The sequence below is a fragment of the Miniopterus schreibersii genome (assembly GCF_964146895.1).
Source record: "Miniopterus schreibersii genome assembly, chromosome: 10".
NCBI classification, from domain to species: Eukaryota; Metazoa; Chordata; class Mammalia; order Chiroptera; family Miniopteridae; genus Miniopterus; species Miniopterus schreibersii.
The window spans coordinates 62,359,143-62,643,787 of NC_138110.1; the positions used below are offsets into that span (position 1 = coordinate 62,359,143).

Genomic DNA, 284,645 nt, shown 5'->3' on the forward strand with positions numbered 1-284,645 from the left:
ATTGTCACATTCTTTTTTTGCACTAAGGCTTTGAAATATCATGTCTATTATTGTTACAGCGCACTTCATTCATACTTGCCACATTTTAAGTGCTCAACAGTCCCATGTGGCTAGTGGCTACCATATTGGACAGCACCAGGCTAGAGAGTTCTGAGGGTACAGTGGCTATAGGATTGCTAGGTAGAGGGGATCATCCTAATCTAGGGAAGGTAGCCATATTTCTGAGGTCTGTAGTATAGAATTAAGAGTAGAGAAATTCAGGTCTCATATTTCTGGGCTAGTATTTTGGTTCTGGAACTTTTTAACTATGAGGCCTTGAACAAATCATTTATCCATATATGAGCATCCACTTATTCATTTATAAAATAGAAATGTAAACATATTATACCCCAGAATCTATTTCCTTATATCTCAGGTCACACTTCCTTTTATTGCCCAAATTATAATGGCACAGACCCCTATTCCAGTTTTTTAATATACTAACCTCTGCTACATATCACCTCCATCAATTTAAAGATCATCTTTCCTTACTCTACTTGTTCTTTACTAAGTGTCACCCTAAGAAAGGCAAAGATTTTTCCCACAATGCCCTACAGTGATACTAATGTGCAACTTTTAAAATTATGTCCCTGGAAGTTTTTGTACAACAGAAAAAAGTTGCTACACAAAGAATAACTTCAACTCCAGGTACATGTGTGTTCCCTGAAGAACCCAAGCACATCTTCGGGGCACTAGGTTTCCTCCCTGCTACAGCTATTTGCCACACTTTTTTTTAAATCCTCACCCACGGATATGTTTTTATTGATTTCACAGAGAAGATGGGATGGGGAAGAGGGGGAGAGAGAGAGAAACATCGATGTGAGAGAGAAACATCTATGGGTTGCCTCCTGTATGTTCCCTGACCTGGGGTTGAACCCACAACGTAGGTATGTGCCCTGATGAATTGAACCTGCAACCTTTTGGTGTAGGGATGATGCTCCAACCAAATGGGCCACCCGGCCAGGGCAGCTATTTGCCAAACTCTTGAAAGTCCAGCCTACTTTCCCACAGTTGGAGTGCTTTCTTCATGGTCTCCCCACAGAAAGAGAAAGTGCCTTTCTCACCTAAGTTTAGGTCTTCTTCTGAATCCTCATTTCCTGTCATAGAACTTACCCATCATCTCTTCTCAGGGTGATTGGTTCTGGGAATACCCTTTTCCTCACTCACTGTAACAAATACGGTAAGTCTCCAATACCTGTTCTCCTCTTTCACTACAGTAACAGAATCCTCCTAATGTCAGCGTGGCCCAAGGCCAGCCAGAGTAAAAGCTACATTTCCCAGATGGAACTGGCCATACTTCAAAGCAGAGTCCAGAACTGGCCACCCTCGAAATTATACATTAATATTATTGGTAAAAACATCAGAGTTTCCATTTTAAAGGAAAAAAAGCCTTTTTCTAAGACTTTTTCTAACCCCACAGTGACTGTAAATTCTCCCTTGGGATTCATGTTGGCACATCCTAGTGCAATCCCCAGGCTCTGCCACTCAGGGTCGTGAGGTTGGGGTTCATGCTGGCACACCCTAGTGCAACCCCCAGGCTCTGCCACTTAGGGTCTGTGAGGTTGGGATTCACCCTGGCACATCCAGTGCTGCCCCCAAACAGCACCATTGAGAAGCTGTGAGACTCTGAATTTTTCAAATTCTCAGAGCCAATATTTGAACCCAGAATAATCAAATTAGACATCCGTGAGCATTCCCCTAACCAGCACTGCTTCTACAGAGCACTCCACAGTGAGTCATCCATAAATAAATAAATACACAAATAAACTAGCTGCTACCCTCCCCAGAACTATGTATGAAGCTGAATCCTCCCTACTTTTGACAGGTAGTAGGTTAATCCCATACATAATGATGCTGCTGCTGACGTGACGGGAGAAAGGAGCGGGCTGGTGAAGAGAAGAGCATTTGAGGGGGGCCCTAACTTATTAGAAGGCGTTCCTTTACTATCCACATTACTTAAAATGGCCTGATTCCAGTTTAGAACTACTTTAAAGTGTTATGAACATGAATTGTCACATAAAAATTGTAAAGTTTGAGCCCTATGAGCACAAATAAATTAAGTTGGCCTGTAAATAACGTAAGATGATGGAGGGAAGGGCACTAATTAAAACTATAGATTAAAAGTTGGGAGCTGCAGATAAGGTCCAGGGAAAATGTTAACTTTAAAAAAGTAAAGGCCATCAATAGCTGAGGCTCAGAAAGTAAATGGAGTATGGGGGGGTCCTGGAGGACAAAGGAGGGACACAGCAGCTGGCACGGCTTGTCCAACCTGTACCCAACTGAGTGGGTAAGAATTTGAGCAAGAAACAGCATCATCTCTGCTCATCTATTCAGAGAGCCAGAGACTGTTTTGGCCTGGCCTGTTCCTGTGGACAACACCCTAAATGAGCCCTGGGCCATGTTATGAATTGTGTCCCTCAAAAAAATTATGTATTGAAGCCCTCCGTGTAGCTATATTTGAAGCTAAGGCCTTCAAAGAACCAATTAAAATTTAATGAGGTAAATAGGTGGGCCCCAGTCCAATACCACTGGTTTCCTTGTAAGAGGAGGAGACACTGGGGTGCACACATATGGAGGAAAGACCACATGAGGACACAGAGAGAAGACAGCTATCTACAAGCCAAGGGCGGAGGCCCCAGGAGAAACCAACCCTGCCGACACCTTGATCTAAACTTCCAGCCTCCAGAACTGTAAGAAAATACATTTCTGATGTTCAAGCCCTAACAGACTGATACAGGCCATGAAAGAGAGGATATCTTTTCCCTCCTCCTCGCTGAGCTCTGGTAAGATGAAAGAACAACAGGTGATTCCTAAAACACCCTGAGCCTCTGCCTTCATTCTGGGTTTGCCAGTCACTGGCCCTGCGCAAAGCTGAGCAACCTTAGTAGGATTTTTACACTCAAGCCAAGGATACTAGTTTTGAAATCAGAAAGTGAAAGCTCTCCCACTTTGTTCTATTTTAAAATTTGTTTTTATTATTTCTTGCCTTGTTATATAAATGACAAGATCGAAAAGTCCTGCTCGGATTTTGATAGGGATTGTTTTGACTCTATGGGCAACAAAGCATAAGGAGAGATGCTCAAATTCACTGGTAATCAGAGAAAAGCAACTCACCCCAACAATAGTATTGGTAAAATTAGAAAGTTGCAAGGGGGTTTGGGGAGCTAGATGAAAAGGTGAAGGGATTTAGTAAAGAAAAAAAGAAAAAACCTCAGACACAGACAACAATATGGTGATTACCAGAGGGAAAGGGGGACAGGGGAGGTAGAAGAAGGTAAAGGAGGGATAAATGGTAATGGAAGGAGACTCGACTTGGGGTGGTGAGCACATAATACAATATACAGATGATGTATCATAGAACTGTACACCTGAAACCTATATAATTTTATTAACCAATGTCACCTCAATAAATTCAATAAAAATTAAATAACAATAATAATAATAAAGAAAGCTTCATAACAGCACATGTTAGGGAAGATGTATGGATATAGGAACCTTTCTAATATGCTGTAGAAGTATAAACAGTTCCTATTTCTTAAGAACAACCTGCTACTACTTAGTCAAATTCACTAGACACTTATCTTGTGACCCAAGGACTCTACTCCTAAATATATCCCAGATATTCTTACCCAATTGGTAAAACCAATACCAATCTAAGGCAATCTGGACAGCCATTCTGGAGGACTGGATCAGTAAAATTATATGGACTCACACTTTAGAATACCACACGTAAGTTAGGAGCAAGGGTCAACATACACATAGCTACGTGAATGGATCTTCACTACTATAGCTCTGAGTGACAAAGAAAAAGCAGATCTACAATACCATTTATATAAACTAAAAATACATGCAGAAAGTATACATTTAAAAGAACATGTAAAAGATACTCATCAAACTCTTTAGAATGAGAGGCAGGGGAGCAGAGTCGGGGCTACAGTTAGAGAAGTGAGTGGGGGAAACGATGGAGGAGAATGATCAGTTCAACAGCCAAGGTCAAAAAATCAGGAGCGAGAGAGCGGCTTGGGTGCAGCCTGGGCCCGCCGCAGGGCTTCTGCGTGCGCTCGGCCCCAGGAAAATCTTGAAGGCACAGGCCAGAGAACACTCTCATATGCCTCAAAAATTCAAAAAGGCACAGCTGGCATCCCAGTGTACAGGAGGAGGGAACTGTTTCCCTCCGGACCCTAGACTCTGGATCTCCAGCTCTGCTGAAATGGAAGCTGCTTGTAACTCCACTGTTTTCCCGGAGTTTCTGCTGTATCCTCAGGCCCACGCGTAGCAGCTGTCAGGGCACCAGCAGCTTTCTCTTCACTAGGCCTTCACTGTGGACCTGCGGGATGCTCTGCGGGCTGATGAGATCATCAAGCTTCCTGTGGATCCAAATTATGGAAAAAATATTAGATGAGACGATGAGAATATACTACAGTGTCTAGCACGTGAAAACAAGCTGCTCAAGAGCTGCATGCCGGGTAATTGACACCGCTGGCTGCTGCTTCCTCTCTTCAGTGGGTCTGGGCAAAGGAAGGAAACGGGACTCACTGTGCTTCCTGACCTCTGTCCTCCATCTCAGCTTTTGAGCACAATCCCAAAAACTAACAAATGATCATAAGGTAAGAACCATTTGAAGCTGATGGGAAAATGACCTAGGTTCTAGAGGTTCTATGCGTCAGGAACAAGGAACCTCTTACCACTGGATTTCACATATCCAAGGCTCATCGCTGACGCATTCTAACTCTCAGAGAGCCTGAGAATCGAAAACGATCCTGGTGAAGATCAGTAAATAGAAACTCAATTCAGAAGCAACGCAATGAATTAATAAGTGATCCATGACAATACCAAAGGGTATTAAAGAAAGAATAGCAACCTGGAGGAAGATCTATAAAAAAGCAATATTAATAATGCCAAAATTTAAGAGTGACAGAGCATTTTTAAGTGCCAGGTACAGTACTGAGGGCTTTGAATGTATTACCTCATTTAGTCTTATAACAATCCTTTACACATTATATAAATAATACAACTGAAGTTTAAGTTGAACAGCTGAAGGTCACAGAGAAGCAGAACCAGGACTTGAATCCATGTCTTTCTAACACCAGAGCCCCTTAGTTTCTATCCTACCTTGACACCCAGTGGCAACAGCTTTGGAGCACGTGCCCAGTGCCAGCTATAAAATAAGACTATGTGGATAACCTTATTTCATACTTTTAGCAATGGCTTGGAAGAAGCTCTAGAAGACTTGATTCTTCATGTAAGGAGGAGAAGGACTACATATGACTATCTTAAAGGACTTAGACAACTCCTGCAACTGCCAAAATTAGGTGACCTGGTTAGGTGACACTTGGATTACTGCCGTTACTTCTGACCACCACATTGTAAAAGGAATTTAGGAGAGATGGAATTAGAGTACAGAATAGAACCATGATAATGAAAATACTAGAAAGTTAAGAAACGCACACTCTTTATAAGTGAAAAATTCAGTGATAATAGTTCTCAATGCTTTCATTTTAAGATGTGGGAAAGAAAAGGTTAACAACAGTCCCTACACTCAATTCTCACTGTTTACCAGGGTTGCTCCTGAAAGGAAAGAAAAGAACAAAGTTGACCGCGTCAGATCCCCTTTCTAAGCATGCTAAGGACAGACCTCCTGGAGAACTCACTAACGCTCTTCGCCAGCACCGTAGCCTCTATCAGCAGAATGCCTCTGCTCCATCCAGAATTGTTTCTGGCAAACAAACCTGGAAACTATGGATTGGTTTCCATGGTTCCTTGGAAAATGTCATGCATTTATCATGCTACGTAATTTTCAGAGAATAAAAAGGAGATATTGCTCATTGAAATAGCCCATTTTTGTAAGTGATGTGCTTGCATGTGTCACTTAGAGATCTAACAAATCCAACCCACAGCTCATTCCAAAGAGACGATGAAGGGCCTAGGAAATGGTAGGGGCACCCAGACTAGTGCATGTTTTACCTGTGATTCATACTTACTTGTATCCTTGAAATTATTACTAAAGCTAAATATGGGAAAGATCTCTGATTCCTGTCGATCTGATTGGAATCCAATCTTCTCTGTTAATCAGGAAAAGAAAGCAAGTCTTTTTCTGTGTGTATATTCATCTCAAAACTTTCAAATAAGATGTTTTCCCTACATGATATCTCAATTGGCCTTTTAATTATGAAGTTGTATGTAGTCATTTTATAACATTCAGATGAAACATAAAATTATGAAAGATAAAATAAAAATCACAGCCCTGGCCGGGTGCCTCAGTTGGTTGGAACGTCGTCCCATACACCAAAAGGTTTCAGGTTTGATTCCAAGTTAGGGCACATACCTAGGTTTCGTCTTCAATCCCCAGTCGGGATGCATACAGGAGGCAACTGAGAGATGTTTCTCTCTCTCTCTCTCTCTCTCTCTCTCAAAAATAAAAATAAGTAAAAACATATCCTCAGGTAAGGATAAAATTACATATAAAAACTTGAAAAAATCAAAATCACAAATAATCTTTCTCAAAGATTAAAAACCCTTAAAATGTTTAGTATCTATCCCACCAAATATTTTATACACATACATACACATGTAACAAAGACTAGATCATACAATGCAAAATTTTCCTTTTACACTTAGTACATCATTGATGGCTTTTTATGTCATAAACCCTCAATCATCATTTAAAGCTAGATGGAATTCTAATATTATGTACCATAAATTAGGAAATTCTCTATTGATGAACATTTAAGATTTTCAAATCCTTATTATAAGTAATGCTAAGAAGAACTATAGTACTTATATCCTTTTGAACTTATACATTTTTTCTGTGTGTGTTAATTCTGGGTCAAAGAGCAAGCATAGCTTTATTTTGTTTAATTTTGTTTTAGACTTTGCATATATTTGTACCAAAATATTAAAATCACAGGAACAGTATAAATTTGTCCCTCTTTTGCCTCACCCTTGCCAACAGTAGCTAGAAAGCTTATTTTCAAAGAGTGGGTGCTGGACTTTCAGGTATTCTATGAGTACTCAGTAAATTTATGCAGTAGTCTATTAGACACTCTGACCAAATCTGTCTGCCCAGTGGCACACATCCTGCTTTATCACTGGCTCGTTGCCCAACTTTTTATCTCTTATGAAGTCTAATAAAGGTTGGAGCTCCAGGCAAGTGACACAGGTAGCTCTGTCCCACCCACCCACTGCACTCTCCCCAGGCATGTCTCTGTCCTTCAGGCATCAAGTTCTTGCCCCTGGCTTTTGCTGCTCTCCTATTTCTGGCTTCAATGACCTTTAGTAACCTGGAATTCTCCGTACTGAGAAGAGAGTAATGGAGGGGACAGGAGACAGAAACAAAAGCATTACATACATCTATTTTAAAAGGAAAGGACAATTTTTAATGGACATCTATAAGAGGGGGAGAATTAAAAACTACCATTTGAAGTCTCTGGAAATTAACCTAAGTATATACACAAATCAAGAAGCATTTATTTAAGAAAATATACTATATCTCAATAAGATTGTGGAAATCTGTGGCATCAGGGCCAGAACTTGCTCTCAATGTTGAAGTGACAAGACAAGGATAGGAACACTGGGAGACATGAGTCAATGAAGACCATCCAACAGTCTGCAATCTTCTAGCCCCAAATAACTCACATCTTATCCACATACAAAATATACTCCCTCCCATGACTCTTCTCATATTATGACGTTGGGCTTAGGTTTGAAGACTAAGATCCTATCACCTAAGTTGGGTCCAAATATAGATGAAACTCCTTTAACTTGATCCTCTTGATCCAGAGACCTGTGAACTAAAAAAGTAAGTTACCTGCCCACCCCCACCCCCCCCCCACATCTCACCCAAAGTACAAGGGAGACATGGGGATGGAATAGCAAAAATTAACACTCCTGTTCAAAAGGGGAAGGTTGGGGGCAGGAGGGGACATACATAACAGTCGCCGGTCGAAAACAATTCTTAAATCCAATCAGGCACACATAGACAGTTCCCTGTGCTCCGGGGAGAGAATGTTCTCTGATTAGTAAGCATTTCTGTGCCCTAGGAATAATTCCTTCATTCACTTTTTCACTTCTGCTCTTGGCTTCACCCTGGGCACTTAATTAACTCCACCATGTGAGATATAAGAAATGGCCTGTGTTTGCAGCTGCTAATCTTGCTTCCTGCCTGTAGAGCACTGGAATACTTGAGGAATATTTTCATTTTGAACTCTCTCAAGTCCCTTTTACTCCTAGTTGGTTTTTTTGCTTGTACGATTATCTTTAAAACTTGGTGGACCTTGATGAGCATTGACGTCATGACCCAAAACGCATGTTTGTAATACTTTTCAAAACAGACCTCTGCTTTATGAATCAAAAATTCTCTAAATCTAGTTTGGAAACTCCTGGGTGTTCCAAAAACACTTTCAAGGGGTCCATGAAATCAAAACCATTTTCATAAGAATACTAAAACATTACTTGCCATTTTTACTCTCACTCTCTCCCAGTGCATTCTCCAGGGGCTGCATGACATGTGATGTCACAACCAGTTATAGTGCAAAAGTGTATATGAGGATCCGGATGTCTTTTATTTAGCTAGGTTTTTTTGGTTGATTTTTTAATCCTCACCTGAGGATATGTTTTTATTGATTTTAGAGAGAGTGGAAGGGAAAGAGAAAGAGAAACATCTATGTGAGAGAGAAGTGTCGATGGATTGCCTCCCACCCCCGACCCAGGGATTGAACCTGAAACCTGGGTATGTGCCCTGACTGGGAATTGAGCCTGAAACCTTTTGGTGTACAGAATGACGCTCTTGCCAACTGAGCCAGGGCTATTAAGCCAGGTTTTTAAAGAGATAAGAGAAAATGTAAAATAATGTCACTATTCTCACTAAATTTTCTGTTTTGGAAAACAGTTGTTTTCATTAAAGTTACATTATTGATCTTACCCATATAAGGGGTCTTTTTTTCTTTTTTTAAAAATTCTGGACAATTTTAACCTTTCTTTAGAAGTTTCTTCTTTAAACGAGAAATTCAATTCCCTGCCTAAATTCAAATTCTAATATTTTGTGCAATAAGCACCTAATTGCTATTTAATGGCTGCATACAGGGTCGAGTTGGTATTACCCTGAATTTGAAAATAAACAGTGACCATGCCTCACGAATATTCTAAGAAATGGCTAGTACACATTGTAATCTCTCAATTATTTTAATTAGTTGCTATTTTTACCCAATTAATAATTTTTTTAATTTCTCAGTTTTAAATTCTAAAAAATACTCTATGGAGATCTCAATATGTAAGTTCTCCCATATATATATATGTCACTTTTTATTACTGTTTTGGAAGAAGCAAGAATAAGCATGATTATAAATTTTTAAAAAAATATATCTTTATTGATTTTAGAGAGAGGAAGGGAGAGGGAGAGACAGAGAAACATCAATGATGAGAGAGAGAGATTGATCGGCTGCCTCCTGCACGCCCCTGACTGGGGATCGAGCCCGCAACCCGGGCCTGTGCCCAGACCGGGAATCAAACCATGACCTCCTGGTTCATGGGTTGATGCTCAACTAATGAGCCATGCTGGCCAGGCAACGCAGGCACTTTTTAAGACATCTGATGTATATTGTCAAATTGCTCTCCAAAAGTAAAACTGTCATCAATTAACACTCCCAGCAACAGTGCAAGAGAACACTAGATTCCCCACATCCTCACCAACACTGGCTGAAAAGCATAGTTTTAAAGATGGGGAAATATGAACTGATGTCTTTGTTCTGCCTCTCTCCCTTTTGACAGCCTAGAATACAGGTGCCCGATAAATCATCCCGGACTGCAGACTAGTAGACATTCTGGCCTAACCTGACTGATCTAGGAGGCAGAGGCCTCTCCCTCTGGTTCACTGCCAAGTACACTGGCATCATGTGGGTCATATAAAGGCAGCAGGTCCAAGCACAGTACACAAAGGTCTCTGACTCCGTTAAAACTCCACCTGCTCTCCAGGCCGCCCCTTCGGCCATGAAGCTCCTGCTCCTGGTCTTTGCAGCCCTCGGATTCCTGGTGACTCCAGGTAAACTGAGTGGAGGAGGGCGAAGGAGAGCTGGGGGCCAGAAACACTAGCAGATGCGGTCGCTCTAGTAACAGACAGCGAGGGTGGGAGAGGCGGGGCTCACCCCAGTGAGTTTCAACTTAAGGTAGGGATCTCCCCACATCTACCACTGGCTTCATACCCCACACCCAGCCGCCACCCTATAAAACCTTGTACAAAAAACAAAAAAAAAACAAAAAACAGTTCCCAAACTATTTTCCTGTTCTAAAATGAGTCAGCCTCAAACTGATCCGAAATCTCTTTCCTCACTTCACCCTCCCTATATGCAAGCTCCTGAGACGCCGAGAGGGCATCTCTCTTCACAGCTTTCATCCTCTGAGATCAGCTCTGGTCAGTGCTCAGAGGTGAGGAAAAGCCGGGAGAAAGGGACTTAGGGCCCCGTCGCCATGGCAACAGAGGGCTGGCAGGCAGGCGATGAGAACTCCTGGTGGGCAAGTGGGACGGCAAACAAGGTACTCAGCTCAGACCAGGGACAGGGGAGAAGGGAAACCAGAGAGAAAGAGACCAGGGAGCCAGGCAACGGGTGCGAAGGCAGCCAGAGGAGGGTGCCCAGAAGGTGCCGGTGCTGTCAGCCGATGGCACACAGCCGAGATAAAGGCCCAGATTTAACCAGAAGGTGGCCTCTGGTACTGGGCAGTGTCTGGACACAAAAACAAAAACAACAACAACAAAAACTGCTGGTAGCAACCATTAGTTGCCCTTTAATGCTTTTGGGGAATGATGTGACTTTTTTTTTGCCGGGATTGACTGATATTTACAGCTTTATATCCCCTGAGAACAAATGAAGCAGAAACGCCATAAAAGGGGAGGCTGTGGGGTAAGAATAGCCCCAATTCCCCCTATTTTATGTTCTAGCACCTCCCTGACAACGATGACCTGGCTCTCCCCACCTCCCCATTTTCACCTGTACATTCTGCAGTACCAACTATAGCAAAATTTTATTTTATTTTTTTTAATACATCTCTACTGATTTCAGAGAGAGGAAGGGAGAGGGAGAGAGAGAGAGAAACATCAAGGATGAGAGAGTCATTCATCGGCTGCTTCCTGCACGCCCCTGACTGAGGATCAAGCCCGCAGCTGGGGCATGTGCCCTGGCTGGGAATCGAACCACAATCTCCTGGATCCTAGGTTGACACTCAACTGCCCACACCCGGCCGGGCTATAGCAAAATTATAGGCCTTCACTAGCTACAAAGCTGCAGATACTGGCAAAGAGAAAGAGCTCCTCAGAGTTCCCAGAGGCCATCAATCAAGGGAGACTGTGTCTGCCCTTCACAGCCCTTCCCAAGTCTCCTTCACCGGATACCTGCAAGCATACATCTCAAAATAAAAAGAGAGATGCCCCCACCTGGCCCTCACTCCTTAGCAGTTCCTACGCTGCTTCTAACTTGACTTCTCTGGTCTTTTTCTCTCCCTGCAGCCAGTGGGGGCGGGACAAGATGTGGGCGTAAGCTCCCCGGACACTGCAGGCTGCACTGTCAGTCCTCTGAAAAACCTATGTTCATGTGTAACGGGTACAAACAATGTTGTGTCAAGCACCTGTGGATACCAGAGCCCATCCTGTCACCACCTTTCCATAAACATAAACCATGCAGAAAAACCACAAAAAGCCAAAAGCAGCAAGGAATGCATATAACACCAAAACCACTAACACCTCTCACGACTTAACAAACTATCACCTACCTGTAAATTGTTGGGTCTTCCTCCTTCTGTGGCTTCAACTTATGATCAACCTCAAAGTTCCTGTCTTCTGCATCAGTCTGCCATTCACTTAAAAAATAATTTGGAGTTTGTATCAGCCCTACAGGAATTACTGCCATGTGGATTCATCCACAGGGTATGTCAGTTTGGGTCCTCCATGGGCCATGCCAAGACAGAATCAGACATGAAAAGACTTACTGAGGAGAGACACTGGTGACAGACAAAGGTGAGAGGGAGGCGTAGGCAAGTAGAGCCTTCAGACTGCAGTGGTGGTCTGACACTTGCACAGAGAGAGGACAGAAGGGAGACTGGCTAGAAGGAGCCTGAGACAGCATATTTAAGGAAGTCTCAGCCATGAGACTGGGCATGGGGAAGCCCAAAGCAAGAATTGCCCCTCAGGGGAGCCCCACCAAGGGGCAGGGATGTCCAGGCTCTAGCATCCCCCTGGATTCAGTCATTGGCTGGGAGCAGCAACGCAAGGGCATGGCCTTGGCATGAATGCCACTGTAGGTCTGGAGGTACGGCAACTAGGGGATGTCCACCAATTACATCCTGGCAGCATGTTCTCTTGAAGGGAGATCTGAGTGGTGTACCCCCTGACTGCCATAGGGCATTAGGAGAGAAAGAAAGCAGCTGAACGTGTATGTATGGCCGGCCAGGCAGACTGACTGATGAGGAATTCATTTCCTCATTCGTGTAATAAAATGGACACAATACAGTGTGGGGCAAAAGTAGGTTTACAGTAGTGAGTACACGAAAATTGATTCTTGTGTTGTTATTATTAATTATTGTATTATTTTCCATACAAACAACTGTAGATCTACTTTTGCCCCACCCTGTACATACAGCCAATATTGGTAAGACCCTCTGAAAGCAAGGCTGCAATGATGCTGGTGACTCATATGTGCCCACCCACAATATAAAATTGTCATAACCCTGTTGGAAAGCAGAGTGAAAATAAGTACAAAGAAACAGAACTTCTATTTGTTTAATCCAGTTAGCAGTACTTCTGGAATCTGTGCATCATAAATTATTCCAAAGAAGCAAAAAGTCATAGGTACAAAGGGGTTCAACACAATGTATTGAAATGGCAAGAAAATGAGAACATTCTGAATGATGAAATATTATATATAAATAACATGTATAATTATGAACAAATGGAAAATAAATGGTTATAGAATAATGATACATACTAATAACATTATTCAAAATAGAATTTTTAGTATGGCTGCTATTATGGAAAAACTATCTTTTCAAATGATACAATGAAACTTATGAAAATATGACTTTCTTATTTAGTTTGAAAGCAAGATCATGTATAAATTTCCTTTTACAGTTTGACATCCATTATTTTTTTTGTATAACATTTATGCGACGTGTACCAAATTCAACCTGAGAAGAACAAACCAGAACACTTGGGCCTAAACAATTTAAAGCAATCCTGGAAACATTCTAACCATATCAAAAAATTTTAAATACTAATTCCCTCCGAGACCAAAATTAATTCCAGGTGGCTTAAAAATGATAAGGTGAAAAATAAAGTATTAAAATATTATATAATTAATTATTTAATTTGGAAGCAAGGAAGTTCTAAATAAGTATGGCAAAAAAGGTAAAACTCATATAAGAATAAACTGATTATATCGCATAAAATATTAAATTTTTGTATGTCAAAAGATATCATTTTGAAATATATTCATATTTTTGCATGTATCAGTAGTTCTTTTTAAAAAATTTATGAATACTATTCCATTGTATAAATATACCACAATTTATTTATCCACTGATTTGGTGACAGACATTTGGGTTGGTCCCTGTTTGGAGCTATTCCAAAGCGTCTATGAACATTCGTGTATAAGTCTTTGTATGGACCTGTGTTTTCATTTCTCTTAGATAAATGCCTAGGAGTGGAATGGGTGGATCACATGGTAGGTGAAGATTTAACTTTTTAAGAAAACGCCCAGCTGTTTTCCAAGCTGGCTGTGTCACTACACATTCCCACCAGCAGCGTAGGAAACTCCAGCTGCTCCGCATCCTCACCAGTACTCGGTACAATCACTTTGTGTGTGTGTTTTTAATCCTCACCAAGGATATTTTTTTCCATTGCTTTTCAGAGAGAGTGGAAGGGAGAGAGAGAGAGAAACATCGATGTGAGAGAGACACACCGATCGGTTGCCTCTGCAAGAGCCCGACCAGGGCTGAGGATGGAGCCTGCAACCGAGGTCTGTGCCCTTGGCTGGACTCAAACCCAGGACCCTTCAGACCACAGGCCGACACTCTAACCACTGAGCCAAACCGGCCAGGGCCAATCAGTCTTTTTAATTTTAATCATCCTAATAGGTGTATAGTAGTATCTTACTGTGATTTTAATCTGCATTCCTTTAATAACTAACTACCCAAAACAGTGTATTCTATAAGATTCCATTCATATAAAATTGTAGAAAATTCAAAGTTCTACAGAAAGCAGATCCGTGGTTGCCTGGGGATATGAGGGGTGGGTCAAAATTGCAAAGGGATATGAGGACTTTGAGGGGTGATGGATATGTTCACTATCTTGATTGTGGTAATGGCTTAGCACAGATATACATAAGTCAAAAACTTACCAAATTTTAAACTTTAAATGTGTGCAGTTTATTGTATGTCAATTATACCTCGATAAAAGCTACTGAAATAAACCTCAAAGTGAAAAAGAAAAATTAAAGTATCATAGTTAAAAAACAAATGACAAATATGATGAAGTGTTGATACCCTAAAAACATAACAAGTTAACATAAAGTAACAAGGAAAACACAAAACCTCTGGTAGAAAATGAATGTGACATGAAGTAACAACTTAACCACTAAAATGGCCAAAAATATGGGGAAAAAGTCTGTCTTACTTGTAATGAAATAAATGCAACTTAAAACTACAATGAGATCTCATTTTCATCTATTAGATTTCCAGGGATTCAAAAGATTTGCAAACCCAAGTTTGACAAGGTATAAACAGAAACAAGTCTTGTCACCAGACACTTCTATTTAGTACTAACTGGGTAAATTCTGGAAGACATTTAGCTATACTTTTCAAAAACCTTAAAAATGTTGATATTCTTTGGCTCAGAGACTCTAATTTTAGGAATAAATATATTCTGAGGAAATAAGCAGAATCCATATAAAAAATAATATATGTACAAACATAACCCTAACAACATAGCTTAAAATAGTGAAAAACTAAAAATTACCTAAATGTCCAGAAATAAGGAAATTGTTAAATAAATACATTCATAATGTGGAATGCTATGCATTCCTTTAAAAATATAAGTTTAGAGCTTTCTCTTCAATCATATAAAATAAATCTAGTCATGTTATTGATTCAAAAAGCAATTTTAAAATCATGCATATGGTAGATTGCATTTTATAACAAAAATACATGCACACACAGAGTCAGGTACCCAATATGCTAGGGTCCTACCTACAGCTGTTCTTTTTTTCTCCATGGCCTTCTCAAAGAAGAAATGCAATGCATCCCAAAATAGAGTCAACTCCACAGTGCAGTCATGAGAAATAAATGTTTTACAGAAGGCTGCATGGGAAGATGTGGAAGAAGGTTTGCAACACCACTATACAGCAAATCTTCATAACAATTCCCTCTCAAAATTCTTGTGTGTGTGTTTTCCAAGTTCTGTTTCAGCCACTGACAGCTTAGCCCCAGGCCCTGTGTCTCGCAGTCACTCTTTTTTTTCCCCCAAGATAAAAATGGCAAGCCTTTCTCACATGGGACAACTAGAGCCACCTGCAGCTTCTGACCACATGAAATGTCATCTCTGTATCTCAGTTTCTCCAGTTACAATCTTGGCCAAAGGACAGCTGAAAGTGAGATTACAGCTTCTAGAGCAGAAAAAAAAAAAGTTTCCCTATTAACAATATGACAATGATTTTTTTCCATAGGAAAAGTAATAGAACCAGGGTAGTGGTCACCAAAATGAATTTCTTTCCCTCCTGAGTATACCGCTGCGCTATATCTCATGGGCTTATTTGCAGTTAAGGGGGCCATGTGACTGAGTTCTTTCTGGCCAACAGAATGTAGGTGGAAATGACGGTGCCTCTTCTTGGCGACCTTTAAAACCCTCCTGCATAAAATCCCATTCTCCTTCACTGATTGTCCTTCAAGGGGATGGTCATACCCAGAGTGACCTTGGAAGCCACGTGTTGACGTGAGGGCCTCCATCAGCTTGGCCTCTAACTCCCCGGAGGAGCAAACCAGCCTCACACTGTGGTCTGGCGTGTATGTGGGAAGTCAACTACTAGGTTGAACTGCTGAATTGGAAAGTTTGTTTGTTATATGAGCTAATGTTACCACAACTAATACCAAAAAATAGACAAGAAATAGAGACAAATATTTACAGTCCTAACCTCTCCTCTGTTGAAGAGAGTCAAAAAACAGGCACTAAAATCTTCTAGACATAACAGAAAAAATTAGCCTGATAACCATCAGTGCCCACATCCATCTTCTTAGGTTACTACCTAGGTAGATTCTGTGAGTCTACACTTAAGAGTAAAAAAGTATTTGCCACAAAATTAAAAAAAAATAATTATGAACTTATATGTAAAAATTACAAAGACTTAAGTCAGAACCCCTTACTCTGCTTTCTTTCCATGGCAGTTATCAGTTTGTTTTTCTTAAAATCACTTTACTGAGATATAATTGACATGCAAAAGCTGTAAGTATTTCGTGTATCCAACTTGATGGGTTTGGAGATAAGTGCACACCCATGAAACCAGCACCACAATCAAGGCCGTAAGTTTCTCCAGCATACTACCTTCTAACATAGCCTGCAACGCACCTACTTGTGATGTTTATGGCTTATCCTCTGCCTCCCGATTTAATAACCAAGCTTCTCAAGGGCAGAAATCTTTGTCTGTTTTGTTTACAGATATAGCTCAAGAGGCTAGAACAGGGCCTTGCAAATAGTAAGGGATAAATCCTCTTTCGGACATACCTGCTGCCTGAGCTAATATAATAATTTAAAATATGAGTAATAAATAAACATTATAGGTCACATTCTAAAGATGATATCAACCAAAATTATCCAGAAAAATAGCTTATATCTACTTACTTACACCAGATAAAAAGTTAGGATCCACATCTATCCTATAGTGCTGATTACAATACACCAATCCAGCCGCACTGTTTCCCTGGATGTTCTTTGAATATACCCGACATGTGCTCCTGCTCAGGGCCTTTGCACAGTAACAATTCCCTGCTACTAGAATGACCTTTTCTTGAACATCCACATGGATCCTTTCCTGGCTTTGTCTAGGTCTTCCATCAAATGTCACCTAGGTGAGGCCTTCTCTGACTACCCTATTTAAAACTGAATTCCTGCCCAGCCGGGCGTGGCTCAGTGGTTGAGCATCGACCTAGGATCCAGACGATCAGGGTTCGATTCCCGGCCAGGGCACATGCCCGGGTTGCGGGCTGCAGCCGATCAATGACTCTCTCATCATTGATGTTTCTATCTCTCTCTCCCTCTCCTTTCCTCTCCCTGAAGTCAATAAAGATATATTTAAAAATAAGTAAACTGAATCCCTTTACCCCAGGAATTTCCTATTCTCTTTTCCACATATATAACACTACCTAACATGTTAGATATGTTACTTTTTTTTTTTTTTTCTGTGGTTCCCCACACTAGAATGTAAACTCCATAAAGGTGAATGGCCTTATGTCTAATCCACTGCTGAAACCCCGGGGCCTAGAATAATTGGCACATAGTGGTACTCAATGAAATATTTGTTGAATGAGTACATAAATGACTAAATACAAGAATATTTAAACAAAATAGCTAAAGCTTACAGACCTATCAGTCAGAATAAACTAGGACAACAAATATTTTTGGTCTCTGGACCCCTTTGTACTCTTAAAATTGGGTACCTAAGAGAGCTTTTGATTATGTAGGTTAAATCTATTAATAATTACTACATTTGAAGTTAAAACTAAAAAATTTAAAATATTTATTTATTGATTTTAAAATAGCAATAATTCATTACATGTTAACATAAATATATTTATTATGAAAAATAAGTATATTTTGAAAAAATTGAATGAGAAGTGATTTTGTTTTAATTTCCGCAAATCTCATAGATTTAATGGCAGACAGGAGTGTTCTCACATCTGTTTCTGCGTTCGTTCTGCTGCCATATGTTGTTATGGTTGACATATGTGTAGTTGGAAGAGCGAGGAGTATTTTAATAGCCTTTTCAGATATTTGTGCACAGTCTTCTTTGCTATTACACAAAAACCCAAACATGTGGTAGTTTCTTAAAAGTTAGTTGCAACATGGAACCTGAAACCATGTCAAAGAAATGTCTTGTTCTCTGTTCCATTCAAATGCACTGGTCGATTTCGTGCTTTAAGTGGATCTGTTACCCATCCATAATTTGGTCACTTCCTGAACTGGTCCCTTAGGAAACATTGGTTCACAGGGTGATACAGATCGTCCACATTTTGACGTTCCATTATACCACATCAACATAATGTCATATTCATTACTATCACAACTTATCAAAAAAGTCTACAAGACCTGAGAAGCTTCAGACTCATAGCAGTGGATACACTTTGGATTTTATCTTTGCCAAAGACACTATCAGTTGTTTTCCTTGAGTGATGGGCTCACTTGGACCACTTTTTTAAAAACTGTCTAGCAGCCCTGGCCGGGTAGTTCAGTTGGTTGGAACGTTGTCCTGTACACCAAAAGGTTGCAGGTTTGACCCCTGGTCAGGGTACATACCTAGGTTGTGGGTTCAATCCCCAGTTGGGCCTGTATGGGAAGCAACCGATCCATGTCTCTCTCACACCGATGTTTCTCTGTCTCCATCTCTCCCTCCCTCCCTTCCACTCTCTCTAAAAATCAATGGGGGGGAAAAACCTCAGGTGAGGATTAAAGACATTTAAAAACAAAAAAACAAAAAACGGTCTAACAAACCCCGAGTCTGGCGAGCCGGCCAGCCCAGGTCTCGGTGGGCGGCGCCGCGCCCTTCCCGCCGGCCAGGCACCACTGGCCACAGCTGCTTTCCACGGGCTCCCGGTTCCACCGCACGGGGACAAGAAAAGGTGTGGACTCGACACGAAATTGGACAAAAAGTATAATTTTCACCGAGGACATTCCTAGGTAAAACTGGTGCTTCGGGTTTGTGCGGGTGTTTCGCTCGCTTGTTTGTTTTTACCCCAAGAGGGAGACAACTTGGTGCCACACCCGGTCCCAGCAGTTTTACTCACTACCGCTTCTGTACCACGAGGACAAATGTCAACGCAGCAAACAAGGCAAATAATGTCTTCGTATCATTACGAAAATAGTTTGACCACCTAAGGGCAAGTTTAAGGGGTCTGGGGCCCCCAAGAGTCCTCTGACCACACTCTGGGACAGCTAGGTGAGGGTATGCTACAGGAACAGCCTCAGAATCTCAATGGTCTTCAAGAAAAAAGGTCTCTTTCCCAATCACAGGGCCTGTCCGTCACATGTCAATCGGATGCCCTGTGTCTTGTTGTCTCCAGGACCCAGGCTGGCCATTAATATTGCCAGCTACCCTTCCAGAAGCAAAAGGAACTCTGCAGGGCCTTACACTGATAATTCAATGCTCCAGGACTCAAGTGACATCAGGCACTTCTCACAATTCATTGGTCAGGACTAGTCACAAGGTTCTACCCAACCACAAAGGGACAAAGAAGTAGAAGCCTACCACATACTCAGAAAATTACTGCCACAAGGTTCATACACCAAAATCTTGGACATTGTTTTAAAAATAAGAATAATAATGATGTTCTAAACCTTAAATTTTTAAAATATGGAATTGTTACATAATCATTTGAAAATAACTGAGGCTGTAAAAGAGATAAAAATATCAACAAAATGAAAAGACAACCTATTAAATGGAAGCAGATATTCACCAATGATATATACGATAAGCAGTTAATATTAAAAATTTATTTAAAAAAAAAGTCAGACAACTCAACACCAAAAAAACAAACAACCCAATTAAAAAGTGGGCAAAGGACCTGAATAGACACTTCTCCAAGAGGACATACAGATGGCTATAGACATATGAAAAGATGCTTAAGGTCACTAATCATCAGAGAAATGCGAATTAAAACCACACTGAGACATCACCTCACACCTGTCAGAATGGCACCATCAATAAATCAACAAACAACAAACGTTGGTGAGGGTTTGGAGACAAGGGAGCCCTCATGCACAGCTGGCGGGAATGCAGACTGGTCCAGCCACTGTGGAAAGCCGCATGGTGATCACCAGAGGGAAGGGGGTGAGGGAGGGAGGAGAGAGTAAAGGGGATAAACAGTGACAGGAGGAGACTTGACTGGGGTGGTGAACACACAATACAATACACAGACGGTGTATTAGACAACTGTACACTTGAAACCTACATATCGTTATTAACCAATGTCACCCCAATGAGTTTAATACAAATTTTAAAAATATATATTTCAAAAAAAAAGATGAGGGACAACTAGGGTCACAGTGTTCTGTTTACTGTCTTGGCACAATGGGAGGGCATAGCCGAGCACCCATGACCTGTCATCACAAAGACTGGCAAGAGTCTCCTAATGCAGTATGTTAGCCATGTGCTCTATTCTGCCCATCACTGGATCATTTTCCTTAAATGGGGACTTCATTTTCACGGCCATGCAAGTATCACTGCTAAAACCCAGCTTTACAATAAATAGAGCCAGTTCACCTAAGTATTGATTGAGCACCAACTGTGTGCCAGGCATGCTCCCTACACTAGGGGCAGCAATAAACAGGAATGACAAATTGCTACACTCATTCAACTTACATTACGGTTGGGGAAATCAGATCACAAACATATTGGCCAAAATGAATGTACAGTATCAGACAGTAACCGCTGCTGTAAAGAAAGTGAAACAGTGATGTGATGGAGAGTGATGGGGAAGGAGAACTACCCCAGAAATGGTGATCAGGCAAGACTTCCCTGAGACAGGAAACGTGAACTAAGGGGGCACCGGGACTCGGCTGCAGGAAGACCGGGGAACAGTATTCAGAGCTGGGGACCAGCCACTGCAGAGGCTGAGCAGGAAAGGAGCTTGTTTGGCAGAGTAAGGAAGGCTCCTGGACTAAGAAACAGGGACGGGGAAAGGTGAGAGGAGGCTGGAGGCCAGCTCAGGTGGACCGGGAGCGAGGAATAGCAATGGCAGCAAAACCAAGGCCTCCCACTGGCACACTAATGGCCCACTGTCTCCAATTGTGAACTCCACAGTAAAACACGCCTTCGCCTTCGGCGATTTACCAGCCGGGATCCATTCCCCAGGGGCCAGCCCTCTAAGTCGTTGCCTGGTTAGTTTATTGGCCTTTTACCGCCATCTTCTGGTTATAGTTGGCATGCCCACGCCAAGGTCGACACAAAGGGCTTAACGCGGGCGTATACCGGACACTGTGCGACTCTGCTGCCCAGGACCATGCCAAAGCCCTCCTAATTCTTACCGGTGTCCTAAACTAGATTTGGATCAAGGAGCTTCACAAGATACACAGAAAATGGGCCTTAGAACAAGAAACTTACATTTACTCGGTTAGCTGGACTGAGTGCCAGAATAGGCTTCTCAAACGTCCCCTACTTAAAATTTTAAAACAATGCCTGGTTATCTAATAGTGCCTGGGTCATGCCTGCCCACAACCTTTATTGTGCTAAATTTTCCATCTTTGGAGCATTCTACACCTTAGCAAAATGCTCTGGAGACACCTGTTCTTGCCATTAAAGGCAATACCAAGATGATTCCCCCCACCCCTCCTTCACATCCCCATGCACCCACTCTCATCCCTGCTGCCCTCCAATGTTCCAATACAGGATGGTGGACAGACCAAGGACAGATAATAGGGTGGGATCCTTTCATTATCTAGTGCCCCCTCCCCAGACCATGACCCCAAATAAGCTGATTTGGAAACCTAATGATCCTAATTTGCCAATGGCAGAAGTTTTGCCAAAATTCCACGGATACAAGGGCGAACTCAGCTAATAATAATGATGAACTTTCACAGGAGGTGGAGGTAATTGTACCCAGCTTAGCATACAACATGGTGTGGATAGTGAGTCGTGGGCAGAATAACTTAAAATTGACACACGATAAATATTCTCAAATATATGGTCTGGGCCCTCCCCCCAAAAGTGCTGTCACCCAGGCCTACACTCCTGCTGGCCCATGAGCAACTGCTTTCCCACACACCTGCGATGGTGGGACTCAGCCTCAATGGCCATGCCCACGAACTGTCATTGTATGGCCTTTTTGTTATGCTTAGCTTTATTGGGGTTCATTTGTCTCCTAGGATGGGTATGGGACATACCCAACTCAAACTGACGAGGCCACTGGGCCATCTTTCATTGTCATTGCCATCAGGTTTTATTGGGCCAGCCACCCTCTGGAACCAAATCTACCAGGTAGATGGGCTCCTCCCACCCACACTAGGATGGTTCTGTGTTTGTCCATGGAGGATGCATGGGAGTGACGCTTCTGAAAAAACAAGCTCCATTTGTCCAGCCTGTCTGAATATTGTTATCTGGGGTGAATTCCTGTGTATGGTATTGGAAACGTGGGTTGCTGCAGAACAAAAGAGGAAGGGTGTCCCAAATGTGACCCAAGGTCTCAGGCACAAGCAGGCCTCAGCTCTAAGCCCCCAAAGGTTGCCTGAGTGCTAGGTGGGCCTTGGGGACAAGAGTCCCTGGTGTGGAGCAGAGGGGGCTTCTTTTCTTCAGAAGGAAGTGTGATGTGGCTGGAGGGAGTGTGGTCCACGTCCTAATCCCTGGAACCTGTGAATATCTCATGTTCCACCGCAAAGAGGAATTGAGGTTGCAGATGAAATTTTCGTTTACAGACTTAGTAGATACGTGGGTGTTAAAAGTGCTTCAGAAGAAAATGAGAAACATACTATTGGAAACTGGAGGCAAGGGGATCTTGTAATCTAGTGGCTCTGGGAAATTGTGTCCTGCTATGTAGAACTTACAAGCAATGAACTTGAATGTTCAGCTGAGCAGATTTCCAAGAAAAGTGTTGCAGGTAAAGCCTGATTTCTTCTTGCTGCTTACAGTAAAATGTGAGAAGAGAGAGATAAATTGAGGGGAAGAACTGTTACCCCAAAAGCAAGCAGGATTTGGTGGTTTGGGAAATACTCAAGCTACCCGAATGGCAAAGAAAGGTAACACTGAGAGTCACTGTTAAGAAAACACGCTCTAGAAAAAATGCTAAGGATGTGGCTGTACAAACTTTCACTAATAAATATCTCGGAAAGACCAAAAGTTCAGAGTACTCGGCCACACAAAAGGCTCTTTGAAATAAACGCGTCAAAGATGCTCGACATTAGTCATAAGGGAAATGCAAACCAAAGCCACAATGAGATACTACTTCATACCTATTAGGATGGTTATTTCTTAAAAAAACAGAAAATAACAGTGTAAATGAGGATATGGAGAAATTGGGGCCCTTGTGGGAAAGTAAAATGGTGATTTTCTACAGCCAAGGCAAACCCTGAAGGGTCTGACAGCTGAGGGCCACCCGCCACAGCATTCCCAGTAATTGGAGCCACAAGTCCCTACCTGAAGGGGGATCTGGATGGCACATCTCTACGTCCACCACAGAAGACCGTGTGGTGGGGAGCTGCGCCTCACCGTGCACCTGAGTATCAGTCTGCTCACGTCCATATGGAGTTGGGGTGAGGCGGTGGACAGACAGCTGGACTAGAAGAGAGATGGCCATCAACCATGAAGGCCCAGCAAGTTCCCAAGTGTATCAAACTCAAGGAGTCTCCCCTCCACCCTGGCACTGGTCTTACCAGGTCTGGGCACAGATTGGGAGGGAACCTGGGCTTCCACTGAACCTGGAGCCACAGAGCCATGGAGATTCAGGCAGGGGGTCAGTCTGGCATTTCTCAAGGTTTGAGCCCCAGATGCAGTCAGCGCAGCTGCTCTCACGTTAAGACAAAGCCCATTCCTACCGCATCTTCTACAAGGCCTGCCTGGGAACCCCCACGCGCTGGCAAAGAGCAAGTGCAAATCCAGCTTTATTGGTAAAAAGAAATGAGGGGCTTGACTGGAAATTCCCACCTGGCCCAAGCGGAAGCCCCAAACCGAAAGGACAGAGGGAGGGAGGAAGGAGGGGCAGACGAGGAGGGTCTGAACGGGGATGTGGTCTTGGAAGGAGATGACTCAGGGCTCCAGGTGTGGAGAAGAGAGCAGGGAGGGAAGGGTGGCCATGGCCCTGCCATCTATAAGGGCAGCAGCTCTTCCACAGGGATGTTGAGGGTGACATCCATGTCTGGTGTGCACCTGATGGGGAAAACAAAGAGGGGTGTGAGAGGCAAGCAGAGGAGCCAGAGTTGTAGGGTGGGGAGCATGTCCTCAGGGGAGCCCTGCTCTTTAGAACACTGGTACTTATCTGGGGAACCCCACCGGCAACCTTGCAGCCCAACTGCATAAGGATGCACCTGCTTATGCGCACGCACGCACACACACACACACTCAAAAATGAAAAAAGAATGGGTTTGACATGACTGATGTTCCCCTACAGAGGCCTAAGGTCAAGAGGGAGCAGGAACTCAGCTCTAAAGTGTGGGGGCCCCTCAGGACAAGCACCCTCTCTGAAGTCAGATGACTCCTTTGGAAACCTGGCTCCGTGAGCATCCCACTTGCCCTCTCGGAGCCTTGCTCCTCCTGTCGGCACCTGTGCAACAAGCACTCACTATGTGACAGACCCCAGGTAGGCCTCAGTTTCCTCGTATGTCAAAGGGGGGTAATAATTCCAACCTCAGTGGTTGGGAGGGAGGTTAAATGACTCGTGCTGGCATGTAATAAATGCTCAGCAAGTGACAGGCACTATTCTTTCCCTGCGGTAGCAAGAGCACGGGTTCCCCTCTGGCTCGAGACAGCTGCCAAATGATCACATACTTGGGTCTCTGAAGCAGCACGTCTGCAAACACCACCTCTCGGGGTTCCTGGGTCTGGGCTTGGAGCTGTTTCACCTCGGCCCTTAATTTGGGTATTTTCTCCTCGAAGTGGCTGACAAACTGAGAGAGGCACAGCAGGGGAAACTGAGAAGCCATATGGACCCAGCCAAGGGGAGAAGAGCACAAAATGGCCAAGGGGTAAAGACATTTAGGGAAATGGTCTGGGCCTTGTCCCTGGGAGGCCCGGGACCCCAGAGAGGGGCCTCTCAGACAGGGCAAGGCTGGCTCAGAAATTAGTGACGATGTTTGAAGGCCCTGAGAAAGGTGAGGGGATCGTGGAGAATGGGGCAGGCTGCAAAGTGGAGGCCAGTGCTTGATATCGAGGATTAGTGAGGGCTGGTGGAGACAGTGAAGGCGCGAGGCAATGAAAATCAACGCAAGAGGGTGGTGATGGTGAAGTTCATGAACACCGGTAACGAGTGATGGTCAATGACAAGAATTAAGGGGGGGAGGCAGGAGGTGGCTAGTGACAGTAAAATGATGGTTGTGTGGGCAGTGCTTGGTGATGTTGCTGACGGGCCATGCCCAGAGATGCTGGTTTATGAGGCAAGGCCTAGGCCACCACAATTCCCTTCTCAGACGAATGACAAGTGACAGTAATGGTACTGGCAAGGAGAAAGGCCAACACCAGAGTCCAAGACCACCTGAGTACCAGATCAGGACAAGCTTGACTCCCACAGGTCCTGGGGCCTGCCCACCCCTCTGCTCCCTCAGAGGGGCCATCACTGTCCTTGCCCACTCACTTCTCTGAACTTCTCCGTGTATTTCACCATGCTCTGGTTTTCCCAAGTCTTCTGCAGAAGAACCCCCTGACTCGGTTGCTGGATTTTCTGTGAATGAAGGAGAGTCTGGCCCCCACGTGCCTCTTCCTGGGCAGCAGTGGGTGGTCGAGGTTGGTGGGGGCACAGTGGGCCTGGAGGCAAAGCATGGGGAAGAAAGCAGGGATGGATGCAGGAGCTGGCTACTCACCGCCACCAGAGAGCCCAGAAGCTTTTTTCTCTTCATCTGAATCCGATCAGACAAAGACTCCAGGGCAATTTTGTGAATCTCATTAAAGTCATCCAACTCATCCTAAGGACCAGCAGGAGAGTGTTGGCCACCAGCCCTGCCTCCCCCTTGGTCCAATAAGGAAAAGACAGGGGCTCACCCACCTGCTGGTTGTCCTTCACCTGCTGCAGCTGGAGCGCAAGGTTGGCAATCTGGACCGACTTGACAGGATACTCATGGTCCATGTAAGTGCTCAGGAAATTCACTTCCTCCTGGGTCTTCTTGATCTTGGCATTCAGCTGCTCTACCTGCTGCTTCAGGTCTGGAGAGGTCAGGAGGAACAGGAGGCAGGATCCTCCCTCAAGGACCCCTCCCAGGAAATCCAGGAGGCAAAGCTCTCCTTGGCCAATGGATGGGTTCTGGGCTGAAGTGAGCTCTCACGCAAGGCTGCGAGGTGGTGAAAAGTTAAGGCCCCAGAGAGTTTTTTACCCCCGCTAAAGACCAACACAGGGCAGAAAAGATCCCAAGACTAGTCCCAGCTCTACCACTGACTTGCTATGTGACCCTCACCAAGACCATCCCTCTCTGGACTTCAGTTTCCTCATACTCACAGGTGCAACACAAGCCCAGAGAGATGGAGCAACACTGGTTCCCAAGACAAAACCACAGCAGAATTAAGACAAAGTCTATCTTGCTGTCCTCCTTGGAAAGGATCCCCAGTATCTGAGGCTGTCTGACACACCGTCCCTCTGCTCAGAGGACTTCTAGTCTGCTCACAGGAAAGAAGCCACAGGCTCAGCAGGACAGACACTGGGAGGCCTGGGACCTGGCCCAGCCACTGACTCCCAGAGCAATCTTGCCAGGAAACAGAGGCAGGCTTGGATTGGATTCTGGTTCCTAACTGTATAACCTTCAGCAGGCTACTTCAGTTCTCTTAGCCCCCATTTCCTCATCTGTAAAATGCGAGAATATTCCTTTCCTCGCAGGCAGTCGTAACTGAGAGTGTGCCCATAAAAATGAAGGCACATGGGGCCTGGAAGTGCTAAATGCTCCATAAGCAAGGATCTTAGCAATTCCTTCTGCCTAAGATGGGAGATGATGGGCCTGATGGTTCCAGAACAGCAGGTACAAGGTGAGTGCCCTGCAGCTGACCTCCCTGGAGGGGCAGGTAAGGATCCAGGAGCTTGGTTCATGGATTCTTACAGCTCATCTTGGACTCCTCCTTCTCCTTCCACTGCTGCAGCTCACATGCCATCTGCTGCAGCTTCTTCTTGTTGGAGCACCCCAGGCTGTTGATGATGGTCTGCAGGAATGGTGGGATCAGCTCGCCCCACCGAGAGCGTGGCCTCTCGGGGGACTCAGTATTGCCTCGGAGGCAAACCCAATCCCACTCCCAGGCCCAGGAATCTTCCCAAAGGCTAGAAAGCAGTCACCTACTACTCTACACCCTCCCTGCATTCCCCTTTCCTACCACCCACCTCAGCCAATGGCCCTACCACACATCCGGGCACACAGGCCCAAACTCAGGGATCAGTCTTTACTCCCCTCTCTCACCCAAAATGCCACCAAGTAGTATGGATTTTATATCCCAAACATTGCTCATAGCCATGTCCTTCTCTCCATCCTTGCTGCCACTCTCTTATTCAAGTTTTCTTCATCTCCTGTCTGAAATAGGACAACAACTGTGCCCTAACTGGTCCTCTCCTTTGACTGATTCTCCACGCAGGAGTCAGAATGATCTTTCTTTAAAATACAGCGACCTTGTTCCTCTCCTATTTAAAACTTTCCAATGGCTCCCCTCTGCCTTGTAAATAAGGTCCAGACTCCTTACGCTGTCTGACAAGGCCCTCCTCCACCTGGCCTGGGCCAATGTCATCTCTCTCTGATCCCTTCCTCATGCCTTATTATCTAGCCACACTAAGCAACATGTGGCTCCTTGAGCTGGCTATGCTCCTTCTCACCCCAGGCCTTTTGTATCCATTCCCTCTGCCTGGAACATTTGCCTGCTCTCTACCAGTTAATACCTATGGCTTCACATTTCAACCCAAGCATCATTTTCTCCAGGAAACCTACCTGATCTTCCCATGTCTGGGTTAGAGAGCCCCAATAAGCCCTAAGTCCCTCATCCCCATCACAGTACATACAAATGGCTTTCTAACTGGCTGTGACCCCACTAGAATGAGAGCTTGATGTGTCCCACTGATCACTATTTCCCAAGGGCCTATAGAAATTACTCAGGATGATAAAAAATGTATTAATGAATCCATGACAGAAATCAGGCAATAACTTTGTCTAGGTATGGAGAATATTCTATTAAGTTTCCTTGGACTGAATTAACTCTGTAAGTCCTTGGTCTCTGTTATAGATTGAATTGTGTCTCTCACCCCACCCCAAATTCATATATTGAAGCCCTAACCCCTAATGTGACTGTATTTGGAGATAAGGCCTTTAGGAAGGTAATTAAAGATAAATGAGCAAAAGAGTAGGGCCCTATTCAACAGGACTAGTGTCATTATAAGAAGAGGAAGAAAGGCTAGAGATCTCTCTCACTGCATGTGAGCACAGAGAAAAGGCCATGTGAGAACACAGCAAGACAACAGCCACCTACACCCCAAGGAGAGAGCCTTCACCAGGCATCAATCCTGCTAGCATCTTGATCTTAGACTTCCAGCCTCTGGAACTATGAGAAAATACATTTTGGTTGTTTAAGCCACCTGGTCTGTGGTATTTTGTTACAGCAGCCTGAGTAGACTAATCCAGTTCCCCAAAATTAATTTTCTTTTCATCTCACAGGCTCCAGGGAGTTCAGTCCCTCTTCTCCCTTGGCAGACTGCAGTCAGAGAAGGGAATCACTTCTCCATTAAATTATTCTCTCTGACTCTTCCTCAGCCCAAATTCCTAGGTTCCCTGAGAACGTTCAGCCTCTTACCACAGCTTCACCTAGCCTCTTCTAGAGGAGGCTGAGGAAATTCCCTGGGCTCTCTGCAAAGTCACTCTTCACCCATGGACCAGAAGTGCCACCACTAGATGAGGGTGGTAATCACAGCTGGTGGAAGGAACACAGATCCTGGCTCAAATCCCAACTCTGACCTTTACTAGCTGGGTAACCTTGAAAATGAGCAAGTCACTTAGCCTGTGTTTCCATTTCTTCACAGGTAAAATAAAGATAATAATAATGCCCACCCCACAAGGTTGTTGTAAGGATTCTTGAGTATATGCAAAGCACTTAGTACTACACTGTATAAGTATTTGCTGGTGGTGGTGATGATAGCAGCTACTTTCTCTTACACACCTACTGTAAGAGAAACCCTTTGGAATGGGTGCTATTAAGCCCTATTTTACAGAGCTCAGAGGTTAACTCAAAGTCTCTCAGCTAATAAGTACTGACGTTAGGATGAGCCCCTGGTCTGATTCTAAACCCCTGGTAGGTGGAGCAAAGTGTGTAAGAGATGCATCTTCCAGATGGAAGCAGCTGTGCAACCAGCCGGGAGAGGGCGCCAGAGCGCTCAGGAGGGCGGTGTGGCGGGTAGGACCGAGGACCTGAGTGCAGAGGCGGGACAGTTAGGCCTAGGTGGGGCCTCACCCCAAAAATGTCCTGCTGCTGCAGCATCCCACGCGTTTTCAGGGCTGAGCTTTCCTCCATGTCCTGGATGGTCTTGATCAGCTCCTGATTGAGCTTAATGAGCAAGTCCTCCTGTTCGCGGAGCTCCTGGAGCGAGGTCCGCCGGTTCCTGAGCATCGTCTGTGGGCGGAGGGAAGGGGATGGGAGGCGGCGCTGCGCCCGGAGGCCGGAGCCTCCCGGGGCCTGGGGACCACTTTCCTCCCGCCAGACATTCGCCTCCTAGTGGCCTCAACTGGTAAATGCGACCCGTGCTGGGAGGCGGTTCCCCATTGTCTGCGGCTCACAGCACCTCCAACTATTTCATACATTCGGAAACGCCCTTTTCCCGTAATTATACATCTCTGAGATAGCGATGCATCTTACAGTTGATACGTCTCACAATCTAATTGACAAATATTTTATTAGTGGGTAAATAAAATAAAGGTGTGCCTTATCAATGGCTTCCTAGAATCAATGAAATACAGTAAAAATAATCATTATAATAGAAAATGCCCCCACGTAGGTAAGAAGGTGGCAGAAATAATGGGCCGTGTCTGGAGAAGCAGAGAGGGGGAGTGGGTGATAATCACTAACATCTCTCATCAGGCAGCTGAGCTGAGTACTCTCTCATTTCACACAATGCCCCTGTTGGAAATAATGAGGGTCTAAGTGCTTAAGTTACCCCCAGCAGGTACACAAAATCTACATTAATAACAACAATAACAACTGTTGAGGACCTACTATGTGTTGGGCACTGTGCCTTATTTGGCACATGGTGCATGGTATCATTCATCCTCTAACAGCCCTATTTTACTAACTCTATTTTACTGATAGGTGTAAGCTCAGACAGGTTAAGCGACTTGCCCAAAGTCACACAGCCAGGAAGTGAGGGCACCGGAACCGGAAAGGCAGACTTCTGACTCCCAGTATGTCTGTCTTTCCACTACACTAAGACAAGGAACTGGGAGGGCTTAAAGCTGCAAGGCAGGGCTGAATCTCAAAGTGATTAGGACTTGGATGTTAGGCCAAGACACACCGTGCTTCAAATCCCAGCTCTGGCACTTTACCACCTAAAGGAAACTGGGCAAGTTGGACTCCCAGAGCCCCACTATACTCATTTCAAACATGGATAACTAATACCCACTCAGAGAGCTGCTGTAAAAAAAAAATCAGTGAGGTCATATTCATGATGGCAACGTCTCGCTAAGTGCACTCAGAGAACAGAAGCTGATACTATTCTCATCGGCTCTCACCCTCCACCTCTGCCAGACCCATGTGTTCTCTTCTTCACGCCTTCTCTTTTCCCTCAGTCCTCTGTCCTTTGCTAGGACCCTCCCCTATTACTAGCCCTCAGCTCCCATATTCCTCATATAATAATAAGAGTAATAGGGCAAACCTATGGAGTGCTTATTGTGTGTCCAAAACTGTGTTAAGCAGGTTACACACACTATCTCACTTGGCACTATTACTAGCCCCACTGTATAGAAGCAGAAACTGAGAGTCACAGAGATTCAGTAAGTTACCCAAGGTCACACATAGTAGAGCTGTTGTCCTTGAAGTCTGGGCTCCTAGCCACTCCACTATCTTTTTGTTGTTGTTAATCCTCACCAGAGGATATTTTTTCCACTGATTTTTAGAGAGTAGAAGGGAGGGAGGGGCAAAGAGACAAAGAGAGAGAGAAACATCAATGTGAGAGAGACACACCAACTGGTTGCCTCTCATACGCACCATGACCAGCCGGGGATGACCCTGCAAACCAGGTACGTGCCCTTGCCCAGGAATCAAACCACTGAGAACACTGGCCAGGACCCACTCCACTATCTTGCCTCCACATCTCCACACCAAAATATCTCCAAATATGGCCCAGAGGGACCAGAGCATCTTGTGAAAAATCCCAGTCTCCAAGTCTCAGGCCCAGTGAGTGAGCATCGTTAGGGCTGACACCAGGAATCTGACTTTTAACACACCTCACTCGCAGTGATTTGGGTAAACTGTAGAATTAATGGCCTCTGCTCTGGAAATGGATCTTCTCTAACCACCAGATCTAGCGTAGAAACCCTTCTTTGCTTCCTTCTTGACCCTTACTCCAATTTGTAATTACTAATTATAGTTTGTAGTTATGTCTCCCCCATTTCCAATGTATTTTTCTCCTAGGATTTATCATCAGTCAACATAACAAATATTTTTCTTATTATCTTGTTTCTGTCTGTGTCCCCCACTAGAATGTCATAGCAAGGAGGGCAGGGGCATTGGTTGCTTTGTCACAACTCCAGCACATAGGACGGTGCCCAGAGCTCCATAAGTATGGGTTGAATATGCTGATGAATACCTATTGTCTGGGTTTTTTAAATTCCTTTATTAAAATTCATTTATTCATTTCTTTTTTTCCCCACTGAAGTGTAAGCTCCATAACAGCACAAATTCTGAGTGCCATGTTCATGGCTGTGTCCTCAACACTCGGCATGGTGCCTAGCACGTAGTAGGCACTCTCTCAAGAGTTGTAGATTGAATAAATAGTTGTCCTGAGGCTAAGAGGCAGAGTCAGGATCCCACTCCAGCTCCAAAAACAAACCAGCGGCATCGTTTGTGCTCCCTTCCTGGTTCCCCCTTGTCTCCGCAAGTCCCTCCTCCGTCCACACAGCAGTGGCGCCCCAAGGACTCCCGTGAAAATCTACATCAGATCATGTCCCGGCTCCACTCAGAAGCCACCAGGGTCTTTCTCTACTCAGCATAAAAATACAAAGTGTACTCATGAACTACAGGGCCATACACATATCTCCCTTATCCTCACATCCCAACACCTTTCCCCCTCGTCAACTGCTCCAGGCACACCAACCTCACACCCACCTCACACCAAACCTCAGGGCCTTTGCGCTGTGGCCCCTCTACCTGGAACAATCCTCCCTCAGATGTTCCCACCTTAGCAGCCTTCCCTGACCACCCCATCTAAAAAGTCACAGCCACTCCCTCCTCTGTGCCTCTCTAGCCCCCTATCTTTATGCCTCTCCATAACTGTTAGCATCACCACACATTATATTTTTGTCTTGTTTATTGTCTGTCTCCCCAGTAGAATGTGAGCTATCGAATGTCAGAGGCCACACCACTAGTGAATCCTTACACTTAGAACAGAGCCTGGCTCATAGGTATTACTCAACAAACAATAAATATTTGTGGACTAAGTAAACGAATGAATGATGACGAGAGACAGTATTAGAAACTGGTAGCACAGGTTTTAGAGCCAAATTGTCCCAAGTTCATGTCTTTTATCAAACAAACACGCATGAACCCTTTTAAAGTGAGGATAAAAATAACATCGGACATGAGTTCCTCCTTGAAGAATTCTGGGCTGGCCCAACTGGCGTGGCTCAGGGGTTGAGCATCGACCTAGGATCCAGGATGATCCAGGTTCGATTCCCGGTCAGGGCACTCGCCTGGGTTGCGGGCTCGATCCCCAGTTGGGGGCTTGCGGGAGGCAGCGGATCAATGACTCTCTCATCATTTATGTTTCTATCTCTCTCTCCCTCTCCCTTTCTCTCTCTGAAATCAATAAAAATATATTTTTTTAAAAAATGCTGGGCTGACTCTAAATCATTTTGCAAAATTGAAGGCTAAAGGGAAAAAATCTGTTTCAAAGCAAATATATTTTCCCCTATTTCTTTATATAGCAGTCATTGCTCATGAGCTACTAAAGATGTTCTTGGAGAAGTTAAGAATTCGTCTATAGTACTTTGTAGTACTTTTAGTATTTAGTATTTTACTTTTTGCTGTAGACACGAAGGCCCCTCCTTCTTTTAGTCATTTCAAATACTCTGAAACACTGTTCAGAAGCCATATAAAACAATGGATGGTGAGAGAATGAATGATCCAAAACTGCGTCAGCTGATGTAAAAAATTTAATAGTAAGCTTCTAAGCCTCGTTTCAAGATGCGCTGTATTCCATGAAAGGAACTTACTGGAAATTTTTAAATGAACAAGCTACAGACTACATTCCTAATGCACTGAAAAGGGATTCTGATTATTTTCCTGAGTCTTAAACACAACAGCACCTTGCTTAACTGGCTTTGGCCCCTGGTACTGCCATTTTCTAGCTGTGTGACCTCATGCAAGTCATTTATCTCCCTGCACCTCAGTTTCCCCATCTATAGAGTAGGGATGATGGTAAGTTTGCCCGCAGGGCTACTGTGAGGAGGAAATGAGTCAAGTCAGACCCACAAGTGGTCAGTGCATGTTTGCTTCTGCCATCCCCATGCCCCTGCCCTGGGCCCCAGTGCCTTGAGAGGATGCTCCAAATACCCTCATTAGCCGGAATTTGGTCTTCCCAGAGTCGAGCTTCCCTCTGCGCAGTTCTCGTGGATTCCTCACCTGGCTTGTCATCAACATGGTGGGCTTGGAATACCCTAGGGCATGAGACAGGGAAGAGAGTGTAGGTACAGGCAGGCCTGGGGTCAGGTCCCAAGGAATGCACCATCCATGAGAGATGCTCTAGGCCCCAGCCCTATCCCCTCACAACTTTATTCTGTGTGACAGTGAGACAAAGGATGAAATTCCCATCCTTCAGTAAGCTCCCAGGCCCCACTCGGGACCTTGATATAAGGGATGGAGAAGCCCAGGGAACTTCCACATATCCAGTGACTGGGTATAGACAGAGGGGAGGAAAGGAACAGGAAACAGCCCTGTGCCCCCAGTCTCTCCCACCAAGCTGGCCAATGGCAAGCTCAAACAGGGTAAGGGTTAAGAGTAAAAACTAATGAGCCAGACAGCCTGGGTCTGAATCTAGGCTCTGCCTTCTATCAGCTGTGTGACCTTGGACAGGTCTCATGATCTCTCTGTCCCTCAGTCTCCCCATCTGTAAAACAGAAATAATTATCATGCTTACCTGATAGGGTTGTCATGAAAATTAAATAAAAAGTTACTATATTTTAAAGTGTTTGAAATTGTACCTAACATGTACTGAGTGCGAATACATATTAGTTGTCACCATTATTACTAATAACCTGAGAACTGGGATCAGCACGGGAGCTATGCAAAACTCCAACTGGCTGTCTCTGACATACTTATAAAAGCTGTGTGGTCCTGCCGGAAAAGGAATATAGGAAAATAATTCTGATCAGAATAAGGCATTTGGAGGATATGTTCTTAGAGTCCCTGAGTCCTCTCAGCGTGTCCTGCGCCGGCATGAGACAAGTCACCTGGATGCTGCGGCTGTATTCTCAGCCCCCACCAGAGTCCCTGCCTCAGGTGCAACCCAGTTCATTTCTGAAAAATATTTCTTTAATGAGTCAATACCCTTAGCCCTGGAAAAGTTTAGTATTAAGGATTGAAGTGATGTAAATTAAAATAATTTGCGTGAATGTTATGAATTATCTGTAGAATGGTCCCCCTTATCCAGTTTTGCTTTCTGCAGTTTCAGTTACTCACAGTCACCACAGTCCAAAAATACATAATGGCAAATTCCAGAAATATACAACTCAGAAGTGTTAAACTATCCACTATTCTGAGAAGCGTGATGAAATCTCACCCCATCCAGCCTGTCCCACCCAGGGCATGAGTCATCCTTTTGTCCAGCATCTCCACACTACATATGCTCCCTGCCTGTTAGTCACTTAGCAGCCACCTGGGTTACCAGATCTACTACTGAGGTATCACATGCCTGTGTTCAAGTCACCCTTACTTTACTTAACAATGGCCCCAGGGCACTGGAGGAGTGATGCTGGTAATTCGGACACGCCAAAGAGAAGCCATGAACTGCTTCCTTTAAGTGAAAAGGTAAAAGTTCTCAACAAGGAAAGAAAAAAAAAAAAATTGCATGCTGCGGCTGCTAAGGTCTATGATAAGAAATTGTGAAATTGCCCAGCCGGGCGTGGCTCAGGGGTTGAGTGTTGGCCTAGGATCCAGGCGATTGGGGTTCGATTCCCGGTCAGGGCACATGCCCAGGTTGCGGGCTCAACCAATGACTCTCTCATCATTGATGTTTCTGTCTCTCTCTCTCCTTTCTTCTCTCTGAAATCAATAAAGATATATTTAAAATAAAAAAAAAAGAAATTGTGAAATTGTGAAGGAAAGGTAAACTTGAGCTAGTTTTGCTGCCTCAAACTGCACAAGTTACAGCCACAGAGCATGGTAATTGCTTAGTCAAGATGGAAAAGGCATTAAATTGTGGGTGGAAGACATGACATCCTCATGGTCAATGATCCTGCTTCTGATATATCATCAGAAGGTCAGTAGCAGCCTAATGCTATGTCACAACGCCTACCTCATTCACCTCGCTACACCTCATCACATAGGTATTGTCATCTCACATCATCCCAAGAAGGATCAGGAATCTTTCCCTGGCCAGTTTGGCTCAGTGGTTAGACCATCGGCCCATGGACTGAAGGGTCCTGGGTTCCATTCCAGCCAAGGGCACATACCTCGGTTGCAGGCTCCACCCCCGGCCCTGGTCAGGATGTGTGCCAGGGGCAACCAATCAATGTGTCTCTCTCACATCGATGTTTCTCTCTCTCTCCCCACCCCCTTCCACTCTCTCTGAAAAGTAATGGAAAAATATCCTCGGGTAAGGATAAAAATAAAAAAAAAAACAAAGACAGGAATCTTTGTGCCCATATCCACAGGGAAGGAAACTGAGGTCGTGACAGGTAACTTAGATGGAATTGCTAGCAAGAAGAGAAACTGGAACACCAACTCAAGTCTATATTTCTCCAGTGCCCACACTCTCTCCACCTATATATGTAGGTAGGTTATATTATCTGTAAAGTTTATTTCAGGATATTAAAGAAATATTACAAAATATTTGTTATTAAAGGAGTGTTGGGTCTGGTGAGGTTAAGCAACAATGCTTTAAAGAGATCTTCTCATTTAATTCTCACAACAATCCTGTCAGGTAAGTATTAGTGTCCTCATTTTACAAATGAGAAAACTAAAACAGAGATAAATGACTTTCCCAAGAGAGTAAATGGCAGAGCCAAGATCTGAAGCCATGTCTGTCTGAGCCAAGGCCTCAGAACTCCCCTGGAAGACATGACAATGATGTGGCAGAGATGATCCTGAATACACCAAGCCCTGTTTTCTTTTCCTCCTGGACACACAGCTGGGCTCCATTTCCCATCTTCCTTTGTGGTTAGGGGTGGTCAGATGACTGAGTTTGGGCCATTGGAATATGAGTGGGAGTGATATTGTATCACTTCAAATCTGGGCCCTGAAAAAAACTGCCCACAAAATCATCCATATTCCTGCTTTCTCTGTTCCCTCTCTGCCACCTGGATGCAAAAGTATCCGGCAGAAGACTTTAAGGCCTTACAAAATGTTATAGCCACAAGGTTAAAGGAGCCTAGGTCCCTAAATAATCATGTAGAAAAGATTATCTCCTCCTGCCAAAATCCACAAATACACTCTGACATATGTGAGATATAAGCTTCTGTATTAATACTTGAAATCTGGGAATTGTGGATTAGAGCAGTTAGCCTACCCTAATATAAATGGTGTCACCAAGGGCCAAGAGCATCCACCCTATCCTATCCCCAACTCTCACACCAGCCCCCAAGTGCATCTGCTCACCTGGCTGGTCTCTAAAAGAAGTCTTCGCTTTGCTCTTCTTACGGCTGCCGGTATGTAGGGCTGGAAGCACAGTGGATGATTTGACTTTCTGCTTGGACCGCTGCCATGGAACATAATCCTACCAGACATAGTAAAATCAGTCACACAGCCTTGTGGATTTCAAATCTCAGCTTCACCCCTTACAGATATCTGTGACCTTGAGGAAGTGACTTTACCTCTCTGAGCCTCAATTTTCTCATCTGTAAACTGGATCTAATTTTAAACCTACCTCCATAGGTTGGTGCAAGAATTCTGAGAGATATTTGTAAAGCATATGGTAAGTGCTCCATAAATGTTAGCTATCACTCTTTTATCAGCCAGCCAGAATTTACTAAACACATCCAGGCTGTGAGGTGCTAAGAACTGTGAGAAACAGAAGGCATGGAAAAGACCCAATAGGGAACCAGAGTAGAACCAGAGATAAATAAGAGAGCAGCATAGTATACCTATACCCTTACATTCTGATAAGGTGGTGAGAAAACAGGTTCAGAGGCCTATCCCGGTTCCACAGCAAATGTGTGACACAGCAGGGCTCTGCCACCCGGGACAGTCGCTTACAGCCGTTCCCGCGGGGGTGGAGAGCAGGACGACTGCAGGCTCAGGGTCAAGGAGCGCTCCATCCCCTCGACCCTCCCGTACTCACCAGCGTCTGGAGCTTGTGGATTGTGGAGTGACTCCCAGGGCGGCTAAGACTGGAAAGAGGGCGGGAAAGAACTTCCGTCATTCCCAATCAATGGGGATGCAAGCAGCAAACGTGAAACAGGTGCGAGGTTTCTAGTCCAAAACTTCAGTTTACTCAGAACACCTCCAAGCCGGATCCCAGGGGGCGCCGCGGGGAGGCGGGGCTACGGGGAGGCGGGGCGAGGGAGAGGCGGGGCTACAGGGAGGCGGGGCGAGGACAGGGCGGGGCCAAGAGACCGCGGCAGGACCAGCGGGCAGGCCGAGGGGACACGCACGCGCACTTCACCCCCTCGCGTTGCTCCTTTACCTACCTTGGAAAGACGTGCGCCATTGGGGAAAACGGCAGGAGAGCCGGGAGTCCGTGGGGCACCGATCTCTTGGGATGCCTACTTATTTAGCTTCTCCAACTTCCTCGTCTCAGCGTGGATCGCGTGGGAACTCAGGCCACTCAAACTCCCCTTAGAGACCGGAGGCTTCCTTTTGGTCTGCGTCTCCAAGGAAACGGACGCAGACTACCGGGCGCCTAGAGGGACAAATCTCGCTGGCAAAATGCAGCTCTCTACAGTTCTCCACTTGCTTTCAATTACCCCTCAGCGGGCCCCGCCCAACATCCTAAAGAATTATGTCATATTTCTCCCCGCATCAAACCTTCATCACTTCCTTCCCCAGCCTTCCTCTTTTTTTCTTCTTCTCTAAGTAGGTGCATTTTTAAATAACTTCCAAGATACATATATTTTTTCCTTTAAAAAACATTTGTCAGAGCAGTTTAGTTCTGTTTTGCTGGTCATCCTTGTGGTCTCGAGGCCCCTGCACTCAAGGTGGAGATTGTCGGTCTGTCTGGTGGGGCCAAGACCCCAGCTGAGTGCCCAGCCTTATTCTTGACTTTGCTTCCTATTTCACTAAGAAAGTCATGGGATCAGTCAACTCAAAAGTTCACATCACCTCTCCTGGCCCGCTATGGCTCAGCAGTTGAGCATCAATCTATGATCCAGGAGATCAGTTTGATTGGCACATGCCCAGGTTGCCGGCTCGATCCCTAGCAGGGGATGTGCAGGAGGCAGTTGATCAGTGACTCATCATTCATGTTTCTATCTCTCTCTCTCTCTCTGAAATCAATAAAATATATATATTTTTTAAAGTTCACATCACCTTGTTTATCCACCTACTTGCCTCCCTCCTGTGACCATGTTTAACTTGCCTACTGAGACCAATTCCTACAATTGTGCATTGAATCCTACTCTCTCTTACTTTCTCTAAGATATTTCTCCAGCAATTCATCCCATTTCCCCCCATTACCCTCTTCTCTGTATTATTCCCATTGGCATACCAACATATTTTAATTTCTTCTATTAAAAAAAACAAAAAACTGGCCACTTCCATGCAGCTCCCCTCCCATTTCTGCATCACTTCACAGCAAAACTACAGAGGTTGGCTATGTGTCTCCCATTCCTTTTTGCCTCGTCAGCCAGGCTTTCAATCTCCACCTCTCCACTGAAACTCCCCTTGTCAATGCCATTAGTGACCTCTACTTTGCTAAACCTCAGGGTCATGTCTTAGCCCTCACCTTATTTGGCCTACGTGCAGCATTTGGCACAATGGGTCACTCCCTCCTTGACACACTTTCTAAACCTGGCATCCAGGAAACCACTCTGAGTTGCTTCCTACCTCCTTTTCTTCTCTTTTGCTGGTCCCTCCTCTTTCCCCTTTATTATCGGATTGCCCCAGGACTCAGATCTGATCCTCTCTTTTTCTCTATCTGCTTTCACTCCATGTGCTCCCTTCCAGTCTTATGACTTCAGGTGCCATCTCTACCCAGATGCTTCCCAGCCTCACATCTTCAGCCTCTCCCCTGAATTCCAGCCACATACATCCAGTTTTCTACTCAGTATCTCCTTTGGACATTTAATAGGCAACTAACGTGCAGTCTTTTCCTAGAAACATTTTCACCCAACTCAAAATGACCATTCTCTTCCTGGAGTCATCCATGACTCATCTTTTGATTCATCTCTCATCCCACACCCAAATTTGTCAGCAATACCTTCAATGTCTATCTGGAATCAGACCCCTTACCACCACCACACACACACATACCCTGCTTTCCTCTCATGCCTGGACTTTAGTATCAGCTCCCAGTCTTGCCCCACTCCAGTTCTCTCTCCAGACCCCAGATTTGCTAGATACAGGATAAATTTAAAAGTGCATCCCAGCCCTGGCCAGGTAGCTCAGTTGGTTAGAGCACCATCTCAATAAGCCAAGGTTGTGGGTTTGATCTCTGCGCAGGGCACATACAAGAATCAACCAATGAATGCATGGATGAGTGGAACAACAAATCAATCTCTCTCTCTCTCTTTCTCTCTCTCTCTCTCACACACACACATCAATACATGAAATCTTCAAAAACTAAATAAAATAAAAGTACATTCCAGTTTAAAAAATAATTTGGAGGGAGCCAATAATTTGAAATCACCTAAACTTGAATAGAGGAATGTTACTAAAGAATACTAGGCCAGAGCTCCCAACCTTTCCCCCTCTTAAAAATCATATAAAAATGTTCTAAAATGCACTGCACACTATACTAAACAGAAGAGACTGCTATGGTAAAAGCAATCAGCTGGGTACTCTGGCCATCCAGGACCCTATTGGCTGCCCCTAGAGCTGAAGGAATCACTATGTCAGGCATCCTCATTTACAGAGCCCACTGTACCACAGCACTGCAGCTGGGAAGCTCTGTACCACGAAACAGTTAAAAAGGAGGAGGCAGTAATATGTGGCAAACCTGGGTGGGTTTCTCCCCATTCATCTCAGATAACAGCCCCTGCTCTTAGTCAGATACACACTCTCTTTAGAGGAGGCAGGCCCCAGACCTAGTCCCAGCTCCCTTTCCAGAAATCATAATTGGTCTGAGCTAGGTTTGGTGGGCCCATTTCTCTTGCCAGTTACAGATTTAGTCATAGGCATGTGATAAAAGTCTGGCCAAAGAATAGGGTGAGGAGTCTGCTCAGAGACTTTTGGGAAAGATTTTCATCACACCTAAAAAAAAAAAAGACTTTGCAGAAAAGCATTCCCTCATCTGCTACCAGATACTGTCATTATCTGCGTGGCATTCCCAGAATTGTGGAACTGTGAGGGGAGGTAACAGAACAGAAGAGGGGAAAGTAGAGGGAACCTGTTCCTTGATAGCATTGCTGAGGCAATAACCAGTCCTGCTACTTATCTAGAAAACCCACCCTGGATCAAGCTCTTCCAATTCCCATATTCTGCCTCTGACAGTAGATATTAATACCCCTTTGTTATGGAGGAACGAGCTGAAACTATGAAAACTGAAGTCATTGGCCCCATGGGACAAGGCTGAGATGTGAAGCACTCAGATTCAGACTAGCATCTCCCTGGCTCCACAATCCACCTTTTCTTTCAGTGAAGTTGGAAAGGTCACTGAAGCACCCTGAAATGCACAGATATGCAGAAAGAAGACAAAGCTGACAAAAGGTAATTTAAACCTAGCCCTTCAACCACCCAAATTTTATCAATACTTTCAAAGCACCAGTTGAGACAGATGAGAGAGGAATAGATTCTGTTCAGCGCTAACTTTAGCCAGGGAATCTGTGTGTTCAGAGGTTTTGTTTCCTGGAGAGTCTGATGCAAATAGTCCTTGATCCACAATGTCAGAAACAAAAGGGTTTAATAAATAAATATAACCTACCTATTTATAACTAGGGGCCCCCTATTAACTCTGCCAAATGATTAACCCCATCTCCAGGCCACTGCGTCTGAAAAATGGTCAGTACATTCCTGTTTTGGAAGATTCCCCGTGATAAGGCTTGTAATGTGCTTAGAACATTACTGGGCACTTCAGCTCTCAGTGTATTATAATTGTTACCGTGAGTATGCTGGAGAGCTCTTTTTAAAATAATGCGACATCACTTACTTAAAAACGTTATCAAAAAATAAGGACTGATGGATAGAGGGGTGGTGTGATAGGGGTATAGCGACATTTTAATGAAAGTTAAAATAGTGAAAAGCTAAAGGTAAAACGTTCGCTGTAAAATTCTTTCAACTTTCGGCATGTTTGAAAATGTTCATAATCCAACGTGGAAAAATATCGCACAGCGGTGCGCCTCGGGAGGAGGGAGAGCTCGGTTTGGTTTTGTCTCAACGGGAAAGGTGTACAAAGGAAAACAAAATGGGCGAGACCGCCTTCAGCTGCGTCCCGCCTTCGGGCTGCGGGCCGTTGGTAATGCCGCTTGAATGAACTCATCGAGGACCGCTTGCGAAATCCCAAATCCTCGAGAGCGAGGCCCGAGGCTGCCAAACCCTCCACGGGACGGGGCCGGGCTCCGGGCTCCGGCTCCGGGCTCCGGGCTCCGGCGCGGCCGTGCCCAGGAGGTGGGGCTGGCGCGCGCCCGGCGGAAACGCGGCCCGGCCGCTGCCAGGGGCTCGGGGCCCGCGCCGGCCGCCAGCGCCGCGAGTAAATATTTTTGGCGGGGCGGGGGAAAGAAGCATCAAATTTCAAAAAAAAAAAAAAAAAAGCATCCAAAACCCCACAGCACCGCGCGCGATGGGCGCCCTTTGGCTGCGGGAGCGAGTGGAGGATGCTGGGAAGGAGGTAAAATGGCCACCGGCGGCGGCCCCGAGGAGGAGAGGAAGCGGGGGCGCCCGCAGCTGCTGCCCCCCGCGCGCCCGGCCGCCCGGGCCGAGGAGCACGAGGGCGGCCGCGAGAAGATGGGCTGGGCCCAGGTGGTGAAGAACCTGGCGGAGAAGAAGGGTGAGTTCCGCGAGTCGCGGCCGCCGCGGCGGGAGGAGGACAGCGGCAGCGGCGTGGGCGGCGCGCTCGGCGCCCCCGCGGGCCTGGCAGCGCCGTGCCTCGGCGACTTCCCGCCGGCCAGCCGCGGGGACCCGAAGGGCCGTCGGAGAGAGCCTGCTGGCGAGGCGGCGGACCCCCGCAAGAAGAAAGGCGCCCCGGAGGCGGGCAGGAAGAAGAAGGCCGAGGGGGCGGCCATGGCGACCCCGGCCCGGCCCGGCGCGGCCGAGGACGCGGCCGAGCGGTCGCCTCAGGACGAGCCGGGGACCGAGGCGGCGGGCCCCGCGGCAGTCCCGGGCAAGGGCCGCTTCCTCGTGCGCATCTGTTTCCAGGGAGACGAGAGCGCCTGCCCGACCCGGGACTTCGTGGTGGGCGCGCTCATCCTGCGCTCCATCGGCATGGACCCGAACGACATCTACGCCGTCATCCAGATCCCCGGCAGCCGCGAGTTCGACGTGAGCTTCCGTTCGGCGGAGAAGCTGGCCCTGTTCCTGCGCGTGTACGAGGAGAAGCGCGAGCAGGAGGACTGCTGGGAGAACTTCGTGGTGCTGGGGCGGAGCAAGTCCAGCCTGAAGACGCTCTTCATCCTCTTCCGGAACGAGACGGTGGACGTGGAGGACATCGTGACCTGGCTCAAGCGCCACTGCGACGTGCTCGCGGTGCCCGTGAAAGTGACCGACAGGTTTGGGATCTGGACCGGGGAGTACAAGTGCGAGATCGAGCTGCGCCAGGGGGAGGGCGGTGTCAGGCACCTTCCAGGGGCCTTCTTCCTGGGGGCCGAGCGGGGCTACAGCTGGTACAAGGGGCAGCCCAAGACGTGCTTTAAATGTGGTTCCCGGACCCACCTGAGCGGCAGCTGCACGCAGGACAGGTGCTTCAGGTGCGGGGAGGAGGGCCACCTGAGCCCTTACTGCCGGAAGGGCATCGTGTGCAACCTCTGTGGCAAGCGAGGGCACGCCTTCGCTCAGTGCCCCAAAGCCGTTCACAATTCCGTGGCAGCCCAGCTGACCGGCGTGGCCGGGCACTGAACACCCGCCTGCCTGCCAGAGTGAATACAGAGCCAGTTTACCCCTCTTAAGTGCCAAAACTTTTTTTGAAAACCATTTTCTATCGTGTTTGAAGGAGACCTTTTAAAACCTACAAGCTACATCTCTCTTTGCCTTCTTAAACTGAGTTTACTCCATTTCAGCCTTTTCTGAATTGGTGACTGTGATCGGTAATGACTATCGAGAACTGTAGTGTGCAGATACGTCGCCAGTCCCTTTTATAAATTTCGTTTTCGTTTTTGTATTTGGGGATTTTTTTTTTTGTACTTGTTACTCCCTACCCCTTGTCTGCTCCCTGAATTTTCACCCTGTGGGCTGCCTTGTTCATCTTTATGCCCTAACACTAGGTACAGGCGGACCCCAGTGTCTAGGTACAGGTAGACACTGCACTCCATCAGTGTTTGTTGACTTGAAAATATTGTTGACTGTGGCTTCTGTCGGGATGTCTATCTTTTGCAGCTCTTTTCCTCCCCCTTTTAATTTGCTGCTTCTAATCTGTGTGTTCTGAGAATTTGTGAAACCAGTGTTGTTAGAAGTGTATGTAATCTGAGTCAATAAGCTCTGAATGGTGGCCAAGGGCCTCTTATGGCATTACTATGCGTGGACTTTGTGACAGCTCTTTCGGTGGCTCAGAAGCCACTTTTCACAGAATTATGGAATCTAGAATGTTCCTGTTGGAAAGGATCTAAAAATTGGTTTACACCAATCCCTTGGTTTTCCAACAGTGAAACAGGCCCAGAGAGGTTAAATGTCTGGGTCAAAATCACACCGCTGTCTGGTGCCAGAGCTAGCCTAGAGTTCCCTGACCCCAAGCCCAGTGCTCATTCCACTACCTCTCACACTTCACAACATTTTCCTCAACACTTGAGGGCCCAGAAAGTCTGATCTCTCCAGAATAATGTGCCCAGAGGAATGCTAAGAAATCATCTGGGGAAGGAAGCAGAAAAAGATGACTTAGCAGGGGCTTCTGAATACTTGGGAGATAGGGAAGGAATAAAAGAACATAATCCAGGATGCGCTCGTTGCTCCCTGGGGTATCAAATCTGGATTAAAATGTGCCTGGTACTTTGGGTCCTTACCCTTCCCCATTCCTTGTCACCAGTGAGAAATGGGGGTGCTCCTGTGTAAGCAGACCTAGCAAAGGTTTACATTTGCACCTTAGCCTCTAGAGTTAGAAACCCCAGAAAAGCAGCTAGTGGAGTTCATCCACAACCTCCTGACCCTCAGGAGAAAGGCTGTTTTAACCCAGAATTATAAGTGAATTGTTAACGCCAAAATGTACTTGCAAAATAGGTCAAGCGAGAGGGCGTTGGGTCAACTGTTACCAAGTTAAAGGAGAATAGACAATACACTACTTTTAGTATTTGTCTTCCCTTTGCATTAAGTTTTGCTATTTCCTTGTGGCTTGGAATGTAAAATCCATTGTTAAAAGTTTTGTTCTGAATAAATATTTATCTTTTGTATTGCAAAATACACTGCTGCGCTATTTCCTTTCAGAAGAATCATGGGTACACAGACCCCTAGTTCAAATCCATACTTCCCACACACCACTTGTTTACTCTGCAAATACAGTTCCAGCCCTTGACGGTTACATTTAGCACCTACTCTGTTGTTCCAGGCCCTTTGGAGTTGCTCCCTAAACGCAGTGTGCTAATCACTTAGCACACTTAAAACTCAAGTTTTAAGTCCCTAACTCAGCTCCAAAGAATCAGAGTCACTGGAACAAGGAAAACATTTTTAGCAAGCATCCCCAAGCAATTCTGATGGGTTTCCAGTTTTGAGACCACAGTTCTGAATGGTACTAAATGAGTGAGAGGGACTCTGCCCTTTGGAAATTACAAATCAGTGGGAAGGACAGAGGGAAGATGTCAATTTCATCATCTTACAGTTATTTTAAGTGCCAGGAATTGGATGCAAAGTATTCATGGGCTTTTTTTTTTTTTTTTAATGCCATCTCTTCCAGCTATAAGGAAGAGAGAAAGAGTCCAGGACTCTTCCAGGAGAGCAGACTCACTCCTCCAAGCTAGTCCTGGAGATTCCCTCCTCTCCACCCCAAACCTAACCCTGGGAAGGACTTTTCAGCCCTGAGATGTTAAAACGATCAGATCCTAAAAAGGCTCCCAGTGTGTTGATTCTGAGTCAGTGATTTCAGGATATTTACAGAGCTGATCCGGTGTAGTTGGGGCTTGGTTGGCTCTTGGGAACCCTTCCTTTCAGAGCCAGCTCAGCCCTTCTCCTCTCCCAAAGCAAACAGAGCCTTCCCTCCTCCTCGAAGCCTCCCTCCTGTCCTCCCCTTCCCCCTCCCCCTCATCTCTTTCTCTTCGCTGCTTTGCGTTTTCCTCCCTCGCACGGCTTGGAGGCCAGTGGCCAGGAGAAAGCCTGCATTCATCATATCCCCTCCCCCTTCTTCCTCGCAGGCGCCTTGCCAAGGAACCTCCTAGGAAGGATCTTCCCTCTCTTGGCCCCTCCTGCAACTCTCCTGGAGGGAGCTGAGGAAGAAACTTTCTCTGCCCATCCCCCCACAGGATCCGCCCCAGGGCCTCCTGCCGATCTGGGGAGTGAGCCACGGGTTGGAACGAACAAACCTCCCCCAGCTTCCTCTCCCAATCTAGCAGCCCCCAAATTACAATTCCTCACTGTTCATGGACTCCAGGAGAGCGTGCAGAGATCCCCAGACTGAGGCTGGCCGACTAGCTGCCAGGCCCTGTGCAAGGCGCTCTGCATACACCCATGAACAAGACGGTGCACTTGCAGGAGGAGATACAGATAAGTAACAAATTTATTAAATAATATTAAGTACTTTTAAATACTCTGAAAAAATACAAAACTTACAGAATTGTGTGAAGTACAAGCGTCCTGGAAGGGATGATGTCTCCTCTGAAACCAGCAGGATGAATAAGAGCCAGGTAAAGAGGAAAGAGATATCCAAGCAGCAGCAGCAGCCTGTGCAGAGACCTGGAACACAGCGTGTTCCTTCTGGCTAGAAAGTCATGGAAGATGTGGTTGGGAAAGGCCAAGAGGAGGTGACAGGGCTTGCCAGTGTTATTTAAGAGGTTTGATTTTGTCCTAACGCCCTCCAGTCTGACCACCTCCATTCTATTAATTCAACACATTATGTTAAGCACTAACTCTTTAGGAAACAGAATAAAACAAAATAGTCAAGTCCCCTGGGGCTCAAATTCTAGAGTCACAAAAATAGGTACACTAATTACAAAGTGATAATGCATTAAAAGAAACATGCAGTGATATCTTGTTCAACAAGGAAAACTGATCTGGTCTTAGGGGTCAGGGATAACATCCCAGAGAATGTGTTTGAACTGAGATTGAAAGGATATATAAGGAGTTAATTGAGAGATGGGAGTAGGAGTTAAGGGGTAACAGGGGTGTTAGCCTAGGCAAGGGGATAACAAGTATAACAACCCTATAGTGGGAGAAACCCTGGCCAAATCTAGAAATCCAATGAAGTCTAGGTTTAGAAACAGAAACCACTCTAGTTAATGAAGAAAGTGATGGACCCTAAACTGGGTATTAGGAATGACTCCTAGAACACCACAGAAACTGACCTACCAGGGGAGCTACTACCCATCTCATAGTCAGAAAGGAGCCAGGTCACCACTGGAAAGGCTGAGTTTGAGAATGCTGAAGCTGCCACCCAAGGACAGGCTGCTAGGATCAGAAAGCCACTGCCAGGACAGTGAAATGTCAAGTCCTTGAAGCTAGAGACCATAAGCTGGTATTTCCACAACCATACTTAAAAGCAAAAATAACCCAAACTGTGACTTCTGCCTTCCACCTTCTAAATCTCATGCAAGTACATCTAATTGCTGGAGTCTGAAAATATTTTAGCTTTCCTGCATGTGTTGCACAGGAAGGCACATAAACAGTGGGAATGGATGTCATCTGCCAACTGACCTTATCCAGCCCAGCCAGTGTGGCTAAAATATAGAGAGGAGGAGGGAGATGATGGTATGAAATAAGGCTGAAGATCTTAGGGGGTCTGGTCAGCCATGTTTAGATTTTTTTTTTTTTTAAGAAGTGAGCCAGCTGAGCTGCTTGGGCTTAGGGAACAAGTTACAGAGGCAAAAGAAAAGAGGGGCCTTTGGAGCTTAGGAAAAAGAGGCAGAGAAGCACCTGCCTGGGGAAGGGCTGGGAAAAGGAGAGAGAAAGAAGGAGGGAGGGAGAGAATTTGAGTCTAAGAATGATGAGAAGCCATTGAAAGATTTTTAAGCAAGGAAGTGACATGATCAGGGTTGTATTTGTTAAATACCATTCAGGAAACATTATAGAGAATGGGCAGAGGGAAGCCCAAGTGGAAAGATGTCCAGTTTACCCAGGTGAGAAATAAGGGTAAATTGGGCCTGGATGATGCAGATTGAGAAAAACAGGCAGGGTAAAGATATATTTAGACACTTAAGTCAATAAGACAGACATGGGCTAGGGAAGGGTAAGTACCATAATTGACTCCCAGATTTCCAGCTTCTGCAATTGGATAGGTGGTCGGGTCATTCCCTGAGATGTAGAACAGAGGAAAAAATCCCAAGTTTGGGATGAAGGCCTTGAGTTTGATTTTGGATGTGTTGAGTTTAAAGTCTCCATAGAGAATGTCTAAGAGAAGGTGTGGAATAGGTGGTTCAAAATGCACGGTCTTAAATTCTAAGAAGAGTTCTGGGCTTGAGAAATAAACATGAATCCTATAGCAATAGCTTTCACACTCTATCAACACCCCATATTGAGATGCACATTTCACATTGCAGCCATCAGAGATATGTATGCACGTGTACTTATATATAAAAAAACAAGTATATATATATATACACAATATTAAACCTGTGGGTAGTGCACCCTGATACATTTTTTTTTTTTAACCAGTACATGCTTAGAGGAGGAGGAGAGAGTGAGAAACATTGATGTGAGAGAGAAACATTGATCGGTTGCCTTCCATACGCTCCCCAACTGGGGGATCAAACTCTCAACCCCAGGTATGTGCCCTGCCCGGGAATCGAACCAGCAACCTATCAGGGCATGGGATGACACTTAACCAACTGAACCACTCTGTCCAGGCACCTTAATATTTTTTAGTCTATTGCTTCATTGTTTTATAAATGCTTATGTGATCCATTAAATCAATTTTACAATCTCCTAATGTGTCATGAGAGAAAACAGAGCAGAGGAAGATTATAGCAACTTGGATCGTACTCTATGTGAGTTTTCCCTGATGGGAAAGGATATTATGACAAGCTAATAAGGGACAGCCAGAAAGGGAAAGGAAAACAAGAGTGTAGAGGCTCATAAACAGGGAGGAGAGTTACAAGTGGCAGGGATTAACAACTGTGCTGAGTGCTGCAAGAGGTCAACTAAAACTGACTGTGAGCCTGTCCGGCGTGGCTCAGTGGCTGAGCATCAACCCATGAACCAGGAGGTCATGGTTTGGTTCTAGGTCAGACCACATGCCTGGGTTTCAGCTCAGTCCTCAGTAGGGGGCATGCAGGAGGCAGCCAATCAATGACTCTCCCATCATTCATGTTTCTCTCTCTCTCTCCTTTCCTCTCTCTGAAATAAATAAAAACACTTTTTTAAAAAACCAACAAAAAAAGCTGACTTTGAGAAATTACAAGTAAAGAATTGACTTTCCTTTCCTAAAAAAAAAAAAAAAAAGAATTGAAGGGTGCCCATTGGATTGAGTAATGTGGAGGTTATTGGTAAGGGCCTTTTAGAGTAGAATGAGGGGGGCAGGAGACAGACTAAGGAACAAATAATCTTCCTAAAATGCCAATCCAACTCCTTTCACAGGAGGCTCCTAGGCTCCTTTAGGACCTCATGCTTAGCCAGAGTGCGCATTACATCTCTTCATGTGAACCCAGGTGTGGCAGCCAGAGGAGTTCAGTATGGTGGAGTATGGAGTGGTACGAGAGGAAGCTAAAGATCACTGGTGGTGAGATCATACCAAGTTGAAAGTGGAGTTCCATAAGAGTGTACCAGACATGTGCAAAGCCAATAGGCCCGTACAGCACCACTCACTGGCTTGTCAATGTAACTAAGAATATTTGGGGAGGACAGGTTTCATGAAAATCCACACAGATATATTATAGAGAATAGAAACTTTGCAGAGTTTTAAAATAAAACATGGACAGACATCTTTAGAAAGCAGTTTGTTTGGCACTATCAAAATTCACGTAACTTTAACACAGCAGTCATTAATAGCTAAACTTGGACATGTGCACAAAGATGAATGTACCAGGGTGTTCACTGAAGCATTACTTTGGGTACCAAAAACTAGAAACAATCTGATTATCTATCAATAGGGAGCTAGAGAGTACTTCCAAATAGTGGAACACTATGCAGCTATTAAAAGGAACAGTTCTATATATATTAATATGGAACAATTTCTAAGACATATTTTAAAGTGAACAAAGTAAGATATGTTATACTACCATTTACATTTTAATTTTACCTTTTCAGCTTCATTGAGGTATAATTGACAAAATCATAAAATGTAAAGTGTTCAATGTTATTTATATACGTATTACAATTTTTAAATGATAGAATACATATTTATGTACAAATGCTTATTTATGTACAAATGCTTACTTATGTACAAATAACTCTGGAAGAATATTAGTGAAATTGGTAACTGTTGTAGCTTATGAGAAGAACTAGATATTAGGGGTTTGGGATGGAAGGAAAACTCATTTTCCACGGTATATCCCTGTGTTGTTTTGTTTTGTTTTTATTTTGTTTCTGTTTTAACTCTTTTATATGTTATCTCTGGCCAAAAAAAAAAAAAAATTAGTAACAAAAATCAATGCAAAACAACATAAAACTTCAAAGAAATTCCTGTAGACTCTACAAAGACAGGAATCCATTTCCTCTATGTTTAAAAATAAGAAACTTTAATGGGAAAGTTTAATACTCTACAGCAAACAACTCTGGTCTCCCTGCTTCCAAGCTTGGTCTCCTTCAATCCAAAAAAATAGTCCTCAAAATGAAATTTGATCACATTATTCCCAAGCTTAAAGACCTTCAAAGACTTTGTGTCCTCCCCAGAGCCCATTAGGCGCTGCCTCCTCTGGGCCTCACCCCTAACCCAGGCTGGGCTCCTGCTAGTCATTCCAGGAATTCACCCTCCCGGACACGTGGTTAACCCTTACCTTCCCTGGTGCTCAGCTCTAATGCCACTTCCTAATTGCAGCCACCCTCTCTTACATTCTCCTCTCCTTCAACAGTTACTGCAGATACAGTGACACATTTATTTATGCCATGGTTTGATTATGCCTCTGTCTCTCAATTTTGAGCTTCCAGAGGGCAAGGACCATGACTTTTTTGCTCTTGGCTGTAGCTCCAGCATTTAGGACTGTGCCTGGCACATAGTAAAAGCCCAATAAATATTTATGGCATGAATGATCTAGAAATTCCTTGGCTGAGGTTACAGATCAGGACATGTGTCTACTTGTCCTTTTTTAAAAAAACATTTTTATTGATTTGAGAGAGAGAGATTTTTGTTGTTCCACTTATTTATGCATTCATTGGTTGATTCTTTAATTCTTGTATGTGCCCTGACTGGGGACTGAACCTGCAACCTTGGTGTTTTGGGAAGATGCTTTAACCATCTGAGCTACTCGGCTAGGCTACTTGCCCTTTGATAATTCCCTCTTCAGACTTTATACTGAAGAAGGACTTATCCATTCATCTTTAAAAAGTTAATTCACACCCGGCCAGGCATGGCTCAGTGGCTGAGCATCATCCTATGATCCAGGAGATCGAGGTTCGATTCCCGGTCAGGGCACATGCCTGGGTTGCAGGCTCCATCCCCAGTGTGGGGCGTGAAGGAGGCAGCTGATCGATGACTCTCCCATCACTGATGTTTCTCTCTCTTCCTTTCCCTTCTTCTCTCTCTGAAATCAATAAAGATATATGTGTGTGTGTGTGTGTGTGTGTGTGTGTGTGTGTGTGTGTGTGTGTATATATATATATATATATATAAGTTAATTCACTCCTTCAGTCTTCTCACCTTTGGTCAGGCTTTCCTTCAGTCTGGGAGGTCAGGCCCATCCTCCCCTCTTTCTCTGAGGGAACATCACTGAAACTTAGTCTGCATGTCCCCTGGCACTAAAAGGCACAGAGGCGAGCACCAGGCTCCTGGATTCCGAATGCCTGAGTTCAACACTCCCTTACCCCTAGCAAGAGTAGCCCCTGCCCTGAGCCCCCACCACCTCTCCTCAAGGGACAGGGAGAGGATTTTGTAGGCACAAAACAACTGCCCACCCAGAGTCTTTGCCCTCCCTTTCTAGAACATTCTCTGAGCCCCCAGAATTCCCTTCCAAAATATCCCTAAGCTTCTTTACAGGCCTTTGTGGGCCCCATTCCTGGGTCCATCTCAGCTGAGGGCAAACTGCACCATCTGATTGATGCACACCTTATAGACCTGAGGCTTAGGTCTCAAAGCAGCTGTTTGTCAGACAGCTAGGATATGGCATCCCTCCCTGATGGGATGGGAGGTCGCTGGACAAAGGCTGGATGCAGGATCCAGAGGGTAGCTCTCCGGGGCCAATACATTCTTGCCCAGAACTCCAAGAGTCCTGGAATTCTAATTTGAACCTGGCCTTCCAGGTTGTTATGAAGGTATATTCTTCAAAGAGGAGAATAGAACGTATTTCATTAACACATTGCTGTAGATTGATGTATAACTTCTATTTAGAGACATATAGGTGTACTGGACTCTAGTTGTACTCTTGTCCTGAGCTCCACAAATGTCCCTGTTTGGTTGTCTCATTGCTGAGCCGCATAACCTCTCCAGGCCTGTTTTCTTACCAGAAAAATGGCAACTGCCTCATCAGGGCTGGTGAAAACTTGAAGTGAAACAATTAATTCATGTAAAGGGTTTGCTAGAGGGTCAGGCCCTCAGTAAACAGTAACTATCATTTTCCTTTTTGTCTTCTGGTTATCATTTCCCACGCTTTTTATAGGATGCCCAAACTGGTCTCTTTTGTAGGATTTCCACACTGCTCCTCCCTGCTTACTGACACGGATGATAACCTCCCTATTCTCTGCACCCAGTCAAACCCTACCCCTTCCTCAATTATGATAATAGCTCCTGCGTTATGATAACAGCGTTTACTGTTTCAGGCGTATTAAGAACTTGACCCGTGTTATCTCAGTTCTGACACCGACTCGGTGAAGCAGGTACTGTGTGTTTCTCCCCAACACAAAGACTCTGGGGTCCGGAGCGCTGCGGCGGTGGAGCTGGGAAGCGGCAGAGCCGGCGGGAATGCGCACCGAGGGAGGCGTCCCGCAGTCAGGTCCCCCAGGACCGAGAGCCACGGTCCTGTTTGCCGCCTCCTCCTCCAGTGCACAGGCGCCCCCTCTCTCCTTCGATCCCCATACCCGAGGCTGTCACTCCGTCAGCTCTAGGCGGGTCTGGCTACGGACTTTCCGCCCAAGAGGGCGGGCACTTGGTCTCACGCCACCTGGCCCGCATCACGGGCCCCCCCCCCCCTCCTTTTCTTCCTTTCTCCCTCCCATTGAGTATTAAGTACCTACTCTGTGCCAGGCGCTGTGTTCATTCACATGAGAAATGTCACCAGTGCAGAGGGAAGGATGCAATTATATGTAATTTTTCTCTTTCTTCTTTACGCCTTTTTTTTTTTTTTTTTGCCAGTGACCACGCAGGTCAGGTTCCTCGAGCCCAGTTCAGATGCTGCGTGGCTAGGTTGTCCAGAAGAAGGCCCTGTCTCCTTAACTCCCAGCCCCCACGCACCCAGCACCAGCCCTCAAATCCAGGCTGCCCTGCCCCCTCCGGAAGGGGGAGTTGGGGCGAACGCAGAAATCTGAGTGGCTCTTTCAAGCCTCGGTTGCCGTAGAAACGGGCTGCGCGGCCTCGGCGGCCCATTACACCCCCTCCAGCCGCGAGGCCCGCGGCCTCCCGCTCCGCCCCGGGTTCCAGCTCCAGCCCGGGCACCCCGTCCTGCAGCTGCGGGCAGCCCACCAATGGGCAGGCCCCTTAGCTTAGAGCCCGCCCTCGGCCCAGGGACACCTCCAATGAGCTTCGAGCCTGCTTTCCCTCTAGCTGCGAAGTAGCAACGGACTCGATTTTTCAAAAAAAGGAATTTTCCAAGTTAGAAGGAACTAACGTCTCTGTCAGTTGAATAAGCTTTGGCTGGTATTTTATTTAAGGAGAAGAAAACTTCCAATTACACAATATATGTCATCCTCTTTTAAAATAATTTAGGCAATGAAAATGTAGGCAATGGTGTTGATATCTGTTGTATGTGGATTTCTTTCATTATAGGTATTTTCATTTAATTTAAAATGATCAAAGAAATAGTCATCTTTCCCTGTTTGTATTTCAAATACATACAAATAAAGACACTGATTTGTGGATGCTGAGTTCATGAGACATTGACCTAAGTAATTGATAGCTGCCTTTTATTGGACAGTTTAACTCCTGGATCCAAAGCATATGAAAACTATAGGATAAATGAATATTTTTCTTAATCCACTGAAGAAATTCCATTTTTAAGGCAGGCTGTTTAATGGCTTTGATACTCTAAAGTCTGGATAAACTAAAGGTATTTTTGAAACCCTGTGCCATTCTTTTAAAAATAAACTTTATTTTTTAGAACATTTTTAGATTTACAGAAACACTGAAAAGATAATGCAAAGTTCCTATATCTTCTCTCCATTCCATTTTCTCCATTATTAACATCCTACATTAATATGGCACATTTGTTACAATCAATAAATATCGATACATTGGTATTAACAAAAGTTCATAGTTTATTCAGATTTCCTTAGTTTTTACTTAATGTCCTTTTTCTATCCCAGAATCCCATCCAGATGCCATATTGCGTTTATCTCGTTTCTCTTTGGGTTCCTTCTGGCTATGGCAGTGTCTCGGATATCAACATGAGTTATCCCTGTTGGTATTGACCTTGATCACATGGCTGAGGAAGGGTTTGTCAGGTTTCTCCACTGTACTTTTACCGCTTTTCATGCTGTCCTCTTTGAAAGGAAGTGATGATGCTTAGCCCACAAAGATTTGTCTCTTTTCCTCTGTTTATTCAGTCATTTATTTATAGCACTATGGACTCATAGATATTTATTTCATACTTTAGGTTGTAATCCAATACTAAATTTTGTTGCTCAGATTGTTCCAGTTTTGGCCTGTGAGCTCTTTTAATTGGCCCCTGTGTCCTTTGATATGCCCCCATCTTTGTATGTCTTTTCTTTCTGTTATTGTTCTTAAGCATTCTCTCACTTTCTCGCACTATATGATGCCCCAGGCTCATCTTGTATATTTCCTGCCCCAGTCCTAGAATCAGCCCTTTCTCAATGGAATTCAGCCCTGATTCCTCCATTGGAAAATGATATTAGAAACCAAGATCTGGGCACTAAGTGTGCTCGTTGCTGGGGTGTTGTTTCTTTGAAGCATTCTCAACTAACAAAACAAAGAAATATGTGTGTGTATATTAACTTATATTTATCACATATCTATAAATATTTCTGTATGTAACCATCTGCATCTATATTAAGCTAAACATGAGTTCATAATTATATTTCCAACTCTCATCCATTACTACATGAATCATTCTAGCCTCCTTCCCTTGCTTACCTGTAAAGTCTTACTCCAACAGTGAAAAACCTGGTTCTCACCACCCACCATCCATTTACTTAATTGTTCAGTTCCAGTATACAGGTATAGCAGTGTCAGCTTCGCTAGTCCATACCCCTGTGGGAAGCTTTATCAGCTAGAGTGCGGTACTCTGGACACTTTCTTATGCTTTTAGTTTTACAGACTCCACTCATTTCTCAAGTTACTTAAGTCAGCACCCTTTCCCTCACCCCTTCGGTGAGGTGGTTTCATACATTTGTAATACCGCTGATTGTTTTGTCACATGGTACACTCTATCTTGGGATTCTGCAGATGTCCTAAGTGATTTTTAAAATTTTTTCATGCATTAAGTTCTGTGGGCTTTGACAAATGCATAATGTCCTGTATCCACCACTACAGTATCATACAGAAGAGTTTCACTGCTCTGTGCTTCACCTACTCAACCCTCTCCCCGCCAAACCCGACAACCACAGATCTTTGTACTGTCTCTGTAGTTTTGCCTTTTTGCTCCTTTTTTTTAAAAAAGAAGACTCACAACAGAGTATTTTTGTTGTTGCTCTTGTTCTAGCTACCACTCATTGAACCTTTACTGTGTCCCATGTCCTGAACTATTGTGCTCTTCCAATTTTGCAGATGAGGAAACTGAGGCAAATGAGATAAAGTAACTCTCTAAAGACTTATAACACTGAACAAAATTTGACTTAATATCCTGGTTGCTTTGATTGTTTAAAGCCCCAGTATTTCCATGCTTGACTTCTGAGAATTATGGGAATCCACTATAATTTAGCCAGTAAGATGAGGATGGCTTACTTCCTGAGACCCAGGAAGTCTCAGTTTATTTCTGTTGTTCCAGCATAATTATTAACAGTGTCTCCTTTTATGATGAATTATATAGTCACCCCCAAAGAGAAAAGTCTAATGAATTTCAGAGTCAGATGGTGGGGGATAAGCATTATACTCCAGGAGATGTAGAGATGGACCAATGGGGTGTGATTTCAGAATCACCGGATGGGACCCACTATCCAGATAAAATCCTCTCTCCTGTCTAGTCACCTTCCCCTTCCTTCTCCCAATCTGATTATTCACCAGTTCCACCAATCATGCTGATGCTGCTAAAATGACTCTGACGCTGTCCTCTTCTGATTGTGAACATGCCCCCAGTTCTGGTCTCTCTTCTCTGCCTTGTGCTTCTCTGAGTCTCAAACTACATTCGTGGATTGGCAACCCAGCATTCCGTCAGGGATTTTAAGACTTTGAGATGTCACAGAGAAGTTAAAAAATAACACACACCCCCCCAAAAGAGAACTTGTTTTAAAGTTTGGGAATGGGCAAAAAGATTGTCAACTTTTTATTCTGCCAGGTAAAGACCAGAAAAACCTCCATCTTCTCTGTTAGCACTGTCTATTAGAAATGTAATGCAAACCATAGGTGTACTTTTTCATTTTTCAGAAGCCATATTTACAAAGGTAAAAGAGAAAGAAAACAAGTGAAATTAATTTTAACATATTTACTTAACCCAATATGTCCAAATAGTATAATCTCAACATATAATCAACAGAAAAAAATAATAATGTGATATTTTACATTTTTATACTGTCTTTGAAAGTGATGAGAATTTTGCACAACACATTTCAACTTGCATTAGCCATATTTAAGTGCTCAAGAGCCACATGTACACAGTGCTATACTATTATGCAGTAAAAGAAAGAGCCCTGTAGTACACACACACACAGAGGATCATAATTTCTGAATTTTTAAAGACATTTAGATGAATTAAAAAATGACTTACTTTGCCCAGCAGGTGTGGCTCAGCTGTTGATCCAGGAGATTGCGGTTCAGTTCCAGGTCAGGGCACATGCCTGGGTTGCAGGTCGATACCTGGTGGGGGGCGTGCTGGAGGCAGCCATTCAATGACTGTCTCATCACTGTCTCATCACTGATGTTTCTCTCTCCCTCTCCCTTCCTCTCTCTAAAATCAATAAAGATATATTTTTAAAAAGTGACTTACCTTGTTCTTATTGTTCTTGCTCTTCATTGTGAATGTCCTTAAGGGCCATGCCAGTTTGCAGACTGTTTTGGAGTTAGATGGTTGGGATGGTTGGAGTTGTTTGATGGTGCCTGGAACAGTCACACCTACCTGAGTGGCTCCTTCCTCCCTTCATTGAGTCAAACTATGAGTCTGTGTTGTGTCAAACTCTGCTGGGTGTTGGGGATACAATGGTGAGAGTGGAAATCAGGTGGGTCCTCTGATTTCATGGAGCTTCTGCTCTGCCATGACGTACCAAATGGGACTGTGTCTGCAGAGAATTTAAAACAATAATAAAACTGAGAGTCAATCTGCATTTTTTGCTGTTAATCCTTACCCGAGGATATTTTTTCCATTGATTTTTAGAGCGAGTAGAAGGGAGGGAGGGAGAGAGAGAGAAACATCAATGTGTCTCTGACACATCAATTGGCTGCCTCCAGCACTTGCCCCAGTGGAGACTGAACCTGCAACCAGAGTGTATATGCCCTTGATCGGGAATCAAACCTGAGACCCTTTGGTGCACCAGGCAACGCCCCAAGCACTGAGCCACACTGGCCAGGGCCAGTATCCATTTTATTATCACTATATGCCCATAATTCCAAACCATGTCACTGATAAAATTTCCTTCCTGGGAGATCAAATTGTTGGTCTACGTTGAGTCTAAATAATATATTTGTAAGTTTCAATCAGCACATTTTAATTACTTATACACAAACATTATATTCTGCAAGGAAGTTAAGTCAGAGGACTCGCGGTTATACAGTCAGCCCTAACACATGCCAAGTCAGACACGGCTACATGCATTAGTTTTTTGTTGTTTAAATATATCTTTATTGATTTCAGAGACAGGAAAGCAGAGGAAGAGAGAGAGATAGAAACATCAATGATGAGAGAGTCATTGATCGCTGCCTCCTACACACCCCCGACTGGGGACCAAGCCGCAGCCTGGGCATGTGCCCTGACCAGGAATTGGACCTCTATCTCCTGGATCCTAGGTCAGTGCTCAACTCCTGAGCCACGCCTGGCTGAGCTATATGCATTAGTTTTGAGAATAGTTCAGAACAGTCGGGAATTATTAAAGCTTGTTTCCTGACCACTTGTGTCTCCAGCCCCTTTGGTACAACATATGTCTCTGTTTAAACAATAGATTCAAAATAAACAATGATAGCACAGTGATTATGAAGCTGAAGAACCAGAACTTGAGTTGCTTCAATTCTCTCATTTCATACAACCACTTAAAGCTTTTGCACTGAAAATTTAAAACAGTAAAACAAAGAGCAAACTGCAAAATGTGGTAACTGCAAATTTTATTATGTAGTAAAATTGCATTTTCTTATTCAGTAAAATTGTTTTACAGATTTAAACAATATATTTAATATTGAAATTGATTCTTAAAAGTATTTTCTTGTTTGTTTTTAAATACTTTTTAAAATTAATTTTTTATTTAGAGAGAGGAAGGGAGAGGGAGAAACAGGGTTCAAACCCAAAACCTGGGACAACCTTTTGGTTCACTCAACCAACTGAGCAACACCAGCCAGGGCTGTTTTCTTGTTTTTGAACTATAATGTAATTAATGTAATGTCATTATTGCAACAAACTGCTATGTAGGTATGTTTTTATTTCTTCAAAGAAATATATTAGTGTAATGGAAAATTATTGATTCAATACTCTTTTCCTCTTTTGTATTATAGTATTTATTTTTACTGATGATTACATACACAAAGTTCAATAAAAGAATATTTTCAGTCTGCATTTCTTTTCTTGCCGTTATCATTATATTTCATTGATTCATTACATTTCATGACTGTTATTGAAAATAATATCATTTAGAGGAGGTGGGTGTTTAAAAATTATCTGTTCTGAGTGACAAATAAGCTAGGTAGGCCGCTGGTGCACTGAAGAAAAGGAACATGGAATCAGGAGAGCTATAAGAAGGCAGACAGAGGTGGAAGGGCTGGAAAGGGTGGGAGAAGGGATTTCACAACACCGTGTGTGAGGGCTCAACAGGCCTCATTGACTGGAAGCCAGCTCAAAACAGAGAAAATAGGAGAGGAGGTCAGATGAGTGAGCAGGGGTCAGACTAAACTTCACTTGGTGCACCAGGTGAGTCTGTTGTTTATCTTGAGAATAATGGGGAAACCATTGAAGGGTGTTAAGAAGGCCAGAGACACAATCAGATCTGTGATTAGAAAATCCCATCACTCTGGCTTCAGGGAGGAGAGTGGAATGAAAGGAGACCGGGTAGGTTCAGGGACCAGAAAAGGAGGCTGGGCAGGTGCCCAGGTGAGAGATGATGGTGGCCTGGACTGGTGGGGTAGTGGTGGTCAGCTTCACTCCAAGAACCTCATCACCTACCTACTGCAGTCTGGGTTGCACAGCCCAGTGGTGAGCCCAGCCTTGAACTCCTGTGGCCAGTAAGGTTTAGATTCTGGGCACCCATTTGAAAGGACTTAGGGTAATCTGTGTGTACTGATAACCACATCTTAGTGGCAGACTGCAGTTTGGGGTTTTGTTTTCCAAAATTTTACTTCCTTCTTTGGGCTTCCAGAGAATAGGAATTTTAGTGCACTCATCGTAGGGCACTGACTTTGATTCATTCCATAAATATGTATTGAGCACCTACTGTGTGCCAGGGAATCTCCTAGGGATAAAGCAGTAAACAATGACAAAAATCTCTGCCTCTTGGAGCTGACATTCTAGTGTAGATGAGACATCAAAAAACAAATGAACAAATAAAGTAATTGCAGATGTGGTTGGTGGTATGAAAAAGATAGGAAGGGTGATGAAAGAGAATCATGCAACCGAAACAAAGACACCTGATAATACCAAACTTGGGACAGGATATGGAAAATCAGGATTTCTTGTATGTTACTGGAAAAGTAAATTGGTACACTTGGAAGTTTGGCATTACCTTGTAAAAGTTAGCAATCATATGTCTTCAGATGTGCAATCACACTTTCCATGAGATACTTGGGAGACCTTCTGCCCTTGAGCACCAGGGACACATCTAGGACTGTTAACAGTAACACTCTTCATAAGAGCAAAAATCTGGCAATATTTCGAACGTCTGTGGACAGGAGAATGGGTAGGAAAATTGTGTATAGTCCCACAGTAGAAAAATGAATGTACCTCACACAGGTGTGATAATGTAGATGAATTTTAGCACTATATTGAGTGAGACAGTAAGTACCAGAATACTGCATAGAGCATGATACTTTGATAAAGCTAAAGAGGATATTTTTAAGAAAAACATTTGAAAAAGTAAGAAGAGAAAGGAGAAACTGGAATCCTCATACACTGCTGGTAGGAATGTAAAATGGTGCAGGAAATCCATGGAGACAGAGAGATTAATGTTTGCCTTAGAGCTGGGGGTTAGAACAAAGGTGAGTACAGTTTCTTTGGGGAATGATGAAAATATTCAAAAGTGATTGCAGTGACGGTTGCACAACTCTGTGAATAAACTATTGATTGGTACACTTTAAATGCATGAATAGTATGGTATGTGAATTATATCTCAATAAAGCTGTTGTTTTTTTTAATGTAAGGGAAGATTCAGAATAGAAGGAAGGCAGGAGATGGAATGGGAAAGTTCATAGGGAAGGTAGGTTATTAATTTTCCAGTTCTTGCATTAGGTTGCTGATTTTTCTGCAGTGGTTTTTCTTACATTATTTATAAATAAATACATACAAACATAAAGTGAGCCAGTCATGGACACTCAATTCTCTGCACCTGAGATGTATAGTGACAGGTAAGCAACAGCAGAGAGTGGTCAGGGCAGGCCTCTCTGGAGAGTCCCATCTGAACTAAGGCTAGAATGAGATGGACCAGCCATGTGGGGATGGGGTTGAAGAGTTTTCCAGGCAGAGGAGACAGCGTGTACAAAGGCCATATAGTGGGCCCAAGCCTTCTGTATTTGAGGAACATCCAGAAGGCCAGTAGGCATAAACTATAGTAATAATAGCAGTAGTCACAGAGCCAGAGTAAGACCTTTGAGAGGCCCTGAGCGTTTAAAAGATGGCAGTGTCGATCATGTCATTTAAAATAAAACGAATATTAAATCGAAAAAATTAAATAGTGTTAGAAAAAAAATTTAAAGCTTTTATTTTTCATGTGCTCACTCTTTGATACCTTTACTAGGCGTCACGGATGTTTTTACACCCATCATCTCACTTAATTTGTAAAACCACCATATGAGAAAATGCTTTTTCCCCATTTTAAGATAAGCAAAGGAGGTACTGGGATATGAATACAGTAATTGCCTCCATCGAGCATTGAACCGGTCAGGCTCAATGCCATTGTGAATGTTCAAACGGGAACAGCCTGATCTCAGCATCCAGTAAGTCGGCGGACGAAGCATTTGGTAGAGAGCACAACCTTCTCCTTCCGAGTGCCCTGTGCCTTTAAGAGTCACCCCCTCCCGCCCGCGATGCTCCAATTTCCCTTCGGGGCACCCGGAGCATCACCCCGCCCCCTGCTTTGCAGAGCCTCGGCTCAACCCCTCCTCCACGCCCCACACCCTCAGGTTGGGCTCTCAGCCCCCACCCGCCGAGTGGAGGGTGAGGTCTGCAGCCAGAGAAAGGTGCCCTCCGCCCGGACGGTGCCCACCCACTTCGCCCCAGCAGAATGCCATTTTAGACCCCTTCCAGCAACTGATTCCGAGGGGCTAGGCCTCTGCGTTCCCTCCCATTGCCCCGGTCCCGGTCGCGGTGAAGGTGACCTCCCCCGAGGTTAGCACACACCCCGCAGTGCCCGTGCGGGATCACACGTGGTGAGCTGGGAGCGCGCAGCCCCTCCCCGCCACGCGCCTGGAGCGTGCGTCGCCGGCACGCCCCTCGGCCTGGCTCCGCCCCGTGCCCGCGCACGCTTCGTTCGACCCCGGAGGGGCGTCTCGGCCTTCTCACCGCAGCCTGGCTGCGGTGTGTGATGGGACCCGGTGATGGGGCACCCACACATCCCCGAACCGCGCCCGAGGACTGTGAAAAGCGGGAGTCCGCCCTGCTCAGGACTTCGCTGGTAGGCGAGGTGCCCCGGGCCCTTGCGCCCTGAGCAGAGAAGAGCGAGCGGGGACCGCGAGCCTACGTTTCCAGCCCTAGTCCACATGTCCCCGGTTTCGTACGCCTCGGTTTCTTCTCAGGATCTACTGGCGCCTCGAACGAGATAATATGAAAGGGTTCACTGGGCCCAAAAGCATTTGTTGAGCACCTATGTGGCTGGACCCTCTCTGTACTAAGCAGGGACTACATCTATGACACGATCAGTCTGTCACCTTACGAAGCTTTCTTGAGCCTGGGTCCCCAACATTCTGTTCTGGGACGGTTCAAAAAGACGCCCCGAAAGAGGAGGGGGCAGAGGTCCTACCTGGCGGCAGGTGTCATCGAATAAGCTAAAATTTCAAAGGCAAGGCGGGGCGAGAACAAGCTTTCGGAGCCAGATGGGAAGCACAATCGGCGCCCCCGCCCTCCAGTCCCCAACCTAAGAAAAGAAACCGATCTCATCCGACACCCCCAATCCCAGGCGCTAGACCGCCCAGCTCCGCCCCGCACTGGCAGCCAGCGATTGGGAGATGCAAATATCGGGTTCTCTGCCCAGCAACGGGTGACGCGCCGCCCGAGCGCGAGGCGTGGCCCGGCCGCAGCCCAAGCGGGCACCTCGGTGTTTACACGGGGCGGCCCCGCGCGCGCCGCAGCGGCCCGCAGACGGCGAGGGGGAGGGGTGGTGCGCGCGCCGGCGGGGCCGCGCGGGGAGAAAGACACTGGAAGGCGGCGGGGCCGGGAGCGGCGCGCGCGCGGGCCGCGGCTGAGCTGGAGGCTGCTAAGAGAGCCTGCGGGGGCTCCGGGGGTACGAATCCTCCGCCCCCGGAAAGCAATGTGTAGCCTGCAGCGAGGCGCAACTTGCGGGAAGCGGCGGGGGCGCGCCGAGCCCGCCTGAGACCGAGTTGCTGACCTCCCCCCGCCGTCCGTTGGGCCCGAGCGCCCAGCTCCTCTATCCCCAGCTCTCGGGGGCCGGGCCGAGCTGTGGGGCGGGGCCGCCCCTCCGTAGCTGCTGCCTCCTCCCCCACCCCCAGCCGCGGAGGATGCGGACGGCCCCCGGCGGCGTCTAGCGGCCCCGGGCCCAGGCGCGATGGTGCAGCAGCGGGGCACGCGGGCCAAGCGGGACGGCGGGCCGCCGCCCCCGGGGCCCGGGCCGGCCGAGGAGGGGGCGCGTGAGCCCGGCTGGTGCAAGACCCCGAGCGGGCACATTAAGAGACCGATGAACGCGTTCATGGTGTGGTCACAACACGAACGGCGGAAGATCATGGACCAGTGGCCCGACATGCACAACGCCGAGATCTCCAAGCGCCTGGGCCGCCGCTGGCAGCTGCTGCAGGACTCGGAGAAGATCCCGTTCGTGCGGGAGGCGGAGCGGCTGCGCCTGAAGCACATGGCGGATTACCCGGACTACAAGTACCGGCCGCGCAAAAAGAGCAAGGGGGCGCCAGCCAAGGCGCGGCCCCGCCCCCCCGGCGGCGGTGGCGGTGGTGGCAGCCGGCTCAAGCCCGGGCCGCAGCTGCCTAGCCGCGGGGGCCGCCGAGCGGCGGGAGGGCCTTTGGGGGGCGGCGCGGCAGCGCCCGAGGACGACGATGAGGACGACGACGAGGAGCTGCTAGAAGTGCGCCTGGTCGAGACCCCCGGGCGGGAGCTGTGGAAGATGGTCCCGGCGGGGCGGGCTGCCCGGGGACCAGCGGAGCGCGCCCAGGGGCCGTCCGGCGAGGGGACGGCTGTCACCACCGCCTCCCCGACTCCGTCGGAGGACGAGGAGCCTGAGGAAGAGGAGGAGGAGGCAGCGGCAGCGGAGGAAGGCGAAGAGGAGAGGGTGGCGTCGGGGGAGGAGTCGCTGGGCTTTCTGTCCAAACTGCCCCCGGGCCCAGCCGGCCTGGACTGCAGCGCCCTGGACCGAGACCCGGACCTGCAGCCTCCCTCGGGCACGTCGCACTTCGAGTTCCCGGACTACTGCACCCCCGAGGTTACCGAGATGATCGCGGGGGACTGGCGCCCGTCTAGCATCGCCGACCTGGTTTTCACCTACTGAGCCCACCGTCAGCGGGGCGCGCAAGCCCCCAAACCAGCTGTTTACATACAGGAATCAGGTATTGGGGCCCCTCGGAGGCCGAGGCTGGCACCCCATCTCCCACGCAGCCTCCCCCCTCCTGGACGTGCCCATCCCCCTCGAATCCAGACATGCCCCTCCCCCGCAGACACACCCCAAGACAACCCAACCCCCATCCTTTCCGTGACATTCAAGCCCCTCCCCGTCCTGCCCCCTCCTGCACAGCCACCAGCAGCCAGCCCCCCTCCGATACACCTCCCGTCCTTTCCTACAGACCTGTGCCCCTCCCCCACTATGCACTTGCCCCTCCTCGAGGCCGGAGGACACGCCCCTGCCCTTGCTCCGGGATCCCTCCGCCTTCGCCTAGCCCGCCTCCTCTTGTTTAAGGGGGCGCTGGGGCCCGGCGGCCCCGCGCGATTCTCCCAGGCCCCTCCCCTCGCCTCCCAAGGGGGGGAGGGGCGCGCTTCTTTTACTCCTGGAGCGCTGGGACCCGCCCCCTTCTCGCGCATGCTTAGTGCTTCTTGGGAGGAGGGGGCTGGTCCCTCTCGCCAGCTCCGGGGACTAGCGGGGTGGGTGTAGAGCTATCCTGAGAAATATTTTGATCCGGGAGCTGCGGCTTCCTTTCAACCCGACGGGGCGTCACTGCCTTAATGGGAGGTGCTCTCAGAAGGGGGAGAAAGGGACTAGCTGGTCCGAAAGGGTTGGTTTGGAGCTTGGAACTGTCCCAAGTGGCTTAACCCCCTTTCAATCACGGGGTCGCACAGACCCACGTGCACCCCCCCCCCAACACACACACACACCGACTGCTTGAATGCCTATACAGCCTATCTTGGTCCCCAGAAACCTCTCTTTAATTCCCTCCACCTGGGAATTTGGGGTAGCGTCTTTGGAAATTCACCCCAGGAAAACTCAGAACCAAGACACGTACCAGTCTTTCTGGGGACAGGGTCCCTGCTGCTCCCCCACTCTCCCAGAAGTGCCGTCACTCCAGGGCACACTCCCAGCCCGGGCTCCTGAAGCTCACGGCCCCTTCCTATCACCCAAGCCCCTCTGCCCACAGTGATAGTATTCAGTGGGAGAAACTGAGGCACGTTGCTACTAGAGGGTTGAGACTGAGGCGTGATAGCAGATGGAGTGGCAAGAAGAGCCTCGTTTTAAAGAAGAGCCTCGTTTTAAAGCAGCTGACTTGAGAGAGACCATCGACTGGACCAGTGAGACTGAAGGGCGGTCAGAGCAGTGGAGGTGTGCCCTGGGCGCCTCAGTTTTTACGTGTGAAAAATAGGGATAGCGCTGCTGTAGGAGGAAGTTGTGCCCAGTTCGGGGTGTCTTCGGGACCCTGCCCCTGATGTTACTACCCCTCTTACTCCAATTCTCCGCCCAAGCCCCGCCCCTCCGGCCTCCCCCCACCCCCTTGCCCTCACTACCTGTATCTCACCGGCGTGTGTTCACCCTTCCAGGTGTGCACACACTCTCATTCACACACACAAATCTCAGGAACAAACGGTCCCAGAGTCCTCCGGGACCCCTGCCCAGGGTCTCTGCTGGTCTCTGCCCCACGCGTTCCCGTCGCTGACAAAGCCACCAGCTGCCTCCTTTACGCTTGGTGCTCCGGCTCTGGGCCTTTCTCGCGCTCTCTCTCTCTCTCTTTTTCTTTCTTTCTCTTTCTCTCTCTTTTTTAAGTAAAACAACAACAAAAAGACAATGAAAAACCCCAGAAAACGTCATGTGAGTGAAGAGATGTCATTGTCTGTGGTCTTGGAGAACTAGTCTAGTAGCTGAGAGGAGGGATCCCTCCCATCTGGGGCACTGGCACCCACATCAGGATTTACGCCAGTCTGATGCCAGGACTGAATAAAGTGTATTTGCCCCTACCTCGCCCTGTGGTTCTACATGTCTGTGCCTTTCCTCAACCCTTCCCAGTTTGCCAGATTCAAGTCTTTTGATTTAGCACCATCCAGGAAGAACTGGGGGTTCCAGGACAAGTCACCTGGCCCCTCCAGGCCTCTGTCTCCCTCTATCTCAGGACTCCTTGGTCTTCATTAAGGATGGCAAACCCATTCCTGCAGGGGCCAGGCAAGTAACATAAATGAATGAGAGTCTGGGTGGACACTGGCTTCATGACCCACATCAAGGGGTAGGGCTGCTCACCTGTCAGTTGTGACCCTGTGGGATTGCAGCCCACAGTGGCAGGTGTCTAGATTTTTCAAGAGAAGGTGGAAAGTGGATGTTTCTGTGGTCATCTCAATTTCAAAATGAAAGCTGATACAAATATTTTTAAGTCCTTGTGGACCAAATGCAATGTGTGAGGCACACCTCGCCCGGGGGGACACCAGTTTGACCCTGATCTTAATGAGGATTAAAACGCAGTGTTGGGCTACATTGTCTGGGCTCAAAGCCTAGCTCAGTTACCTGTGTGACCTTGAGCAAGTTCACTTCACCCTGACTCCTCTTTCCATACCTGTAACATGGGGATGATAGTGGTACCTGCTTGATAGGGTGAAATGAAGTTCAAGGTGAGAAGCATTTAACATGGTGCTCCAGAAATTGTATTACTCCCTTGTCCAGAGGAGGAAACTGAGAGTCAGAGTGGTGAAGAGCAGCCAAGGTCAGAGACAGGGCTCCAAATCTTGGGTCTGTCTCTATTACTTCAGGGTGTTGCCTCTCCCTATTTGAAACTGCAGATGGTATAAGACTGTTGGCTCAGGGCCTGGCACATAATTGGCCCAAAGTATAGATCTATTGAATGAGTAAAGACAAGCAGCAAGAAACAATGTTTCCTGCCCTTGTGATTCTCACCAGTGTGTTTTGGAAACCGAGACCAAGGCTTTTCAATATTCTTTTGTCCCCGACACCCCCTCACCCTAATTCTTCCTCTGCCCGATCCTGTGAATTCCTAAGGTTGGACAAAGCCCGTTTCCCCAGTAAGAACCAAGGCCAAGTGTGCAGACCGTATTTAGAGAGGGTATTTGGGGACCGGGATATCCATAGATAATTTAAAGGGGGACTAGAGCACATTTGGGAGGTCTGGGCATGTACAGAAAGGTGGCCTGGGGCAGTGCAGAAGTTACAGTAACAGCTTCTCAGCCTCTCTGATGGGAAGCAAGATGCCCCTCCAGAAAAAATCCTACAAGAAAGAGTTGAGGAGGTGTGGAAGACAGATGAGTCACCCAGAATCCCCTTCAAGGAAGGACTTTCCTGGCTGTGGGAAGTATGGTCAGCGGAGAGCCTCTACCTGTCAGCTCTTTGAGGGTCTGCTCCAGTTGCAGAGAGCCATTCACCCAGGGTTGCCTGTATCTGGTGTCTGAGTGAGATCAGGTATGACTGCCTGGCCATTTCAGTTCGTTGTAAGACAGGCACTGGCAGACAGCACTTGTACTGCCCCTCCCCCATAGCCACCCAGGGCCCCTCCAGGGTTGGGGAGGCTTTTCCAGGCCAGCAGTGCCATTTGACTTCCTATGCCCAATCTTGCTTCCTCCCTTTTCTTTTCACAGGTGTTTATCCCTAATAAATATTTTGCACCCCAAACTCAGTCTCCGTGTCTGTTTCTAGAGAACCCAGTCAGCAATGGAGGGTGCAAGGGGCTGGACAAAAGGCATTGGGTAGCTGGCTCAGCAACCCTCGCCTGGCATCTCTGATGCCCCCCACCCTCAGGAGTTGGTGTTAGGAGGAGTCTCATCCCCTCACCACCAACACTGCCCCAGCCTCAGAGTTGTACCCTCCAATGGGCATCCCATAGACACTTCAGCTTCAGCCCACAAAGCCCTCTGCTGGTGTCATTCTCATTCGAAGTCCCTACCCTGGTCAAAGCTGAGAAAGGGCGGTAGTCTGTGTTTGCCCTTCAGAAGTTCCAGGGAGGAGGCAGAGCAGGGGGAGGGTAAATGCCTGGCGGTTGACAGTGCTACAGGGCGGGGGGAACTTGGACCAGGCTCTTCCCTTTTGCAGGCCTTAGTTTCCTCATATGTAAAGTGGAGGAGGTGGAATAGGAACAGAGGAGAGACCATTTATTACTTGGTTCCTTCCATTTCAGAAGGAAATGGATTCTGACCTGAGAAAGGTGGGGAGGTCTGCTTATGTGGACTCTGGGGACACCTAGTGGCTGAAAGGAGTAGGAAGCAGTTGGGGCTGGGGCTGGGGCTGGGGGTGTGTCCCACTCCAATGTCTGCATTCCTGCGGTCATTGACTCAACAGTCAGGTCCCTTGCCTGGGTTATTTAAGCCATCTTGGTTCCAAGATTTTAATGACACTTACCTGCTGATGTGTTGGTTATCTATTGCTGCATAACATATTGCGAGAAATTTAGCAGCTTAAAACGTGTTTATTATTTCACAGGGGGCCAGGCCCACCTTCGCTGGCTTCTCTGCTCAGAATCTCGCAAGGCCGCAGTCAAGGTGTTGGCTGAGCTGCACCCCTTTCTGGAGTTGAGCACCCTCTTCCAAATTCACAGAGTGGTGGGCAGATTCAGTTCCTTGTGGTTAAGGACAGGGTTCCTGTTTTCTTCCTGGCAGTCACCTGTGTCATGCTTGATTTCTAAGAGCCAGCCGCTCACAGTTCTTTCTTCACAAGCCCTGTCAAGCACTGCAGCTTATTTTGTCAAGGTCAGCTGGAGAATCTTTCTCAGCTTCAAGTCACTTGACTCAAGGAAGGCTCTCTTTTAAAGGACTAGCTTGATTCACTTGGGCCCACCCAAAAAATCTCCCTTTTGATTAACTAAAAATCAACTAACTTGAAACCTAAGTCACATCTGCAAAATCCCTTCGCCTTTGCCACTGTAACCTGATCAATCACAGCAGTGACACACATCACACTCACTGGTCTCGCCCACACTGGGGAAGGGCTTATGTTGGGCATGCACACCAAGGGGTGGGAATCTTGGGGGCCGTCTTAGAATTCTGTTTATCTTAACTGTGGATTTTCAGGTCTATATCTCCATCCCAACATTGCCAGACTTGTATTTCTAACTGCCTTCTTGTCATCTCCACTGGGATACCTAATTGACACCCCAAACTTGGCATGTCTAAAAATGAATTCTTGTTTCCACAAAGCTTTCAAGCTTGCTCCCCAAGCCCACCCACATCTTCACATATCAGTAAAAGGCCAAAAACCTCTCAGTCTCTTGACTCCTCTTTTTCTCATAGTTTCAGATCCCTTGGCTCTACCTTCAAAATGTATCCTGTGTCCTATCACTTCTCACCTCTTTCATCGCCACCCTCCTGGTCCTGGCTCCCACAATCTCTTGCCTGGATCCTGTACTGGTTTCCTCACTGGACTCTCTGCTTTCTGCTTTGCCTTGTTCACAGTCTTATTGTCCACAGATAAGCTAGAGGGATATGGTTAAACTATAAATCAGTTGAAAACTCTCCAGTGGTCTCCATCTCATTCACACTCAAAACCATCCTCAGGGTGTGCTCTAAAGCCCTATGTGACCTGGCTCACGGCTCACCCTGGTACTCATCTCCAACTGCTTTTTCCTTTTCTCAACATGCTCTAGCTATACTGACTTCCTTGTTGTTCCTCAAAACTGCCAACACACCAACCTCAGGCCCTTTGCACATGCTTCTCACTCTGCTTGAAATGCTCTTCTCCCAGATACTCACATGACTTAGTCCCCCATTTCCTTCAGGTCTCAGCTCCAATGTCACTACCTCAAAAAGGTCTTCCCTGACCATTTTTATAAAGTATCACCATCACCACCCCTTATACTATCTCCTTTGCTTAATTTTTGTTAATAGTATTTATCACATATAGTTTTAATTTTTTACCTATCTTTCCAATTAGTATGTAAGCTTCATGAGGAAAGATTGATTTCTGCATTAGACTCCATGCCTTAGGTCATTCAATCTCTCATTCACTCAGCCATTCAACAGACATTTATTAAGGGTTTGCTTATGCCAGACTCTGGGCATACAAAGGTGAAAAAGACAAATGTGGCATGTTCTCACTGAGCCCACAGATCTGAGGAGGAGAAAGGTACCTAAACACAGGGATAGAAATGCAGTGATGGAGATGGACAGAGGGGCTGGGGGAACACAGAGAAGGCACTTAGTCCAGACAGGGAGCTGGGTGTGGTCAGATTACCTCCTCTAGGATATTTAAGCTCTGAGACCTCAGTAGGTTTTAGAACATGGCTGCAAGTTCTTTGATATTCTTTCAATAACTGTCCTTCCCCTTGAACCTGGGCTGGCCTTTGTGACCCACTTGTAACTAATAGGATAACGTAGAATGATGCTGCATGTTTCCAAGGTTTCGTTACACCCAACCACCATGTAAGAAGCCCAACAACCCTAAGACCGTCATGTGGGAAAGAAGCCCAAGACACATGGAGAGGCCATGTGTAGGTGCCCCAGGCATGCAGGAATCTGCTCAGGGGCCAGACATGTAGGTGAAGAAGCCTCCAGGTGTTTCCAGCCCCCTGTCATTCAAGTCACTCCCAGCTGTTGCAGTCTTCCCAGCTGAGATTTCAGCCATCATGGAGCAGAGACAAGCCACCCCCTCTTTCCCTGTCTGAATTTCTAACCCATAGTGTTCATGAGCATAATGAAATGGTGGTTATCCTACTACTGAGTTTGGGGGCAGCAATTATAACTAGAACAGTTCAGGTGAAGGAAAAAGCTTTCCAGACACCAGCAAAGGCAAGTGGGAAGACTCAGCAAAACAGGCTGACATGGAAAGAAGTTGGCTGAGGCTGCAGGGTTGGTGGGGAGAGAGGAGAAAGACTGGCAAGAGCATGAAGAGCCTTGAAGGCATTTGGACTTTCCTTGGAGTCTCCACACCGAAGCCCAAGGGATCTTTTGAAAACACAAATCTGACCACCAAGGAAAACCTTCTGGTGGCTCCCCACTACCTTCGGGATAAAGTCTAAAGTTCTTGACCTGGAATTCAAGGCCTTTTGCAGTTAACTTCTTTACTGTTTTATAGACTCTCCCTTCACCTACTAGCTCTGTCCTAAAACTGCTTCAACCATGCCAGGCCACTCGCCATGACAAGGGCCTCTCATGCCATTTGTCTTTGCTCTTGTTGAGAAATTGGAGCAACTTTGGGCTAACCACATTGCCTTTTGAGGCCTCAGTGTCCCCATCCGTAGTTAGGTGGTTGGATTAGAGGTCTTTGAGAGCATACGCAGCCTGGCATTGTAGAAGCCTACAAAAAGGTGGGAGAAAGGTGCTATAAAGCCAAACCTGCCTGTCTAGCTTCTTCCAGGTTGCCTAGCAATAGATTCCAACCCTCTCCCAATCCTCAGAGGTTTCTTAGCAACCTAATTTTTCACTCTTGGTTGTTTTCAGGATTTCCTGTTAACTAAATGAATGTCAAGTTCTGCTGCTTCTGTCCAAAAAATTCTTAAACCAAGGATTTTTTTTAGAGACCTGGATACTAACCCAGAATGGAAAGAAGTCTGAGTTTGAGGTCATCGGAGAATTTGCTGTGTGACTTAAAGAAGTTACCTGACCTCACCCTAGATGGTTTTGCTCAGTGGTTAGAGCGTCAGCCCAGGGACTGAAGGGTCTCAGGTTCAACTCCTGTCAAGGGCACGTACCCCAGCCAATCAGGAGGCAACCGATCGATGTGTTTCTCTCACATGGATTTTTTTCTCTCTCTCTGTTCCTTCCACTCTCTCTGAAAAGCAATGGGAAAAATACTCTCGGGTGAAGATTAAAAAGAAAAAAAAAGTTACCTGACCTCTCTTCTTTTAATGCAGGTTATGAATACCTGTCAGGTGTTCCTTAGGGGTTTCCCCTTCTCTCTCTCTTTTATAATTGATTTCAGAGAGAGGGAGGGAGAGGGAGAGAGAGATAAGAACATCAATGATGACAGAGTCACTGATCAGCTGCCTCCTGCACGCCCCCCACTGGGGATCAAGCCTTCAACCCAGGCATATGCCCTGACTGGGAATCGAACCAGGATCTCCTGGGTTGATGCTCAACCACTGAGCCACACCGGCATGACAAATTATATGGCTTTTGTCTAACTTCAAGGGGATTCGGAAATATATGTGAAGCACATGGAAATTTGGCGAGCCATTTATGTCTCCACACAATATTTAAAGAAAACCTCTTTGGTAAGGTCACATATGTGCGGAGATCTGAATAAAGCCAGAAGCTAGCAAAAAGCAAGAAGGGCAGAGAGACAAACACATGCAAAGGCTCTAAAGCCTTGAGGTAGGAGTTTGCCTGACATTCTTGGCTCATTCAAGGAACAGCAAGGAGGCCAGTGTGGCTGGAGGACAGTGAGGGAAGGAATGGGAGAAGATGAGACCAAGGAGGTAAGTAAGGTTGTGGGGAAGGTGCAGTTATAGGCCACAGTAGGGACTGATTTGAGATATCTACTGTTACAAAACCATCTCACAGTCCTTGAATTTCCTTAGCTTGTGGCTGCATCACTCCAATCTCTGCCTTTATCCGTAGGCCTTCTTCCTTCTGTGTCTTATTTCAACTACTTTAATTTTAAGTTTAACCAAATGCAGCTAGTGGCCACAATACCGGACAGTCAAGTGTCAGTGGGACAAACCTCGCTACCAGGGCCCTGCTTTGGACCAGGACTGCCATCTCAGACCCCACCACCCCTCCCCATTCACCCGGTGCTGTCACCCTGCCTTTAGTGGTCTCTTCTCTGCATTGCAGCCACAATGGCCCCTTAAGGTCTGAGTCAGATTCTCTCCTTCCCTCCCCTGCTCAAAACCCTCCAATGACATCTCGTCCTACTCAGGGTAGAAGGAAAAGACTGTGGTGGATTAAAGACGGCCACAGACTCTTGGTCACTCTGCCCTTCAAGAGATGGAGTTTATTTCCCTTCCCCTCGAATCTGAACTGGCCCAGCAACTGCTTTAACCAATGAATGTCGTGGAAGTAATGATGCTGGCCCAGCTCTGGACCTAGCTTTCAAGAGGACTGGCCTTCTCTTCCCGCTCTTGGAAAACTCATTTGTGGAATATACCCTCTTAGACCCCAGTCGCCGTCGTAAAGCCCAAGCTACATGGAGGTGCTCCAGTTGACAGCACAGATATAGAACATTCCTGCCTTCGCAGAAACTTCTATTGGACTGCACTGGCTTAGACAGCCTCATCTACAAGTTTCCACATTAAAATCTTTAACTACAGGGTCCCACACTCTGACCTCAGACTCCCCTCCTTCCCATCCAGCTATTTTTGGACTTCCCTGAGATCTTCAGTCTAAAATCCCTGCATCTTCTCCAAATCCATCTGCTCCCCTCCTGGGCTGCTTGGCATCCACACTGAGCCAGGATCCTCCTGACGTTCAGTGTGGGATCTGTTCTCTCCCATGCTCTCTGCATCCCCCATATTCCGTCCTTCTGTCCCACCTGTCCAGGAGAACCACAACCGGAGCTGGAGTATCAGCAGCCTTCTCCATTCCCATTTCTCCTGACACTGCCAAAGAAAGTCATAGCCATGCAGACCACAGTCGCCACAGATCATGGCCTCAGAGCCATCAGAACAAATTCAGAGCCTGCCACGTTGTGACTGCATGACCTCAGGCAAGTAACTTACCCTCCGAAGACCCAGGTTTTATCATCTGTAAAACAGGAATTATCATAGTTCCTATCTCATAAGGTTGAGAAGATAAATTAGCCTGGCACATAGTAAATGCTCAACAAGTCTTCACCACCTTTTCTAAAAAATTGTGGTAAGATATACATATCATAAAACTTATCATTAGTGACATTTAGTACATTCACAATGTTGGCCAATCATCACCAGTATGTAGTTCTAAATAATTTTTATCACCCTAAAAGAAATTCATTAAGGCAGTCACTACCCATTCCTCCCTTCCCCAGCCCCTAGAAACCACTAATCTGTTTTCTACTTCTATGGATTTTCTGGCTGGATATTTCATATATATAATCATGCAAAATGTGGACTTTTGTGCCTGCCTTGCCACCGTTTTTAAGCATCCTGTTGAGCTAAAGCCTTTCTCTTTCTTATAGACAATGTGTCTTGTTTTTCTTAAGAGCCTTCAATTTATCAGGTGTCATGTCACTCAACTGCCCACCTATAAACTAACATAACAATAATAGTAGTAACGACAATCCTTTATTGAGTTCTTACTTTATTCCAGGTGCTTTGCTAAGTGTCTTATATGCACCTCTCATTTCACTCTTATAAGCCCTCTGAGAAGCAACTACTACTATTATCTCTATTTTACAGTCAGGGAAACTGAGGCTCAGAGCAGTTAAATCGTGTAAGTAGCAAGTGGCAGATTGAAACCTGCATCTGTTTAACTGCAGAATTCAGCTCACACCACCACACTGTGTCTCTTTTCAGTGGCCACTCCCCTCCCTCCCCAGGATCCGGCTGGTTGGTTATGTAGCAGAGAACACTGGATCCTCCCTGGGCTGGCTCACGCCTAGCCCACTCTTCTGTGCCTTTAACCTCACCCCTTCCCATGCCCTCCAGAACCTCACCCCCTGTCCAGTATCATCAGAGCTGAAGCTGATCCCAGTGGCAGTGGACTGGAATTATCTACTTGTTTATCCACGTGTCTGATACTGAGCGAGGGTGACTCCAAGGCCAAGCTCAGCTGGGACTGTGGCGCCTCCATGTGGGCTCTCCATGTGGTACTGGCTTCATTGCATGCCAGCCTCAAGGCAGACAGACTTCTTACACAAAGCCTCAGGTCTCCAAGAGCTAGAGCTCCGGGGAAGTGCACGTCTTTCGTGTCCTAGCCTTGGAAGGCAGGGCATAGTGTCCACCATGCTCTATTGGTTGAAGCCGTCATCAGCTCACTCAAGATACAAAGAGAGAGTACAGAGATCCTACCTTTCTAAAGAGAAATGCTAAAGAATTTGCAGCCATGAAAATGGTCACAGGTTGTCTCCAATCTTTTGCCATCCCCGTAGTTCATTTCAGCTCCTAACATCTCTTGAATCCATCCATTTCTCTGCAAGCTCACTAGGCAAGACATCATCATCTCTGGTCTGGAGTCTCCTCGCTGGTCTCTCTGCTGCCACTCTTGAGCTTTCTATCCTGTTCTAAGGGATCAGCAGCCAGAGGGATCTTTACAGTACAAATCAGATCACAGCCCTCCCCTCTTTATAACCTTTCCATGGTTCTCCACTTCTCTTTGGTTGAAGTCCAAACTCCTTATGAGGCCCCGAAGGATCTCATGTAGCCTGCCTCTCCACTCAAGGCCTATAATTTTGAGCTCTCCCCCCCCCCACACACACGGTTACATGAGTGATACATATAAGTACTTAGACAAGACTGTGCGCATAATGAGCATCATACAGGATGGGGCAAGAGCACGTTTACAGTTGTGACTACACGAAACAGTTTATTCTTGTATTATTATTTATTAATTATTGTATTATTTTCCATACTTACAACTGTAAATCTACTTTTGCCCCATCCTGTATATTTGATATTCTTATTAGTCTGTGTTCAGAAAATATTTACTGAGCTGCCTACTCAGTGCCAAGCCCTATGTGAGGCTTGGGCTCGGGATACAATAGTGAACGGAAAAGATGTGCAGAGTTCGTTCATCCCGGTGCCCCAGCCCCCAGCATGAAGAGACAGAATGGATGCTCAAGACATGAAGACATGTTTGTGCAGTGGTGCCTGGGAGCTCAGAGAGGTGTGGTGACTTTCCCAAAGCCACCCAGCAAAGGTGGGACAAAACCAAGGCTGTAGGCACATGACAAGGAATGAAATAGACAAGCTGCTGGGCAAAGGCTGGCTGTCCAGGGAGGTGGGCCCCAGGCACACTGCCCAGGGCAGAGCCAGGGGTAGGTTGGGAGGGGATGGGGACTCACTGAGGTGAGGACTTCAGTAAGAGATAAGGGGCCCTGATATGAGCTGGAAGGTACTTCGTGGTAGGCACCCAGCGAGAGAGAGGAGAAAGGTGAGGCTCAGTGGTGGGCGGGGGCACAGAGAGGAGGGAGAGAGGTGGGAATCTGCGAAGGCGGGGGCTCAGCCAGGAGGCGTTTGTATACTGGGGGGGGGGGGGGCTCCATGAGGGGCACGAGACCCGGAGAGGGGGCTGAGGATACACTGAAGAAATGAAGGCTCAGTGAGGGCAAGGGCTTTCAGGGAGACGGGGTGATGCGAGGGTCGGTGAGGAGTTGAGGGGACTGCAGGAGGGGTGTCGTTCAGGGATGTGGTGGGGTCTCTGCGAGGGGCCTAGAGTCTCAAAGAAGGGAACCCTGGAAGGGGACAGGGGCTCGCGACCCTGCAGGGGCCCGCCATCTGCAGAGCCAGACCTTGGGGGGCCCTCCTCCTCGGCATCACCCCCACCTCCGACTGCGGCGCAGGCGCGACCGAGCCGCCTCTGCTCGGCGGGCGCTGCGGCTGCGGCTGCGGCTGCGGCTGCGGCTCGGGCTCGGCGGAGACCGGAGACCGCAGGCGGAGGTGAGCTCGGCGCTGCTCCCCGCGGCCCGCCCTCCGGGGGTCCGCGAGCGCCCCGCCCCGCCCCCCGCCCGCCGCGGCCCCCGCGGGCGGGACCGCAGCACCGAGCCGGCCGTGCCCGGGCTTTGGGAGGCGGGGCCTCAGGGGAGCGGTCCCACCGGCCCCAGGGCCCCAGGCGCCCAGGGGAGCCGGGCTGCGGAGGCTTCGCGGGGCGGGGCCGGCTCCCCTCTACTGAAACCCACCCCTCCCGGCCGCGACTCGCTCTACCTCTAGGGGACTGGATGTGGTTAATCCGCACCCGGCCCGGGAGGTCCGGTGGGAAGCCGCGGCGCGAGGGGGCGGGGAGGTGGCCCGATTTCCCGGCCCCGCCCCCGGGCGCCCCCCTCCCGGCCTGGGCCGCGGGACCCTAGAGGGGGCGGGGGCGGGGCTCTGGGAGGGAGAACCGAGGGGGCGCAAAGGGGGAGATGCCGTCCGGCTTCAGGCCCCCGGCCTGTCACCTCCCGTGAGCCCTCCCGGGCCGCCTGCTCGGCCGCAGTCGCCCCCCTCGAACCCGGAGCCCGCTCCTCTCCCTCCTCCCTTCCCGCCTGGGGGCGCCCCCCAGAGGTTTCTATGGCGACCCTGGTCCGGGTACTCGCGCCACGTGCCCAGCATCCCGCCCTCCCTCCCGCAGACCGCAGGGCCGCCTCCCCGCAGCCCAGGAACGGGGGGGGGGGGGGCGTCAAGGTCACCTTCCCGCTGCGATCCCGGCAGGACTGAGCGAGTGAGTATGTTTGGGGGAAGAGGACAGCGAGCTGCCGTGGAGATGACCAGGCCAGCCGTGGGGAACCCGGGCCCCGCCCTCTCCCTCAGGGTCTTTAATGAAGCCTCGCTTCTCCGACTCGGGCAAGCCCGCGGGCCGCATTCCCCCTGCACCCGGCTGCAGTGCCCGGCCCCGCAACGTCCCGCGTGGCCACGCCCGCCCCGCCCCGCAGCCTCCTCCCAGCCTCTGCGTTCAGTCTCTGCCTTTTCCCATTCTGTCAACTTTCTTTCCTTTTTCTCTTTTTTCGCCTGAATTGTGGGTAAGGGCTGTGAAGAGCTGTGGTTTATAGACAGTCGTTAACTACAGCACTCCTGTGACTTGTGTGCATCTGTGGGGGCTCCAAGATCACCCCCAACACACACTGAGTCTGTGTGTCTGTATGTGTGTGTCTGTTTGGGGGAGGGGTTGCTGGTGAGTCTCTCCGCAGCAATTTGAGGGCCACAACTGATTGGAAATGAGAGGGGACTGGAAGTTTGTCTCACCCTTCCATGTAAGCTCATTGCTTTATTTTGTCTGAAGCTGCTCAGAGGGGCTGAAGGCCATCATGAAGGTGGGGAGGGGCCCTGTCCTTCCCCAGCGCTGCCCCCATCCCGGACTTTGATTCTGTGTGTGGATTCGCAAGTATCTTTCATTCCTGAAACCTCAGTGTCTCCATTTGTGAGAAGAAGGATTTTTAGATAGGTTTCTCTAGAATTCTAATAGCCGTTGAGCCTAAGGGCCCCAAATCCCCTGACTTTCACCTCCTGTGGAGTCAAGATTCCTTGGGACTTGGAGGTTGTTGCTTTGTGAGTGACAGCCCTGAGGAGGGATCTTTTACAGCCTTGCAGCTGGGGGAGCTCTGTCTGACTTAGACAACTGCCAGCCAGGACAATCATCTCCAAGAGTACCCTGAAAGGCAGGGAAGGGGTTTTGAGAGGAGAGGGAGATGGGGACCACTCACTCCAGACATGGGGCTCAAAAAGTTCAGGATAAAAATAATAATGAAGAAATTACAGTAATAATAATCACAACAGCTACCATTTCTTTTGGCACCAGAAGACAATAACTGTACAGAGCAGGTAGAATCATTAGCCCTGTTTTACAGATGAGGAAACTGAGGCATAGAGAAGTGAAAGCACTTGTCTAAGGTCACACAGCCAGGAAGCAGTGGATCAGGGATTCTAGTCTAGACAGTGAGGCTCCAGAACCCATGGTCCCAGCCATGAGTGCCTCCAGAGCAAACACACACCTTTATTGACACCTACAATTGCCAGGCACTGAGCTAAGCACTTCGTTGCATTGGCTCATTCACAGTATACTAGAGAAAGCCAGGCCAGCATTCCAGAAGGCCAGGCTGTGCTATGAGTGTGGGGTGTCTTGAGCAGGAGAGGTGGATGGGACACAAAGATTCAGGAGCCTGGGAAGGTCACCACAGGCAGCTCTCACTGATCCTTCCCTCTGTCTGCTGAACCTTGCCTACCCCACAGGGATCCATGATGCCGAGCTATGACCGTTCGTGTGGCTGTGGCCGGGGCCCCAATGTGGAAGACGGCAAGTGGTATGGGGTCCGCTCCTATTTGCACCTCTTCTATGAGGACTGCGCAGGTACTGCCCTCAGCGATGACCCTGAGGGGCCTCCTGTTCTGTGTCCCCGTCGACCTTGGCCCTCACTGTGCTGGAAGGTAAGGCTAGAGGAGGAGCAACTTGTGATTTCCTGTGGTTTCAGGGAAGAGATCCCCTCAGTGGACAGAAAGAAAAGGAATGGTGTAGCCGTTAGGAGTCTTGCATGTTCAAGCAATAGAAAACCCAACTCGGATGGGTTTCAACTATAATGGGAAAATGTTGCTTATTTTATAGAAGAAACCAGAGGTTGTGTGCCTTCAGGCAAAATTTGATCCAGCAGTTCAAACCATCACACTGAGGACTCAAGATTTCTCTTAGTCTTTAGGTCTCCCATGGTGCCCCCTTCCCCCTGCAACCCATTAGCTTCAGGTTCTTCCCACGTGTTCCCCAAGTGGGTGCTACTATGCTGCCCCTCAGTCTTCCACTCCGCACCGCCCAAGGGAAATCAGGATTTTCTCTAGTATTTCCTTCAGAAAAAAAACAATGCTTTTTATTTCTAGAAGTCCTGGCAAGTACTGCATTGGCTCTGATTGGGTCACTTGCCCAGCCCTGAACTAATTACTGTGTCCAGGGGCATGGTTTATGCTGACTGGCAGGGATAGGGGTTCAACCCACTTAAATATTACTGTGCTTCCCAGTGATTTATTGGGGTACTGTTTCCAGGGCAGTGGAAGATGTAAGAGAAATAATCAATGTTCATATCAGCCAGGTAGAGTGGTCAGTTAGGGTGTACTGTGTCAGTAAAGGTATGGAGGTGGCTGTGAGCCAAGTCCCTACAGTGGGCATAGCTCTTTGATAAACACTGTAGGAAGACTGAGGCAGAGAGTCTCTGCTTTCAAAAGGCTTTACTCTGGTGGAGAAGTGAAGTGCCAACCTGTGGAGAGTAAGTGCACAGCTCAGGCCAGGTGTGCAGAGGATGCCAGGAGAAAAAATGCTCTCAGTGCCTGGGGTGGTCAGGGAAGACCTCCAGGAGAAAGTCAGTACATGTTTTACATTTTTTAGCATCTTCTAGTCAGGCAGTGTGCTAGGCTCTTGGGGACAAAGAATTGAAGAAGATATGGTTCCTGTCCTCAAGGAGCTCCTAGGTGTGGTTCATTTAGTTATTCTGCAAACATTCACTCAGCCACTACTCTATACTAGTACTGTGCTAGGCATGGAAGACACCTAGTGAGCCAAAGTGGACATAGTCTCTGCTCTCGTGGCTCTCTCAGCTCTCAGTCCAGTGGGACAGGCAGACATCACTTACATAGTAACCAAAGTACACATCCTAGTGTGCACTGAGGTGAGTGCACTGAAGAATGAATGGGCACAGCATTTGCATAGAGTGTAGAGCAGGTGACTTGACCCAGTTCAGGGGTGTCCTGGAAGGCTTCCCTGAGGAGGTGAGGTTTGAGATGAGATCTGAGGGATGTGTAGGAGTTAACCAGAAAGATAGAGAGTAGATGGCACAGGGGGGATAAGATAGGATCTGAATTATAATGGAGGGAGACTCAGGTTGGCAAGAGAAACCCACTGCTAGGTGGGAGCTGGGAAGGAAATCAAGAGGCCTCAAGATTCCAAATAGAACATGGCAGTGTGTGCTCCTTATCAGTTATATCCTAGCTGGTGTGTTCTGTGATTCCCATCTCTTAAGGTTGGATTAAGGGGTTACCTTTAAATCCAGTTGGGATTCAAGGTGATCCCTTGGTCTAGGGCCCCCGACACCCTGACTGTCTCCCAATCTGTCTGCCTCTCTCCAGATCAGCCTGTCCTCGGGGACCCTGCTTCTGCTGCTGGGTGTGGCAGCCCTGACCACTGGCTATGCTGTGCCCCCCAAGCTGGAGGGCATTGGAGAGGGCGAGTTCCTGGTATTGGATCAGCGGGCAGCTGACTACAACCAGGCTCTGGGCACCTGCCGCCTGGCAGGCACTGTACTCTGTGTGGCAGCTGGGGTCTTGCTGGCCATCTGCCTGCTCTGGGCCATGACCGGCTGGCTGAGCCAGGGCACCAAGGCGGAACCTTTGGATACCGAAGCTGACAGCCATGTGGAGGTCTTCAGGGATGAGTCAGAGCAGCAGCTCTCCCCCATCTTTCGTGATGCCAATGGCCAGTCTTGGTTCTCGCCGCCCGCCAGCCCTTTTGGACAATCCTCCGTGCAGACCATCCAGCCAAAGCGGGACTCTTGAGCGGCCCACGTGGCTAGAGGAGGCATCAGACCCAGAGTCTGGACCCCTCCTCCTCCTCAGCATACCCCACCGCTCCCATTGTCTCCTTAACTTCTTTCTTTTATCAGGGACCCTTCTGTCTAAGCAGCCAGAAGGCTCAACTCCAGATCAGAGAGCCTGGAGCTCACATCCCCATGCCCATTCCCAGGGGATAGGGCCCAACTTATCCAAGATGCCAATCTTCCCCTAGTCCACTCAAAACTTCTCGCCCATTCCTCCTTCCCCAGGCTCTTCAGGGGCAGAAAGTATCTCCCTCAACCCATCCCCACTCTTTTCTCTGTGTGGCCAAGCCCCTTACCCTTTTAGACCACCAGTTCCTGCCTCTGTATTAAAAGGGGTTTGGACCAGATTCTCGAGTTCCATGACTTTCCTCTTCTCCCCCGGTGTATTACCCTCTATAGGCAACAATGGGTGTGGGGTGGGGTAGCAGGGTCATTCTCAGCCATCGACCCCATCCTCTGTCAGCTGCACCAGGATGCCTCAGGATGGGTCAGAAGATGCTTCATTGGACTTCCTGACCCTGCTCCCTACAGTATGTTTTCTTCATGCATTTTGGCATCAGAGCCCCTCTGTCCACCCCATCCCGGCTATTACTAGCCTCAGTGTACAGATGAGGTGGCTGATGGAGGCTGGCAGCCTGTGAGATCCACATTTCCCGACTCCTCCTGGACCAGCTCTAGTTCAGTTATAGCTGGGCCCCGTGCCTTCCTGGCTTTCATGGGACTGGGGACAAGCTTGGCCCAGAGCGACTAGGTGGAGGCCTGATGTCCCAGGTGGCTCAGAAAATACTTTGAACATGCACTTAAATGGTCTCTAAGAGCCAGGGTGCAGGAGAACAGGGATGTCTTTGTCCCTCTAAGTCCCCCCACCTAGAAACCATCATCCACAGGTGATGCATCATCTCAGTTCTCTGCCATTAGGGGGAGCTCCAAGACAGCTGGAAAGAGACATTTGTGGACAGCCCCCCCCCCCCTTGGCTCAGTGTCGCCACCACCAGCTTTGAGACCTCCCTGGGGGGCAGATGTCCTCGATCCTCTCCCACCAGGCAGGCCCTACTGCCCTTGTGCCCCAGGCCGGCTCCCCATTCTGCACCTCTTCCACCCCACCTTGCCACTCAATAAACAGCTGGGGTGGATACAGGTGTTGCTGCTTTTCTCCCTGACCCCTGGCTGGGGGGGGGGGGGGGGGGCGCCATGAGTGCTGGCTGCTTAAATCCAATCATTTCTCATTTCTCCTCATAAGAAAGGGGATTATCATCTTCGTTTTACAGATGATGTAACTAATGGTTAGAGAAGTGAAGCCACTTGCCTAGGCTTGCTGAGGGTGAACTTAAATGCTTGCTTGATGGGAAGGAAAATTTTCAGCCACCTTGACCACCTACTGCCCCATCCCTGAGAGAGGGAGTGCAAGGATGGTTTAGGGAGGGAGCTGGAGCCAAAGGTGGGATCTTTTCCATCGATATGAACAGCTAACCCCTAATGGCAACTTACCAGGGCCTAGACCCCGTTCTCAGTGCTTTAAAGACCTCAGGTGCTGTCCACGCCTTATAGAATGGCAGCGCCAGCCTCCCGTTTGCTCCAGCCAAAACCTTGGAGTCATCCTTGACTCCACTCTTTCCTCACAGCCTAAATCCAATCCATCAGCAAGTCCTGTCAACTCGACCTTGGAAATACATCCTGTATCCAACCGCTTCTCACCAGCCTCACAGCTCGCTCCCTGGCCTGAGCCACCATCACCTCTCATCTGGGTTATTGCACCAGCTTCCTGGTCTCCCCACTTCCCGCTTCTCCATCCCCCAAGTCCAATATTTACAGAGAAGCCAGATAAATCCTGTTATAAGTTAGGTTGTGTCCCTCCTCTGCCCGGTATGCACCCATGGTTCCCACCTCACTCAGAGTAAAAGCCAAAATTCTCCAAACTTCTAGCCTCCAGAACTGTGAGAGAATAGATTTTTGTTGTTTGAAGCCATGCAGTATGGGGTGCTTTGTACAGCATCCCATGCTTGGGAAACAGGCTGTAACCCGGTGCAGCCTCCAAGAGAGGCAGTGTGGCAATATCAAAACGGAAAGCACATGTCTTTTGACCCTTCCCTGTTGTGCGGGTCTGTCTGTAGGTTCAGTTCTAAGTGTTGGACACGGCAGCATTGTTTGTCACAGAAAACATTTGGGAACAACCTAATGTTCATTGATAGGGGACTAGGTAATAAATCATGGCACAGTTGCAACTGGAACACTATGTGAAAGAATGAAAAGCTGCTTGTGTACTGATCTACACAGATCTCCAAGTGATATTGTTAGGTGGGAAGGAGCAAGGTGCAGCACAGTACGAATACTTCTAAGCCATTTGTGTAAAAAGAAGATTTATGGACCTTGCTTGTACATGCATAAAATCTCTATTGCCTTTGGAGAGTGGACCAAGAAATAAATGAATGAGACCCCTACAATTGCCCCGGTTGACTTCCCTGAGTTTCCAGGCGGTGGCATAGATTCCAATTCTTTCTCAATAAATGATGAAACAAGTAGACAGAAAATCAGTAAGGGTAGAGAAGATTTGACCAACACTATCCCCCAATTTGACCTAATTGATATTTATAGGGCACTGCACCCAACAAGAGCAGAATACACAAGACCTTAGGCCTTGGTGGCGCCTGGAGACCCAAGGGGCACATGGCGGGAGACTAAATAGACACAGAGCTCATAGCTGCCTCTGGGCACCCTCTGGTGTTCCTTCAAAATGGTGGCAGCTCAGCAGTTTGACAGCTCCCCCTTACCTGAGGGGGAAGCTATTTCTCCTCCCCTCTGGCTGCATTCCCTCCCCTCTCGGAGGTGGGGAGACCTAGGAGAAGGAGGGAGGCTGACGTGTGTGTGTGTGTGTGTGTGTGTGTGTCTACCTTCTGCTAAACTTCTTTTTATGCCAGAGCCTGAGCATCCAACCCCACACTCCCCAGAGGCTGTCCCTCCGTCCTGCTGTCTTGCATTCCCTCCCTCACCCCTGCTGACCCAGGGGACCAGCCTCAGAGAAGCTCCTCCACCTCACCCCCAACTAGACCAAAGAAGGGGTGATTTGGGAGCATTGCCTGGCCTCTGGGGTGCTGTGCCCGGGCAGGGAGCTGAGATGCCCCAAGGTGAGAGAGAGAAACAGGGATGTTCATACGGGGCAGGTGTTAGTGCGATGTGGAGAGAGAGAGAGAATGAGAGAGCTGTGGGGAGTCCAGGAGGGAAATGTTCTGCAACATTCATGCGCCGAACTCTTCATCCCAAATCTTATGCCAAGAGCAGGCTGAGAGTGAGGGAGGCAGTCTGCCAGGTTCAAGTCACTGTGTGAGTCTGGGCAATTTTTTAACCTCTCTGAGTCTCAGTTTCTTTGTCTCTAAAATAGAGCCAATAAAGAAACCAATCTCTTGAAATTGTTGGAAGACCTAATGATCTTAACACAGTGCCTGGCACATAGAAGTGCCCTATAAATGCTAGCTATTGTTATGATGGAGAAATCTGAGGTTCCGAATTAGCAGGCAGTACACAGGTTATAATGAAGGATGACTCAGACATGGCCCTGACCTCCAGGGACTCCCAGTCTAGTGAAAAGGACAGTCCGGTAGAGACAATGGCGATACGATAGGGTGAGAGCTGTAATAGGAGGTCATGTCATATATCACAGAGGACAGAAGTTTAGCACTTGTCTGTGCAGGGCTCTGTAGTCAGTGCTCTTCATATAAACTAGTTCTGTTAGTCTTCAGACCACCATAAGGTGGTTATCATTATCTCCAATTCACAGAATAAGAATTGAGCACAGAATATTTAAGCATCCTGCCAAAGGTTGCATAGGTGAGATTTGAACCCAAACAATCCAGGTTCAGAATGCCCCATACCCCTGGCATCCATAGGTACAGAGGAGATGCGCATCCCCACAGATTCTACCAACTAACCAACCTGATAAGGGATGGGGTTGCACTCATTCCCCTCACACAGGTTCACGCAGACAGGCAAGCATGTGCATGTCTACCCAGAAAAACACCAATTCCTGCCCAAGACAAGAGCTCAGAAAATCCTCTGGAAAACCACCCTACTAGTGTGATTGTTGGAAAAAAGTAATCAGCCCAAATGGCCTCACAGACACATGCATCCGTATGTAAATTGGTGGGCCCATATACAAGTCCTTGAATAAGCATGTTACATGCATAGGTGTGTGCCAATATACACTCATATGCACACCAACGGGTGTAAATTATGATGATGATGTATGTCTATAGACATATTGATAACTGTGTTTTAGCACTTACTCTGCTATTGATTTTCTTATCGGCTACATCGGAGCATTTATTATGTGCAAGTAAGTAAAGATAAGGCTCAGAGAAGTGAGGTGGCTTGCCCAATGTCACACAGCTGGTAAATAGGTGGGCTTCAAACCCTGGCCCTGCGACATTAGGAAGTGGAGTCGGTCTCATTGCTGTGTAGTTGTGTTCATGAGTGAACAGATGTGCCACTGTTGGATTTCCACATTGACATTCCCTGTGACCTTGGACATATCACATCCTCTTCGGGGCCACATGCTCACATGTCTGTTCACAGGTGTGCTCCGTGGGTTTGTGGTGATGAAACCAGTGACTCTGGCCACGTTCCAACTCAGCTTGGGTTAGTGTCACTGAGGGCTCTGAGCTTCCTGTCCCAGCCCTGCCAAGCCCCAGAGCACATGACTCAGAGCCAAGCCCTTGTGGCACTGGGCCACCAGGAGCCTGGTGATGTTAGAACTCATAGGATTTCATAAGCATCTGGCCCAGGACATGTAGTCAGAGCAGGGAGAAGAAGGGAGGAAACAGGATGTCCACTGGGGTGTGCACCTGGCAGGATCCAGGAACCAGGTTTGGTAGGGGAAGGGCTGCCAAGACCTGGCATCAAATGGGGCACTCAGCAGATGCAAGCTGTGTGAGGAGGGGAGGGGCGAGAGGGAGGGCTGGGCTGACTGCAGCATTGCCCCATGCTGATCCTGGAGGCCCTGAGCGAGTGAGAGAGAGAGGAGGGGGTAATACAGTAACGATGGGTAAAGGAAGGGCATGAATATTTCTTCTCCACAGATCTTGAGTGCTGCTCTCAGCTCGCCCTGGGCTGGGCTCTGTGGAAGCCTGGTGAGCAGGGTGGACACAGCCCTGCCTTTGCAAATCTGAGAGCTCAAGCGGCGCCAGTGAGGCCGGTTGCAAAATGACTCAGCCAGTGTGAGCAGTCATCACCATGTCTGGGGGATCAAGAGTGTGCAAGGGAGGTCTGTGTGTGTGTCTGTGTGTGCACGCGTGTCCGAACAGCCTGGTGTCTGCCAGTGTGTGTCCCCATGAACACAGGCACAACCTCCTCCTTCCCCGTCCCAGTTTTGGCATTTCAACCTGGACTTGAACCCCTGCTTAGCTTCTAATCAGCAGTGTGACACTGGGCCCGTCACCCTCAGCGAGCATCAGTTCTCATCTATAAAGTTGGAATGATAATCACGGAGCTGCCTCCTGCCAGCCTTGCCGAGTCATCTCCTTCCACGTTCACCCCATCCCTCGGTTCTAGTCCTTGAACAAACCAAATCCTTCCTGCCCCAGGGCCTTGGCCCTTCCTGTTCCATCTGCCTGGAACTTTTCCTACATCTTCCCAGACTCCTCCTCCTCTTTCAGGTCTCAGGTCAAATGTCACCTCCAGGCTGCCACAGACACACACCTGAGCGATACCCACAAATATATGCGCATCAGCACACACTTTGCACGCTGACCCACAGTGAGGGGGTGTGGGCCTGACAGGCACTGAGTGTCAGACTAGCAGAGACAGCCTAAGATTCTGACATTTTCCCTGGTGTCTCAAGAGGCCATATAGGAGGGCCAGATGTCACCTTAGCCCAGCCTTCCAGAAGCTCTGGGCCAAGGGAACTTTAAATGGCACGAAGAGGGAAATGGCCTCCTAAAGATGGGGGTGGGACTCTGGAGTGGCCTGTGGGGCTGCGGAGATGGGGGAGATGACAGCCCATGCGCACATCTGGGAGGAGAGGGCAAGCCAAGAACAGAGGAAGCAGAGCTGCTCTCAGAGGCACAGCCCCTGCCAGGCCAGCCACCTGGCCTCCTCTTACCTCTGCTGAGTCACCTCCCAAGATGGGCTGCTCACTGCCCCCAGGCAGCCTGGGTGGTGCTGACCTTGAGAAGTTCCTCTTCCCCATCTGTCTTCGTGCCTGTAAAATGTGAAAAGATTCATCCATCACAAGAGAAACATATAAAAGCTGCATGGAGACACTTTCGTTTTCCAAATCAGATTGAGAAAGATAAAAAACACTGGAGATATACTGTGAGCCAAACTGGCAGGTGCCCGCCCTAAGGGAGCTTACAGTTTAGTGGGGGAGACAGATACGTATATGTATATGTATAATATATGTAATTATATATTATTAATATATAATAATTACATATAATTAAATACATATATAATTGCTAATTATAATGTGTGCTATGAAGGGAAAGGGCAAGGTACTCCTAGAGAGAATCATGGATGAGCGATGGAAAATGGGTGGTAAATGGGTAGATGGAGGTGAGTCGGACTTGAGCTGGGCTGCTTTACCCTAATGGTCTTGCCTGCCACATGCAGCATCCGTTTGCAGATCTGGGGGTGCCTCCTCAAGCCCCGCCTGCAGCTCCAACCTCAGAGAGACTGTCCTCTGTCCTTGCCCTGACTCAGCACTGCCCTGGCCCATCCCCAGTGGCCCTGGCTGACTCCATACCCAGCTCCCACCCTGCTGAGTCACAGTGTGGGGCTGGTCAGAGGACAGCTCATGGGGCCTCCCCATTCAAACCAGCCCCCTAGCCGTCCTCAACCTGGGAGTGGGTAAAACGACAAGGAGGGAAGCCAGCAGGTGCCAAGCTCTTGATGCCTGTGCCCAAGCACAGCTCTCCTGATTTGTGAGCATAGGGCTGGGGTCAAGGTTAATGAATTAGAACAGCGATTTTCAACCTTTTTCATCCCACAGCACACATAAACTAATTACTGAAATTCTGTGGCACACCAAAAAATCTATTTTTTGCCAATCTGACCAAAAAAAAAAGGTATAATTTTGATTCATTCACACCTGGCAGCTGTTGCTGTGCTGGCTGTTGTTATTTTTATTTGACAATCTGAGGGAAAAGAGGACAGTGCCCCTGACTAAATAGTTAGGTGTCACGTGTTTTAAAAATTCTTGCAGCACACCGGGGAAAATCGCTGAATTAGAGCTAAGCGTGTCTGCAGGATTGTAACTCAGCCGGGAACTGGAACTGGACTTTAGGTCAGGGGCCAGCATGGGAAAGGCGTGTGCCCAGGCAGCGACCAAGTCAGCGCTCAGGCTGGGCACAGGGGTCAGGATTTAGCCATGGCTAGGGGCAGTGATCAGGGCTCAGCGGCCAAGCTGTGTCCAAGGTTTCAGGTGAGAGACCAGTTGGAGTCCAAAATCAGAGAATAAGGCTCAGTCTGTGCTGAGTCAAGGATCAAGGCTCAGGCAGTGTCCAGAGCACCGGCCTGGCCTCCTCTTTCCCTGGAGCGGGACTGAGCCAGTGGGTTGAGTCTGGACTCCTTGACGAGCACCTTTCAGCCTAAAGTTCTGTCCCCCAAGCAGATGAGCAGCACCTGCCCCAAACCCTCTCCTCCATCCCCTGGCCGTCCCCAGGCCACTCCCTGAGGACCAGGCCTGGGTCGGTGTTCCCTACAAGGCCTAACAGTCCCCACTCTGGTATCTCAGGGGACCAGGGTGGGGGCGAGGGCTATGGGGCGCCTTGCGCAAGGTGTTCTGATGCAAATGACTGCTGGCTGAACACCTCGGCACCCCCTCCTACTCCCTACCCCACCCTGCAGTCTTTTCTCAGAAAGGGAAGGGCTGGGCAGTGGCCTGGAGTGAACCACAGAATCCCTTTCCTTCCCTAGCCCAAAGGAGTTCAGAACCTCCAGGAGGCGGGCAGGAAGGAAGGGATCAGATGACAGCAATTCAGGGCAAGGCCCCTATTAGGAGGGGGTGGATCTGAGGCTCCCTCCTCCTCCCAGCTGGAAGGTAAAAAGAGAATCAGGACCCCTGGAAGTTTGGAGAGCCCCACCCCTGACACACATAGCAGTAATTGTGTGGGTGAGGCCGGGGAGGGACTGGTGGCTGCCCAAGGTCACCCAACTGTCAGAGGCAAGGTCAGAACTAACTCTCCTCCCACGTGCAGTTTCTAGCTCCTCCCACCACAGGTAGAAGAGGGTCCCTCACTCGATGAACACTGCCCTGGCCCATCCCCAGTGGCCCTGGCTGACTCCATACCCAGCTCCCACCCTGCTGAGTCACAGTGTGGGGCCGGTCAGAGGACAGCTCATGGGGCCTCCCCATTCAAACCAGCCCCCTAGCCGTCCTCAACCTGGGAGTGGGTAAAACGACAAGGAGGGAAGCCAGCAGGTGCCAAGCTCTTGATGCCTGTGCCCAAGCATAGCTCTCCTGATTTGTGAGCATATCTCTGAGCAGGCCTAGGCTAGAGTTGGCCCTGACCTCCAGGGACTCCCATGAGGAGGGCATGGGGTCAAGGGGAGAGGTTTAGCCTGGGCTCTGTGGAAATAAGATTAGCCACGTATCATCAGTTGTTTACCACATACTAGGGACTTTTCTAAACACTTTGCCTGTATTAACTCATTTAACTTCCATGTAATCCAGTAACAGTTACGAATAACAATAAGCAGTTCAATAACCCTATCAGGAGGATACCGTTCTCAATCCCATTTTACAGATGTAGGCTCTGGGTCTCAGGGTAGCTGAGTGACTTGCTCAGCGTCACACAACTAGTTCAGGTCAAGGAGGTGGCATAAAGCAGTAGGCAAAGACCACCCAGGCTTTGAGCCAGACCGACTGGCTTCTACTCTCACTGCCCCCCTTCCTCCTTAGAGCAGTGATGCCACCTCTCTGAGCCCCAGTTTCCTCATCTTCCTCCAGGGGTGAAAACAACAACTCAGTGGGGAGGCTGGAGGATGCAGTGGGATGATGTAAGGGAAGCACCCATACAGGGCCATGCTCCATCCAAAGGCAGAAGAATTATGTTCTTTGCAAAGAAAACCCAGGCTTACTGGGCAGACAGAGCAAGATCACCCAGCAGGGCTGTGGCTGCCACTGAGTCGATGTTGCCCGGGCACTGGCCTACTGTCTTTCCCGGGGCCCAGCCTGAGCCAGGTTCAGGTGATGAAGGATTTCTGCAAAGCCCCTGGGAGACCCAGAGAAGGCGTGGTGCCCAGTCTCCCATTAAGGGCTCCCCAAGAGGAGCACAAGCTAAAGCTGTAGCTCTTGAAACACCCACCATCTTTCCCAAGTCGATTGGCCCAAATCCATTTATTAGTTCTATAATGTTTTTCTTTCAATCAACACATTTTTTAAAAGTTTATTTAAAATGGAAAAGTACTGCCCGGCCGGGCTTGGCTCAGCTGTTGAGCATCGACTTAGAATCCAGGAGATCGTCGTTTGTTCGATTCCTGGTCAGGGCACAGGCCAGGGTTGTGGGCTCGATCCCCAGTCGGGGGAGTGCAGGAGGCAGCGGATCAATGCCTCTCTCATCATTGATGTTTCTCTCCCTCTCCCTTCCTCTCTCTGAAATCAATGAAGATATATTTAAAATAAATAAATAACAAAATAAAATGGAAAAGTACTGACCTCGAATGGAAAGCCACTATCATTTACCATGAAGGTGAAGCAACCTTCAAATTAAATACCAGGAAAACAGCAAGATTTTAAAAGTCTAGTTAAATCCCATTTCTTGCTGACAGCTCTGAGCTGAGTCCTGCTTTCTCTTCCTTAACAAGTGAAGCATTAAGACACAGGAACTGTTAAATGGGATTCCCTGCCCCAGGAACTGGAGGGTTAGGGAGAAACCAAAGGGAAATGTGTGTGTTATGGTACGACTCCCTGTTATGTAGTAACAGCTGGAGACCCCAAAACAGCCTGGCATCCACCATTGCTGTGCTTACCGTATTTCAGAACACACTGAGCGAATCCAGCTCTCTCTTCCTGTTTTACAGATGAGAAAACTAAGGGCCCAAAAATAGAGCCGATTTTCCCAGGATCTCACAGGGCCACTGGTTTCAGCCAGATCTAACACCTAACTAGAACTCTTTCCAAGGCATCATTTTGCTTTAGCGGGGAGAACTCATAAAGATGCAAGTTTAAGGACACCAGTGGTGGGATTTCAGGCATCTAGCAGTCAGTAGCGACACCTGAGTGGAATGGAAGGAGGCAGGCGTGGCTCTATCCTAGCAGTTCAGAGGCCTCCACCCCCACCCCCACCCTCACCCCCACCCCCACCCCCACCCTCCCCTGCGGTGCAGCCCTCCCGCTTCCTGCCCTCACCCTGGAGGGTCAGAGTCTGGGCTCATGAGAACTACAGCAAATAGAAATGAAGCTACTTGGCTCCGACACCTGGGTAGAGGGTGTTCTAAGCCCAGAGAGAATCGAATTTATGAAAGCAGAACTCTCTCTCCAAGAAAGTGCACATTTTTGCATTTAATTTTTGTGTGTGTTGGGGGGTTGTTGGTCACCATTTATTTTCTCACTTTTTAGCAAATGCTTATATAGCATTTATATTCAGGCACTTCAGAAATATCAAGTCATTTAATACACATGACAAACCAATGAAGTAGGCACTATTCCTATCCCCATTTTACAGATAAGGAAACTGAAACACAGAGAGCTTAATTAATTTACCTAAAATAACACCACTTGGAATGGGTAAGATTTGAACCCAGGAAATGTGGTTCAACTGTAACACTCAGCTGCCTCAATGCATTTCATCCTTAGGACTAATGCAAAGGAGGTATAATTAACTGCATTTTATGGATGCAGAAACTGTGGCTCAAGGCTATTTGGCATTTAAGTTGCAGATTCAACAGACTGTTTACTTCTTTGCTATGCACCCTGGATCATGTGTCAGGAATTCTTGGTCTAGGGTTGTACTACTCAATATGGCACACGTGGCTATTGCACACTGAAAATTTGACTAATGTGACCAAGGAACTGAATTTTACATTCTATTGGATTTTACTTTTACAACAGGTAAAATATTTTTTCCAATTAATACAACTAAATTGTTTTGGTAGGACAGCATTTCATTTTAACCACTGACAATTTAGCTTCCATGCTGGTTCGTGTCCAAGCTAAGTGTAAAATACACACCAAAATGTGAAGACATTAGTATGAAAAATTAGATTATCTTATTAATATTTTTATTATCTGTTATATGCTTAGATATATTGAGTTAAGTAGAATATATTATTAAAATTAATTTCACCTGTTTCTTTTTAGTCTTCTTTAATGCATGACTAGAAAATTCGAAACTACATATGTGGTTCATGTTATGTTCTATTGGCAAGTGCCAATCCAGAGAATTGGGACTTGACCCCCCCAACTGTGACATTGGCCTCAAACTTGGGAGCCAAGCCCAGGGTGTTCCAGAGAACATACCCACAAGTGTGGTGGAGGCTGCTGGTTTGCAAAGATTGTGAAATGCCCCTTGCCAGTGTGGGCACTGCAGTTAGCAGCCCCAGCTTCAAATCTAAATCCACCTCATAAAATGAGCTAAGTGGTCTTGGGTAAGTCCCTCACCTTGACTCATCTGTAGAATGGAGGTGATAGCACCCATTTCACAGTTCCTTAAATGCCTCAGGACCTTTGCACTTACTTTTTCCTGTCTCCCCCTCACATCTTTTCACTGTCATCCCTTTTCTTCCTTAAGGTCCTACTTTAAGCACACCATCCTGATGATTCCTACTGAAAATATCTACTCCTCAGCCATATCTAATAGAAAACAAATCTACCCAATTCTATTCAAGAAAATACTTATAATCTATTTTAAATTATCTTAGTTTATTGACTTTATTTTCTTGATAATGGTCTGTCTCCCCACTGATTTATAGAATCTGTGAGGACGGATAGGTCAGTCTTGTCACTGATAAGTCCCCTGCATTCAGAACATGACACAGCATGAAACAAAGTTGGGAATGCATGAATTAACCCAGCAGAGTGCTGGCTTCATAGATGTGCTCAGAAGACAACCGTCCCTGCCTTTCTTTGCCCCTTATAGCTGTGGGGCCTTCCAATCTGAGTCTAGGTGTCCTGGTGTAGGAAGTGAATTTATTTATCCCTCCCAGGCAGGGGAAGTCTCCAGGGTTAAATGAGATCCCTGAATCCCCCACTGTGCCCTGAAGGCTCTGAGACACTGGAGAGCTGATCCCTGAGGTTCTGGAACCAGGGAAACAAAGGTGACTCCCTTCGCCTCCTATTCAACCTCTGCCTGGGGAGTTGTTTTTGACACTGCTATATTCTGACATCAATACCTAAAAAGGACTTCTACTGAAAGGTGCTGGATGCTGGGCACAGGAATGCTTCACCAAACAGCAAGTGCCGCTGGGGCCTGCCGGGCTAGGGACGCAAAACCTATTATAGGTGCCTTCCCCTCTCTGAGCCTCCATTGTGTCCACTCTTCCTATTGAGCATCTTTCTATTGAGCACCTGCGGAGTGCCACACTATTCTAAGCATTTTACATATTAATTTAATTCAAGCAACAGCCCTGTGAAGTAAGTGCTGAACTATTTATAAGCTCATTCTATAGAGGAGGAAACTGAAGGAGGGTTTTTAATTTTACTTTTTACGATTTTTTATTGATTATTAGAGAAAGAGGAAGGGAGAGGAAGAGAAACTTCTATTGGCTGCTTCCTGCACACAGGCTGAGGGCGACGGAGCCGGCAACCAAGGCAGTGCTCTGACTGGGAGTCCAACCAGCAACCTTTCAGTGCACCCGGGCCACGCCCAACCCACTGAGCACCCCTGCCAGGGCTGAAGCGGGTTTTAAATAGCTTTCCTGAGGTAGCACAGTGGGTCTGGGCAGCGGTGGGCGCACTCTCAGGCAGGCTGCTTTGAGGTGCTTGCTCTTAACCACGAGGCTGCGCGGCCTCTAGCAAATGACTGCTGTGAAGCCCACCCAACTTCAGGCCTCTCCAGGGCACTACAGGGGCCCTTTTGAGCCCGGAATCAGCTCCTATAAGCCTGGTTTTGCAAAGTTCCTGGGCTGCTTTCCCCTGGCTGCGCCTCCAGCTGCACCTCAGTAGAATGGGGATCCGGGAGCTTCCTGCCCGCCGCGGGTTCTCTAAAGGCGTAATAACGCAGTGGTGGGAAAGCGCTTTCTGAACGGGAAGCACGCGGGAGACTGTCAGGATTTGCTCTTTTCTCCTCAGCACCATCTTGAGAAGCAAAGACGTTCTGTCCATTTCACAGAGGGGGAAACTGAGGCTCAGAAAAGCAAAAATGCGTTTTCTGAGATAACAGGGAGTCAGTGCTGGTGTCTACACTCAAACTTAAGGCGCGGGGCGGGGGCGAAGGGGCTGGCGACGAGACACCCTGAAAGGTCGCCCAGGCTGGTGGAGCCCCGGCCGGTGCGGGAGTGGGGGGGCGGGGCGTGCTCGCGCTTGACCCCGGGGGGCGGAGCACCCGGGGTGGATGGTGCAATACCCAGCCCGAGCGCATCAGGCGGCGGCCGATTAGCTCAGGTTTACATCACCCGGGCGGAGCGCAGCCGGGCGCCCCGCGTCTCCGAGACACTTGCAGCGGCGGCGGCAGCGGCTCCGCGCGCGTGGGGCTGTGGGGGCCCGAGGCCAGAGCTCCAGCGGACCCGGAGCGCAGCGGAGCGGACCCCAGTCCACCCGGGCTGCCCAGGCGACTCTGAGCTCGGGCGGCGGCCGGGGCCCGCGCGCGAGGGCAAGGTGCCCGGCGGAGGGCCAGGGTAGGTTGGAGGGGCCACCCGGTGGGGGCTGCGGGCCGCCGCGCCTTAGACAGACAGACAGACACACACACACACTCACCTTTTAACAAACCCGCCGTCGGAGGTGGGAGGGTGACCTGGGCCGAGTGTCCCCGTGGGGCTTGGGGTCGCTAGAGTTTGGGCAACTCCGACGGGGGAGAGGGTGCGTCCCCCGCCCCGCGTGCGGCAGCTGTGCCCCGGGGGCGGAGGGAGCCGGGCACGGAGGTGTCCGAGTGTCGCCCGGAGAGAGGTGCTCGGTTGTGTGTGTTTTGGGTGAGTGTGGGGCGGGAGAGTCGTGTGGTCTGGGCGGTCTGTGTGTGAGGGACGGGGGGCGCACGGGGGGCTGGGGTCTGTGTAGGGTCTGTGTCACTGTGGGGTTCGCTTGAGCCTGTGGGGTCTTGAGTGGGGCTGTGTCTCGGGGCTCTGTCTCCGTGGACGGTGCGCGCTGCGATGGCCGAGCACCTGGTGGCAGGAGTTGGCTGTGCGGGGACACGGCCGGGGCTGGGCTGCCTTGGGGGTCGCGGGACCCGTGCAGGGCGCGTGGGAGCGCGGGTGCAGCACTGGTTGAGTGCGGGGCGTCGCCGCAGGCGCGTGCCCAGAGGTGCGGCCCCCGCTCGCCCGCGCCCTGTGCGCGGTGTGTCCTGTTCCTACAGAATGTGCGCGTTGTACCTGCAGACTCGGGGGGAGACCAGGGCTAGGCCGCCCCCTCCCCCAGCCCTGGAGCCCAGTCTCCTACCCTTTGCCTCCTCGGGGCGGGGTCTCCCCGCTTCCGCCGGCCAGCAGCCCCTCGGTTTCCTGGAAACCTGTTGCCCCGGGACACCCGCGGCTGCCGCTTCCGCTCCCGGGGGAGGAGCCCCGTTGCGGGAGGCGGGCCCGGGGGCGGGGCGGGCGGGCCCGGGGGCGGGGCGAGGCGGGCCCGGGGGCGGGGCGGGCGGGCCCGGGGGCGGGGCGAGGTGGGCCCGGGGGCGGGGCGGGGCGGGCGGACTGCGGCCTTTGGGTGTCGGCGGTGCAGTCGTGAGTGTGCCAGGTGGGAGAGCTCTGTGTGTGCGTCCGTGGGGGCAGACGTGTGTGTCACTTAATGATGTGTGTGCCCCTCTCGCTGTGGATGTGTGTCTGGGCTGGCTGGCTTGGACAGTGTGTTTTTGAGGGGCATGTGCACACCTGCCTGTAAGTGTGTGTTTGGTATGACCCGTGCTTATCCCCCACCCCAGGGTGTCAGGGATTAGGGGCTGCCCCCATCCGACAGCGGAGATCCCTCATTGTTGCCTGCAAAATCCCTTGTTCATCTATAGACTCAGATACTGCCTTCCAATGGGATGGGGTGTCCCAGGCCCCACCTGGCTCTGAGGCATGGATAGGGTCAAATAAGCCTGAAGGCAGCCCATTCCGGGTGGGAGCAGGATGATTGGAGAGGTGGACTGCAGTCTGAGAACTGACTCTGAGTGATGTTTCCCCATTAACGGTGCCTCAGGCTGTTGGGAAGGTGTTTAATCGGGCTGAAGTCCCTCCCCCTCTAACCTCATACCTGGGCCTTCTTGTCCCTCATTCAGGAATCTGAATGGGTGGGCAGAGGGGCTCTGGAGAGACCCTTTCTGCCCTGACATGCCATTGCATGTTCCTCCACCCACTACACACAGTGACACAGCTGCAAGAGTGGTGGCTCCCTCCACCTTTGAATGAATGAAATCTTGAGCCTTTGAGAGACCTCCCCTCCCTGCCTCACTTCTCACCTAATGATGAAAATGAGCTGGCAGTGGATGAACAGTGTGTGTGGACCCTGTGATTCTGGTAGCTCTTCGGCTATCAGGCAATCGTAGATAAAGTTCACAATTGGAAAAAAGCAATCCACTCTATCTGTTTTGAAGTACTCAAGCAATAAATGAATATAGAGTCTTTACTTTAAAATATTGAAATAAAAAATTTACTTGCCTCATGACCAAATCCCTTCTTCTCCTAGAGGTCTCCCAGGAGGCCAGGAGCTACTGTGTGGCCAGTTTAGTCTGGGCCCTTCCAGACCTTTCCTGTGCATTTCCACATCTGTATCTATGTAAATATGGAGATACATCATAGTATATGCTGCTGGGGTTTTTTACAGAACTGAGATCATCTTAGGTGTATTGTTTGGCAGCTCGCTTTCTTCACTTGACAATATATCCATTCCATACCTCATTCATATGTACATACCTCATTCATTCACCAACCTTCATCATCCTTCCTTCTTCCCTCCCTTTCATAGGTACTAGCTGCCTACCCTATAATACTCAGTAGATACCCTGCAAAGTCTCTCTTCCTCTCACCAACTACCAAGTCCATCTTTCCACTTTACTTTTGTTTTTCACCTAATAATTCACTCTGGAGATCTTTTTAATTAGCAATAAGGAGTTTTCTCAATCTTTTAAATGGATACAATTGTTCCATGTATGGATGAAATATCATTTATGTAACCAGTTCCCTAATAATGGACATTCAGTTGTTCCTATCACATGGGCTGCAGGAATAACCTTGTACTTGTATCATTACATCAGTCCTTTTTCAGAACTGTGTAGTATTCCACTATATGGCTATACCATGCTGTTTTAACCAGCCCACTACTGCTGGACATTTGGGAGTGTTTTCTGCCTTTTGCTCTTAGACACGAAGTTCTGATGAGAAGAGTTTTACATATTTAATTTTTTGGGGAGCATTTTAATTGGAGCATAAATCCCCAAAGTGGGACACCCAGACCAGGGTGTGTGCAGCTGTCAGTTTAATGCACACTGCCAAATCACCCTCTGTACAGGTTGTGCCCATGTGCCCTCCCACCAGCAGGGGAAGACAGGGGTCCCCAGACAGTCTCACTTTGGTGCCTTTCTCTCCTCCTTTCTAGATGCGATCCACCCCTCTGGCAGCTCCTGTGGGTACTCCCTCCAGGAAGAAGCAGTTGAAGTTGGATGATGACCTAGATACCGAGTGTCCCACCCGGAAACAAGCTCGAAGTGGACCCCAGCCCAGGCTGCCCCCCTGCCCTCTGTCCCTGAGACCAGCCCCTGCTCCAGTCCGTGCCCCTGCTGTGACCACTGCCTCCCAGCTTGGGCCCTATGTCCTCCTGGAGCCTGAGGAGGGTGGCAAGGACTACCGGGCCCTGCACTGCCCCACAGGCACTGAATACACCTGCCAGGTATGTGCCCCAGGGGCCCTCCTCCAGCATCACAGGGGACCTGGAAAGAGCCCTGCCTGCAGAGGATTGCCCCGTTGAGCAGTCCTTATATTAATTTAGTCTTGTGTTTACTAGGGAAGCAGCCAGTGAGCCCCCCAACTCTCTGTCAAGACCCAGGCTGGACTGAGACCACAGAAGTAAACCAGGTGGTCCAGCCCTGGGGAATTCATAGCTTTGACCCCCATAGTGGGTACATGATGCAGGGTTGGAGCTTAGGGACCATGAGAGCAGAGGGGAGAAGCCTCTAATGTATTCAAGGGGGTGTCAGAAAAGACTGAGGGATTAGCCAGGGAGGAGCAGGAAAAGGGAGGTCCAGGCAGGGAAAAGCTGTGCGGAGAGGCCTAGAGGAATGAAAGCATGGCACTTCAGAGAATTAACAGCACTTCACAATGGCCCAGTGGAGAGGGTGTGCAGCCAGGGGCAGGAGATAGGGGCTGACAGCCACTGGTCATGAAAGCACTAGAAAGGACCTCCACTAAGCTGTGGGGAGCCACTGAAGATATTCACACAAAATAAGGATGAGATATGGTAGGAAGCAGAACCCCTGGGATCCTGGAGGTCATTGTGCCCAACCTATGGCCATTTTACAAATACAAAGACTGAGGTCAAGAGAGGAGGAGGGGTTATGCATGAATCCATGACCCCTGGCTTCCTAGGGCAAGGTCCAAGGTTCTTGGCCAAGATCAGGAACTGGGCAGGGCCAAGGCCCCTGAGGGTCAGGCCCACACAGGACATTGGCAGGTCACAGCCCAAAAGGACAGAGATGAGAAAGTATAAAACAGGTATTTAGTGTGCAGATGGCTTAGTGTGCATAATCTCTTCTAATCCTCACATGATCTATGAGATAGTTGCTATTATTGGGCCCATTTTATAGATAAAGGACACTGAGGCTCAAAAAAATGTGGTTGCTTATCACATCACAGAGCCAGAAGGTGTCAGAGCTGAGAACGGGCCCTGGCAGGCTGAGTCCAGAGCTGATGCCCCATGCTGGGACAAGTGGTTCAGATACAGGCAGGGTAGATTTGCTCCTGGTAGGCAGGGGTATGGAAGATAGAAGAGACCCAGGTACATAAGGGAGGGGCAAAAGGGGGCCTGGATTCCTTGGGAATGCTCAAGAAGCGAAAGGACTTAAGCCTGCAACTGGAAACAGCAGCAGCTGGCTCTGGCTTCTGCTGATGGGGGTGCCGTGGACAGGGACACAGATCTGGACATGTGGTCCAGCCATCAGCTTTACCAGGGCTCTGAGCTGCCTGATGCAGGTGCCCAGTGCTCTGCCCCAGATATTCTAAGGAACCCCTGAACTGGGGGTCCCCTTCCTGCAGTATCACAGGTTTTTGACTGTTCCCACTGTGGAGAAAGTCCATGCTGAGGGGAGTGACCAAAGTAAGCTGAGATGAGAAGCTGCATGCTTTCACATGGCCCAATTATTTAGAAACATTTATGGGAGTCTTCTAATGTGCTTGCCCCCACACCAGCATGAACTCTGGGGCCTGACCTGTCATTTCCACTTGTTTTTGGTCAGTGTGTAGAAAGATCACCAACCTGTCTTTGTAGATTATCGCCTAATTCATTAATAAACAAACCAGTGAGCACCTTCGAGCACCAAGCTGTGGTTTAAAAATAGACAAAGTTCTGCTTTTATCAAGCTGACCCTCTAGTGAGGGACACGGACAATAAACAAGCGAATAAATAAAATTTATGTCAGGGGATCGTAAGGGCTATGGTCAAAAGGTTGGGACCTGGGGAAGGGGAAGAGGGAGGGTAGCAGGTGCAGGTGATTTTAGCTAGGGAGGTCCTGGAAGACCTCTTTGAGGAGGTGACATTTGAGCAGTGACTGTATAAGTTGGGGGAGCCAGCCCTGTGGGTATCCTAGGGAAGAGCATCCAGGCAGCGGAAAGGCAAGTGTAAATGCACAGAGGCAGGGATGTGCTTACCCTGACTTTAAAAAGTCTCTGTGGGTTATTTCCTCCATGCCACTCAACTTTATTTTTTAAGACATAGGCTTACATTTTTTTCCTGATGGATTAGATATGTATATGCTTTATTTATTTTTATCTTCTGTGTGGCATAGCTAAAATAACATGCAAAGGGTTTAAAGTCAGATGAACCAAAGGGAGTATACCAGCTTGTCCTCCGACTAGCTATATGACTTCCAACAAGCCACCTTCCTTCTCTGAGCATCTGAGGCTTCCATCTGATGTCCATAAAGCCTCTAGCACATTTCCTGACAAGCTCAGCCACTTTCACCATGATTCTCCCTTTCAGCCATGCTGATCTTTGGGTGTGTTTCTAGAGCTGATCCAGCTCTTTTGTGTCTCAGGGCCTTTTCACTGTCTGTGCCCCCCACCTGGAAAACTTATCACATGGTCATTTCTGAGTCTTTCAGGTTACTTCCCCAGAGTCCCTTTTGGACCACACTTTATAAAATAGGTGCCCCCTTCCAAAATATTCCATATTCCAACATCCTTCTTAGTTCCTTTGCAACACTTATCAGAATTGTGTTGATTGCTTAGTGTGCATAAATATTTAGCTTTTGGCCTTGTTTTTTAGCTACTGTCTCCTGTGTTGGACTGTGGGCACCAGGAGGGCAGGGACCATGGCTGTCAGTCAAGTTAGATACTCAGTGGCTGGCATACATCAGAATGAATGAAAGGGTGGGCCAGTGTGATTCCTTTTTAAAAATATATATATATCTTTATTGATTTAAGAGAGAGGAAGGAAGAGGGAAAGAGATAGAAACATTCATGATGAGAGAGTCATCACTGATCGGCTGCCTCCTGCACACCCCAACTGGGCATGTGCCCTTACCGGGAATTGAACTGCGATGTCCTGACTCCTAGGTCAGTGCTCAACCCCCGAGCCACGCCCTGCCTGGCCAGCGGGTGTGATTCTAGAGAATGGAAGCTATGATGATGATGATGATGGTGGTGGGCATAAAGTTACTTCTGCATCATTTCCTCTTTTGGATTTCCCTGCTTTCAGGGTTATTTTTGTTTGGGTTTTTCAATTATCTTAAGATTAAGCCTATATAAAGGTAGCAGGTTAGGAGCACTAATGGCTGTGTGGCCTCTCAGCTTTGTCGGGGTTGTGTGGCTAGCACCTAGCAGTGCCTAAAGGGTCAGCTGTGACTGTTTGTGGTCCCCACCTGTGCCCACGCCATGCTCTGCCCACAGGTGTACCCAGTCTGCGAGACCCAGGCGGTGCTGGAGCCCTACTTGCGGCTGCCCCCCCACAGACACGTGGCGCGGCCCGCGGAGGTCCTGGCAGGCACACACCACCTTTACGCCTTTTTCCCGCGGCCCCACGGGGACATGCACAGCCTGGTGCGCCGCCGTCGTCGCCTGCCCGAGCCTGAGGCCGCCGGGCTCTTCCGCCAGATGGCAGCCGCTGTGGCGCATTGTCACCAGCATGGTCTAGTCCTGCGAGACCTCAAGCTGCGACGCTTTGTCTTCACCGACCGTGAGAGGTGAGTGTGGCAACAGAGAACCCACCCATAGACACACCCAAGAAGTGGGCCATAATGGGGAAACTGAGGCTTAGGACAGCAAAGTAGCCTGCACAAAAAGTGTAGAAGACTGGACTAGCACCTCTGTCTGGCCCCCAGGAAGGTGGCTCAGTCCTGTTGGAAGCCCCTTGGGGTGGAGCATTGCCTTTGTGACAAGCGCCCGTGATGAAAAGCATAGCTGCTCCGTGTGACTTGGCCTGGATTCTTACAAATATGAGGTGGACACTGTTATTGTCCCCATATGGCAGATGAGGAAACTGAGACCCAGAGAGGTCAGTAATGCCTAAGACCCCACAGCTGAATAAATAGTAGAGCTGGGATTTGAACCCAGATGTGACACCAGAGCCAGGGTCCTAACTCCCTCTGAACCTGAGAGGTGGGAGGCCTGGCTGGGTTACTTGCTGACTCTGGGTGACCCAGTGTCTCTGGACCTGTTTCCCTGTAAGGATGGGAAAGAACTAGATTGTCAAGATATTTCCAGGATTTCAAGGCCACTGGCAACAGCCAAAATATGCCCTGAGTTCCCCACACAGGAACCTTTTCCTGTAAAACTGTAAAGCAGTGGTTTTTGGAGGGAGGGGACAGAAAGGGACCTGGTATCCTGTCCCCGCCCCAAATCCTGGGAGTATGCAGGATGTTTCAGAGAGCTCACCAAGCCTCCAGGTCCATGTGAACATCCATAAAGAACATTGATTTCATGTCAAGATTTTTTTGTGGGGGGAGGGAGGAGGGTGACCCCATTGAACTTTTAAAAAACTTTTTATTTTCAAATACTTTTAGACTTTCAGAAAAGTTGCAAAAGATAGTTCAAAGAGTTTCCATATTTCCTTCACCCAGGTTCCCCTAAGGTTAATGTCTTACATGACCATAGTATAACTACCAAAACCAAGACATTAACCTTGGTTTCGTACTACTAACTAAACCACAGATAGGTTCAGATTTTCTTTTTTAAATTAAATTTATTGGGGTAGCATTGGTTAATATGATCATATAGGTTTCAGGTGTGGGTTTCTGTGTTATAAGATCTGTTTATTGCACTGTGTGCCCACCACCCAAAGTCAAATCTTCTCCTGTTACCATATATTAGGACCCCCTTCACCCTCCAGTCCCTTCCCTCTGGCAACCACCACACTGCTGTTTGTGTTCAAGTTTCAGTTTTATATCCCACATATGAGTGAACTCTTATTGTTAACTTTTTCTGACTTATTTCACTTAGCACAATATTCTCAAGGTCCATCCACGCTGTCGCAAATGGCAGTATCTCACCCTTTCTGTAACTGAGTAGTGTTCCATCGTGTACATGTACCACATCTCCTTTATCCAGTTTCCTTGTCTTTCTTGACCTTGGTGCTTTTGAAGAGTACTAGACAGTTATTTTCCAGAACACCCTCAATTAGGATTCAGCTGATGTTTTTATCGTGGTTACACTGAGTTTATATGTCTTTGGCAAGAATATCACAGAAGCCCTGGCTAGGTGGCTCAGTTGGTTGGAGTGTCGTCCTGTACACCAAAAGGTTGCAGGTTTGATTTCTGGTCAGGGCATATACCTAGTTTTGGGTTCGATCCCTGATCAATGTTTCTCTCTTCCTTCCTTCCTCTCTAAAAATCAATAAATATATCCTCAGGTGAGGATTTCAAAAAAAAGAATATCACAGAGGTGATAGGCCCTTCTCAGTGTGTGGTTTCAGGAAGCACATGACAGTGGTGTGTATTACTGTGATTTTAACTTTGATCGTTGGCTAGCGTGGCATCTGCCAAGTGCTTTCATGTAAGGTTCCCAATTTACTCTTTGTAATTAATAAATGCCTTGAGTAATACCTTGTCATTAATAAGTACCTCCAGGTGCTTTGAGGCTATGTGTGTAAATATACTGTTTCTCCTCAAACTTTTGCCCACTAATTTTAGTAGCTGTCTGTCTTCCTTGTAGCAGTTATACTGTGATGTTTGTCTAAGGGTGACTTTCTATTTCCTCTTGTTTTTTTTTAAACATATCTTTATTGATTTCAGAGAGAGGAAAGGAGGGGGAGAGAGAGTGATAGAAACATCAATGATGAGAGAGTCATTGATCAGCTGCCTAGCCCGCAACGTGGGCATGTGCCCTGATCGGGAATCGAACCCTGATCGCCTGGATCCTAGGTCGATGCTCAACCGCTGTTCCATGTGCGGCCGGGCTCCTTCTCTGTTTTATACTAAAAAAAAATTTCTTTATTAAGAAGTGGAATATAAAATTTATAATGATTTTTAAGCTAATGCACAACTTCAATCATTTGGAGCTTAGGGTAGATACAACACACACCTGTGACCTCCCAGAGGTGAGAAAGCGCTCCTTTCTCTTTTCAAGGCAATAGTTTGAGAAGTACTGTTGGTAGAAGAGGGGCGGTGGAGTCAGACCTGGGTTCAAATCCTGATTCTACTTTTTAACCTGTTCTTTGGCCTTGAGCAATGGCTTCACCTGCCTAAGCCTTGATTTCTGCAGCTGTAAAACGGACCAGTAATGCTGACACTAACCCCCACACCCCCGTGCTGTAAGTCACAGGATTGATCAACGTTGGTGAAATGCCAGCAGGCACCCAGGACGTGGCGCCATAGGATAAGATGAATAGCAGTGGGAACAGAATGGTTATTGTGAAAATAATCTAGAATGCTCCGTGGGAGTTGTTTAAAGCAGAAGTTGTAAATGGAGGGCTTCATAGTTGTTGTTTTTTTGGCTCCCACATACAGGTTAGTTTTCAACTGAAATAGGTTGTTGACATTTCAAAAACGGACTTTTTTGTTGAAATATGATTTCTGGCTTCTCTTGGAGAAAAATGAGAATTTTTCTCAGGCTTGCGGGCATCCTGCTCAGGCAAGGTGGTGGGTGCCTGGAGCCTGGGCGTGGCACTCTTCACCACATGGGGCCCCTTGGGAGCTGTGCGAACAGTTCCTAGCACTGGCAGTGGTGGGTGAGAGCCAGGGTTCACATCCCAGCCCCATGCCCTGTGGATGTGAAATGGTGTCCTTCTCACAGGTTGTATGAGGATGCAATGAGATGCATCAGGTACCGAGCTTAGCTCAGGGCCGGACACCCGGTGGACAGTTCATAAATATTGACTGTACTGTTGTTAATGTTACCTTTTTAGGCAGGGTTTGTGCTGAGATATTTGGCACAAAATGTTTCTCTCATTTTATTACCTGCCTGGACCCTAAGTTTGCATCTGTTTTACGAGAGGCCTATGCCCTCAGTCCCCTCCCCCAGGGACTGTTGGAAAATGTGCCCTACTTAAAACTTAATTGCTCTGTGACCTTGAGCAATTGCTTAACCTCTCTGAGCCTGGGCTTCCTCATCTGTAAAATGGGCTCAATCATCCAGCTACGCAGGACTGGCTCATGTCTGCCAATGGCAGCAGGCACTCAGGAAGCGGGTAACATTCAGGGTGATAGCGTGCGGGTGTGGCTTGGGAGTTCCAGCAGGAGCTGACCCCTCTGTCTCTCTCCTTGCCACAGGACAAAGCTGGTGCTGGAAAACCTGGAGGATGCCTACGTGCTGACTGGGCCAGATGATTCCCTGTGGGACAAGCAGGCGTGCCCGGCCTACGTGGGACCTGAGATCCTCAGCTCGCGGGCATCCTACTCAGGCAAGGCGGCAGATGTCTGGAGCTTGGGTGTGGCGCTCTTCACCATGCTGGCCGGCCACTACCCCTTCCAGGACTCAGAGCCTGCCCTGCTCTTTGGCAAGATCCTCCGGGGGGCCTATGCCCTGCCTCAGGGCCTCTCAGCACCGGCCCGCTGCCTGGTCCGGTGCCTGCTTCGACGGGAGCCAGCTGAGAGGCTCACGGCCTCGGGCATCCTGCTGCACCCCTGGCTGCGAGAGAACCTGATCCCCTCAGTCCCATCTCGAGCCCACCTCTGGGAGGCTGACCAGGTGGTCCCTGAAGGGCCAGGGCTAGAGGAAGTCGAGGAAGAGGAGGGGGCAAGGGAAGTGGGCCTGTATGGCTAGGGCTACCCCACCAGACTCTCAACTGTGAACTTGGATTGAGTTTGGGACGTCCCCAAACTCTCTCCTGCCTCTTTGAACTGAGACAAACCTTAAGTGCCTTCTAGGAGGGAGAAAAGAGGAGGGGTGTGTGGTGTGCTGTGGGCACACCTGTGTGGTTCACACACCTGTGCACATAAGCTCATGCGTGCGACAAGTCTTTCTTGGGGCTCTCTCTGTGTGCCTCGTTGTAGGTGCTGAGAATACAGCTGTGAACACAAGACAAAACTCAGAGCTGACAGTACCTTTCTATACCCATAGGCCAGTGTCTGCACTGGACTGGGTACACTTAGGACAGGTGACCGCATCCACTGGTGCTGGCACCCCGGCACCTCCGTCATGGGACAATCCCTTTCACAATCAACCCAGCTGCCTTTGTATGTTGCATCCTGTGCCAAAGGCTTCAGGCCTCTCCCCTGCAGCTTAGGGCCCCAGAGCCCAGGCCCTGCTGGGAATTCTGCTCCAGCAGCTGTGTCCCCTTGGCCAGAGGACTCTTTGTCCAGGCCTGAGCCAAGGATTTGAGCTGGAAGATCAAGTGTCCAAATCGTGAGGCGGGTCCTCATCTAGCTCGAGGAGAGGTTTGGAATGAGGGTCCAGGCCTGTTCTCCTCAGCAGCCCCTGACTGGAGCAGGAGTTGGAGAACAGGATTAGGTGGGGTCTGCCCCTGGGAACGTCAACCCAGTTCTGAGGACACTTGGGGTCAGGACCCCACATCATCACTATAGGTTTTGGATGTCATGAGTATATATTTTTACCTTGTGCCTAATAAAGGAGTTACGAAATACTTTTATTTCTCCAGGACATTTCTTCTGTCCTCTCATCAGTTTTCCCAAACCCGCCCCACCGTGAGTCCTTGGCACTCCCTCTCTTTCTTCTGGAGGCTATGGTGTCTCATCTGGGGTAATTCTGCAAGTAACTGGAACCCTGAGTCAAAGTAGCCTTAAGAAGGAGGAAATGTATTTCACACAAAGCAAGAAGTCAACAGGTGGGGTGGGTTCCAGGGCTGGTTGATTGGCGCAGGAACCCATCGTGGAGGAGGTGAGAGGCGACAGATTCTGGATCTATTCTGCAGGTGGATCCCACAGGACCTGATGATCTATGAGATGAGGGATGGGAGGAAAATTAAGGGGTAGGCTGCAAGGGGATGCAAAGGGCTTCCAGCCTGCGGAGAGCAAATGCAAACTGCATTAGCGACCAATAAGGGGTGGAGAGTGATGGCGAGAGGAGGCAGCCTGGCTGGCTGAGGGCGGGTTCCCGAGCCTGCCAGGCGCGGATTCAAATCCCACTCTGGCCTCGGCCGGTCTTCAGCTGAGTTTCGTTTCCTCGTCTGCAAACTAAGCTGCGGGCCGCGTCTGCCCACCCGGGTGCCGGCGGCTCCGCGGAGCTGCGGCCGGCCCCGCCCCCAATGCCCCCCCCCGCTCCTCGCCCCCCCTCCCCCAGCACCCGCGGGGCGGGGCGGGGCCGGGGCCGGGAGAGGGTCCGAGTCGGGAGCCCTCCGGGGGTGGCGCGGGGCCGCCCGGGGCAGGCGGGCTGAGCGCCCGGGGCGCCGTGGCCTGAGCGGGGCGACGTCCCCCGGGGACGGCCTGGGGTGGCCCGGATCTGGCGACAACTTCCCGCCCCACTTCCGGGGCCGCCACTTTCACTTTCTCTTCCGCCGAAACTGCTCCCCTTCTCCGACTGAGGGGGCCGGAAGGCAGGGGTTTGGCTGAAACCCGGGGCGCTCGCAGCAGTGGAGTCGGGCCTGGCCGGGGCCTCCCAGCGCCCGCCGCGCGGAGCCGCCCCCCCCCGCGTGTCCCGCTCTCCCCGCCGCCGCCGCGGGCTCCGCTCGGCGCCTCCGGCCTTTCTCCTCACGCGGGGTCGCGGCTCGTCCCGCCCCAGGCCCGGCCCGGCTCGCGGGCTGTGTGATGCCCGCCGACCACTGCGGGGGGCGGCGAGGCACAGAGAGGGCGCGCGCCGCGCCCGAGGCCCCTGGCCGGGGCGCCGCTGCCCCCGGCGCTCGCCCTGCCCCCGGCGGCCCGGGGACGGCGCTTCCCGCGAGCCGCGGCCGCCGCCTCGGGTGATGGGAGCAGCTGCGCCGGATGGACGAGAAGACCAAGAAAGGTGGGCACGGCCCGAGGCGGCTGGGGAGCTTCCGGGGTCGGCGGCCGGGACGGGCCTGGGGCGTTGAACCCCAGCCTCCTCTGCCACTTGCCCTTCAGTTTCCTCCCTCGGGGCCCCGGGGACGCCAGGTGCCCTGTCGTTCCCTGCGGTGCCCCCGAGGCCCCGTGCGCCAGCCCCGAGCCGGGCGGAGCTCCCAGGGGACTCGGGAAACCTAGGCTGCGGGACGGGGGGGGGGGGCGGCCTCCCTGACGCGCACCCGCGGGCCCCTGCCCCCCGCCCGGCCCCCGCCCCGCAGAGCGCCTGTCAGGTCGCGTCAGCGCCCCGCTCAGGACCCTCCGTGCCCCTCAGCGTTCCTGGGACAAAGCCGGGAGCCCTGGGGAGCCCACCTCGCAGTCTTCTCCATTCGCCCTCTTGCGGGTTCTGCGGGAGCCCCGCTGGCTTCTTTCTGATAGAATCCACCCATTTCTTGCTCAAGGCCTTTGCTCTTGCCTTTTTCTCTTCCTGAGACACTCTTCCCCACTGGGTCTTGAAATATCCAGCTTTTCCTCTTTCGGGTCTCAGCTTCAATGTCACCTCCTCCTAGAGGCCTTCCCTGATCTTACTCTGATTATTTCCTTGCCAGCATGGATCACAACCTGATTTTTCCTTCTCTTATTGAACTTGTTGTCTGTCTTCTTACCAGGGTGAAAGGTCCATGAGGAGAGGGACCATATTTACCTAATTCACTTGCTGAATCCCAGTTTCTGGGACAGTGGCTGGCACACAATAGGAGCTCAATAAATGCTTGTCAGATAAATGAATGGAAGTATGGGGTACCTGGGAATAGGAAGGGAAAATAGAACCAAACAAGCAGGAAGGGAGACTGGGGAGTATCAGAGAAGGCTTCCTAGAGAAAGGGACTTTGAAGCTGGGTGCTAAAGGATGTGTAGGAGTTCATGAGGAAGACAGAGGAAACAGCATGTATAAAGGATCGCCTCCTGTCTCACCCACTCACCCCCAGCTCCTGAGAAATAAAACCTGTGTTATCTTGCTTCCACTGTGTTGAATTTTAGCCGAGGAGACGGCCCTGAGACTCAGCCGAGCAGTGGCAGGCGGGGATGAACAGGTCGCTATGGAATGTGCCATCTGGCTGGCAGAGCAACGGATACCCCTAAATGTGCAATTGAAGCCTGAGGTCTCCCCATCACAGGACATCAGGTGAGGAGTGCATGGCTGGCCAGGAACATAGGGCTTACTGAACCCTAGTGGGCCGTAATATATTCTTGCCAATAGAACAGGTTTTTTTCCCCACAGAATTTATTTTATACCTATTTTACCAAACAGCATTTTAAACACATAGAAAACTCCCTTGGAAGATAAAGCAAAGACAAAAGCGTTTATCTTATGAGAAACGAGATACACCACCCATCACTTGTAGTCCTCAAATATTATTGCATTTTAACATTCATAATCTGACAATGCATTCGTGAAACAACCTGCAGACAACTAGTTTTAGCAAATTAAGAACACTTTTTAGCAGACATGACTGTCCTAAATTGTTTATTAGGTGAAAGTTTTTCACATGTTACTTATAATAGCAGTAACTGGAGCTGGAGAGTATTGTGCCTTCTCCAAGCTGCACAGCGAGAACCACCAGTAGTGTGGTGGAACCTGTGGCCCTTTCCAAGGCCGCGGCTCTTGTGGCCTGTAGATGTCAGCCCTCGCATCTCCCTGTGCTTGTAGACTGGTTTGGGGATCCATTGAGTGTCAGGATTCCTTCTGATAGCCTTATGGAATGGATCAACGAGGATAATCTCACAGAGTTTGTATGTGGAATCTTCACCAACCCAGTAAGAATTCAGGACTCTCAGAACCCCACTAGAATAGTTATTATTTTTTTTATAAAGTAGAACTTTCTCTTCTGTCTTTATTGATTTCAGAGAGAGGAAGGGAGGAGAGAGAGAGACTGAAACATCAATGATGAGAGTCATTGATTAGCTGCCTCCTGCACGCCCCCCCACTGGGCATCGAGCCTGAAACCCAGGTATGTGCCCTGACTGGGAACTGAACCATGATCTCCTGGATCCTAGGTCGATGCTCAACCACTGAGCCTCCCAGGCCAGGCTAGAACAGTTATTCTTAATGGCAGGTTCTCGTGTCAGGAGACCTAGCTCAGACCCCAGCTCTGTCACTAATCAACGGTGAGATCTGGGGCAGATCATTTCACCTCTCAGAGTTTGTTTTTTTCATTTTAAAAATAGAGTAATAATAGCAGCTATCTCATGGGGTTGTTAGGGGGTGTATTAGCATGTTAGGCCTCATATAACTAGAAAAAGCATAAGAACAGTGCCATAACCAAGTTGGATGGCAGGCAGTCCAGATGTGGAGGCCCTGCTCCCATAGTCCTGAGTCTCATGCTTCCTGTCTTCTTGTTCTGCCATTCATGGCCTCCGTTCTGAGGTTCCCATCATGTCCCGGAATGGTTACTCCAGCTTCAGTCATCACGTCAGCATTCTTTCTTTTTAACTGAATTTATTGGGGTGACATTGGTTAATCACATCAGCATACTTGTGCACAGGAAGGAGGAAGGGAAGAAAGGGAGCCCCTCCACACTCCTTTGAAGAGCATAGCTCAGAAAGTTATACACACTTCTCCCACTTAGTTCCTGTGGACCAGAACTTATTCTTGCAGCAGTACTCAGCTTGAGGGAAGGTTGTGAAATAGAGCCAGGTAGCCAAAAAGAATTCCAGGCTGCTTTTAGCAAGAGAAGCGAGAGAGTCTGTGCCCCAGGAGACCTAAACTTGGTGTGAAACACAGCACAGTGCCTGGTACACGTTAATCACTCAATATTAACACTGGTGTTTATCTTTTTTCTGCTTTTTCCTAGTGCATCCCATTTGATTTTTTTTACAGTACTATTGAGATGTGATTGGCATACAATTAAACAATTTAAAGTGTATAGTTTAAGGCTTTTAGTATGTTTAGAGTTGTGCAAACCATCGCCACAGTTAGTTACAGGATAGTCTCATCACCCCGTAAGGGAAGCCCGTACTTGCTAGCAGTCACTCCTTGTCTCCCTACCTTTCCTTGACTCCCCAGCCTTAGGCAGCCGGTAATCTACTTTCTCTCCCTCAGGATTTGCCCATTCTGGAAATTTCATATAAATGGAATCATGCAATATATGGCCTTTTGTGTTTGGTTTCTTTCACTTAGCATCATGTTTTCTAGATTTATCATGTTGTAACGTGTATCAGAACTTCATTCCTTCGTTACTGAATAATAGCCAGTTGTGTGGATATATTGTGTTTTCTTTATCTGTCAGTCAGTTGGATATTTAGGGTTCCACTCTTTGGCTAATGTGAATAATGCCTCTTTGAACAATCGTGTTGAAGTTTTTATATAGGCACATAGACCTCTGACTTACAGCCAGCTGGTCAGAAGTACACATAACAGCCTGGACTTGCAACTGGCGTCTGAAATCCAAGGAGGGGCTGGTTGGAACCCCCAATTTACATCATGAACTGAGCCCTTAACCTGTGGGAGCTGACGCTATCTCCAGGTAGATAGTGCCAGGATTGAGTTGAATTGTAGGGTGCCCTGGTGGTATCTGAGAATTGCTTGGTGTTCTGTGGGAAGCTCCCCGCCCCTTCTCCACACGTTGGAAGTTGTCTCTCAGAACCATTTTAGGTATAAGACATGATTTTATATATATATGTTGGCCATAAGAAGTTAACGTCCATTGCCCCACATAGTTAAAGTGATTTTTTCTTGTGATGACAACTTTTAAGATTTACTCTTTTTAAATTTAACTTATTTATATTTTTATTGCTTTTTTAGAGAGAGAGGAAGGGAGAGAGAGAGAAACATGGATGTAAGAGCAGAACATCAATTGGCTGCCGCCTGCATGCCCCCTATTGGGGATTGACTCCACAACCTGGGCATGTGCCCTGACCAGGAATAGAACTGGCAACCTCCTGATGCATGGGATGGTGCTCAGCCAACTGAGCCTCACTGGCTGGGCCAGGGCTTGTGTTTTTATCTGTAAAATAGAGATAACAGAACCTGCCTTGAGGGTTCGTTGAGAAAATTAGTGAGTTAATACAAGTCGAGTGCTTTGCGGACTCGCAAATAAATAATAACTATGGGTGGCTTGGCTAAGGAGCAAGGGAGAGAATGATAGAAGAGGCTGGAGAAGTGGGGAGGGGCCAGATCACAGAGGCCCCGGTGTGCACCGCGAGTGTGGATTTTATTCTAGGAGCAGTGTGGAGCCACTGGAAGGACTTAAGCAGCGGGTTCTGATAAAGAAGGAAGCACAGAGGTGTGGGAATCCACGAGAGGCCTCTCACACAGACTGGGGTTTGTGTGTATATGTGTACACGTGTGCTCGCATGTCCATGATTATAGCTGGTGGCTGAGGTTGGACCTGCAGCCAGAGCCCTTGTTACCACCCCTGTTCTCTGCAGGCTGTGGGTGAGTGTGGAGGATGCTCAGTTGCACACTGTCACCATCTGGCTCACAGTGCGCCCTGACATGACGGTAGCTTCCCTCAAGGACATGGTGAGTGAGGAGACTGAGGGGAGACATCAGGGTGGAGGCTCCCCATTTTGCTCTGACTCTAGCCTGGTCCCCTTTCCCACTCCCCCTCTCTCCATTTCCCCCTCCAGGTGTTCCTGGACTATGGCTTCCCGCCAGCCCTGCAGCAGTGGGTGATTGGGCAGCGGTTGGCCCGGGACCAGGAGACCCTGCACTCCCATGGGGTGCGGCGGAATGGCGACAGTGCCTACCTCTACCTGCTGTCAGCCCGCAACACCTCACTCAACCCGCAGGAGCTGCAGCGGCAACGCCAGCTGCGGATGCTCGAAGGTGAGGCTCTGCTCCCGAGTGACGGGCCTCATCTGAAGTCATGGGGCTCTTGGGAGCAGAGCCCATGGACTCTTGGTCAGGTCACCTGGAGGATCTTTCCCATAGTGGGGAAGAGAAGACAAAGGACACCCCAGGAGGGAGTCATTTCAGGATCCATTTTGGGAACAGCGGCCTAGGGGAGGGGCTGGGTTCAGTCCTGGCTCTGGCATTTATCAGCTGTGTGGGCTTGGGTAAGGCCCTTCCTGTCTTTGCTTGTTAGTTTTCTAAATCTGTAAATCAGCTAAGATGATCATTGCTAGTGTTTAAATCTTAAAATATTTTTAAATATTTCAGACCCACAGAAAAGTTACAGAATTGTACAAAGGATTGTATAGCAAATTCCCATGGACCTTCTGTGTGGATTCCCCAGATATTAACATTTTACCATATTTGCTCTGCTGTATCATTCTGTCTATAAAATCATTTATAAAATTATTTGTATGCGTATAAATGATTTTTTCTGAGCTGTTTTGAGTAAGTTGCAGACATGATGGCCCTTTCCCTAAATACTTACCTGTGTATTTCCTTGAAAAAAAAAAAAAGATTAATTTTTCCACATACAGCTATCAAGTTTAGGAAATTAACATTGATACAGCACTTTTATGTACTAATATCCTTTATAACAAAAGCCCTGGCTTTCGGCCACCCTCTCTGTCTCCTTCAGTCTTTGGTCTGCTCAAGTCTTCCCTTGACTCTCCTGATACTGATGTTTTAAGAGTCCAGGTCTCTTTTTGCTTTTTGTCCAGTGTTTCCTTATGAATGGATCAGAGTCAGTATTTTCACAGGACCAGCTCAGGAGCGTTGTTTGTCCCTCTAGCTGCATCACTGCAGGAGCACAGGAGGTCCGTTGTTAGGCAGGATTTTTAAGGTCCCATAGGAGCCCTCATGGGTAGAGCAGGGACTCTGACCCTGTGTGGGCACCAGGACACTCAGCCAGGTCTTGGTCCACTCGGTCCAGCTGGAGACTCTTCCAGGGAGGAGGAAGAGGGTAGGACGGGGCTCAGTGCGGGGTTCCTGGCTGGCTGAGTGGTGTGGATGAAGTGAGTCACACAGATCCACCAGCCTCTTAATCCTCCTTCCCAGATCTGGGCTTCAAGGACCTCACGCTGCAGCCCAGGGGCCCACTGGAGCTGGCACCTCCGAAGCCTGGGCCCCCCCAGGAGCCAGGGCAGGGGCAACCTGACACACCCGCTCCTGAGCCCCCACCGGTAAGCTGCCCCCACACTTTGCATCCCTGACTCACCCTGCCCTGGCCCTTCAAAGCTCTGAGCTCATAGCCCTTCTGTCCCAGGTGGGCTGGCAGTGCCCTGGCTGTACCTTCATCAACAAGCCCACACGGCCCGGCTGCGAGATGTGCTGCCAGGCGCGGCCTGAGACCTACCAGGTCCCCGCCACATACCAGCCAGATGCAGAGGAGCGAGCACGCCTGGCAAGTGAAGAGGAGGCGCTGCGCCAGTACCAGCAGGTGGGCAGGGGTGTCCCCAGACAGACACCTGCAGACTGTACTGGGAGGCCAGGAAGGGGGGCTCCTCCACACCTCCGCTCCTGCCCAGTTGCTGCCTTGCCTCCTCAGGATCATACCTTGGGCAGTGACCCCTGTACTTGACTGTGACCCTTCCTCTCTTGGAGGTTATCCTGTGGCTGAGACCCTGCTCCTTGGCTGTGACGCCCATCTTGGCTCACATGCTCTGCTTCCTTGTGGGTTGTGGCTCCTCTCCTAGCTTTGACATACACACCAATTGTGCATACAAGTGTGCCTGGTTGGGACCCCAACACCCTCGCTGAGAACCTGACCACGCCCCACCTGCCACCCCCTCATCCACCTGTGACCTCACCTTGGGCCTACTATTCCTTTCCACCCTGCCTCTCTGGCTGTAGCCCACCCTGACTTTCTGTGACCCCAGGACCCAACCCCTCACTGCTCCCTGGGAGGTTGACCCCACCCTCAGGCCTGCCCCTCTCAATCGTGACCCAGGCTTTGATTACACAGATACCTGACCCTGAGGATTCCCCCATTCTGATCTGATGCCCCATCCTCCACCTGAGTTCCCTCGGACCTGGTGCTGCCCTTAACCCACCCCAGCCATCACCTCATGCCTGGTCTCATCTACAACCTTGCCCCGATCCACCGTCTTTCCTGCCTTGTTCTGCTCCCTAACATCACTTCCCCTTCCCATACCTCTGACCTACTCTGTGACCTTGATCCGGCTCCACCTCCACATCCATCCCCTGGCCCTGCCTGCCCAGCTTGGCAGAAATGTGAGCCCTGTTACCTCTGACTCCTCAGACCCTGGACCCCTTCCTTTCCCTATCTCCATCACTCCGTTGCCTGGCTTGACCTCTGATTGCAGCCCCAACTTGCCCCTCACTACCCCATCTGGCTCTGCTGCCGGCTTCACCCTTCCCAGGAGTTTTCACTCATGCCCACTACTCAGCCACCCCCACCCCTACCTGGGAATCCTGATACTCCCAGCCTTGTCCCCTTTCGGGGATCTGCGCAGGACCCCTGGTCCTGCCTCCTTCCTGGTCTGACCCGCCCTGAGACCCTGACCTACCCCGTGCCCTGCTCCGTGTGCCCAGAGGAAGCAGCAGCAGCAGGAGGGGAACTACCTGGAGCATATCCAGCTGGATCAGAGGAGCCTGGTGCTGAACACCGAGCCCGCTGAGTGCCCCGTGTGCTACTCGGTGCTGGCGCCCGGCGAGGCCGTGGTGCTGCGTGAGTGTCTGCATACCTTCTGCAGGTGCGGGCCCCACCCCCAGCAAAGCAGCATTGATCCTGGCCACCAACTGACCAAGGCAGAAAGGGGGTGGGTCCTGTGCCCTCACATCTCATTAGACACAAAAACCTGTCAGGTAGGCGCTGTCTCCCCATTTTTCAGGGGAGGAATGTGAGGTACAGAGAGGCCAGCAACTTGCTTAAGGCCACACAGCTCAGACATTCTGGCTCCAGAGCTTGTGCCCCTCACTACTCCTGACCCAGGCCCATGCAGGGACATTGAGGCCCTAGCCCTGGCCACATGAGCCAACCTCGCCCTTCACCTGCTGGTGGGCAGTCTGCCCCAATCCAAGGCTCCTCTCCTGGCCCATCCATCCTGGGCTTTGGAGAACACATCCTGACATTTGGTGAGCAGTCCCTGGGTGCCAGGCACTGTGCCAGGCCTGGGGATCCAGGAGGGATCAAAAAGTTCAGTTACTGCCTTCTGGAGTTGACATTCCAGTGGGGATGCCTATTATTCATCAAATCATCACTGATATGATTGTGAATTTTGACAAATGCCAAGTACCCATGGATTATGATAAAGAACAGGCCCTGCTCCAGCAGGGGGTCAGGGGAGCCCTGGGGGTAACACTGCGTGGGTGTGTGCCTGGCCTGTCTATAGGCACAAGGGGTCAGTGTGGCTGGAGCAGAGGGGTAGACAGAGAGGTGTTAGGGAGGGTGAGTGATGGGGGCACTTATGAGCACAGGGGTTTGGATTTGTTCTGAGCCTGAGTGGGATGGAATGGGAGCCACTGGGGAGGGATGTGGTGGACAAAAGGAGCCCAGGAGGAGGCTACCACACACAGTCTTCTAGACAAGTGGTGATAGAGACCTGGACTGGAGCAGTGGGTTGGGCAGGAGTTGAGGCCATGGTGACAGGTTGGTGGGAAGGAAGGGAGGTATTGAGGAGAAGCTCACCTGGGGTCAGGCTCACCGTGTGAGGGTGAAGTCCCAGCAAGTGGGGTTCAGATGACCCTCACCTCCACTCCATCTCTCCCCCAGGGAGTGTCTGCAAGGCACCATCCGCAACAGCCAGGAGGCAGAGGTCGCCTGCCCCTTCATTGACAACACCTACTCATGCTCGGGCAAGCTGCTGGAGAGGGAGATCCGGGCGGTAAGGCCTGGGGGTGGGGAGGAGCACACCTAGTCCAGGAAGCTGGGCCCTGAGCTGGCAGGTGGGAGCTGGCTTGGGGTGCCCATCTTAGGCAGCATTTATCAAGAGCCTTCTCTGTGTGGGATGCTGGGGGCCCAAGCAGTAAACAGGACAGGAATTGGGGGAGGTAGCTAGTCAAGAAACTACCCTTAAATGAAGGAAAGACAGCCAAGCAGTTAGGAGCGGGCCTGGGTGACCTCCAGGCAGATACTCAGACCTCTCTGTGCTCAGTCTTCTCATTTCAGTGAAGGTCAAAGTTAGCTTCCATTTCAAGGGTTATGAAGATTATAATAGAGGATATGTGTAAAGAATTTAGAGTAGTGCTTAACTCGTGGTAACCCCTGTCAGTTAACTTTTGCTCGTAACAGGTCATTCAGACTTAGTTGCTTAAAACAACCGTTTATTTAGCTCATGAATCTGTAAGTTGGTCATTTCCATTGGGCTTATCTGGACGATTCGTCTGGTCCATGCTGGGTCTGGCTGATCTCATGTGGGCTTAGCTGGTGTGTCAGCTGTCCTGGACTGGCTGATGATGGTCTTCTCTGGGATGGCTGGGATGACTGGGCCTCTTTCCATTTTGGTCTCCCATCTACCAGCAGGCTGGCCAGGCTGCTCACATGGTAGGGCTCTCAGAGTTCCAAGAGCAGCCAGAGGGGAGCCCCAGTGCAGGAGAGGTTTCCTAGTCTGCTCCCTTCACACTTGCTGCTGTTCCACCGGCTAAAGCAAGTCACATGCTCAAGCCCAGATTCTGTGCAGGAGGGGACCACCCACAAGTGTGGAGTCAGGGAAACAAATTGGCACCATTCCTCCAGTAGTTCTCACAGTGCTACCTGTGTCTGCACCTGTGTGTGTGTTTGCTATTGTTATTAATGGTATTATTACCAAGTTCTCTCCCTGACTGCTGATGATCCTGAGCGGTCCTCTCCCTTCTCCATTTCCCCATCTTACAATGGACTGTTGGGCCTGATTTATGGTTTTTAAGCTGCTGGGGAATGGCCTTCTTAGAACTGGGCACCTTCAGATACCCAGCAGAAATGTGAGGCATGGCCCAAGGTGGCTGAGGTCCAAATGGGAGAACACACAGGCCCATACATAAGACTCCTGCTTCTCCCCATCACTCCTGCCTCTCTCCTATGACCATGCTTCTGAGAACGCCCCTGACTTCACCAAGCGTTTCCTTGAGCCCAAGGAGTTCTGCCTTAAGGGTAAAAGGGCAGAAGAGGGGTAGGACTTGGGAACTCCCACCCTTTACCCCAAGAGCAGCCCCATTTTTTATCTCATCTGTGGGTTATCTGAGAAGGGCAGTTCCAGAAGGTTGCCGAGGCCTCCTCTCTGTGGCCTGGAGAGTCAGTCCACATGACCTGTACCCATAGTCGTTGCCCGGAGGTGTGCCCTGTGCAGTCCACCGATGCCAAGGGGCTACAGGGCCCATGCTTGCCTCGAGCCCCTGAGACTTGATGTAAGCCTCAGAATGACTTAAGAATGGTCAAGTGTGGTAGCAAGTAAAAGGAGCAGGGATCAGCAGAGTAATGCAGTGCAGGTGGTTTTTACAAAAACATGTCTAAACCACACAGAACCAGAACAGAAATGAAAGAGAAAAATTACCCACAACCCCACCACCCCAGATGATCCCTGGTTGCATTTTTCTCCATTAACTTGGGTGTCTTTGAGCAGACATGATATTTTTTCTTTTAAAATCAACTTTATTAAGGTATACTTTGCACACAATAAAATACACCCGTTGTAAGTGTGCAGTTGGGTGAATTTTGACAAATGTATCTTGTAACCACCAGCCCAATCAAAATACAGAACATAGGCATGGTTCTTATTCCACTGTAACCAGTGTAGATACAACAGCCTTTGCTATTTTGCTACAAAACCTTTCTAAAGGTTGTTATCTCAGCGGCATACGTCCTGTTTATACCACTTTTCTTAATAATTCCAGTGTCTCAGTTTGTAAATAATGCTTCAGGGAACATTTTGCATGGTTTCTCTTCTTAATATTATTTTCTTAGGACAAACTTGTAGAAGTGGAGTGAGTCTCAAAGGATCAGGAGAGTTTGGGATGGTGAAACGTTATTGCCACGTTGCTTTCTCAGAGTGAAATGTACCAGGATACTAGTTTAACTGCATAGTGTTGCTAGTTATTATTTTTGTCTACATTTTTCTTTTATTGTGGTAAAATATATGTAAAATTTACCATTTTTAACCATTTTTAAATGTACAGTCTGTGGCGTTAAGTATATTCACATTGTTGTGCAGCCATCACCATCCATCTCCAGAAGTTTTAATCCACTTTTAACTTATTTAAAAATTTTTTTTTAGAGAGAGGAAGGGAGGGGAGAGAGAGAGAAACATCGATCTGTTGCCTCCCGCATGAGGCCTGACCAGGGATCAAACCCACAACCTGGGTATGTGCCCTGACCAAGAATCGAACCAGCCACCTTTGTGCACAGGAGGATGCTTTAACCACTGAGCAACCCAGCCAGGGCTTAATCCACTTTTTGAATGGAGTTTTTAAATACTGATATGAAGAAAAGAGCCTGGGGCTGGGTTGGACTTTATGGATTGGGAACTTCCAGGAGCATATTTGGTGGCAAGGAAGCCACATATCAGGTGTTCTGAACCCCAGAGACCAAGGCTACATGGTCTGTTGGCAGCTGCTGACCCCTGAGGATTACCAGCGGTTTCTGGACCTGGGTGTCTCCATCGCTGAGAACCGCAGTGCCTTTAGCTACCACTGCAAGACCCCGGACTGCAAGGGCTGGTGCTTCTTTGAGGATGATGTCAATGAGTTCACCTGCCCCGTGTGTTTCCACGTCAACTGCCTGCTCTGCAAGGTGGGGATGGGGACCCATGCTGTCCTACCAGGAGCTCACTGCAGCTCAGTGCTTGTTCTGCGAAGGGCCTGGTCATCATGACTTAGAGCTGCATGTTGCTGACGGGGCCTGGCCTGGGCACTGAACTGAGCCTAAGCCTTGGACAAAGCCCCAACCCTGGACTGAACCTTGACCCCACACTGAGCCCCAACCCCTGCCCTACACTGCGTCTTGACCCCCAAACCCGGGCCCTTCCCTGCCGCCATCATCTCAACAGTTGATCATTAAAGAGACTGGTGAAGAGTAGATGGGTCTGAGCCTAGTTGCCCCAAGGCAGGCTTCATCTCAGATTGCTGGGCCTGCAGGGCTGAACCTGGCTAGGCATGAGGGGCCACAGCCTGGGGGAGAGGTGTTCAGGGGTTTCTGTGCCCATCTGGACTTAAATAAATAGGGATATGTTATTATCACACATGCGACCCTGGCTTCACCTCCCTGGCCTCAGTGTCTTCTGTAAAATGTGTGAATGGCTTACAAAGCGAGGCCTGGTCAGTGACAGCACCTAGAGCATTATGTGTTGAGTGGATGCCTGCTCTGCCCCAGATTCCTCACTGGGGAACCTCACCTCTAGCCCCTCACTCGCTGCAGGCCATCCACGAGAAGATGAACTGTAAGGAGTACCAGGATGACCTGGCCCTGCGGGCTCAGAATGATGTGGCCGCCCGGCAGACGACAGAGATGCTGAGGGTGAGGCTGGGGCAGGGCTGAGGGCCTGGGGATTTGAGTTCTGGGAGTCTGTAGGGGGCTGGGAGCTTCTCAGAAAGGCTGTGGTTCATAGGGCCCTGGAGGCTCTGACCTCTCTGCTGGCGTCACTCCCATGTAGAGCTGGGACTTGGGGCAAGTGCTCAGGGTACCAGCAGCAGGAAGTGTCTGGGTGGAGGGAGAAGACCTAAGAAACAAGGAGCTCGATTCCACAACTGGAGGGCAACTCACAACTCCAGCAGGCGCCAGTTTTCCTCTATAGTTGGGAGGGGGCGAGGTGGGGCAGGTGCCCTGCCTGGCCCCAACGTCAGCCCCTGCTCTGCCCCAGTCCATGCTGCAGCAGGGCGAGGCCATGCACTGCCCGCAGTGCCAGATCGTGGTGCAGAAGAAGGACGGCTGTGACTGGATCCGCTGCACTGTTTGCCACACGGAGATCTGCTGGGTCACCAAGGGCCCACGCTGGGGCCCGGGGGTGAGTCTTTAGGGAGCAGAGACTCAGGAGAGGTGTGGGGAGGGGGCCCTCATTGGCCTTGTGCAGGAGTGGGGATTGGAAAACTACAGCCCACGGGCCTAATCCAACCCCCCACCTGTATTTGTACAGCTTATGAAGTAAGAACATTTTTACATTTTTTAAAATGGTTAAAAAATATCAAAAGAATATTTTGTGACATGTAAACATTATATGAAATCCAAATTTTAGTGTCCGTAAGTGAAGTTTTAGGGGAGCACAGCCATGCTCATTCATTTATATACGGTCTGTGGCTGCTTTTGTGCTACGGAGGCAGAGACCGTGTGGCCTGCAAAGCCGAGGGTAACTGTGGCTCTTCACAGAGAAAGGTTGCAACCCTTGCCCTGGAGGACGGCGGTGAAGGGTTCAGTCTGCAGTCAGAGGTGGCGTGGGCCCTTGGCTCCTGCACACGCGCTGTGTGGTGTAGGCTGTTGCTCCCTTCTCCGAGCCTCAGTTTCTTCATCTCAGGCTTATTGTCAGAATCAAATGAAAAAGTGTAAAAAGTGCTTAGCAGGGTGCCTATCATATTGCAAGCACTTCATATGTGGTAGGTGTCATATTAGGGGTGTTCCTGGGACTGGGGGATCACTTTTGTTACATACAGGCTTTGAGACAGATGGAGGCAGAGGAGGCAGCCCTTTCTCATGCTGCCAATGCGCTGACCCCTCCAGGATATGCAAAGACCCATCACCTCCTTCCTTGCCTGGGTCTTGGGATAGGCAGATTGAGGCCATGTAATTTGGGTGCCCAGAAACTCCTCCATCAGGTCACTGAGGCTGAGGGCCAGCTTAGAAGCAGGGGACCGGCCCAAGCAAAGGCCTGGAGTGGAGTGTACACTGATTTTTGGTGTGAGGGAATATTGGGGGGCACTGTTGTCCCTGCCCTGACCTTCTCTTCCCCCATCTTCTAGGGCCCTGGAGATACTAGCGGGGGCTGCCGCTGTCGGGTAAATGGGATTCCCTGCCACCCCAGCTGTCAGAACTGCCACTGAGCTGAAGATGGCCCCGCCCCCATGCTGACCCAGCCCCTCATCCACAAGTTGCTGTGGGACAGGGCAGGTGCTCTGGCTCGGATTTCTGGCCTGGGAGATCCCTTCGCGCTTGGCCAAGGCCTCTGAGCTGCACGGACAGCCTAGTTTGCTGTGGGTGTGGCAAGGGCCCCGCCTGAGCTGGCAGTTGTCCATAGCTCCCTCTGCCCTAGTGCCTTTGCCCTTCCCCTGGGGCTTGCTGGCCAGACCTTTCAGTTCCTTTGCCACTCCCACCTTTGCCTGAGCCAGCCTTAAACACAGCCCTGGGCAGAAGCCTTGCTGGATAGAGCCTCTTGAGTCCTGTGTGAGTCCACCCCGCCACCCCCCATCCACCACCCTTGTCTCCTGAACATGGAGCATTCACAGCCTCCCACTTCCCGTCGGCTTTCTGGGGCAGACTTTTCTGTGGCTTTGCTGATGGAGCCTGAGCCTCTTAGAACTGCTGCTAATCCTGTTCAGAGCCAAGAGGGAGAATTGGCAGTTTCTAAAGCACAGCCCATCTGGTCCAGCTTCCATGTCTCCCTCTTTGCCACTGGCGTAAGCTAATTAAAATGGTTTTCCAGGAAGGGATGAGTGTGATATCTGAGGGGGAGTGAGAGGGACATGGGTTGGGACTCTGCAGAAACTGCAGCAGGAAGTGTATATATGAGGCGCTTGGCACCCCTGTGCCCAGCTTGAGGGGGCAGGATGCTCTTGGGTCATTTGCCTTGGCAGGCGGAGTTTGCAGTGTGTTTAGAGTCCACAAAGCAGGGTCTACAAATCCTACGGGCTTGAGGGGCAGGGAGGGGCCCAGGCAGTGGGTGCAGGCTGGTAGGAAAGACCTGCTGCTCCCTCTGCCGCTCAGTGGGTGTCCAAACATTTCAGGATCAGGTGAACCTGCTGCCATTGAGGGGAGAGACTGTCCATCCTAATTTTAGCATCTCAGGCAAGACGTCACAGTATTGGGCCAGCAATATTTATCAGTCCCCTTTTTGTGCAGGTCAGGGAGGGATTAATAAAACACAGTTCTGGGTGTCCATTCTGTAAGGTTTTACTGCCTTCTCAGAACCCACCCACTTCCCTGGTGAGATCTGGTATTCGGTCTCAACATGACTGAGCCATGCCGCGGATCGTCATTACAGCAGGCAGAGCGTGTCCTTGCTGTTTGAGGCCTGGACTGCAGGCTCCAGAAGTTGGGGCATGTGGTTTTGGAGGAATGGGCTTATTCTAAACCCTGGAACGCTCTGCCACCCTGTCCTTGGATGCCAAGACAAAGAGTTGACCACAGGCGCTGTGAGCAGAGCTGTCAGAGAACACGAGTGCCTTCCTGCTCTGCCAGTGCAGGCTCACAGCAGCTGTCGTAGCTGAAGGGCATGCTCGGGCTGCCTCCCACTCTGGGAGCAACAGTCAGGCAGAGCCACTGACTTGGACACAGAAGCAGTTGAGACCCTGACTGCAGGAGTGAGATGGGGCCCATATCAGGACAGAGCGCTTTCTCTTACCAACTGCTCCTCTCTCTGCCAGGGCCCATCTTGGCATCCCTCAGGGGCCTGGGCACAAGAGAAAAGCTGAGAACCTTCTCTTGGTTCAGAGGATGCAAACTGGTAACGCCGAGGTCTTTTCAATGTCCTTGTGCTATTCTTTTCCTCGTAAATATTAAAAGGTATTAGGGAAGTATTTCTTTACCTATGGCTGTATCAAAATGGGGACAAGACAGGCAGAATGGGCTTCATTGGCTGCATCTTTCACTCGGCCCACTCCATCCACACCACCAGGCACAGGGAGTTTGTCTGCTGCAGGCAAAAGGGAGGGGGCAGGGCAGCCCCAGGGTTATAGCCTCCAGTGCCATACTCAACTTACCAGCGGGTGAGGGATCAAAGATAGGGTCACCAGTGCTCTCTATTGCAGGGACAAGGGGAGGTGCCGCCCTCTCCCAAGGGGTCACCCCAGGCTGGGGGCCCAGATCTTGAGAACCCACACCACTGGCCAGAGCAGACTTGAAACCAAACCGCATGAGCTTTGGACTCAAACCACCTACCTGAGGAAGCAGCAGGAGGTCCCAAATATACTTGTGTGACAAATCTTTGTCTCTCAGAACAGGAAAAGGCGAGGGGAAGCCCAATGCTTAGATAAAGAGCAGCTGCTGCTGGTGTGGGCAGGAAGTGGATGAGCCCCACGGCCAAAGCCAGAGCTAGCACGTGTCTTCCTCTAGTGTCAGGCTGGCACGAAAGCCACTCACTCAAAAGCAGGAAGCTGGAGGCAAGCCCACAACCTTGCTGGCTCACAAAGGCTTCTGGGCAAATTCCAACCATATGTAAGTTTGGAAAAAATACTGCTAGCAAGTAGAGGGCCTTTGTGAAGACAGGAAAAAAGGCAGCAGGAGCCACAGTAGAAAACATGAAGGGGACAGCAGGGCAGGGAAAGCAGATAAAGTCAGGCTGAGCCTCAGGCCCCATCATCTCTTGGCTGGATTTGGCAGAAGCCTGTGGCCTATTCCCTTCTGTCACCACTTAATCCCTGAACGCGCATGGGGCCCCAGTGCGGGCTGGCTAAAGGTATTTATTGATGAATAAATGGTCACCAAAATGGACTCAAAACGCTTGCATGACCATAGTTTGTACAGCATTTCCCCAAACATCATTTCATTAAACTGTCCATGTGAGATGGGACTATCCCTGTCTTAATGTTATTGACAATGAGTCTGAGACATTGAACTTGCAGCAGCTCAAACTGCCAGGAAGTAACACACTTGCCACGATGCCACCAATAATCCTCTTGACCCAGTTCTTGTCATAGCCCATCCTCACCCCCAAATAGCCTAGAGTACCACTGTCCTCCACAGTGCTCAGAGCTGCCCCTGACCTGAACCCTAAGTACCTTCCACTGACATTGCCCTCTCCATCTCCACAGACCCCAAACTCCGGGCCTCCTGGGCTTTGCTGTCTACAAAACACCCACACTTCTAATTCAGCTATTATTTTTACACTACTTTTCCTTCAGCCTTGCATATTGTGTGGTATTTCCTGACACCACTTCTCCAATTCTCCAGCACCAACTGGGTGTCCAACAATTAAATTCTGACACTACCTGGAGTTAACAGATCCCACAAGTTAAAGGGCTCAGTCCCGCAGGACTGCCCCATTTCAGATGCCAGCTGCAGACAGGGTTCCCATGCTACCCACACTTCTACCTAGCCAACTTCAAATTCAGGGTTTTCTACAACTGCCCCTCAGGTTCAATAATTTGCTAGTAGGGCTCACAGGACTCAGGAACACTGATGTGTACCAATTTTTAATAAAGGACACAACTCAGAAACGGCTCAATGGAGGCAATGAATAGAGCAGGGTGTGGGGAGAGGGTGCAGACCTCCCAAGGGCACCGAGTCCACCCTCCCAGCATGTTGATGCTCACCCCAGAAGCGCTCAGAATCGGGATTGAGTTCACAGAGTTCAAGCTCCAGCCCTCCCTCTCCTCCCAAGGTCAGGCGAGGGGCCAAAAGTTCCCACTCTAATCACCTGGCCTTTCTGGGGACCTGCCCCATTTTGAGGCCACCTCATTAGCATAAACTCAGGTGGGATAGAAAGGGAATCATTATGAAGAACAAAAGATACTCCTATCAGGAAATCCCAAGAATTTTAGGTTAACTGGAGAGAAAAAACACAAATATTTCTCATGCCACATACACCTTCAATGTTCCAATTTTCAAAATTCTACTTTTTACACTCATCAATTCCTATAAAACTGCCAGTGAATCTGCCACTCAAAATGAATTGTCCCTTCAACGCAACCCTGGTGTGAGCTCCCAGGGGCAGGGCAGTATCCTGGCCAGCCCTGTGTTCTCCGAGTCAGATGCTGGCCTATGGTGGTGGGACAAGGTCAGGGGGCTGTGATGCCAGCTCAGCCTTGGGCGCTCTCACCTCTCCCCTCTGGGCCAGGGAAACATTAATAAGCATCCCAGACAACATGGGTTCTTGCCTCCATGACTGGCCTACCCTCAGGATGAAGGCAACAGGTACATGGTACTGTTCTGGGCTCGCAATAACCAACAGCAGGGAGTGTTATGATGATGTTGGAAAAGCCTGGCCAGAAAAAGCTCTCAAAGCTCCTTTGGGACAGAAATTATATGTGGAGGCAAAGTTACGTTCACATCAGGCTTTGGTTACGTTCTAAACCCCAATGTCAGCCTTTGGAAACAGGCATCCCCGGAATAGTGTGAAAAATAGTCAAGATCACCCCAAACGAATCTCCCACACCACTTGTGCTGCTTAACTGGCCAGGGCCACCTGGCAGCAGCTGGAGTGTGTGCCGTACTTATTGCAGGTGAAACAGAAATAGGACTGCAGGTATTATCCCAGCTCTCCAGGCCAGTCAAGGCTGAGCAGCAGTCCACAGACCAGGCACAGTCCCAGGCCAGGGTGGAAGGCAGGGAGCACCAAGGCCATTTGTCTAAGACCAGAGTCCACTCCTAACAAGTGGTAGACAGGACAGAATGACAGAAGAGGAGATTAGTAACCACATATGGCTGTGTATTTCATACAGGGCTCTGTACAAAATATTTACACATATTCTTTACAGAATAGTAAACCACCTGAAGATGAAAATAGTTTCTTCTCACTGACAAGGCGAATCCTGATGTCAGCAAAGCTATCAAACAAGTGAACTTGCTCCTTCTTAGGCCACAACAGAAGCAAATGCCACTTGCTTCCTGGGTTCCAAAAAGCTGTGGCCTTGGGACCCTGGTCATGTGCACCTCCTTTCCTCTCCCCATCAATTCCTTCAGTATTTACAGACAGGCTCCAGTGCTCGTGGCGGGAGATGCCGCTGCTGCTGTCCATTTGTAGCAAGGGGACAAACTTGCTGAGGGAGAAGACTGGGAATACCTGTCATGCCAGCACCTCTGATCCTGAAAAAATTTCCTTTGTCTTGATGTATCTTCCACTCCCTGGGTTAGTCTGTCCACATCACACCCCAGGAGGGACTCCTGCTCTAGAGAATGACCCATCACTGAGCTTTTTTTATCTTTAAAGTGCTGAGTGTAACTTAGTGTAGATGCCTCTCCTAACCTCTCTGGGCTGGCCAGCCGTCTGGCATGCTACCTGCCCTCCACTCTGCACACACTGAGCACATGGGAAGGGTGTGGAGGTCTGGGTATAGCAGGTAGATGCTTCAGGCATGTTCACATTAAAACACTTGTTAAGACAGAACAGTGCTAGAGAGAGACCAGGAAAATGAAAGTACATGGCTGCTTCAAACTACACACCCCAATCCTTTAAAGAAGCAAAAGGCACTTTTTTCAAGCCAGAGTTCATCTAAAACATATCTGGCACTCAGAGGAAACGCTGTCCCAGAAGGACTGAAAGATCCAGCTTGTTCCCTAAGGCCGGGAGAGTCCACAGGCAGCCGAGGGCAGGAGCGGCTGTCTCAGGACTACCACTCTGACTGCTCTGAACATTTCCACGGACACTTCCAACCAGGAAGGAGAGACCAGCAGTTAAGGAGATAAATCGAACCCAAAAAACAAAGCCAAGGAAGTGAGTGGGTGCCTATCTGGGATCAGACAGGTGATCTGAGGAAAACAGGAAAGGCAGACCCGAAGAGGGCACCCTGGGAGTGTGGGGTGTTTACAAACTGCAACTCTGGCTAATGTGAAATGCCAAACTGAGGCAAAGGACACTTCAGGGTCTTTGAAGCTCATCCTTCTGATGAGAACTATATTCTTCTATGAAGGAACTACTGTTTTAAAGTGAGGGTGCTTTACATGTTGGGTGTTATATAATTCTAAAAATGGTAATAAAAGTGTCTTTTTAAAGCAACTTTGTGTGGCTTGTGGGCGAGAATAGGTAGGGGGAAAAAAGCAGGCAAGCCTGGCCGGGTGGCTCAGCTGGTTGGAGCATTGCCCGTGCACCAAAGGGGCTGCGGGTTCAATCCCCAGTCAGGGCAAGTGAGGGGCAACCTATCGATGTTCCTCTCTCCCCCTAGAGTCAATGAACATACCCTCAGGTGAGGATTAAAAAAGGGGGGGCAGGTAAAACCAGTCTATGTTTGAGCCCTAAAACTTAACATTCCTTCCTGTTTGACTGGAAATACCTGGGATTTCTAGGTGGAAAATCAGCAGAAGTTACCCAGTAACCTTGTTCCCATCTGTCTCTCTCTGATTTCTGACCAGCTAACAGAGCTGCTCTCAGGAAGGGCTAGTCTTACTCCTGGGCTTGCCTCTCTGCCCCTTTGCCTTCAATCCACCATCGGACTTCTTTGGCCAAAGCAGACAGAACAGGAGGAGCTGTGAGGTGGGCATTCAGTGGTCCAGCTTCCTTACTACTAGGCAACTGAAAAGGTCCCCAGTGACCAGGCCCAGTGGGTTCCAAAGGCAGCTGGGAGCTAAAAAAACCCCACTTCCTCCAACACAAGAGGAGGCAGCGGAGAGCACACTCAGAAGCCCACTGTGAGGGAGGAGAGTTCTATGCCCAGGCCCCCAAGTGCCCAGTGTCAGAAAGGCTCTGCTATTGGCCTCTGAAGCAAAGGCAAACCATGGACAAGCAGGGAGGGTGGTAGGAATAGAAAACCCTTGACAGAAACCCTTTTAATAAAGGACATCCCACCCCTCCCCATCCTTCCACGGAAGGGCGAGACCTTAAAGTAATGTCAGAGCAAGAATCTTCTCTGGCATTTAGGGGAAAAGCTGCAGCTGAAACTTAGGGGCCCACTCCAGGGCACTTTTCACCACAGCCAGGGCGGCCGCTCCAAGTGCCACCGTCAGCCCCATCACTGCCAGTTTCACAAAGCGATTGGTTCTTGGTTTGGTCAGGACGTCTTTTGCTCGATCCTCAGTCCGCAGAAGTCCCCGAAACCGCTGCCGCAGCACCATGTCAGGCCTCTGCTGGGCTGATGCCAGCTCAAAGTCTTTGAAGGTAGAAGCTGCCGTTCTGCAGAAAAGGAAGAGACAGAAAGAAGGAAATAATACGAAGAAACAGCGAAGGAAAGAAAAACTAGATTAAATAGGCTGAGGGCAGAGCCATCCATTGCTCAGAAAACTCTGCTTGATAAAGACCCATCAAGACTAAAGTAGGGATTCTGCTGGCATAAGCTTAGATTTCTGGAAACATCCCCCAGCCCTGTCCTGACCAGACATCATCTTTCATTACTTCTGCTCACTAACAAACACCCCCGCCCCCACCCCCTGCCCCAACTCATCCAGTGGCTTGGCCTCACTCACTTCTCCGCTTGCTGTTGAGCAGCTGCCTCCCGAGCAAGTTCAGATGGGGGAAACTGAACAAAGAGGTCTCCGGCTCTACTAATCAGCGTCTCATAGGGTAGGTCCTGAGGGATCTGGGACAACAGGTGGTGGACTGAGGCCATGTCGCAGTCACAATCCAGGACTTCCTGCTCTCGATACAACACGATCTGTGGAGAGCAAAGCCTTGCATCAGGAACCAGAACATGCAAGGCCTTGGCTACGTGCATATCATTCTTAGAGATGAATTTAAACTGGTAACAGACAGGGCTCACCCCAAAAGTTTGGAAAACCATCTAGGAAGTAATAATGTACATATCTGAGTGCTTTTCCTACTGGGCTGGATGTTCCTGCTAGAGGCAAACTTCTACCTGATGATGTGAAAGACTGACCAATTAAATGAGGGAGAGATTCTTTTAGAAGGAAGAAGAGGAGGGATTACTGGAAGATTCCTGGAGCTCCAGCACAGAAAAAATGGTTCAAAACAGTAGAAAGAATGGCCTTGCTCTCTTTAAAGAGCACTGAAGAGTGCCTGTGAGCCCACACCTTCACCCCCACCCTCAATGATTCAGGCCCTCTAATAACTGGAGCACCCCCAAACCATCTCAATTTTCTATCATAATACCACATCCCTTCCTTTCTTAAGCCCAAAGTTGGCAGTTTATATTCATTCCAAATGTCAACAAGAACACCTAATTCACAATGGCAGCTTGCATTTCAAATGTTCAGACGGATCATGCAATAAACAAATCCGTTTATTTTTGTTTAACCAGCATTTCCCAAACTTATTTTTACAGAGAACACTTTTTGTTTTGTTTTTTGTTTCCAGAATTTTTTCCATGACATTCACCATTACCGTTGCACAGAATGGTGTCCAGGCACACTAGCAGGGAAATGTTGTCTTTTGTATCTTTCCATAATCACCAGGTTTCCCTTCAGGGGAAATGATCACCCTGAAATGGGTGATAAGAACCTAGCTGCTGGCTCACAGCCTGTACCTACCACAGCTGCAAAGTAAATGGGCATCAGGGGGTGGCAGGCCAGGAAGAAGTCGTATAACCGCACCACGTGCCTGAAGTCAGACAGGACGTGCCCAAACCAGGTGATGAGCCAGCTGAGGGCAAAGATGGTCCCCACCTCGGCACTAGGAGCAAGGAAATCCAGATGTTAGGTTCCCTGCTGAGTCATCCCTTCCCTTTTTCTGGGCCTTCTTTGCCCTCAGTGCTCTGAGAAGAAAGCATTTGGGAAATAGACTTTCTGGAAAATTCAGCCACCTAGAAATTCAGCATTTTCTCTTCAAAAGAAACAAAGTTCTTAAAATGTACCTACCATCATGACGTTAAGACTACAATAGGGCCCTGCTTGCCTTATTTCACTAGGTGCTTTCCTAATGGCCAATAAATGTCTATTCCAGGAACAAGAAGTACCTATTTACAGAAAACTTTACCATAATTTCTCTTCTGAGAAAGTCATACTCTTTTGGGGGGGGCACAGGCACATATTCTCAGGCTTGAAAACACAACTCTGTTAATTTTTCAGTTAACATTAGATGACTGAAACATCTTAAGACATAGCTATTACTTGGGGGGAAAAAGGCCCTGGCCACGTTGCTCAGCTGGTGAGAGTGTTGTGCTGATACACCAAGGCTGCAGGTTCGATCCCTGGTCACGGCACAAAAATGAAAGCATAAATAAGTGGAACAACAAATCAATGTTTCTCTCTTTCTCTAAAAATCAATCAATCAATAATTTTTTTTCTTAGAGTCAGGCATTGGCCAAGGACACATTTCCAACTAAACAGAAGAGAAATAAAAAACATATGATATTCACAAAGATATATTTCTTCTCCTAGGTACTTGGTGAATACCACCACACACAGACGGCCCCGCCTTTCTTACCTCTGGATCCTATAGGACTCTGAACTCTTATGGCAGTAACCTCAAAGTCTACCTTGGCATACTTAACTTGTCCACCTCCTCCCACTAGATGTAAACTCCTCAAGGGATTGGCTGTCACATCTCTTAGATCCCCAAAAGAGCAGAGCACTCAAAAAGTGCTCCAAGACTCTATATAGAACTGAATTATCCAGATCGCTGGTTAACTAGAAAGGACAACTCAGAAGAACTTAACACTAATCAATATAAGATGATGATAAGCTAGACGTGCGAGGAAGAAATAAACGCTAGAAAGTTGAAGGGGTGTGTGTGTGTGTGTGTATACACATAAATGTAGACACATAGATACCTACCTCTGCATGAAGTCATGGAGTTCTGGATTCACCCGGTCAATGATAGGCATCAGATAGTTTAATATATGTTTGGTGTTGTCCATTGTTCGATCCATGAAATCCCTGGAAGGAGACAGTTCTGTGAGCACGACTGGACCAAATACTGAGATCAGGGCGGGGGTGGAATGAGGCTCAAACCACTGAAAACACTGATTGGAAAATGGGCTGAGGAGTTACCCTGGGGTATGGGGAATGATACTCAGTCTCTTATGTTCCTCTGAGCTGGTACCTGAGGTGGTGGGTAGATAATTTTTCTACCAGGGATGTTGCCAGGCTCTCTCCTACCACCAGCAGAAATGTGACCACGATGTCATGGTAGCCCTGGTAGTAATGCAGCTGAGGGTTGCGCTCCAAGACGAGGAGGATGATGTCGATCAGTTCTTCTTGGAGTCCTTCCCTCTGTTCTTTTGGCATGCCTGGGGCAGGGAGGAGAGATGCACTTGAACATGGCAAGCAGCCTAGTAACACAGAGGTTAGGAAGATGGACAGCAATAGATTTTCAGAGAAAGTACTTAATAAAAGGAAATTTGCATCTTGGTAACACATAACAAAATCCACACACATACAGGAAATATGTGACATATAGAAAAGAGCCACCAACTAGCAACCTTACAGTGGGAGCTGAGACACCTTAACCAAGTCACAACAGTTTACATTGCTAGTAGTATGACTATCTGACAGCATGTTGCCTGGAGGTTAGGATGAACAGCTGTAGAAGTGAGGAGAGGAAAAAGAAAGGTCATGGAATGGATACTGAAGTGTGCCACATGTTGAACTCAATGAACCCTTGTCTATCTCAAAGCTCAAGGTATAGTTCTCAAACATGGTGGGGACATGACTCCCAGGGTAGGCGTCCTTGGCAAACACCTGAAGGAGTGGTGTCTTGCCGCATTCCCCATGGCCCCCACTGCCAAGATGGTGCAGCAGCAGGTCTGCCCCAACATGGTCCTGGCTACCTGCTGAGCCGCCCAGTGCAGCCCCACCTCCTGGTCTCACTGCAGACACGGGCATCCTGGCATCTCGAGGCCTGCGCCGACACCCCACACAGGGCTACAGTGCCCCCTGCTCCATCTCAGCCCCTTAAAAATTCTTGCAGCACACTGGTGTGCCATGGCAACCAATTTTTTCTTTAGCAAGTCTCCTCTCTTCATGGGACTAAAGGTAGAGTTGCCAAAAGAAGAGAAATAGATCATAAACATGAGCCAAGTTCCTTCACTGTGAAAGTGGAAACAATGGTCATTCTTCTCATTCTTCCTGGAATGGGGAGGCAATTTTAGGAATAGCCTCTTTAAACATGCAGGAAATGGCCTCCCTTCTAGTTCAAAGAATTCAATATAATGTATATGTGCAAGATATCACTATTTATAAATCGGATCAAACAAGATATTAACAGTTCTTAGTGCCCACTTTCAAACCAATCTGCTCTTTAAAGCCAGCCTCATGGCTCTAGCAATCCCTAAGAAGTCTCTTCTGTGGCTCTGAAAGGGGGAGAAAAACCTTTCATTTACCACCTCTAGGGAAGAGAAATTACCTTTGGCTCAGGCTTTCAGTGGGGATCTGAGTGTGATGGAATAAATGAATGACTCAGCAGACTGGGGGTACATTTTAAGTCACACTGTGTGCTGGGATAGAAACTCCCTGGCACTGGCAAGCATCAACACAAGAAAGTAAGTGCAACTGGGACAGAAACTTCCATGTAACAAGACGGAGAGAGCTTCTCACCAGGAGGAAACCGCCGTAAGGACCGCCTGACATCCAGCAGCACTTGTTGGTAGTCCTTGCTCATCTGTCGTAAGTCTTTCCCTATTGGAGGAAAAGGAACATGTCACTGTAGGAATGTCTGGGAAGCCAGGTCAGGAGCGAAACATTGTGGTTTCACACACTCCTTCATTTTCCTGACGAGAACATGACTCAAAATACAACATTTGGAGAGGAATCCAGAGTTTAGTCCCAAACATGTTGTTTCACACAAGTCTGGATGACCTAAGAGGGAAGACAGAATTGTTCAGGAGGCAGCAAAGTCAGGTGGAAAGAGCAGGAGAGCAGTAGTCAGGAGGCCAGGGAACCTCTGTGGAGTCACTGGGGTACTGCTCCGAATTTCAAAGTCCACGTCTGTAAAATGGGAATATTCCCTTCCATAATGGACCTCTCAGGTTACTGTAAGGACCAAACAAGATCATGAATGTGGAAGCCATAGGCCACTGAAAAAACTCTAACATCTGTAACATCTAGGAAGCACTGAGCTATTCAGAAAGGAGTATTAAGATAAACTCATATAAAGAAGAACCTGCCCGGCTGGGTGTGGCTCAGTGGTTGAGCATCGACCTAGGATCCAGGAGATTGCAGTTCAATTCCTAGTCCGGGCCCAGGCCCAGGTTGTGGGCTCCATCCCCAACAGGCAATGTGCAGGAGACAGCCAATCAATGACGACTCTCTCATCATTGATGTTTCTATCTCTCTTTCCCTTCCTCTCTCTGAAATCAATAAAGATATATTTTTTTAAAAAAAGAAAAAAACAGCCCGGCTGGGCGTGGCTCTGTGGTTGAGCGTTGACCTAGGATCCAGGCGATCCGGGTTCGAGTCCCGGTCAGGGCACATGCCCAGGTTGCGGGCTTGATCAATGACTCTTCTCATCATTGATGTTTCTATCTCTCTCTCTCCCTCTCCTTTCCTTTCTCTGAAATCAATAAAGATATGTTTTAAAAAAAGAAAAGAAAAGAAAAGAGAAAAAAACAGAAGAACCTAACTTCTCAACCCAGAAATTCTAAAACTAACACACTGCAAATAGGAGATAGTACTTGTGTTTAGGTGATAAGCCCAATACAGTGTGAAAGTAAGGAGGCAGTCTCTAGCTGATATATATATATATGCACCAGATCAGGAGCAAAACATGCATATATATATTTATACGTATATAAATATATACATTTATATAACAAGTGTACATTGCCTCAACCCAAACCGAGTGTTGTATAACAAGTCTACATTTCCTTCACAAAGCAAAATCAAAAGCTACCAGAGGAGCCTGTGCAAAACTTCCCCACACAGACTTCATCTTATAAAGATAGAGGAAATCTGGAATCTGATAGAAGAACACCATCTCGGGATTCAGAGTGTGAACATGGCAACGCCTTTTCCTTCCAACAAAAGCTGACTGCTCCGAGGCAGCCAGCTTCAAAGATTAAACAAGTGGCAACTTAACACCTACTCAGCTGCACTATGACACTGTGAACTTTCATTGGAGGAGGCTGTTTTAATCATCTCCAGTATCTGGCACGAAACAAGAGCACAACTAATACCTGCCAAATGAGTGAAAGAATGCCCAATAGCCAGACTTTTGCCAGACATAGCAGGAAAGCAATAAATGTTTGCTGAGCGAATGCATGACAAAGTGAGTTCACTGTTCTGTAGGACTTTCTTCTGTATTCTGCACTGTAGTCCAAGGAACTCCTTTCACTACATGGGACTTGCAGATTATTTAAGTTATAGCTTTTCACAGAATTATAGAATTTTAGACTCTAAAATGATCATAGTATTTCCAAATAAAAATGCTTTTGTGTTTTTTAAAAGTATTATTTCTCCCCATAGCCTAATGTTTCTCAAAATGTAGTCTACCTACATCAGAATTAGGTGGAGTGCTTATTAAAATACAGATTCCTACAACCCTCAGTGAATACAGACTGGAATATGCTTTTTAAAAAACATTTTTTTAAATAGGTCTTTATTGATTTCAGAGAGGAAGGGAGAGAGAGAGAGAGAAACATTAATGATGAGAGAGTCGTCATAGATCAGCTGCCTCCTGCACGCCCCCAACTGGGGATCGAGCCCACAACCCAGGCATGTGCCCTGACTGCGATCTTCTGGATCCTAGGTTGATGCTCAACCGCTGAGCCACGCCAGGCTGGGCTGGAATATGCATTTTTAATAAACTCCTCCACCTAGCCAATAGAAGCTCCCTATATACCTACCTAAGCTCATTCCATTTTTGAATAAAATTCTACTTATTAGTTTGGCCTTATTTTCAGAGTTGGCCCAATCATACCCTCGAATGCTTTAGATTTACCCATCTACTCTTGGTTTGACATTAGCATAAAAATCAAAGATTCTGGAATTCTTTTTTCCTTGTCTTCTAAATAAGCTCCCCTCACAGTACTCCTCCCACCCCTTACCTGATATAGGAGGCTGGTCACTGGTGTTGACATTGAGGAGTCTGGGCCACACTTTTCGTCTGATCTCATCAGTCAGGAGCCCTCCTTCACTAATAGCCATGCGTCTAAGGGCAGGCACATCAATGGGATCACTGTTCAGAGCCTGGTATATCTCTGCCACTTTCTTTTTCTTTTTGGCATTAAAGCCTGCAAAAACAAACAATCAAACAAACAAAAAAACACTCAGGAGTTAGGGGGTGCATAAGGCACATATTCAGCATATATACAATTTCTGTTCAGGGCTCAATCTCTTTATTTGGTCTGAGGTACAGGTATTTAAAGCCAACCTACAGATATTTAATTAGCACATAATGTGCAAAACACTAAGGAGATATACCATGTAAGTAATCTGCAAGGAATTACAATTAAATAAATGCTCAGTAAATTCAGGCATATCTAACAGTTACTGTTAATGTTTTCCTAATAGAACACCTGTTCTTTCTTAATTCCAAGCTTCAGAGAATATATATCTCTTAATATAATATTTTTCCTGTTGTTTATACAGGAAAGATGTATATACATGCCACCAAAATTCAATACTACATTTTTAAAAAAAACCACAAAAGTTTCCAGTTACTGGTAAAACATCAGCATCACAGAAATATTTTCAAAATCAGAATATCAAAGGGCATACTTGGGTCTCCAGTGTGGGTGGTAAGGGAGGCATGATACTATACACAAAGCAACGGTTTCTTAAAAACCATATTAATTACTGTGATCAGGAAGTAATGTTTTAAGCATCTTACATCCTTATGTGATAGTTTGTTATTTATACATAGGCATTTTACTGTGTTTAAATTTCTTTTTAGGAAATTGGTTGAGAATTTGTGGCTGATGTTTATCATATTATAATTTTTCTATTTAAAATAATGGAGCAATAGGCTCTGAGAGTTCTCATGCAGAATGGCTAATTTTAGGACTGGCAAACACAAGAAAATTTAAACAAGACACCATAAAAGAGATGTCACAAAGAAATGCACTATAATTGCTAAAAAAAGGAATGTGTGGACACTAAGAGCTCAGAGAGTGTTGTGGCTCAAGCTAATCTGAGAGGACATTATTGAAGAGTATAGCTTAAAAAAAAAGGAGGGCCCTGGCCTGGTGGCTCAGATGGTTGGGGCATAGTCCCATACATTGAAAAGCCTCGGGTTAAACTCCAGGTCAGGGCACATACCCAGGTTTCGGGAACCATCCCCAGTAGGCACGTATGGGTGGCAGCCAATCGATGTTTCACTTTCACATCGATGTTTCTCTCTCTCTCTTCATCTTCCTTTCTCTCTCTCTAAAATCTATAAAAGCATGTCCTCAGGTGAGGATTAAAAATAATAATAAAGTTAACATTTAAAAAAAAATAAGGAAAAGGATTTCAAGAGGCTGGGAAGAGAGCTAGAGAGCAGAAAAAAGGCTTGAAGACAGGAAACATACAGCCCTTTTATTTTACAGTAAACAGACTCATTAAAAATATATATGTAGCATATACTAGGTGTAAGGCACTGGAGTTATGTAAGGTGGAAGATAAACACTGGAAGGCAGGTTAGGCTTCAGAGAAGACTAACACTGGAATGTAGATTAGGTTTAGAAGGGACACTAAACAGCTTTCCTCAACAATTTTCTATTCTGAGGCAACAGTCTACAAATTGTTTCCATGACAAAGCCGCACATTATTAACACAAATGCAAGTTGGTACCTAATGGTCCTGCTTACCTACCTATGAGAGCTATGACATATGAACTACCTGGTTTGGAGTCATATGCAATTGGAGGTGCAGACAGGAAAATAACACAGGTTGCTTTTCACCTAGGTAAACCTGTTATCCTGGCTAGGATGTTCTTTTCCCCAGTAACCTAGTAGAATGACCATCTCTTTCAGTTTGAGGGATCCTGGCTCATGCCTATAATTCTGGCATAGTTGTTCATAGCAAACCCCTCCTGCTCTCTGCACTTTCAAAAATGTCCCAGCTTGGATGCTAAATTAAATGGTTACTCTACCTAGAAATCATAAAAATTAAGTCCCAATTTCCTCTGTCAGCATGGCACCTAACTAGTTAACTGTTTGTTTACAAGGTGCTTCAAGCTCTTGGCTTGACTGTCCATCTGTCTGTCCATCCATCTATCCACTTGCCCATTAGTCTATCCATTCATTTATCAGTCCATCATTTAATGAACATCCACTTGTAGTAAGCACTGTACTGGGGATAAAAAGATTAATTTGATTCCCTCCCAGCACTTGAGAGGCTCACGGTAGGGAGGGAGACAAACAATTATTATATGTGATATAACTGAATCATGAAGAATTATGAAACTCTAGAGGAAAGAATGACTACTTCTCATGCAATCAGGAAAGGCTTCACCAAGAATATACTCTGGTACCTTCCTAAAGAAAACTGCACATGGAAGAGTGGTTGAAGGGAGAGTATTCCAGGGAGAGGAGTATGTGCAAAGACTTTGTCATATGAAAGAAATATCATGTCCAGAAAACACAGAGATAATTCTGTGAGGCTGAAGTGTTAGGTAAAGGAAGAGGGAAGAGGCCTGGAGGACTGCAATAAATGTAGCTTATGGAAGATGCTGGGCTGAATTTATCCTGCTGAGGTGTCTGGGATTTATCCTACACTCAAGGAAAGACAGGGAGGGATTTTACTTTGGGTTGAAGGGCCATCCTTTGGAAGAAAAGGCTGTATGTTTTCAAAGAAGAATCACAGACAAACAGGACACAGAGAAGACTTTTTATTTAACAGACAGAGACAAAATATGAGCAGGAATTGAATTAAGTTCCAACAAAGAATATAAAGTACCAGATAGCCTGTAATTTTCTTTTACTTAGAGTTTCCTTGTACTTTCTACACATCACAACACTTAAATGGTAATATGAATACTGTTTGAGATAAACTGACATTTAGAAATCTTGTTAACCTACTTGCTAAGAATGTGGAAAATTTTCCTCCATTTGTTTAGACATATATCCACCCTGCCCCTCTTTCCAAGTAAGCTATTCAGCAATCTGGGGGAAAGGAAAATCCTTGCTCGTATCTTGAAGAAAATAACACTGCTTTGCAATCTGCTGGATTTCCATTAGGTTCTGGTAAATAATCTGCCAGAAGTTTTACTAATTTTGAACCCAAATCACAGCTCTAGTACTCAGTTCTCTTAACACACTGTTCCAATTCTATTTTTAACCCTGAATTACAAAATTTACTATCTTCTTGTTTTTGGTGCTCTGTGGGAACACAATAAATATGTACAGACTAGAGTAAGAAGTTAGTTTAGCTACTGTTCCTTTGGAAACACTGGCCTATAATAAATCACATTATTTTGTCCATACTGCTATGCTCACTGCACAACTCTAAACAGTCATGAGCTGCTTAACAATAGGAATACATTCCGAGAAATGTGTTGTTAGGTAATTTCTTTGTTGTGCATCACAGAGTGCACTTACACAAATCTAGATGGTACAGTCCACTGTGCACCTAGACTACATGGTATACCATCTTCGCATATGCGGTCCATCATCGACTGAAACGTCACGTGGCACATGACTGTAGAATTGTAGGTTCTTTTTTTTAAAAAAATATATCTTTTTGATTTCAGAAAGAGGAAGGGAGAGGGAGAGAGAGAGAGATAGAAATATCAATGATGAGAGAGAGTCATTGATTGGCTGCCTCCTGCACACCCCCTGCTGGGATCGAGCCTGCATCCGGGCATCTGCCCCTCTGGGAATCAAACTGTGATCTCCTGGATCCTAGGTCGATGCTCAACTGCTGAGCCACACCCGGCTGGGCAGATTTGTAGATTCTTTGGTCTTTTTCTAAAGCTACTGGTACTTCTCAGAGTAGGATGCTACTCAAATGTGGATTTAGCTGCTGTCTGTTCAGGCCCCAATATCACCTTCTTGAATCGCACAGTTGAGTGATTAAGTATTAATGGCAGATGAGGAAGGCACTCCTAAGTGTGCCAGCACCCCACACACAAGTATTTATTATACCTAATATATAAGCTCTCATTGTGACATAAAAAGGGAGGAGACAACAGAAAACTCAAGCGAGCTAGAGATATATAAATTACAAAGTGATAAGGTCAACTGCTAGATTACACAGTGAGGAAAAAAGGGTTAGCAGTGTCACGATTAAAACTAATTTACACATACCCTCTTCATCTCAGAGGAAAACCATAGAGATACTCTTGGGATGCTCAGGAAAATAATTAAAATGAATGCCTACATCTACTTTAAGATAATGCTGATATTGGGCTTGGGATAAAAGCCCATATTTCTTCGGGAAGTAGCATAAACATAATCCCAATCCCCCGAATCCTTTCTTCTCCAATTTCCTTTTGCCTCACTTATAAGAGAGATGTATTACATATTCCAAAGTTGATACCTTCCAAATTCCTTCTTGGCTATCGTAACCATGACATAATGAAATGATTATCCTACAGCTGGCTGCAAAATATAAGACACTGCTATAAATAAATCCTTGATGCCTGAAAAGCAATTCACTCAACACAGGAGAAAAATGATACAGGTGCTACTTGGCCTGCTCTCCATTAAAATGATCATTTTAATAAGGGGCACTGAAGCAGTTCCTAACAGTTCAGATAAGGATGGCTGAGCCCATTATTGTTTCAAATCTTTCCCAACCCTAGCTACAGAACCCAGGTAAAGATTTCTGCCTCCTCAGAGCAACAGGTGTCTCCAAAGGCAGCTGGCTTAGGGAATTGTATATATAGGGAAAGGCAAGGACTAAAGATGAATACTAGCTATGCATCCTCTCAGTTTTTCCATACTAGCAAAATACACATTAACGGCTTACATCAGGTAAAAGATCTACATACTTAATAATGGAATCTTGTGTGAGAGTACAAAATTCCATACTTATTATTTGGTTTAAGCCTGCATATCAAGAAAGCTTTGGAGTCTTTAAATAGCAGTTAAACTCAAACTAAGCAATGTTAGCTTTAATTGAAACAATGAAAGAGCCAGTGAGAGAGACAGACAGAGAGAACCCCTCAGACGGATGCTGCCCTACCCCACCCCTTGAACTCCTGATGTTAACATTGAAAATTAACTTTAAATTTTATGCTTGATCTTCATATATGTACTGGAGAAAGACAGTGGGAGAGGAAAACCTTACCTTTTCTTGAGTAAGGTTCCTACTAAAAACAAAATAAAACAATGCAGCCTCTGTTTTCGGAGGTCCTATTTAGTTTCAACAAACTGTACTAGAATTAGCAGCGATTCCTTACTTGACACATAAAGACAAGTGGGTATTAAGAGACTGCTTTACCTCAACATTGCAGAAAAATATTCCAGAGTAAACCATGAACTCTACAAACTCTGATCATGAACTCTACAAAGGAGAGCTCCTGGTGTTCGTAACTTGCTCCTTCCATTCGCCCAGAGAAGTAAAGTCAAGGACGCTGGGAGGTAAAGCCTCAAAACAACTACAACAGGTCACAGGGCCTGCACCACTTGGGGCATGGACTATTATGCCACGAAGACAGATGTCATACGAACGCCACCAAAGAGTTACAAGGCTAAAGGGCCCAGGGAAGCCATATGCGTGAGCTCCACTTCCATCCAGGACTAGAACAGCAGAAAAGGGGGGTAACAGAAAATGAGCCCAGACAAACAAGGTGCAGATACCAGGTGCTTCACCACAGTAAGTGGGTTGAACATGTCAACTGGCTCTATTATGGACGTGGTGTCCATCAGAAGATGAAAAAGTGGGAAAGCTACTTTAATCTTCCCCAGAGGAAAAAAAGATTATTTTACGTGGTACGGAGTAAACATTAATAGTTTTAACTGCCATACCTTAATGATATGTAAAACATATTTGAAAACAGTGCACAACGAAACCGTGATTTCATAGAAATAATTGTTTAGTATGAAACAGTATAAAAATAGGAAATCGCTTTTTGTACCATTAAATAACATTAAAATAGGCGGGACGGGGCTGAGGCATAAAGTAGCCTAGTGCCTGCCAGGAACCGTGGGGACTGGGGAGCGATGGGCTTTCTCTCCGGAATATTAATACTCGGGAATTAGCGGCGATGATCGCACAACCTGTGAAAGAACTAAGGACCACGGAGCCGTAGGCTTTAAAAGAGCTGGATTTCATGGCAATTAAGGGAAATATGCGGTCCCTCACAGCACGCAAACCAGGCCGGCGCGAGAGGAAGTTCGGGAACCTGCCTCACAACTAGGGAGGCGGCGCGAGTCCGCGGACGTGGCCGACAGCCGGCGGCCGGGGGTGAGCCTGAGCCTGTCTCAGGCCCACTCTCCCTTTCGGACCCGCCGGGCCGGGCGGGGTCCCCGCCCCGTCCTTCCACGGGGGATGCGCCCCTGTCACCGCGGTTGCTCCGGTCTCCTCGGCATCCGTGGACCCGACTCTAGGCTTCCTGTCCCTTCAGCCTTTTCCTCTCCCGCCGTCCCGACCGGGCCCGCGGCGATGGGCGCGCCCCAGGCCGCCCGCCGGGCGCCGCGGACGCCGGGACCCGCTCCTCCGAGCGGTCCCCGTCTCCTAGGGCTGCCCCTGTCCCTCCGGCCGTCCTCGCAGGCCGCCCATCGGCGCCCCGGCCGCCTTCCGTACCTGCAGTCTCCTGGCCGTCGTCCCAGCGGCTGGCCGTGGGGCCGTCGCCCTGCGCAGTTCGGGAGGCCATGTCCCGGGGGCCCGGGCCCGGGCCCGAGCCCCGGCTGGTGGCGGAGCCGAGGGAAGACGCGCCCGCACCGCCCGGCAGGCTCGGCTCGGACGCCCTGCGCGCAGGCGCGTAGGCCCCCAGCACGGGCCCGCCCCCGCGCCGGCACCTGACCAGTCGGCGTGCGGGGACGAGCGGCGGGCCCTGGGCACGCGCGCAGGCGCCCTAGACAGACAGACGGGGGTGGGGGGAGAGCGCGGGGAGCCGCCAGCTCCGCCAGAAGCTGGCGCGGAGCGTGGCGCTCTAAGGCAAGTGTGTTCCGGCCCAAGTTTCGTCACTTATTTTGCTTTCCTTCTTTGTAAAGTGATACTGATCGTAATAAAAGTACTGAACTCAGAGTTGTTGGGAAGCAGAGTGACTACTTCACGATTAAAAGCTATCCTTTTTGTTCCGCAAGGATTTCACCTACCCACGCGCTCCTGCCGTCATACCCGGCGACTTCAGGGTTTCGTCAGAACCAGGTGCTGTGGTTCAGCAGGTGGCTCACTGCACGGCGCCGGAAGGCGCCGTTCCCACAGACGAATGGGTGACCGGTGTCCCCCTTCGAGTCGTACAGAGCGGCCACGCGTCCCAGGTGAGCGTCTCACTGGGTCTTTGACCACCTCGTCGCCAGGGACAGTGCTTTCTCGTCAGTCGGCCGCGCGTTCCCTCGGTCACACCCCTATTGCTGAGGCCGAACGCGCCCGCCCCCTCGGGGTCCCCGGGTTCTGGCTGTTGGATGACCCCCACCCGAAACAGGCCTTCGTGCTCCCGAGTACCCAGCCCGCCGGGTTGACTACTGGCCCCCTTGGTTTCATGCCCATCCTGTCCAATCCAAGTTCCACGGCCTAGCTACCTTTACATTGTAAGTCCCCTTTAAAAACGTCCTCTGAGTAGCTTTCATGAGCAGAAAAGATTACTTTGAGGTTAATTTGATTTTTAAAACTAATATTCAGTTTAGTAAAATTAGAAATCCCCAAATCGAGTTTTCTTAATTTCAACTGACAAAAATTTTACAATTCCATTCATAAATGTAGTCAATTTTAACAATCACATATTTGGTCCCATTAATAAACTTGGTTAATTAAATTCCTTTTCAAGATTTGAAATTGCATTTATAAATTTAATAATTCACATTCCTTTTTTAAGTATCACAATTTTCTAACAAAGCCTTTTGAGTCCTTATGTAATTCTTATAAATTAAATAAATCTGTCGTCATGAGTTCTTTTAAATGTGTCAATATAAATTTAATAAGCCTTTAACTTAAAATCACAAGTCAAATTTATTACTCAAATACACATTTGTAATCAGTACAAGAATCTGTTAGAAAATTCCCCAAATTATCTTAAATATTGTAAGAATTTAAAGCATCACATTTTTGCATAAATTACTTAATGCAAAAATATTAGCCCTGTGACTTCAAAACATTTTTAGACTTGATTCTAAATTGTAGTTGAGTTTAGAAGATGCTTATTAGCCTGGCCAGTGTGGTTCAGTGATTGAGCATGAACCCATGAACCAGGAGGTCATAGTTCGATTCCCGTCAGGGTACATGCCTGGGTGGTGGGTTCTATCCCCAGTAGGGGGCGTGCAGGAGGCAGCCGATCAATGATTCTCTCTCATCATTGATGTGTCTCTCTCTCCCTCTCCCTTCCTATCTCTGAAGTCAATAAAAACATTAAAAAAAAAATGCTTATTGCCCTAAAGAATTGTCATCCCGATTTGGGAGTAATATACTCAAGCAATTTGGGTATTTATTCCCTTGTTACTGTGCTGGCCTGTGGATTCTTGCCCGTGGTAGTGACTGAACAGTGACCCGCTCCCCTCCCCATCATCACAGCTGTAGGGCTAAGCAGTGTGTTGTTTTTGTGAGGCTTGGGCTAGCTCTCATCCTCTGTACAACAAGGAAGTGGCTGGCTCTCAGGGAAGAGAGAGAGAGGGTCAAACTACTGCCAAGTAAGTGCTCAGCAAGATGAACAAGGTGCTCCACAGAGATAACCAGTTCCTGTCCCAGGCTGATACCCCATCTTCTGGGCAGCACATTGTCTGGTTGCAGTTCATCACCATGGAGCTCTATATGTCAGCGTGATCAGGAATGCCAGTCATTTTGCCTCGTCATTCCTAACGTTCACTCTCTTTGAAAGGAGCTCTAGGTGGCAGATGAGAATTTTTAAAAAGCTTTCCTGGGTCAACAGAAACGAGCCTATGATTCACACATTGTGATGGTCATGCCCACTGCCCTGTTGCATGAACTTGGAGCCTGTAGGTGAACCAGAGATTGCTGGGCTGGTCTGCCATGGGGCCCAGGACACCAGAGAGCATAAACATCTCAGAAGACCCCAAATCACATGTAGATTACTGAATCCGTTTGTTTGCTCAATAAGTATTCATGGACCTTAACCAGTCCAGGCCAGTGCTGGGACCCAACATAATGAAGCTTTATTCTCTGGCTTCCTGGACAGCTCAGGTTGGTAGGGAGATGGACTCTGCAACTTACAAGAGGTGACCAGTTCTAGGAAGGGGGAAGAAGCTTAGTGTTGTAGAACCCCAAACCACAAAGAGGGGTAGGAGGATTAAGGAAAATGCCCTCGGTAGTGATTTCTAAGCTTATCTAGAAGGATGGGAGCAGTCAGTCAGTTGGTGTAGGGAAGAGCACTCTAGGCTGAGAAAAGAGCACAGGCACTGTCATGATGCTAAGAGAAAGCAAATCAGTCTAGAACTGTAAGCGCTTTAGTGTTCTTTTAGCACAGTATGAAAGAGAAAGTGGACTCTGACACTAGTGAGGGCAGAGAAGTGTGCAGGGGCAGGTCAGGCAGGACCTCTCAGGAGTTTGGCCTGGATGGAGACAGCAGGGTAGAATACTTCTAGCACTGAATGTGGTCTTTGATATAATATAGATTAATCTTCACTTCCAGTATAAGAATAACCTCCACTTATAACAACTGTTTAAGGAGCACCAAACCGGTGCCAGGCTGTGACAAATGTTGAATCGCTCAGTTTCTAATGGAGATGAGTAAGGCCAAGCAAACAGAGACAGGGGACAACCTGTCAAGTCTGGAAGAAAATGGAAAATCCCAGAAACCAAGAGATTCATAATTGAGTGTAGGGAACAGGGGCATCAGTTAGGTCCCTGTGGTAGGTGGAATTCTGAGATGGTCCCAAAGACTCCCACTCCACGGTGTACATGCCTGCATTATCTCTTCCCCTGGAGTGTGGGCAGCACTTGTGAACATGATGGGATTTCACTCCTGTGATTAGGTGATGTTATAAGGCAAAGATGAAGGGGTCCTGCAGATGTAATCAGGGTCCCATCAGTTGACTCTGAGGTCAAAAGGGAGCTTGACCTGCATAGACAATCTAGTGAGTCCTTTAAAAGAAGTTGTGAGACTTCTCCTTAAAGAAGTGAACTTCCATGCTGGGGAAAAGGCCAGATGACAGGGTATAGCAGGCAGCCTCTAGGAGTGGAGAGCCTCAGTCCTACACCAAAAGAAACTGAATTTGGCCAACAATAGGCTTGGAAGAGGGGATGAAGTCTCAGTCAAGATCACAGCCTTGCCTGACAACTTGACTTTAGCCTGGTGAGACCCTGAGTAAAGGACCTGGCTACCCCACACTTGGATACCTGCACTGCAAAAACAGGTAATTAAATTTGTGGTATTTTGTTACACAGCAAGTGACTGAAAATCTCATCCCCCCAAAGCTCAAAGATTTATTGGCTCACATAACAAGTTTTTGTTCTTCTGCATCTCCTATCTCCATCTCTCAGCTGCCCACTTCTTCATGTTGACTGAATTACAACCCTACATAGGCTTTGGGGGTCATAACATGACTCTTGACAGCTCCCCATCTCACCATATGTTCTACACCTGACTGCGAATACCTCAAATTCTTTGTCTCAGCATTTCCAAGAAATATGTTGACGTCTTAATGGCTGACTCTGTCACCTGCCTAGGCCTGAAGTCACCATGTGCCACTTGGTTAGGGCCGAGTCTTATGCTCCACCATTGAGCCAGGGGTGGAGCGCTGTCCAAAACCCTGGGACTGAGGGGAAAAGAGGTGTAAGATTTTAATGACTGCCCTTGGATTTACAACACACATCTTTAATTAACCAGTTTGCCTTCAAATAACATCCTGCTTCAGGTGGAATAAGTCTAAAGACCTTACAACAGTAGATTCCCACTTCCTTCTATTCATGCTATTGTCATACTTCTATTTTCTTCAAAAATCCCCTCTCCCCCATTGCCCACCCTGCCCCACACTTACAACCACTTTACTATGTTTTGTGGCTATAGTTTGCATTTTCTAGAATTTTAAATGGATGGAATCATACAGTATGTAGTCTTTTTGGTATGGCTTTCAGTCGGCAAAATTATTTTAAGACTAATCCATGTTGTTGCATGTATCAAGTTTATTTCTTTTTATTGCTCAACATTTCATCATATGATTATACAATTCATTTATCCATATGCTATAAACACATAATTCATTGCTAATATTTTTGCTTTAGCAAAGGATTAGCAAAGGATGATCCATTCGCAAGCCAAAACCAGCCCAATACTTTATTTTGCATGGCCTTTTACAATTTTAAATGATTGGCGGGGAAAAAAAAATCAAAATTACTGGCACATAAAATATGAAATTTAAATCTCAGCCCATAAAGTTTTATTGAGACACAACCATGCTCATTTGCCTATTGTCTAATACTGCTTTCATCATGACCCGTAAAACCTAAAATACTTATTTGCTCCTATACAGTTTGTTGACCTCCTACTTTGGACTTGTTAAAGGTGATTAACAATTATTTCGTTTACTCCACTTCCAGTATTAATTCTGTTGTGTAGATCTAAATATCTGGTATCATATTCCTTTGCCTGGAGAACTTCCTTAGTATTTCTTGTAGGTCTTCTGGCAATGTTATTTCCTCAGTTTTTGTCTAAAAAAGGCTTTCTTTCTCCTTTATTTTGTAAGATACTTTCGCTGGGTATAGGATTCTGGGTTGACAGGTTTCTTTGTTCTTTCAGCACTGAAGTCATTCCATTGTCTTCTCATTTGAATGGTTCCTGGTTAATTCTGCTTCCTCTGCAGTTGTCACTTTATTCCCTGAGCTGCCTGTTAAGACTTTGTTTTAGCATTTTGAACGTGCTATGCCTTATGTGTGTAAATTTATTCTGCTTGGTGTTGAGTTTCTTGGATCTATGGCATGGTATCTGTCAATTTTGGAAAATTCCCAACCTTTATTTCTTCAAATATTTCTTTGTGTGTGTGATTTCATTTGGCCCCTTGTGCTCCAGCAATCCACAAGCACATGCCTTGGACCTTGGCCGGGTGGCTCAGTTGGTTGGAGCATTGTCCTGTACACCAAAAGGTTGCAGGTTTGATCCCCACTTGGGGCGCGTAGGGGAGGCAACTGATCAGTTTCTCACAATGATGTTTCTCTCTCTAAAGAGCAACAGAAACATATCCTCGGGTGAGGATTTAAAATAAAAGCATGCCTTGGGCAGCTGCTGCAACTTCAGCATGGGACCCAAAAGGAGCCACCACATGGAACAAACCCAAATCCAATCACCATAGTTGCCCAGCCAATCTTTAATCTGAAGTAGAGCCGTTTGGATGGGCCCAGTTAAGATAAGATGAACCTGGGCCAGTTGACCTACAGATCTGTATGAGGATAAATTTTTTTGTTCAGGACTGAGTCAGGAGACATGGGTTCTAATCTCAGGTGCTGGCCCTGGCAGGCTGAACTGGCTAAGGGTGGGTCTCTTCCTGGCCAGCTCCAGCAGCCCCTCCTCTGGGAACGCTTCTGTGACCATTTTCCCTTTGCCTAAGAGCTCAGGACTCCTTTCTTCCTACTGTTTTTCTGTGACATCTATCTTAACCTCAACCCCCAGAGGCAACTACAGTTAATACTGTTTTCTTACAATCTTTTTTTCTAGAAGCAGCCTTTTCAAGTGCCTGGGGATTATTTCACTTTCTACCATGAAAGGCCCTGAGGTTACGTCCTACCTCCCTAGGGGCATTCTAACACTAGCCCTAAAGCCCATCTGTATCCAAGCCTGGTGTTTGGGGGCCACAGTGACTTCAATACCCACTTACCTTCAGGATGAATTCTGTCTTCCTTTCTGCCACCTAGGAATTTCCATTTCTTTCCTTGAAATTGGCTAAAGTAAATTATCATTTTAGTCAGCATCCTCATGTATTTGGTGCAGTAGTTAGCTGTCTACCATTCTGACTGGGCAACCTGATTTTTTTCCCTGGAGAACTTAATTTTTTTACAGTTGAAATGATTCCAAATGCAGTTTCATTTCCTGCTTTTGTATTTGAAGAGAACACATTTCCCCATGGGCTTGCACCTCATCTCTCTCAATCTCCAGTGATTAGCACAGGGCTAGGCTCATGGACACCAACAAATGTTTGCTGAAGGGCATGTTACATAAACAAATGAACTCTAGTCAGAAAGGTGGGTGCATAAGGAACCCTGGGTTCAGAGGACGAAGCTGAGTGGGTGAAGGGGAACAGAACGAGGTCCACATCAGATGTGGAGAGCTGTGGCCATTTGGACTTCTTCACAGAACTACTCAATACACAGAAGCAAGGTGCCGTCTTTCGAGATAAGTCTACAAATATTTGACTCTGACCCCCAAGGTGGGATCAGGAAACCACTTACCGGCTGCTGTTGCTTTTTCTTTTTAGAGGAGCCAAGAAAACGCTGCCAAAGCAGGTGATGCAAGAATGAAGCAGACTCAGAAATACCCAATCCCTTTAGGAACTTCTCCAATAAACAGACTGGCCATCCCATAAACTCCCATCTGGAGGTACCTGGTGGGAGAGCTGCTTACATTAAGGCCAGTAAGAATCCCTGGTATGACCAGAGAGAGGCAAATCCAGATAGTAATTTGCTACAGTGCAAAAATATTTGGCTTTTAGTAGAGAAATGAAAAACTCAGAGACAGAGTAATAAAATCTTAAGAGATAAATCTTGAAGGGTGGGAACAAGGCAATGCAAATTAGAAACTTGACCTGCATCTGTTGAAAACCTGTCATATTTAATGCATGCACTTCCCTCCTAGAGTAGGATACTTTATGTCCATCTATGTAAAATTGTTAAAATAAATGCCACAAGTGTACAGCATTCCTATAGATGTGGCATCTTTTTCTGCACATTATCGGGTGAGGATCACTGTTTAGCCTTCAGTCACTTATAATTTCACCAAGGACTCATTAAACAAACATTTTCTTATCATGTTAATTCAGTCTGGGGCTTGTGGCTTATAATTACAGTTGTAAGCCTAAGGACAAGTTTCTACCGATCTTGAGATGCTCTTTATGCAACAGTACATCTATTAACTTACTGTGTAGTGGGGAGGGGTAAGGTGGAAGTGGGAATAGATGATGAAATTACCATTTATTGAGCATCTATTATGAGTCTGGTGTGGTGCTAAGCATTGTCCTTGTGCTACTCCATTCAGTCCTCTTCAGTCCTGAGGGATACTGGCCCACTTAAAAAAAAAAAAGGTTTTTATAATGATGCACAGATTAGTAAGATATACAAGGTAATCAGTGAGTTTATATGCAGGTGGGGAGACAATAAATAAATCAACAAAATAATACCATAAAAGTTCAGGTGTTTCCCAGTGGTTAGAACGCAGGTCCATGCACCAACCAAAGGGTCTTGGGCACATACCTAGGTTGCAGGTTAAAACCCAGACCCATGTAGAGCCTTGTGTGGGAGGCAAACAATTAATGTCTCCCTCTCACATCCATGCCCCCACCTCCTTCACTCTCTAAAAAGCAATGGAAAAAAATATCCTCGGGTGAGGTTTAAAAAAAAAAGTTAGGTGTTAAGAAAAAAGGGCAATAGGATAGTGGTAGTGAAGGCAGTGGGGGAAGCAGGGAGACATTTATTATTTTTAAATATATCTTTATTGACTTCAGAGAGAAGGGAGAGTAAGAGAGAGTTGAAACACCAATGATGAGAGTCATTGATCAGCTGCCTCATGCACGCCCCCAGCTGGGGATGTAGCCCACAACCCGGGCATGTGCCCTGACCGGGAATTGAACCGTGATCTCCTGGATCCTAGGTTGATGCTCAACTGCTGAGCCACGGCCAGCTGGGCAAGGAGACACTTTAGATAGGGTGGAGCATCAGCTGACATCAAGGCTTTCAGACTCATTTTGAGGAAGGAAGTGGAGACTTTACTTCAAAGCCTTTTGGCTAATTTTTTCCTCAAGAAGGAAAAGGCTCTAGGAAGACAGCCTCTCTAGCATGCATGTCACCAACAAACAGTCGGAGTCCTTAAAGCTGAGGCACAAGGGAGGAGGAATTACCAGGAGGGAGGCAGGCAAAAACTAATGATTAAACTACTCAAACCCTATTCTAATCTTAGGAGAGAATCTGCTGGTGGGAATCTTTAGGAAGTGATGACAAAACTAGATTTTTCAAGAGATGCTCAGTCAGTTTTAATTATAACCATACTTGACAACAGGTGAAACAAAAAAAATTTAAAGACTAAAAGGAAATTAACATTCCCAAATATGTCAACCTATCTCCAATTTTCTCTACTACTTTAGGGCTATAATAATTAGCCACACCTTGAAAATCTAATTTTACAAAATATATTCCTGTTTCTATCAGGTCCGCTCTAACAATTTAATCTCCCTATGTTTCTCATGTACAAAATGGGAATAAATGTTAAGAGATTAAAGTTCATGTTAGGCATTTCAGATACAAGATATTACAAAGTGGTTCCTTTTACTTTTCAACTCCCAATATTTATAACATGTAAATGCCATAAGATAGTATGCAGTGAAGATTTAAAGGAAACTAAGGCCTGGCTGGGCGTGGCTCAGTGGTTGAGCATCAACCTAGGATCCAGGCGATCAGGGTTTGATTCCTGGTCAGGGCACATGCTCAGGTGGCAGGCTCGATCCCCAGTGGGGGGCGTGCAGGAGGCAGCCGATCAATGACTCTCTGATCATTGGTGTTTCTATCTCTCTCTCCCTCTCCTTTCCTCTCTCTGAAATCAATAAAGATATTTTAAAAATTAAAAATAAAGGAAACTAAGAATTTAGGATAACAGCATTTCCTGAATCTAATTTTTTTTAAGAAAAATATATTTTTAATTGATTTCAGAGAGAGGAAGGGAGAGGCAGAGAACAACAGAAACATCAATGATGAGAGAGAATCATCAGTCAGCTGCCTCCTGCACGCCCTCCACTGGGGATTGAGCCCACAGGCTGGGCATGTGACTTGACTGGGAATCGAACAGTGACCTCCATGTTCATGGGTCCACACTCAACCACTGAGTCACACTGGCTGGGCCTGAATCTAATTTTTAAAAACTGTAATTAAATGAGAAGGAATAAGACAATTCAAGTATATATTTTCGTAGAATTTACTCATTTGGCATTGATAAGCAAGTAAACTCAGTTTCACCTCTTTTACTAGCCCTCTTGATAGTTTCAATATAAGCTGCCAAGTATGTTCCCATAAGCTCACCAGCACCCTCTCATTCCAGGCACTGAGACTTTGCCAAGTTGCCTCCAGGGCTGGGGGTATCTCCAAGGCTGACCTTCCACAGGGCTTACTGCATTCATTGAACACTGGTCTTTTCTGCTATGAACAAGAGGTCTCCATGGACATCCCTCTTCATTTAAGAATCAAACTTTCTAAAATCAATGCCTTAGCTGAAAACTCAGAAGACAACTCATCTAGTCTCCCCGATTGCACACACACAGGTCCAGAGGAGATTGTATCGCGGAATTACTAGCAAAGTCAGGACCAAGGACTAATCCTCCATACCAGGGGGCCAAGGAAATTAAGTTTATCAAGGGCCTAACAGGTACCAAACACTTGACATTTACACTGATTCATTCCCAAAGAAGCAATGGCCCCATTTTATAGATGATGAAACCAATTCAGAAGTTAAGTAACTTGCCAAGTAGCCAAGCATGTGACATGGGCAGGAATGAAACCAGTCCTGTTTAAGCAACATCATGCTCTCTTTCACTGTATCTCAATGTCGAAAACTCCCAGACTTCAGTGCTCCTCGACCAATCTTAAGCCATCCCACTTCACATCTCTATCAACTCAATATTAAATTTAAATAAAGGACGTGAGAACTAAGCCATCTATCACACGGTGTCGGTAGAAGCATACTGCTCAGGCTGCAGGGACATTTCATGTTTAAATGTTTTTATTTAAAAAAAAAAAAAAAAAAATTAAAGACCTTCATGGCACAACTTCTTCCCAGCACAGTTATGTTTTAGTTATACCAATTACAATACAATTACAACCAATAAATCAAGGGGAGAGGGGGCACTTCTGACTTCAAACTTAAAAAAAGGGGGGGGGGGGGGGAGGAAGCCCACTTCAAACAAAGTTAAAAAATACTAAAAAAACCTTTCAGAGTAACTGCCAATATAACTGTCTTATATTGGCATTCCATTTCCTGCTATCTGATCAAGGCAGACACAGGGAGTGCTGAGAAATAAAGTGTCCCAATATAAGGTATACAGATGAGGTAATTTACAATAAAGAAATTATTACTCTGTAAATCATTCCCCCCACCCACCTAATTGGGTCGTCTTTTCATGCTTTTGCAGTGACTCCTTAAATAGCATTTTAAAAACGTCTATTTATTTTAAAAGGCTCTTGGGTGGCATTTCAGAGTCCTCTGCATTCACCTTCAGTTTCTCGCAAGGTCTGATGCATGGTAGGAGGTTCAGCTGTCTGCAGCTCCCCACATCAGCCTCTGCTACACCTAGATTCTCTGAGCTACAAGGGTAGGATGTGAAATCTTGATTTACAACCCTCCTCCCCATCTAAAAAGAAAGAATTTATTAGTCATAAGTGTCCTGTTCAAATCACAATCCAGTGCAAATGTAATCACAAATTGCATCTCTGGCACATCCGGTGCTTTTAGCTTCTGCACAAATTCAAAATGGTAACCCCCACAGCATTCTAGGGCATAAAAGGGTCAAGAACAATAAATACCCACTGTTAAGTGGCCACAAGAAAGAAAACCACTCTGCCACACAGAATGTTTTCTCTATGGTTGAGAAGCATTATAAAAGGAGGCTTTAGCTTTCTCTAAAGCTCACCATTATACTTACTAAAGCCATCACCTTGATAAGGTTTCTAGAGCCAAGATGGGTTACAAAGTTAGATAAGTTCATTAAATTAAACTCCTCAAATTATTACATTTATCTAAGGCGCCCAGATGAGAAAGGCTTATGACTCTATAAAGGTAGGAGAATAAGAAGCTAAGACTTCAGGCCTTAAAATATGTTGGAAGAATTTTTCCTAGTCCCCACAAGCAGCTACTGTAATGAAATAACAGGAGACAATACAGAGCTGATGGTTTTGCTATTGTGCTTAAAAAACTAGGCTTCCTCAGTGAAGCACCTGATAAACTTAGGTGGTTGGATTACAGTGGAAAATCCACTTTACACACAAACACACAAAAACTGGCGATTTTTCCATCCCCAATCCCTGCACTGCTGAGACACAAAATGAGTTTTATGGCAAAGGATCCTTAATCCCCAGAGACGCTTTGGCTTGTGGTGCTTTTTTAAGGCCTCTCTGCCCTGCCCAGTACCATGGATCCAATGAGGGGTGTAAAAAAATGAAGGCCTTAAGAAGCCTCCATGGTACAGGGCTGCAGGCCCCTCAGATGTGAACGTGAGACACCCACCCAGCAAGACCTTTACACAGGGAACTTAAATCTAACCTTGATAAATAAAACCAAACGTTTATTTACACCAAAGAATTCCAACACTGGATCTTTCACATATGAAGGACAAAGTATTATATATATACACACAGCAAGGGGTGGCAGGGCTGTAACAAGAGAGGTTATAGTTTTCCCACAATTACAGGTCTACCATTTCAGTTTCACTGGAGACAGTGGCTCTGCTCCTACCTCTCAGTTACATTTACAAGAGTGAGGGGCAGGTCTTCTCACTGTATGGCATGTGAGGAAACGGGACGGTAGGAGGAAAAGAAGGTAGAAAGCTTAAAATCAAACAGTGTGGCCACATCTTCCGTTAGCTCTTGAAGCGTTGCTAGCATGAAACCTATATTGACAATGTTTTTTTCTTTTGTAAAAAGCAATAAATTATACCCAGTAACTAACTGAATTCAAAATGGCCAAGTCAAAGACAATTGAAAAAGATTTTGCCTTCCCCCTCCTACCAGCTATAGAGTATGTTAGGAGATGAAAGGGGAGAGGACCAAGGTAAGGAGTCTGGAAGGAAAGATTATTGAAGTTTTAAACTAAACTGAAACCAAACTTTTAAAGTGAGTTGGATTTAGGGTCAGGACAATATGACATGATTCAGACTGAACAGAAGTTTTCAGGACCTGTCAGCACTTTGGATAGATTTTTCAGCATCTCAATGTAACTATTAAGACATAGTCCCACTAGATTCACCAAGATAACCCCACTGAAGCACTTCTGGAGTAAAGTGATATAACTGACTAGCAGGACACTGCTTTTATAGGTTGAGTCCTCCCTCCTTCCCTCCCACCTTTCTTGAAAAAGCTACATTTTTGTAATCTCTGGAAAAGAGCATGAGCTACAAACCGCCCCCCACCACAAGTATGGGACGGTGGGTGAGCAATGGCGGGCATGGGAAGAAACTCCACCCAGATGCGGCAGCAGGAATTGAGGCTGGTTTATCTTTGTTCTTTAGTAATGAGGAACTGAATTTGGAAGGGGAGAAAAAAAATCTGTCCGTGAAATATTCCACTTGCAGGTAATTTTTCAGGGAATCCCCTGAGTTATGAAAAGTTCGAGTTAAAAAAAAGAAGAAGAAAAAAAGAAAATCAGCCTATTATAATTTTTTTTCTTTTTATGACTGAACTACTATAAATCCACAAGCAACGGTTCAGACACGGTGCTTCTTAAGTATTTCACCCCTCCCACCAGGCGCAAGCTGCATCAAGGAGAGTGGACTCCCCCACCTCTGCTCAGGCATCAGAAGACAGAAGGGGCCATTACTGCTGAGCCCCAGTGGCAGCCGGAACAGGCATCCCGAGGGGGTTGGCAGCAGCAATCACTGGTGAGCCTGCCAGAGGGCCGAGGGGTGAAGGGGTTGGCACTGAAGAAATCCCTGAAAGAAAAGAGCTGACAGTGAGCCAGAGACACTAACCATGAAAATCTTAGTTACCGTTTTTCCATAGCCCCTTACCTCAAAAGTGACACAACAGTGATTCTTTTTACTGAAGGTATCTCCTTAGCCAGATTTTTACACATTAATTACAAATTAAATCCCCAAATTATAATGGCAAGTTCTAAATAATTTAGGAGGTAAGTAAAGAAATCCATGCTTGGAGAGTTTAAGCAGTTTGACCAAAGATAAACCGCTAGTCAAATTGGCAACTATGCTTAGATTCCAACCCAGGCCTACTACCTAGGATGGCACTGTGCAAGCAAATTCTCTGCTCTGTAATCTGTGCTAACGGGGTGGTCACTAGCCATATGTAGCTACTGAACACTTGAAATGTGGCTAGTGCAACTAAGAAACTGATTTTTAACATTGATTAAATTTTGATTAAATAGCTACAAGTGGCTAGTCACTACTATATTGAACAGCATAAAGCTAGAGTCAAAACTCATGTGCTTACATCACACTGCCAGCTAAAATTTCATAATTACTTAAATTCATTTTTAGTGGGGAAAGGAGCACTTCCCATCTCTCAGCTGAAACAGTATTTGAAAATTTATTTCCATTTGGTTTCTTCCACCAATCTAATGACCAGAATTTTCTGTTAGTTGCCCTCAATCAGCCAGTTATTTCAATTTTCAAAATGTTGTATTTTTTGAATAGGCAATATATTTACAGGACTCAAAATACAAAAGGTTCAAAAGAGTACACAGTGAATAAATCTCCCTATCCCTGTTGCTGGTCAACTTATGGCACCATTTCTGGAGTGTATCCTTCTAGAAATATTTTATACCTATACATGAATACAATTTTATAACAAATATAGGAAATGTGATTATATACTTTTGCCCACTCCTGGTCTTGGACATGGTTCTACAGCTTGCGAATTTCTTTTCACATTATCCTGGAGTTGGAGTTAGAAAAGAACACAAAATACTCATTCTTTTTTCTGGCCCTATAGCATTCCACTGAGTGGATGTCCCATAATTCATTTAACCAGTTCTCTACTGAGAGCTGTTTTCAATGTCTTGCTATTACAAATAAGGCTACAACAAATAACCATGGATATACATTATTTTGCACATAGGCAAGATACCCAGGGGGTAAATTCTAGAAGGCAGATAGTAACAGGGTGTCTTTGAGGGTGTCTGAGTAAATGCCCTCACTACCACAAGTATACCCATGTGGATGCTGCCTACGTGTGTAATTCTTACAATATGGGCCTATAATTTCTTTTGAATCATTGTGTACCCCGTACAAAAATTTGCTCTAAATCACAGTAACTCAATAATAATGAAAAATAATTTCATATAAATATTTACAATTTACTAGGTACATTGTAGTTGCTCTGGGGAAAAAAATCAAAGAACCATCCTTTTATGCATATATGCCCCATGTACAAGCCCCACTTCTACTCTCCCCAATTTCTTAATCTTGTTTCTGAGGACCATGTCAACTACTGTCACTCTGAACTGTGAGATAAAAGGATCACTTTTTATTCTTCATGGCTTGTTGGGACATTCATGTCCCTCTGTGAGAAATTTTGAGGTTTCTGGCCTAGAAGAGCCCGTTGATAGCCTACTCAGGGTAGTGTCACTGAAGTATATCAGATGTCAAAAACATACTGAAGCCTAGTGGAAAGAGCTGCACAGGTTAGTATATCAATAAGGTAATCATTACAGAGAAGAGGCGGCCCACAAGAAATCAGGTCACAAATAGGACCATATCAGGCCACAAACACACAAACAGGGAATAATTAATTTCTTTTTAAAAAAAAGAAATTCACCAATGAACTGACCTGACATCATATTGGCGCTGCTAACAGGCGTACTGCCTCCTGGCATGTTAGATGAGCCCATTCGAGCCTGATCCTTCACAACAGTGTCTAGAAAAAGACAAAAATGTTAGCTTCTGTTATGCTTAACAATTAAACTAATGGTATTAAAGCAGTCACCCTCATTCTTTGAATTTTATTTATATTCCATATTATTCTCAGAACTTAAGGTGGCAACTGCCTTATCTTCACCTTGAAATTAGATGAGTAATAGAAAATAGAATTATTTTTCCTGTCGAACTAGTAAAGGCAACCTCTTCAACTAAATGGTAGAAAGATGAGGTAATTACACACGGTAGAACTAATTTAAAACAAAACTGATCCCGTTAGGGTTTAATGAGGCAATATAATCTAACCTGGACTTGAGAGTGATATATTATCAAAGTGAACTGATCTTATTGCAGTCACAACTCAACTGGTTAAGCAAGGTGCCAAGTAGGCCAAAGCTAGAGGTTGTGAAAATTAGTGCTATCACCAGACTTCAGGTCAGCCTGCTTCAGGTACAGGGGACTGGGCAACAGTATAATTGATGCACTACAAAACCACCCCAACACTCCAAGGGACAATCCAATGTTGAAGCTAACATCACAGTGGGGATGGGGTGGGTCTAAGTGACATTTTCACCCAGGACAGCACAGTTTTTACTATACTCACAAACCTAAGTCAAGGTGTTCATACAGTTAAGATTTTCAAGCTTCCTTGGCTCTCTCCAATAAACGATAACCAGAAACAGGACAGATATAGGGCTACTCACTAGAATCCAACCATTCCAGACTAGCTAGCCACTGAGAACTGCCACCCACACAGTAAGGAAAGCAGTTTACTTAGGAGCAATCATATATTAGGTACTCTGTTAGTTGGAATCCTTCCAACAATTCTGTAAGACAGTTGCCATCACTGTCCCCACTTGAAACTGAGGCTCACTGTGGGTAAAATAACTTCACCACAAGCTAAGCAGAGCTAGGATTCCAACTCTCTTCTGATGGGACTGTGGGTCTAGAGCTTTCTTCTCAGGATATATTCTCCCTCGCCTTGTACAGCCTGCTGAGCAGGCCTGCACAGGCTCTGCGGACTGGACAGTTGGACTCACAGAAATAGGGGTGTTCCATGGCTTCTCTTGCAGTGAGCCGTGACTGGTGGTCATATCGCAGCAGCTTGTCCAGGAAATCCAAGGCCTCAGGGCTGACAAGGTGCTGGTTTTCACTGTGGACAAAGCGTTCCCATCGCTTACGGGAGTGTCTGCAGAGCCAAAGGGGTAATGAGAAATGAACCAAGGAGCAGAGAAGCCCAACATTTCACTTCTAAATTTTCCTTAGTGGCTAGGAGCCCAGCCACTTGCAAAAAGAAATCAAAACTCAAGAGAGCAGTTTTATAGCACTCTGTCACTGGGGAGACAACCAAGTTAATTGGAGAGACTGAAAAAAGCAGTGTTGCACAAAAGAAAAATCTGGGTCCTCGCAATTTTAAAAAACATAATTCAGGCTACTTTACAGCACTCAATACTTCTGCACAGCAAGAAGGGTCAGGAGGCTGGGCTAACCAGGCCTCTTTCTGATCTCCTCACACATTCCTGACAACTCTGCCACTTGGCCAGCAAAGCCTTTGCATCAGGAAAGTCCACCTCCTGGTAAGTGGTGAAAGAATTAGTATTGTATCTAGCCACATCAGCCTTGAAGCACACATTTTCTATTACTATTTCTTTCTCTGAGAGGGTTTTGTCATTTGGAAAAGCAAGCTAAATCAAGAGATTCTGATATTTGACTCAACTGTAATCCTTCTACTAGAATATACATTTCATTCATTTTACAGGAATCCTCTGACTATAATCTCTACACGCAGACTCAGTGAATCTGGGAAAATGGCCCTTCAATCCAGTGCTTTCATCACAGGACTGCCAAAAGCAGCATCCTGTAGCACTGGACCACTGATGTTCAGCAGTGTTGGCAAAGAGAATGTAACTATTTTTTAAAATAGCTTTTAAAAAAATATATTTTTATTGACTTTTAGAGAGAGAGGAAGGGAGAAGGATAGAGAGAGAAAAACACCAATGTAAGAGCAAAACATCAATAAGCTGCCTTCTGCAAGCTCCCCACTGGGAATCAACCTGCAACCTTTCAGTGCACTGGATGATGCCAAACCAACTGAGCCACACCAGCCAGGGCTGCAACTATTTTTTGAGGATCCAAAGTATCAATTTACAAAGTGTGCCTTTGATTAAGGCACAGATGCATAGATTTTGTTTAATGACTCACCTGCCCAAGATATCATTGAAACGTGGATCTAATTCAATGTTGTATTTGTCAATATAGTCATATAAATCTTCTGTCCCCAGAACCTTGGCTATCCTCACCAACTAGGATTGAAGAAAGAAAAAAACCCACATAACAAGCAACGTTACACAACTGAATCAATTAACCATGACTAGATTAACAGAAAGGGATCATCATGGCTACAGGTATGAATACTGACAATTTACTTCCTATTTCTGTGCACGGTAGAAACAGGTTTCCACACAAAATTCTCTAAATCAGTACTTAATGTGATGGTGTCAGAAAATACAAACAATTATAACCTGGTTCCTTCCCCTTAAAATGTCTCCCTGATGAAGTCTTATGTCCCCCTCGCCCCCGTCCACAACCCAGCAAAACGTGTGACTTCTTTTGGGAAGCTCCCCTTGTACACTCACACCACTTACTCCCACAACTGCCTTTTGTACCTTGTCTACGTTTCTACTCTGACATTTATAACTGTAACTTATTTCCTTATATGTCTGATTTCCCCTACTCGATAGACTATGAACTATATATGCCTGATGAAGAGTTGACTTTAACTGATCCTCAAGGGGAAGTGGAGCTAGTATAAAAAAACATCCTCTATATTTCTACTAACATATGTCAACTCAATCCATATAAAGAGACAAAAGGATCATAGAAATACCATATATAAACCACTATGTTGAAGAAAACATTCCCAACTTTAGCGAAAACTCGCATTAGAAGATTCTAAGGTAATGTTCTACTTTACACGTATAATTTACAATAAAACAAGCAACACAAATAAAAAGACTAAGGGAAAAAACTCAGTGATTTCAAAAGGCTAACCTGGTAGCTCCCAAAACACCAATATGAGGATCAATGTTGGGTTAGCTGAATAAGCCATGAACTGAAATTTATTCTAGGGTCTCATGCCAAGAGATTCTGAATTAATAGGTCTCTGGGCATCTATATTTTAGCAAAACCCACTGCAGTTTCTACTAAGTAGCCAGGTCTGAACATCACTAGGTTAGACTAGTAAGTTCCCTAATGGAAACAACATTTATCACCTGATCATAATTGTCATGTCCGTGAAAAAATGGCTCTTTCCGGAAAATCATACTTGCCAGCATACAGCCCAAGCTCCACATATCCAAACTATAATCGTACATCTGCATTAAAATTAAACAAACAAACACACAACTCAGTTATAAATGAAATGACATTATCTTGTATTTTCCAAATAAAAAACTATTAAAAAAAATCGCTCCACTAAAAATGTCCAAACACCAATAACATCTTCATGTGCTTCTTTCCAGTCTCCTCTATGCAATCCCCCATTTAAAACAATCTGTACATGCTATCCTGAGTCACTTTTCTCATAAGAATAAGAACATCTCAAACTGTGAGTCTACAAAAACCTTTTAACGTGTAGCATTATTTTACTGCAGAAATGCTTCAGAATTTAATCTTTAATATCGCCATAACAGGATAGTGTTTTACTTAATAATATGAATAATTATAAATAATATCATAAAGAATATTTTTGGCCCTGGGCGGGTAGCTCCATTGGTTACAGAGTTGTCCTGCTACAGCAAGGTTGCAGGTTCGATCCCCGATCAGGGCACATATAAGAATCAGTGATGTATAAATAAGTAGAACAAGAAAAATCAATGTTTCTCTCCCCCCCCAATCAATAAATTTAAAAAAAGAATATTTTTATGCATAAAATGTTCAAGCTCAGGGTTACATTCTGAAAATCCCAGAAAAAGAATTTCTAGGATAGATTCTGAACTTTTTAAGGTATCTGATGAGACCTGGGAGGACTGGGGACGAAAGATACTCCCAAGGATTTTGTTTCTGTGAGAAGAGGGCTTTTTTAGTAGGGGAAAAATCTTTATATAGAATACAGTTTATGAAAACCACAACAGAGCATTTTTTTATTTAGTCCTTAGTTTGGTTAAATCTCAGCTCTGGAGTTTATAAGAAAAAGTTACCTTTGGTGTACTTTCTCTTTAGTTAGGATCAAATACAGTTCTATTCATATTCTACTGACATTATGACAATAAAAACATAAGTTATGGTAGATAAACTGAGATGATTCATATCTTACATTCGCATAAAAGGGACAGTCATAGATGTGTACAAATGACCTATTCAAAAACACAAAATGACATTTTTCACAAATTATGTATAAAATAAGCATAGGAGAGAAATTTTTGTGTGTCTGTTAATCCCCACTTGAGGATATTTTTTCCATTGATTTTCAGAGTGGATGGGGGAGGGCTTGATTAGTTGCCCTCTGTATGTCCGGGGATTGAACCTGCAACCCAGGTACGTGCCCTTAACGGGAATCAACCCCTCGCCCTTCAGTTTGCAGGCCGACACTGTGACCACTGAACAACACCAGCCAGGGCTAGGACAGAAATTTTGTTTGCCTTTCTCTTCTCACCTGATAGTCTACAAGTAGCTCAGGACCTTTGAAGTATCGAGAAGCAACTCGGACATTATATTCTTGGCCAGGATGGTAAAACTCAGCTAAACCCCAGTCTATTAGCCGTAGCTGAAAGAAAAAAAAAAAGAGAATAAATCATGAGCAATTTTATTTTTCAAGCTACTCCACACACTGCCTTTAGAGTACTTTTAAAAAATACCAGCCATGTGACTTTAAATTAAAACCCCTTCAGCCCACCCAGTGTGGCTCAGTGGTTGAGCATGGACCCATGAACTAGGTGGTCACAGTTTCGATTCCAGTCAGGAGACATGCCCGGGTTGTGGTCTAGATCCCCAGTAGGTAGTGTGCAGGAGGCAGCCAATAAATGATTCTCTCTCATCATTGATGTTTTTGTCTCTCTCCCTTCCTCTCTCTGAAATCAATAAAAACGATTAAAAACAAACAAACCCCCCTTCAGTGACTACCTATTATATAGGGTGGACAGAAGTAGGTTTACAGTTTTTGTATGGAAAAATATATAATACAAGAATAAATACTAATATAAGAATAAATTCTGTATTTCACATACCCACAATTATAAACCTAACTTTGCCCATGCCTGTATTTAAGATGAAAATCAAACTTCTTGGAAAATCCTGTTTAGCTTGACATACAGGGTTCTCCATGACTTAATTCTTGAGCCAGGGAGACTTGCTGAAAGACAATTTCATTTTGTGCTTCTGCAAATTTCTTAAACTGCTCACCTGAGTAGAATGTCTATACTATTCAACCTAGACTCCTAATGGTGAACATCTCATCTTTTGACATATTTAAGTGCACACCCGTCACAGAAATCTCTTCTAATTATCAAGTAAAACCAACCACTGCCTTTAGCCTCTCCTTGAACCTCAGATATACTTCTTTAATAGAACCCAGAACTCTTTTTAAAAAAATTTTATTGATTGATTTTGAGAGAGGAAGGGGGGAAGAGGGAGGGAGAGAGAGGGAAATGGGGGGAGAGATTTGTTGTTCCACTTATTTATGGCATTTATTGATTGCTTCTTGTATGTGCTCTGATTGGATGCTCTAACCAACTGAGCTACCTGTAAAGGGCAAACTCACAATTCTTTATTATGTATTTGTTTCTTATCTTTCTTTTTCAAAATGGGCTGTAAACTCCTTGAAGGTAGGGACTGTTTTATTCAACTCTGTAATTTTTAAAATTCAACACAACGCCCAGTACACATGAGAAAAATAAAAAATATGTACTGAGTGAATGAAGTGAAAAGCCACACAAAATGGCTCTTACCAAAATGTATCCTGAACATGGAAAAAGTACTAGCAAGGACAAGAGGGAACCTTATTTACCCACTGTGCAAAGCATAAGCATTATTTGAAGTGTGGGTAGTAGGGCCTGACTAATGCCTGATTACTCTGTCAATGTCCCCATAAGTTCACTGTTAACTAGGTACAGTGTCTTCACTGTTCTGGTGAACAAAGGGAACTACAATGAAGGGTATGAAAGAAAGTATAATTTTTTTTTATAGCCTTTCTGTTCAGCCCCTTAATAAAAGTGCTCCAGAGCTATCCCTGAGCTTTGTTTTTAAGCAACAAGTATTTCCCAGATGAGTATTTCTGATCTTATGGCTTCACACACAGCATTATCAGCATCTTCTACCAGCCACCTCTCCCTCTCTGATCACCAAACATCTCAGAGATAAACCTCTGATTATTACCTTTCTCCTACAGCCTCCCCCTTCTTCTCAGTTAAAGGTAAATCCATTCATCCTGTCATTTAGGCCAAAAAAATTTCACTCTGGACTCTTGCTTCCTGTATATTACACATCAAACCTGCCAGCAAACCTTGTTGGCTCACATTCTGACCACTACCACCACTTCCACTGCTACTGCACTGGCCCATGCTACCACCGTCTCGTCTGATTTACTACAGCAGCCCCTTCTCCTGACTAGTCAGGCTGCTTTCACTCTTTCCCTCTATTCTCTACACAGCAACCAGAATGATCCTTTTCAAAGGCTTTATATTTAAAAATTAGTATAAATTCACAGGAACTTGCAGATATTCTGTGTACCCGTCACCCAACTTTGCATTTCCTCTAATGGTAACATCTTACATAACTACAGTATAATATCAAAGCCAGGAAATTGACATTGACACAACCCACAGACAGACCTTACTATTCACCAGTTTCACATGCTGGTGTTCGTGTGTGTGTAGTTCTATGTAATTTTATCATGTGTAGATTCAGATAACTCTGACCATAAGATACAAAACTATTCCATCACCACAAATGTCCCTTGTGCTATCTCTTCTCCACTTTCTAACTCCTGTTCTCTAACTCTAACATTTTGACAATATTATTACAAATGGAATAATCAGCTTTTCAGATTTTTTCCACTCAGCACGAGATCCAACCAAGTTGCTGCATTACTAATAGTTCATTCCTTTTCATTGCTGAGTCATACTATTCAGTGATAACACTACATGGTATAGATATACCAGTTTGATTAACCATTCACTCACTGAAGGACATTTCCCCCTAATTTTCAACTATTATGAATAAAGCTGCATTCATATACATACAGGTTTGTGTGTGGACCTAAGTTTTTGTTTCTCTGGGATAAATACCACTGCTGGATTGTTTGGTAAGCATGTTTGTTTAACTTTTGTTGTTGTTGTTTAATGTTCTTTATTGATTTTAGAGTGGAAAGGAGAGAGAGAAACATGGGGGACTGGGTCCACAACCAGGGCATATGCCCTGACCAGGAATCTAACTGGCGACCCTCCAGTGGCTCAACCAACTAAGCCACACTGGTCAGGGCTGTTTGTTTAGCTTTTAAAGAAACCAACAAACAATAAAACAACAGTTTGGCATTTTCTGAAATGGCTGTGCTACTTTGCATTCCCACCAGCAATGCATGAGAGGTTGAGTTTCTCTGCATCCCTGCCAGCATCTGGTATTGTCATTATTTTTTAATTGTTCTAATAGATGTGTAGTAAACTTTTAAAAATGAAAGTGAGAGCATGCCAACCCTTTCCTCAAACCCTGCAAAAGCTCTGCATCTTCAGAGAAAAGTTTTGACAATGATATTTAAGGTTTTAAATGACCTGGTTCTCTTTACCTCTCTGATCCCAGTCCCCACCCCCACCCTCCCCGTTCCAACAAGCCAGACACATTCTTGCCTCAGGGCTTTTGCATCCTCTACTTGGGACATAGTTCTTCCCAAGGTTGCATAGCTGATGCCCTTCAAGTGTTCTCTAAAAATGTCACCTTCCCAATGGAATCTTCCTTTCACCCCCTTGTTTAAAACTGCAAGACCTGCCCAGCCGGGTGTGGCTCAACAGTTGAACATTGACCAGGAGATCGAGGTTCGATTCCCAGTCAGGACACATGCCCGGGCTGTGGGCTTGATCTCCAGTTGGGGGCATGCAAGAGGCAGACAATCAATGACAATGCTCTCATCATTGATGTTTCTATCTCTCTCCCTTCCTCTCTCTGAAATCAATAAAGATATATTTTAAAAAAAAAGGAAAAAAAAAAGATATATTTAAAAAACAAAAAACTGCAACACCCTCCTTTGTTCTCTATTCCTGACTTATTTTTCTTCCACATTACTTTTAACTTTCTAGCCCTAGCCTCCCCCAAAGGCAAGCTCCTTATGGATGAGAATTTTTTATTATCAGTTCCACACAGATAGAACAATACCATGCATTGTGCCTAAAAAAATTTCAGTTGAATGAACAAATCACCTACATCTCCAAAGCCTACAACAAAGCCATCACTACCTACAAAGGTGGACTTGGTTACCTTACAAAACTGAAATGCTATAAAGCACGTGGTCAGCAGAACTCTCTATAGCACTTGTGCTCGCTAATAATAAGCAGCAGCATTTTCTGAATATTTCATACATTTCACAACTGTACACACTTAATTCTCACAATAACCAAGTGGCACAGAGAGCAAATATTATTATACCTGTTGTACAGGTAAGAAAGAGAAGGCAAACGAGAAAAGAAGTTCCCAGATACTAGTTATTCAGTAAGTAAAACCAGAATCCAGGTTCCCTGCCCAAAATGGTTTTGACCACTAATTTATTTCCTTCTTGATAGTGTTCTTTGTTGTTGTTAATCCTCACCTGAGGGTATTTTTTTCCACTGCTTTTTTTTTTTTTTGAGAGAGAGATAGAAACATTGATGTGAGGGAGACACAGTTATTGGTTGCCTCCCACAGGCTCCTGACCAGGGCCGAGGATGGAACTTGTGAGCCTTAGGTGTAGTGGCCAACGCTCTATCCACTGAGATACACTGCCAGGGTGTCCTTGATAGTATTCTTAGGAATATGAATGTATAATGGTTTAAAAATTCTGATTTGTTCATTTATTCATCAAATATTTGTCAAGTGCCTAATAGGTACCAGGGACTGTAACAGATGCTAGGGATAAAGATGGGCTGTTCACCCTATCAGGCTGGTAAAGATTTGTTAGTCTTACCTTTCTGTGCTCATGATCAATCATGACATTATGGGGCTTCACATCTCTGTGCATAATTCCCATGCTATGACAATAATCCAGGGCCTGTAAGAAGAACAGGTTAAAAAGTTAGCTTGCATAAGAGTGATTTTCTAGTTAAAATCCTCTACTTTTTTCCCTCCATAGGTTTTCTTTCTAGCCTCACACCACCTCTGGGAGTCAGGGTTGACAATCACTCCCACAGTTATTCTTCAGAGACTTGCTCAAGATCCCGAAGTCAAACTCATGGCCTCTGAACTTCAAGTTCTGTTCTTACACAGTTGTTACAACATCTTTTCTGTTAAAAAAGACCCAAAGTGTACACCAATTACATCATTTCCAATTTCTCTCTCTTACCCAAAGCGTTTCACAAACATAGGCCCCTCAAAAGAAAACTGGTCTGTACTACAAAACTGTTCTTCAAAGAACAATAATTCTTTAGCAGCTAAGAGTTTACAATAGAGGTTGGTAAACCATGGTCCATATATGGACTGCTGCCTGTTTTTGTAAATGTTTGTTTTATTGGAACACAGCTACATCTATTTGTTTGCATGTTGTCTGTGGCTGCTTTCGTACTACAACAGCAGAGCTGAGAGGTGTGAGAAAGACCCTATAGACCACGAAGCCAAAACTTTTACTGTTTATCCCTGTAAAGAAGCCTGCCAATTCCTGACCTAGGACATCAAATCCAATTCGAAAACCATGTCTAATCTCAAACTAAGGTGAACTGAATGGTACAACCTTTGGGGTTTGCTAATCCCAGTTTTTAAGTCAGCTGATGTCATTGGCCAAATTCTTGTCCTTCCTGAAGGGCAACTTGAGTTCCTGTGGTTCCCAGGACTAGGCAAGCATATCCTTAACTTTATGAAGTCCTGCTTGCCACAAGACTGCATGAGCCAATAGAAAGATCAATTATCTTTACTGGCATAGTCTCTTCAGGGTACTTCTGTCAACCCTCATTTAATAAGCAACTTTTAGCAATTTTCTCATCTACAAAGCTGATCTTGTGACTACTAGGAGCAAGATAATTTGGTGATCCCATTTTAGAAATCAAAGTCTACTCTAAATCAGCAATCTCTAAGCAGAGATTTACATAATTCTTTAATACAATGACCCTTTGATATCTGAGTTGGAAGTTTACTGTTTTACTTGTTCAATTTTAAGTGAAATAAAGTACACCAGAAGCCAACACATCTGGAGATATTTTTACAAGTTTGAACAATTCAACTGTTAACTTTCGTAGGAGCAAGATGGAGATTACAAATATTTAAGGGGCCCCAGCTCTCTTCTAAATACCCTTCCCAAAGCATTCTAAATTATATTTCACTAGACCCTATTTCCATAACCCTTACATTAGCAGAAGAGTTCTGATGCTATTAACTTATTAAAAACTTACATGAAGAGGTCCCTTCTTTCAGAGTTTTACAAAGTTAATTCACAAGGTTTTCTACAGTCATTTGAGCTATTTAACAAAGGGAAGATAAATCTAAAGGTATTTAGTATCCAAGGTTCCCTTACCTTCAGAATCTCATACATGTAAAACCGAATGTCATAGTCTGTTAACGTCTGGTATAATTGCTGTTAAAGACAAATGCAACATTTTAGCCATGAAGTACTGCTGATGGAAGGCAATTTTTCTCATTCTCATTTGTAGTAATTCAAACCAACACTTGGCTCATCTGCCATCATTCCAAGATCTCTACACAGTCTCTACTTCTCCAACATAACATTCACTTTAAAGAGAAACTGAGTCTTTAACTCTATATGCAAGTCAAGAATTACTTAACTCATATTCCTGAAGCTATAGCTCACTGTTGGGAATATACCAATTTATCTAAGCAACATGCATTGATGTACATTTGCAATCAAGTTTGCTTTTCATTTACCTCCAGACCTTCTCATAAAAGGCATTTTGGCAAATACACAGCCTCCTTAGTAGGGAACTACCCCATCTGCAGATCACCAGTGGGTATGCAGATGGCTTGCTGCCAAATCTGTCAAGCCAATTTAACAGAATTATTCCTGTCCCAATTTTAAACAAATTTTGAACAACTGTTATGTTTCCTTTCCAGAGAGTTATGGTCTTTAAGAAGAAAAAAAAAAAGCACACATCATTAAATGGGACATAATCTGGAGTTTTCTTTGAAGTTATTGTTCTGATTCCAGAACATTCTTCCTTGTTTCCTTATCTCAGCAGAAGAACTCATCCATTTATCGATACCTAAAATTCTTGATACTGGACTGGCTCAAAGACAAGTCAAAGACCTTTACAACTTGAAATCCAAGAGCGCGCCCACATTTTTCTATTGTACTAGAATTGAGAACTGTTTGAAGTAGGCCGCTGGATGGGCTGGAAGTCAGAGAGATCTGTTGTATAGGTGTGTGTTGTAGCACAATTTACACCACCCTTACCCAAAGGAATCCTAAGGTATAAACAGACCTTGCTTTTACATACACAATACATTCCTTCTTGAACACTGCCATTTTAAAGTAAAATGCCCTTGGCCAGATCTTGACTGAACACATTATTGCTTTTATTAGGTTTGACATGAGGGGAAACTGTTAAGTGAATGGTAAAGGTGGTGAGAAGTAAACGTATCTGGTCATTAAAGAAAGCACACAATAAAAGTGCCAAATACCAAGATGTGGAAAGTGGTAGTTTGTACAGCAGTATTTCTATCTTATAATTTAACAATGTGAAGATGAAAATCTCTTTTAAGAAAGTTTGAAGGAAGTTCTTCTAACAGTAACATCCCTAAAAGGCTTTCTATGTGGTTTAAAAACCCAACAGCTTGAAATCTTTGGTTATATATTATACCTTGAAGTCTGTGTTGTTTACGTGTTCAAAAACCAAGGCGGGAGTTCGTGACTATGGAGAAGAAAAAGAAAACGCACATTAGCAATAGCCCTGGCAGCTTTAACGAGCACAATGTTTGCAAATGCTAGTTGGTGAATTTGGCAGTCCTAGCCTCAGTAGTAGGAAACCCTCTACTGCTACAAGCCCTCCCCGCTCTGATCATCACCACACTTAGGTCACTTTTGGGATGGATTTCAAACAGAAGACATGGAGCTGAAGTCTCACCAGGCTCTAGGCAGCCCGACAATGCGCCCATCGCCCATCGGAATCGGACCTGAGTTTGCAAAATGGATTAACACATTTCAGTTTCCAGTGCTATCAGTCTCTTATCCTAGAAGAATAAGAAATAGTCTGTGGGTGGAGGTCTCTTTGAAAGAAAGACCCAAACTAGTTAAATGCTATAACTGATTAAGCACTTTTAAAGCAGGACTTAACGGTGGAGGGGGGAACAGAGAGGCCAGCTGTGCTCTGGGTCAAACACCACCTCAGCCATGGTGGGCCTTGCTAGCACATACTATACTCACCACAGGGTCTTTTACAATGTCTGCCAGTGTGATGATGTTGGGACCGCCTCGCAAATTCTCCAAAATCTTTATTTCACGCTTGATTTTCTTCTTCTTTACTGGCTGAAAGGGCAAAAGTACATCAGTGAAATAAAGTATGTCCGGGTATTTCAACAGATAATGTAATAAATGAACGGCTTATTTATGAGCTCCTTGAAGGAAGGAAACGTGTCTGATTCATCTCTGCATCTCCTTCTCCTAGCCCTGTGCCAGGTACTCTGTGGGTTACTTAGCAAATGCTGAATTGAAAGAAAAAAAGATTTCCTTTCCAAAGATCAGACTTCTGCAGAAGTAACATTTAATTCCCCCAACCATCAGTCTTAAAATGTTAACTCTTTACAACTATACAAACTAGGATTATAAATAGTAAGACTAAGGCATATCTTGAAAAATCTTTTACAAATTAGGATGAAACATGGGCTTTTTTCTATTCCTTTCTCTAAGTCTAGAAACACCCAACAGAGGTGAGGGGGACAGGACCAACATCAAGGATGGCCAAACCATCTTTGTGCAGCATAAACTTGTAGGTTAAATGTGGGCCTTGGAGTCAAGACTGCCTAATGCGAATCCTACTTTCATGCCATGCTAGCTGTGTGCCTATGGGGAAGTTATCACATAACCTAAGCCTTTCATTATGGGAAAAATGATCAACAGGAGTACCTATCTCATAAGATTGTGGCAAGAATCAAATAAAATATATGAAAGGATCTCAGAATATGACTGGGACATGGTAACTAGCTAGGCTTATGATCAGTATTCCAATAAATGAATCCCTCTCTCCATTCTAAAAAGACCACTCTGGAGAGTCCCTTGAGCTTATCTTCCATATTCCTTTGTCCTCACTCGTTATTTCTACATGTGTTCTGGGACAGAAATCTTTTTCATTTTTCTGAGGAGGGCTTTGGTCCAACTGCACCTCCTCCACAAAGCCTTCCTCCTAAATAGTCTAAAGCAGTGCTGGTCCAAAAGACATATAATGCAAGCCACATATATATTTTAAATGTTCTAGTAGCCTTGTTAAAAAAGATAAACAGACAAAATTAATTTTAGTAATATATTTTCTTTAACAAAATATATTCAAAATCTTATTTTAACATGTAAAGCAATACAAAAAAATTACTACCGGGCAATTTTATATACATATACAAACCTTTGAAACCTTGTGTATTTTATCCTTACAGCATATTTCAATTTGGACTAGCCACACTTCAAATGCTCAATAGCCACATGTGACCTGTGCCTGCCATAGTGGAACATGCAGCTCTTTCCCAGGGTGTCAGTCACCTCAGACTACAATTTTAAGTATATATCAGAAATTATTTTAAGTATATATATCATCTCTTCATTAACAAGATCAGTGGTTATTAAACTCTGATGATCAATAACCTGGACTTTTTAATACACAGATTCCCAGGATCCACATACATCTGTTGAGTCAGAATTTATACAGTGTTTTTTAACGACTCTGAGCCATCATTTAAAAATCGGGAGAATTCACATACACATACAAATCTCTAATTTCTTTCTGCAAAGGAGTATCAAACAATGCTGGTCTTGCGCTACTGCAGTACTCATCACTCACCTCCTCTTATCATGGGCACTTACATCAGACTGGCTAGCAAGTGATCTGCCTGACCTCTAAAGGCCTGCTGTTTGTGACTCCTCATCCTTACACAGTAGAGGTAACTATTTATTGAAAACAAATGCTTGAAATATAATTAAAAACAGAGGAAATAAGTATTAGGCAATCAAATCAGTATTAGAGAGAGGACTGAACCTTTACTCCCTTCCTCTGCCACAATCTAGCCATATGACTTGAGTCAAATCACTTCTCCTGCTTTAGTTTCCTGATCTGTCAAATGAAGATAACCTCTAATGATTGCAGATGACACAATAAAGGTGTTAAAGCACTCCCAAAACCCTTTTAAATGCTACTTTAGAAAAAGAATCACTATTACTAAAATCTAAATTCCAAATACCTCTGAAATTTCAATCTCTTTCTTTTACTCACCTTGAGAATTTTAACAACAACTTTTTCATTATTTGTGATGTTGATGGCTTCAAATACTTCACTATATTTACCCCGGCCTAATTTTCGAACCAGCTGGTAGTCATCTTGATTTCTGTAAACAAAGAGTCAAAGTCACAATGATTTAAAAAGTTCAACTTTTCAAGCATTAATTGAACTTATAAAACCCTATTACCAGTAAAAGAAATGAAGTATTTAAAATATTTCCCAAATCAGTTTCTTTGTATTATTTTAATTGGGCCAATTAAAAATGGGTATGTTCCAAATCCCAGAATTAGAAAAAAATTAAGCCTTTTTTCTTTCAAATCCCAAACTGTTTACATCTCTATTGGCATACCACACACAGCTTATATTAGGGTTCATTATGCACGCCTGCCTCCAACAACAGAGAGCTTTCCCTTGGAGAATAATTTTTATATATTCCTGTCTCCTAGTGCCTGGCCGATTGTTGGCACTTTGCAGGAAGTAAATACGTGTTATAAGAATATTTCAATTCAGCCACATTTTGGGAGCAGCCGATTTTGAACGGGCTCCTTTGCAGTTAAGTGGCTTTCAAATATACAGGCTTGACCTACCACTTGTCCTCCAAGGCAAGCCCTGAGGACAGTCCATATAATGGAGTTTTTCAAACTACATTACAGATCATGAACCAGTTAGGGAGTCCCTTCCTCTATTTCACCCATATTTATTTCATGACCACTAAGCAACATCAGAGGTTAAAAAAAAAAGTATCAAAAATGCCAAGATTTCCCCTTTGCTCCTGCTTATAACTTAGAGGACTTTACTCTAAAGAATGACAAACATGGTCCTTTTAAATAACGTCTCAGTTCTATTTACTCCTGCTGGATACACTGAGAATGCAACATGTGACAAACCAACCATTCATTTTCCTCAAGCAGCTAAAAAGAAAGTGAATAAAGAGAAAAGACAAAAGCACTAAGGACAATGAACAATGTAATAATCATAGCATGTCTAGGGGAAGGGAGCTCTTATTTCTGGTCGAGTCCTCCTCCTGTGGGAAGGCACAGGGAAATAAAAGCAAGCAACCAAATAGCACCATGCCCAAAACTCAATAGTGCTATTTTAGCAGAATTAAGTGCAGAGAACTCAATTTGAATAGAGTAGTTGAAATTTCTGTAAAACACAGAGGTATTCCTAGAGAAAGCCTGGGATATAAGGGGAATTGCTAGATTATCAATAATGATAACATATACTGGTACTGTACCACAGATTCTTGATGGTATCTTTAAAGAACACTGTGCCTTCTTGTGCAGAGGCAATGTGCTTAACTGTTAAGATTCATAGCCCAATCATGATTAAAATAACACCCACAATTTTGGGAGCCTGTATTTAACCACTTACAGGTTATGGACATCACATGTGGACAGACATAAAACATAGCATAGCATATGGAAGCTGGAGCTTTGAGTTTTCAAATGGTTTTCTTTTGCATTTGAATGCCAAAAAGCTTTTCATCACAAAAAGTATGACATGATCAATTAAATACATACCATGTTGGGACAAGAAATGCAAACATCCAAATGAGATAGCACAGAGAATTAGGAGGGCAAACGCAGCTGTTCAGGCAGAGTGCAACTGTTCAAGATGGAATTTGGGCTGAATTCCATGTTACACATGTCTAGTCTCATGATAAGGGCAAGTGTTTAAGGGTTTAATTTTGCTTCTCATTAGAAAGAGGACACCTTTCTGGAGAACTGTTTCATCCTTCAGAATCACCATGGGACAACATTCTCTGACCTCAAAAACACTTTATGTAAGAGTTTAGTGTTTTCAAAGTCTCTTAAGTTTTCTAACTGAAACCCTTAGCTGAGGCAAGTTGATAGGTAACTCTTCCTTATCAGCTTTGTATACAGAATATAAAAATCAGAGAAAAGATTAAGAAAAAGACTGAAATGATTCTTAAGTGATAAGCCTGTCAAAACTGTTCAGCAATAGCTTACTTCTTCACTGCAGAAGAAACACAAATAAGACTTCAATCTTGAGGTTTATAATGCACAGCCAGAGAGGGTGCCTGACATAAATTACTGAACAAATCCATAAGAGGCAGCCCTTTGGGTGACTATAGTGAAGTAAAAGGAAACAATTACCCCCATTCCACCACATGTGACTCGTAATCCCAGTATTCTCGGGGTCTGTGTGTGTTAACATCTGTGTAAACTCTGGCCCTGCTTGGCACGGGTCCCGACATGTCAGACAGGTTGGCGAACAAAGCTGAACTTGATGTTTGGAGATCTGGCAGTCACCGTGTTCAGAAGCAGCTGGGGGGTGGAGTGAAGACTTTGTTTCAGACCTGTTTTCTTCAGACTGCAGAAACAAAACGCACAAGGACCAAGGAATTATTTTTAGAAAGCATATGGAAAGAAAAATCACCTTACAACAATGGCCTTAAATATATTTCTGGCTCCCTTATCTGTTAAATCAATGAATATATCCTAACTGTGCCACAGTGTTTCCCTTAACATAAAACCAAACCAAACCTGTATCAGCCCTAATCCTATTCTGCAAAGTAGCTTGTTATCTCCTCAGCTAAAGTTTGGATAGCCTGAAAAAAAAACATGGCATTGAGGATACACCCATCAGCATTACTACTATTTATATTCTACAGAAAGTATTGGCAAGAATAGTACTTTCCTTTCAGCAGCTTTCTACAGCTCAAGTAGGGGTGCTAAAAGGCTTGCCCTGGCTGGTTTGCTCAGTGGTCAGAATGTCGGCACGCCAGACTGAAGGGTCTTGGGTTTGATTCTGGGTCAAGGGCGAGTGCGAGAAACAACCAAACAATGTGTTTCTCTCACGTGGATGTCTCTCTCTCCCCTGCTCCTCCCTTCCACTCTCCCCATGCTCTTGACTGGAATCAAACCTGAGACCCTTCAGTCCAATGCTCTAACCACTGAACCAAACTGGCGAGGGCAGGATACAAATGTTCTTTGTATTATTTTTGTTGTTGAAACATGTATTTTAAAAAGCTGTGGTAAAATATACATAAAATTTACCTGTTTAACCATGTTTAAGTGTACACTGAGTGGCACCAGGTACATTCACTTCTTGTCTTGTGCAACCAACCCCACCCCCAAACTGAAACACTGTAGTCATTAAACACCAACTTCCATCTCCCCCCAGCTCCTTATAACCACCACTCTATTGTCTGTTTCTGAGTTGACTACTCTAGGTACCATATATAAGTGGAATTATAGAATATCTGACCTTTTACATTTGGCTTACTTCACTTAGCACGTTTAAGGTTCATCCCCGTTGTAGCATATGCCAGAATTTCCTTCCTTTTTAAGGTTAAATAATACTTCTGTGTATGTATAGGTCACATTTTGTTTACCCATTCCCTTGTCAATAGACACTTCTCCTGCACGCACCCTAACTGGGGCCAGGGATCGAGCCTGCAACTGAGGTATGTGCCCTTGGCCGGAGTCAAACCCAGGACCCTTCAATCTGTGGGCTGACGCTCTAACCACTGAGCCAAACTGGCTAGGGTTCTTTTGGAGTTCTTCCGTTTGATTATTTTGGGTATATACCCAGAAGTGGAACTGCTCCATCATAGGTAATTCTGTTTAATTTTTTGAGGAACCACCATACTTTTTTGCACAGTGGCTACATTACTTTATATTCCCATCAGCAATCCACAAGGGTTCCAATTTTTCCACATTCCTGCCAGCATTTATTCATTTTTATAGCAGCCATCCTAACAGGTATAAAGTGGTTATCTCCTTGTGGTTTTGATTTGCATTTCCCTAATGACTAGCATTTTTTCATGTGCTTATTGGTCATTTACCTCTCTACCTTGGAGAGATAGCTATTCAGGTTCTTTGCCTATTTTTTAATTGGATTTTTCTTTTTTTGGTTGTTGAGTTGTAGTTCTTTATCTATTCTGGTTATTAATCCTTATCAGATATACAATCTACAAATATTTTCTCTGTATTGGTTGTCTTTTCATCTTGTTGATGGTGCTGTTTGATGCACAAAACTTTTAATTTTGATGAAGTCCAATTTATTTTGTCTCTTGTCTATACTTTCAGTGTCACATCTGTACCTTTTTTTTGGCCTCATGTAAATTTGAAGTTACTTCCAAATAAAAGGTTAAAATAAAATTGGTATAAGGAAACTGTGGCTCAGAAAGAGGAAAATTCACCCAAATCACATGGATATTAATAGCAGAGCAAGGATCAGAAACCAAACTTCTGATTCTTGTGACAGTGATTTCTTTTGCCATTAATCATACTAATTAGGTAACAACAGCTAACACCTGCAAGCATTCCCTATGTGCTTTATGTGGATTTCATTTCATCCTCACCACACAAATGGTGAGAAAGTTACCATTACCCCCATTTTACAGATGAGGAAACTGAAGCAAAGAAAAGTTAAGTAACTTGCTAAAGAACACAGAGTTGGAGGAGCTGACATTCAACCAGACTATAAAATAGGGATAACTGGCCAGGCCAGTGTGACTGAATTGGTTGGGCATTGGCCCATGCCCTTGAGATTGCCAGTTTGATTCCCAGTCAGGGCATATGCCCTGTTGTAGGCTCGATCCCCAGTAGGGGACATGCAGGAGGCAGCTGGCTGATGTTTCTCTCATCGATGTTTCTATCTCTCTCCTTCTCCCTTCCTCTCTCTCTGAAATCAATAAAAACAAATTAAAAATAAAAAATAAAAATAGGGATAACTGTATTTACCTCATAGGTTTGTGGTGAGGATTCAATGAGTTAAATGAATGTAAACTGTTTACAACTGCACCTATTTGAGAGCTCTAAGGGAACTGTTTATGACAACTGTATGTTTTTCCAATGTTGTATTTAATCTGGAGTTTAGCTACCATACACAAAGAAGATAAATCAGAAGAGATCTCTTCTTGTGCACATGGTTCCGGTGGCTTAAAGCTTTCAGATGATGAGCAGGAGACTGGGATGGAGATTAATGCTGTACTGGGAAGTGTGACAAACACAATCAGTGATATTCTGGAGCCCCATGAGTATGCAGTTTAACTCTGGGGTCCTATGAGTATAAATCTAAATGGCCAGAAAACAACAACATTGTTCAAATAATTACTGAAAAGTGAATCAAAACAGTTTAAGAAATTATTTCCAAACATTTTTTTCCTTTGGTTTTTATAAAACAACCAGGGTGATAATAACCTAATTTAACTTTGCCTAATATTGGTTAAGTGTAAAAAACACACAAATTGTCCAAACAAGCAAAAAAATCCCAGAAACCAGACACTTTTATTGTAACCTTTGTTCTTCCCAAGAAACAAGGTCCTTTGTGCTGTAGGACTGCTGGCTTTTTTTGTAGCTACTTGACTGCATTGACAACAGTGAAACACTAGGAAGATGGGTAAAGGTGTGTAGGTGTGCGTGTCTGCAAACAGCCAAAACAGTGTAAACAGCTGAAACCAGTAAAAATACTATTCCTACGTATTTATGACTTTTAATAAAATGATACTGAACTTTTAAGTTCTTAGCTTCTTCTCTGACAAAAAACAGTATCTTTCTCTTCAGTCTCCACATTCCTTTATAGGCATCTGTGGATCTCAAAGCCCTTCTGCCATCAACTTAAGAAGTTTTTAAAATCAATACAAATTTAGTAACTGGGATTAGATGCAATAGGGTGATGAAACAAGCAGCAGAGTCCTGGTTTCAAATCCCAAATTGGCTACTGGGCTTCTTCCAGCTTTGCTGCATCACTTACAAAACCTGCTTAACTGCACTTGCAGACTGAAGAGAAGATCCAATCAGACAGCTTCCAGAAAGGGCTCAGGAGCACCAAACACAAGTAAATTATTACTACACCATAGCTCCTCAGTGAAAACTAAGAAGAATCCAATCTTTAAAAGGCTAGTTTTCACCCTGGCCGGGTGGCTCAGTTAGTTAGAGCATCGCCCCTACACCAAAAGGTTGCAGGTTTGATCCCTGGTCGCGTGTACGGGATGCAACCAATCGATGTTTCCTCTCTTTCTCCAAAAAAATATCAATAAACATATCCTCAAGTGAGGATTAAAATAATAATTTTTTAAAAAGGCTACGGTCTTCATTCTTAGTTTCCCTTTTCTTTACTTTTCTGTAAAATACAAATACTATAGAAGCTGTGGTTAACTCCCAGCTTCTCAGGGCCAATTCGTAGGCGAGTATGACATTACAAAGCGAGACCTCATTTCTCCCTGGAAACCACGTGACTCACATGAAAGATATTCCCCAAGTCCCATTTACTAGCCCACGTATCACAACCATCCAGCCTTCCTCTGCTCTCTTAAGGCTTTGGTATTCTCTGTGAAGAGCAGGGCAAGACTATTCACTAACGAAACTCCTGAGATTCTCAAGTACTTGTTTGAATGACTCTTGCAGCTTTGTGCCTCATCAGTTGGAACCTAATTTATGAACCAGTGGATTTGATTCTCCACTGGGAGGACAACTAGCTGTCTTGCAGTACTCCCAAAAAAGCTTCACTTTACTGGCATGTATACCAAATAATCTGCTTATAATAAAGAGTCATTCAGCCCAGCCGGGAATGGCTCAGCAGTTGAGAACTGACCTAGGATCCAGGAGTTCGCAGTTCAATTCCCAGTCAGGGCACAGGCCCGGGGTGCGGGTTCCATCCCCAGTCGGGGTGTGCAGGAGGGAACCGATCAATGACTCTCTCATCATTGATGTTTCAACTCTCTCCCTCTCCCTTCCTCTCTCTCTGAAATCAATAAAGATATGTTTTGGGGGGGAAAAAGAGTCATTCACACGAATGTCAATGGTTGGCTTTCATGAACTATGTGGGGAGAAGATAACAGGCTCTTGAACTCAGCAACTTCAGATTAAAAAAAATGGTACCAAGAAGGAAGGGGAGGGTGATGAAATGGGGATAAAGTGGGGATGTGAAAAGATAGGAAAGAGAAGTCATCAAAGATAAACACTATTTTATTCAGAAATAGTATTTTCCTCATACCTCTCTGTTAACGTGTATGTATATTCACATGCAGCCTAACATAAAGGAAATGTAAGGACAGCCTAAATTTCTCAATTATCGGTTTGGTTCTTTCATACATTCCTTCCTTTGTTCATCCCTTAAATATATGAGCATTTACTATGAAAAAGTACTATGCTAGGCCTTGGGAATATAATAACGAGCAAGGCAGAACAGGGTGAGACAAATATGTCTTTATCTGCAGACTAAGGATAATGGAAATTCATCAAAGAGTTTTTTTTTTAATCCTCACCAGGGGATATTTTTTCCACTGCTTTTCAGAGAGGGTGGAAGGGAGAGAAAGAGAAACACTGATTTCAAAGAGACACATCGATTGGCTGCCTCCCGTTGGGGCCAGGGCCTGCAACTAAGGTACATGCCCTTAGCCAGAATCTAACCCAGGACCCTTTGGTCTGCAGGCTGACACTCTAACCATTGAGCCAAACCAGCTAGGGCTCATCAAAGAGTTTTAAGTAGAAAAGTGATTCGTGTACATTTTGAAAAGGTTGCTCTGGCTTGGTATGGGTCAGACAGAGAGCAGATTTAGGGACAGACAAAAGCTTCTCAGCTTTAAATATCTATCCCTCCCCCGCAATTCCATGAGGCGGCATTTCTTTCCCTAATCTACAGACAAGTAAGCTCAGTAGCTTGACCAAAAATATCCAGTAGAAATGGAGTTGGGATGGTATGCAAATCCAAGTTGGCTTACCTCCAAGGTTCAGGTCTTTTCATTCCTATAGAACTTATCACTTTCTAAACCTCTATACAGTAGTCTTCAAACCTTAATTTCCCTAATTGACTTGTAGCTCCCCAAAGTCAAGATCTATGTCTAATATATCTTTTTATGTTACAGTATCCAGTTGAAGGTTTTGCACTTTGTAGGATGCACAGTAAATATTTGTTGATCAAATCGGTATTATTTTTAAAAAATAAAATGAAAATGCAGTTGCCTCCAAAAGGCAGGGTGCCCCCCAACACTTCTGATCACCTGGTACACAGCTAAGGGGAACTAAAAGACCAACACAAGGGTCCTTGAGGAACTGTTCACTTTGGTCTCTCTCCCTCCTGATATTACGGCTTCTTCTACTAAAGAACAGTCACAATTAAGATTTGATCCCCCAATTAAAATTAAGAGAATACTGGAGAAACTTTATTTTAGCAATTTTTGTAATAGTTATTTGGAAGTTTGGAGAAGTGCCTGAGTCCTGGATATCCTGAAGGTCAATTCTCTTATTTACTCTTCATAACACATGTATACCTCAAGAAAATCTGACTTACCACTACTTCTATCTAAAAAGCCCTTGGAGCCTGGCCGGGCGTGGCTCAGTGGTTGAGCGTCCACCTAGGATCCAGGAGATCGAGGGTCGATTCCCGGTCAGGGAACATGCCTGGGTTGAGGGCTCAATCTCCAATGACTCTCTCATCATTGGTGTTTCTCTCTCTCTCTCCTTCTCCTCTCCTCTCTCTGAAATCAATAAAGATATATAAAAAATAAAAATAAAGAAAAAGCCCTTGGATTGACCCTGAAGACACAGCTAAGTTCTGTTTGTTCAAAGTTTAATCTAACAAAAGCCAATTATAATCAACTATGAAAAATTATGTCAACAAAATTTTCCCTACTAAAGTCAGACCACACCTACAACCAAAGTCAATTACATGGCTCTGCTTGACCTATTCTATATAAAATTCAAGGAAATAAAAACTCTATTAAACAATAAGGCTAAAATATACAGTCAAAAATCCAAAGTTTATTGACATAAATGGAATATAAGAGAACTAATATCAATAAGAACTTCTCTTGCCCTTTTCAGCCAGTCTCTCCCTTTAATCTTTTCTATTCCGTATGATTTGTTTTCCAATCTAGCAACTAAAAAGAAAAACTAGAGACCTAGTAAATGGTCTATATAATATCAGGAAGCTGGACAAATCTGATTGGTCATTTGTTCCAATGACTTTTTACAAATTAATTTTCTAGTATTAGTCCATTTTCAAACTGTAATACACTTTTATTAGTTCTTGTAACCCTACTGTTTATATAGGGTCTGTATCTTAAAAAAAACAACACAAAAAAACCTCTTGCCATTCCTAGATCAACCATAGTGAAGGAACAAGATATCATAACCATCCAGACGAGGCAAAGATTTCTATTGCAAAGAATGAAGAATGTGCTTATACTGCACCATCAGTATGATTTAGGACTGCCTGTTGAGAAGAAAGCAGTCGTATGAGGAAAACACCACCTTTTAAGCACTGCTGCAGAGAATGAATTCTTCCTAGCAATCAGGCAGCACATACTGGTAAGAGAGAAACAGGATTCAGGGAACAAACTCAGGGATAGCTTTGTTGTAGAAGCAGACAAATACTGAGCCACACAAACTTACTTTTTGCCCTTTCAAAAGTGGCACTGCTTAGAAGGCCATATGAACACAAAAAAGCATTAAGTAGTTAATACTATCTGAAGCACTTGTTTCAAATGTCCATAGTTGCCCTTAATTTCCAATACTCCTTTTAAGAAGTAAATGCTTACTGAACATTTACTATGTACCAGGAAATGTGAGCCTGTTGCCAGAAAGGGATTCTTTCTCTAAGTCATTTGCCAAAGAAAACAGACCATTACAGTATCAAGTGATCGGTGCTTGAAAGAATTAAGTCAGGGTACTCTGAAGGCATTGAAGGGAATTTAAGTCCCCCATCAACCCATTATCATTTATTCAATAAATATTTATGGAGTACCTCAATATTTGGGGAAAAGCTGCCAGGAAAATAATAACATCTAACTTTGAAGAGTGCACAGTAATTATTCAGGTGAAGAACACTAAAACAAGATATTGTAAAGCACAATACTTCAAGCAAGTTAATAATTGTAAAGACCTGTAATTTTGACCCTAAAACTGCCAAAGGTTGGAACACCTTATTATCCCCTATTAGAAGCACATCGGATCAGCAATCCTTTTATATCTGATTTAAAGAATACTGGTGCAGCCCGGCCGGGCGTGGCTCAGCGGTTGAGAGTCGACCTGGGATCCAGATGATCGGGGTTCGATTCCCGGTCAGGGCACATGCCCGGGTTGCGGGTTCGATCAATGACTCTCTCATCATTCAGGTTTCTATCTCTCTCTCCCTCTCCATTCCTCTCTCTGAAATCAATAAAGATATATTAAAAAAAAAAAAAAAATACTGGTGCACCCTACTCAATTGTTACTATGTGTTCCTAAAAGAAAAAAAAAAAAAACCAGAATCATTAATTCACAATTATTGCAATTCAAATCTCATTCTCTTCCTTTCTCCACTCCTCATGCAAATCAGTTTTACTGCAGAGGTCACAGAGCAAAATGCCTAGAAAGGACAAATAACTAGGGAGTGTAGATGATCCCTGAAAGTATGATTAGAGCTTCTCAGTTTTCAAAGTAAGAAAGCAAGATTTTTGCAGATAATATTTCTGTTTTCTGTAATGGTGGGCTACGTTATTTGGGTCAACGCTCCCACCGTGAACACCTGAAGAGAATGGATTAACCCCCCCCCCACGTCCTCCCCGCCTCCCTCTTTCTTTTTATGTTTCATTCTTAAATAAACCAATAGCCAAAAGTGAAAATAACCTAGAGAAGCAAGCAAGCCCAAAGGGTCTGTTGATCCCTAAAAACTGGAATTTTGTTGTGACAGAATCCAAAGCCCAGGGCCCTCACAAGTGAAGAGTCTAACAGGAGAACCTCTCCGTAATAGGCTGAGATTTCAGGGTTACAACCTTGGGGTTACAGTTAAGGGGATGGAGGGAACAGAAGATCCAGGGAAGAATTACAGCCCGATGGAGGGACTATGAGATCTGAAGCTTGTTTTAAAGCGGTCCCTGGACCAGTAATGTCCACAGATATCACACATGAATAAGCTCTCTATGGAGAAAAGTACCTTGCTAAGTATGGGACTCAAATGATTCTTAAAAGTAATTTTTTCAAATATAACATCCAGCTGTAATAAATGATAACTAGGCACTGAAGTAAAAGACTCCAAAGTAAAAATTGGCAAAAAAAGAAAAGAGAACAGAAAAGGCCCACAGAGACTTCTGGTCTTATCAGACTCAAACTATGAAACAACTGTGCTTATAAGAATAAGAGATGTTTCAGAATATCCGCAGTGAACAGGATACTTTTAAAAATAAGCTAGTGCCCGGCCGGGCATGGCTCAGCGGTTGAGCATCGACCTGGGATCCAGGCGATCGGGGTTCGATTCCCGGTCAGGGCACATGCCCGGGTTGCAGGCTGCAGCCAATCAATGACTCTCATCATTGTTGTTTCTATCTCTCTCCCTCTCCTTTCCCCTCTCTGAAATCAATAAAGATATATTAAAATAAAAAATAAATAAATAAATAAAAATAAAAATAGGCTAGAAACTACCCACAATGTAGCAGATAAGTCAAAACTATGAAAAAATAAGAGAGGAATAGTATCGTGAAAGGTTTGATATACTTTTAATTGGTACTAGAAGGAAAGGCGAAAACGGGACAGGACAAAGGCTATATTCAAATAGGTAACAGCTGAGAATTTTCCAGAAGCAACCAGATATAATCACATTCCAGAAACCAACAAATTACAAACAAGATCAATAGAATGAAATCCACAACTAAACATGTAACAACAAAACAGCAGAAAAAACAGAGACAAGGAGAAATCTAAAAAGCAAGCAAAAAAGGCAGATTACGTTCAAAGGAGCAATATGAGAATAGTTGATTTTCCCCAAAACAACAATGAAGCCAAGACAGTTTAATACCTGCAATGTGTAGGGAGAAAAATACCTTGCCAAATTAAAATCTATATCCAGTAAATATCTCTAAAGAAAATAAAGAACATAATCTCATTTGGAAAGCTTGAGTTGAAAGAGAAAATAAGGAGCATAAAAGAGGAAAATTTATAGAAAAGTTCAAATAAACACTGACTATTAATAAGACTCTGATGTGTATGGCTCCAAGTTATAATATCACATTTACTTAGAGAACAAAAATACTACATATTTCCAAACTAGAAAGCAGGGAGAGAAGAGGATGAAATGATAAAAAGAATGGTAGAAAAAGATAAGAAACAACCACAGGACATAAGACACACACACACACAGAGAAGTTAACAGAAATACGGCTAATTATATTAAATATAAATGAAATAAATCATCTAGGTAAAAGACCAAGACTGTCACAGACTGGATTAAAGACAAAATCCAAATGAACTAGAATAACCAAAACAGTATTAAAAAAGAAAAATGAAGCTGGAGAAATAACACTATCTAATTTTAAAACTATCACAAAGCTACAGTTATTAAAGTAGTGTGGTATTGGCAAAGGGGTAACAGATCAAAGGAAGAGATTGGAAAGTATAAAACAGACCCACACAAATATAGCCAATTTATTTTTGACACAGGTACAAAGGCAGTTCAATGAAGAAAGGACAATCTTTTTTATAAATGGTTTTGGAAAACATGGATATCCACTTGCAAAATCATGAACTTCAAATTAAACCTCATACCTTATATAAAAAAGGACTTGTACCTATAATACATAAAGACTTCAACAAGAAAACCCAATTAAATAGTGGGTAAAACATCTGAAGATACTTCATAAAAGGTATATAAATAAGCATGAAAAGATGCACAATATTTCTAGTCATTAGGGGAGTCCAATTAAAATAAGACACGCTACAAATATATTAAAGGGCTAAAATTAAAAAGAAAAAAATGACAATAAGCTGAGGAGGATTCAGAGTAAAATAAACAATGTAATTCATTTCTGGTGGGAATGCAACATGGTAGAGTCACCTTAGAAAACAGATTGGCATTTTCTTATAAAGTTAAAATTGCATTTTTCATATGACCCAGCAATCCCACTTAGAGCTATTTACCCTAGGAAAAAAAACCTTATGTTCATAAAAGCCTATACACGTACATTTATAGAAGCTCTATTCATAGTAAAAGAATGTTATCTAAATGGATAAACTGTGGTCCATCCATACAATGGAATATTATTTAGCAATACAAAGGAACCAACCATTGATACAGTTTCAGTGAAATCTCAAAAGCAATATGCTCAGTAAAAGAAGCCAGTTTCAAAATATTACATATTGTTTGATTCCATTTGTGTAACATTCTTGAAAAGATAAAATTATATTGAGAATAGAATAATGGTTGACAGAGAACAGAGGTGGCAGACTTGGTGTGACTACCAAGGGTTCTATGTCCTGGTTGTGATGATGGACACTTGAATCTATGCATATGTTAAATTTCACAGAACTGAAAACACAAAGAGGAATTAATTTTACTGCATATTAATTGTAAAAAATAAATTTTAAGGGGAAAAATCCTATCATACTCTGCGTCCTAAAACATGGACAATTAAACACTTCCTCTGGAACCAAAGCACTTTCACATACTCATTACATTATCACATGTATTTTGTTTATACACTTCTCTCTCAGAAGATGAACTCAACAACCTGTACCCTGATTTATTTCTCTTGGTATACATACCCTGCATTTATCACAGTGCCTAGCATGGTGCTTTATAAATGTTTGAAGAACTGAGTTATCAAGACAGTGGTAAGCAATATTTTGGCAAAAATTAACCTTGCTTGCACATGGACCTTCTCCTATTCAAAATTAAGAAAAGCAGTTTGGCCCTAGCCAGTTTAGCTCAGCGGTCTTGGGTTTGATTCCTAGTCAAGGGCACGTAACCTTGGTTGCAGGTTTGATCGCTGGCTCAAGTCAGGGCTCATGCAGGAGGCAACCAACCCATGTGTCTCTTTCACATTGACCTCCCTCCGTCCCTCCGTCCCTCCCTCCCTCTAAAAATCAATGGAAAAAATATCCTCAGGTAAGGATTAAAAAAAAAAAAGAAAAGTAGTTTGGCTGTATGATGGATATTTGATCTGCAGCTGATTTTAAAGATACTCTTCAGTCTTACATATGTTATCACATCCGTAACTCCAGAGGTAAAAGTCTTACTATCACTTCCCAAACAGATGCAAAACCAGTCAATATGTGTAACAGATGCTTCTTTGGAGCTATAAGCTTTTATAAGGCTGTGTGATTTACCCATATGATGAGCAAAGCGCCCAACAATCCTTGATAAAGCTACAGAAACAATTCAGGACTATTACTGAAAGACATGAACCTTGGAACCACTAAGAACAAATATGACCTTGGACCTGTCATTTCACCTATCTGATTACAGTGAAGAAACTGTAGACTATAAGGAAGAATACTCTCTCCCACTCCCTCCTTTACTGTCCTGGAGGTAGATTACAAAGGAGACAACCATACTTCCTGCAGGTGATAGATAAGCAATAACTAATAGGGGAGGTTGTCCTAGACTTGCGAACAAAAAATAGGCTGGAAAGAGGGCAGCAAACACTGGCTGGCTTCTAAATACAAAGGTATGTGAATGCTTATGGTGAGTCAGTCACTGCTTCTTGGGATTTATATTGATCATTTTTAAACCTAACAAGTCCAAGACCTAGGTAATATTCTTCCCATTTTACGAAAGGCAAACCCGAGTAATCCCTACGATGTCACAGAGAGGTGATTTAAAAGTGTCCTGTCTAGATTCACATCCTGTTCACTCTGCTCTACAGCAAACATTTATGTCCTATTTGGCTCACACTGTTTCATCCCAATTTTAAAAATTACAGTAAAATTCATGTAACATAAATTCACCATTTTAAAATGTACAATTCAGTGGTTTTTAGTATATCCACAATGTGCAATACACCACCATGATTCCAGAACATTCCCACCACCCCCAAATGTAACCCAATACCCCGTAGCAGTCATTCCTTATACTCCAAGCCCCTAACCTCCAACAACCACTAATTCTATGCATTTGCCTATCCTGAACATTTCATATAAATGAAGTCATATAATATGTGGCTTTGTGTGTCTGGCTTTTTTCATTTAGCATGTTTTCAAGGTTCATCCATGTTGCAGTTTTATGGCTAAGTCCACTGTATGGATATCCACATTTTGTTCACTCATTTATCAGCTGATGGACATTTGGGTTGTTTCCACTTTTGGGCTGTTATGAATAATGGCTGTGAACATTCCTATACAAGTTTTTCACAGTGTTTTAAGAACGTGAATCAGCTATTAAGTTGAATTTTCTGTTAAAATGTTTTGTAATAAATTATTTTTAAGTGTGATTTTAGTTGCCAGCACTAAAAACAATTTTAACCTTCAGTTTCTCAAAAGAAGGAAGAAGAGAAGGTAGACAGACTTGTCTAGTTACAATAATTCTGCATTCCTACACTGACAAAAATCACTCTGATCCACCAAGCTGTGAGTATCCAACAATGGGCTCTAAAACTCATCCACTGGAGATAACACAGGTAAACCCAGACACCACTATTAATTTAGCTTACTGGGCCAACTCCTGCTGTTATTTGAGTTAGCAATCCCTGCTCTATACTAAATATAGCATTATCACATGCAAGGGCAAACACATTTAAGTTCTCAATTTAAGACTATTTGCTCCTTGATTTAGTTTCCATTACTAGTCCAATTAGAACTTCAAAAAAACACCTTGGAGCAGTTCACAATATGCCTTTTGTCAATTAAGAAATACAGAACAGACCATGGATTGGCAGAAAAATTCTAATGGTCAAGACCCCGTCTCTGCACTCCAACAGCACTCTTTGCTTATCTCTTTCATTTAGCATTGCCACTGTACTGTTTACACATCCATCTAGCTAAACAAAGCTCTACGGGCAGAAAACGGTATCCTCAGCAGTCTACCAGACATATAGAGGATGGTCCAGAAATACTTGTTGAAAGAATAATACTGTGACAAATGATAAATCAGGCAAATGTTACAGTATTAAAAATATTAAAAGGGGAAACTATTATTTGGACAATAATAACACTGAAAATGGAATTCATTAATGAGATCAGAGGTCCACGAACTCCTTAAAAGTATATACCAAAAAGCATGTGCAGGTATCTTTTTTTTTTTTTTAAGAAAAGATCTGTAGCTTTTGTTACAGGCTCAGAGGAATCTGTAAACCCCAGCAGATTTAAGAATCGCTGAGTTAGACAAAAGGAAATGTACATTTTTTACATTGTAAAATATCCATTTTAAAAGATTAACTTCATAATTTACACAAATATTAAACAATTAAAAATTTCAAACTAAATATACCCCATTCATTCCTAAAGGAAGAGAAGACGACAATGTATCCTAGGCTTCAATTCATGTTCCAGCATAAGCCCCAAGCTTGATGAATGATTAACAAAATGTAAGCTTCAAAAAGATACAGTGGCATTCAGAGTCAGTCAGGTGAGGACATCGGTTTACACAAGGGAACTTTATTTTTGCTTTACATTACTGCTTAAAAAATAAGAACCTGAAGTTCTTCACAAGTGTCCAAACTTAAATCCTTTAGTGTCTTACATTTTTAAAAATTGATTCGAGAGAAACACTAATTTGTTGATTTACTTATTTATGCATTCATTGGTTGTTTCTTGTATTTGCCCTGATCAGAGATCGAACCCCAAACCTTGGGGTATCAGAAAAATGCTCTAACCAACTGAGCTACCCAGACAGGCTTATATCCTTGAATTATATGTGGAAAGAGAATTTCTTGAGAGTCAGAGATACTTTAAAATGGTCTTTTCTGAACTTAAAGCCAAGATTATTTTAAGATTGGTGGCCTCTTGAATCTTAAAACTGTTAAGATAACCTGGCCAGCGTGGCTCAGCAGTTGAGCATCGACCTATGATACAGGAGATGGAGGTTCAATTCCCAGTCAGGGCACATACGCGGGTTGCAGGCTCCATCCCCGGGAAGGGGTGGGGGGGCACGTGCAAGAGGCAGCCGATCAATGACTCTCTTATTACTGATGTTTCTATCTCTCCCTTCCTCTCTCTGAAATCAACAAAGATATATTAAAACAAACAAACAAACAAACAAACAAACACACACCCTGTTAGGATACCATTACTGAAATTTCTAAATTAGTGCTTACAGCCTTTTAAAAAGTCAAAGTACGAAGAGAAAATAGTATTTGTATGGCACACTGGAATAAAAGATCAAGACTTTCAGATTGAAGATCATTGACTTGGATGTCCTGTACCCCGCACAAATAGCCAGAGGACTGAGAGGACCAGTATCTCCACACATCTGTAACTCCTCCTAATGTAGTACACTGGCTGAAATTTCTGGTTTAAATAACCTTGAGAGATCACAAGCTAAATAACCAAAATCCACACAGGTTGAGAAAATTATTTCATAACTTCCCTTATTTCAAGTACAGTCCAGATATGACACGAACAAGCAACCATCTCTTCTGGTAGATTATATATTTGGAGGTCACTGGCATACACAAAAACACCCCCCCCCACGCAGACACAAAAAAACTCACGAACACAAACTAAACCTTTTATCCCTGGCTTGGAAGAATAAGCCAAAAGAAAACAAGTTAGTGGTAAAAATGAATGGAAAGATTAAATGAAATTTTCTTTTTCCTCTACTTTATAATGATTCTCCTTTCTTGTCTCAACTTAAGGTGGTAACCATGGCCAACAACAGTCTCTTTCATCTATCAAACTAACACCATTTAAGTAGTGTTTTTGTTTTTTAAGCAGGGGAAAACTATACAGGTAAAAATGGTTAACGTTTAGTTCCTTGACAGTTCCCCTAACCCACTCTGACCTTCAAATCCCAAGACTCCAAGTGCACACTGGGAAACAACCTGTTCAAAGCCAACAGTGTAAGTTTTTTTCTGGTCCTGCAAAGGAACTGAATTCAGAACATAAACATTCACAGTTAAGACCTGCTAATTCATTAAGTTACTACTTGTGTAAACTTGCAGAATGTTTAAGACATTATAATCCTGACATTCACTGAGCATTCTGTTTTTACTCCCATCTACAAAACTTACAACATTCTTATTTTAAAAAGCAAAACACTCAAGCATTTCCATAAAATAAACCAGCATGTATGGAATAACAAATAACAGTTGAGCCCTCTGTGAATTTTATTTCTCCACTTTTAAACCAGAAAAGGAATCAAAGTGCCAATGTTACATAAATTTGGTATGAATTAGTACAGGTCTAACTCAAACACTTGACAGAAGTCTGAGGTCCAGTATTGTCTCCAATAATAGAGAATATAATGAATAATGGGCAAAGATGTCATTGTATATATTTCTACCAGGCAACAAAAGCAAAATAAAATCACAATCTGACACTTTATTCCACTGGCCACAACTCTCTGGAACCAAAGACAAAAAACTTCCTTTGAGACCTAGAATAATTTAAAGTATAATCCAGCATTTATATATAATAATTATTTCTATCATTTGAATGCCTCTAATAGGCAGGCCTGGTATGAGATGCACTCTCATTTTAGAAACAAACATATCCAGAGGTTAAATGACCTGCCAAGTCACAGGATTACTACGTGGCTGAGGCCAGATCTGAACCCAACTCTGTTCAGGAAGAAAAACACCAAGGCAGATGGCTATCGGTATTCATGCTATATAGAGTCATAAATACACATAACATGTTAACTACTTTAAATTACTGATAAAGACAGGTCCCCTCTCTATCTAAGGAGTGTATTATTTAAGAACACAGAGCACACAAGAAAGCAAATTAGTGCATTACCTGGAACACGACATGCAGAAGATGTCACTACAGGATAAAGTTTGTCAAACATATCCCTAACATACAATGCACAAGTAATTCCCACACTATGATCAAAGGACTATAGAGAAATAAGACCTCTAATCCAGGTGAGCAAACTTTGAACTTTCCCCAAGTCTGAGATGGGATTCGCTTCTCTGTCTAGAAGCAAGAGAACCTTTATTCATGAAGACTAGATAACCACTCTCACAATCTGCACTGTACGTGAGTAACTGAGGCATCTACACTGGGCTAGAGTTATATACTGACCCAACTCTAAACAGCGGCAATTCAGTACCTCACCCATCTAGCGGACCACACCAGAAACAGGAAGTACAGGTCAAAAGGCCTCATTAAAAAATAACTCCTGGCAGCAGAAAATGAAAATAAAGAATAAAGAGTAGTAGCACTGACAATGAACACGATGATTTCACTGACAGAAAAGGGAAAGAACTCATATTAGTCAGGTGCTCAGCATTTCATAAATGATCTCCTTTAATCATCATAGTAACCCCGAGATAGCATTCTGTTGCTTTAGTTATTAATCCTCACAAGTACTACTAACCTTCATTTTACAGGTTAATAATTAAGTTGTCCAAGGTAGTTATCTCAATTGTTTAGATGACAAAAATCTAGACGTGAGTGATGTTAAGTAATGGTCCCCAGATTTGGCCTATCTCACTCCAACGCTGGAGTTCTTTCCAACAATCCTGTGGCCTCTCGCCAAGCAATGTCAGTTCAAGAATTCCATTATGAATGAGAAAGTCTCAACTCCCCGCACCCAAATTTCTGTAGCTGTTTCAGAAACTATACCTGAAATACAAAGGCAACAGGAATTTTCATAAGAAAACATCTCAGAAAGCCACTAAATTTTGGAATGATACATGATTACAAAATGTTCTCAGTTGCAAGCTTGAGGAAAGACAAAATCTAGAGATCCTTAGCACAGCACCTACCTGAAACGTAGTAGGCACTTACGGTCTATTGAATGAGTAACACCCTTTGACTGGTTATAAATTCAATAGCCCAAAATGGCTATTTTGTACTTTATATGATATGGTTCATTTCTTTAGGAAAATAATTTATCCATTCATTTTTAATAGGGTTGCTTTCCTAAATTTTGTAGAATATTAATGAGATATCTAAACTGAGAAATGCCTGTTACTGTATCAGTCCTAACTTCAGAAAAATTTCAAGCGTTCACTTTTCCAAGCAGATTAAAATGTTTCAGCTAATAAAAACCTGTCCAAAAAATCCGCAAGACCAAAAAATGTAAAAAGAAAAAAGTGGCCAATATAAAGGTATTTATAGTATACCCTGGTATTAAATCCCAAACACTCACTTCAAATAACACAATTATTTTCTATGTAAAAAACCACCACTATCGCTAATGTAAAAAAAGCTTGCCCACCATAGCAACTGTTGCTAAGTAGGTTTCTTATGTCTAAGACACAGAATTTGTAGAAACCAGTGAAATGCCACTCCTAGCATAACATTGTAAATTCATTTATCTAAAACTTTTAAAGACTCAAGCCTTGATTTCTAGAATGTAGGGGCAAAAAAGTTTGGTCAACAACTAAGTCAGCTGATGTCCACCTGGAGCATACCAAATATTTAAGAAAAACTGCCAACTGTCTATAATCCAAGGTAAATATATCCTTTGTTACAATGACAGCAGTTTCTTAATAATCCCAGAGGAATTTCTTCATTTGAAAAGCTAGCTGGCCTAGATTTCTCTCTATTAAGAAACAATTAAATGATACACTGCTTTTGAAATTATCCATCCTAGGAGTTCAAGGAAATTTAGGTGTATGAACACATTAATACTCTTGTGAAATGAACTTGGCCCAGGTCATCCAATGAATTGTGATAGATCAAGTATTAAATCCAGTTTCTTATTTTAATTCAAGTATCACAAACATTATTACCTTAAAATTCTAAGTCCTTACCTAATCCAATGCCAAATCATATCAGTTCTCAATTTCTGAACTTGTGTAATTTATGCAAATGTCATATACTTGTTAAAACAATAATCATAATGTAACAGTTAACGTCTTTTGGGCACTTACTGTGCTAAATCTGTTATATGCATTATCTCAATACTCACAACGACCCCATGAGGAAACTGAGGCAGAGAAAGATAACCTGTCCAAGGTAAAATCTAGAAAAAGGACAAGACAGGGTGGGTTTACAGGGATACAGAGTAAATCCTACCTTAATGTTGTCGTCTACAGATTACACCACTTTAAGTGAAAGGACGTATAAGGAAATCAATTTTACCACATGCTAATTAATATAAACAAGAGTTAAGTTCCTATGGCATCTCATCAACATTCTAACGCAATTATTCAAGGACCTGCTGTAATTCAAAAGCTATGAATCTCCATTGACTGGACCAGGATCCTAGGCCAGCTCTAAGGCTAAGATAGTTGGCTAAACCACTAAACCTTCATGTGGCCCAATTTCCTTTATTCTAAACCCAAAAGTCCAACAGATAATCTAAAAAGCCATTCATACCCTGAAATGCGCTAATTTTGTAATCATCTCTGTAAACAGGTAACTAATTCCAATAAACAAAACCAAAAAGTCTCATTTCCTCCACCCTCTGAAGTGTCCCCCAGCAGAGTCCACATTTTATGAATCTAATCAATAGAATACTGTTGAAGAACAAAAACAGTACTTTTTCTTTAAAGCTAGAACTCCACTCTATAATTATGATCCCTAAACCTGACTCTTAACCTCAAACGACGGCTAGAAGAAAAGACCTTACAACACCTTTGGGTTGGGATGGGAGGTATGAAAGAACAGACGGACCACTGTATGTATAGGCGGCTATCAATTCATAAAAATCCATTTCTATTTCCTCTAAAAAAAATAGGAAAGTCTTTAAAAGGTTGTCACATAAACTCACTGCTTTATTCAGTCAATAAAAATAAAGAAACTGTAATTTACTCAAGATGTTTATTATAGGCATGGAAGAATCATTAATTTATAGAAACCCTACTAAAATGGCCTGTAGCTCTAAAATCTACATTTTACCAAGCTGGTCATCTAGACCCTTCAAATTGCATATAAGGACAGTAACAGGATACTTAAACATTAAGAAAGCATAGGTTCCACTCAACCTCATTATTCTTCGAAGTCTTCCAGAACCAAATCACTTTACAGAATAACCCTTCTGCCTTTGTTCTCTAAAAAATAATCCCCCAGTGCTCCCTTCAGCAGCACATACACTAAAATTGAAACAATACAGAGGTTAGCATGGCCCCTGCGCAAAGATGACATGCAAATTCATGAAGCATTCCATATTTTTATGCTTCTAAGTAAATACAATTTTTTATTAGTAAAAATATATATATATATCCCCCAAAGATTCTTTTAGAAAAAAATTTTTTTTATCCTCACCCAAGGATATGTTTACTGATTTTTTTTTAGAGAGAGAGGGAGGAAGAGCAAAACATCAATGTGAGGAACATCGACCAGCTGCCTCTAAGCATATTTGCCACTTTGTGTGTGCCCTGATCGGGGATTGAACCGGCAATCTTTTGGTATAAGGGATGATGCTCCAATCAACTGAGACACCCAGCCAGGGCGCCCCCCAAAGGTTCTTAAATAAAAATCAGCAAAACCTCTCTATTAGTTTTCTATTGTTGCCATAACAAATTACCACAAACACAAAACAATACAAATTTATTCTCTCACAGGGCTATGTTCCTTGATGGAAACTGGGAGAAATCTGCTTCTAAGCTTATTCAGATTGTTGACTGAGTTTAGTTCCTTTTGGTTGTAGAACTGAGGTCTCCATTTTCTTGCTGGCTGTCAGCTGCGGCCGCCCACATTCCTTCTTATGCTTTCCATGTGGCCCCCTCCAGTAAAGGCAGGTTGAGTCCCTCTCACACTTCAAATCTGACTCCAACTGGAGAAAAGTTCTCTGCTTTCATGTGATTAGACTGGACCCGCCCAGAAAAACCAGGATAATCTGCAATAGAATAATTTCGTATCTGCAAAGCCCCTTTGCCATATAATGTTACTATAATTCAGATTCCAGGGATGAGGGTATGGGCATCTTTGGTGGGGGTGGAGTGAGCAGGTGTCATTCTATCTAGTGCACCCAACCTCTGGCCTCCCAACGAAAGCTCATCAAGTCAAAAGTCTCAAATCTCATGGATCTAAATTAGGTGTGATGAGGCTCTGGGCACAATACATTAACTACAATCCCTGGGGCACAATTCCTCAAAAAAAAGTTATCTGCTCCCAACATAGGGCAACAGTTATGGACATTCTAATCCAAACAGGGAAAATGTAAGAGAAAAATCCAGCGGTCCAAAGCAGTTTCAAAATCTGAGCAAACTCCATTCCATTTGCAAGCCAGATAAAAATCCTTGGTGCCTTCTGCTCCACCTCGACACACCCTTGGTTCCACCCTTCCTTTTTTAGGAAAACCGGCACATTTACACCTGAGTAGTTTTATCAGCCAGCTTCCTGCCAGTAGCATTTAGGGGGTTCACAGCCCTCTTTAACTTCCTACAGTCTCTTTCAACCCAAACTGTCATTGTTTCTGCTAGTACAAATCCTCAAGAACCCAGAAGGCTTTACATGAATCTCACAAGGGTTCACTCCATTAGTCAGACTCACATCCACAAACAAACTAGGGTGCACCTTCAAGACTTTGCGTGGAAATCTCCTCAGCCAAATATCCATATTTATCACATTAAGCTCTTTTCCACATAACCACAGGACACAATTCTAAGCACATTTGCCACTTTGTAATAAGGATCCTCTTTCCTCCAGTCTCCAATGAATGCATATCCCACTTTTACCTTACCCCTCACTAGCAGAGGCATTAATATCCATATTTCTAACAATAATCTGTTGTTCTGAGCCTTTTCTATCATACTCCTCAAAATTTTTCTGGCTTCCACACTTTTAGGTAACAGTATCCTACTCCTTGTACCAAAATCTACACTAGTGTACTACTGCTGCCATAACAAATTACCACAAACGTAGTGGCTTAAAACAACAGAAATGTATTATTTCACAGTTTCTGTAGGTCAGAAGTTGGGTGAACATGGCTGTCTCCTGCTTAGAGTCTCACAAGGCCAAAATCAAGGTGTATTCCTTGCTGGAAACTCTGGGGAAGAATCTATTTTCCACTCATTTAGGCTGTTGACCAAATTCAGTTCCTTGTAGCTGTACAACTGAGGTCTCCTTTTCCTTGCTGTCAGCCAGAGCTGGTCTTTGCTACTAGAGGCTACCCACATCCCTTCTCATGGTTTCCATGTGGCCCCCTCTAGCAACAGCAAGTGGAGTCCCTTTCATGATTCAGATCTCCTGATTTTCCTTCTGCCTCATCTGTATTAACTCCCAGCTACAGCCAAGTTCTCTGCTTTTAGACTGGGCCTGCCCACAAAATCCAGAGCAATCTTCCTATTTTAACCCTGATTATATTTGCAAACTCCCTTTTACCATGTTATACAGTATATATGTAAAGACTCTGGGGACTAGAGAATAAACATCTTTTTTGGGGGGTGTGGGGGGGTGCCTACTAGAAACCCAAACCCTATGTAAGACTTTAAACTCAATTCCTAAAGAAAATTTCTGCTTTCTCCAAGAGTATATCAAGTAGCCCTAGCCAGTTTGGCTCAGTGGTTAAAGTGTCGGCCCACGGACTGAAGAGACTTGGGTTCGATTCCAGCCAAGGGCACGTACCTCGGTTGCAGGCTTGATCTCTGGCCCTGGTTGGGACACGTGCCAGATGCAACCAATCAATATGACTCTCTCACATCAATGTTTCTCTCTCTCTCAAGAGCAATGGGAAAAATATCCTTAGGTGAGGATTAAAAAAAGAAAGGTATGTAAAGTAAAAGTGTATGCTCAGAGATAAAGACAACAGTATAATCAAAAACTCACTCTGAAGGTTGTGGCTAGGTGACAGGAGAGCTTAAAAATACATTGTGGAAAAGAAGCTGCCATTTATTTCATCCCCAATACAAGGCAATTAATTAACCCATTATGCAGAAAGTAACTCATTGCTTTCCCTTAAATGTGTGCTTCTCTACTGTATTCTGTATAAGAGGACATAACTAGGCATCGGTTGCCCCAGGATGACCTACCTTTTTAATCAACGAATTAATAAATCAATCTAAGTAAATTTCCAATCCTTTTGTTCCTTTTTCAAGGAATACACCCTCCTCCAACAGAAATTCGCCTATTTCAAAGTCACAGAAGGACAAACCCACCCAAGTAAAACTACAAGTGAACTTTTTTTTTTTTAAATCCTCACCCAAGGATATTTTTTCCATTGCTTTTTAGAGATAGTGGAAGGGGGGAGGAAGAGAAACATGGACTCCAGACACACATAGATTGGCTGCCTCCCACACGCCTCAACCAGGAGGGGATGGAGCCTGCGACAGAGGTTCATGCCACTGGCCGGAAATGAACCCGAGACCCTTCAGTCCAAGAGCAGAAACTCTAACTACTGGGCCAAACCAGCCAGGTGTGCAGGTTAACTTTTTAAAATGGTATGAGGGAGTGCCTGGCCCACGTGGTTCAGCAGTTGAGCATTGACCTATGATCCAGGAGATTGTGGTTCTATTCCAGGCAGGTGGGTTGCAGGCTCCATCCCCAGTGGGGAGTGCAGGAAGCAGCCCATCAATGACTCTCTCATCGTCGATGTTTCTATCTCTCTTTCCCTTCCTCTCTCTGAAATCAATAAAGATATATTTTCAAAGAATAAAACAGTACTGGTCCTGATCTTTCACCCCAAGGTCCACCAAGCCACTTAACCCAAGACTTACAATGAAACAAAAACACTGCAGCAACTACAAAGTTAATATTCTGAAGCCTTACCTACTGTTAAGATTTTTAACTATAAATTTTACTTAGAACGAAGGAACCCCAAATATACCAGCTCGTCCCTTTTAATAATAGTTACTGTAACATCTATTGAGCACTTACTACCTGCCAGGCACTGTGGTAAGCACTCAACACAAGTTATCTCACATATTTATTCCTCACCATAAACTTTATCTAGATAATAGTATCACCCCCATTTTACAGATAGAAAAACTAAGGTTTACAGAGGTTAGGTCACACAACTAAGTAGTAGTTGCACTGATATTTGAGAACCCAGGAAGTCTGGTTCTTTACCACTGCAACCCCTTAGAAGGAGATCTCCCAACTCTTAAGAAAAACCTTTCCTTTCTAGCTTTCTCTTCATTTCCTCTCTTCCTACACATCCTTCTCATTGAATTTAGCAGCTGAAAGGTAATCAGGTCTTTCAAGTTAATCTGCCACCTCCTTTTCAGAACTCTTTCCTTCCCACAATACAATAGCCAAGAAGCAACTTCTCCTGACCCCCACTTTGCTTCCCAAAAACAAACTACAGAAGCTCCACCCATCACCTGCCTCAGCTAAAAATGTTCCAATGCTGACGAGAGGGGGGAGATGAGACGGGGAAGAAATAAAAGTCCTACTATTTCAAAAGGTCACAAACTAATATGTATATTCTTAGCCAGCCTTTAATTCTACTTCTCTCTCCCCTTCCACGCAGGCTCCCAACTATCCCTTAACTCCAACCTGGTCTGCCCCCCTCCTCCTTTCTCCTCAGCGACCTCGCCCGGGGTTCCCTCCACCTTGCAGCCCAGTCTGCAGGTGGGAAGCCCAGCCTCGCCCACAGGGACCCTCAGAAGGCTCCCACTCCGGCGGCACTGCTCCGCGGGAGGGTTCACCCCACCCTATCCAGCAGGCACCACTACCCCAGGCGCCGGCCCCCAGCACCCCCTACGGCCGCACCCCTCAAACTCCCCTCCCCCTCTGGCGACCCCCTCCGCCAAGTTGCCTAGTCCCCGCCCCAGTGTAGCCCTCTTCCCCCTAATAAAATGGACTACCGAAGCTAGTTCCCACCCTCACATAAACCTGTCCCCAAGTCTCCCTCCCCGTCCCGGGTTGGGGGGTGGCCCCGGGCCTCCCCGATGGGTTACAGGCGCCTCGGCTGAGGTGTGTGTAGGGGGGGGCAGGGAAAGGCGACGGGCGGCTCCGGAGTCTGCTGGAGGCACAAGGGGCGGCCGCGCCCGGCTGCACCATTCTGGGCCACCCCCCACCCCCCAAAGGCCTTGCCTGGCGGCTCCCACTGTACCTGTGGTGGAAGCGGCCGCTATCGCAGCCGCTCTCCCCTCTCCTCACACAGACAATATGGCGGCGGCGGAGGAGGAGACACACGGCTCGGCCGCCAGCCGCAGGGACCAGAGCGAGGCTGCGGCCGCCACAACCGGAAGCGGAAACCCTCTCCTACCAGGAGGAGGGGCGGGAGTGCTTCAGACTCCGCCCCCAGCGGAACGCGCTGCGTGCGGCCATGCTGGGATGTCCTATTGTACTCTGGGGTTCGTTTATGGACTAGGGCGCAAAATGGAAGTAGTTCTCCACGTAAAGCATAGTAAAGACACTTGCAATAATCAAGCGCGTTTTATTTCAGTACCTTTAAGAACTGACGAAAGCGAGAACATGGACTTCTCCCTAAGCATCCAATTGGTTCGGCCCAAGCTAAGATGGCGGTCCCTAGGTTTCCCGCACTTCACCAGCCGGGGAGCCCAGTCAGTTTGCAAGCCGGCCCGCCTTTCTTGAGAGGAAGCATGCGCGACCTGCCGGAGCTGTAGAGCGAAGCATTTTGGGAGTTGAAGTCTCTTGCTCCGACCCCTCGTCCGTCTAGGATTAAGGTTTCAGCAGCACATTTTTGTCCGCTCAAACTTCGAGTCTGAAACAAGCGAACGGAAGTTGGGCCCCGGGAGTGGAGTCGAGGAGGTGACGATACTAGTTTTCTAGAGACTGACACCCAATTCCTGCTCCATACAGGAGTCCTATCAATAGCTGTGCATCCGGAATCGTCTTTTCTCCCGTCGGGGCCCCGCCCCCCACGCCGCCCTCCACCCCGGTTCTCGCCCGGGCGGCCACCCAAATCCGCCGCCGGGCACCTTTACCCCGCACACCCGATTGGCGTCATCTGCGTTGAAGACCGCCCAAGGCTCTCCTTTGTTCACCACGGACAGCCAACCTCCCCTCTGGACATCCAAGTTCCTACCTCACTTGGACAACCCATCGAGCTCCTCTACCTGTTTCTGCCCTGCCCCCTCAGATTCCCGATGCGCCCACGCACTGCAAGTTATTCCTGGAATGTGTCCGCGTGGCCTCCCTCCCTTCGCACTGGCGGTTCCTTCTCTTACTGTTACCTCCTGGACTGGCTGCCTTACAGAGGAGTAATCCAGGAGTCCTTTTCTCTGAGGATCTTCCCTCCCTTGAGTTCCCGCAGACCTAGGCATCATCCTTCAGCAGCCTAGCTGGTCCAACCCTGCCTCCTCCATCAGAGTGTCCTAGCGGACAGGGCTGGGTCCAGTGGTCACCCTGTCGCCCGGAGGCCCTGCTAAAAGTTGGCGTGTGTAAGTGCTACTGAGGGGAATTCAAGTGTGAGTCTCACCTTTGATGGGGGAGAGGTATAAGGGCTGGAACGAGGTGAGGAGGCTGGGTTATTGTGGGCCTACCAGCTGTTATCCCAGAGCTGCCTCAGAACAGCTGCCTGGCCCAGGGATGGCCCTCCCCACCCGCTGCAGCTTACCCGCACCTCTGCTCCCACAGAGACCATTTCCTCTCCTGTGGGATGGGATGGGGGAAGGGGGTTGCTGGCTGCAGATTTACAGGGATGGCCTCAGGGAGGTGGCCATGACCTTTTTTGGGCCTCATTGATAGACGGGCCTGTGGCATGTGATCGTGATACTTGGGCGTCTACAGTCATTGGTGTCCTCAGGCTGGTCATTCCTCCTCTCTGCGCCTCTGTTTCCCCACCTGTGGACTGAGGAAGTTAGAGAAGATGATCCTACTGTTTTGTGAAGCCCCCTTTCAGGAAATGACTAGCCTTCCACTTAGCTCTTGGACCATGTCTTTTTGGTTTTCGTGGCTCCCTTTTTCCCACCTTTATTCACGTTCATTCGGTTTATAGCTATTAATCACTTGCTATGAACCAGACAATTGTGCTAGGTGCTGGGGATGTGGTATGAGCAAGACAGATGCCAGTTCCTTATAAAGCTCACCTTCCAAAGTGAGAAACATATTATGCACAGGTAAATGAATTTTAAAAAGTAATTTTGGGTAGCAGTAAGTGCTATGAAGGAAAAAGATAAGTAGCTGCCAAGAAGAATAAAAGAGGGGAGAACATTAGCCTGAGTGGTTCAGATGGTTGCAATGAGAAGGGAACAGTAAGTACAAAGGTCCTGAGGCAGGAAAGAGCTTGATAAATTTGAAGAAGGAGGCCAGGGTGGCTGAAACACTGAATGAGCTGGGGAAGGTAGGAGATACGGTGGGAAAGGTGGACAGAGCACTCAGGCCATGGTAAGGAGTCTAGGATTTCACCTGAGAAGAGTGGGTATTTCCCAGGACTTAGCCCTCACACCCTTCTTATGATCTCAGCCCCTCCTACAGCATTATTCTTCCACCCAGTTCCAGCCTCCAGCCATGACCTCATTCAGAGGGCTTGCCCAGGCACACACATACACCCCCTTTGGACTATGTAGACACAGTTGAGACCCAACATCTGCCATCTCCCAAGCCAGCCTGGTATAGATCTCTGGTCCCAAGAAGTTCCCAGTCTCCAATGTCCACTAATTATGGAGCCTCCAAAGAGCAGCTCAGTTATCTTTCACATTTACTCTTCCTGACCCCCTACATCACAAGTCTCAGGCTAGACTTCAGACAACAGCAGCAACAACCACACTTAAGATGTTGACAGTACTTGCCCTATGCCACACTGAATGTTCATCATCTAATTTAATTCTCACTTCAGGCTGAGGAGGTAGGAACTAAAAGTATCCCATTGTACAGATGAGGAAACTGAGGTTCAAAGAGATTTTAGGACATGTTCAGGGTCATATGCCAAAGATGGAACTTGTATTTCAACTTGGATCACTGCACTAAGAACCTAAATGTATCAGCTCTCTATTGCTGTTTAACAAATCCTCCCAGAACAGAGTGGCTTAAGTCAATAATCATTTATTTGCTTGTTTGTGAGGATTGGGAGTTTGGACATGTCTCAGCTGGAATAGTGCTTTTCTGTTGCACATGGTCTTGCCTGGGCTTACTCCTGCACTTGCAGTCCGCAAGTTGGCAAACTGGCTGGTCCTATGTGGCCTCATTCACAAGCCTGGCTGCTGACTGGGCCTTTGGCTTGAGTGCCTTGGCTCTCGTCCATGTGGCTTCTCCAGCAAGCTAGCTCAGGCTTCCTTACACGGCGACCCCCGAAAGGAGGAGAACAAAGGCAGCAAGGCCCCTCTTGAGGCCTAGGCTCAGAAGTGCTATAGGAACACTGTTACTGCTTTTTATTGATCAAAGCCCATAACACTGCCAGCTCACATTCAAGGAGAGAGAAAATAGACTCCATCTCTTGATGGGGAAAACATCAAGTCACATTGCAACCAGTCGTGTACGGGGATGGGTGGAATTGTTGTGGTTATCTTTGCAAGCAACATACCACACTAAGTGACCATATGTATAGAACTGGCTAAATAAATTACGGTATAGCTGTACATGGAGCTGTTGGCAATGATAAGAGCTAATTTTTTTTTTTTTGAGCACTTACTATGTGTCTGACACTTCACAATAGGCCATACATACATTAGTTCATTTAACCCTCACCAGGAAAAATGGCTTTCACTTCTTATAAAGGAGATTAGTGGAACAATTGGTGAAATCTGAGTAAGGTCTGTATATTAGATACCAGTACTGTATCAGTGTAAAAATTCCTGATCTTGGTTTTTGTAAGAGATTGTCCTTTTAGGAAACACACACTGGTTTTTAGAGATAAAGGGACTCACATCTACAACTTACTCTATAAAAGTTTAGGCGGAAGGAGGAAGAAAGAATCATAAAGCAAAGACGGTAAAATCTGGGTGATTGGTATTTGGGTATTTTTTGGGTATCTTTTCTGTAATGGAAGGAGAGCAAGTAGAGACACTGAGGCAGTGGGCACAACTTTTTGAGGGGTTTTGCTTTAGGACTGAGAATGGGGTGGTAGGTGGAAAGCAAAGTGGGGTCAAGAGAAGTTACTTAAATGCAGAAATATTAGCATATTTTTATGTTGATGAGAATGATTCAGTAGATTGGAAATGATGATGCAAGAGGGAGAAGACAGAGAAAGATGGGATCTATACACAAGATGGGACCATGGCTTGGGGCACAGATAGTCGGTCCATGGTCACAGAGGAGGGGCCAGAGTATTTATAAATGGAAGCTTTCAGAAATGTTTTCTGATTGCTCTAATTTTCTCTGAGAAATAGAAAGCAAGGTCCTCAGCTAACTAAGAGTAAGAATGGGGGAGAAGGTGATGGAGGTTTGAGGAGAAGACTTGAAGGAATTGCCTGGGGAGAATGAATGGACTGAGGGAACCGCAGTGTAATTGTCAGACCCCATTGGGGCTAGCCACGGGGGACGGAAAGTGAGACCAGTCCACATGGTGGAGTGTTGTTTTTCACCCACATCCCACTGCAGGGGAATAAACACAGAGAGTGGGCGTCAACCATTGGGTGTTTAGCCAGAGGGGGCAGGGGCATCTCTTCTGAGTGTGCAGTGCATGGGGATAATGACTCCCCACGGGCTTTGATCAGGGAGGAGGAAGGTGAGGATATGAGGGAAAAGGTAGTAGGCTCAATGAATCAGAGGTCCCAGTGAGGCTGAAGGATTGTCGGAGTTGGGGTACAGGAGAGAGTGAGCTGGAAAGAGAGGAGGTGATGGACAGGCTTGAAACTCAGGTAATAGCGGGGGGGAGGGGGTGCAGGTAACGAATGTGACAGGTCAACTGCCTTGGACTGCCATGGTGGAAAGGCCCCGAGTTAACAGCCAGCCATTGAGCCTTCAAATAACTACAGGCCTGGCCAACATCTGACTGCAACAAAGACCTGCCCAGCTGGTCCTTTCCAACATTCCTGACTCACATAGCAATGAGGGAAAAAGTGGTTGTTTTAAGCCACTAAATACTGGAGTAGTTTGTGATTCAGCAATAGTAACCAAACAGAATTGCTGGTTCCACTTTGGTTTCAAGGGCATATTAAGTCCTAATGCCCTATGGCATGGGTTTTCTGTAATGAATTAACTTCTTCCATTTGGTAGTTGGAGACACCAAAGTTCTGAGAGGTTTAGTGACTTACCTAAACTTGCACAGCTAATGAATAGTGAGTTGGGCTCTGAGCTCAGGCAGTGTGACATGCATAGGCTGTCCCCAGTGCATGGCACGGCGTCTGGCATGTGTAGGCATGCTGAACGGTGACTTGAATTGTGCCTGGGATTCCCTCTGCCTTCCATTTCCCCCAGTTTTCTTCTTCCTTTCAAGTTGTCTTGTACGTCTTAGTCCACATGGTGGAGGAGAAGGGCCATCTTTCTCCTCTGAGTGGCCATTTAGTCTGATAGTCAGTAGGTTCTCTTGAGTACCTACTTTAGGGCAGACACTACTCTAGGTTCTCAGTACCCAGAAGAAAACAAATCAGAGTCCCATTGGAGCTCAGCCAAGTGGGGAGAAGATAAACGAATCTATCCTCACAAACTGGGATTATTGCTAGGAGAGATCAGCAGGTGGGCTATGAGAGAGCATAACCGGAAGAGCTGACCTAGCTGAGGGAGGGAGGAAGAGTTTGCCTAGTGAACGCAGCAGGGAGTGAGTCTTTTATGGGCTGACCAAGGAGGAAGAGCACACGGGCACAGGTCTTGAGACAGGAACATGCCTGGCGCATTAAAGGCCTGTGGAGGAGCCCAGTGTAGCCTGAACATACATGGGGAGTGGGGAGTGGAGGGAACATTGTGGGAAATGAGATAGGAGGGGTGGCAGTATCCTGTACACATGTAGGTAGACGAGTTTAGCTTAAGAACAATGGGGAGCTATGGAAGGGTTAATCAAGGGAGCGACTTCATTGGATTTTACATTTAGAAAAGAGCTTTGGCTGCTGGGTAGGGAGTGAGAAGGAGGGAAGCAGGAATAGTCTACATGAGAAGGGATGGTGGCATAGAATGGAAGTTATGGAGATGGAGAGGAATGGATCCATTTGGGACCTGTTTTGGAGCTAAAGTCCACCATAGGGAAAGTGAGGTCCAGTGCTTCCAAGGACAGCACCCCTCTTCCAGCTCTCCCAGCCTTGGGGCCTTCAGATACTTCTGCCCTGTGGGGTAACATGTGGGTGGTTGGATTGGGGGATAGGTGGCCAGGAAAAGTGACCCCTGACCTTTTCCTGGTGACCTGAGATATAGAATTAGCCTTTGAAGGAGCCAAGGGGACCTTACCGGGAAAAGGGACCATTGAATCACTCTCCATTTAACCCTGGGCAGCTCACTTCCCCCATATGAGCCATAGTTTCTGCCTTTGCACCTACTACACTTTGGTGACATCACCCCTATTTTACAGATGAGAAAACAACCTCAGAGAGGGAGAGTTACTGTCCCAGGGCCATCCATGAGTAAGTGCCATAGCCAAGATTGGAACCCAGCCAGAACCTGTGCTCTTGACCTCCCAGCTCCCCCATGTGCCCATCCACCCTCTTCTAGGGGGCCTTCAGGCTTAGAGATATTCAACTCACTTAACATGGACTTTTCAGCAGGCCCAGGACATCCAGGGCTGGATGCTGGATTGTTAGGAATATGGGCTTGGATTCTATTTCCAGTCCTACTTGGGGACATTATTCTGTCTGAACCTTTTTCCCCCTCTACACCGCATAGTGCCTGGCAGGGAAACTATGAGGATATAACGATGTGTACATGGAAGTCACTGACCCAGCACAGTGCCTTTTGAGTGTTTGCTGCCACTGTGGTTGTCATTGCAGTATAACTGTGGGTTGAAACCAATATTCCTTTTAACAACAGTTGTAATGCTTTTTTTTCTTTCCAAAATGAAATTCCTGGGTAACATAACCTACTGACACACCTAATTTTCAACATAAATAATATCCTAATTGTAATATACAATAAAATGAAAGTAATTTAGAATAAATGACTATGTAAATATTTGGGCACAGTACATAGGAAACATCACAAAGTAATTGGGAGGTCATGGCTATGGGTGGAATCACCATGAATCTTCCACCTGCATCAGAAGCTTGGGTAACTCAAACACCACGACCTCATGGCTGTGATTGTCCAAAATGCGAGCAGCTCTAGGTGAAGTTCTGAACCGTACACAACCCAGTCCGCCAAGCAAACACATTATATGTTAGAAAAGGCAAAATTATAGAGACAATAAAAAGACCAGTGGTTGCCAAGGATTTCGGGGGTTGAGGGGAGGGATGAAAAATGGAGCACAGGGCATCTTGGGGGCAGTGAAATTCTTCTGTGTGATACTATAATGATGAATACAGGACATTATGCATTTTTCAAAATCCACAGAACTGTGCAACAACAAGAGTGAACCTTAATGTACACTATGGATTTTAGTTAATAATAATGCATCAATATTGGTCCTTCAATTGTAGCAAAGGTATCACAAGGTATTAATAATAGAAGAAAACCGTGTGTGCTGGAGAGAGGGAGTAGGAGGTATTTTGATATTTCTGCACAATTTTTTTGTAAATCTAAAACTGTTGTAAAAAATAAAGTCTAGTAAAAATGAACAAAACCAAACCAGACCCCACACACATAGTGTTTGCATGTGAAACAGAATTTGGTCCCAGGCTTAGATAATTAAAAACAGGGTTTTCATCTATGCCAAATACTAGAGGGAAATTTGAATACCACATAGGACTTGGGACCCGTTGGGGGTTGTCTGTACCCCTGCTCCCCTCCTGCTATATGCCTCCAGCACCCCCGGATCATTGGGGACTGCCCAGGCTCCTGGTGGTGCTGCCCCACTTAGGATCTTGGCACTAGGCCTTTGCCCTCTGTCCCTTTGCCATGAAGAGCATCCTTCAGAACTCACAGCCACCTGCTTGCTAATCTTGGGTAATGGATAAATGGTCACTTGATTGAAAAAATCTCCCCAGCCTCAGGAACCTCAAGTTGCCACTGTGGACACAGCTCGCCCTTCAGTTTCCAGAATTCCTACTTCAACTCTAGACCCCAGCCACTTACTCATTGTGTGAACCTGAGTAAGTCAGATCATTTCACTGTTCCTGAGTTTCCCCATTTGTGGGAAAGAGGGTGATAATATTTGCCCCACTGAGTATATTCATTCATTCAGTAAATATCTATTGAGCACCTACTGTTTGTACTGGGTATACAACAGTGAACAAAAGAGATAAACATCCCTGCCTTATTGAAACTCACTGTCTCATGAGGATAGACAGAAGTCAAATAAATACATAAGATAATATCAAGGATGAAGAAAAGGAAGACAGGGCCACAGACAGGAAGAAAGTAGGGCAAGAGCTCCACAGTGCGTGTAGTCATGGAAGGCTTCCAAGAGGAGGTGGTATTTGAAAGGAGACCTGAATGAGTGAAGGAGCAAGCGATGCAAGTGTGGAGTAAGAGCATTCCAGGCAGAAAGAACAGCAAATAACAAAGCCTTGAGGTGAGAACATGTTTGGTGTGTTTTAGAAATAACAAGGAAGCCAGTGTAGCTGGCAGGGAGTGTGTGAGGAGAGGAAGTTAGGACAGAGCAACTGTGTAAGGAATCGGGGTTTTATTCCAAGCATAGCAGGAGGAAGCTTGAAGTTATTGACTGGGGAAGCCCTCCCATGTTGTGTGTCCTTGCATGAGAAAAGTGGGCGGGCACACTCTAAAGCCATCTTTCTGTTCATGACCCTGGTCTGGGTCCTTTCAGTGGAAAGTGTCCTTCCTCTTCTCCTTGGTGTCAAAAAGGGCTGCTGGTGGAAACAAGTTAGGCTGTAGTTCCCATAAAATGCCACCAGGTGACGACTCTAGGTTGTGTTTCTAACTTGTGGATTACTGATTCCAGAGCAGTGATTCCCAAACATCCTCAGATGGTCTAGAGGGCTTGTTAAAACACTGATGGCTGGACTCCACCTTCAGAATGTCTGGTCTGTAGTTCTGGGGTGGGGCCCAGGAATCGGCATTTCTAACAAGTTCCAGGTGATGTTGATACTGCTGGTTCTGGGACCCCACTGTAAAAATCTGTGGTTGGAGCCCTGTGGTAGAAACACAGGTGGGGTAACAAAAGTGTCTGACCAAAACACTCCAAATCTTCCCATCATATTTAGAGTTAAATCTAGGTCTCTTGCCAAATCCTCCCTCCAACCCTCCCATTTTTCAGGTCCTGCTTTCTTCCCTCATCTCATCTCCTGCCAGTTGCTAAACTGGCCACAATGTTCCTTGAAGCCTGACCTTGCATCAGGGCCTTTGCACATGCCTTTCCCCTAGCATTTCCATTGACTGGCACTCTCACTCCTCGTCTCAGCTTGAATGTCACCTCTTTGGGGAGGCGTCCTCGGCCCCTTTCTAAAGGTGGCAGCCCTGCTCGTGTCCATCTTGTTCTTTTCCTTTTTGGTGCTTGTGGTGATTTTTGATTATTTAGCCTCTATGTCAATTAACCAATCATCTGTCTCCTGTCTAGACTTTAGGCCCTTGAAGGCAGGGACTATGTCTGTCTTGTTTTCTGCTTTACCCCAAGTACCTAGGACAATGCTTGGCAGCAAGTAGGCCCCCAAAAAATAATGGTTGAATAAATGACAAGGTGAAGGGATTAAGCAAACAAACAAAAAAGTCTCATAGACACAGCAGCATGGTGATCACCAGAGGGAAGAGGGTGGGGGAGGTAGAAGAGGGTAAAGGGGGGATAAATAGTGACAGAAGGAGACTTGACTTGGGTGGTGAAAACATAGTACAATACACAGATGGTGTATTAGACAACTGTACACTTGAAACGTATATAATTTTATTAACCAATGTTAGCGGGTGAGCAGGGACTCCATGGAAAGGAGACTTACGGATTGTGCGATGTGAGGCGTCACCTCACCCCACTCCCAGGCCTGATGCACAGAGTGCGTTGGGAGGACATGAAAATGAACAAGACCACGTTTGCAAAGAGTTCACTCTCTTTTGAGTGTTCCTAGCTCCCAGCCCACCACATTGCTGAGCATAGGGGCTGTTGCTCAGAGTTCTGGGTTGCTGGGCAGAGACACTACCCAAATAACAAGCTGAGAGGCATGCAGCACTTTAAAACTTACAAAGTTCTTCTACCTCCATGATTGCATTGCATTCTCAGGTTGTAAAAAAAATCCCAGACTTGGAAATGAAACAAAAGGAGGACTGCACGGCCTTTGAGCGACATGCTGGAGCATTGTCCAACAGGCCCACTCAAGGTTAGTCAACTAACTCTCTAGGGGAACAGATCTTTGTTTGACTTGTCATTTCCTTATTTATTGGGGCTCAAACTCAGGGAAGTGATGTGCTCACTTGTAGATTTAAGTTGCAAGTCATTTTTTTCCAGTAGTAAAGATCACCCCAAAGGTTACACTTGTTTCGTCCTGTGGGACATTAACCAGCTTCAATTTGCAGACTCATTCCAGCATTCTGTCTTTCATTGGCTATAAACCTTTCAGATTCTCCTTAACACTTTGAAGCTGTTTCATTGGCCTGCTAACGAGTTAATGCTGGTGAGTCACATATGATTTTGGTGTGTACTCACTTCTGATTGGTATGATAGCCATGTTTTTAACTTTTAGAAAATTAGCTTTTGGGACCAGCACCATCTTTGTGAGAGGGGCTGATCATCCCTGTTGTCCACATGAGTCTTATTGTCTCCACAGGCAAGAGTGGTAAAGCTGGGCCTTGACCCTTGGTTGGCCTGACCTCAGAGCCCCCAGTCCTTCGGTGACGCTACCTCCAGGTGCCCCACGCTGTTCTGGGCACTTTATAAACTCATCCAATTTAGTTCTCACGACTCACCACATGCAATGAAGTGTTACTCTTCCAATGTTACAGATGAGAAAACTTCGGAGAAGAGCTGGGAATGAAGTCACCCAATGTCACTGAACTCTTCCAAGGCTGATGTCAAGCATTTGTCATCAAACAGACCTGAGTTTCAACTCTGGCTTGCAGTCTCCCTGGCTGTGTGACCTCAGGCAAGTTGCTCACCTAATTTCTCTGAGCTGCATTTTAAGATGGGAATAAGAACCCATCCCATGGGGCAGCTGCTGGTAATGTTTACAGACAAATCTAGTCGTTCCCCCCCCCCCCCCCCCGCATTATTCAGTGTCACCAGCCTCTCTTGTTTTGGAATCAGGAGGGAAAGTGAAGTTCATCTGTCATCAGCCATTGCCAGGCTGGCTGGGCTCAGAAGGATTCTGGAAGGATAGGCAAGTGCCTGGGGAAAATGGGGGAGAGGAGCTGCTGAGCAGGAGTGTGGGGGAGCTCAAAGGAGTCCCCAGTGTGCAGGTATGGAGGGCTGGACAGGGACTCTAGTCTGTGAGCCAGGAACAACAATACAGCTTGGGCTTTGGGGAGGAAGCCTGAAGCTTCCAAATCTGTAAAATGGAATAATAATGACTCTTCCCTGTTTGGGGTTATTTTGAGGCCCCTGGGGGACAGTGGGCTTAGCTGGAAGTATGCTGTTCTAGAGTGTTCTCTGAGACTTCACGCTTGTCTCAAAGTAAATGGACCCTTGACTGTGGCCTTTGTGAAACCTGAGGATGTTATTGATCATGTAATAAGGACAATGGTAGATAAATCTGCAACAGTTTAGGGCCACTGAGAGGTTGACCCTCAGAGTTCCTGCTCATTGGTTCAGAAACAGGGCACAAATACAGAGCCAAGGGTGGTTAGGGCTTTGCAATTTACAAAACCCTTCCACATTATTGCATTGCATCCTTGTGTTAAAACAAATTCTGAGGTACAGAGGGATTAAGTGACTTGCCTAAGGCTACACAGCTAGCAAGTGGTAGAGCTGGGTTTGGAGCACAGACGGCCTAGTCCCCCAGCTGGCCTCTGAATAGAGAGATGGGTCACATGGCAAGCTGAGAGACCTGTGGAGGGACCCGAGGTTCCTCTGGCCACGGTGGACAGACTCCCTGGAAGTTGCTGGAGGTGAGGGGAGAGGCTGGGGTGGGTGCTGAGCCTGAGGGGGAGGCTTTAGGACCCAGGCCAGGAGGGTGGGGAAGGAGAGGATGGAGGAAGGTACCTCCTTCCCCCAGAGCAGCTGAGGGGAAAGATAAAGCCCAAGGAGATGTTCTAAGGCCCAGATGAGGAGGAAAGGAAGGGGCTGGGAGTTGGAAGGAACAGCTGCAAAGGGAGGAAGCAGAGTCTGGCGTCCCAGGGGGCAGGGCTAGGGGTGGTGTGGGGGCAGGCAGTCCCTTGGACTGGGATTCTGGTCCCAGACCCCTGCCACTCCAGACTCCACAGCTGGAGGACCCTGAACTGAGCAGAGGTTTTTCTCAACAGATGCCCCTGTGCTAGGCAATCTAGGGGCCACTGAGGCAAGCCCAGGGTCCCTGTCCTGGGTGACTCACACACTCCGAGCTCAGCTGAATGACCAGATGGACACTGTCTGAGGCATGCATTCATTTGTTCATTCATTCATTCATTCAACAAATATCTATGGAGGGCTTACCATGTGGCATAGGCTGGGCTTCCAGCAGGAAACAAAGTCCCTCTGAAGAGAGACTAAGTTTCTCTTCAAGGAGCTGCCAGTCTCATGAGGAGATGAACAAAACACAGAAAACAAATCAGTGTACAGTCTTACATCAGACTGTAAAGCCAGTGAGGGGATGATGAATGGTTGGAGCAGAGCTGTTTTCTGAGGGTGGTCAAGGGGGACCTCTCAGGGCGGGTGACATTTAAGCAAAGGTCTGAAGGAAGCGAGGCAGCAGCTATGCGAATCGGAGGGGAGAGCGGTCCAGGCGGAGGGAATAGCCAGGGCACAGGCCTGGTAGCAGGAGCATGCCTGGCAGGAGGGAAGGCTGAAAGGCCAAGAGGCCATGCGGGTGGAGCGAGTGATGGAAGATGGCGGGCTGACAGCTGTACGGGGGCTGAAGCGCCAGCCCAGGGAGGCCTGTGTAGCTGGTTGGTCATTGAGGATGGCAGCTTGGCCAACAATTAGAAGCACTAAATGTGAAGGAAATAAAAATGTCTTAATACATGCTTACTGCTGTACTAGTCCGGCATTATCCCGAGTGCTTGATATTTACTGTTCTTGCTATAACTTTTAAGGTAGGTAGTTTTTTTCTTAATGTACATATCCATTTATAGCTACACAGATTATCTCTTTTTTTTCCTTTTTCTTTTTTATTGAGTCAAAATTTAATACCATAAAATTAACCATTTAAAGTTGACAATTCAGTGGCATTCACAATGTTGTACAACCACTACCTCTATCTGGTTTCACAACATTTGCTCGCCAAAAGAAAGCCCTGTACCCATTCAGGGTAAATAGTGTTTTTATCCTCATTTTACAGACGAACACAGACAGGTAGAGGTTGTCCCAGGTCACACAGCCAGGAAGTGGAACCATCTGGAAGGTTGAATGGTGGCCCCAGCACCCTCTCCCACATGGCAGGAATGGGGGTTCTGGAGCCAGGCTGAGTTCAAATCCCCCTTCTCCCACATGCCAGCTGTGCAATCTTGAGCAAGACCCCTCTCCCTCCACTTTTCTCCTTTTCTGTGAAGTGGAGATAATATGAGTACCCACCTCACTGGGTGCTGGGGGAAGTGTTACCCAGGAACAGTGTGTGCTCAATAAACAGCAGCCTGCGTTTGCTTCGCAACACTCTTTGCTCCTGGAAATAAGTTAGGCAGATGCCTAAATGTAACCCCAGCATTGGGGCTTATGAACCATCTGAAAGGAGGCACCCTCCATTACCAGAAAGAACGCAGTCTGACTGGTAAGCGATCATAGATTCTCAAGGTTGAGAGCATGGTGCTCATTTTTAAAAACAATTGTATCAAGATGTAATTAACATAAAATTAAAGGTATTCAGGGTTATCCATCTTAAGTGTGTCTCTTTCCATGGGTTTTGACAAATGTACACCCTTTGCAACCACCACCCAATCATGATACAGATCATTTCCATCACCCCCAAAGCACCCCTTCTGCCCCTCACCCATCAATCCCACCTCCTGGGCCACTGATTTGATATCTGTCACTATCACTTGGCTTTGCCTCTTCTAGAATTTCATATAAGTGGCATCAGACAGCATGTACAGTTTTGTGCCTGGCTTCTTTCGTTCATCTTAATGTCTCCAAAATTCATCCACGTTGTTGCAAGTATCAGCAGTCTGTTTCTTTTTATTGCCTAGTACTATTCCCCAAATATGGCTTAAACACCTCCAGTGAATCATTTTTTATTTGGTGCAGAACCTGCCCCCAGTACATGTCCAAAAATCCTCCTGCCTTCCCTTCCCGATCCTTGGGTGCAGCTCTATCCATGTGAAGGAGAACCCAGCCCTGAGTGGGTCCTGGGAGGGTGGAAGAAGCCCTCACTCTTGGGGTGGACCACCCCAAAACAAGCAAACCTCACTCTTGCCAGCACTGATTACTCTCTTAGTAAAGCTCTGCCACCTTCTCTTCTCCATGAACTCACTCCCAGGCAATGTCACTCAGCTCTGTGACTTTAGCCCACCTAGATATAGATCTAAAATGTAGATCCAGCCTCTCCCCTGAGCTCCAGATGCTGATATCCAGCTACCCACTGGTGTGCCCTACCCTGCTCCTCCTCTGTTTCTCCCTGACTCAGTAAAGGGGCCACCCAACACCCAGACACGTCCTTGTCTCCTCCCACCTCCTCCCTGCTGCTTGTCCACCAGCTGGCACCATCTCTAACATACACCTAGAATCCTACCTCCTCTCTTCAACCCCATCACCGCCTTCACCTTTCAGCTGAACTGCTGTGGCTGGAACCCCATCGAGCCACGTAGAAAATATCTGTTTCAGATTTGAGAGCTGATGGCCAGGGGTGGGTGTGGGCTTTTGAGGACACAGCAGGGAACCCCAGGTCTAGATATAAGTCCTGCCTATGCTGCTACCCATTGTGTGATCCTCAGCAAGCCACATCCCCCCTTCAGTCTCAGTTTCCTCCTCCCTAAAGTGGGAATGAATATATCTGCCTCACTGGGCAGCTGAGAAGGCCCAATGAGAGCATTTTGTCCATGGTGTGGGGAGGAGAAGAGGCTTCCAGGCGGAGGCAAGGATTTCATGCCACAGGTATTTATTGAGCGTCTACTATGTGCCAGGCACTTGCTTGGTTTGTGGATGTGATGGCAAACAAGAATATCACTGTCCTTGTTCTCAGAGCTTTAACGGTGGTAGGAGAACAGGAGACAGAGGAGGGCATCCCCTGCAAGGGGCATAGCACACAAAAGGGTATGGAGGTGGGTCGGAGAGGAGGCATTAACCAGAGTTCAGTCTGTGGTGGCTGGCAGAGCAAGGATGGGGAAGGGGGAGAAGCCATCTCCTACCCTAAGCTATGGGAGAACATAGGGGAACCTCAGACATCAAGTTCAGTTCAGGGCTTTTGCCCAGGCAAAACTGGAATTCCCTTTGTAGAGGGGCAAGGAAGGAGCGCTTGCTACCAGGCTATGGGGAACCACCTTCCTGTTCCTGTTCCTGTCACATAGCCCCCACTTGTCTGGGAGCCCCAGCCACATGCTAGAAACCTCCCCAGCAGGGACATCCTTCCCCAAGAGGCCAGGACCCTGGCAAAGTGTGGGGGGTGCTCATGACAGCACTTCCCATGTGGCCCCCAAATCAATTCCTGCTTGGGAATCTCACTTCATTGAGTCTCCACGACTCAGTTCTCTGCCTCTACGCTGGATTAGACCATGTCCTGGCTTAGGAGTTAATAAAAGACCCGTGTGTGTGTGTGTGTGTGTGTGTGTGTGTGTGTGTGTGTGAGACAGAGAGAGGGACAATATATGAGAGAACGAGTGTGTGAGAGATTAAGGTAAGTGTGTGTATGTGTGAGAGAGAATGGATGTAGTGTGTGTGTGTGTGTGTGTGTCTACAGAGCATGACCCATCACTTCTGCTGGGACCAGGCAGCTGGACTAATAGTCCGTTTCCCCCTGGTCTGGAAGTCCCTCCTGGCCCCCAGCTGCCCTGATGGGCCAGGTCAGCCCCCCCACAGGAGCCCCCAGCCGCTCCCCACTTGGCTTTCCTTGTATTGTGCACCGCCTGGTTCCTCGAGGAAATGGGGCGGCTGTTGGGTGCGGGGGCGGCCGCCAGCAGCCCCACCCCCTTCCCCCCATTGTCACTCCTGTCTTTGGCCCTTAGCCCCTGCTGCTGACACTAAAAATAGTCCTGCTCACAGGGAGACAGCCACACCCCTGAGTGGGCCTCCAGGCTTGGTGTGAGGTCAGGATTGCCAGCATAGAGCTGCCCCAGGGTGTGAGGGCCCCTCACAAGAGACCCAGGTCAGAGCACATTAGGGCTGTGTGACCTCAGGTGGCCTCCTTCCCCTCTCTAAGCCTCAGTTTCCTCATCTATAGAATGGGGATAAGGATACCTGCCTGCTGGGGCTGCCCTTGAGAGTGGACAGGAGTGTGGCTAGGTCCTGAGTTGAGTGCTCTGTTCTTGTCCTGCCCAGAGGGGGGTGCTGCCTGAGTATCTGGGGAGCTGAGGGCATAACAACATAGTTTCCTCCTCTCCCCTCCCTTTAGTGGCTGCCAGGGGCTTCCGACTTCCTCCGCACCCACGCAGGAGTCCAGAAGCGTCTGCAGGTTTACCGGGTGAGCCCTGGCAGCTGCCTTGTCTCTGCACCTCTGAGATCAGTGTGAGATCATGCTATGAACTATGTGGCCAGCCTGGGACTCGAACCTATGTCTTGAGCCTCTGAGGGCTCTGTTTTTTCCGCTTTAAGGGGCTGCCTCCATGCTGATGACTCTAAGGACTTCCTGGCTGGGATAACCCTGCCTTTTAGTCCATAAACACATGATTCATCAAAAAGGAAGATGTTGGGTAGTGGGCACTGACGTCTGAGCTGGGGGCGGGTAGCTCCCCTCAAGCCTGTGTGGTGGGCAGCTACCTTCAGATGCCACCAGTGGCCACTGATCTGGGCCTGCAAAGGAGGAGTTACCGGCCTCTTCCTCACCTTCTTTCTTCCTTTGTTCTTTTTTTCTCAGCTGTGAAATATTTCAAACATGGGTTCCTTTGTACATGTTCAGAGTCTTAAACTCTTAGAATTATTCTTGTCATACATTTCTTTGATTGTCTGTGTCCCCCACTAATCCTGGATCCTGGGGCAGAGACTGAGACTTTATTATTATTTCATGTATCCCCTAAACTAATAAATACTCAGGGTGGGAGTATTCTCCCACACAAACTCTAATAATGTGCAGATTTGTCTCCACCTACATGTATTTTGGAATTTGTGGGGACACCTTGTCAGCTAGTTTTGTCGTAAATCTTGTCCATTGGTTTTGGTTTGCTACCTAGTTGCTGTGTCTGCTTGGATGTGGGGATTTGGGAGGATTCAAAAACTGTTTTCCTATGGGCACAGCACCTTCCCAGAATCTTGACTCTTTCTGAATATATATGTATATGGAACATAAACCAAACAATGCTCAAGGCATTGAGTGCTGGGCTTCCCCCAGACCCTGGGGATGACTACTACTATAGTTTGGGGGTCCCTGCATCAAGCAACTTAGGCACCCTGCCTGGTTCTTACGCAGACACTGGTGTATCCTGCTTTTCTGACTGTGCTTAGCACTGTGTTTTGACTTTGTTCCAAGTCAGTATACAGAGAACTTCCCCATTTAAAAACAAAATGGCTGCATATAAAGAGGGGATTTTTAGCTTTTTGTATCATAAACCGCTTTGACATCTGGTGACAAGGGACCCTCTCTCATAATCATTTTTAAGCACATAAAATAAAGTGCATGATTTTATTTTAGGAAACCCACTATATTGAAATGTTATTACTGCAACAGTAACAAGGGTTCATGATGCCGTCATAGATGAGTTCCTTAAGCAGCACATTAAGTAGAAGGTGTGGATGCAGGTCTCAGGTCTTGAGCATAAACAATTTATGGAGGTGTCTGCAACCACTATGCTGTCATATGAAAGTGTCTTCAACTTCTACTGTGACAAAGCCACTGTGAACCCTGCTGTGGCTCATGATTCCCATGCGTACTTGGAGGAAGTGCCGTGTTTCAGTGAGAGGTTAGTGGATATGAAGTTGTTCTTTTTCCCGGGCAAGTTCACAGAGTCCCTGAGTTTGGGATCCCAGGTTCAACCCTGCTAAAGAGTGTGGCTGTCCCTGTCCCTCCTTTTATTCACCTGGTTTCTTATTGAAAAGTCACTCTGCTTTAGCATTTCTCCAAATCTTGTCATTGCACAGATGGGGAAACTAAGGCCCAGGCTGGTGAATGAACTGGGGTGGCAGAGCCCAGAGCCCTGACTCCTGACCCAGATGCTTGCCCAGCTCTTCCCCAACCAGGCTGGAGGCAGGGAGCTGGCCTGCCTGCCAGGAGCAGGTTGGCAGCTGGTGTCCTGTCCTGAGAGTGACCCGGCCCTGCTTGCGCCCTGCACCCCACCCTGGCCGGCACAGCTGTGGATGTGACAGGAGGCTTGGCTCCGGTTCACTCAGGCACATTCCTGGCCCAGCCACAATATATATTTTTTTTGGTGACTCTCCCACAACCCCCACCTTTACCCCCCTTTTCCTCAAAAAATGCTCTGTCTCTCCCCAGAGGTTCCCTTTGGGCGGTGGCTCCTGGAGGGAAATGTGGCCTGGATTTCCTGGAACATGCGGAGCTGGAGTCCCAGTGCTGGGAGGAGGGAGCTGCTGACAGTAGAGTAACACTGTGCCCCCCAACATAACTGGAGAAAGGGGGTGAGATGGAACCTCCATATTCCCATTCCATTGGGTCCTCGAGCAGAGGCACCTCCTGCTATAGTGATGGGGAAGTGAGATACCCTCCTAGAGAACGAGGGCTCTGTGACCTTTGGTGCTTTGTGACCTTGGACAAGCACATGTTCTCTCCGGAGCTCTGGTTTCCTCCATCCTTAGAGTGGGCCTGTGATCAGGACCTGCCAAGGCTGCTGGCTGGTCCAGTGAGACGCTGGCTGTGCTTGGGCCTTTCCTGAACCAGAAAGACTGGCATCAGCAAGTGGGGTGTTTGGGGGTAATTGAGGATGTAGGTTTGACATGTAGTTGGGGCAAGAGTGAGATGGGAGACCTTTCATCCTTCCCTCATTCATGTGACAAATTCCTGTTGAGCACTTATCATTGTGCAAACCCTGGGGCCCAGCTGTGAAAAGGAACCAAGTCCACGCTGCCTTCTTGGGCTCGTAGGCAAAGAGCAGACAAATAACACCCCCTTTGTGGTCAGGCAGGGATGAGTACTGTGGGGAAATATAAAGCAGGGTGCAAGGGTCTGGGAGGGTCTCTGCTGGGGTGACATGTGAGCAGAGACACGAATGAAGCAGAGGGAGCAGTGTGTGCTGAAAGCTCCGAGGTGGGAGCGATAGAGGGAAGGAAGGGCTGTGCGAGTGGAAGATGAGAGAGAGGCGTGAGGCCTGCAGACCCAGGCAAGGATTCACGGGAAGCCACCAAGGGCTCTGAGTGTGCGGGGACGCGGTCTGCAGAATGTACCACCTGGGGGTCCTATAGGAGTTGTGTATGTGGAGTGCAGCTTTGGGGCCCATCAGCTTGGAACCAGGCACAGCTCCTGCTGGCTCTGGACTGTGGGCAGGAGGCTTCCCTCCTCACGCCTCAGTTTCCTCCTCAGTAAAGTGGGGCTCACAGCACTTGGATGGCTAAGAGGAAGGACCCTGGAAGGCACAGCTACAGCTCTCCATGGTGGGAGCTGCTCTTCCTGTGAGTCGTCTTGGAGTGTAGCCCCTCTCTTAGGGGAGAGGCACTGGTGGCAGAGCCAGAGGCTGGTTTTGAACCCGGGTGTGGGTGTGGCTTTGAGTGAGGCTGCTCAGCAATTGGGGACATTGGGGTTATGACCTGGGATGGGGATAGCCCTCAGTCAGCTGTCACCCTTTTTCCTTTCTGGGTATAGAGCTGGATTTAGGGGAGCCTCTGGGGCATGGGAAGGGGGGCAAGAAGCCACCCTGAGATGTGGGAGGGAGGGGCCAACGGTCCTCCTGAGGTTCTCTGTGGTCTCAGGATGTCCTGCCAATCACTGACCCTTCCCCAGAGGAAGCTGGGACCCATCTGGTGTGCTCATTCACCCCCCTCTGTGCGCTGCCTTGAGCCTCAGGTTCCTCATCTGCAAGATGGGCACAGCAAGTCTCAGCCCTGGCAGTGAAGAGGAGTGTGGGGAAGCAGTGGTTTGTCGTGCATGAGGTGCTTGGACAGGACTCCGACATTGAGGTGGGAACCCACCTGCTTGGGCACTGTGCTAAGCACTTCCAAGCATTATCTGAAAGGCAGTGGGACTGTGCCACTCTACTGGCACCCTCAGTGGCTTCCATTTGCTCTCCAGGTAAAGAAAAAACTTCTGTCCCAGGTGCACCAGCCTGGCTCTTCTTGTTGGTGCCAACTTTGTCCTGGCATCCACGCCTTCACATTGCTCCCTGTGCCCTTTCCCCTTGGCCCAGGCGACTTCCACTCCCTGTTTACTCAGTTTAGCTGCCTCTTCCTCAAGGAAGCCCACATTAACTTGCAGCCCAGGTTGGATCCAGGGTTGCCTGGTTGTAATGGTGCTGCCTGCTCTCCTGGTAACACCTGTCACTAGCGTGATTTCATGTACTGGGGCAATTGTCTGGTTATTGACTCTCTCCATGTTATGACTGTGTATTCCACGAGGGCAGGGACATTGTCTCGTTCACAGCTGTATCCCGGACATCCAGCACAGTGCCTGCACATAGCAGATGCTCAATAAATGCCTGTTGGATACATGGAGGGATGGAATCCTCTTGACAAGCCGAGGAAGGAGGTGGTATTATTCCCTGTTTACAGAGAAAGTGCAGGGAGGTTAAGTAACACGCCCCAAGGTCAGACAGCCAGAATCAGATGGTGTCTGTCTGGGGATGTCTCCCTGACAGCAGGGCCCAGAAGGTAGGCAGATGGGGTTGTGCAAAGGGGAAATAAGACCATTTGGACAGGGAGGGGGTATGAGGGCGAGCCCCACCCATCCGTGTTTTCTCCTCAAGGATGATGGTTTGTGGCTGTTTTCCTCAAGGGCGACTCAGGTGACCTTCAGGTTGGGGCCCTCCGAGGTCCCAGGGGCTGGCTGGGTGGAGGGCCCGGTCTGGCTCAGGCTGCTTTTCTCGCCCCTTTGCCGCCTGCTGGCTTCAAGCACAGATTACAACTTCCCCTCCTCGTCTGTCTTACGCAGGCCACCTCCGGCTGGCCATTGTCTCATTGTTTGCTGAGGGAAGCTCCAGGAGGAAATTAACCTGCTGCTCACCCCAAGCAGGGAGTTTCACCCCCAGTCCCTACTGGGAATGCCTGGGGGCCAGGCAGAAGGGGGTGGGGCAGGTAGCAGACAATACAACAGGCAGCCTTGAAAGGAGTGAGCTCCCAGGCAGGGCAAAATGCAAGCAGAGGCTACATTCTCTGGCAGATATTTATGACACCCTATCATGGGACGGCTGTGTGTCAGGGAGCTCAAGATACAGATGTGAGACAAAGATCTTAAGAACCCTGTAGCTGATGAGATGTGCTGTGTAGGGGCCTCAAAGTCTAATGAACTCCCGTGCCAGTCAGGTAACAGAAATCTGAAGGCATGTGAACAATAGAGAGTGGTGGGGTCTATGATAAAATGAAAACTGCATGAGTCTCCTAAAGGCCTTTAGATTCCAATTTCATTTTAACAAGGTGCTAATGAACTCAAAGCCCCACAGACTGATGCAGCCTATAGACTCCCAGTCTCAACCTTTAGAAGGGAATTCTTTTTTTTTCTTTTTTAAAAAATATATCTTTATTGATTTCAGAGAGAGGAAAGGAGAGGGAGAGAGAGACAGAAACATCAATGATGAGAGAGTCACTGATCGAGCCCACAACCTGGGCATGTGCCCTGACTGGGAATCGAACCCTGATCTCCTGGATCCTAGGTCGACGCTCAACCGCTGAGCCACACCTGGCCAGGCAGGGAATTCTTATTTGGGGTAAAATTGGATCATTACTTGTTATTGGTATCCCACACCTCATTCCCTCAACCCACTGCTACCTTGAGCTGTAGCTACTGCAAGTACCTTCAGCACACTGACAGCATATCATTTCAAGTGCCTGTCAGTCTTTTGGCTTCTCCGAAACCTTGGGAACTCTCTCAAACAGGATCTGGGAGGAGCTGATGCACCCTGGGGAAACCCTTAATCACTGGAGGATGGGAGTTGGTGGATACATTTCTCAGTCTCTTATCCATTGGAGGTGATCTCCTTGGTTGCTCTGATGGTCTGAATGAGATAGGGCACTAAACCCTGGCCAGGTAGCTCAATTGGCTAGAGCGTCATCCTGATATGCCAAGGTTGATATGCCAAGGTTGTGGGTTCAGTCCCTTGACAGGGCACATACAAGAATCAACCAATGAATGCAAACAATGTATAAATGAGTGGAACAACAAATCAATGTCTCTTTTTGATGTCTCTCTCTCTCTCTCTCTCTCCCTCCAAAATCAATCAATAAATTAAAAAGAAAAAAGAAAAAAAGATAGGGCACTGGTTGCCCATGTTGGAAACTGGCTCAATAACTCACCTTTATTGCCTTTCTCCCTTCCTTTGTCTCACTCTCTCAGATTCCTCTGGCTTCCTGGGTTACTGGTACCCAAATCCCCGTCTCAGGCTCTATTTTCAGGGGAACCCAAACTAAGACAATCTCTAATGTTCTTTCTGAATAGAGTTTAATGATTCTAACTTTATGTGATTCTAAGATTGAATATATTGACTCTGTGATTACAAGTTTTCATAAATTAACCTGTCTGTGGTTCCAGAATGACATCATTCATTCTAAGATGGCCAAAACACACCTCTCAGCCATGAACTCAGGTATGCAAGAAATGTAACACTCCACTTTGTATAACTGAATTTTATTTCTCCTGAGCTCCTATTTTTCTTATGTCAGAAAATGCAAATGTCAATCAAATCTAGAAAAACCATAACACAGTCATTTCAGATTTGAACACGATTGAGTGAGTCAAGCTTTCCTCTTCCTCCCTTTTTTCCTGGATTTTTAGCCCTGGATTGTGGGGCCATCTTAATATTGACTGGGGGGAAAAGGGGGTCTGTGACTGGTATTTCTCAAGCTGTAGCACTCATCTGAACCTCTAGCATGCCACCTCCCATTGGCATCTACTGGGAAAAGCCCCACCCAGGGCTATACTTTGACCTCTAGTGTCTTGGGCCATTAACTGAGTAGAGTCACATCCACTTGGTTTTCAGTCACCTGGGACAAGATTCAAACACTTTTTGAATCTCACCAGGCTCTAGTACATGAACTCATTTACATATTGTGATGTCTGTTATGAAGGAAAAAATAGGGTGGACGAGAATACCTCTTTGAGGAGTCTTAATTCAAGCCAAAACTAAGAGTCTAAGGTCAGGGGAAGCCACCAAAAGACTTAGCAGGAAAGGGAGATGTCTGAGTTGTATCTGAAGCTGTAAAACATTTGGTAACATTGAAGGGATCTCCCGCAGTTTTTGGTGCCTTACCTTTCCCCTATTTGTTAGTGGCCTCCATGACCTTGGAGAGAGGATAATGGGGCAGAAATGGAAGAAATTATTTTCTGAGTCTCAGGCCAAGGCTTTTGGTTTTCCAAATCATGGAAATTTAGTCAAAGCCCTGAGTAAGTTGAGGGTATATAATTTCTGCCATAACTAGTAGAGTCAGAAGAATAGATGAGTCAAATTAGTTTTCCTGTTTAGGAAATGAGATAAAGATTATCTGAGGAGAAGGGAAGTGTAGCAGAGATATTTAGAAGTCATGCAATGATCTGACTTCCCCTTCTTCTGTAGCTGCAGATGGCCATGCAGCTAAAGACTACATTTCCCAATCTTCCTTGCATAAGGTGTAGCCACATGACCAGGTTCTGACAAAGGATGTGTATGTGAACCCAATGGTGTGTGCAACTTCTAGGTCTTGTATTTAAAGAAAAGGGGACATCTTCTTACCACTCCTTTTCTCCCATTCCTGCAAGCTAGAATTTTACGTGGTGGTAGGGGCTTGGGAAGCCATCGAAGTCCACAAGATGGAAGCTGCATGTGAAGGATGTCAGAGCAACAAAATGGAAAGAGCCAGGGTTTCTAACACCATGTGACTCTGTATCAACCTGGACTGCTTAGTTAATGAGAGAAGTCAACTTCTATATTACTTAGGACATAGTTAGTTTGGCCTGCATTACAACAACTGAATTAGCATCCCAAGTAATACAGAGTGTCAGATACAGGAAATTATGGAGCATGTAGATCCTGGTGTGGGCTCTGAAGAAAGAATGCAGACACCTTGGGCAATCCTGAAGGATCAGAGAGCAAGACCCAGGGCCTTACTCCAGGTCAAACCTACGGAAGCCACAAACCTAGATGCCTGAGAGAGTGTGCAGCCCCCTAGACCAGGACCCTTTCTGCACACATAAGTAGGCGGGAGTAGGTGACCTGAGGGGAATAAAGAGAAAGAAAACACCCAGCATTGACCAAGATTAAGTTTCTATCACCCAGTGGAATGGAGGCTATTTATTTTGGATGTAGGCTGACAGTTATGTCTGTTTCACATTTTACTATTATTATTATTCTTACTCCAGCTCAACAGTTCCAGGATGCTGAATTTCATCAATAAATTTTTGCTGAGCACCAAGGCACAAGGCTCAGGTTCAGGTCCTAGCTGAGCCACCAACTGGCCTGGACCATTTTGTATCCCTTCTCTGAGCCCTGGTGATCTCACTGGGACCGTAAAGGGGTTGAACTTCAGGATGTCCATGGTGCCTCTTTCTGCATTGATATTCTGTGGTTCTCAGTGTCTGACACTGAAGGGAGTTCAGGAAAAGCGTGATAAAGCATCTCTGTTCCAATCTGCAGAAAGACAAGGTGCAAGTATATGGGCATACACATGTATACACACTTAAACAAACAAACGTGGATAACCAAAGGTCACTGCAGCCAAGAGAAAATCGAGCATTAAGGTTTAAGATGCAGGCTTTGGGATTGAACAGATGCTCAGTGATACACCCTCATCTTCATCATTAACTAGCTAGTGACCCTGGACAAGTCACTGTACATCTCTGAGTCTTTTTTTTTTTTTTTTTACTTTTTAAATTTATCTTTATTGTTGAGAGTATTACAGGTATACCATTTTCCCCCCCAATTGATCCCCTCCACTTCCCTCCCACCCCCTTCCCAGGCCTTCACCCCGTTATTAACTGTGTCCATGGGTTATACATATAACTTCTTTGGTTAATCTCTTCCCACCCTCCACCCCCCTTCCCTCTTTCCTCTGAAATATGATCGTCTGTTACATGTGTCAATATCTCTGGATCTATTTAGTTCATCAGATTCTTTTGTTCATTAGCTTCTTCTTAAAGAAGACCCTTCAACATTTCCTGTAGTGCTGGTTTGGTGGTGATGAACTCCTTTAGCTTTTCCTTGTCTGAGAAGCTCTTTATTTGACCTTCAATTCTAAATGATAGCTTTGCTGGGTAGAGCAATCTTGGTTGTAGTTCCATGTTTTTCATCCCTTTGAATATTTCTTGCCACTCCCTTCTGGCCTGCAAGGTTTCTGTTGAGAAATCAGCTGACAGTACTGTGGGTGCTCCCTTGTAGTTAACTAATTGCTTTTCTCTTGCTGCTTTTAAGATTCTCTCTTTGTCTTTAACCTTTGGCATTTTAATTATGATATATCTTGCTGTGGGCTTCTTTGGGTTCCTCTTGTTTGGGACCCTCTGTGCTTCCTGGACTTGTAAGTCGATTTCTTTCCCCAGGTAGGGGAAGTTTTCTGTAATTATTTTTTCAAATAGGTTTTCAATTCCTTGGTCTCTTTCTTCCCCTTCTGGCACCCCAATAATACGAATGTTGGGCCTCTTGAAGTTGTCCCAGAGGCTCCTTATACTATTTTCATATTTCTGGATTCTTTTTTCTTTTTGCTCTTCTGGTTGGGTGTTTTTTGTTTCCTCATGTTCTAAATTGCTGATTTGATTCTCAGCGTCCTATACTCTGCTGTTGATTCCCTGTAAATTATTCTTCATTTAAGTTCCTGTAGCCTTTATTTCAAATTGGTACTTTATTATGTTATCGATTTTCTCAGTTATTTCCCTAACAGTCTGCTTAAACATCCTTATAACCAAAATTCTGAACTCCTTATCTGTTAGCTCGCTAGAGATTTCTTCTGTTCTTTCCTTTGTGACATCTTTCTTTGCCTGCGCATTTTGGCTGCTTTTAGGTGTTTGTTTCTATGTAGTAGGTAGAACTGCTATGTCTCCTGGAATTTGTAGAGTGGCTTTGTGTAGTAGGTGTCCTGTAGGGCCCAGTGGCTCAGCCTCCCCAGTCACCTGAGCTGGGCCTTCTAGGTGCTTCCCTGTGTGGGCTGTGTGCACTGTACTGTTGTAGTTGAGCCTTGGTTGCTGTTGGCATCCCTGGGAGGAACTGACCCCCAGGCCAATCAGCTGTGAGGACCAACTGCAACTATAGCCAGAGAGCTGCTGTGCTGGAGACACCCTTATGGATCAGGATTTACTTTAGTGGAGCTTTGGTGTTCTCCAAGTGCACCCCTTGAGTGTCACTCGTGGATGTGGTAGGGTTGTAATCCACCGTGGTAGAGTCTGATCACCAGGTGCACTGTCTCTGGGGCCTCCCGGGAGGTGCAAAGTCAGCCTGTGCCAGTGCCTTGCCCAGGGCCACCCAGCATGAGCTACACAGCAAACTGTAGCTGGCTGCTACTTGTGCTGGGCTTGGAGGTGTCCAGGAGAGGCCAAGCTATGAGCCAATGCAGGCTGCTGCTAGTGCCAGGCCTGGGGCCACTTATCAAGCTGTCTGGGGCCTGCTGCTGCTTGAGAGATTTTAGGAAATCCTAAGCATGAGGCTTAAGAGGCCACTTGCATAGAAAAGCCCCTGGAAATGGCCTGGATGAGCTGCAGGTGGGGAGGGGCGGGGCCTCTGGGAATCACGGGGCGGGGCCAAAGGTGTGAGTCAGGTGCTGGCGATTCAAATATGGCGCCTGCCTGCCGGCTGTGTGCCGGGAGGACTCGCCACAGGAGCAATGGCCTCTGCCAGCTCTTCTGCCTGGGAGGAAGCTGCCCCTCCACCTCTCGCCCCAACTTCAGGCAGGTTAGTTCCTCCCCAAGTGTCCCAGGTCCTTTCAGGCTGTTGCGGGTGCTGGGGCTTAGAGGGAGCGTCCGGGTGGGTCTGTGTGCAGTCCCTTTTGAGAGGAGCTGCTGGGGCTCCCGCAGCCTCCGCGACCCTCAGGGACAGTCCCCGCCGGTTTCACAGCCTGGAGTTGTGGGGACGTCTCTTCCCGGCCTGGAGCCCTGGGCTGGGGGCCTGCTGTGGGGCTGGGACCCCTCCCTCCTCCGGGAAACCTCTGCCGCCGAGATTCCCTTCTGGGTTTCATCCGCGGCACTGGGCATAGGCCCGTGGCCGTGTCTCCCGGATTCAGCCCCGATCCGCCAGTGTCTGCGCCCCTCCTACCGGTCTCGGTGCTTCTTCAGCTCCCTGGTTGTGGGGCTTCTGTTCAGCCAGATTTCAGGAGGCTCAGAGTGATGGTGGTTCTGTATTTTCGTTGTAATTTTGATGTGGTTGCGGGCGGCGGCGGGTGCAGCTGTTACCTACACCGCCATCTTGTTGTTCCTCTCCATCTCTGAGTCTTGACTTCCTCACATTTAAAATGAGGATAACAATAACTACCTTAAGGGCTCACATGGAAATAAAAGGAGGTAATATATGTAGAGCACCAAGCTCAGTGCACATGGCGAGTGCTTAATAAATGGTTGTTTCACTGAAGATTGTGAATTGTGGTAGGAACCAAGTGAAAAGTAGAGAAGGGCAGGGCTAGCAGGTCTCAAGTGTGGAACAGAGAGATCCCTGAGGGCCAGAGTGTGGAGAGGCTCTTGGATGAGGCAAGCCATGAATGGTGCAGGGATGGGTAAAATGGTCAGCAGAGAGGATGAGGTACCACTAGAGGAAGGAGAAGAGACAAAGAAGCAGAGTGGAGATAGACTTGGGAAAATCTCTTCCTTCCCCGAGGCTTATTTTTCTCATTTGTAAAGTGTGCATAACAATACTGGCCTTGCAGTGTTGTTGCGATGACTACTTTAGATGACATAAGTCAAGCACTTGTGAAGATGCCTGGCTCTGGAACCTCATCAAATATCAGTTTTATTTTTTCCCCTAGACAATGGACTCACCAAATATCAGAGCTAGAAGGATCCTCAAAGGATATCCATGCTAACACACTCTTCTATTCATGACTGTTCACACGTCATCTATCTATCCAGCTATCATTTATCCATTTTTCATACATTCATTTAAACATCAACAATTCATTCATCATCCATTCACCATCCATCCAGCCCATCACCTCTTCCTTACCCATCATCATGTGTTCACCACCCAACCACTGTCTGTCTACCTATCATCTATTCTGTATCCATCCCTCATCAATCTATTTGTAATCCATACACCCACTCAGCAGGCCACCCCAACCATCGTTATTCCATCTGTCTGTCTATCTCCCATCCCTCATTCATCTGTCTACCATTCACCAGTCCAAGCTGTGGAAGAATGCTGCTACTGCTGCAGGATCTGGCTGGAGGCTGGGCAGAGAAGGGGATTTTCTTAGACTTCAGCTCTCCGTTCAGGGAGAGGTGACAGCAGGAGCCCTAGGGACTGGCATAGACTTGACAAAGGGAAGGGAGGTGTGGCCTTGGGAGGGAGGAAGAAAGACAGGCAAGGGGTGAGGAGAGGAATAGTTAGGAATTAGCTTCTTGGGTAAAGTCGGATCAAAAAAGAGACCCCTAGTAAGGCCTTGTGACCTTTACTCATGTAATTAATAATGTTGCTGTTACCCTGGCAGCCACACTTCACTGCGCATAGCCTGTGAGTTATGGCGATACAAGCCTTCCGGGCGTTCTCTCCTTTTGTCTCCACCCACGGGAACCCTAAGTGGCCACCACTTTTATCCCCGCTTCCCAGATGAGGAAACTGAATCTCTGTGAGGGTGAGCTAGGATTTAAATATAGTCCATGTGGCAACAAACTTTTCCGTGCCTGTCTCTCATTATTCCTTGGGCACGGCATGTGGTCATGCTGGTCGCTGAGCAGGGGGAGTGGCTAGGGAAGGAGGAGAGCAGCAGAAAGAGGAGCCATTCATGACTTAGACACAGCTGTTCGTTCCGTAAAATGTATTCTCCATCGTATTGGAGAGTCCTCTGTACCCCCAGAGTTTTCAACAGTGCCTGGTACATAATAGGCGCTCCAAAAATGTTTGTTCTTACTTAAATTTTATTGCAAAGGAAATGGATGGCCAATTAAAGTATAGAATGTGTAGGTTCATATGTTCTAACAAATCCAGAGTAATAATAACATAAAGAAGATAGAATTTTATTTCTCTCAAATCTGGGTGTAAATGATTCAGGACCAGCACGGTAGAGTTGGGGTCTCAGGCTTCTTCTTTTTTGTAATTCTGTCATCCCTGGGGTGTGCCCTGGTCAGATGGCTCCCCCATAGCTACACCATGGCCAGTGAGCAGGGGGAAAGGCAAGGGGCAGCTATGAATTAAAAGATGCTCACATCACCTCTGTTCCTATGCCATTGATCTGAATTGAGTTACATGGCTGTACCTAGACGCAAGGGGGAGGCTGGGAAGTGTAGTCTTTATCTTGTGTGGCTAAATGCTCGGCTAAAAGTCAGAAGTTTTATCTCTAAAGGAGAAAGAATGGGTATGAGGGGAAACTAGTGGTCTCTGGCACAGATGAGAACATGTGTGGGCACCAGTAGTCTCCAAGGTGTGAAGACTCCGTAGGGAAAGGTAGCCTCTCTCCCACTAGACTGCAAGCTCCCTGAGGGGAGGGGGCGATTTTAATTACCCCAATGTCCCTGGCAGCTTCCTCCCTTCCTCCCTTCCTTCCCTCCCTCCTTCCCTCTTTCCCTCCCTCCTTCCTCCCTCCACTAATTATTCAGTTTGTCCCAGAAATAATTGGAATCCTTCCAGAAAGATTTCATCTTGTGCTGGGGGCTTCAAAGAGGTGTCCAGGTCTGTTCTAAACTGGACAACAGATAGTCCATTCTCTTCCTCTCTCTCTCTCCGTGTGTGTGCAATCTGCATACATACATACATATGTACATATAATCATATATATCAGGAGGTACCGTGCTAATCTCTGGGGAACACAGTGTTGAGCAAGTCAGACAAGGTCCTTACCCTCGCGAAGCTTATGGTCAAGAGAGACAGTAATACAAAAATAAATGCATGAATAACTACAGTTATTAAATTATTAAATCAGCCCGACAAAGAAGCACAGAATGCTCCGAGAGCATATTCACTGTTCCTTCCAGCTTTCATTATACAAGTATTTACCAGGAGCCATTATATGTTAGATCATTTTTCAAAAGAATAAAATCATGCCTGGTGTTCAAATACAAAATGAACACATCGAAGTTTTTATTTAGATCATTAACTTATGAGGGAACCACACACACACACTCTCACAAGATGGAGAATGCTGAAATTAATTGGCTAAAGATGCAGAATGATTTTCTTTCAAGAGGACTGGGCGTGGGGGGAATCGACTGTACCTCAAGCAGATCAAATTTACTTGCATCTCTATGAACAAGAATTATTTGTATTGCTATCAGCCTTGTTACAATTTACAGAGATGTGTGATGGCTCAAAGATACAGAAAGGCACCATCACTGTAGGATCAGATAACCCGAAATGCATGAAGACAAGCAATAGCATTCTGCAGGACACCCAGTGATCTTCATGGGCCTTATTTTCTATTTCAGAGTTTTTTACAGTTTTCCCTGATATGAGTCAGACCTGTGCTAGGTATTGGTAACACAGAGGTAAACCATAGACACAGTATCTCCCTCAGGGGGAAGGTTATAATGTTGCCTTATGTTCTAATAGTGGGGTGTAGGGATGGGGAACACACAATTTCTGGAAGCCAAACTGAGTCTTTGCCATTTTTTTCTAAAATCAGATTATAAAAGCACTTTGTACCCTGAGAAAAACCAGGGCTCTTCTGTCTAGTTCTAAATCCCCAAATAAATGAAGTCTTAGGCCTTTCCTGTGAGTTACTGACTCCCTAACAAAAACTACTTTATTTCATGTCTGCAAAACCCCATTTGAAAACATGTGATTACCTTTGCAGATAGAAAAATCAGGTGAGAAAATTGCTGTTTCTTCTACCTTGGACAGACTAACCCTTGATAACTTTTTCCCTTTGAAGTATCTGTTATATTTTTTATTTGGTGATTTATTGTTCTAAAACCTGGACCCTCTTGTGAAACTTCTTTTCAGGCAAATTTTTGGTTGATTTCTAAATGCTTTTGTCCCTGAATTTTCTTTGAGACAACACACACAGCAACAACCACCACCAAAATAATTAGAGATTGTTGTAAGTGCTGCGAAATCAGTAAGTGTAGTGATACAATAGAGATAAATTGAGAAGAGAGAATTACTTTAGATCAGGGGTCAGCAAATTTTTTCTGTAAGGGACTGGGTAGTAAATATTTTAGGCTTTGAGGGACATCAAGTCTCTGTCACAATTCTCAGCTCTGCTATTGTAGTGGAAACGCAACCATAGACAATGTGGAAATGAATGGGCATCACTGTGTTCCAATAAAACTTTATTTATAAAAACAGGTGGTGGGCCAGATTTGGAATTTGGGCATTGTTTGCTGATCCCTGTTTGAAATCATGCAAGACTTTCCTGAGAAGGTGATATTTAAGATGAAACTTAAGAATGAGAAGAAGCTGGCATTCCAAGCAGAGCCAACAGAATGCACAAAGGCCCCGAGGTAGAAAAGAATTTGTTGTATCTGTGGACCAGTGAAGGGGCCAGTAATGGAAGCACAGTGACTGAGGGAGAGCGTGGGAGAGGAGGCCAGTGATGTTGGCAGGGGCAGGGCCATGTAACAACTTGTGGGCCACAGTAAGGAGTTTGGATTTTATTCTAGGAGCAAGTTATTATGGGGTTTAAGCTGTGGAGTGACTATATCAGGTTTTAAATTTAAAAAGTTAACTCCGGCAGCTGTGACCTAGAGGGGCACAAAGCAGAAGGGTGAGACTGGCAGGCAGGCTATAGTAGTTATTGGGGCCAGAGCTGACAGCAGACATGAAAGGTGGCCCTGATGCCCCGGCTGGTGTGGCTTGGTTGGTTGAGAGTCGTCTAGTATGCGAGGGGTCGCTGGTTGATTCCTGGTCAGGGCACATGCTTGGGTTTTAGGCTCTTCCCCTGTAGGGGGGCGTGCAGGAGGCAGCCCATGGATGTTTCTCTCTCTCTTTCCCTCTCCCATCCTCTCTCTCTCAAATCAATAAAAAACATATTTTAAAAAGAAAGGAAGGGAGGGAGGGAGGGGGAGGGGGGGAAGAAAGAGAAAAGAAAAAGGAAAGGAGAAGGGGAAGGGGAGGGGGAGGGGGAGGGGAGGGGAGGGGAGGGGAGGGGAGGGGAGGGGAGGGAAGGGAAGGGAAGGGAAGGGAAGGGAAGGGAAGGGAAGGGAAGGGAAGGGAAGGGAAGGGAAGGGAAGGGAAGGGAAGGGAAGGGAAGGGAAGGGAAGGGAAGGGAAGGGAAGGGAAGGGAAGGGAAGGGAGATGGCTCTGGAAATGGAGAGAACGTTGGACTGGAGAGGCGATTTTTAGGGGGGGGGCAGGCACAGGGTGGGATTGATCTCAGCATCAAAGACAACCCCCTCCTCCCATTTCCGGCTGCTGAATGCCTGAGCCCCCTCCCTGGTGGCCGGGCTTGCCTGATGCAGCCCCGTGAACTGCCCAGCCTCACCCTTTCTACTCCTGACTTTTGCCTCACTCCCCCCCCGCCCAGAAGAAAGTACAGGGTTCTACAGCAGAACCTCTTGTCTCCCGACCTTGCACAGGTTGTGGGGCTCACTTGTCTGTCAGGCCACGTGCTTCCCCCTTTAGACTGAGTTCCTTGAGAACAGTAGGTACCACCGAGTTATCCCACAATGTGAACAAAGTCACAGAGTCGGGATAAACGCTAGGTGACTGACTGAGTGAACAAGCAAACCCTCAGTGCCTAGCAGAGGGCTCCATCTGTGGTTTGTGCTGATGCTCATTGAATCAATTAGTTTGTAAGGGAGTGAATAAATGAGAGGAATGAATGAATGAACTCACAGTGCCTAGCGCCCAGTCTGCTTATGTAACAGACTAATACATATTTGTCTTTATTGTTTAAAAACTGAGTGTATTTAAACCATATATATTCATATGGTTTAAAATATGTAAATAAAGATATTGTGGAAGTCTCATTCTCACTCCTGGTTCCCACCACTTTTATTAGTTTCTGATCTTTCCAGAGTTTCTTCATGCAAATTTATGGAAATGAAAAAAATATTTTGTTATTGCCCATGGCCATGCTTGGTGAGGGTAGTTGGGACTGAGCTGGTAGGGACTTGCTTGTCCGTCTCTCATTTATCCTGAAACTGGAATCAGAGCCCCGGACTTGGGCTTCATCCTGGCTGGGGCTCTGACCTCCTACCTGGCCTGCGTGTTGGGGAGGCACAGCCCCTCCGGAAAGAGACAGACAGGGTCACTGCTTCCTTAGAGTGGGCGAGGTGGGATGGGTTCCACCTGAGCTGCTGCTAGGTGGAACCATACTAACTAAAGAGCAACAAAGCCCAGAGGAAGAACCTTCCTCCCTTTCCATTTTCCCTTCAACTTGTTAAGGAGAAAGTCTCCGTTGAATGCTGGTGTGTTTTTAACACCTCTCTTAATACTTACTTCCCTTTTTAACAGAGAGCTGGCCTCCACCTCGTAGCCTTCTGCAGGCAGCAGGATCTGGCAAGAATTAATGACATTGTTTTGTTTTCATTGTACTTATTTTTATGGTTACCTTCTATTTATGGCACCAGATACTGGTTTTCCATTTATGGAGGGATCTAAAGTTCCCTTTTGAAATGAATATTTTTATGTTTTTAAAAGAGGGTCCATTTAAAGAAAAAAATGTTATGTAACTGGCAGCACAGGTGATACCCCAACATGAAAAGAATTATAAACAGGAATGTGATGGGCTGAAAAGGAAGAAATGCCTCTCAGGCCAAAAGCTTCTCCCAGCCTCTATTTAACAGAATATACCACTGAGGCTTAATGAGGGGAAAGGAATTTCTCAAGGTCACACTATTGACATAGACTGAGAACTGGACCACCTGATTCCCCTGTGGTGTGGACAACCTGTGCAGAGGTGTTGGGCAGGGGTCAGAGATCGTGCCCACTCCCATCAGCCTGGCCACTACACTGGCCAGGGTCAGGGTTTCCAAAGCTGGCCAAGTCACAGACTGAGTGCAAAAAGGACCTGAGCCCTGAAGGAGAGGAGAGGAGAGAAGCACGTTGGTTTTCATCGAGCACTGACCATGTGCTAGACCCTGCACTGCATGCTGGACTTTGCCCCAAGGGGACTCAAGGATTCAGGGGAAAGACACATCCTAGAAAAATAATTCAAGTTCCTGGAGGCAGTGTGACAAGCGCTCCAACAAAGACATTGCTAATGACATCTGGGGTTTTTGCTTACAGAGTGGCCATGTCCCCATTTTCTTTTGGGAAACCATCCCTCCCCCACTCTTGCTTGTTGTAGCTCTGGCCAGGCAAACCCCACACCCACGGCAAAGGTGGGCACATGACCAGGCCTGGCCAATCAGAACCCTTCATCCCTCTGGCCATAGGGACTGGCATAAAGTTGGACATGTGGCCCCAGGACTTTTGCTGGAACTGCTAGGAAGATGGCCCACTCCAAAGAAGTTTCTAAAAGGATAGTCGTAATTCAGAGATGCTGGAAGCCATCTTTGTCACTAAAAGTGGAGAGGCTCTCTGAGAATGAAGCTGACATTGAGGAAAGCATGATGAGAGAGAGAGGCGGTTCTAATGATATCGTAAGGTCATCCGGATTCAGCTATAAAATCAGGGCCCTGACTCAGTTCTAGAAACCAATAACTTACCTTTTTTATTCCCCTCATTAGCCACTTTGAGCTGGATTTCTGTCACGACCAAAAGAGACCTGGCCAATTCCAGGCAGAAACACATGGAAAAGCTGGAAGAGGAGAGCAGTTGGGGTGATGAAGATTTGTCTGAAAATCCTTTCTTGTGGGGGTAAGATTTGAGCAGGGTTTTGAAAAATGAAGAGGATTTTGATGCATGAAAAAGAAACTATTTCCAGTGAGGGGAGCAGCTCGGGCAGAGGCTTGGCAGTGCAGGGACTGGCAGGCAGTGTGGCTGAGGAGAAGGAGAGGGGTGGAGAAGCGGTGGGAGAGGGACTGGCGGGGGGGATGTGCCTGAATTGTGCAGAAAATCAGTTATTCCTTTGCCTGCACCCTCCTTCTCTGGAAGGGCACCCTTCATCGGTTAATTTATCCACAAACATTTATGGAGCACCTGCTGTGTGCCTGGCCCTCTTGCAGGGCTGGTGAGATAGCAGTGGACAACACGGGCAAAGTCCCTGTCCTTCTGTAGTTTCCATTCTAGTCAAAGGAGACAGGCAGTAAGCATGACAACTAGATAAATAAGTATCACAGAGTCAGGTAGTTATAACTTAGGAAGAAAAACTAAGACGAGTTAAAGATTGGTGGAGAGCTGTTTGGGATGGTGAAAATGGTGGTAGTTGCGCACCACTGTGGATGTACTTAACGCACTGAATCGCACACTTAAAAATGGTTAAAACGGAGAATTTTGTGTTACATGTATGTTACCATACACAAAACAAAAGATTGGTGGAGGGGTGTTATTTTAGCCAGGGTGGTCAGGCCAGGCCTCCTTGAGGAGGAGGCACTTGAGCAGAGATTTGAATGAAGGGAACTACGTAGCCTTGAGGATGGGTGAGGAGATCATTCCAGGCAGATGGCAATGTGCCTGGTGTGTTCTACCAACTGTAAGGAGGCTGGTGTGCCTGGAGCCCGGAGAGCAAGGGGAGAGGGAGGGAGATGAGGCTATAGGGGCAGCAGAGACTGGCACCCCAGGAGAGAACCTTGGATTTAGTTGTAAGAGTGATTGGAAGCCTTATAGAATTGGGCAGGGGAGGGACATGAACTGGCCCTTTTACTCAACTCTTCCCTTTCTCCAACACCCAATCAGTGTCTTAATCAGGGCAGTTATTTCACCTCTGCTTCCTGAATATCTCCCCTGGCTGCTGCCCTCTTTTGCCTGCCTTCATGACTGTTACCTAGTTGAGGTCATCATTTTACATGGATGACCCGAGTGGCCCCCAACAAGCTTCTGTGCCTTCCCCCAACCAGCCCTCATCTTGGTCACCAGCGGCTTTTCCACCTGCACCTCTGAGTTGTCCTTTCCTTGATGAAGGAGTCCTTCCCAAGTCCCTATCCACAGTGTGTTTTCAATAAATATTTGTTGAATAAATGAATGAGCTTGGAATTTATCTTACAAAAGCAATACCACCACCACCACTATGGCCACCACCAGCATCACCACCAGCCAACCTAGGTTGAGGACTTGCTGTGTGCCTGGCGAAACGCTTCAGACCCTGAATCTAAGCTACTTTTTACAATCCTAGGAGGAAGCCACCGTAATTAGCCCCATTTTAGAGATGAGAAAACTGAGCTTTGGTGAGATGAAGCAATTTTCCCAAGGCCGTGTAGCTCAGAAGCAGCAGAGCTATCAGCCCAAACTCCCAGCTCAAAGCCACGGCCACACCATACAGCAGGGGAGGTGTCTAGGCATTATTGCCTCCACGAGTGGGGTTCCCAGGAGCCTCTGAAGCTCGTATGAAGCTCAGTTGTCCATGGGCTTCTTTGGGGGGCAGGTTCATTGCTTTCCTCAGAGCCTCGGAGGGGTTCTCGGTACCTCCCATTTCAGATGCCCTTCTTCACGCGAAGAAGGATGGGGAGTTTTGAAGTGCAGGACTGATGAGGCCCAGGCTTTGAGGAGGGTCGCTCTGGCTGTTCACTGCTGCACTGTGTCCCTAAGAGGAGACTGGCCATAGACACAGACAGCAGCGTGGTGGTCGCCAGAGGGAAGGGGGTGGGGGAGGAAGAAGAGGGTAAAAGGGGGAAACGGTGACAAAATGAGACTTGACTTGGGTGGTGAACACACCATCCAGTATACAGATGATGGATGGACTATAGAAGGTGCACCTGAAACCTGTATAACTTTTTTAACCAGTGGCACCCCGATAAATGCAATAAAGATAAAAGGAAACGATTGGAAACATCCTTCATGTCCATCAAGAGTGGACACCGTAGTTATGTTGGGGTGCATCCTCCCCGGGAGTACTAAGCAGCTGCGGAGGTGAGTGGGGAGCCTCTGTATACACCAATATGGAATCATTCCAGTATTTTTAAAAAGATGAAGCAACCCTGGCCGGTGTTGCTCAATGGTTAGAGCATTGGCCCTCACACCAAAGGGTTGCAGGTTCAATTCCTGGTCAAGGGCACGTACCTGGGTTACAGGTTCGATCCCTGGTGCTGGTCAGGGTGCATGCAGGAGGCAACCAATCCATGTGTCTCTCTTATATTTCTCTCTCTCTCTTCCCCTTCCACTCTCTCTGAAAAAGCAACGGAAAAAATATCCTCACGCCCAGCCGAGCATGGTTCAGGGGTTGAGCATCGGCCTAGGATCCAGGAGATCATGGTTCGATTCCCGGTCAGGGCACCTGCCCGGGTTTCGGGCTCGATCCTCAGTCGGGGGCACGCAGGAGGCAGCCTATCAATGACTCTCTCATCACTGATGTTTCTCTCCCTCTCCCTCTTCCTTCCTCTCTCTGAAATCAATAAAGATATATTTAAAAAAATATATATCCTCAGGTGAGGATTAAAAAAAAACACGAAGAGGGTAAGATCATAGATCTAGATTTGCTTCCGTATACCTAGAATGTCTTCAGCAATATTCACAAGAAAATAGCCAGTGAAAACCCTGCCTCATATGGTTTTTATGAAGATTAAATGAGTTAATATTAGATAATTGCTTAGAAGAGTGCCTGGTGCATAGTAAGCACTGGATAAAAGAAGGGTGGCCTCCAGCCGATCAATGACTCTCTCATCATTGACATTTCTCTCTCTCCCTCTCTTCCTCTCTTTAAAATCAATAAAGACATTAAAAAAAAAAAAAAAAAAAAAGAATTGCCTCAGGCAGCAGAAATGAGGTGCCTGAGAGGTAGGGAGGGACTTACTTTCACCTGATGCTCTTAGGTACCTTTTGAATTTGTTCCGTGAGCAAATATTTTTGACATTTTTTTAGAAATTAAAATTAAATATATCTAAATAGATAAGAGATCATCTGAGAGGATTCAGAGACTGGCAGGAGGTCCCACCCATAATTCCCAGGAATTAGCTGGAATTGGTCAAAGGCTACATTGTGTGGTGTGAAAATCAGGACGTGAAGAGAAAGAGGGGGGACACCAAAACACCCACGCCCCAGGGCCCACTATAAAAAGCACATTTAAAAACACCAGACTGGAAATGTTTTTTTAAATTATTATTATTATTTTAAATAGCAAAAGCGCGTCCCCCCAGGAGGCGTGCTGCAGCTGCGGCTTCGGCAGTTCCCAGGTGATGTCAGTCCTGGCCAGGCTCCAGCCCCGGCCCCTTGGAGACTGTCTTGGTGGGTTCAGCTTGACTGTTTTTCCTTCCTGAGACTTGAGGACACCTTCCTGTCTCAAAGAAAGCAGCCTTTCCAGGGCTTTCTGAGGGCCGGGGGCGGAGGAGGTGGTGGGCCTGGGCTGAGAGGGGAGGAGAGGCAGGGGAGGGTGGGCGAGGGGTGGAGAGGAGGCTGCATCCAGAAGAGTGAGGTTAGTGAGAGCAAGACAGGCCCAGCTCCTGGGTGGCTCCTTAACCATCCCACAGGGGCAGAAGGGGATGTCCTCCTTGGGAATCCATGGCCTGCCTCCCTGACCCCCTCCTCGCCCTGCCCTGGCTGCTGCCTGGGGGACAGATTGGGGTGGGATGGGGTTGGGGGGTGAGAGACGTTCCCACGGAGTTCCCAGCTGGTCAGCGCCTTTTTTCCTCCCTGAGCTCTGGGCCCATCCCTCTCTCCTCTATGGTTAAAGGCCTGTTGCCAGTGTCTTCTGAGCTTCCGGTGGTGTGGGTTTTCTGCAGAATGACGAACCACAGAGCTGTGTTCAAGGTCTAACTGCACTCCTCGCGGTGTGACCTCAAGCCGGCCACTGCTCCTTTCTGAGCCCCATCTGTGAAATGGGTAAAATCGACTTTGCAGGGTGGTATGTAGCCTGATGACAGCACAGTGCCTCTTGGTCCTTTGGCAGGTATCTGAGAAGCACCCACTATGTGCTGGCACCGTGTGAGGAGCTGGGGATGCTGCAGCATGATGGCAGCCGGAAGGTGTGGTGGGCAGGGGCTCTGGCCTGGCTCTGTGATCTGGGGAGAGTTGCGTCCTGCCTCGGAACCTCAGCATTTAGCACGGGGGCAGGCGGTGACGCTGGTGGACTCTGGAACATGCGTACTGGTCCTAATCCAGGCCTGTCATTCAGTGGCTGTGTGACCTTGGGGGGCCATGCCTCACTGGGTTGGTAGCTGGGTGACAGGACTCAAACAGTGCCTGGCACAGAGGAGGTGCGCAGTCAGGCTCAGTTGCTATTATTCTCCAAAGCTCGCCTGGCTTTCACTGCTTCACAGAGCTGCTCAGAGGATAGATGTCAGGGAATATCAGGTTACATTCAGGGGAGACCCGGGGACCCGCAGGTGCCCCATTAGTCGTCTGATGCAGGGGTCGGCTGGACAACTTCACAGAACCTTTCACACTCAGCAAAAACTTCTCTTGCCTCAGAAGCATCATTTCTATGCTTCCTCTCTCCCAGTCACACATCCCCATGAACACTGGAAGCACCCATCACATTTTCTGTGTGCGTGTCTTAAATTTTTAATTGGTTGATTTTAGAGAGAGGAAGGGGGAAGAGAGAGAATTTGTTGTTCCACTGATTTATGCATTCATTGGTTATTTCTTGTATGTGCCCTGACTGGGGATCAAACCTGCAACCTTGTTGTATCTGCGCACCCATCACATTTTTATCTGCTCAGACTCTGCTTTTCTGATAGGTGTGGCCTCCACAGGACAAGAACCACATCTGTCTTATTCTCTGATGATCCTTAAAGCCTTGTGTGGTCCACCAGCAGGCCAATACATGTTTGTTGACTGACTGACTGATAGGCTGACCCACCACCTGAAGTTGCTCTGTGAAGTTAACTCTAACCTAAGACTCCTTGCTGTGGCTAAGGTGATGGTATCTGGAAGCAGATCCCCCGGGTTCAAATCACAGCATGACATTGACTGGCTTGGGCTTGTTTTTGCAGTCTGTGAAATGAGCACCCTGTTGCAAGATTAAGTGAGGCCACTGTGTAAGTCACTTAGGTGGGTGCCTCTGACTAGGGAGCCCCATCAGTGTCACTCTCATACTCATCACTACTCTGTGATGTGTCACCAGGCAATGGCTGGGACACATGGAATCTGGTTCTGGCTCATCTCTGACTCGCTGTGTGTTGCTGGGGATACTGCCTCACCTGCTCTGGGCCTCAGTGTCCCCACTGGTGACTGAAGGGCTCTGAGGAGGTAAGCTTCAGAAGCCCTTCCATTTTGACTCTCCAAGAGCCTGTGCTTGAGCCTCTCCAGTTCTGGGAGTGTCAGCAATGCCCAGGAGCCTGTGGGAGATGCAGCTTCCTGGACCACCCCTGGACTCTGATGCCCTCGGTGCAGCTGGGCCCTGGGCTCCTCTGGGCGAACTGGGGTTGGGGTAAAGAGCCAGGCTGGGGGATGCGCCTTCTTGTCTTGTTCTGGAAGCCCAGGTTTGGTTGGGCCCTTACAGGACTAGATGCATACCTGGTGAAGACGTGTGGGGCAGTGGCTGAGAGCCCAGTGGGGCTCTACAGCCAGAACACCTGGTTCAAATCCACTTGTTTATTAGCCACCATATGACCCTTGGCATGTTCTTGAACCTCCCTGTGCCTCAGTTTCCTCATTTATAAAATGGGGGCAATAATAGTACAAACTTGTTGCATAGGCTGTATTAATTAACTTAGTAAAGTGAGAAGACTAAGATTGGAAAAAATCAGGCGTTTTTCCAACCTTAGAAGATCTGGGCATTCAGGAAAAAAAAAAATCAACTCCTAGATTTTACCAGCTTTGCCTCCTACAAGGCCAGTCTGTCCCAGTGTACAAAGTCCTTCTGGTCCACCATACATAGGCTATACCAAGATGAGGAAACCCAAGGCCCTGAGGTGGGCAGACACCCACCCCAGGTCACACAGGAACAGTGGCCAAGCTAGACCAGGCCAGGTCTCCTGCCTTGCAGCCAGTTCACCCTCAGCGCCTCCTGGGTTTCCAGGCCCTGCTGGCCTGCCCTCTGACCCTGGCCCCCTGGGAGCCTGATCCCAGGCCCGTGGGGCCTGTAAGTCTGGTCTGAATTAGACACGCTGAGAAGCAAAAGCTGCCCTCCCTTCAGCAGGCCGCCCGGTGGGACCCAGGCTCACAGCTGCTGAGGCTCATAGGGACATAAATCATGGTGGCAGGAGGTTTGGGGGCTGGGAACACCTTAGCCTCCCAAAGGGCACAGGGGCCTGAGAGTCATGGGCAGGGATGCCTGCGTCCACTGGGGATATTTTCCACCCTCTGTTGGAGCAGTTGAAGTGAGGAGAGTCAGAGGGGCCAGGACACCATCTGGCAGGCCTTACATCCTAGGGGCCGAAACCTCGACTTTTCATTCTGCAGTCATTTACAGACATACGGAGACATGACGGAAGCAGTGCAGAGAACTCCCATGTACCCTTCGCCTGGATTCACCAAGTCTTAACAGTTGGTCACATCTGCTTTATCTTTCACTCACACTTTTTTTTCTGAACCATTTGAGAGGATGTCACCTCCATCGCTTTTCTCTACCGCTTCATACTTCAGGGTGCATTTCTTAAGCACAAGGAGACCCTCTTACATAATCATACCACTAGCAAATTCAGAAAATGCAACATTGACACACTTTTACCTATTGTTCTTATTCTAATTATTTTGTCAACTACCCCATAGTGTTCCCTGTAGCATTTCCCTCCTGCAGCACAGGAGGATGTGTTGCCTTTTGCTGTCCAGGTCCAGATTTTTGATGTTGTGTCGACATGAAGTAAAAGCCACACACAGGGCTGAACAAAGACATTCAACTTTACATGGATGTCTTAATGTGTTTGTAAATCCTTCACTTGATGTTCTCGTGGTAATGCATTATACTTGTGACTGTGTGGGGGTGCTTAAGAGTTAACTTGCCAAATACACGACAGTCTTCTGAATTTGGTTTTGTAGTTTTTTGTATTTTTAAAAATTTAATAGGAGCTTAATCAAATGGAAGTGGCTTGGGCCTGTGAGGGGAACTTAATGACATGGAGAAGCCCTGGCCTGGAGGAAGGGGCCCCGCATTCTCAACCCTGCTCAACTCCAAATGCTGTGACCACGGCCCATCGCTGTCCCTCTCTGGGCTTTGCTTTCCCCATTGCCATGGGCGATCTCTGAGGCCCTTCCACTTGGAATTGTGGAATTAGGGATGTGCTGGGCTCCCGGAGGCCCAGCAGGTTGTTTCCTCTGTATTGGCTGAGTCTCCTCATTGAAAAACGATGGACTCTAGATCATTCTTGCTCATGCTGATGGCTCCTTGTATCTAAGGTTTGGGTAGAGGTGAGACCTGGAATTTTAAGCCTCCCCTCAGGGTCCCAGGGGACCTGGCTGAAGTTGGTCATCCACTCCCCCAACCTGGATTTTCTTCTCCCTGAGCTCTTTTATTTCTGTGGCTCGGAGTCACCCTCACTCAGGGAGCCTGGAGAAGCCTGGCTGGGCTGGCTCATCCTGAAGGCAGAGTGTGTGTTGGGGGCAGGGGTGTTTGCCAAATGGCCCCCAGAGGTACTGGTCCACAGCTATGCCTCTCTAACGTCACATGTGTTAGGCTGGCCTTGCAGCTCACAAACGCTCATAGACATTAACTGTCTATCACCCAGGAACTCAAGGAAGATAGCAAGCTGTAAAATGTGCAGAATGGAACACTATGCAGCTGGGAAAAAGTGTGAAGCAGCTCTTTTAAAACCAGAGTCTCCAAGATGTATTGCTAAGAAAAAAAAAAAGCAGAACAGTGTGTAAAATGCTACGACTTGTGTGAAAAAGACTACAGGGTATCCCAAAAAATGTATCGCACTTTAACAGCTGATAGCTCAATTTTGAAAATAAAATGTATTTTAATAAACACTGACTTTATAATTATTTAAAGTGTGTGTATACATTTTTGGGGGGACACCCTATATATATGACTTGCCTATATCTGCAAAGACTATCTGGGCAGGAATCCCCAAGACCCTGGTTAAGTAATTGCCTCTGAGAGCTGGAACTGAGTGGGTGGGAGGGAAGTTTATTCTCTATTGTGTCTTCTGAACTGTGAACTTTTTAAGTGTATTATCTACTTCAAAGGAAATACAGTGGAAAGAACCCAGTCTGAGCAGCAGTGCAAGAGGGGCTCCTGGGATGCTGCTAATAGCATTTCTTGATCTGCATGCCGGGTATAGAGGTGTGCTCAGCTTGTGAAAACTCGTGGGGTACACTTAAAGGCATGTGCATTTTGGTGCACATATGTTGCTCTTTGATAAAAAGGTTTAACTTAGTATGTTGTAAATGATTGTGTGTTTCACAAAAACTCTGTGGGGTTAGTGTTAACTGTGCTTATCTTTGGGATGGGTGTTATCTCTAGGGTCTTGTAGCATTTGATCTTTTTACAATGATCATATAAGCAGAGAAACCTATAAATACTTTTTCAGAAACAGTCATCAGTATAGAGCATTTCCGGAAGGACACACAGGAAATGGCTAACAGCTTTGGGAAGGAGCCTGAGGGAGGTATGTTACTTTTCACTGCATACTATTAGATAAAAATTGAATTATTTACCCAGGGCATAAATGGTCTATTAAAACTATTTGACAAGGCAAAACAGATACTTATCATCTTGTCCCATCTGTTTTTGCTGGTTAGAGATCAGGCCAAGGAGTCCCACAGGGGTCAAGCAACTTTTCAGAGGTCACCCAGCAAATCTGGTGGCAAGAGTAGGCCTCCAGCCCAGAGCACCCAAGTGTCTGCTCTGCCCCCCACTCCCAGGTTTCCTGCCATTGACGAGGTCACATTCCTTTTCCTGTGGCTTTGCCAGGGGCTGCCTGGACCTGGACCTGGGTAGGTGCAGGGAGTGCAATGTGCTTTCCTAATTAGCTCCCGAGGGGGGAAGCGCAACTGGATAGGAACATTAGTGTCCCTGGAACACTGGGGAAGCAAGGTAGAGGGCACTTGGAAAGCTGTCCTGGGCAGGACCCAGGCCCCTTGGGGCCCTCCTTCCTCTATGTCTTATACCAAAGGGATTAAATGTAGTGGTTCCACAGCCCACTCCAATCTGGACTGGCAATTCCAGAGACCCCTTTGTTTTCTTGGGGTCTTGGTTTTCAGTTTTGTCTGTGAGTTAGATGGGGATGGGTTAGGCGCACCCCTGTGGTGTCTGGCACACCACAGGGTGCTGTGTCATCTGTTGTCCTGCAAAATGGGCAGCCCACTTCAGGCTCAGCCAGAGGGGGCAAATGCAGGGGGTGGCAGAGCAGAGTGGATGTAAGTGTGGACTCTGGAGCCGGGTTTCAGTCGGTAAACAATGAAAGCGTTTGCTAAATAAATTTAAGCAATAGCCACATGAGCATACCTTGAGGACAGGGCGCTGCCTGGCTCTGCTGCCTCTCCTGGCTCCTCTGCCTGTCTTCCCCTCTCCAGCCTCCTGAGCTTCTCTGATCCTGGCCGCACAGGGACAGAGCCTCAGCTGGAGAGCCAAGAACTCCCGGCTCCACTGACCAGCTGTCCCCATCTCCATCTCAGCTGAATCTGTGAAACAGGGAAACATCAGCCCCCGCCTCCTAGGGCCGACACTGTATCTGGGGCATCTCCAGCAGAGGAGCTCACTTTAGGCTTTAAAGGTGGACAGACGTCACATGGTCACCGTCACGTGCCAGCCATGCACCTTCAGGTGCCATCATTCCTCCGAGCCATCTCAATTTAGACAGGGGTAAGAATATCCCCTTCTGGCACATGTGGAAAACTGTGCCCCACGGCCGTCTGTCAGGACAGGGATAAGAGGCGGGTTAGGTACAGGCATACCTCGCTGGACCGCACGCCGCTCTCTAGTGCTTCCCAGGTGCTGTTCAAGGCAAAACCTTCCCCCAGCAAAAAGACTATGACCCGCTTTATGGCGACACTTGCTTCACTGTGGTCTGGAACGAAACGCGCAGTGTCTCCAGGGCTGCCCGGGGGTGCCTCCATAAAGTGCAATAAGCTGCCACTAACGGGACGAGGAGACCCTTTACCTCTGAGTCCTGATTTGAGATGACAGCCAAGTTAGATTAAGGAAAAACCAACCAACAAAACAAAAGCAAGGAGCAGAACGCATGTGTGACGTGCTACCGTTTGTGTAAAGAGTGGAAGAAAAAAAGTATTTCTTTCCCTGTATTTTCTCGGTTACTCACGGGGAATGGGGACACCATAGAAAACTGGTGGCCGAGACCACCAGCAGAGAAAAGTGGCAGGTGGAGGATAGGAAGTGACTGGTGGTGACCCCCGCTGTCACCAACAGTCTGTCTTCACCATATACCCTCTTGTACCTTTCGAATTTTTAACCATGTGAATGTATTCCTTATTAAAAAATGAATAAAATTAAGATTTCTTTACCAACCACGCCAGACACCTAACAGGTGTTCAAGAAGACTATGAGGGAAGTCTGGTCATCTCGACTTCTGCGGTCTTCCTGCCTTCTCCCAGCCCACTCCCTCCAGGGCTCAGGGCAGCATCGGTGACATCTGAGCCTCTGCCAAGGTCCAGGAGAGGGGTCACCTCTGACTTCTGATGTCTCCAGGCCCTTCCCTTCTTCAGTTGGGAACATCTTTTATTTAAAAATATCTTTTATTTTAAACCCACCAATTCTTTCTCTCTCTCACACATACACACACACACTCACTCATGCACACATACACGCACCGTCTGTCACCAACAGTCTGTTTTTCCAAAAGTTCTGCCTTGTCTCTGACCAGCCAGGACTGGGGCCAGCTGGATGGGTCTTCACAGCTCTCCAGGGTGGGGAAGAGATGTCCCAGGGGGCCTGTCAGAGAGTCATGGGCCCAAACCATTGTCCTCTGGTCCCTACACAAATGAGGTGTAGGATCAGCTGCTGGGGTCTTCTCCCGTTTGACCAGTGGCTGGCCTCTGGCCTCCTTCTCCAGGGTCCTGCTTGGAGCAAATGCCACACAGGTCCAGGCTCATCTCCGAGGCACTCGAAGTGGGGCCACCCCCCTCACCTTCAAGCAGCTGCCTCCCAGGTCACGACGGCCACCCTACAGGGGAGGGGAGAAAGAAGTATTAGGAGGTTTGATCAGATCACCATGAATGCGGGAACTAACCTCCGTGTCCAGAAACCGGGGGACTTGACAAATCACAGCCACACAATGAAGTTCTCTGTAGCATAAGGCAGGAGAAACTCTTTATGAGTAACTGATATGGAATGATGTCGGGATAACATTACTTGAGGACCAAAGCTCGCAGAAACCTGGTGCTGAGATGCCAAGAGGAGGGCGCACGAGAAATAGCTAATAGGTTTCCTCAGAGGAGGAATTTCACGGCGGGGAGACAGAACAGGGGAGGCATTTTTACCTTTTTCATTTATTCCCCATGTGATCTGTTGCCTTTTAAAAAGAACCCAATACCTTTAAGAATCAACCTTTTACACTAAAGGGCGAAACAAAGCCCACAGTGGCTATCCCACGGCCCGCTGTATGCCCAGGGGCTTGCTCACTTGTTGACCTCAAAAGCAGACGGCATTTCTCCTCGCGGCCTTCATCCAGGGTGTTCCCGCTGCCAGGAAATCTGCTCCCCGCTCCTGCCTCCCTGGGAAGGCTTCTCTACTCCTGCAAGTGGCCAGCATTTCCTGCCTTTCCGGGGACATTCCACCAGGATAACTCAGAAGGGGAAAGACTGGGTTTCTCTCTGTCTTCATCAGGCTGGGAGCTCGGGGAACGTTCCTCACTCTGTAACCCCAGTGCCAGCCCTGGGCCTGGCATGTAGCAGGTGCCAACTGATGTTGCCTGAATCAGTGGTGCCCACTGGAAGATGAACTATTGGTGGCAGCCTCTGAAGCCACCTGTCCTTCACCCCACAGGGGCAGTCTCTACCCAGTATTCTGAGGTCTGACATGGGTCCCATCCTCACCGTAAGTCAGCGAGGTCACAGACATTAAAGGTCTCCAGCTGTTGAATGACTGGCCCAGAGGCACCCAGCCAGTTGGTAAAAGGGCTGGGCTAGAAATCCATGTTGTCCAACAGTCTGTCTTGTTTCCAGGACATGATGGTGTCTGAAATCCCACTGTATATTCTCACCCTCTGCGCCTCGCTAGGAGGTGATGGGACAGGCATCTTTCTCAGCCATCTAGAGAAATAGTTGACCATCTGGGAGTTCTGCCCCCTGCTCCCCTCCGCCCTTGGGCCCAGGTTGGGGCAGATCCATCCAGATGTGAGCCCAGCCTCCCTTGAGGCTCTCTGGGCCCAGGGACAGCATGTTCATTCACAGGCAAGGCTATTTTGAGGGCTGAGGCCACAGTCCCAGCAGAGCCTGGGGCTTGGGCTTCTCAGACAAACTCTGGCAGGAGTGTCTGAGAAGGGGGGCTGGGGGTAGTGGGAGGAAGGTTTAGTGTTGAGGGTGGGGGATAGAAAACCAGCCTCCCACCCTTTCACTCTGTGACCTCAGGGAGAGCCACCTCTACCCTGAGTCTGGTGGTCACTGAGAGGCCTCAGTCCCATGAGAATGCTGGGACTGTACACATCCCTGAACCTCAGTTTCTTCATCCATGAAATGGGGACAAAATTACTCTACTTGCAAATGCAGCTGTGAAAGAAGCTTGTAAACTGCCAAAAGCACTCGAAGAGGCCATGACTAGGCGCAGCTTTTTTGTCTCTTAGGAACTCAGCGCTAAGGGCTCTGCGAAGCACTGTGGTTAGGAATTGGTTAGTGACACAGATCTGAGCTTCAATCTCTTCTATGCCTTGGACACCTGTTGGACCTTAGGCAAGTGACTTTACCTCAGTGAGCCTCTACTTCCCCATGTGTAAAGTGGAGTTACTGTGCGGATTGCTCATGTTAACCCAGGCAAAGCCCTAAGCACAGTATCAGGAACACAGTAAGTGTTCAACGTTCATAAGTATGATCAGCATCATCTGGTAATGGCACCTCTTCATCCTAATGCCCCCCATGCCACTTCTGCTCCAGAGCTGGGTACATCAACTGGCAAGGGCCTCATAAAACAAGTGACAAAAGGGGAACAGGGCAGAGACAAGAACCCCCTTTCCATCTCCCACTTGTTATTTCTACCATAGAAGGCTGTACCTAACCCCTCCTTACTTAGGAAGATGCTCCAGGGAGCTGTTTCCATGGTGACTTCAACACCAGATCAGCCACTTGGGAGTAAAGTGGTGGCTCACAGTGAAGGGATAGGGTCCGGAGTCTTAGAGCTCTCTGGCCCCCAAAGCTCAGAAGGGAGCCCCCCAAGACAGCCAGTTTTCTTCCAATCAAGTCTTCGAGGGGCCAGAGTTGGCGAGGATGGCCCCTTTCACCTATTCCCAGAGGAGCCTGTGGAGTTGAGAGCATGGTTTCTGTAGCCAAATTTGGCTGGGTTCTTGGTCTTGTAACAGATCCCAAGGAAGCAGCCAGACCCAGGCAAGGGTTTGTGATCTGTGGGACAAACCTGAGACCAGCAGAGAAGCCCCCAGCCTACCTACCGTGGGAACATGATAGACACACCTTCTCCCCCAGACTGTCCCACACTAACTTTTCCCACGTCCCAATCACGCAGGTCTGAAGTTGAATCCTGGCTCCATTGGTGGGCCGTGTCTCTGAATCAGTGACAGCATCTCTACGCAGGTGGGGATAACCAGAGCACCTCCTTTCCAGGTTGCTGAGGAGTTTTAGTGATACTGTGTGAAGAGCTCTTAGCACAGCAGATCAGTGCTCATCAAGACAGCTGTGCTTGCTGTCACTGGCCAGTCTATGCCTCTTTTCTGTGACCTACCACCTTCAACATCTTCCCTTTGCCTTCTCTAGGCTATGTTTCTGACCCCAGCTCTTGCTGTGCCCTGCTTCCAGAACACCTGTCCCTGCCCCCTCATCTGCTTGACTTGATTCCCAAGCATCCACCAGGAACTTAGCTGGCTGGTTGGGGGGTCAATAAGTGATGGCCTTTGTCACTATTTCCTCATGCCCTCTTCCTAGCACACCTTTGGTTGGGGGTGGGTGTCCCTCAATGAATTTTTAATGCAATACCTGACTATTTAGTCAGAGACACTGATCTCTTTTCTTTTAGATTGTCAAATAAAAAATGACAACAGCCAACAAAATTGCTGTCTGCTGTGGATGAATCAAAATTATACCTTTTTTTGTGTGTCAGATCAGCAAAAAATGTATTTGTTGGTGTGACTCAGAATTTTAGAAATTAGTTTATGTGTGCCATGAGATGAAAAGGGTTGAAGATCCCTGGTTTGCTGAACAGCATGAATGGGTGAAAGGCAGTCAGGGAGTATCATGGAGGGCCCCCCACACTCCGGGCTGGACTTCTGAAGGCCCACCTCAACTTCCCAACCCAGCCTGAAACACCGACTAGGGCCCAAAGCTGAGAGCATCAGAGACCCTCAGGGAAACTGAGGCAGTAATAAGGGTAAGAGGCCAGAATGGGAGTCTCTTGACTCAGAAGGGGGTGGTCTGAGGACAGGACACTGAGACTTCCCCAGAACAGAGTGGAGCAGCTGACCTAGGGCAGCCAAGAGACCAAAGACTGGGGAACTCAGAGGCCTGACTCCAATCCCCCATGCCCTTTCACTTTTGAAAGGGCCGAGGGCCATTCTCAGCCTCCATTTCCCCAGACATACGTGGAAGCGGCTGGACTCCAAAGTTGTCACGCAGACCAGAGTCCTTACGGTAAGAAAAGCCCAGGTCAGAACGGGGAAACGCTGGGGATGAAGCAGGCTCTTTGGAGGCTTGGGCACGAGGAGAACCAGCTTTTAGCCAGGAGAGCCCCCTGGCAACCTCTGCTGTTACCCAGCCCCATCCATCTACCAGCCTGCTTCTCAACCTTACCCAGGACAGACCAAAGGAGCTTAACTCCAGCTCTGCCAGGCTGACTCAACAGTGCCTCCCCAACAGTGCATTCCTTTTGGGGTTGGGTGACCTCAGGGAACCAACCCCCTTCTTCACTCCTGCTGCTCACCAGCTGGGTACCTCAGGCTCTTGGTTGGAGGTATGTAGCCCCTTTTCTTCTCAGTCACCTGCCCTTCAATCAGGATAGGAGACAACTGTTTCAAGGTCAGGGCAGCTCAGGGCAACACACACCAAGCAAGGCCAGATCCTGCCTCTGGCTTCCCGGCTGGAAGCGCGGGCATGTGATTACACCTCTCCAGCCTCAGGGCCTCAGGGGCGGGATCACTACCTGCCTGATGGAGTTCTTGGGACGGTAAAGAAAAAAAGATGACCAGAAAAGCACCTGGTACATAGGAAGAGCTCGTAAGTGGTGGCCTTTGTCACTATTTCCTCATGCTCTCTTCCTAGCACACCTTCGGCTGGGGGGCAGGTGTCCCTCCATGAATTTTTAATGCAATACCTGACCAGTCAGGGGCACTGATCTCTTCTTTTAGATTGTCAAAAAATGACAACAGCCGACACAATTGCCGTCTGGTGTGGATGAATCAAAATTATACCTTTTTTTTTTGGTCAGATCAGCAAAAAATGTACTCGTTGGTGTGCCTCGGGATGTTAATAATTCGTTTACGTGCCACGAGATGAAAAGGGCTGACGATCGCTGGGCTAAATCATGCGTGAGCGCCGGGCTTCCCCGCGCCCTTCCCACCGGGAGATGTTCATCCAGCGGTTCTGCCGCAAACCGAGCCCCGGGCGCGGCGCCCCGCACGCCCCGCAAACCGAGCCCCGGGCGCGGCGCACCGCACGCCCCGCAAACCGAGCCCCGGGCGCGGGGCACCGCACGCCCCGCAAACCGAGCCCCGGGCGCGGCGCACCGCACGCCCCGCAAACCGAGCCCCGGGCGCGGCGCACCGCACGCCCCGCAAACCGAGCCCCGGGCGCGGAGCACCGCACGCCCCGCAAACCGAGCCCCGGGCGCGGCGCACCGCACGCCCCGCCAAGCCCCCCGCGCCCCCTCTCCCACCGCGGCCTCGGGCCCTCTTCTGCCCGCGAGAGGCCCGGCCCCCCGGCCCCGCCGCCGCCCCGGCGCCGCGCACTCACCCCCTTGCGCTGGTTGCTGAGGCAGAAGGTGCAGATGGAGCGCGGCTGGCGGCCGCCGTCGGGGGCGGCGGGGGCCGCGCTCTTGGCGCCGCCGGCCGCTCGGAAGCAGGGCTGCCCGTCGTCGGCCGCGTCGCCCAGCAGCAGCACGTTGGCCAGGTGCGCGATGTAGCTGGACGCCAGGCGCAGGGTCTCGATCTTGGACAGCTTGCGGTCCACCGGCTCGGTGGGGATGAGCGTGCGCAGCGCCGTGAAGGCCGTGTTCACGCTCTGCGTGCGGTCCCGCTCCCGCGCGTTGGCCGCCTGCCGCTGCCGCACCACCACCACGGGGCCCGCGCCGCCGCCCGCCCGCCGCCCGCCGGGCCCGGGCCCGCGCCGCGCCGCCTCCGGGCCCTCGCAGCAGCCGAAGGACTGGTCGGAGGCGTCGCTCTCGCTGCGGTTCTCCTCGTCCTCGCTCAGCAGCCGCACGTCCGGGTACAGCACGTGCGCGCCGACGGGGCGCAGGAGCGCGAACGCCATGGGCCCGGCCGCGTCCCGCCGCGCGCCCAGCCCGGCCGCGCCCGCCGTGCGCTCCGCGCGCTCCCACGGCCCCGCCGGCCGCCGCCTTATAGGGGAGGGAGGGGCCAAGCGCGCGGCCGCCCGCCCGCGGGGGGGCTCCGCCCCGGCCAATGAGGACGCGCCCGTCGCGCCCCGGCCAATGGCGACTCGCGGGGCGCCCCGGCGCCCCAGGTTGAAAGCGGCCCGGGAGCTGGTGGGCCGCCCCGGGAGCTGCCGGGCCGAGGCCGGGGTCCGGAGGGGCCGGGTGGCACGTGCGCGAAGACGGACTCGTTACCCGCGCCCTGCGCTGCGGAGAGGCTGCCCGCAAGTCCCCTCTCCCCGGGCTTCAGCGTCCTCGGTCCCAGAGGCCTGGGAGAAACCAGCTTGGGGTTTTGCGCCCCCAAACTTATCCTGTGGTTCTGGAAGCGTCTTGTGTAGGAACTGGGGGGGGGGGGCGTCCTGTGGCTGCAGCCCCCCGATGCCCCGCCTCTGATCCCGCGGGTCTGTCGGCGGCGCGGGCACGGTGGTGATGTGCGTGGCCGTGTCCGCGGAGAACACTCGGGGCAACACTATAATCTTTCCAAGGAAGGGTTGGACGGTGTCACATCCCTGACAACAAACTTAACAAAACCAAGGCAAAGCAAAAACAAAACCCAAACACCAGTAGCTCCACTCATTCATTTACTCGTTCAACTAGAATTCCTTAGGTCCCCACTATGCGTCAGGCATGGTTTAAAGTCTGAAGATACAGACCTCAACGCTTTGCCCTCACAGAGTTGACATTTTGGTTGAGGTCCTATTGTGTGCCAGACGCCAGGCAGGCGCTTTACTGATCTTTAGTGCTGCTCACTGAGGTGGTGGGGAGTGCCCCTGATTTCCAGATAAGAGCTCTGGCCTTTAGTCTTACAAGTGGGGAGTGGGGGCACTAGCCACAGCCTGTCTGGCTTCACTACACCCCCATCCCTCAGCCCCACCCCTAGAATCCCTTACTCCCCACAGTCCCACCTCGGACAGCTGCCGACCCCCTGAGGCCTGTACACACTCCCACCCTTACCCCAGGCTGTTCCTTCGGCTTGGCATGCCCCCCCCCCCCCCCACACACAGGCTATCTTCCCTGCTGTCTTCCTTCAGGAAACCTTAGATTGTTCAGCCTGACCTGTCTTCCTCCTCAGAGGCCCTGGGAAGAATTACCATGCGGATGATGGCTGCTGGGGTCCCTGCTCACTCATGCCCCCTTCCCAGCTCTGTCCTGGGGACTGGCCAAGCCTGTGTCCACTTGGTCTGGACAATAACTTTCTCTTCAGCCCAGTGGCAGCGAGAGCACAGGGAGTAGAGTCGAAAGGCTTCTAGGTGCTTTCTGGCTGCATTTTCCTTCCTTGAAGATGCCTCCCAGCCCTGCCATGTTGTGCTTTTCTGACCTCCTAGACCCAGGCCAGAAGGGGGTGTGTGTGACTGGAGGGTGTTCCTTGGCTGCTGGGAGAGCAGCCCCTGAAGTCTCCAGACTCCAGTGTCTGTGGAAAAGTCGGTTCCCACACCTGGCTCCCCCATCCCTTCATTTGACCATGGCCTTGGCCAGGCTGGGCTTTGCTGAGGCCCAGAAGGAGGTTGCACAGCCCCCTCCGCAGGGCCAGTCCCACACGCAGCCCCAGGCCAGGCTGCTGCTTCCTGAGCAGATGAATTATTACCGGGAGATTTCCTTCCCTGTCTGCGCCTCCTTACAGGGGCTCCCGGCGCCCTTCACTTTCGCTTTCTCCCCCTTCTCTCCCTCTCTTCAGCTCTCCACCTTCGGGTGGCCTGAAATTCCTCTGTCCAGCCCCCTCCCCATTCCAGCCTGATGGGAGAAGCCAAACAGGGCGTGAACTGGGCCCTGAAGGAGAGGGCAGGCGGGAGGGGGCAGACTCCATAGGCTCATTCATTCATTTGCTCCTCAGGCAGGTTTTGACACATGGGACCCCAGGAGTAAAATGAAACCATGAATGAGACTGAGCCGGGCCTTCTGCAGCCCAGAGGGGAAGGCAAGTTGTAAACAAAGAATTTCAGGACAATGTGGTAGAAGCAATCCAGGGTCTGGCATCAGAGAGACCGGTTCCGGCCCAAGGCTAGCTGCCTCTTGAAGTCTCAGTTTCCTGCTCTGAAAACTGAAAAATAGTACCCATTAGTAGTAGGGCTGGTGATTGTTCCCTGAGTTTATGCCAAAAAAGCCAGGGCCTGACACACTACGATTGCTCAGCACCCTACAGGAGTTTGTGGTAGTTGTGAGTGGCGCCCCAGGAGCAGCTTTGACTCTGCTCTAGGCTTTGTGCCTGATAGTGGGGAGGGGGTCCTGCCACGTTCTCAGCTCAACCACACAGCGGGTTTCAGCTCCTCCTGTCCTCTGTTCCTTGCTCTGCTCCAGTCACACTGGCCTTCTCACTGACCCGGGAGCCCACCTCCCTGGCATGCACTTTTCCCAGATAGCTCCATAGCGTATTCCCTTACTTCTTTCCAATCTTCCCTCTGATCTCATCTCCTCGGGGAGGCCTTCCCTGACCACTGGGACTAAAACAGCAACTGTCCCTTCCAGCTCCCAGCACTCTTCCGGCACCTCTCCTTCTTCCCTTTACCCTGCTTTACTTCTTTCCATAGCATTTTTCACTGCTTTCACTTATTCATCCACAACTATTAATTGAGCACCTACTATTTTCCCAGCATGGTTCTCGGTTCTGGAACTATGGAAGTGAACATGCTGCATATTTATTTGTCCGCTAGAATATAAGCTTCATGGGGCAGGGACTTTGTATTTTGCTCACCTCACTCCCATTAAAAACCTTCTGAGGTTGTATACCCATTTTACAGATGAAGAAACTGAGGTTTTATACCCATTTTACAGACAAAGAAACTGAGGTTTTGGAGGGAAAAGTGACTTGCCTGAGGTCACACAGTGGGCCATCGGAGAAGCTCAGGTCAGCTGGTCTCCTTCCCCAACCACATGACCTCTCTGGCAGCCCAGAGGTGTGTGAGGGCTAAGCCGGAGTCTGCCCGGTAGGGTAAGGAGAGTCTTACTGGCTCAGAGAATAGCAGCTGGCCTCTGCCTTCCTAACCAAGGCACCCTGGGCATCAGGCCTGCTGAAACATTTGCAGTTCCTCTGAGGCATCAGCTTTGCACATCTGAGCCTTTGCCCAGCTGTCCTCCTTGTCGGCAGTGCCCATCCCTTCAGGTCTGACCAGACAGCCCTACTCAGCCAAAGTTCAGTTAGCTTCTCAGTGAAGCCACTTTGCTTTTATCTTGCCCAACTTTGGTGCAAAGTCCTGTATTGTTGATCACATTGTATTTTGACTTCTCTCCCTTCATCCCTGATTTCCCTGCCCCCTCAAGGGATCCACTCTAATATTTTTTTAATACTTTATATTTTTTAGAGCAGTTTGGTTTACAACAAAATTGAGAAGGTACAGAGATATCCCATCTGCCTCCTGCCCCCACACATGAAATAGCCTCTCCAGTATCAACGTCACTCGGTCACCAGAGTGATACATTTATTACAATCGTATGCCCTTCATGTAGTATCACACAGAGTATTTTCACTGCCCTAAGAGTCCTCTGTGCTCTGCCTGTTTATGTACCCCCATCCCTGCAACCACTGATCTTTTTATCGCCATAGTTTTGCCTGTTCAAGAATGTCCTATAGTTAAAATCATACAGTGCGTAGTCTTTTCAGATAGACTTCTTTCGCTTAGTAACATGCATTTAAGTTTCCTCTATGTCTTTTCATAGCTTGACAGCTCATTTCTTTTTAGTGCTGAATAATATTCCATCGTCTGGATGGACAACAATTTGTCCATTCACTTGCTGAAGAGCGGCTTCAGTAAGCATCCAAGTTTTGGCAATTATGAATGAAGCTGCAGTAAACATCCGTGTGCAGGTTTTTGTGTGGACGTAAGTTTTCAACTCCCCTGGGTAAATAACAAGGAATGTAATTGCTGGATCACATGAGTATGTTTAGTTTAGCTGTGTGTTTTTTAAGGGAAAGTGAAAGTTTATTGAAAGAGAGGAGAGAAAAAAGCTCCTTCCGCAGCGAGAGGGGTCTCGAACAGGTAGCCCAAGAGTATGTTTGGTTTTATAAGAAATCACCAAACTGTCTTCTAAAGTGGCACCAGCAGTGGGTGAGAGCTCTTGGCGCTCCACATTCTCACCAGCGTTTGGTGTCGTCAGTGTTCGGATTTTGGCCATTCTCATAGGTGTATAGTGGTATCTCGTTTTATTTTTTTTATTTTTATTTTTAATATATCTTTATTGATTTCAGAGAGAGAAAGGGAGAGGGAGGGAGAGAGATAGAAACATCAGTGATGAGAGTCGTCATTGATCGGTTGTGTCCTGCAATCCCCCGACTGGGGATGGAGCCCGCGACCCGGGCCTGTGCCCTGACTGGGAGTTGAACTGGGATCTCCTGGATCCTAGGTCAGTGCTCAACCGCTGAGCCATGCTGGCCGGGGGGTATTTCGTTTTAATTTGCATTTCCCTGGTGATGTATGGTGTGGAGCATCTTTTCATAAGCTTATTTGCCATCTGTACATCTTCTTTGGTGAGGTATCTCTTAAGGCCTCTGGCTTATTTTTTAACTGGGTTGTTTGTTTTATTGTTGACTTTCAAGAGTTCTTTGTATATTTTGGATAACCGTCCTTTATCAGACATGTCTTTTGCAAATATATTTTCCCAGTCTGTCACTTGCCTTCTAATGCTCTTTATATTGTCTTTTGCAGAACAGAAGTTTTAAAGTTTAATGAAGTCCAGCTTATCAATTATTTCTTTCATGGGTCATGTCTATGATGTACCTTAAGGGCCAAAACTATAGGTTTTCTCCTGTTATCTTTCAGAAATTTTATAGTTTCGTCTTTTACCTTTAGGTCTATGAACCATTTTGAGTTAATTTTCGTGAAGGGTGTAAAGTCTGTGTCTAGGTCCATGTGTCTGCTTTGGGTGTCCAGTTGTCGCAGCACTCTTTGTTGAAAAAACTGTCTTTGCTCCATGGACAGAGATGAGTTGGCTCCACTTACGGGGCCTGTTTCTGGGCTTTCTGCTCCGGCCCGCTGTTCGGTTCACTTATTCCTTTGCCAACACTGTCCGCGCAGCTTCACGTAAGTGTAGAAGTTGGGTAGCATCAGGCCTCTAACTTTGCTCTTCTCCTTCAGTGCTGTGTTGACTATCCTGGGTTCACGCTAACATTTTTGATACATGTCTTTAAATTAGCATGCATCCTTATAAAATGTATGGTGCTGATTTGTGTGAGTGGGTTATAAATTTATGCAACTAGTAGTTTCTATGATCTGTTTTTCAGTTGTTTTCTTTACTCGACACTGTGCCCAGTGGGTGAGTCTAACTGGAGCCCATTGCTTCTCCTGCCCTTTAGCAAGCACGGCGCGCGTTGTCCCCTCGCCTCCTTTCCCGGCTCCTTTCATGATGGACACGTGGCTGCTTCCAGCTCCTGTTTCCCCAGCAAAACTGTGGACTCCTGCTGTGTGACTTTTAGGGACCCGTGTGTGTGTTTCTGGGACATGCACCCAAGGGCGGGATTCCTGGGCAGCGAGCACATTCGCGCTTAGCTTGGGCGCAGTGCGCCTGCACTCTAGGGTGCTGCAGCCCCGCGCCCTCCAGCCGGGCGGGAGGGGCCCCTTTCCCCCACATCATCCTGCACTTGGATTGGTCTGATCTCCTGCTTTAACCTGGATTTCTCTAGTGACAGAGAAGTGGGTCATTTTCCATCTCACTGTGTTGCCTACTGCACTAGACTGTGCGTTCTCTAAGGGTAGGGAATGTGTCCCGGAATCCTAGACCAGAGCCTGGCACACTGTGGGCAATAATGAATACTTGCTGGCTGACTGACTGACTGAATGAATGAATGAATGAATGAGCTAATACACAGCCTCCTGCACCTACTTTGTACCAAACCTTGGCCTAGATGTGGTGGTACATGTGTGTATGTGTGTGTGCAGATGAAGGGACACATCAGGCCTACACCTCAGTCTACTTGGAGAAAAAGACCAACGATGGTTAGAGTTTATTGAGGGCCTACTTTTTGTCCAGACCTCAGAGATATAGTGATCATAACCTTAAGCTCAGTTCAGCGTGGAGCTCTGAGTAGCCATGTAACAAGTGCAGATGCCCTGAGACCGCCATGCTGTGGAGCCCAGGCCACAGGAAGGGGCTTCGGGTTGGCTGTACTTTTCCTCCTCTCCTCCTAGCCCGGGGGACAGATAAGTGAGTGAAGATGCCTTCATCTGATTCCAACCCCACCTGTTTAGTCACCCCCACCTTTGATTCTTTCCAGTGAAAACCTTGACATCGTGGAACAGTGAACAGCCTTCCCTGCTGTGCCTGTTAGTATGATTTCTGAAGTATAGAATTTTCGAGCTAAGGAAATGGTCATTTTAAGACACCAGCTTGCGGGATAATTTGTCCCACAGCTATACTAACTGTAACTGGAGCTCACTGCAGTGTTTCCCAAATTTTATCTTCACACCTGAAAGAACCAAAACCCTGAAAATGTAGTTGATATTTTATTATTCACTGTAGTTATATTCTGTAAATTCACTGCAAACATGGAATTAGCAAATACTGAACCTTTGCTCTGGGGAAAATACAGAATTAGTTTCCTGTGAACCTCTGGTCACAGCATTTCCTCAAGCAATCGATACGTAGCCTTGTTGTACGTGTGTTTCTGTTTAAAGACACCTTATTTGATATAAACTGTTGATTTATTAACACTGAGCTCATGGCCAATAGCGCTGTAACACCTGAACGAAGCTTATCTGACACTCTTATTTTCTCCATCAGGGGCATCACAGCCTTCTTTTTTTAAAAAATATTTTTGGTTTTTTTTTTTAGAGAGAGAGGAAGGGAGAGAGAGAGAAACATTGATGTGAGAGGGAAACACCGATTGGCTGCCTCCTGCATGCCCCCAACTGGGGACTGAGCCCGCAGCCCAGGATGCGCCTGACTGAGAACTGAACCCGCAAAATTTATGTATGAAGGTCGACACCCAACCAACTGAGCCACACCGGCCAGGGCATCATAGCCTTCTTGAGCTTAGGAACACCAGACAGCACTTCAGCACTATGCTTGGGGGCCATTTTAATCACCAACAAAAAGCACAAAAATTTGGGAAGTGTGACACTAAATAGACCACAGAAAGAACACTTGTTTACAGTATGAGAGCAGAAACCAGAAGGCCGAAAGTCAGTCCCAGCTGGGAACGTGCATGTCGGGTGACTCACATTTTTCATCGCTCTGCACAAGTTGGTGAACGACTGTGGAAGCACTGGCAGGTATCTGGTGTTACAAATAAACGTTAGCAAGTAGGCAAATTCACAAATATGGAATCTATGAATTATAAGGATTGGCTGTATCATAAGTTTAGGGATTCCAGTCTTGATGAATAATTGGAGAAAGTGAGGCACACAGCAGGTAAAGGCATAAAGCTTTTCAAGGGCCTACTTTTTCTCCTTTGTAAATGTGGGCGATGACACCTTCCCGGTCAGGTTTGTGGAGGAAAGTACAGTAGTCCCCCCTCATCAGCGGTTTCACTTTCTGCAGTTTCAGTTACCCGAGGTCAACGGTGGTCTGAAACTATTAAAGGGGAAAATTCCAGAAAGAAAGTATTTGTAAGTCTTAAATTGCACACCATTGTGAATAGTGTGATGAGATTTTCGATGTCCTGCTTTGTCCTATCTGGGACGTGACTCATCACTTTGTCCCGTGTCTCCATGCTGTACCCACCCTCCCCCCATTAGTCACTTAGTAACCATCTTAGTGATCAGATCGACTGTCACTGTATCACAGTGCTTGTGATCAAGTAGCCCTTATTTTACTTAATAATGGCCTCAAAGTGCAAGAGTAGTAGATGCTGCCAGTTTGGATATGCCAGAGAAGACACAAAGTGCTCCCTTGAAGTGAAAAGGTAGGTATGTATAGGAAAAAACGTAGTATTATTTGCAGTTTCAGGCATCCACTGGCCTTGAAATGTATCCCCCTCAGATAAGGTGGGACTACTATAGTAACGATCGCAACAACAACTATTATTTATTGAGGGCTACAGGCTAAACACTTTACATATTTGATCTCATTGACTCTACAACAATCCTGTGAGATAGAGCCAATTATTAAGCCCATTTTACAATCGAGGAAACTCAGACCTAGTCAGGTTAAGGGACTTTGCCCGAGATCTTACAAACCAGAACAGGCAAAGCTGGCCCATTTCAGTCTGAGCCCCACGCCCGTGTTTTTCCCCACCTTGCTCCCAGGATTGCCCATGAGCCCACGTGTACAAGATGCCTGGCACACAGTATGCTCACAGCAAGTGGATGCTTTTGCTGATGATTGTGTCCTGGGCTCTGGGGCCATAGAGGCAGCTCTGCAAAGGGATGGGGGTGGGGCAGGCAGAGCAGGAGCTACTGGGGAAGGAAGAGAGCCTGTGCGGTGGGAAGGCAGGGCAGGGAGCTAAGAGCAACTATAATCATACCCTGTGGTCTCTCCCACAGAGGGTTAAAGCAGCTCAGCCTCCTTCCGGCTGAGCGGAAATCAGGTTCTGAGAGCTGAGCAGGGCTCCAGAGGGATGTTTTTCTTCTCCATTTGTCTGCTGTGGCTGGCCCATAAAATCCACCGGAACTCCATGCTGAACTGAGGAATTCCTGCTGAACAGGGACATGGAGAAGGCAGGCAGAGGGGAGCCCTTGTTAGGGCAGAGTCCACCCCCCTCTTCAAGGCCCCGCCTCTGGGTCAAGTGATCCCCTCTGGAGGCTCACAGGGTTCTTTGGATGGGGGCATATGCAAAGAAGAAGTGACACCCCCTTCCCCAAATGAACATGGGGGGCAAGGAGTGAGAGCAGACAGGAAGGGGTCAAGCTTGGCAGGTGAAGGGGGTGTGATTCAGGCTCTCCCCTTCTGTGTTGGGTGGCATTGGGCTGGTCTCTGGCTGTTTTCTCATCTGAGCTCCCTGAGTGAGATGACCACCATCTGTAATTTCTTAGTCAGAGGTGAAAGTTTGAGGCTCTTTCTATATTGCAGTCACCTTGCATGCCTTCCCTTGAGTGAAGGCAGTGAAGTTATGATCACTTCTATTTTACAGTAAACTGAGACTCAGAGAGGTGAGGCAGCTTGCCCAAAGTCGTCCACTAGCAGGAGCAGGGCAGGATTCAAAGCCAGACAGTCCGTGCCAGATTCCACCTTGCAAGCATTCACTCTCCTGCCTCCCAGTGTGAGCATCCCCAATTCTCCTTGTCCTGGGATGGTCTCTTCTATTTCTCTTCATTGACCTCTCACTCTTTAAGACTGAACTCATGCATTACCTCCTCCAGGAAGCCTGCTCTGACTAGCCAAGCTGGGCTCGCCTCCTCTCTGGCTGCCCACACCCCTGGGAGATAACTGTTTTGGTCCCTGGGCTGTGAGCCTGGGTAGCAGAGCCACTTCTGATTCCTCCCTGTTCCTCCTGCATCAGCCAACACAGGAAACTTTCAATTTGCTTGAAGATGCTAAGTGCTGTGGGGGTTTTAGAACATGGCTCATGTTCCTTCCACTTGAGTCTCAGTGGGTTTTTGGCTGCTTCATGGCAGAAGTGACTCTATGTGACTTCTGAGGCTGGGTCATAAAGGGTGATGCAGCATCCACCTGGTTCACTGGAACACTGGTCTTGAAGCCCTGAGCTGCCATGTAACAAGTACAAATGCTCTGAAACTGCCTTACTGTGAGGAAGCTTAGGCCACATGGCCCTTAGAGGTCACGTGTAGATGCTCCTGCTGGCAGTCCTAGTCTGCAAGTCATCCCAGTCCAGGGGCCTCGAGATGCTTAGCCCTCAGCTATTGATTCAAATCCAGTCTAGAGTCTTCCCAGCTGAGGCTCAAGACACCAGGCAGTAGAGACAAGCCAGCACCTCCAAGCCAGGGCTGAGTTCATGAGCATAATAAAATAGTTGTTGCTTTAAGCCACTGAATTTTGGAGTAGTTCATGACATACAAATAGTAACTGGAACAGTGCGACCAACCTGGGCAAATCACCTTCATTTCTTGTCAGAATTATCGCAACGGTCCCCTCACAGGGCTCCCGGGTTCCTCCCTTTCCCCTCCAGTGTGCAGCCAGAGAGTCCTCATAATGCACAAACCAGACCATATCCCTCCTTTGGTCAAAATCCTCCCTTGGTTCCCAGCTTGCTCAGAGCAAAAGCCAAATCCTTACAACGACCCCCAGGCCCTATGTGATCTGCCTGCTCTCCCCCTCTATTCCCCCTCTCTCTTATCTTCTATCCTCTCCCCTTACTGACTCCTTTCCAGCCACACTGACCTCCTTGCTACTCCTCATACCCAGACACTACTCGGCCCCGGGACCTTTGCACTTGCTGTGTACAGTGCTCCATTGCTTGGAACACTCTTCTTCCAGGCATTGCTGGTTTACTTCCTCATCTTGTTCACATGCCTGCTCAGATGTCACCTTCTCATCAAGGCCTGCCCTATCTGCCTTATTATCACTGTGACCCCCTCCTACCCACTCCCAAACCACTTACCTTTCTCTGTTTTTTATATTGCCATGGCCTTTATAACTGCCTAACATACTATACATTTTACTCAGTGTGCTTTTATTTATTGACTTTTTCCTATCCCAGAATACCAACTAATAGGGCAGGGATCACCGGTTATTCTTGAATGTATCCCCAGTGCTGGTCTGCTGAATGAATGAGTGAGTGAGTGAGCTGCAGGAGCCCAGGCGTGGGGCTGTCTGGATGAAGAAGCAGATGGGGGTCAGGAAAGGGCAGGAGTGGAGAGGCTAGGTTGAGCCAGTGTAGGCAGGGCTGGAGGACATTCCATGGAAATGACAGCTTGCTACCCCTCTGGGAAGCCCTGAGGATGGGAGAGCACAGGGGCAAGGCTTTGAAGACGCAAATGTGGGTGGAAGGAGGGCCTCCCTCCTTCCTGGTCTGGTTTGCCTCCGGCCCTGCCAGTAAACAGGATCTCTGGGCAACTGCCTGAGAACCCTGCCCAGTGCCCCAGAGGCCTTGACTTGCTCCTTCCTGCACTATAAATCGGGTCCCTCCAGCTGTGACATCCTGAACACTGCTAGGGGAGGATTTGTTGCAAAGAGCTGTGTGCAGCCTTGAGCTGGGCACTGCACCTCAATGTTCTTGTCAGCAAAATGGGAATGATAAGTGTATGGACTTCAAGGTGTGACTGTGAAGTTGAATGAATTAATGGCATGAAAGTCCTCGGCTGACGTTGGTGATCCAACTACCCATTAGAGGGTAGAAGCACAGGGATAAAATCCCAGCTCTGCCACTGAGCTAGGTCTCTTTGCCTATAAACTGGGGCTTATGTGAATCACTAACTTCCTAGGGTTGTTGAGAGATTGGACTATGGGGGTCAGGGCAGAACTGGGGACCCAGGGAGGAGGGTGGCTTATACAGGGGTGTGGGTAGAGGTGGTGAGAAGTACTCAGATTCTGGATCTGTTAGGAAGAGATGGAACTCAGGGGTTCTTGGTTGGCAATATCTGTCAAAATTGCAAGTGCACGTACCATTTGACCTAGCATGTCTGCTTCTGGGACTTAGCCTACATTTATACTTGCACATAGGTGAAGTGACCCATATCCAAGAATGTTTATTTCTGTGTAAAGGGAGAACTGAACAGGCTGCATAGAGCCAAGTGTGGGTGGGGATGTGGAGATAGTGCTGGGGGAGTAGGGATTGGAGCTGCCATCTGGAGAGCAAGCTGTCGAGTTAAAAATATATATCAGAGTGTATAAAATACGGCCACCAACTCTCTGGCATTCCTCCCATTGAGAGGTGAGTCTATGCACCTGCTCTCTGCATCGGGGCTAGCCCGGGACTGCTTTGACCAATGACTGTGGCAGAAGTGATGCTGTGCCAGCTTCTAGGCCCAGGTCTTAAAAGACTAGCAGCTTCCACTTTCTCTCTCTTGGAATGATTGCTTGGGGGAAGCCAGCCACGAAAGAAGTTCAGCCATCCTAAGGCTGCCATGCTGTAAGGAAGTCCTGCTAGCCTTGGGGAGATATCCTGTAGGATGAGATGCTGTGTGTGTGTGTGTGTGTGTGTGTGTGTGTGTGTGTGTGTTGTGGGGAGGCCCAGGTGCCTTAAGGCTGCGGAGATGAATGAAGAATCCAGCCGTCTCGGAAGGGAACCACCAGCCTTGGCTGTCTCGGCCGATACCACGTGGCTCAGAGATGAGCCACCCAGCTGAGCCCTTCATGAATTCCTGACCTGCAAAATCACAAACAGAGTCATTGTTTTAACCTCTAACTTGAGGGTAATTTATTGTGGTACAAAAGGTAACCAAGATACATGTAGCCCATGACCCAGCAATTGTACTCTTGACTATCTGTGCAGACAAAATGCTCATAGAGCCCAGACTATGACATGGCAGTGCGGTTGTGGTGGCAGAGACTTAGAGACCACGCAGGTGCCCATCGCTGGGGGAGCAGAGAGGAAAACGGGGTGGATGCACACCCAGGAGTTCTAGGAGCACAGATGGAGCCACAGTCCGGATGCTCATTAAATAGAAATGAGCACTAGAGCAAAAATAAATTTAAAATGCACAGACAGAAAGCGACAATACATGTGCAATCACATTATGTTCTTCAAGAACTCTAACACATCAAAGAACACACATGAAATCCATCAGAATGTGTCTACAGAGGTACATAAAATGGGAAGGGGAGATGAGATAAAAGGAAATAGAGAAAGAGAAATAAAATAAAGTGTGTGTGTGTGTGTGTGTGTGTATGTGTGTGTGTGTGTACAGAGGGTCAACAGTGATAATCGGCCACGAACTGAGGAGTTTTTAACTCAACTCTCTACATTTGAAGTCCAAAGAGTAATAATAAAGGCCAATAAGATAACATCTGTAGGTCGGGGTTGACTGAATCATTCACAGCATGTCCTCATGATTAAGTCCTATGAAGCTATGAGAGAATGAAGAAGCTTGCCATGTACAAATATGGAAGAGTCTCCAGTGTGTGGATAAAGGAAGATGGTGCAGAAGTGTGTATATAATAAAAGTGTATGTATTTGCACACAAGTTTCTAAACAAGGGGTATCTCTGTGGAGGAATATCCCAGAAACTAATACAAGTAGATGCTCCTGGGGAAATGAACCAGGTATCAGGGAACAGGAGTGGACGGGAGACTTCAGAAGAGTGGGTCCCCGGGAGTGGTGTTCAGAGAAGGAATTGCCACCAACATTGGGACCTCCTCCAGGCCAGGCTACTGGCAGGTGCTGGACTCAGAGGAGAAGCAGAGCCCACCCTGCCTGGCTCATGGGTTCTGACTCTGCTTCACCCACGATGTGACCTTGGCCGACAAGACTTTGAGTGATTTGGGGACTGCCCACCCCTTTGCCTTCCCCGGCTGCCCCTCACTCATCACTGCTCACCTTCCCCACTCCCCATCTCCCGCTGTGCTTTTAAACACAGAAAGAAATATAGAGAGTAATATAATGAAACTCCATGTTCTCACCACCTACTTTAAGAAAGAAAACCTTTCAAACCCAACTGAGGGTGTGGTGGTTTAAAATATGTCCACAAATTCTGTGACACTCTTTTCTTCAAAAGGTAGCATCTCTTTGCCTCCATCTTTGAGTGTGGGCTGGGGGCTTAGTGACTCACTTCTGATGAAGAGACTGTGGTGGAAGCGACGTTTGAGGCCAGGTCATAAAAAGGATAGGGCTTCTGCCCAGATGTCTGTCTGTCAGTGCTCACATTCGGAATCCAGTCTCCACGTGATGGAATCCAGGTCGCATGCAGGGGCCCCCCTCCAGCCCTGGCCAGGCCTTCAGATGTCTGCAGCCCCAGCTGACACCTGAATGTAGCCCCCCGAGGACCAGAACCACCCAGCTAAACCACTCAAATTCCTGATCCTCAAAAACTGTGAGATATAACAAGTGACTGTTATTGCTTTTATGCCACGTTGTCCTCCTTACATAGGGTAGCTGCTAATGCAGAGGTCCCTGGCATTCCCCAATAACAGTTCCCCTCTCCATGCTGTAGAAACCATTATCCTGATATTTATTATTCCCATGAATCTTTTGACTTTTACTACACACGTATAAATCCTTATATAATATATAGGACTGTATTTCACTCTTAAAAGCATAGAGAAATCCCCATGATATAATACATATGTTTGTATTTATAATATGTAACCTGTTTCACTTGCTGTTCTCCTTTCAAGGCGTTCTTTGGAGATCCATCTGTGTTGAGGCATGCAGCGGCAGTTCTTTTTCACTGCTGTATAGTATTCTGCTATATTAATATACTGCAATATATTATGCAGAACTCCATATTGATGAACATTTGGGCCATTACTGGGTTTTTCTATTACAAACAGCAGTGCTGGTAACATCCCTCTACCCTTTTTTACATGGCAAAGCCTTTTTGAAATCTCAGCTACAATGTCACATCACTGAGCATCCCTTCTGGCTAACAGGTGTTCTGTCCCTAATGGTCCCCCAAAGTGGGTCTCTATTGGTACTCCCTCTATTTTTCTTCCAGCACCTGCTATGCTTGGTCAATATTTAGTTATCAGTTTCTTTTCTTGAGCTAGAGAATCAGTTCCATGAGGGCAGGGGTAGTAGTGGGTTTTCTCCCCAGTCTCTTCCCCAATGCACACCTAGCAGAGGGCCTAGAACACAGTAGGCCCTCAACAAAGATTGTATTAGGAATGGCTGAGAATAGCTTCCTTACTTCGGCCTCAGTTTTCCCATCTGCATGGTGAAATCTTTAGGTCAATTTTGGGTGACTTTAGATTCCGCTTCTGAGAGGGGTCTTGGTGGCTACTATAAGGTAAGAGGAGAAGACCTTCAACTTGCACTTAACATCTTGGAGACTGTTTTCTGTTTGCACATAAAGAGAGATCTCTTGAGATTTGAGAACCTTATGTCCACCTGAGATGCAATCCCTTCACATTCACAAATGAGGAGCCCAGAGTGGGGAAGGAGCCGGTCCCCAAACTTAGAAGGCACACAGACCTGGAAACCAGCCTGAGACCCTGCACAAGGGAGTCACAGATCTCGCCACTGGGGAGCCAGGCCTTCCGGGGCCGGCCCCAACAAGACGCCAGACCCAGGCTCATGGCTCAGTCCCCAGCCTGGCTTCTCCTCTCCCCCAGCCGGGTCCTCTTCTTAGCTCTCATTAGGGACTTCCCTGCAGCTTCCTGCTGGGCCAGGCCTTGGGAGCCCCATTGATCCTCTGACAGCCCAAGACGGATCGCTGGGGAGTGTGTATTCAGGTGCAGGCCAAGCACATGGAGGCCAGATGAGAATGGGGTGGCGGGGTGAGGGGCCCACTTGGGTGGGGGATAGAGGGCTGAGGGGGGCGAGGAGAGAGGATCCCACAGACACCTGCCTCCTCTCCTCCTGGCCATCCCCGCCCTCCTTGGAGCTTCTGCTTCCCCAGCCCCCTCCCCGGGGCGGGGGGGGGGGGAGTACCCCATCCTCTCCTCTCTCCCTGGCCGGGAGGCCTCTGGGTGTAGCAGAGAGAAACTGCAATGAGGGGTAAACCCTGCCTGGTTGGCATGCAACCTGGGCCCTCCTGTGAGTCAGGGGGACGATGGCAACTCCTGAGCCTCAGTCTCCTGGGGGCAATGAGGAGGGATCCCACTTCACATGGGTCCAGCAGGCAGTGAGGCGCTCCTGTGAGGCTTCTTAAAAGTCCCCCTGCTAGGTCCCTCTCTGGTTATGGAAGCTCCCAGCTGTTTTCCCCAACTCATCCGCGCCCCAGAAGCAACTGGGGTGGGGCCTGTTGACTCCTGGATTCCTGGAGCAGGCACCTGGGGCTGCTGAGTCACCTGTTGGCAGGAGTCAGGGTGCTGCCCCTGGGCCTCAGGTGATGGTACTCACTCCCTCCCGAGGTGGCCCTCAGCTCTGCCTGTCTGCGAGTTCTCCCTTCTCCTTCCAGAAACCTGTTCCCTGAGGCTTCTGCAGGACAGAATGGTGGTCCCCAAAATGGAGGTGTCTGCCTAGATGCCCTGTGACCCCCGAAAGGCCTTTAGATGACATGTGCATCTCAAGTGTGCCCGTGAGCATTGTATGGTGTGGGAGGGGGTTGGAGTGTGGGGGGGCACAGGGTTAGAAGGGGAGGCTGGCTGGGTGGAAGTATGCTCAGAGAGAGGGATGGGGTAGATGGGTGGGGCTCAGTGAGGGAACGGGGGCTCAAAGGAGAGGTGAGCGCCAGAGGGAACAAGGATTCCCTGAGACAGACTGACCTGGTGAGGGTGACAGTGTCTCAGAGAAGCTGGGGGCAGAGGGAGCTGGTGGAACAGAGAGAGGATGGGTTTCAGATGGGGGTGGGTACAGACTCAGACTAGGGGGATGAAGGCCCAGATGGGGGCAGTGGGGGACAGAGGGGAGGGTAATTTGGGGAGTGGTGGTGCACACAGTCCACTGCAGCCCAGGGAGGAAGAGGGCTGTGCCTGTGAAGGTGGCACTAGAACAAAGCCCCGGGAGCAGCCTGGGCCCCTGCAGCTCCTTCCCGGCTGACAGACCCCAAGCTAATTATCATTAATGAGCAGCTGGGCCCTGTTTCCTGGGATTTGTATTGGCAGCGACAGTCCGCACATCAGCACCTCTGTAGATGGCAGCAGGCGCTAGCCTTCCAGGGGGTGGCAATTCAGGGAGCTGAGGTGAGGGATTTCCTGGCCTCGCGGGGCTGGGAAGGTGTAGTTTTGCCTTCCCTGCAGGTTAGGAGATGGTCCCAGGGCAATGTCGCCTGGAGGCAGGAGGCAGGAGGCAGGAGGCAGGAGGCAGGCATCAATTAGCCATCCTAGGCCAGGGCCAAGGGAAAGGATCCTGGGGAGGGGATGGGGTTATAGCCCTTATAAAGCCTAGGACGTTAGTCTTGGAGCCCCTTAGATCTTGCTGGTAGCTGCCCATTGCAGAGACAAAGGAATAGGTCAGAGAGGGGTAGTGTGTTGCTCAAGGTCACAGAGTACAACAGAAACACTTGTTGAGCCTGTCTGTGCCAGACGTCGTCCAGAGTACTTTACTAAATCCTCACTACCAACCCCAAGAGGTGACCACTATTATTAACCCCATTTTACAGATGAGGAGATGAAGGCACAGAGAGGTCAACAGCCAGGAGTCCCACAGCCGGGATGTGAACCCAGTTGCCCTGCTGGCTCTGCTAAGGAGTTCTCAGACCTGGGCTTCCCCTGACTGCAGGGGCTGACAGTGCCCCTCGCCCCCCGTTCTCCTCTCTGCAGGGATGCCGGTTTGTTTGGTGCCCCCAGCAGGGTTGGGAGGTGAGACTTAAGTATAAATAAATAAATAGGGAGCAGATGGTAGTGATGGTGGGGTGGGACAGGGAGGGGCAGGGCCAGGGCCTCCTACTTCTCCCTGGGAAAACATTGCTGGCTGGAGCAAATGGATTCCAGACTCAGGGCCTAGGAGCTCCTTCCCTAGGCCTGCTCTGCTGTCTGCTGGTCTGGACCTGGCCCAGCCCATGGAGAAATGGAAAGCTGGGGCCCTGAGACCTAGGTTCTACCCATCTCTCACTTCCCTCTCTTCTTCCTGTGCGGCCTTGAGCAAGTCACTTTACCTCTGTGTGCCTCCATTTCCCCATCTGTCGGATAAGAGGAAAAAGAACGAGTGGAAGGGGGTGGTCAAGTGTCTGCTCAAGGGCCACCTCCTCTGGGAAGCCTTCCTTCATTGCTCCAGGCAGACTTTGTTAGAGTAACAGCTTAGAGCATCAAGGAGGATATGGGCATTTGTGTCTTTCATTTCACAGCCCCCCATTCAGCAGACACTTGTTGAGTCTACTGCGTGCGGGGCGCTACCCCACTCTCAAAGCTGACATAATAAGCAGATTGTAGTTTTACTCTATAGCTCCAGCTGGCCCGGAGTAGCTACTAATATTCACTTGTCATGGGAATGAATGAACGAGTGGGTGGGTTAGAGGAGATGAGGTGCTGCCACGTGGAACCTGCATCGCTGGGTGAGGGTGAACGCGGACGAAAGATGATGTGGGTGAGTGGCGGCAGGGGACAGTGGGCCCTCTACATTCATGGGTCCATGCAGATTTTAAAAATTCCAGAAAGTCGATCCCTAAACGATACAGTATAACAACTACAGGGTGTCCCCCAACATGTAAACACACTGAATAATTATAAAGGCAGTGCTTATTAAAATACATTTCATTTTCAAAATGTAACAGCTATCAGCTGTTAAAGTGTGTATACATTTTTGGGGGACACCCTATATTTACATAGAATTTACATTGTATTCAGCATTATAAGTAATCCAGAGATGACACAGGAGGATGTGTGTGGGTTATATGCAAATGTTACGCCTTTTTTATTTTAAGGGATTGAGCACCGGAGGATATGGGTATCCTCAGAGGACCTGGAACCAACCGCAGTTACTGAGGGGGACTGTATTAAATAACAACAAGTCCAAAGTGAGAAAGTCATTCTTTTTTCATTATATCCCAGTCCTTCCAATAGGCCAAGCAGAAAGTCTCCAGGGATGCCAGTAACACCTTTCTAATACTGGTGGGTGGGCTTCTCTCTCTCTTTCTCTCTCTTTTTTTAATCTGGAGAAAGCTGGTCTTGGGCTCAGAGTTTCTATAGACAATGGTATCCACCTAGAATTTGAGAATATTATTTGGTTTCTACTTTATCTTGGTCAGTTACTTTTTAGTTGTGGTAAGAGATTCTTATTTTCGTGTATGTTTGGATATTGCTGGGGGGTTGCAAACTGGTCCTGGAGAAACTTTAGAGATGTGTTTGGCACTTTCTGATAAAGCGATTGTTTGGGACCAGGGTGCCGATGGGGGCCTGACTGAAAAGGGGCATAAAGAACTCCTGGCGGTGATGGAAACATTCTCTGTGTTGACTGAGGTGGTGGTTATGTGGGTGTGTATATTTGTCAAAATATATTGTACTGTGCACTTTAAACAGGTATATTTTATTGTATGTAAGTTATACTTCAATAAAGTTATGTAGGAACACAAGGGTGACAAGATTATATATATATATACACACACACATATATAATCTTTTTAATATATATACACATATATAAATAATCCTTTTTTAATTAAAAAAATTTTTTAAGATTTTAAGTACAGATTCCATGTGGGTGTGACCAAAGTCATGAGGTTGTCCACCACACAGTGTCGGGAAACACAGAGTCAATGAATAAATGGGTAGATAGGAGACAGAATGAATGAACAAGTGGGTAAATGGGCAAGTCAATGAATATCTACCCCATCTAATGAGTCCATTGGACACAGTCCCAACACATTGGGAGGTCCTGATCAAGGGTTGTTCTATCTCAGCTTGCATAACACCTGTGATGGGGTCCTCACTACCCCATGACATCGTCCTTTCCATTGTCTGATCACTAGGACTGTGTGAAAGACCTTTCCTCGTATTAAGCTGATTTTCCTGGTGACTCCGTGCCCTCTGCAGCTCCACAGACGCATCTGCTCCCCTACCTGGGGACAGCCCATTTGCTGCCGCTCCAAGTCTGCTCTTCTGTGGGCTCTTCATCCCAGATGCTTAGCTGCTCTGTCCACCAAGTTCTGCTTACACAGAGCTTACAGCATGGTGAGGCAGCTGTAAGAACAAGTATACAGGCAAAGAAGCCATACAATTATGAGCCATGAAGGAAAAACAGAGTAAGAAGAGTGGGAAGACCATGGGAGGAATGAGGAAGCAGGAGAAGCCTAAGGAGTTGACACTGAGCCACGTCCTGGAGGATGTGAAGGAGCCAGAAGAACCAGAGGAAGGGCTTTCTAGCAGAGGCAAGAGCCAGTGCAAAGGCCCTGAGGTCAGGAAGCATTTGGGAACTGAGGCAGCCAGCCTGGCTGAAGTGGGATGAGTTGAGGAAGAGCAGGTCATTCAGGGCATTGATGATGAGCCTGGAATTTTCTAAATTTGATCCTTAAACACTTGTAAGCAAGAGGTGATATGACTTAAATTTTAGTAGAAACTCAGTAAATACTTCCTGAAGGCCCTTCTTGTTCCAAGAGTTTGGCACTTCCAAAGTGAAAATGATATGCCTTGAGGGCTATGACTGGGTTTGGATCTTGGCTCTGCCTCATCCCTGCTGTGTGACTGCGGGCAAGGGACTTCATCTCTCTGAGTCTCAGTTTCCTCACCTGCAAAGTGGGGATAATAACCTCATGGGGTTGTTGTGAGGATCAAATGACTTTATATTTGGAAAGCATTTAGATGCTATCATAAATGCTCCGTGTTTGCTAAATAAATGAAAAAGGGTACGGACACAGAGAAGGAGATGATCCTGACTCCTGAAGGAGAGAGTCCTGGGTTGGAGGGGCAGGTTTCTCAAACACTTGTTCAGAGAGAGAGCCCCCTCAGCCAGATCTGGAGGAAGTTAGGAACAGTGTTATGTTTACATTGTTCATATTGACAGCTACATTTATTTATGTCACATGATACTGACTTTCCAGGTAGGCTGGTTATCTCAAGTTTCCTTTAAAATATTTTTATTTAAGTAAAACAAAAGCAGTTAGATTTAATCATTAAAAAACCATGGTCCCTGAAGTTGATACCAAACCCTCTTGTCCTTCAAAGTGGCCCAAATTGTGCAGGAGGTTCTTGATGGGATTTTTAGAAACCCTTTCCTAAGCTTGCTTTCTCATTGTGCTCTTGGGGAACTGGGGTCCTTCTGTGCTAGTTCTGGTGGACTCTCAAATCTGGGGGTCATTGGGTCCCCCCTTTCTGTCATCCCTCAGATCCAGTTCCACCCACTGGAAAATTCTGGAACTCCCTCTTCAAATTACATCTGGATTCTGATCACTTTTCACCACTCTGGTCCAACCCACCAACCATCACGGGGGCCCCGGTGACAGCGGCAGCCCTCCCCCTTCCCCCTTCCTACCCCTCTCCACTCAGCAGCCTCACGTGTCTCCCAGGTCACCTGGAGGAAAAGGCAAAGTCCTCACCACCTACAAGGCCCCTCCCAAGTTGACGATGCCCACCTCTCCTGCCTTATGACCTGCTAGCCCTGGCCCTTGTCCCACCCAGGCTGCCCCACCACCCTGGCCTCTGCTGTTTCTTGGACACTCTGAGCAGGCTCCCACCTCAGAGCTTTTGCATGTGCTGTTCCTTCTGCTTGAAATATGCTTCCATCTAAAAATCCACGGGACTTCTTTCCTCTCTGTTCAGATCAATGCTTTCTTCTCAGAGAGGCCCAACCACCTTAACGAAACTGATATTTCCTATCTCATTCGTTCTCTTTCCCCTGTTTTTCCCTCATAGCACTTATCATGGGATATTGTATTTTACATTTTAAACATACTTTGTGTGTGTGCTTCCTGCCTGTCTCCCCTGAGTGGGTGTCAAGAAGGTAGGAGTTTCCAGCTGTTTTGTACTCTGATGGCCCCAGTGTCTGGTACAATGCCTGGCACACAGTAATGCCTGGTAGCAGTTTGTTGAGTGAACATCAAGGGAGGTGTGTGGGTGTGTGAAGGATGGGGGTGGTGGCAGACACTCCGAGCCCTGCCCAGCCCCCTCTGTGGCCCCTTGGCCCGTCTCTGGGCATGGCTTCTCTCCCCTCCTGTTCTCACCTGTCCACCCTAATGGGCACAGCAGGAGAGTGAGGCTTGTCTCTCAGGGGAAAGGCTTCCAGCTGCAGGCAGACCCTCCTCCTCCTCCCTCCCTGCAGCCTGATGGAGCCATGGCCCCAGGAGCCTCGCTGTCCATGGAGCCTCCTCAAAGGAGACCCGCGCTGGGTGTCACTGGGCAAGCCAGGGACCTGCTCTCAGTCCCTGTGTCCTGGTCTGGAAAGATGTAAGACTAATGAGAGTGACCAGTTCTTGGGAAGTCACTATGCTTGTGTCTATTTGACAGACAAGGACACAGGCTCGGAGAGGCGAAGGTGTCTTCAGGACAGCGGGAGCCACGGTTCTGTCCTCTGTAAAATGGGACAATACCCTCCCCCCAGGCTGTCCTGAGGACTGAGGGAGGTAGAGCCCTGCAGCGCTCGGCAGAGTCCGGGACGCGGCGGGAGCTCAGGAAGCGCCGGGCGCCGTGGCCGTCCCGGGGGTGCGCTCGCTTACCCGGCCCCGCAGCCGGCGGGGGGCAAAGCCAAGATTCAAGCCCAGGCCCGTCTTGAAGTGGCTCCGCCTCACTGCCACAAAAGAGAGCAGTAATAGTGATGCCGCGACGACGACAGGGACACAGCCGCGGGGTTTCCCACCCCGCCTGGCGGCGCTCGGCGCTGGCACGAGGCCGTCGGGCGGCCGCACCTGCCGTGCGCGCGGCGGGGCCCGGGGCCCGGAGCCCTCCCGCCCCGCTCCGCCCGCACGGCGCAACCCCGCAACCTCCCGCGGGCGCCCCCACCCCGCCGCCCGGGGGCCACGCGGGCCGGGCGGCCCGGGCCCTGGGAGGAGCCGCGCGGCCTGGAAGACATTACACGGCTGTCGGCCGGGGGCGGCGCGCGCGGTTCCGGAGGGGTCCCGGCGGCGGCCGGCGGGGGAGGGGGCGGCCCCGCCACAAAGCGCGCTTTGTTCTGCGCTCCCCCCGGGGCTGGAACCAATGGATTGGCGGCAGCTGAGGTCATCTGTCAGGCAGCGCCGGGGGTCAGGCCCGGGAAGGGGCCGGGGCCTGCGGGGGGCCGGGCTGCTCGCCGGGGCTCCGCGGCGGGTCGCGGCTGCGCCAGAGGCCTCGTTCCAGCCAGCTGTCCCGCAGGGAAGGTCATTTCTGCCCTGTCCGCCGCGCGGACTGCTGCGTCGCGGATGGGAGAGCGGCTCGGGGACGCGCGCTCCCCGCCCGCTCCAGCCCAGCGCCGCCGTCGGGGTCCGCCCCAAACGCGGGTCTGAGGCTCGCGGCGCACGCACCTGTCCGGCCAGGGGGGTCTGAGCCCTTCCTGGTTCCCGCTTTGACCCTGGAAGCCAGACTTGTCCAGCCTGGGGCCAGGGCTGACAAGTGGAGCTGCCTGACCTGGGTCCAGGGACCCCTTGAAGACCGTCTTGGAGGAGGGGGGTACTGTTCCAGGGTACAGCAGGGCTGGCACCCCTTCCCATGCCCCCTGATAGATGTTTTTTTGTTTTGTTTTTTTTGTTTGTTTGTTTTTTCTGATCAGAGATTGATCTGGGTCTGAACACTTTCCTCCACCTCCGGTAAAACTAGATCCCACTTGTTCATTCATTCACACCCCCATCAGGATGTGCCTCAGTGTTCCTGTCCATATCGTGGGGTGATTAGGCTTCTAAACGCTGGATACAGGGTCCCCTGGGGAGTGAGACCATCAGGTCCAGGGAGCCCCAGAAATTGCTCAAAATATTTGTGTATGTTTTTGGAGAAAGGGCTCGTGGCTTTCTTAGGATTCTCAACTGTCTTCATGACCCAAAAAAGGTTAAGAAGAAGCACTGGTTGGAGTGTAGGGAAGGAAAGAAGCCCCCCAAACTCTGCTGGAGGGAGAAGCACTTGGAACAGCCACTCTGGAGAGCAAGTCAGCAGTACCTGAGGAGCTGCAAACTGAGCTGTGCATTGGCCAGGCTGCCACTCCTGGGTGTACAGGTGAGAGCACCGTGATGGGTGAGGGCATTCACAGCGGCAAAGTGACCGCAAACCCTCAAATGGCCATCAACAGGAGAATGACTGACAAATGGTTATATTCAGATCCCCGGATGCCATGCTGCAATGAAAAGAGTAAGCTAAACCTGTGTGGAATTTATTCCTACAACAGGTATTTATTGAACACTTACTTAGTACCACCGATTGTTTTGGCTCGGGGCCTGCAGAGATAAACAAGACAGATCAAGTCCTGTCTCAAGAAATTACATTTTAGTGGGTGAAATAGTCATAAACAGACACGGATAATGATTTCATGGAGTATGATAAAGGCCAGAAAGAAAATAAAACTGAGTAAGGTGATAGAATGATGGGGGGGGGCTGTTTTAGACAGTATGGTTGGGGAAGTGACCAGAATGAGAGAGACGGGGGAACAAAGACACCAATGAGGTAGGTTGACAGGAAGCAATGCAATCTGCAAGATGATGTATAAAAGAAAAGCATTCTTTACTCACACACACTAACACTACTAAAAAGTTAGGAAAAGTTCTGGAAGGACACATGACAACTTAATGAAGGTAACTGTCCCAATTAGGGAGGCAAAGGGACAAGCAACACTAGGACTCATGGTGGACTTCAGCTTGCCTCTAATATTTTAATTTTTTAATATTTAATTACTTAGCACTTTAATATCTTAATGTTCTAAAGGTGAATATACTCACATATAACTTGTGACATTTTAAAAAAGTGTTCAATCCACCATGATGAAGAAGGTTGGTTCTAGGGCAGTGAGGGGACTATGGGTGTCTACACATTGCCTATCACTGGACCAAGTTCCTGGGGGCAGTAGTTTGTTTGGGGAGAGGACACACTGTTGGATTAGGGGAGGCCAGAAGAGTCATGTGGCTCAGCCCAGACGGATCAGGAAGCTTCTTGGAGGAGGTGCCACCTTTGCTGAACCTGAGACCTGCTGGCTAAACATCCCGAGTCTAGAAGACAGGCCTGGAGAAGTCATGATGTGTGCAAGGACACAGAGCAAGAGTGGTCAGAATAAGGAGAGTCTGAAACTACAAACTCCCAGCTAAATCCCCTTCTCATGCCTGGACCCCCTGCTTCTTTGGGTAACTGATGGGCCTCCTTTTAGCCAGGTCCCTCTACCCACCCTTCCCGTGGCCTTCGGTACCTCTGGGGGCTAGATGCCTGCCCGGCTCAGTCAGGCCGGAAAGCATCGCCACCTGCTGGCGTGAGAGGGAAACGCAGCTCTCACCCTCCACTGAGCAAGTAGGTTTCACCCTTAAAACCCATCTCCTCTTCCTCAAGAACGACCAACCCCTCCCACTCCAAGACGGTTCTGCACCCTCGCCCCCCGCCCAAGCAGTGCCTAGCAGGGCCCCTAGCGCTGCCTGCTCGAATCGTATCTGCAAGAAGAAAAAGCCCTTTCAGGAAGGGGCAACCATTCTGTCACTCTAGTCAATGGGTACAAGAGGTCATTACTCGCATGAGACTGGCACCTCACGACAGCTAGTCTACAAATCATATCCTTAGATTCCTGACCCTTGCTACCAACCTTAGGGATAGACAGTCCACTTCACAGCTGGAAAAAGCCCCCAGGGAAGGGCTTGTCCAGTGTCACACTGGAATGTGTACACAAGCTGGCCCTAGAACACAGATCTCCTAGGAGCCAGCCCAATGGGGGTGGGGGGGTGTCACCGTGTGTGAAAATTATTGCTGCAGCCTAGGTCAGTGATTCCCAGCCTGTGGTCCCTGAGCAGCAGCAGCAGCAGCAGCAGCAGCACTGGGGAACTTGTTAGAAAAGCACATTCTCAGGTCCCCCCCAGACGTCCTGAATTAGAAACTCTGGGGGTGGGGCCCAGCGATCTGTATTTTTTTTAGGTTAAGTCTGTGCTTTTATTAGCTACTTCAGAGGGACGAAGCGGGAGGAGCCGTGGCTCCGATGCCAGGCCGGCTGTGCTTCGCCGGCTTGCAGGTGGAGAAGTCACCCAGGCGGTGGCCAGTCATCCCAGGCTGATTTCCACCTGGGTGCAGGTGCTGCCTGACCCGGCGCTGCGGGCGCTTCCTCCGCGGCCGGCTCAGCCCCGCACCGCGCGGCGGCACCGGCTGCTCCCAAGCCGGCCGAGCGCTGACCCAGACCCCGCCCCGGCAGGTGAACCTGCGGAGGGTCCTGCTCCGCCTCCGCCGTCCCGTCGGTTCCACCGCAAGGACCACCCACTCGGCCTGGGCGCCGTCGCCACGCCCTGGCCCAGGTGCCAGGAACCTGTACTTTAACAAACTAGTTTGAAAACCTGAAACATTGGTCTAAAGCAATCACACCCCTCTTTTTACCAAATAAACTTTTATTCGGAATGATTTACGATTTACAGAAAAGTTGCCAAGGTAGTACAGGGTTCCCAGCCTGCCCCAATGTCAATACCCTGGACATGGTACTAGGTTGTCAAAGCTAAGAGGCTCACACTGGTGTGTTATTAACTAAAACCCAGGCCCTATTCAGAGTTCCAGGTTTTCCACTAATGTCCTTTTTTTGTTCCAAGATCCAATCCAGGATATCACACTGCATTTAGGACAACATTTTTTAAAAATTCTATTGATCACCTCAGTCATCTTTCCCTGGGACAGAGAATGGGTGGGAGAGCTGTTGTCTTCATTACTGAGCTGGGGAAACTGAGACTTGAAAACGCCAAGTGACCAAGATCCGTTAGCAGGCAGGGAGAGTGAGGCCCACCTCACTGTACACCGTTCCTCTGTCTCCCCTCCCCACCAGGACTCTTGGCTTTCAGAGGCCCCTTTGGAATGTCCCGCCTGACCTACTCCATCCCACCAGTGCAAAAAATGAGATGCCCCTTCTAAAGGGAACCCAGCCCTGAGAGAAAGCCACCCTGCCCTGTCACCTCTTCCCTTAGATTTGAGGGCCAAGATAAAGTCTTAGTGACTTCTGCCCGGGCAGAGTGAGGCCCTGTGCAAGAGAGTGAGAGAAAAACACTGCTATTTGTCTATGCAAATAACTTGTGATAGATGAAAAATGCCACAAATGATTTTCAGTTTCTCTAAGAGGAATAGTTTCCCCCACGCCTTGAATCTGGGCCAGTCTTATGATTTGCTCTGACCAAAAGAACTTAGAGAAGTGATGTCATACCAATTCTGGGCCTAGAACTCAAGAAGCATTGCAGCTTCTATTCTCATTCTCTCGGAATCCTGACAGCATCGTGTGATTAAGCCTGAGCTACTCTGCTGGAGAGGCCACAAGGAGAACTAGTCACCCAGCCAACATCCCCCCAACTGCCAGACAAGTAAGTTAGGCCATCCTAGACCCATCTGAGGTGACAGCTGATTGCAAGCAGACCTAGGAATGATCCTAGGTGACATCAGAACTGTCCAGATGAACCCAGTCCAAACCGCCAACCCAAAGAACTGTGGGTAAATAAATGACTTGTTTTCAGCTGCTAAGTTTGGGGATGGTATGTTACACAGCAGAGGCTGATACCAATTACTCATTTCTTTCTTGGTAGTGGGGTTCCAATTTTACTATAGGAGGCAGTATGCCAGTCCCAGGAGATGGCATATGATTGGTCTACTCAAATGTGACAATTCTATTCTCTGCTGTCTTAGCTTTCTTTGTATCTTGGGGTGGCAATGGTAGCTGGTTTGGGCTAAGGAGACCTAAGTGGAAATATTCAGGGGAGAGAGCAGGAAAAAGGCCTCTGAAAAAGGTCTGACTTTATGATAGAAGTTGACAGGTCCAGCTGGCTCAGTCCTTCCTTCTCCCCCACTATTTTTCCTAGAGGTACAACAGCCATCGTGTGACCATGAGGTCACAAACAATGAGGGAAAGACAGAAAGGACCACAGAGATGTGTGGCCTACCTTCACTGATACCGTTAGTCACCTGTCTCCAGAATTGATGCTATGTGGAAAAACAAACTTCTCTTTGTTAATGTAGGTTTTCCTTTACTTAGAGCGAACTGTATTCCACGTAACAGGATATACAAAGACAAAAATGCAGAAGGATGCTTGTCCTTGGGAATCTGGAGCCAGCTGCATATGGTTCTCCAAACCGATCTCCTTTCTCATTTCACCCTTTCAATGATCCCTCAAAAGCAAAGACACAACCCATTTTCACAGCTGTGGGAACTGGGCCTCCCATACTGTTCAGTAGTGAGTCCAAGGTCTTGCAGCTAGCAAAGAGAGTGCTTAGAGTCAGACCTTCCTCCCTCCATGCACAAAGAGAGTGCTTCTGTGCTACACCTTCTGAGTGGCCCAGCCCACTGGAAGCCAGGTGTGTCTTCTGGGATTTTAGGAGTGGTGACAGGTACCAAGGAGCCTGCTATTGCAAGTCTGGCGTGGAAGAACCCAGGTACACCCTTAAGTCTGAGATGGTGGATTGGACAAGCTTGGCAGGGATGGTCTCTCGCTGTAGCTGCTGGTAGGCCGCATAACGGTGGCAGCCCCCAAAGGAGTAGAAGTAGTCACCACCCTGAGCTCCTTTGATCCAGAGGACATCAATGGGGGGCACGCTGTCTGGGTCCTCCTGGAGAGAAAGGGGCAGAGAGTAAATGAGCATGGAACAATGCTTGACAGTTTGCAAAGCAGACTTTGTTAACCTGTGTTGTTCCTACACAGTGTACACACTGGTTCATGCTAGCTTGTGAGAAACACTGCCAAATATTCAAGAATTTTGTGAGTTGGTTAACATCACCTTGGTAGCTTGAAATTCAGCGATGGTGAGAATATTTACAGCAGTGAAATGTGCAGATACTACAAATCAGGGCTTTTCCTCCTTAGAAACCAGGTGGTTAAACATTTATCAACACACCACATATACATCTGCATATACATACACACACACCATATATCTGTCTGGCACTGTTCTAGACTCTGGGAGTAAGTTACAGCCAGAACGAGACAGACAGCCCCTGCCTGCCCTCATGGGTTCCAGTCTAATGGGACAGATGAAAAGAAGTGAGTGCTAGAGTGATAAATGCTATGAATATAGTAAGTCAGGTTGACATGACAGGGATGGGAGTCCCCAAGTCCTCTCTCAGGTGACAGTGGAGCAGAGAACTGGACATAGAGAAGTCCGCCTGGAGAGATAGAGAAGCGGAATAGTTTAGAGTAAGAGCCTGACTGCCAGGTTCAAATCTCAGCTCTCCTGCTTAACTGCTATGTGACCTTGGACTCTAGTCTCTTTGTGCCTAAGCAGCCTCATCTGTCAAATGGGGATGAAGGAAACATACTCACCTCAGCATGTATTCATTGGAAGATACTGGCCTGGCAGAGGGCATGGAGGGGAAAGGGAGAGGTGGACAAATTTGGGACATGTTTTGGGGGCGGATCTGAGGGGACTTGAGGAAGGGGTGATGAGGAGAGCAGGAGAACTGAGTTGACTTCCTGTTATGGGCCTGCAGCCAGCTGAAGAGTGGGTGGCCCTCTAGGGAAAGCCCGAGGCAGGGCTGGCTGGGGGGTAGAGCATGCTGGGGAGACCACATTAAATGTTAGCTGTCTGGAACGCCTCCTGCCACTGGCCCACGCCTTCTCTTACTATGCTGCTTTGATGGATTCATTTATCCATTTATTCCAGAAAGGATTATCAAGCATTAAGTTACAAGCAGTAATGAGCCAGGTCTCCGCAACCAGGCAAACCTGAATTTGGATCTCAGCTCCCCCAAAGAGCAGCAGGAGGACCCTAAGCAAGTGGCCTGAGCATGACTCCTAATTGGTACAATGGGAGTAAGACACCCTGTGGGGCTGCTGCTGAAGAGGAAACGGATGCACGGCGAGCACTCTGCCCGGCAGTGGAGCATACGAGGGGCAGCCACGCTGGGTGCTGGTGGCGCGATGGTGGGTGGATGGGCAGAGTAACAGTTCCCCAGATGGCCACACCCTAACCCCGGGAGCCTGTGAATATGTTGCCTTCCATGACACAAGGGAACTGGCAGGTGCGATTATGGATGTTGACATGGGACGTTACTCTGGCAGAAGTGGAGGTCTGATGTTGCTGGCTTTGAAGATGGAGCAAAGATGCCATGAGCCAGGGAATGTGGTGGCCTCTAAAGCTGGGAGAGGCAAGGACATGGATTCTCCCCTAGAGACTCCAGAGAGGAATGCAGCCCTGCTGACACCTTGATTTTAGCCCAGTGAGACCCATTTTGGACTTCTAACTATAGAATAACAAACCTGTATTGTTTTAAGCCACTAAGTTTCTGGTACTTTGTTACAGTAGCCATAGAGAACTAATACCTATGGTAAGCAAAGACAGGTCTGGTTCTCGCCCTCACAGAGCATATGGTTCTATCGTGGAAGACAGGTGTCTAAACAGCCCATTAAAACCCAGTGGGATCAGAACTATGCTGGTGGGCATGCAGGTGGCTAGGGGCCCACAGGAGGCCCAAAACCCAGCAGGGGCCATCAGGGAAGACAGTGACCCTGAGACAGGAAGGCAGAGGAGTTAGAAAGAATGAAGAGATGGAAGAGTTTTCCTGGCAAGGTAAAAAGTCTGTGCAAAGGCCCAGGGTGCGAGACAGCAAGCATGGCTAGATCCTCCATAAACAGCCAGGCACTGTGCTAGTGCTGAGGGAACAGCCAAGATATGACAAAATCCCTGCTCTTGTGGAGTTCAAATGAGGTAGGACAAACAGACAATGAAAATACAAACAAATAAATGTGTAATATAATCTCAGGTGGACATAAGTGCTTCATGGAGAAATAACTCAGGTTAAGGGGGCAGATAGAGAGGCCAGGGTTCCATTAGTCACGGTGGACCGGGAGATAGAGACCTGAACCAAGCTGCTACCTGGGGAAGCAGTTCCAGGCAGTGGAACAGCAGTGCAAACTCTAGGGCTGAAAGACATTTGGGGCAGCTATAGAGGTGTTTGGTGGGGCCTTGGGTCTCACATGGTCACCTTCCAAGGGTCTGAGGGAAGGAGGCAAGATGCCACACAGGCCTAACCTGACACATGTCCCCTCCCTTTCCCAAAGTTCCTACCAAGATCACTCCTGCATTCTTGAACACCCCCCTTCAGTGATGGGGCTGACTCCTGTCCTCTCCCTGTTCCAATTCAAACAAGGCACTCCCAGCAGACATGACATGCCTAGTCCTCCTGCACAGCCAGAAATGACAACACAGCTTATCTCCAGATAGTGTGGTGGCCAGGCTGTGCCACTTTCTAAACGTCTGACCTTGAAAAAGTTGCTTAAATCCTCCTGTGCCTGTTTTCTCATCTGTAAAAAAGGAACAATAGTATCTACCTCATAGGGTTGGCATGAAGAAGCTAAGGCACTTAAAACTGCTCCTAGGCCTCTGCAAAGTGCTATCTTTATGTTAGCGATCCTTATTTTAATCATTTCGTCAATCCCTTGCTTGCTCAAGTGAGGAAACAGGCCCAGAGAGGCCCAGCCAGTTGCTCAAGGTCACACAGCAAATGCTGCGCTCCGGCGCAGCCCGGAACCAGCTCCCTCTAGCGTCCAGTGCGACCTGCCTCCTCCAGAGCTCCCCCTCGGCCGGCGTCCCCGGGGCCTCACCCGGATCGTGTCCACGAGGCTCTGCACCTTGGCCGGGTCCAGCACCGACGGCAGCGGGCGGATGAGCACGCTCAGCGGCACGTTGTGGACCGCGGCGATGCAGCCCGAGTGGATGCTGCCGCCCTGCGCGCCGCCGCTGGGCCCGGGGCCCTCGGGCGCCCCCCGACGCGCCCCGGCCCTACCCAGCGCTCCTCCCGCGCGCAGCCCCATGGCTCCCGGATCGCTGGCCGCGCCGCCTCCCCGCTCTCCCCGCCCCCTGGGGCTTTAACCCGGCCGGGCCGTACCACTCCGCGCGCGCGGGCGGGGTGCCCGGGCCAGGGTGCCTGTCTCCCCCCGCCCCGCGGTGGTCCGCTCCCATCCCGGAGCCCCGAAACCCCACCTGCGCCTGGCTCGCTGGGCGCTGCGGGCCGCGCGCGGCTCCGGCTCTCCGCTGGGGGGCGCTTCGCCGTCTCCCCTCCGCAGCGCGGAGTCCCGGGAGTGGAAGCGCCCGGACTCGCTGACTCAGGGTGAGTCTGCAGGTCGTGGGGCGGGAGAGCGCGGGTGACTCACAGTCCCGGGTGACTCAGGCCTGCGGGGTCCGGGGCGGGGACAATGGGTGGGGGCGGTGGCCAGACCTGTGGAGCTAGGATGAGTCGGCAAAACCCACAGTGCTCGGCCGCCCCCTGTGGGTGTTAGCCCTGGAGGTCACAGTAACGCAGACAATCGAATCTGGCGTCAGACACTGTTCTAAACACTTTGCATCTATATCAACTTACTTAAACCTCAGAACAATCCTGCAAGGCAGGTATGATTATTACCCCCTTTTTACAGATGAAATAACTGAGGCTCTGATTTGCCTAAGGTCATGGGGCTAGGAAGTGGCTAAAGCAGGGTTCACATCCAGAGGGGCTGGCTCCAGGGTGCGCTCTCTACCCTACCGCTGGCTCCCTCGGTTCAGCCAAGGTAACTGTCACAAGGAGCCTTCTGGCATCGTGCTGACAGTGTGTGGGCACCGCTCCAAAGTTCCACCCTGTCTCATCGAATCCTGACAGCGTCACTAGTGGTTATTGAACGGCTCATGCAAACCTTCAGTAACCACTGCCTACCCTCCTGCCTCGTGAAGCTTATAGTCTAGTGGGGGCGACAGAGGCGACCCAGTAATCACACTGATTAATGGGAAAGTGTACATTGATGGTAAGTGCTGAGAGCAAATAGCATGTGGGCCCCGAGGAAGTGACCACCCAGCTGGGAGATGAAGGATGAAAAGGCATTAACTAGTGAAGGGTGGTGATGATGGCAGTGCAGATAGAGTATGTTACTGGTGGAGAGAACAGCTTATGCAAAGGCCCTGTGGCAGGAGGGAGCACATTTTCTGAAAAGAGGCAGCAGGAACTCAAACAGCAAAGGGCACTGGTTGAAGATTCAGCTGGAATGATGGAAAAGGCCAGACCAGGTAGGACTTCAAAAGGCACCTTCAGCAAATTCTACTTTTCCCACACACAGTGGAGAAGTGTTTTAAGCAGAGAAGAGTAATGGGAGTGATATGATCAGATCTGCATTTTTGAAAAGATCCCGGTGTCTGCTGTGGAGAGAGGAAGGAGGAAGGGCAGTGGGGGAGGCAAAATGGATCGAGGAAGACCAGTGAGAAGGCTGGTCCAGGTGTCTAGGTGAGAGATGATGGTAGGTATGGACTAGGCTGGAGGCTAAGAGGACAGAGAAGAAAAATCAATAGAACCTGGTGATGGATTGGACGGGAGGTGTGTGGGAGACAGAGCTGGGAGAGGTGACTTCTGGGTTTTGTGGCTGCAAGACTGGATGGCTGCTGGTGCCTTTCATGGAGGTGGGAAACCCTGGAGGAGAACCAAAGCATGGCTTTGGACTTGGGCTGGTCCATGGTGCTTCTGGGACATCCTTGTGGAGGTGGCCTGCAGGCAGATATGGATTTGCAGCTCAGAGAGAAGTTGGAATTGAAAATGCAAATTTATGAGTTATCTGCATGTGGGTGGAAATGGAATCCATGGGTGCAATGAGGTTGCTTCATGAGAGTATACAGTGAGAAGAGGAGAGAGTCTAGGAGAGAACCTTGAGGAACACAAACTAGAACGCAAGAAGGAACAGGAAGTGGGTTCCTTTCTTGGGCATAGGCTAGGTGGAGCCGCCAGACAGGTAAGAGGAGGGCCAGAGGATTGCATCATGGAGATCTTCCTTTCAGAGAATTGTGAAAAGCAAACTGGATCGATATGCAGGTAACAACAACCTGATTCAACTGACTTAATAAAGACGCTCATGTCACGTACCGTGAAGTCCAGAGGCAGCACACTGAGTGGGTTTCAGAGTGGCTCTTTCCGTGGACCCCTAATGTTATCAGGCACATGCGCTTTTCCCATCTCTCTGCTCTGTCATCCAGGTGGGCTTCATGCTACCAACCCTGGCTGGTTTCCTTCATGGTCATAAGATGAAATATTTCTTTGTTCATGTTCAGGGGGGAAAGAGACTTTGTTCACTTATTTTCTCTTTAAGAGAGGAGAAGCAGCAGGATTTCCCATAAGCTTCCATTGAACCTCTCCTTAAGTTTCATTGGCCAGAACTGAGTCATATACCCATTTCTCAACCTATAGGGGAAGGGATTACTCTTTGACCCTCAAGACAACCCATTAAGCTGATGTTCAGTCCCCAGATGGCATGGCTGCCAACCAAGGAGGGAAGGATGGGGTGGATGACAGACCTACAACTGGGTTGGATAAAGTCAGTGGGCACCCAGCAACCATTCCCGTCTCCCTGTAAGGGTGCCTTCGGTATTGTGTGTTGAAGAGTTAAAACTGCGTTTCTCAGCCCGGCCTGTGTGGCTAAGTCGTTGAGCGTTGACCAATGAACCAAGAGGTCATCGGTTTGATTCCCAGTCAGGGCACGTGCCTGGGTTGTGGCCTTGATCCCTAGTAGGAGTGCAGGGGGCAGCTGATCGATGATTCTCTCATTGATGCTTCTCTCTCTCCTCCTCCCTTCTCCTCTCTCTAAAAAAAAAAATCAATAAAAACATATTTTAACCCCCTCCCCCCCCAAACTACATTTCTCAGACTTCCTTGCAGCAAGGATACTGACAGTGAGTTAGGTTCTGCCAGTTAGATGGGCTTCTGTGGGATTTGGATGGCAGAAGTGGGCAGTGGCCATTTTCTTATTGCTTCGTCTGTCACTGCTGGCAACGCGCTGGTGGAGGTGCTAAGTTTTCCTGTAACTATTCCAGTGTGGAGCCACAGGGCGGTAGGGGACGGGAGACAGTTACAGGCAGTGGCAAGGACCTCTTCATCCCTGGGTCACAGCTACTGGGCGGTTCTTGAACTCGGTAGTGCAGCCTCCTAACCGCCCCCGGGTGGTTGTGGAAGAGGCTGCAGCTTCCTTGCTGGGCCAGTTCTGGGATGTTCTGGGGTCCAGCTGAGGGCCTTCAGCTCTTCCAGCAA

At 47.1% G+C, this 284,645-nt stretch overlaps 10 protein-coding genes and 2 long non-coding RNA genes across 24 annotated transcripts; 6 read left to right on the forward strand and 6 right to left on the reverse strand.

Moving 5' to 3' along the window:
• Positions 1–23,854: 23,854 nt before the first annotated feature.
• Positions 23,855–38,402, reverse strand: LOC308562568 (uncharacterized protein C20orf96). Of its 8 annotated transcripts, XM_081148801.1 has the most exons (11): positions 37,988–38,402; positions 37,639–37,687; positions 36,957–37,074; positions 33,696–33,799; positions 29,385–29,543; positions 27,005–27,104; positions 25,966–26,123; positions 25,784–25,885; positions 25,558–25,644; positions 24,756–24,874; positions 23,855–24,137 (listed from the first exon to the last, which is right to left on the reverse strand). In XM_081148801.1, the coding sequence occupies exons 1-11, from the start codon at positions 38,005–38,007 to the stop codon at positions 24,077–24,079; spliced, it is 1,077 nt and encodes a 358-aa protein (XP_081004927.1). In that variant the 5' UTR covers positions 38,008–38,402; the 3' UTR covers positions 23,855–24,076. The 8 variants fall into 8 exon arrangements, 7 of the variants coding, with proteins under 7 accessions (XP_081004927.1, XP_081004929.1, XP_081004926.1 ...); XM_081148803.1 differs by lacking the exon at positions 24,756–24,874 and having other exon boundaries at positions 37,988–38,163; XM_081148800.1 differs by lacking the exon at positions 37,988–38,402 and having other exon boundaries at positions 37,639–37,823.
• A 3,882-nt stretch (positions 38,403–42,284) lies between these two features.
• ZCCHC3 (zinc finger CCHC-type containing 3) lies at positions 42,285–43,502 on the forward strand (the record flags this gene model as incomplete). Its single annotated transcript, XM_081148334.1, has 1 exon — positions 42,285–43,502. One exon carries the CDS (start codon positions 42,285–42,287, stop codon positions 43,500–43,502), a length of 1,218 nt encoding a protein of 405 aa, XP_081004460.1.
• A 9,674-nt stretch (positions 43,503–53,176) lies between these two features.
• LOC308563256 lies at positions 53,177–95,848 on the reverse strand. Its single transcript, XR_013999764.1, has 5 exons — positions 95,719–95,848; positions 87,292–87,390; positions 57,266–57,425; positions 56,918–57,097; positions 53,177–54,954 (listed from the first exon to the last, which is right to left on the reverse strand). It is a non-coding gene; the product is annotated as an uncharacterized lncRNA (long non-coding RNA).
• On the forward strand, positions 62,766–66,116 carry SOX12 (SRY-box transcription factor 12). Its single transcript, XM_081150148.1, has one exon. The coding sequence runs from the start codon at positions 63,276–63,278 to the stop codon at positions 64,221–64,223; it is 948 nt and encodes a 315-aa protein (XP_081006274.1). The 5' UTR covers positions 62,766–63,275; the 3' UTR covers positions 64,224–66,116.
• On the forward strand, positions 76,499–81,547 carry NRSN2 (neurensin 2). Of its 2 annotated transcripts, none has more exons than XM_081149731.1 (3): positions 76,499–76,596; positions 78,859–79,053; positions 80,734–81,547. In XM_081149731.1, exons 2-3 carry the CDS (start codon positions 78,865–78,867, stop codon positions 81,157–81,159), a joined length of 615 nt encoding a protein of 204 aa, XP_081005857.1. In that variant the 5' UTR covers positions 76,499–76,596; positions 78,859–78,864; the 3' UTR covers positions 81,160–81,547. The 2 variants fall into 2 exon arrangements, with proteins under 2 accessions (XP_081005857.1, XP_081005858.1); XM_081149732.1 differs by lacking the exon at positions 76,499–76,596 and adding an exon at positions 77,033–77,353.
• On the forward strand, positions 93,842–106,481 carry TRIB3 (tribbles pseudokinase 3). The gene is made up of 4 exons (XM_081150147.1): positions 93,842–94,964; positions 97,849–98,139; positions 101,352–101,644; positions 105,167–106,481. Exons 2-4 carry the CDS (start codon positions 97,849–97,851, stop codon positions 105,657–105,659), a joined length of 1,077 nt encoding a protein of 358 aa, XP_081006273.1. The 5' UTR covers positions 93,842–94,964; the 3' UTR covers positions 105,660–106,481.
• An 840-nt stretch (positions 106,482–107,321) lies between these two features.
• On the forward strand, positions 107,322–122,266 carry RBCK1 (RANBP2-type and C3HC4-type zinc finger containing 1). Of its 3 annotated transcripts, XM_081148600.1 has the most exons (12): positions 107,322–107,795; positions 108,848–108,992; positions 112,238–112,331; positions 112,439–112,637; positions 113,760–113,884; positions 113,968–114,141; positions 115,257–115,417; positions 116,437–116,548; positions 119,248–119,427; positions 120,052–120,150; positions 120,494–120,637; positions 121,584–122,266. In XM_081148600.1, exons 1-12 carry the CDS (start codon positions 107,774–107,776, stop codon positions 121,662–121,664), a joined length of 1,536 nt encoding a protein of 511 aa, XP_081004726.1. In that variant the 5' UTR covers positions 107,322–107,773; the 3' UTR covers positions 121,665–122,266. The 3 variants fall into 3 exon arrangements, with proteins under 3 accessions (XP_081004726.1, XP_081004727.1, XP_081004728.1); XM_081148601.1 differs by lacking the exon at positions 120,494–120,637 and having other exon boundaries at positions 107,692–107,795; XM_081148602.1 differs by lacking the exon at positions 115,257–115,417 and having other exon boundaries at positions 107,726–107,795.
• A 3,922-nt stretch (positions 122,267–126,188) lies between these two features.
• On the reverse strand, positions 126,189–142,194 carry TBC1D20 (TBC1 domain family member 20). The gene is made up of 8 exons (XM_081148603.1): positions 141,991–142,194; positions 135,366–135,551; positions 132,919–132,999; positions 131,426–131,612; positions 131,158–131,259; positions 129,913–130,054; positions 128,893–129,080; positions 126,189–128,602 (listed from the first exon to the last, which is right to left on the reverse strand). The coding sequence occupies exons 1-8, from the start codon at positions 142,058–142,060 to the stop codon at positions 128,347–128,349; spliced, it is 1,212 nt and encodes a 403-aa protein (XP_081004729.1). The 5' UTR covers positions 142,061–142,194; the 3' UTR covers positions 126,189–128,346.
• Positions 142,195–146,464: 4,270 nt separating this feature from the next.
• Positions 146,465–198,649, reverse strand: CSNK2A1 (casein kinase 2 alpha 1). Of its 3 annotated transcripts, XR_013999761.1 has the most exons (16): positions 198,503–198,642; positions 173,848–174,064; positions 171,722–171,833; positions 169,672–169,773; positions 169,109–169,159; positions 167,809–167,868; positions 166,273–166,356; positions 161,782–161,892; positions 160,400–160,501; positions 159,330–159,430; positions 158,168–158,316; positions 157,042–157,128; positions 155,041–155,189; positions 149,476–149,572; positions 148,741–148,892; positions 146,465–148,234 (listed from the first exon to the last, which is right to left on the reverse strand). XR_013999761.1 is itself a non-coding variant. In XM_081150135.1 (14 exons), exons 2-13 carry the CDS (start codon positions 173,946–173,948, stop codon positions 155,074–155,076), a joined length of 1,176 nt encoding a protein of 391 aa, XP_081006261.1. In that variant the 5' UTR covers positions 173,949–174,064; positions 198,503–198,642; the 3' UTR covers positions 146,612–149,572; positions 155,041–155,073. The 3 variants fall into 3 exon arrangements, 2 of the variants coding, with proteins under 2 accessions (XP_081006261.1, XP_081006260.1); XM_081150135.1 differs by having other exon boundaries at positions 146,612–149,572; XM_081150134.1 differs by lacking the exons at positions 146,465–148,234; positions 148,741–148,892; positions 149,476–149,572 and having other exon boundaries at positions 153,807–155,189; positions 198,503–198,649.
• A 98-nt stretch (positions 198,650–198,747) lies between these two features.
• LOC308563245 lies at positions 198,748–234,623 on the forward strand. The gene is made up of 5 exons (XR_013999762.1): positions 198,748–199,796; positions 208,541–208,637; positions 209,260–209,399; positions 233,331–233,460; positions 234,439–234,623. It is a non-coding gene; the product is annotated as an uncharacterized lncRNA (long non-coding RNA).
• A 9,658-nt stretch (positions 234,624–244,281) lies between these two features.
• Positions 244,282–250,186, reverse strand: TCF15 (transcription factor 15). Its single transcript, XM_081149070.1, has 2 exons — positions 249,640–250,186; positions 244,282–244,697 (listed from the first exon to the last, which is right to left on the reverse strand). The coding sequence occupies exons 1-2, from the start codon at positions 250,153–250,155 to the stop codon at positions 244,623–244,625; spliced, it is 591 nt and encodes a 196-aa protein (XP_081005196.1). The 5' UTR covers positions 250,156–250,186; the 3' UTR covers positions 244,282–244,622.
• Positions 250,187–276,020: 25,834 nt separating this feature from the next.
• SRXN1 (sulfiredoxin 1) lies at positions 276,021–281,445 on the reverse strand. The gene is made up of 2 exons (XM_081150270.1): positions 281,212–281,445; positions 276,021–278,221 (listed from the first exon to the last, which is right to left on the reverse strand). Exons 1-2 carry the CDS (start codon positions 281,419–281,421, stop codon positions 278,018–278,020), a joined length of 414 nt encoding a protein of 137 aa, XP_081006396.1. The 5' UTR covers positions 281,422–281,445; the 3' UTR covers positions 276,021–278,017.
• Positions 281,446–284,645: the final 3,200 nt, after the last annotated feature.

Excerpts from the sequence above, each read along its gene's own strand:
- LOC308562568 (XM_081148800.1), bottom strand. The coding sequence starts at position 37,719 with ATGACGGAAGTTCTTTCCCGCCCTCTTTCCAGTCTTAGCCGCCCTGGG. Across the intron at positions 27,105-29,384 it reads AGCAGCAGGACATTTTTGGG|ACCATCATCAACAGCCTGGG; the intron begins GTGAGGCCCCAC and ends CCATTCCTGCAG. Across the intron at positions 26,124-27,004 it reads GGAGGAGTCCAAGATGAGCT|ACCTGAAGCAGCAGGTAGAG; the intron begins GTAAGAATCCAT and ends TGACCTCTCCAG.
- SOX12 (XM_081150148.1), top strand. The coding sequence starts at position 63,276 with ATGGTGCAGCAGCGGGGCACGCGGGCCAAGCGGGACGGCGGGCCGCCG.
- NRSN2 (XM_081149731.1), top strand. The coding sequence starts at position 78,865 with ATGATGCCGAGCTATGACCGTTCGTGTGGCTGTGGCCGGGGCCCCAAT. Across the intron at positions 79,054-80,733 it reads GGCCCTCACTGTGCTGGAAG|ATCAGCCTGTCCTCGGGGAC; the intron begins GTAAGGCTAGAG and ends GCCTCTCTCCAG.
- TRIB3 (XM_081150147.1), top strand. The coding sequence starts at position 97,849 with ATGCGATCCACCCCTCTGGCAGCTCCTGTGGGTACTCCCTCCAGGAAG. Across the intron at positions 98,140-101,351 it reads GCACTGAATACACCTGCCAG|GTGTACCCAGTCTGCGAGAC; the intron begins GTATGTGCCCCA and ends CTCTGCCCACAG. Across the intron at positions 101,645-105,166 it reads GTCTTCACCGACCGTGAGAG|GACAAAGCTGGTGCTGGAAA; the intron begins GTGAGTGTGGCA and ends TCCTTGCCACAG.
- RBCK1 (XM_081148600.1), top strand. The coding sequence starts at position 107,774 with ATGGACGAGAAGACCAAGAAAG. Across the intron at positions 112,638-113,759 it reads CCAGCTGCGGATGCTCGAAG|ATCTGGGCTTCAAGGACCTC; the intron begins GTGAGGCTCTGC and ends CCTCCTTCCCAG. Across the intron at positions 113,885-113,967 it reads CCGCTCCTGAGCCCCCACCG|GTGGGCTGGCAGTGCCCTGG; the intron begins GTAAGCTGCCCC and ends CTTCTGTCCCAG.
- TBC1D20 (XM_081148603.1), bottom strand. The coding sequence starts at position 142,060 with ATGGCCTCCCGAACTGCGCAGGGCGACGGCCCCACGGCCAGCCGCTGG. Across the intron at positions 133,000-135,365 it reads TGACCAGCCTCCTATATCAG|GGAAAGACTTACGACAGATG; the intron begins GTAAGGGGTGGG and ends TTCCTCCAATAG. Across the intron at positions 128,603-128,892 it reads GCTCAACAGCAAGCGGAGAA|AACGGCAGCTTCTACCTTCA; the intron begins GTGAGTGAGGCC and ends CCTTTTCTGCAG.
- CSNK2A1 (XM_081150135.1), bottom strand. The coding sequence starts at position 173,948 with ATGTCGGGACCCGTGCCAAGCAGGGCCAGAGTTTACACAGATGTTAAC. Across the intron at positions 159,431-160,399 it reads GACATGACAATTATGATCAG|TTGGTGAGGATAGCCAAGGT; the intron begins GTGATAAATGTT and ends CTTCAATCCTAG. Across the intron at positions 157,129-158,167 it reads CATGGAACACCCCTATTTCT|ACACTGTTGTGAAGGATCAG; the intron begins GTGAGTCCAACT and ends GTCTTTTTCTAG.
- TCF15 (XM_081149070.1), bottom strand. The coding sequence starts at position 250,155 with ATGGCGTTCGCGCTCCTGCGCCCCGTCGGCGCGCACGTGCTGTACCCG. Across the intron at positions 244,698-249,639 it reads TCAGCAACCAGCGCAAGGGG|GGTGGCCGTCGTGACCTGGG; the intron begins GTGAGTGCGCGG and ends CCTCCCCTGTAG.
- SRXN1 (XM_081150270.1), bottom strand. The coding sequence starts at position 281,421 with ATGGGGCTGCGCGCGGGAGGAGCGCTGGGTAGGGCCGGGGCGCGTCGG. Across the intron at positions 278,222-281,211 it reads GCCTCGTGGACACGATCCGG|GAGGACCCAGACAGCGTGCC; the intron begins GTGAGGCCCCGG and ends CTTTCTCTCCAG.